At 47.3% G+C, this 238593-nt stretch overlaps 3 protein-coding genes, 1 long non-coding RNA gene, 1 other non-coding gene and 1 pseudogene across 11 annotated transcripts; 3 read left to right on the top strand and 3 right to left on the bottom strand.

Annotated features, from left to right (window-relative positions):
* Nucleotides 1-32788: 32788 nt before the first annotated feature.
* On the top strand, nt 32789-168296 carry LOC149325603 (general transcription factor 3C polypeptide 3-like). 7 transcript variants are annotated; one of them, XR_016286461.1, is made up of 22 exons: nt 32900-33005; nt 33105-33243; nt 36129-36206; nt 37161-37215; nt 37415-37495; nt 37815-37873; nt 38100-38411; nt 39703-39864; nt 41423-41510; nt 41574-41632; nt 41689-41789; nt 52505-52742; nt 56646-56858; nt 65201-65345; nt 97458-97538; nt 97596-97654; nt 114245-114349; nt 127427-127516; nt 128686-128860; nt 128918-129210; nt 164016-164298; nt 167800-168033. XR_016286461.1 is itself a non-coding variant. In XM_089564021.1 (21 exons), the coding sequence occupies exons 2-21, from the start codon at nt 33139-33141 to the stop codon at nt 167908-167910; spliced, it is 2610 nt and encodes an 869-aa protein (XP_089420147.1). In that variant the 5' UTR covers nt 32789-32850; nt 33105-33138; the 3' UTR covers nt 167911-168296. The 7 variants fall into 7 exon arrangements, 6 of the variants coding, with proteins under 6 accessions (XP_089420147.1, XP_089420149.1, XP_089420148.1 ...); XM_089564021.1 differs by lacking the exons at nt 32900-33005; nt 164016-164298 and adding an exon at nt 32789-32850 and having other exon boundaries at nt 167800-168296; XM_089564018.1 differs by lacking the exon at nt 164016-164298 and having other exon boundaries at nt 32902-33005; nt 167800-168296.
* On the bottom strand, nt 157955-158028 carry TRNAT-AGU (transfer RNA threonine (anticodon AGU)). Its single transcript has one exon. It is a non-coding gene; the product is annotated as a tRNA-Thr (tRNA).
* A 4111-nt stretch (nt 168297-172407) lies between the features above and the next one.
* LOC149325602 (uncharacterized) lies at nt 172408-175311 on the top strand. Its single transcript, XM_089564024.1, has one exon. The coding sequence runs from the start codon at nt 172423-172425 to the stop codon at nt 174322-174324; it is 1902 nt and encodes a 633-aa protein (XP_089420150.1). The 5' UTR covers nt 172408-172422; the 3' UTR covers nt 174325-175311.
* A 2697-nt stretch (nt 175312-178008) lies between these two features.
* LOC149325601 (uncharacterized) lies at nt 178009-179181 on the bottom strand (annotated as a pseudogene).
* Nucleotides 179182-207932: 28751 nt separating this feature from the next.
* Nucleotides 207933-210179, top strand: LOC149325600 (uncharacterized). Its single transcript, XM_089563897.1, has one exon. The coding sequence runs from the start codon at nt 208332-208334 to the stop codon at nt 209658-209660; it is 1329 nt and encodes a 442-aa protein (XP_089420023.1). The 5' UTR covers nt 207933-208331; the 3' UTR covers nt 209661-210179.
* Nucleotides 210180-224696: 14517 nt separating this feature from the next.
* Nucleotides 224697-225686, bottom strand: LOC149325599 (uncharacterized). Its single transcript, XR_016286095.1, has 2 exons — nt 225465-225686; nt 224697-224854 (listed from the first exon to the last, which is right to left on the bottom strand). It is a non-coding gene; the product is annotated as an uncharacterized LOC149325599 (long non-coding RNA).
* Between the last annotated feature and the right edge of the window lie 12907 nt (nt 225687-238593).

Raw genomic sequence — 238593 nt, 5'->3', positions numbered from 1 at the left:
CCAGAGAGGGTTAGTGATATATCTTATAATGACGGGTTCAGTGATCATCAGCTTCTTCAGTTATCGATTAATGGCCCTTATTACTCACGCCGCACCCAACCAAAACAGATTCTAAATTACAGGAAGGCTGACTTTGACGCTATTAATCGTTGTCTTGACGTTGTTTGACGCTATTAATCGGGTTCGAACCCGGGACCACCGCTACACCGGAGCAGTCGCTCTACCAATTGAGCTAACCGGGACGGCAAGCTGCGAAGTTTCTTGCCTTATTACAAATCTACTCCACCTTGGGGGATTCCCCTAAACATTTGACCAACACTGTTCCCACTTCGAGTTATTGATCAATTCGCTCTCGCCCTACCATAAGCATGCCGTCCCGGTTAGCTCAATTGGTAGAGCGACTGCTCCGGTGTAGCGGTGGTCCCGGGCTCGAACCCCGGACCAGGGCGAATTTTTCTTTAACTGCGAAGTTTCTGAGAAAGCTGTGTAGCTTTCCTTTGTAGCCGTATGGCTGCGCTTGGGTGGATGTCAATGAGTAATTACTGCCTTATTACAAATCTACTCCACCTTGGGGATTTATTTATTTATTTATTTATTTATTTATTTATTTATTTATTTATATATTTATTTATTTATACAGATACCTCACAGGTTCCACACTTGGAACATTGTGTGAGGGGAAGAGTTACAATATTTAGCAGACAAAAGATGGTACAAAGTGGAAAGAACAAAAGTAAACAATATTAAATACATTGGACTGCAAACAATTATTACACCGTGCTTGAAAAAAACCGTAATATATTGACACAGACGAAAAAACAGCAAACAAATAGCGGCACTGCATGGATTTGACTACACATACGAACACAATTTATGTACAATATCATGGATGCATGAAGGTGGTCAATTCGTTTTTGAAGATTAATGGGTCACGTATGGTAGCAATGCAATCCGGAAGGCCATTCCAACACTTGATAGCACGTGGCAAAGCAGAAGAATTAAACGCGAGTGTTCGGCCGAATAGACGTTGGAAGCTAAGATTATTATGTAGGCGACGTGAAGTGCGCATTGGGCGTGTAAGTGGCAGTGTGGACGCGTGACGACTGTATATTAGTTTCTGTAGTAAGCAAAGAAGTGCGATATCCCTACGTGTCTGTAAACTTGTTAGCGATAAAGATAACTTGATGCTTGTTACGCTGGAATGACGGCTGTAGTCGTGAGAAATAAAACGCGCTGGACGGTTCTGAATTGCTTCGAGGGAATGAATTAAATAAGCCTGATGTGGTGACCAGATGGCTGATGCATATTCTAGTTGGGGACGGACAAATGTTAAGTATGCTAGCTTGCGGGTAGAAACAGGTGCGCTATGAAGATTTCTTTTCAGGTAGCCAAGCGTGCGCGATGCTTTGGCAGTTATGCATTGAATATGTTCCGCCCAAGAAAGATTAGAAGTCAGATAAACGCCAAGGTATTTATAGGAAGACGTGCGGGATAGTGTGACACTGTTAAGGGAATAAGTGAATAGCGAGTTTGAATGCTTCCGGCTAACTGTCATGATTTTACATTTGTCAGTATTAAGTGTCATTTGCTATGATGTGCACCAGTTAGTTACACATTCAAGGTCCTGCTGAAGAATTGCATGGTCAGTGGTTGAGCGGATTTGGCGATAAATTATGCAGTCATCGGCGAACAGTCGGACTGATGATGTAAGATGCGATGGCAGGTCATTTATGAAAATTGAAAATAATAAGGGACCGAGAACACTTCCCTGAGCGACGCCAGAAGTGACTTCACTAAGGGGTGATGAAAAGTATTTTGTTACCGTGAACTGCTTACGAAAAGATATGAAGTTCCGGATCCAGGAGACAGTAGCGAGTCTAAATTAAGCGACGATATTTTAGCTATAAGGCGACAATGGGCAACACGGTCAAACTGGTAGTTTTCATCCATGTTCTTGAATAAATCACTGGTAAGTTCAATTAGTTGTGTATCACAGGAAAACCCTTTTCTGAATCCGTGCTGGCGTGGGAAAAAGAAATCATTGTTCTCGAGATGGCGCGCGATGTTAGATGCAACGATGTGTTCAAGTAACTTACATGGAATTCTCGTTAGTGATATGGGGCGGTAGTTACTAACTGTGTTTTTGTCGCCAGATTTGTAAATAGGGATTATTTTGCCAATCTTCCAGTCATAAGGAATTTCGCCGGTTGCTAAAGATTGCCTGAAAATATGACACAGAATGATACTAGAGGGATGTATGGTGTGATTGAGAATTTTTGTATTTATTCCGTCTACCCCTGAGGAAGTTGATACCTTAAGACTGTTAATTAGAGATGCTACGCCTTCTGCTGTTATATCTATTGTAGTCATGAATGTTTAATTGAGTTCTTGGGGTTGAGGTAGGTTGGAATAGTCTTCGGTAGTGAATACTGATGTGAAGTAGTCATTAAACGTGACTGGACAGTTCTCTTGGGGTATTGGACATTTGTTTTCATCAAGCAATGAAATGGTGTCCGACGTGCGTGACGGGGAAATTGTTTTCCAAAATTTTGCGGGGTTATTTTTTATGAGCGATTGAAGGTCCTGTGATAAAAATTTATGTTTGGCCTTCCGGATGGCATGGCAGCATGATGCTTCACACAGTCTGTGCTCAGCATGCGCAGAATCAGTGCGCAATCGTTTCGCGGCTCTGAAAAGACGTTTTTTCTTGTTTTTCAATGCTCGTAAGGAATTTTTATACCAAGGTTTAGATATGTTGACCCGTAATGTTATTCTCGGAATGTGTTTGCGCACCAGTTTCGCTATTTTTTCTTTGAACAAAGTCCAGTTTTCGTTAACAGACCGGGATGAAAAATCACGCACAAAAATTTCGGAGAAATGCTCGAGACAACGAATAATAGCGTCAAAGTCAGCCTTCCTGTAATTTAGAATCTGTTTTGGTTGGCTGCGGCGTGAGTAATAAGGGGCATTAATCGATAACTGAAGAAGCTGATGATCACTGAACCCGTCATTATAAGATATATCACTAACCCTCTCTGGAGCAGATGATAAAATAAGGTCTAAAATATTAGCATCGCGTGTTGGAGCATTGACTACCCAGTAAACCATAAAACGTACCATAGACATCAGCGAGATATTTACGCTGGACATTAGACACCTCCATTAGACATCCATTTTAGTACCGTTTACGAAGAATCTACGTACCTACAACATGAAAATTGGGGTCCAGTTCACGTTGTAAGTACGTACTGCAGACATCAGAATATGACCATACATAGATCAATACCCAGGAGAAAATTTCTAACTGGTTCCAGTCCAACTGTTTTAAGGGACACATTTCCAGTTGTTGCAACTGGAAATTTGTTCCTTAAACCAGTTGCGACTGGAACCAGCTGCAATACGAGATGCAGCTGACACCTGTTACAATTCCAGATGGAACGGAGACATACTGCATCCCAGCCACAGACTTCCCTATGGAGTCGTCGGGACGTCCAAGCACTCCAGCTAGCTCAAATACAGTTGAGTAAGCGAGTACATGACCATCACGGGAACCCAAAACACTGCAGATTACTTCCGAGTGCGTCAGTATTTTATTGCGCTCGGCGCTTTCACTGAATCTTCTCGTTGAGCATAATCGTTTACAGCTGCGGTGGCATCAATACTCTTCTGCCGAGCCCAATAAGCCAGGGTTGCTGCAAAAGAAAGCATAATTGTTCACTTTTACAGGTGACAAGAGAATGGCACAGCAACCACAACAAACAAACCCAGTAATTTACGCCACTTTTACCGACGCAAGTCTATGAAGCGTCAAAGGTTGCGCTTGCAGCACTAAAAGGCAGTCGTGCTGAGCGGAGTGTGCTTGCACACACACTTCGGCACACCATCCGAACGCATGCCCACATTTCGGTTGCATACATCACCAGCCTTTGTTTCAAAAATACACAGCGAGTTTGGCAAAACAGCCAAACGAGTGAGCGTAAAAATATAACGTGCCGATAAATGCGTTGGAATTTTTTCATTGCGAACGCAAAAATAGCATAAAATACACTTCAATGAGTAAACTGAGACTGAGTACGCACCAGGAAAGGTCACGATTCCAGCCGGTGAAAACGACTTGTAGTCCTAATTCGTACTGACGGGTCCACTTCGCCGAGTAGTAAAAGCAAGAAAACTGTCTTCCTTCAGCTCCATCAAGGAAAGAACGGTTGAATAATCTCGCCAGCAATAATAAGGGAATAATTAATTCTGTGTCGATGTTCTTCAAACACAACGTTCCCACGGAACACGATGAGAAATCGCACACGCCTTGCGCTCTACCACTGCCGCCATGGCTGAACCTAGCCTCGTGCGGATGTGCGAAACTGTCACATATTTTGTATCGTCTCTTTTTTGTACTTAGTAGCAGGCTTGCTGTGGCACGAAAAATAAGTTAATAATTTTTAAATTGTAGCATATTACTTTTTTCACAGCTGCAATCGCCATGCCCAGTTTGCGCTATTATTGATAAAATACGATACGAACTACAACGCGATGGCGGCGTAGACAATTCACCGCGCTTTCCCCGCCGCCGCCTGTCCGCGGCACAGATCAGGCATATGGGCAGCGCATGTAGCATGAAGGCAAGATAACCAATTATCGTTAGGGTAACGGGCTGGATTCAGAGAGAATGCAAGCACAGCAGAGAGGATCAGGGCAGGTGGGCAGATGAGGTTCGGAAGTTTGCTGGGATAAGGGGGCCGCCACTGGCCCAGGGTTAACTGGAGAAATTTTTGGCCTGCACTGGACATGATTACAGTGTTGACATGATGATAAAAAGCGGTACTCAAGAAGTTTATTCTCTAGAAATATGAGGTCACACATTCAGCTACACAAATGCCTAAGCTTTCCTCAGTTCATCATTCCAATAGTTAGTTATCATTGCTAGCGCGATTAGCAGATTTAAGACATTTTTGAGCAAAAATAACTCCCAAAAATTGAACTGAACCAATTTTTGTACTTTAAATAGTTGAATAAAACATGCTTAATCAGAAAAATGGTTATTATATAGTCCTGGCTGCTAAATAACAAAAATGTTTTTAGTGTGTCCTCACTTTTCAGTGTGGTTGAGATAGCTTGCAGGCTGTAGCACAAGGTATAAATTCATTGTAAGAATAGTAATGAAATAACAATGCGAATCCTGACCAAAGTGACCGGCATTTCAAACCAACTGCGTATATTCGAGTCAGAAACCTGATGCGTGTGCGTTCAGATTTCTCTTTACTATTTCCCGTATTTTTCTTCTTTCTAGGTAGGATAATGTTGCCGTGAAGCGAGCACGAAAAAACACAAAAACACAGGCAGCGCTGGTCATGCCTCCAATTTGTAGTCAACAGCGATTTCCAACTTTAAATGCAGTAAGGCAACACGAAATATCGAACGATTGAAAAATATGGAATTCTTAAATTATATATCTCACTTACATACCCAGGACGTGACAAATAATATCTACGAGGAGTCTAGGTTAAGGCAGATATAATGTCGTGGGTACGTCTCCAGCTTTTCCACGAAAAAAGGTTGGTAGATAAGACGTCTGAGAGATTTTGCTTTGGTACATAGACGTTCAGACTTAATCTGGACATCTATGGGAGGTTTGTGGTTTGCTGGGTAGATGAACAAAAGAAAAGTCGAGTGTTAGCTGCATGAACTCATTAGAGGCAGATGAATGTGAACATTTGAACATTTGACCAACACTGTTCCCACTTCGAGTTATTGATCAATTCGCTCTCGCCCTACCATAAGCTTGCCGTCCCGGTTAGCTCAATTGGTAGAGCGACTGCTCCGGTGTAGCGGTGGTCCCGGGTTCAAACCCCGGACCAGGACGAATTTTTCTTTAACTGCGAAGTTTCTGAGAAAGCTGTATAGCTTTCCTTTGTAGCCGTATGGCTGCGCTTGGGTGGATGTCAATGAGTAATTACTGCTTTCGACTGCTTCTTTCACATGCTGCTTGTAGTTAAACAGCAATGAGCTATTTCTCCTGAAGGAAAAGTCACGTAATTGTTTCATGGTCACTTTCCCAGATGAAAATGCAAGGCCTGGCCAGCGTTTTGACACGTGTAGCCATTCTCATCTTCTAGCTGAAATTTGTACCCCTGACGAAAACTTACAAATTGTACATCAATTCAGTTGAAGGTAACTGGAAGTATAAATTATGCAGCTGGACGTGCGTTTCAATAATAAAGCTCTAAATGGCATTTTGCAGCTGGAAGGGCATGATCCGGTTCAATAATTCAGCTAGAAATAGATCATAGTAGTAGTAGTAGTAGTAGTAGTAGTAGTAGTAGTAGTAGTAGTAGTAAACTTTATTGATCTTTCTGGGTTACTCAGGCGGTCTTCCCAGGTCCAGGATCTTTTTCTCTTTCTGGGATCTGTGGTCTGGGTTCTTTTTTTTGTGCTGAGCTATCAACCTTGTATGCATGCACTGGAAGGTCACTGCCCACCTGTCCTCCCAGTGAAACTCTCTTCGATCCCATTTTCATTGACTTGTCCCCATGCACTTTGCTGCATGTAAATTGGGGACGCTGTTTGGTCATTTTAAAAAAATCCTAGACAACCTGTTTACCCTCTACACCCTTGGTGTGGCTGGACCATATCAGTGTACGGGCTGCCATTTTTCCGCTCAGCAAAGGCGACTTCTGGCTACTTCAATTTGCAAACTAGGCATTACTAATGTGCATGTACACCACTGTCAAACGTTTATGAAAGACGGGTCTGTCCCGAAAAAAGTCTTATCTTTGTACACAAAACACATACAAGACAGAGAAATAAAAAGAAGAAAAAATCAAATAAGCTTAAATAATGATTTTGGCAAGATAATAGAATGGTGTTCGAAGTGGCAAATGGCTCCTAACTTAGACAAGACTGTTTCAATGACTATAACGAAAAAGAAGTTCAAACTTAGCTCATGTTTCTGAAACGAGTCCTGCAGTATTCTACGAAAGTAGCCAAGCTTTTGGCGTATATTACTATCATACGCCCAATACTAGAATACGCAAACGTCGCCTGGTTCCCGTACACGCTAGATAACATAACTACGATTGAGGCTGTCCAGCGAAAAAGTGTGAGCTTTATCTGCGACAGGCGCACCGATTCTACGACGCAGATGCAGACTGGGCTTGATACGTTAGCTAGTCGTGCGACACTCCACCGTCTGAAGTTTGTGTACATGATTTTACACAATAAATTTAAAGTTGATTCTGCTACATGCATTACCTTGAACACTTCCACAGAAACGCATCACAAAAATGAACTCACCACACAATAATACTAATAATACCTTTATGTTCTCTCTTTTTCCGCGAGCTGTGCGGGAGTGGAACTCCCTTGATGATTCAGTGATTGTACAGCCAACTACTGAGAAATATTTGGCGCTAGCTGGCAAAGGTGTATTGTCAGGGAACAAACTGTGATTTTTTTTACTTTTTCTAACATTTTGGGCGGTTTTCCATGTATTTGCATTTCCATGTATTTATTTGTATTTCTCGTGACCATTTATGAAGTTAAAAGGTGATAATTCATGCGTTATCTTTGTATTACCTTTTTGCAAAGCCTCTTCCCATTGTCCCCACAATTTTCACTGTCCTTTTTCCATACTTAATATACTGTTTATGCCTGGTCGACTGCTTGTCTGCGGCCAAAACTCACTCCTGTAAAAATTCCTGAAAAAGGGGTTGGCAGTATTGATAAATAAATAAATATTCCTCAATATATAATGTTGCACTGGGTAATGATTCGTAGTTAGGCTGCATAATGAATTTAAGATGCATGAAGTTCAGTGATGAAAATTAATTATTTTGCCAATAATGGCTTCCACAAACTTTTTCACTGTGCGTGTAAAAGGCACCTCACTCCTTTTAGGCAATTTGCAACACCTGAGAGGCATAGCAACTTGTCTCGCTCCCCAAGAATGTAGGGGGACATTTAAGCTCAGCATTCATGGGTATAACACGACAGTTTTTATGGCTCCCTGCAGCAGTTTCTCTTTTTTATTTATTTATTTATTTCAAATACTTTCAAGGCCCGAAGGCATTACAGAAAAGAGTGGTACAAAAAAATAAAAAATACAGTGCATAGTTATACAAAACTGAAGTTATATGATGGCAAAAAACTCAGTTTTCTTGACGTTCTCAACATCGGTAATGGCAGGGATGGAGGGAGGAAGGTCTTTCCAATCTACGCTGGTTTTAGGAATAAAGAAGCATGCCACAATTTTCATCATTTATTTTACCCTTAAAGGCCTCTGTTGAGGCATTACATAAGGGGGGGGGGGACAAAGCAAATTCAACTGAGAATAATACGTTAATACAACAAAACATAATGCAATACAATAAAATGAAAAACGATACATCACAATACAACGTTGGTCAATAATGAAGGGCGCAAGGCTGAATTAGGCGGTAACAACAACAACAACAAGAAAAAGAATAAGTGTAACTGGATGAAGTTTGTGAAGTGTCTTTTATTCAGTACAGTGATTAATTAATGCCTGTCGAAATTTAGTAGCGTCGCGCTCTTTAACAATGTAGTCGGGTAGCAGGTTCCAATTTTCTATTGCAGTTGGAAGAAAAGATTTATTAAATGCCAAGGTCGATCCATGTATACGTTGAATGCTGAGGAGGTTAAACAGGCGGCGCGATGTTCTGATGGGAGCTAGTAATAATGTGTCACGAAGATCACGAAAATTGTAATATAACTTATGAAAGAGGCAGAGTCGTGCGATTTTCCGTCGGAGCTCTAGTGGCGGGATGTTAAGTGAAGATTTAATACTGGTGATACTGCTGTGTCTATTGTAATTTGAGGATATAAAACGGGCTGCTCGGTTTTGAACGGCTTCCAAGGTGTTAATTAAGTATGCTTGGTGAGGATTCCATATAACCGCTGCATAATCAAGTATGGTACGGGTGAATGTTTCGTATGCTAATTTTCGAACAGAAGGAGGGGCTAGGTACAGGGATCTTCGGATGAGGCCAAGTGATTTTGATGCTCTAGATGCTAGATATAAGATGTGTTCCGACCAGGTTAATTTGCTGGAGATAGTGATTCCAAGGTACCGATATGATTGGACTTGGGTTACCGTGTTTGACAGGAGTAAATATGCAGATCTGATGTTGGAACGTTTTCGCGATACTTGCATGAATTGGCACTTTGAGACATTCAGCTGCATAAGCCAGTCGGAACACCACCGTTCTATTATGTGTAAGTCATTCTGAAGCGATAGTTGATCCCTGTTAGTGACAATGCGACGATAAAGGATGCAATCATCCGCAAAAAGCCGAATAGTGGATGAAACACCGGAAGGAAGGTCATTAATGAAGATTAGAAAAAGAAGTGGGCCAAGAACGGAACCTTGGGGAACGCCAGAGATAACGTTAGTAGTGCCTGAAGGATGATTGTCGATTACTGTGTATTGGGAGCGAACTGTTAAAAAGCAATGTATCCATGATAAAACGAGAGGATCAATGGACAGTCCGGAGAGTTTAGACATGAGGCGAAGATGGGGCACGCGATCGAAGGCTTTAGAAAAATCTAAAAAGATAATGTCAGTTTGGAATGAAGAGTTCATATTTAAGTGGAGGTCAGTGGTTCTCGAAAATGGAACACTAACTTTAAATATAAGATCGGAACGGGATGAAATGTATGAAGGGTTCGAAAAAAAGTGATCCTTTGATAGGGGGGTATGATGATACTGTTAATGGTTGTGTTAGTTCGGGGCGCGGGAGCCCCGCATGCGAGGAACCTCTCAAGGCAGTTGCTGGGTGTAGACTGGGGGTTTATTACCGTAGAGGGAGAGGGAGAGAGAGAGAGAGAGCGAGTGTACAAGAAGCACTTCCGCTGCTGTGGAATGCGTCAGTCGACGGGCTGTGGGGATCCGATGTCGTCGGGGGAGACAGACGCATGCTTGCTTTTGTGGGAGCGGCCGGCCCGCGCCCGTTTCCTGGAAGCGGGCGGCGAGCATGCGCGGAGGAGGCAAGGGTTGCGGAGCGGCCTGGCGTCGCTTGGTCGACGAACACAACATCCCTTCCTCCTTAGTTGTGGTCACCGTATCGGTCGGGCGGGCGCCGTTCACGCTGGGGTCTTAGCGCTTGCTGTTGCGTGGAACCGTTGGGCTGGTCTCCGCAACGTTCTGTCGCACTGTCGTCCAGACTGGCCGCCGGTTCTCCATGTTCGGAGGGGGGCGCTGTAGACAGGTCGAGCACAGGCGACGTTTCCGCTGGCAGCGTGATCACGAACGTAGCTGGCACAGTGTATTGTTTACTTGCTGCTGGTCCGTTCGTCCGATCGTGTGGCGGCGGATCTTCCGTCGGGTAGGCTGCTGCACCTAGTTTAATGTGACCAAGGTGCCTACGAACCGTTCCGTTTCTGTGTTGAGGTCTCGTGGACTTCTGCGGAGCTCGTCACTCCCTTGAGTCCTCGCTGCTGCCTTGACGCACTTTTTGATGGCAGGGCCAGGTCCAAAGCACGCTTCTGGTGGCGTCGATGTTGCAGATGTTGTCGTCAGCACTCCAGAGTTGCAGTCGGCTGTCAAACTTCTGAGGCTGCGAAGTAGCTGCTGATCGAGTGGCTTTCTGTCGGCGTCGTCGATGTTGCAGGCGTTGTCGTCAGCACTCCAGGGTTGCAGTCGGCTGTCAAACTTCTGAGGGCTGCGACTTAGCTGCCGATCGATTTGCTTTCTGTCGGCGTCGTCTATGTTGCAGGCGTTGTCGTCAGCACTCCTGGGTTGCAGTCGGCTGTCAAACTTCTGAGGGCTGCGACGTAGCTGCTGATCGACTTACGGCAGTTGGTCACATCGCTGGAAACGTTACGGCTGTACAGCTCGGGTGGTCTGCCATCGACGTGCTTCCATAGCTGACTTCTCCGGGAGTCTTCGGTGTGACCAGCACGCGAGCACTCTCGAAGGTGTCGGTCCGCATAGCGTCAGGAGGAGCGCGTGCTTCTTTTCTTCGTCGGGGACATCGTTTGCCACGAGGTAGAGTGTGAGGCGCTGAATCCACGATCCACGAAAAGGCTCGATGACACCGTGCAGTCCTCCAGTAGCCATCGGCGACACCTCGAACTGCGTACGCTCTACATCCTGCTTCTCGTCGCCAGTGTTAATGGTTGTGTTAGTTCGGGGCGCGGGAGCCCCGCATGCGAGGAACCTCTCAAGGCAGTTGCTGGGTGTAGACTGGGGGTTTATTACCGTAGAGGGAGAGGGAGAGAGAGAGAGAGCGAGTGTACAAGAAGCACTTCCGCTGCTGTGGAATGCGTCAGTCGACGGGCTGTGGGGATCCGATGTCGTCGGGGGAGACAGACGCATGCTTGCTTTTGTGGGAGCGGCCGGCCCGCGCCCGTTTCCTGGAAGCGGGCGGCGAGCATGCGCGGAGGAGGCAAGGGTTGCGGAGCGGCCTGGCGTCGCTTGGTCGACGAACACAACAGATACGGTCTGTGGAAAAGACACAGTCGAAAACACTTTCGGCGCGAAGAAAGGTCTGGTAAGGCAAGTGTGTTTTTGATAGAAGTAATGCTGGCGTAACGGGAGTAGTTGGATAAGATGAAACGTGCTGCACGATTTTGAATGGATTTTATAGTGTGTGTGATTATATTAGGATCCCAAACTGCAGATGCATATTCTAACTTTGGTCGTACTAATGTTTTATAAAGTGTTAGTTTTATCGGCAATGGCGCGGTAGAGAAATTTCGGCGCAAGTATCCAAGAGCACTTTTGGCGTTATTTGTGGCACGACGTGTTCGACGTGTCTATGTCGATGTGTCTATATGTGTTCGACGTGTCTATGCCATGATAAGTTACGAGAGATACGAACACCTAGGTATTTGTAGGAGTTAAAGGGGTGGAGACACCAAATTTTGAAGTTATAAAAAGCCTGCTATGGGATTCCTATGTATGCAAGGACACTCGCAGCCAGGTGTTGGACGCAACAAACGTTTAAAAAATATTTTAATTCGGGATATATGAATATCAAAAATGCATCGTTTCTGACGATCGTTGGCAAATACCGAGTTCCTGGTAGAAGTGATGACTGCGATGCAAGCAAATTTCATCCCATAGCCGGTTTTGTGCTGCTGCTACCTGGTGCGGTTCGCCTGCCGTCTGCTAGCTCTGTTGCTGAAGGCGTCGTGGAAATCGAACATATCTTTTATTATGGGACGAGTTCACAGTAAAGGGGTGCCGAGCGGAGCACGTTTCTGAGCGCTGGCCAGTCCCGAAGCGCCCTCAGCTGCGGAGTCGATGCGAAAGCAGTTAGGCCTAGCGACGACTAGGGCAGTCTGGGACCAGCGCGCAGGTCGTCGGCCGGCGTTGCCGCAGGCAGTGTCGCTGCCGAAAGATCCACTTTTAGCATAGTCATGCTGTCGTATCTCGAATCTAGAAAGCATCCTTTCTGGTAGCATGGCTGTTTTGTATTTTCTTGTGCGGACGTGAAGTACGCCGAGTCTGCCGGCCGGTAGGTCAGCCTTGATACCGTCTGCCGACGTCATAAAAGCGAGCTAAAGAGTGTTCTTGACGTAAATAATAAACCATGGGACAAGAAATGTGAAAAAAGTGTCATTTTTGAGGATCGCTGACCAATACTGAGCTGCTGGTAGAGGTAACAACTGTGATATGAGCAAATTTCTTGCCACAACCGCGCCTAGCAGCTCCCGCTGGCGCGACGTTGGGGTCCGGCTCGCCTGGCGCCCCCTAGCTCCGCTGCCGAAGGCGTCGAGGAGATTGACCATACTATTATTTTATTGTGAGATGATTCTGTTAACACTACAGCTATTTGTGAAAAGTAGGCCTTTTATTATAGCGCAGGCGACTTCCGAAGCGCAGGCCGCTTGCGGTGGCGCTGATGTCAGTAGCGACTTTCGCGTGGTAGGCAAAACAGGTTCCGCCTGTCCGTGCCTACCGCAGCTGCTGCATATCGTGGCTGCGCACTGCAGAAGTAGCCTGTACTGACCAGCTGCGGCGCTGTTGGGTTCGCGTAGTATCAAAAAACGGAAAATTACATTAGCCTTAATAGGCTTCTCGGAAATAAATGCCGCATTAGGAAATGAGCCGCGGTAGTAAAAGCGCGAAGTCTGGGTGTAGACCGGCGCTGCCAGTCAACGTACTTCATAGCACGGAAATTGCCGCGCTCATTCACCTGAACAACCGCATGGTATGCTTAAAATTGCGCAAGTAAAAGAAAAAGCATGTATGTAGCTGCGCACGTATTTATCACCCTGAGCTGGTGTGCACGGGCGCCGGCAGGGTCACTCTCCACCGAGGAGTGCGTTATTAAGGCGGAAGCCTTTAATGTCTCATCGTTGTAAGCAGCAGTTGTCGACAGAAAATGTCACGCTTTTCAATTGGTGGAAACAGTCGTGACGTCACAGTGCGCGAATTTCAAACGGGGCCAATTGTACTTTGGCTAGTAACCATGCAACCAACTGATGCTCCAAGTAAGAGGGACTGAGCTTAGTTAATTGCTTAATTATCCAATTAGCCTAATTAGCTTTACTAGCCAGGCCATATAAATAAATAAAACCGATTAAGAAATTGGCCGAGCTCAGGAATCGAACCCCGGTCTTCGGCGTGAGAGACGAGCATGCTATCCACTCCGCCATGCCAGCTCCATGGTTTGGAATGAACAAAGGCGCGTCTAGTGAATACGGTGTCTTCACTCGCTCTCATCCTCCTCCATTCCCTTCCGGCGAGGTATAGGTGTCCACCGCCAAATGAGAGACAGATACATTTCCTTTCCTCAATTAAAAACCAATTTACCGACGAGCAAGGACAGCGCCCGTCCTGTGTTTTTCGTGTTCCTTCTGTCCTCGTTCCGTAGCGCTGTTGTGAATCTGTTTATTAAGCAAGGCGTAGAACTGAATGGGCGATGGCGTTCTATGGACTCCTTGGCAGCGTTGCAAGACGCTGTCGCGTTCCACTCGGGCGAAGTTTAACATCTTAACCACACATCAGTGACCACACTTTAGGTCAAAAAAGTGCCCCCCTGAATTTTGTGAGACAGTTACTGCGTAATTTCCTTTCCTCAAAAAGCGTTGCGTTCAAAGGGCAAGGCATCGCGCCGAACGGGTGGTGGCGTTCCGTGGACTCCCTGGCAGCGCTACAACGCGCTGTCGCGTTCCACTCCTAAAGGCGAAGCTTAAGCGTCATTAATTAGCAGCTAATTAGTATTCAGGCATTAATCAGTAATTAACCATTAATTAGTGATTTGTCATCACTTAGTAATTAGTACTCAATTATATGTGACGCCACCAGTGCCACAGAAACAGCGAAGGTGGTGCGGAAAACGCTTCCGCCTCTACCCACTTTAGACAGTCAAAGTGCCCCCTGAATTTTTTTAAGGCGAAAGCCTTTAATGTCTCATCGTTGTAAGCAGCAGTTGTCGGCAGAAAATGTCACGCTTTTCAATTGGTCGAAACGGCCGTGACGTCACAGTGCGCGAATTTCAAAAGGGGCCAATTGTACTTTGCCTAGTAACCATGCAACCAATTGAAGGGATCGTATAGTGATGCTCCAAGTAAGTGGGACTGAGCTTAGTTAAATGCTTACTTAACCAATTAGCCTAATTAACCTTTCTAGTCAGACCAGATAAACAAATAAAAACGAGTAGGAAATTCGTCGAGCTCGGGAATCGAACCCCGGTCTTCGGCGTGCGAGACGAGCATGCTATCCACTCCGCCATGCCAGCTCGATGGTTTGGAATGAACTAAGGCACGTCTAGTGAATACGGTGTCTTCGCTCACTCTCATCCTCCTCCCTTCCCTTCCGGCGAGGTTTAGGTGTCACCAAGATATGAGAGAGATACATTTCCTTTCCTCAAAAACCAATTTACCGACGAGCGAGGCGTAGAACCGAATGCGCGATGGCGTTCTATGGACTCCCTGGCAGCGTTGCAAGACGCTGTCGCGTTCCACTCTTAGAGGCGAAGCTTAACATCTTAACCACACATCAGTGACCACACTTCAGGTAAAAAAAGTGCCCCCTTGAATTTTGACGGGTGTCCACCGAGATATGTGAGACAGTTCTTCCTCAAATAAAATTTTCATTTCCTTCATTACGGGCCCTCTTTGTCTTCTTTCACTCCCACTTCCTCCCTTCCTCTACGGTGCTGTTCAGGTGTCCACCGAGATGACACAATTTCTGCGCCATTTCCTTTCCTCAAAAAGCGTTGCGTTCAAAGGGCAAGGCATCGCGCCGAACAGGTGGTGGCGTTCCGTGGACTCCCTGCCAGCGCTACAACACGCTGCCGCGTTCCACACCTAAAGGCGAAGGTTAAGCGTCATTAATTAGCACTTAATTGGTATTCAGGCATTACATCAGTAATTTACCATTAATTACTGATTTGTCATCACTTAGTAATTAGTACTCAATTATATGTGACGCCACCAGTTCCACTGAAGCAGTCAAAGTAGTGCGGAAAACGCTTTCGCCTCTACGCACTTTAGACAGCCAAAGTGCCCCCTGATTTTTTTTGTTGATAGCGCAGCATGTTATAACGTGTGCAGAAGTTATACGAACGTGTAATGACGCATTTTAGGGCATTTAATATATATTTCAAAATATTTCTTAACATGAACGACATAATTATTTGATTGTAGCAGAAAAGTCTGGTAAGTTGTGACAATCTTGCGCGGTCGCGTTGGCATGCTTCGAACAGCGTACTTTCATTGCATCCCGCATGTGTCATAAGCTTCTTCATGAAGTAGTACATGATCGCGAAGGCTGTTTGGAAAGAAGCAACCGCAGGCAGGCTACCAACAGAGGCACGTAGCGAGATTGACAGCGGATGAGGCAATGAAAAGTGTTTTCTTTATTGATGCTTGAGATATGTAACCAAATTTGGTACAAATATGAAATTGCTCTGCTAATTTCAGCAATGCGTTTTATTTTCAGCTATACCTGGTAAAGTTCTTGGATAATTATAATTAACACCCTCGTCAAGTCACCACGGGTCTTGCATAATTAAGTAGAAAATGCGGAAATTTTTTATGCCAGCACGTTTGCCAACGCCCTATTTATTTATTTATTTATTTATTTACAGAATACCTGCGTCGCCTCGAAGGCATTATCGCAGGGGAGACAGTTTCAAAACAACATATTCATTTTCACACAAAAAGCAACAAGAACATTAAGCGAAGTTAACATCAAAGTAAAACAAAACAATAAGTGAACATTATTAAAAGCCGCCGCGGTGGCTCAGTGGCTATGGTGCTCGGCTGCTGACCCAAAAGACGTGGGTTCGATCCCGGCCGCGGCGGCTGGAATTTCTTTGGAGGAGGAATTCTAGAGGCCCGTGTACTGTGCGATGTCAGTGCACGTTAAAGAACCCCAGGTGGTCGAAATTTCCGGAGCCCTCCACTACGGCGTCTCTCATAGCCTTAGTCGCTTTGGGACGTTAAACCTCATAAACCAACCAACCAACATTATTAAAGGTAACAGAAATCTTGAACAATAGTAGGAAAGGATTAGATTGTCAGGAATACAGTCGACAGTAAAAATCGCGATTATCAAAGACTGAAACACACTCTTCCGGCAGCAAGTTCCAGTCTTTCACAGTTTGTGGAAAGAATGATTTAGAAAAACTGTTTGTGTTAGTATTGTATTCGCGCACCTTTTTGGAGTGGTCGTGCCGAGTCGAGACGTAAGTTGGCTCCAAAAGGTAGTTACGGCTATCAATTCCTGTTTGGTTATAGAAGATGCGGTGGAAGAATTTAAGTCTCAAATTTTTTCTTCTGATGTTTAACGGTTCCCAGCCCAGCAGTGATTTTATCTCAGTGATACTTTGGAAGGGGTTATAATTATTGGATACGAAGCGTGCAGCCTGATTTTGGAGTTTTTCTATTGCTTCAATCAAGTATGCCTGATATGGGTCCCAAATAATGGAGACATAATCGAGGATAGATCTGATGTGCAAGAAATAAAGTGTTTCTTTAACATCTTTTGATGCTGATTTGAAATTTCTACGAATAAAGTACATTTTACTTGCCTTAGATATTGACTGCTGTATGTGTGTGTTCCATTTAAGAGTCTGCATAAAATAAACACCAAGGTACTTGCACTCTGAGACGCTTTTTATGGTTATGTTTTCAACAATGTATTGTGTAGGGTGTTCGAACTTTTTATTTGAAAAATGGACGTGATTACATTTTCTAATATTCAGATTCATTTGCCAACGCTGACACCAATTTACTATTTTATCAAGGTCGCTCTGCAGGATAGATACATCTGATGGTGAATTTATTTCCCTGTAAACAACGCAGTCATCCGCAAATAGTTTTATGGAAGACTGTATGCCATCTACAATGTCATTTATATATATCAGGAATAAGAGTGGCCCCAGGACACTGCCCTGGGGCACTGTTGTTGTTGTTGTGACTGAGAGAAGGATGAAAAGGAAATTGCACGGGCCTGCTACTGGCTCGAGCCAAGCCACCACCGCTGCCTCGTGCAGATAGAGGAGAGTTAAGAGATCAGAGGAAGGAGAGAGAGGAAAGGAAAGACGCGCGTCGCAGCAACAACTGCGTCCGCCGGAGCGGACGCTGCTCAAAAAACAAGCGGCCGAAGCCGCGCTCGCCGAAGTGAGAACAGATACTCGCACTCGCCGAAGCGAGACTCCTGAAGATACGGTAATATATGATGAGCTACAGCCATTCTGAACAACACACTGTTTACGATTGTGTAATTACATATCCAGTTATGGGTTTTATTATGTATGTTCAAAGAGTTTAACTTGATACTTAACAAGGGGTGCGAAACTGTCAAACGCTTTCTGGAAATCTAGGAATAATGCGTCTACATGTTTATTCTTGTCGAGGGAGTTACCTACAAAGTGCTGAAATTCGACTAATTGTGTGTTGCATGAGTGCCCATTACGAAAACCATGCTGTGAAGGAGTAAAACAGTTAATGGATTCGAGGTGTTTAAAAATTCAGGGGGCACTTTGACTGTCTAAAGTGCGTAGAGGCGAAAGCGTTTTCCGCACCACTTTCAGTGCTTCTGTGGCACTGGTGGCGTCACATGCAATTGAGTACTAATTACTAAGTGATGACAAATCACTAATTAATGGTTAATCACTGATTAATGCCTGAATACTAATTAACGGCTAATTAAGCTTAAGCTTAAGCTTCGCCTTTAGGAGTGGAACGAGACAGCGTGTTGTAGCGCTGCCAGGGAGTCCACGGAACGCCACCACCCGTTCGGCGCGATGCCTTGCCGTTTCAACGCAACGGTTTTTGAGGAAAGGAAATGGCGCAGTAAATCTCTGTCATCTCGGTGGACACCTGAACCGCACCGTAGAGGAACGGAGGAAGTGGGAGTGAAAGAAGAAAGACGAAGATGGCCCGTAATGAAGAAAATGAAAATTACGCAGTAACTGTCTCACATATCTCGGTGGACACCCGTCAAAATTCAGGGGTGCACTTTTTTGACCTAAAGTGTGGTCACTGATGTGTGGTTAAGATGTTATGCTTCGCCTCTAAGAGTGGAACGCGAGAGCGTCTTGCAAGATGTAAAAAAATAGCGCACAGGGAACACACGGGACGGAAAGTAAACGACGCAGACAAGCGCTAACTCGCAACTGAGGTTTATTGCTGACGCGCGCAATATAAGGTAGTCACTTTAAAAACATAAAACAAAAACAACCACAAACAGTCCCTCCTGGAAAGAACAAGTCAGAGGAAAAAATTGAAATTTAAGCATCAGGCGCCACTCATCGCTGTGGAAGATCAGTTAAAAAAAACCGTTATCAAAAAGGAATTCAATGCAACGCTGAGGCTAAAAAATCGATTTCACAGTCTGCCAAGTTAACAGAGGGCTCACTGATACACGGATTCCGACATTTCCTAATATGGTATGCCTCCATTATCTCGCGTACACGCTGATCTCGATGTCTGAAAAGTATGACGGTACTAGAAAAAATCGGTTTACAAGTTTTCCCCTTCTGCTCTTCTTTTTTGCTACATTCCCGGCAATGCTCAGGAAGATTGCCATAATGATCTTTTAGGGAGTTACGGTGTTCACCAAGCCTAACGTTGAGGCATCGCCCCGTTTGTCCTACATAGACGGCTCCGCAGGACAACGGTAGTTTGTACACTACACCCAAGCTGCAGGGAACAAACGGGGCGCGGTGCCTAACGGTGCATCCGCGCTTTTTTCCTTTATCTCCAACACCTTCTTGCCTGTTCCGTATCTGAGAGCATAAACTGCTCAGCTTGCTTGGCCCGGAAAAAACCACCTGGACGCCGTAGCGGCTCCCTACCTTCTTTAACCCATGTGCCATTCTATGCACGTAGGGCACCACGCCGACTTTTTGCCGCTCCCTTCCAACGTCTTGGAATTTTTGTGTCCTTTTAATCCAGCGCACTAGTTTGCCGCACGTCATCGAGATGACATGCATGGGATACCCTGATTCCTTGAGCCTGTTCACCTGTGCAGAGACGCTCTTTTGGAAGGAGTGAATGCACGATTTGGTGATGGCTGCCTTAATGCAGGACGTCGCGATACCATTCTTCACGATTTTTGAGTGTCCCGAAGCAAAATTAAGAAGGGCCTTGGCAGAACGGGGGCTGTAAGTCCAGCAAATGTGATCCTTGCACATGGACAACGACAAGTCTAAGAACTGTAGCACCCCTTCTTTGGGTGACTCAGCGGTGAAATTCAAACCTGAGCTGCATTCTTTAAAAACGTTCAAAATGACAGGTATGCTATGAGTTAGATCACACTGATATGAAAACACTAGGTAGTCGTCAACATATCTGCAAATTTTTTTAATCAAACCTGGTGAATTACGTTCAATGTTTCGGTCCACCTGTGCGAGGAAAATGCTACTAAGAATGGGGGCTACGCACGAACCGATGCAAACCCCTGTACGTTGAATGAACAAGCCTCCTTCCCATCCGATGACGGTTGAGGAAAGATAGAAAGAAAGAATTTCCATGAAGGACTCAACTGAAACACCGCATCTGCCCATAAAGGCGACTTCATCATTGTCATCCGTGATACACACTTTAACACTTTCCATTAATCCTTCATGAGGCATCGAATAATACAAATCTTCCCTGCAGCTTGGGTGTAGTGTACAAACTACCGTTGTCCTGCGGAGCCGTCTATGTAGGACAAACGGGGCGATGCCTCAACGTTAGGCTTGGTGAACACCGTAACTCCCTAAAAGATCATTATGGCAATCTTCCTGAGCATTGCCGGGAATGTAGCAAAAAAGAAGAGCAGAAGGGGAAAACTTGTAAACCGATTTTTTCTAGTACCGTCATACTTTTCAGACATCGAGATCAGCGTGTACGCGAGATAATGGAGGCATACCATATTAGGAAATGTCGGAATCCGTGTATCAGTGAGCCCTCTGTTAACTTGGCAGACTGTGAAATCGATTTTTTAGCCTCAGCGTTGCATTGAATTCCTTTTTGATAACGGTTTTTTTTAACTGATCTTCCACAGCGATGAGTGGCGCCTGATGCTTAAATTTCAATTTTTTCCTCTGACTTGGTCTTTCCAGGAGGGACTGTTTGTGGTTGTTTTTGTTTTATGTTTTTAAAGTGACTACCTTATATTGCGCGCGTCAGCAATAAACCTCAGTTGCGAGTTAGCGCTTGTCTGCGTCGTTTACTTTCCGTCCCGTGTGTTCCCTGTGCGCTATTTTTTTACATCATGAACGTTATCCAACTTGCCCAACTTTCCGCTTTGCTGAGCGTCTTGCAACGCTGCCAGGCAGTCCATAGAACGCCATCGCCCATTCGGTTCTACGCCTCGCTCGTCGGTAAATTGGTTTTTGAGGAAAGGAAATGTATTTCTCTCTCATATCTCGGTGGACACCTAAACCTCGCCGGAAGGGAAGGGAGGAGGACGGCAGTGAGCGAAGACACCGTATTCACTAGACGTGCCTTTGTTCACTCCAAACCATCGAGCTGGCATGGCGGAGTGGATAGCAAGCTCGTCTCGCACTCCGCAGACCGGGGTTCGATTCCCGAGCTCGACCAATTTCTTACTAGGTTTTGTTTATTTATATGGCCTGACTAGAGAAGTTAATTAGGGTAATTTGGTAATTAAGCAATTAACTAAGCTCAGTCCCACTTACTTGGAGCATCACTATATGGTCCCTTCAATTGGTTGCATGGGTACTATTGATTGATTGTAAAACATTTTATTCGCCGGGAAGAGCTTGGCAAGAGGTCGCGTTAAGTGGTCGAGAGTACATAGCCCTCGATGACTTTGTCAGCCCACTCCACCGCCAAAACTTGCGTTCTGGGGTCAGAGCTAGCCAGCACGGTCTCCCACCGCTCGAGAGAAGAAGCTGTAACTAGATCACCCGGAGGTGGCTCTATTTTGCAGTCCCACAGGATGTGATCGTAGGTAGCACGTTGGCCACAGTGTTTGCAGTTTGGGTTGTAAAGATCTGGATAAATGTGCGCGAGGAGTGATGGGGTGCGTATCGATCTCGTCTGTAGACGACGCCACGTAACCTCTTGTTCTTTAGTAAGTCTTTTGTCTGGAGGGGGGAAAATTCTCCTCTCTAATTTAAAATGATTGGTGAGATCATGATATGTGATCATTGAGTCCTTCGTGAAATTCAGGGAGCCAGACTCATCCACTGCCCGGTCGACGAAACCTCGGGCTTTATTGTGGGCTGCCTCGTTCCCCGGATTCCCCGAATGGGCTGGGACCCATATCAATTCGGAATAATTTGGTGAGAATTTGGTTGCGTTAAGGATTCTAAGGGAGGTGTTTGTAATTCGCCCTTTAGCGAAATTATTGATACCCATTTTGGAATCGCTGAGGATGATGCTCCCTTGGGTATGTGCTAGGGCGAGGGCTATAGCCGCCTCTTCTGCCGTTTCAGAGGATTTCGTTTTGATTGTCACCGAGACGATGTGGTCACCATTCTCGTTCACAACCACAATTGCAAAGGCATTGGTATTTTTGTATTCTGCCGCATCTACATAAAGTGTTGCAGCGCACTGTCTGTATTTCTTATGTAAGGCTTTGGCTCGTACTTGTCTTCTACCCTCATGGTGTAAGGGGTGCATGTTTTTGGGGAGTGGTTTGATTAGTAGGGCCGTCCTATAGTCGCGGGGTAAGTCTACTTTGGCATCGTTATTCGTAGGTTGAAAGTTAATTCCGAGCCTGGTAAGAATACTCCTGCCAGTTCTGGAATTGGCTAATCGCGCTGTTTGAGCCATTAAATGGGCTTCTTTCAATTCATTGTAGGTGTTATGTATTCCTAACCTCATAAGCCTTTCGGTTGAGGCATTTAGTGGGAGTCCTAACGCAACCTTATAGGCCTGCCGTATCATGCTATCCAATTTGTCCTTTTCTGCTTTCGAAAATTTGAGATAAGGGGTGGCATAGAGTATCCTGCTTAGCGCAAAGGCCTGCACTAGGCGGCATAAATCTCTTTCCCTCACCCCTTGTCTGCGGTTAGCTATGCGGCGGATTAATCGCGCCGTCGCTCCTACCGTGCGTTTTAGCTTAGTGAGTGTGTCAGTATTCTTTCCATTTGTTTGTAAATACAACCCCAGTATTCTCATGGTCTGTACCTCTTTGACAGATCGTCCATTAACATAGACGTTTATTTGCGGGGGGGATGTCGTGGTACGCCTACCTCTTTGTTTACGACGGATCACGAAGAGTTCAGCCAAAGTACAATTGGCCCCGTTTGAAATTGCCGCACTGTGACGTCACGACCGTTTCGACCAACTGAAAAGCGTGACATTCTCTGTCGACAACTGCTGCTTACAACGATGAGACATTAAAGGCTTTCGCCTTAATAACTGACTGTACAATATATGCTCAAAAATTTTACAGGAAACTGAAGTCAAAGATATAGGCCTATAATTTTCCACCAGTTTCTTGTCTCCAGATTTGAAGATCGGATTGACAGCCGCGACTTTCCAGTCCTGTGGAACCAACCCGGTTTCGAGCGAGGCTCTAAATATGATACAGAGATACTGTGCAATTATGCCGTGACATTTCTTTAGAATGTAGGGTGGGATTCTATCAGGACCCATAGATTTAGAGGGGTCCAGTTCTTGTAAAATACAGTCAATACCATGTACATCGATGTTTATTTCAGGCATGCAGTGATCAGAGGCACAGTTAGGAGGAAGTGATGCGGCTGTGGCAGGCATCAGTCCCTCTCTATGATGGCGGTATTACTTCTTTTTTTTAGATTCGCAGTACCTTTCTTATCAAAAATGACTACCATACTACTGCTCCTGTAGCAAAAAAAAGTCGAGAGATTTATTGCACTCCTCAATGTCTCTGAAATCGTTCGCGACAAACAGAATCATTCTATTTCCATTCGTTACAAATTTACGAAGAGGTGAGTGATGCCAATCAGAAAATGTGGTAGATCACAAAACAAACCTTTAAGTTTTTTTCCCTCGTTTATGGCCTCTTCGCTTTCGTTTTGGTCGAAGAAATGCCGCACTGAAATCAACGAAACCTCTGATCCCTCTTCTGCGTAGTGATACTACCATTGTGGTGCTCCGTCGTCGGAAACCCGCCGGATTCGCGACGTGCCAGGACCATCAGGAACGCCATTAGCTCACAATTTTTGACGACCACAGATCTAAAAACCGTAATTTTATGAATTTCTACTGAATATTTTGCTATAATTTTTAGTAGCCAAACAGAAGACCCAGGGCTGGAAAAAATATAATTTCAGGAATCCAAACTTTTCACCAAATCGACCAGTTTAAGAAGGGGAGAAGTCAGCCTGGTGGTGCCTGATCTGACGGCTAAAAAGAGCGGCTACGCGAGACAGATGAGATCGGGACACGATCGACGCTGTCCCCACTTTTCGCACTGTGCGACACGTGTGTCAATAGACGGTGAGCGCACGTCGGCTCTGCCGAAAAAACGCCAGTGCTTCCCTCAGCACTGTCCCCAGGTAAAATCATTCTTGCTAGTTCAGTGTCAAAAACTTATCATTTTATTGAATGCCTGGGGTAGAAACCAACTGCAGCGCTTTCTAGCCATAATACAATACACACCGTGTCGAAATACGCCGTACATGGCCAACGCGAGCCCGTGTACTTCGAGGAATACTAAGTTGAAAGCATCAACCATTGTTATGATTCTCGGAAACTCAAAACGCGCCTACAAGCCTTGAAAACCGGCGCTGCACCACCTCAACTCGACGCCACTCCCTAGCCTCTTGCTTACCGCGAGCCCGTTCGCGACTGCAGCGCCACCTCGCTTGTTTGCAAACATGAAGGAGGGCCTAGCGACGACCACGGCAGCCAGGCAGCAGCAGAGTTCGTCGCCCGGAGCGCCCGCGAGCGGTGCCGTTGCCGAAAGCTCCCAACATAAGCAGACATGCTTTGTCGTTGCTCGAGTATAGCTGGCAGTTCTGATAACAAGGCGATCTTGTCTTTTCTTGTGATATTTGTACACCATCCCAAGCACCGCTCAGGTACTGCTGCACGGCAGCGAAGTGTAACACCGGTTGTGGGCGCAGCTTGGGTAGAGCGGCGCAGCGATGCTTACTGGCATTTTGCAAAGTGTTTCGCATCCTCACGCGAATCCGCGAAGGCGATATTAGCGTGCGAACAAAAAAAAGTCGATGTCCTCACTCATTGGAATCAGATCTGTCAGAATCCGAGCTGTTGGGACTAGACATGCAGTTGTTTGTTTTCATGCGCTGGTCAGCACGTGTGTGAGAAAGCAGACGATGCAGCAGTAGATGCGTCACAACTTTTGTGGGCCCACGTGACCAAGCGAAGCAGTTGATCTTCCCCCTCTGTGACGTCACTGTACCACTCGGCGTTCCGAAACCGAAACCGAAAATCGTTCACCTAAAAATGCTATAATAAATTATTCACTGTGAATATATGAATCTTTGAGTGTGTATCATGCTTCCTGGAGCCATAAGAAACGTTTGAAACTAAGAACGCGCGAACCACAAATTTGGTGTCTCCACCCCTTTAACGGATTCAAGGGGAATGTCATGAAGAACATCATGAAGAGATTGTTATCAGTGATGTTAGTGGGACGTGATACATGCATCGTTTTACATTTATTAATGTTATAGTCAGATACAACTTAAGTCTGCAGTGAAGCTCCACCCACATTCAGCCTCCGCGCACAGAATTCCTCCACGACAAAAAAGTAGGCCTAAGCGTTTCTTGCTACTAAAACAAGAAACTTACCACAAGAAAAAAAATGAGCTCTACTCTGTTGATACATGGATGGTTTGATATAGTTAAACATTAAAAAGCTCATTTCGTTTGCTGTTGCAATTTGCCAGCGGAGTAATACAGGACGGCGCGGACCACGGCTCAGTGTTAGCAACTGCTGTTTTAAGTTGTATCCTAGGTCACACCAGAATCATCCTGAAAATAAATAGAATCAGTATGGTTATATATTTTGTGATAGATGACGCAGTCGTCTGCGAAAAGCCTGATAGAAGAATGATAAATGCATTCAGGAATATCGTTAATGTCAATTAGGAAGAGAAGAGGTCCCAGTACCGACCCTTGTGGTACACCGGATGTCACAGAGGTGTGAGAGGAGGAACAGCCGTTAGCGGAGACATATTGGGTTCGATTCGATGCTTTTAATCCAGTTCAGTACGTTAGGGTCAATGTTAAGCATGATAAGATTAAGAATTAGGAGATGGGAACAGTACCGAAAGCTTTCGCGAAGTCCAAAAGCACACAGTCTACATCAATGTTCAAGTCAGTGTAAGCAAAAAGCTTATTAGTAAAACATACAAGCTGTGTTTCGCATGAAAATGTCTTCCTGAAACCGTGTTGTTCTGCTGAAAAGAAGGAATTAGACTCAAGGAAATCAATCAGATGAGAGTATATGATACGCTCCAAAATTTTACATGCTATACTTGTGAGTGATATAGGACGATAGTTATCGGGAGAATAAGTGTTACCTGATTTTGGTACTGGAACAACCTTGCCAACCCTCCAATCGCCTGGAAGTTCCTAGGAACATAGAGACTGGGAAAAAAGCATCGAAAGCATAATATATAAGAGTAGGGTTCCGTGAGTTTCAGCTAGCATTTTAGGGTTGATTGCGATCGTCACCGGGTCATTTTCAAGTTTCCAGCCAACTTTTGTACGCTGACCCAGTCAATACTGATAGGGTCAATTGGCAACACGTGATTGGCAAATAAGAAAAAGTAGAAATAAGAAAAGGTGGCCACGGCTGGCCACGGCGCCGGTGGTTCGCAGGTAGGTCGCAATGCGGCAGCGCTCCTCCCCCTCCAAACTTACGGAGAGTGCAGTGGTGGGCAGGTTGGCCCGATTAATTATAATTTCGGTGCCAACCAAACATCGAGTCGCCCACAATATCGTGAAAGCGACCCAGGGGTCGTGGGCTTCAAGGCAGACAAAAATTGATTAACATTTTTTGTACATAAAATCTATTACTTTATAAAATGAAGTAGTTTCAGACACGTGCTGACGTTTGATTAAGATTACAAATCCTCTTTTCAGTGACCTTCACTGTGGACATACACGCGTGAAGCATGTTTTTTGACACAATGCTGGCTGGATAAAACTGGAGAATGGCAGCCTCTCTTTGACAGTGGTGTGTGCAGGCATTTCCTTTTCTGGTTGCACATGGCACCAAATAACTTCTTAGCACTAATTACAATGCCATCACATACCATACAACACTAATGATATTACTTGGTAGTAATCAGAAAAAAAAATTATTCTTATAGTGTGAAAAAAGAATAACAGCCTGTTTCTACCTGACTTGGTTTCGTTTCATACTTCTGCTTGAACTCTAAGAGAAAATAGCGAGCAAAGCTGTACAAGATGGTAATTTTTCATGGGGCTTAATTTTTATGCACAGGCACTTGCAATGACTCCAATTTCATCAACATTTTGCAACCTGTTCTGTCATTATATTAGTGATGAATAGTTTTTGTTCATTAATTTAACACTCTCCTCGTGGAAACTCTAAGTCAGACATGCTTATCATTTTACAAGCTGCCTTAATCATGCTCAAAAAACAAATTTAGCCTCCATGTGCACACATCACTAGGCATTTCCATCATCATCATCATCAGCCTGACTGCGTCCACTGAAGGAATAGTAAGAAACTCTATGACTGAAGGCATAGAGTTTCTTACTATTACCTAGAGGGAAAGCTGGCAGCCCGTCTATGATGATGATGATAGCGGGCGGGCACAGAATTTGTGTCCTAGCCGAAGAAAAAAAGAAAGAAAAAAAAGAACGAAGAGAACAAAAGAACGAAGCACACGCAACCAGAAGTCACAACGTATGTGCACCGCGACTACGTCTGTGTCGGTTCAGTTCGCGGAATAGGACACCGCCGCGTCATCTGCCACCATCGTTGTAGCCGGGCCTTCGTGGTGGACACGGCTTTCGTTGGAGTGCGCCTATTAGCACCGCGCTCTCCCTCGTCTTCCCCTTCGCCTGCTTCAAATCCCAGCGCCCGTGGGAAGGTGGCGCCATCTGCCTGTGAAGGGGACAACCCGTCGCAGTGCAGCACCAAGTTACAGAGGCTAGAAGGTTTTCCTAGTGTCGCGACCGGGCCGGCGCAGCTGAAATAACTTGCTATGCTCAAGGCAGATGGCGCTGCCGCCCGCTGGCGTGCGGGCGGGCGCAAGAAGCCTCTATGGCATGCCCTATGGGGAGTGCTCGCTGGTTCAGTCGGTTGATCGTGTGTGGGTCGCTATCACTGCTTTGACAAGGCGTTAAAGTGTTAAAGACGGTGCAAACACTGGCATAGGTTCTCTTCTCATTTAGATTCGACACGGACTAGCTGTAACACCGACAGTGTGCCGCGGCAGGAGCAAATGCAAGCGTCACGTCGGGCCACCTACTGCGCCGTAAAGAAGCGTAAAAACGCATTTCGTACATGATAACGAAATGAGAAAAGGAAGCGGCACAAATTGCAGGGTGGAACGTCTTTATTACACAAGGTTCCATGACAACAATGTTCTAATGCCTGTTTTTGTGCGAAGTGCCCTGTGCGAGGCTACTGACAGCGCCTCATTTTCAGCAACTTTTTCTTTTCTCGCTGCGCGCCACGCTCTTTGTTTACCGACTTTACAAGGAAATGCATCCTAGTAAAGGCGTAAAACTTGACCACTTCTGTCGTAATTCGACGTCCATGCTCCGTGCAGCCCACACCTTGAAGCTGCACGTCCCTGAAGAAAATGCAGAAAGCTGACTATGCTATCTGCGTGTAGCTCATTGCCGCTGAAAAACACCGTAAATGCGTCCTCAAGCTTAGCTATGAGCTGTTCAATTGGCCTTGATGGATAAATTAAGCCTCCATGGTCAAAATTTCGAGTAAGTGAGGCATTGTTGTTTGACTCGGCTTGCAAAGGCGAAGTGCTGAAACAAGTTGCACATTCGGGGCAAGGAAATCTTTTAAGGACTTTTCTTACAACATACCCAGCTGCATAAAAAATTAGTCTGCTGTCACTTTTTTTGTCTACACAGCCCTGATGATCGCTCAGGCTGCTGTGCTCCTCGAGCAGCTCTGCAGCAGAAGCCAAGTTTCCGCCAGCCAGTAAATTATCGACAAGTTCAGTTATTCGTTCATTTTTTTCTTTGGGAACATCAGATGGTTGCAAGAGGGCAGTCACGACTTCTGCAGGTACGTTTGCTCCTTTTGGAGGCTTTGCGAGGCTGTAGAAAGAAAGGTTGTTGATAATTATCAAAAACTGCCCCACAGTTGGATTATCATTGCAACCGAAGCACTGGCGCACAATCCCAAATACATTCTCCATCCTGTCTTGGCTTAGGTTTGCAGTCAACAAGTACTTGTATTGCAGCGACGTGGTCAGGTATATTACAAGCGACAGTGTGCTTTGCAGCGTTACACGCAGCCCAAGGGCAGTTCCTGCACTTAAAAAGCCGCCACCATACTGTGCAGCATGTTCCTCCCATTCCTTGAGAAAAACAATGAACTCATTCAAAAACTGTGCACTTCTTGAATCAGCACGAAGGCCTTTTGATGGTATTCTAGATGACATTATAAAAATTAGTCTTTCCATTAGTTTTACAAACCGTTCTTTCGGTTCGATGTTTCTGACGTTGTCGCTTTGCAAATGGTCCCGGTAAAAGAAAATACCCTTTAGTACCTCCTGACTGAACAGCTGAAATGCAAGGTTTACTCGCATTCTTTCGAATGCGTTTGGATGCACATGTGATTGCGTGATGTGTGGCATCACCTTCAATGCCACAAATCGCCCGCGCGCACTTGCCAACTGGCTGGGCGAACGGCGCGGCTTGCATAGCGCGCCAAAAGCCGCACGCCTGGCAGCTGCAGCGCCACCTACGCTGTGCATCCAAACCGGCATGGAGAAAGAAAAACTAGGAGGGAGCATGACGTCACAATCTTGAAGCCTAGTCATAAAAAATATAATGAAAAGAATCATGGGAAATAGGCCCTCACGTGACAAGGCAGTGGTAGCTCTTAGCCGGATTTCGGTTTCGGTTTCGCTCTTTCGTTCTACGAGCAACTGCGCGACCATCTGCTTGTGTTAACTGACGGCTCCGTGGTAAGCGCAAACTGCTCGCTCGCCGCAGCGGCCACCGTCCCCGAGCGACGCGTGCGCTGACTGCGGCGCAGTGGAGATATTGGAGCACATGCTCCTTCGCTGTGCCGCTTCTGCAGTGCCGCGTCGCGAGATTCTCGCGGCCTGCAGGGCGTTGGGAATCATCCCGGACAGTCTCGAAGCGCTCCTGTGGCCGCGCGGCAGTGCGCGCACCCGTGACAGAACAATGGTGAGCCTCTGTGCGTTCATCTTCGCCAGGTAGTGCACCCGTGACACAAACGCTCCGTGGGTGCTACCTCGGACCCACCCCGGCCGCTAGTGCAGTGTGCCGCGCGCGCGATTAGTCCGAGACAGGACGCTACGAGCGCGCGGCTATGTATACATACAGTTTACTTCTTTTTGTAAGTGATTGTGGGCAGTGGCCGGGAGACCCCGCGCAGGGGCAGACGTAAAGCCGCCGGCACTCTCTCTCGACAGAGAGAGGGAGAGAAATACTTCACTGCTGCATTTCACGTCGGAACCGCGTATGTGCGCGAGCGTATTCGGAACGACTTGTGCCGGGCCCATGGGCGGGCCGAAGTCCGCCTGAGAAATAGAATCTTGCGCAGCGCGCCGAAGCGCTCGTCAAAACACGTCCGTCCGCCGTGAGTGCTCTGGAAGCCGCTGCGCCCTTTTTTATAGGCTCGTTTCTTCGTCTACTCTCGAGTTCTCCGCTTATAGCATGCGCTGAAATAAACGCTCCGTATATGAGTATAACGACGAAAGGAATTCCTCTCCATTCTCTTTATGAACCGCAGTTGAACAGTGACGAGGTCGCGGCCGCACCCTTTGATGAAATGTTTACCTGCAGTTTTCTACAGTGCACCCAAAAACTCAAGAGTGTAATCAACAGAAGTGTTGAGACGCGGAGCCTTCAGACAACCTCGAGCTCGGTACGCATTCCGCCAAAGCTGCAACACAGGCGCTGCGCTTCTGCGCTACATCGGAGCACGGACGTTCACTAAAAAGCACCGCTGGTTGGCAGTCTGGTAACTGTGGAGGAGGGCCTATTTCCCATGAGTCAGTGCGCAAAAGGGCCCTCGGCAGCGGCGTCAGAGGAGGATGGCTTGCAGAGGCTGAGTGCACTCTCTCCTAGTTTTTTTTACCTCCATGGCTAGAAACCGGTTCCGCCGCCGGAAACAATATGGCAGCGCTCAGGTTGGAAAGGTGAGCACTTGGTTACAGAGGCTAGAACATGGAGGTAGAAGGTTTTCCTAGTGTCCTGAACGGCCGCCGTTTCAAGGGGCCCCTGTGAAACCGGTTTGCATGGAGGTAAAAAAAACTAGGAGAGAGTGCACTCAGCCTCTGCAAGCCATCCTCCTCTGACGCCGCTGCCGAGGGCCCTTTTGCGCACTGACTCATGGGAAATAGGCCCTCCTCCACAGTTACCAGACTGCCAACCAGCGGTGCTTTTTAGTGAACGTCCGTGCTCCGATGTAGCGCAGAAGCGCAGCGCCTGTGTTGCAGCTTTGGCGGAATGCGTACCGAGCTCGAGGTTGTCTGAAGGCTCCGCGTCTCAACACTTCTGTTGATTACACTCTTGAGTTTTTGGGTGCACTGTAGAAAACTGCAGGTAAACATTTCATCAAAGGGTGCGGCCGCGACCTCGTCACTGTTCAACTGCGGTTCATAAAGAGAATGGAGAGGAATTCCTTTCGTCGTTATACTCATATACGGAGCGTTTATTTCAGCGCATGCTATAAGCGGAGAACTCGAGAGTAGACGAAGAAACGAGCCTATAAAAAAGGGCGCAGCGGCTTCCAGAGCACTCACGGCGGACGGACGTGTTTTGACGAGCGCTTCGGCGCGCTGCGCAAGATTCTATTTCTCAGGCGGACTTCGGCCCGCCCATGGGCCCGGCACAAGTCGTGCCGAATACGCTCGCGCACATACGCGGTTCCGACGTGAAATGCAGCAGTGAAGTATTTCTCTCCCTCTCTCTGTCGAGAGAGAGTGCCGGCGGCTTTACGTCTGCCCCTGCGCGGGGTCTCCCGGCCACTGCCCACAATCACTTACAAAAAGAAGTAAACTGTATGTATACATAGCCGCGCGCTCGTAGCGTCCTGTCTCGGACTAATCGCGCGCGCGGCACACTGCACTAGCGGCCGGGGTGGGTCCGAGGTAGCACCCACGGAGCGTTTGTGTCACGGGTGCACTACCTGGCGAAGATGAACGCACAGAGGCTCACCATTGTTCTGTCACGGGTGCGCGCACTGCCGCGCGGCCACAGGAGCGCTTCGAGACTGTCCGGGATGATTCCCAACGCCCTGCAGGCCGCGAGAATCTCGCGACGCGGCACTGCAGGAGCGGCACAGCGAAGGAGCATGTGCTCCAATATCTCCACTGCGCCGCAGTCAGCGCACGCGTCGCTCGGGGACGGTGGCCGCTGCGGCGAGCGAGCAGTTTGCGCTTACCACGGAGCCGTCAGTTAACACAAGCAGATGGTCGCGCAGTTGCTCGTAGAACGAAAGAGCGAAACCGAAACCGAAATCCGGCTAAGAGCTACCACTGCCTTGTCACGTGAGGGCCTATTTCCCATGATTCTTTTCATTATATTTTTTATGACTAGGCTTCAAGATTGTGACGTCATGCTCCCTCCTAGTTTTTCTTTCTCCATGTTTCTAGCCATAGAGTTTCTTACTATTACCTAGAGGGAAAGCTGGCGGCGCTGCACTTCAGCCACCATGGACGCTCGAAGCATCATGGGGCGGTGAGCTACTTGTTGCGGAACAGTCGTAGTTTTTCGGGAACATAGAGTGGCACTACTAAAGCGTTTCATTTCGAAAACGTTGTTCGTGTGTGCGCAAACGACTTTCGCGCGAACGTAGTGTGCAAAAACCATAGTAGTACAAACGCATAGACACACGACGCCAATAAAAAGTTTTTTTCCGAAATGCCATTAAAAAACTTCTTAAAGTATCTAAGCAACAACATTTTTTTTGTAAACATATTTACTTCTAAAAATGCGCCTGTTAATTACGAAATATTAGTTTTTATAGTGTTCATTACTTGGGCAATAGGAGAGCGAGTCGTCTCTTATTTTGGGCAGACTTTGCACTTAAATGCTTTCTGCTCGTTTGTTGCAATCATTAGACAAGATATTGAATATTAGGACGTTTGTATTCATCAAACAGCTTTATTTTTTTATTATTTTTTGGCCAAAAGTTGCAGTTCCGCAACAAGTAGCTCACCGCCCCATGATGCTTTGAGCGCCCATGGTGGCTGAAGTGGTCTCGAGGGGTCGCCATGCAAACTCCCATAGACGGGCTGCCAGCTTTCCCTCTAGGTAATAGTAAGAAACTCTATGTTTCTAGCAGTCCAGAGAGGAGGCGTTTCGCCGCTTCCACCGTGCAAGCGGGAGGGCCCACTGCAGTCCAGGGAACCCTTTTTGTCGGCCATGTTCTTTCCTTCCTCCATGCGAGAATCGGTCCCTCGCATAGAGTTAATACAACCCTCGGTCCAGAAAGTGCAACCAAATACCAAATCGAGGAGATCTTTCATCCGTTTTGATTCGTTTCGATTTCCTTGACCGGCTTGCAGATCAGCTGAAGCCGATCCAATCCGGCCAGCTGTGATGGCGGACAAGACAAGCCGCGAGCACGTCGTTGACCCGTTCAAATGCCTGCTCGGCGAAATCACCGAGGACCAGTGGGAGGCTTACAAGGCTCTCAGGAAACATGTGAGCCAAATGGAAAGACAACGTAATATCCTGACAGTGGTGCACTGCGTCTCTCAGAGCAGACCTGTTGCGTCTGGAGAATGGAGACGTATTGGCGCCGACTTTTTCTGCTTTTTCTAAATGGATGGGACACTCACCAACCTCCAGCTGATATAAATTACGGTCGAGTTGAATATGAACACGCCCACTGTATTCTCGGCAGCAGAAATGTCAGCTCTGTTGATTGAATGTTCACATTGAATTAAGTGACGCTGACCAATTGCAGTTGTTCAGAGTTTTCGAAAAATAAGTTTCTCCTTATTCTTTGCTACGATTGTGGGCTCCTTCCTCGTTGGCGATGCATAACCCTCCTCGCAGCGCTGCCTCTCCTCCTCCGCTCTAAGAGTGTGTTCGTCGTATTTTCCTGTTTTAGATTGTTTACTGGATGTTTCTATTGCACTGATCTGTGCACCTTGTTTGAATTATTTGTAGCGGCGACCACACTGATGCCGCGAAAACGTTACCACGTTCAGGAATTGCCGGATAAGTGTTGTATTTGGCATTCGAGGGAAAAGGCAAGAAATTAATTTATGCTTTGAGCAAATGCAGCGGGAATTAAACAAACTAGATGCAGCATCACTATTCTCTCTAGGCGTTTTGAGAGCTGGATGCATTGCTTCTAGGACTGTGGCAAGCAGTAGGTCAACTGGACACAAATTTATTTCCCTCTGCGAACTTTATAAAAACCCCAAGTCGCCGCTATGAATAATTCAAACAAGGTGCACAGATCAGTGCAATACAAACATCCACTGAACAATTGAAAATGTGAAAATACGACGAACACACTCTTAGAGCGGCGCTGCGAGGAGGGTTATGCAACGCCAACGAGGAAAGAGCCCGATTGTGTAGTGCCTGTCTGCATTTGCCACGCCTTGGCAAACGAATCTCTTTTCCGCATTTAAAACTGGAATAATCTGAACTAAGCTTCATTACTAACGGTATTGGCAAAAATAATGTTCATTAGAGGTTTTCAATCTGCCTTTTCTTCTCCCACATCTTCAGCGAACCCGGACCCAATATGTCTCTCGCGTTTCTATAACACCTACAAACGAGAACTCAAATTGCTTTGTGGTTTGTAGCCAAGCTCTCCCTCTAGCCCTGATTTCATTCCTTTTCAAGGCCTGTGCGACGACGAGCGAGTTGTCCTTAAAATGAGCATAGAAAACGGCAAGCGTTGGGCCTGCCCAGAAAGCTGCCCATTTCTAATTGAAGGCCTGTTTCATCTGCCTGTGTAAGCTGGAAACCACCATTTACTCTGACATAATTTGTCGCTTGCAGGCTAAAGACTTCTTTCTTAATACCAAGCATGGTTTAAGAGTAGGCAGAAGGGTTGAAATGCGGGCCAGTTGGTACATTGTAAACGAAAAAAAAACCAGTCACACAAGACGAGGGACAAAAAGAGTGTACACACCATAACGACTGGACTAGACTGGTGTGTACACTCTTCTTGTCCCTTGTCTTGTGTGACTGGTTTTTTTCCGTTTAAGAGTAGGCTTGCCTTGTGTCACTCAACTTTTAGAATTCTTTTATGACCTATTTTCTTCATTTGGCTCTGGTATGCAAATTCATTGTGGTTTATTATGTTTTAAAAAAATGCTTTTTATAGCTTACCTCACTTTGTCATGTTTTTCAAGTTTTTGTGCCTTGGTCTATCTTCCTCTGTTCATTCTGATTCATTGACCAATATTTAACTGATCTGGCTCTGAATCTAGCTTATCTCTTGTGTCTGGTATACATTTTGGGGCGTTTAGATTTGATGTTGGGTCCAGTATGGGTACCAATGTCACCACACACAGAAAATGAAGAGGAAAATGAAACCAAATTTTTCTTAAAGGTGGCACTGCCATGTTTTCCTCAGTGCCGGTTGATCCCAGCCGCGGTGGTTGAATTTCAATGGAGGCGAAATTCTAGAGGCCCCTATACTGTGCGATGTCAGCTGTGTACCTTAAAGAACCCCAGGTGGCCGAAATTTCCGGAGCCCTTCACTACGGCGTCCCTCATAGCCTGAGTCGCTTTGGGGCATTAAACCCCATAAACGAAACCAATCTGATTGAATGCATTCCTCATGCGTTCCAGGGACCAGTGCAAAAAAATTATTGTAATCGGAGCATGTAAATGAAAGTTATTTCACTTGGAAAATTAAAGATCAGACGCAAATGCTTTTCACTCACCCATTTAACTCACCCAGTGCTGAGATTGGGTGCTACCAATCAGAACCGCGCCTAGCACACATGCGGCAGGAGAAGCTTGCATGCGATTGTTGCTTCTTTGCCAGGGCAGCACACAGCCGCACGCTATGTGTGCTGCCACAGACAGGGCAGGGGGGAAGGATCCTCACCTCCTCCTCCCTTCACACGGTGTGCTCTGAAGCGAAGTGGAGAGTGTCGCCCCTAGCTTTATTCTTGTTGCTTTTTGTTCGCCTTCACTGTGCTTCTTTGCAGTTTTTATGCGAGAGACATATTATTTTGGATCCACTTTGCAAGCATATAAGGAAACTAGGTTCAAACTGGACGCCCATACGATTGGAAAGAGACAGCACCCAAACTAGATGTCACCTCATTTCCGCTGCGGGTAATGGCTGCTGCTTTGTGGCACCATCGGCTTGATCGGCATTTCTGGATAAGATAAAAGATATTACGATTTAATTGATCTCTTTGGGCGTCACAATGTCCCTCACTTTCCATGCAAGGAATGCAGACCCCATGCTTGATCTGTGTGACGCAGGGCACCTCTAAGCTAGTCTTAATTGATTAAACAGAATGTAGTCTAAACAGAGAGCGTAAATTTACTTTTCCCAACTGTGTGGCATGCACTCAGTGTGTGGGTGTCTGCTTACCCCACCGCAGCAAGGGGGCCTGGTTCAGGATGATGACTCGTCACTGGACTCAAGCAGTGGAGATGAAGCACCTCAAGATGCAGCAGTGGTGAGCACGCTTCAACAGGCTGGTAGTCCACACAAGGCTGGCCAACCTTGGGTTTCGCCGATGTTTGTTTTTCTCAAGGTGTACAGGTGGCAACCTACTTGTCGCTGTTGTGGGCAACCTGTCAGCAGGCTTTGTGGTCAGCTATCAGCTTTGCTGGCCACTGCATTAGACCAGTGGGTCGTTGTTGCAGCCATACACCCCGAGTGCTCAACTGCCATTCTCTCGCCCTGTGCTTGCTTTGGATGTCGTTGTCTTCATAAACTGCACACTGGATCCAGAACGCACCGCTTTTGCATTGCCCTCTTAAACCGAGCGTCGAACCAAAACTGAAGTGAAAACCAAAGTGCCATTTCCCGTTTGGCCTAAATGGCACTGCCTGCCATTCCTTCCTTTTAACCTTCATTTGGCCTTAGGACTAGATAAGCAGAGAGCGAGTGTGCTGCAGCAAAACGAATGTGCAATAAACTGAGTGGCCACAAGGAGGGCACCAAACATGACAAAACCCCTAATTGATACCATGCTTCTGAATACTGGCATGCACATTTGATGCCAGTCTACACAGTTTCCAAAAGCTGCAACATGGGTCTCTGAGTAGTCTAGCAGCATGGCTGTTAGTGAGCAAAGAAAGCAGTAAAGTTCCCTTACAAAAAAAGAATGTATGAGCTGGGCAGCATAGTAGTGAAGCTGTAGCAGAAGAAAGAACATCTGCCAGAGCAGCAGCTGTCTGTTTGAAGGAGGCTAGAATTTGGGTGATGCTGCTGCACATGTTTTCATGATTTTCATCTGAACTTTTTTAAGCCACGGGGGACAGGGAAAAAAAAAACACTTGGAGGGGTGTTGCAGTGGAGGCAGATATGTGGGGACAATGCAGTGTCCGTGCACAAATTGATGGACAGCTTAGATTTCTCCACACCTAGAGCACCTTTGGGCCAACAGTCTGTTCTTCCCCCACAGGAGGAGGAGGAGAGTGAGGACCTGTGCTCCATGCTTACCAACAAGTACATCAATGGTGAGTAGTCGAGGGGGCTGGGCAAAAGGTGATCTACTAGGCCTTCTCGACACAAGTGTCTGCCTCACAACCCTCCTGGAAAGTGGGTTCGTGAACGCACCCATTGAACCTGCTGGCCTTCTCTCTGGCTTGCGCAGTCCACGAGATCCAAGCCAGAATAGCAGAACCGTAGTGTGGTTCAGGTCAGTGCTCTGTGCAGGGGAGATCAGCTTTGCCGAGTTCACGGACCGGATGGACTCCTCTCTGGTGCCACAAGCGGAACGCAGCCACGAGGAGCAGGGTGGGTCCAGTTCCTCTCCAGAACTTCCTCCTCATTCCTGGGCCTCTGGTGGTGGTCCCCTCCATTTTTGTTATCTATAAAACTGTGCACAACTGCAATAGTGCTGGCTCGCCCAGCTGATGCCCGGGGCAGTCCTGACAGTGTGCGACCTCGGCAGCAGGCTCGATAAATGCGGCTGCAACAAGGCCAAGGGAGAAGAGGATCTTTCTTTTTTATCATTGTACTCATGGCCACACACAAGCCAAGCCAACGTGTGGTGCTCACAGTGGTCTCATTTTGAAATCACCTGCTCGTCCTGAAACAGCTGTCCCTAATGCAGGTGGGGTGGACGATGAACTGAACGATGCCTTCTTCCGGCCACGACATCGGAGAGGCAAGGTATGTGGAACAGGCGCTGCCAGCCTAAGAAACACTGCCAATGTGCTGCTGGTAGACTTCACCTGCTCACAGCTTGCCTGTGCTGTGCCCTACTGTGTTGAACCAGCTGTTGTGGGCAGTGCTTTACCAGGCTGTGGATGAGAGCAGCACTCCGTTAGTGGCTGGTGCTTTGCCTGGTGCCTCTTTTGCAAAATCCTGGGACACCCTGTGTGCATCACTGGTGCAGGGGGGGGGCAGCAGCCGTCTGCCGCGGGACCTGCAGGGCCTGGTGGGTCAGGCCAACCTGTGCTTTGCCCGGGGGGCCCACGACGACGCGGTCAAGATGTGCATGGAGGTGGTGCGGCTGGCGCCCCACTGCCCGGAGCCCTTCCAGACGCTGGGCATGATCTACGAGGCCCTGGGGGAGCCCCAGCGCTCGCTCCAGTTCGCCCTCATTGGGGCCTACCTGAGCCCCCAGGACGCGGACGAGTGGAGCCGCCTGGGCGAGCTCTCCCTCGAGCAGGGGGACCTCCGACAGGCCATCGCCTGCTACGTCCAGGTAGCGCACAGGGGGCCACAGTGACTGAGGAAGAAGGGGCACCACAGTTAACTCGGAACAGCAAGAGCAGGGACACAAATGAATACTGTACTCCATTTCGTACACAGCAGGCAACGCTGCATCACTCCGCCACGTATCATTCGTCCTTCTTGAAGCCTCGGCGAGTGTTTGGGCAGAAATAAGGTGTAATATAAAATCAAGTGGTAGCACTGATCATTACATTTGAAACTGTGAGGCTGTCAGTACTCGGAGCCTCTGGCTATCATTATCACTAAGCGAGAACTACATTTTACGCATGGGTGGAATAAGGTGTGAGACTGCCAAACTCATTCTTACTTCTCCAAGGGTCGATGAGTCGGAACACAAACATGTTGCACAAGGTAAAACGAAGCCTGAGAATGCCATTCACGGCACTTAGCCTACGTGAACAGGTGCGCTGGCTGTGGGTCTCTTTGATTTGGCTGCACTAGTTCCGTGTGTTGGTGGCAGGGATGCCACTGCCAATGAATTGTCGCAATAGCCAGAACATATTTTTTGTGCCGCCCCTTTGCGGTTTTGTGCAGTGTTCTACATGCATTTCATTAACCTCCTAATTCACCAACTAGCTGCTCTAAATGGGTGATGATTGTGAAGAAACAGTGCTTAGCTGAAAGATGATGCTTCCCAGTCTGCAGATGCATGTAAGCTAGACCTCAGATCGCACAACTGCGCTGCTGCTTATCCTGCAATACCATCTTGGCATCCTGCCCCTGGCTGCTTCCCAACTCAGTTGATTTTCAACTTTGCCTGAGTGTAACTTGGAGCTACATGTTTAGACCGGGAAGAGATAAGCCTTTTTGCACTTTCCATATTTGGAAAACATCTGCGTGCACTTCTGAAGGAAGCACATTTTCCTACTGTTGCTCACCACACCCCACACTGATGGACGCCAAAGAAATGCTTCTTTGGACATGCTCTGCATGCCACAAACTCGGCACACCTGCTCGATTCTGTAATCCGCATCATGCGTGGAACAAACCGGGTTATGTGCGTTGCAGCAAAACACGGCAAGAGCAAAAGCATTAATTATATTATCGGAGAAAGTATTTGCAGCTGTGATGCCTGCATGTGACAAATCACACTGCAGCAGCAGATGATGATGATGTGACTCCATCAGCACTTTCCCACCTTCAGTTAAACACCCGGCCTGGCCTGATGCCATGTTTCGTATAGTACAATCTCCTGAGGAGAGTGCGTTGGTGAATGGCGGTGCGTGGGCATTGAAAGGTGTGCACTCTCGGGCGTTGTGCAGGCTGTGCGTGCGGACCCATCCAATGTGGAGCTGCGCTTTGAGCTGTGCTCGCTGTACGAGCAGGTGGGCGACCAGCAGCGGGCCCTGGCCTGCTGCACGGCCCTCGTCCAGCAGATGGGCCAGGGCAGTGCCTGCCTCAAGCTGTCCCGGGAGCTCGCCAGGGTGCGCCTTCCCTTCTCGCACACGCTGCTGCTCTGCTCCGAGCACTGGACGAGAACCACCTCTGACGCAGGGAGATGGGCCTCGAAACATTCTAGTCGACAGTGGCGCATGGTATTAGCCGGCAGGGCTGTATCATTTGCTGGAACAAAAGTGAGGCAAGATGTTTCAGTGTGAAACCAGGCTTAGGAAAAGCTTATTTTCATCTTCAAGGCTGGCCACTCTCTGTCGGTATGTAGGAAGAAAATAGTAGCACTTGCCACTTGAAAACGTTCAAATGTATCCGTGCCATCTGTTCTCACTGCGCAAAACACGCCAGATCAGAAAGATCCTTTGCTCTTTGAAACTCCGACATTGTTTCATATACTTAAAAGAACTGAAAACAATAACGCACTGCGTGTAATGATCTGGACAACATTTTCATGTGACTCACAGTTCCGAGGGATGTCCGTTACTGCCTGAAATGCTTTCGCGTTGTCTTGTGGATGAAACCAGATGGCTTGTCATTTTGGTCTGTCAATTTCTTTGTGTAGTTGACGAGAAGAATTCAGAGAAACTTCTCAGAAATCAGATGTGCTATGCGTTTGGTGTGACTTCTGTCAACAACTTCCGGGCAGCATAGGAGGGGTGAATATTCTAGATATGGCTCAACGATTAGTTGCAAGGCTTTGACAATCTTTGATCGTGGGAGATCCTTGATCACCTTATCAAAAAATGCTGAAATCGTTTCCAGGAGCGCTAGAAACTCCGGCTTTGGATAGTTCTCTTGAGAAGTTTGTACAGTGTTGTTTGTCGTCGTCACAAGTGTCACACCCCAGATAACCTACCATCCCAAATCAGCAACCGAGGCGGCTGCTTCTTCCTCACCTTGTACGAACGATGGGAGTCCCAACAGTGTGGCCCAAAGCTGCTGTAGCAGTGCTTGCATCATCCAGCGCATGGTTACTCTGCACATAAAGAGCAGTTTTCCGAACAGTGCCTCGATAGGATCACTGTTGAATTTCCTAGTCAAAACGCAGTTTGCGCTTCCTCTTGGTAGGAATTGGGTTACCTCGACTGTGGAGTTTGTGCTAAAAAGTAGGGCAGTGGAACCGTCCTGAATCTTCGTAACATAGCTGCAAAACTCATTTTGCAGCCCCAGTAGTCGGACATCGTCTTCCCTGGAGATGGGCATTTTGCAGTCACTTCCCTTGTGCGTTGTGTCGTGAATGTCGGACCACTTCTTCATCACTTTCATGAATTCATAATGGTGGGTCAACAGTGCAAACACACACAGACCAAGAAGGAGACAGTGCACACACACACAGCGCTGAACTTACAACTGATTTTTTATTAGGGAGAAGCATGTCATAATATGCACACACGAAAGAACAGTGCACATGCGCAATGCCAACAATCTCCTAGTGCTGGTAAAAGGTAGAACAGCTTTAAAAGCACGTGTGCATCTTCTCAAGGCTGCCTTGCATAAGATGTGCACTGAGTAATGATTTAGGGGTGCACAAACCACGCGAGCAAATGTGGTCCTCTGTGGGCGGGCTGCAAGTGAGGCTGTGCTGCCCAGGTGCACCACCAGCGGGGCAACCTGGCTGCGGCCACGCACGTACTGCTCACCACGGTGCTCAAGTTCCCCACCGATGTCTCCTCCGAAGGTGAGCAGCAGCCCCAGCACGGTGTGTGTGTCTCCCTCTCACCTCTCCTCCTCCGGTGTGCAGACATCAACATGCTGCTGGAGCTGCAGCTGGCCCAGAAGCTGTTCACCGTCGCCCTGCTGGTGAGTCCTCTAGCCGCCCTGGCAGGGACTCGGCTGACAGGTGACCCTCTCCTCAGGTGCTGCACAGCCACTGTGGGGTCCAGCTTCTGCCACTGCCCCCGGGACACGAGGCCCTCAGTGCAGATCTGCTGGTGGACGCACTGGGGGCTTTTGCCAGGTGGGGCGGCTCTTCTTCTCTCTCTGTGGAACTGCACACTTTATTTTAAACCCTCAGAAAAGGTTTCAATGTTTCGGGTCTGACTCAAACAGGCAGGTCAGAGAGTACCGTATTTACATGATTGTAAGCTGGCTCAAATGTAAGTTGAGCCCCCCAATTCGCAATTCAGGAAAAGAAGAAAAAAAAGGCGTGCCCTTGGGCATATTCCAAAACCACTGATCCTCGCTAGTGCTGCCGTCATCATCGCTGCTGCTGGCCCAGAACATGTCATCCTAACATCATTGTCCAGCAGAGTCCTGCATTTCGCAAACGACTGACACTGTGTGCAACAACTGGAAATTTTTCCCCACTGCAGCCGCCACACCTGCGTCACCTATTCCGAAACGTAGAGCTTGCGGCCTATTTATTTACTTATTTCCGGGGAAAAAAAAACAATGCTGAGCCGAGGGACAAAGAAAGAACAAGACAACAGGACCGGCGCTGACTATCAACTGAAGGCTTTATTAGCAACAACACACAAAATATACTCCTTCGACAACCAAGAGCGCATGGCAACACCAAACGCCATAGGGATGCATCAATCACCTTAATCAAGATATACTTCAGTTCACAGTCATGAACTGTTACAGAGGGGGCGCTCACGCACGAGCCAATGTTTTTGTGCACATGAAAGGCTTCACCGATTTTATTTGTTTGTTTATCTTTGTGCTTGTACAGGATCCTAGTTTCATTAAAGATGGGGGTACATGATTTTTCAGAAGAATCAGGTTGTTTATTCCAAGGACAGTTCCTGTAATGCAAGGCCAGGTTTGATGACGGAGCCCCTTTGTCTCGTAGGCGGGTTTTCAAGCACCTTCCTGTTCGACCTGTATGGGTCATTCCGCACATGAACGGCACTTCATACACAACCCCTTCAGCGCAAGGGACAAACGTCAGGTCATGCCTAATCTGGCAACCTTTTTTTTGGTTTTCTTCGTTTCTTTTCCTCTTCCCTGGCCCTTCTGTCTACAATGGCACACAATTTGCCAAGCTTGTTTGGTGCAAAAGAAAGAACATCAATGCCATATCTGCTGCTTACTTGCTTCAAACGGTGTGACATTTGAAGGTTCCTGTAGTTCTTGCCTGTTGGCCTTTTTAAGTATCTTACTGCAAGCAGGCACTAAGACATCATCTGGAAAGCCCGCAGTTCTTAGCCTCTGAGCCTGCTGATTAAAACTTGTACTGATAGCATGCATGCATGATTTGGCAATGGCAGCACCTAGGCAAGAAACTGTTATGCCACATTTAAAGTTGCACTGAAGAGGAATCTGAACTCGTCTTTTTGCCGCGGGAACTCGATCTACACGTTCCTAGCATTCTTAGAAACTGCGACTTATTGCCCTGTGTGGCCGATTTCCCTAATTAAATCGAATTAACGCCCGGCTCCCGCCTTTTTTTTTTAATTCTGCCTCGTACGGTGGGCGGAGTCGACCAACGCGGGGAGTGCCTTTCAGCTAGCTACAACCTCATGTTGTACTTCGTCATCAGGACAACCAGCCTTAGCAATGTTCAGATTCTGCAACAGAGACTGTATACCGTTGATGCTGATCACAACATGATCCATAACTCTCGCCACTGGCTGGAAACTCGGGGTATTCATATCAGCATGTTCGATTTCAGAGCTGAAAACAGAGCTGAAATATTTATTAAAGATTTCAGAGCTGTGTGCTATTGAGCTGTTTGCTATACATTTGTTGGTTTTTTTTACGGATAGCCATGATAGTAGGTTACGTGGTTGGTATCGTGCTCCATTTTTTAGATATCTTTCAGAGATCTACTCTACTGCGTTTGTGTGATTGCACGGATGTTACGGCGTGTTGGCTTACATAAAGGCGAGTTTGGCGCGAAATAAAATTCAGTTGCAACTTGGCGCTGGTCCTGTCGTGTTTGTCTCTCTTTTGTCGCCGTTTTTTTTGTGCTGTTTTCCTCCTGAATCATGAACCAACTAGCCTAAACTAGAGTTCTTCTTGAGAATAACTGTAAGTTTGTGTGGGTTCGAAATGGCCGAATCTATCTTTGGCAGAAAGAGGGTGGTTCGTAAATTCGGTTGACGCACTCTACTGATTACAGTACACTAGCTTAAATGACTGATGACTTTTTCTGTATGCTTTAGTACTTCATTATGGCTTCGGATACTTTTCATTTCAGAGATTTTATAACAGTTTTGCAAGCACAAATGCAGATGGTTTCAATGTTATGCACGTTAATGTCAGGAGCATACGAAAACACTGCGATGAATTCGTTTCACGAGTTGTTCAAATTGGAGATGCAGTTGATGCTTTTGTGTTAATGGAAATTGACATAAGGAACGACATCACACAGAAGTTTTCACTTCTGGGATACTATGATCACTTTCATACCCGACAAGACAGTCGTGCTGGTGGGATTGCTGTTTTCATTACAACTTGTCACAACTTTTCGTTCACAGATGCCTTGTTTTCATCCACTGAATCAGTTCTTATGAACATATACAGCTCGTCCTTTCAAACGTCTTTGCTCGCTCTTCATCGTCCACCCAGCAAAAGCGCAAATCTACTTCTTGATGAACTACGGCACGTCTCTTTTCTGCAGGGTAACATCTGCATTATCGGTGACGTCAATATAGATTTACTAAAAACTAAGGAGCAAGTGGTTGTCGAATATCTAAGCATCTTGGCTGAATCCGGCAGCTATTTCTTCTCTCGTAATCAATGAAGGCTACATATAGGGGTAGGTTCTATTCTGCGCATTTCTCTATCACCTGATTGATAGTGTGAATGTGGTCTATTGTCGAGTATCCTTTACGAAAGCCTGCCTGATCATTTGGTTGACTAAAGTCCAAGGTTGTCCTGATTCTATTAGCGATTACCTTAGTAAATACCTTGTAGGCAACGGACAATAAGCTGATCGGTCTGTAATTCTTCAAGCCCTTGACGTCTCCTTTCTTATGAATTAAGATAATGTTAGCGTTCTTCCAAGCTTCTGGTACTCTCGAGGTCACAAGGCATTGCGTATACAGGGTGTCTAGTTTTTGTAGCACAATCTCTCCTCCGTCCTTCAGCAAATCTGCTGTTACCTGATCCCCACCAGCTGCTTTCCCTCTTTGCATTGCTCCTAAGGCTTTCTTTACTTCCTCCTTCGTTACTGGCGGGATGTCCCATTGCTGTGCTCGACTGCCTCCCTCAGTAACTTGATGATTACATTCGCTACTGTATAGATTTGTGTAGAACTCTTTGGCTAATTCAACTATCAGTGGAAACCTCAGTGGAAACTCAGTGACTCAGTGGAAACCTCAGCTGTCATGCAGGCATTGTGGAATCAGGGTGTGGAAGAGTGCTGTGTGAAAATATTGGAAGATATTTATAGCGATTGGACAGCTACTATAGTTCTCCATCCATAAAGTCATCAATAAAATTCCAATATGGAAAGGTGTCGGGCAGGGGGACACGATCTCGCCAATGCTCTTCACTGCCTGTTTACAGGAGGTATTCCGGGGACTGGAATGGGAACAGTTGGGGATAAGAGTTAATGAAGAATACCTGAGTAATTTGCGATTCGCTGATGACATTGCCTTGCTAAGCCACTCAGGACAAGAACTGCAAAACATGATCAATCAGTTAGACGGGCAGAGTAGAACGGGGGGGGGGGCTAAGAATTAACATGCAGAAAACCAAAGTAATGTTCAATAGCCTAGCAAGGGAACAGCAGTTCGCAATTGGTAGCGGGGTGCTGGAAGTAGTAAGAGATTATGTCTACTTAGGGCAGGTAGTGACCGCAGATCCGGATAATGAGAGGGAAATAACTAGAAGAATAAGAATGGGGTGGAGCGCATATGGCAGGTTCCGTCAGATCATGAATGGCGCTTTGCTAATATCCCTCAAGAGAAAAGTCTAAAACAGCTGTACCTTACCGGTACTCACCTATGGGGCAGAACCGTGAAGGCTAACAAAGAGGGTTCAGCTTAAGTTAAGGGCAACGCAGCGAGCCATGGAAAGAAAAATGATAGGTGCAATGTTAAGAGATCGGAACAGGGCAGGGTTGATCAGGGAACAAACGTGGGTCAATGACATCCTAGTTGAAATCAAGAGGAAGAAATGGGCTTGGGCAAGGCATGTATGCGAAGGCAAGATAACCAGTGGTTCTTAAGAGTAACGGAGTGGATTCCAAGAGAAAGCAAATGTAGCAGGGGACGGCAGAAAGTTACGTGGGCGGATGAGATTAAGAAGTTTGCGGGGATACAGTGGCGGCAACTGACAAAGGACAGGGTTAACTGGAGAGACATGGGAGTGTAGTCAGGCTGATGATGATGATGATTTCTTCTCTTACATGCGTAGAATTCTTGGGTACCTTGCTAGTTTCTTCCTGCCTTGATCATGTCAATGTATGCTCCGAATGGAACAATGTTTCTTTTTTTGTCATCGAACAAGAGATGTCTGATCATTTTTTTGCTCGCTGTTGCTTTGCAACGCATGACTCGTCTCTACATGAGGAATCAGATTCCTCTGCCACTGTAATGATTAATAAGCACAAGCTCGACTCACTGCTAAAGAATTATGATTGGGAACATTTAATGAGTGTTCAGCTAAAGTTAAAGCTCTACGATTCCTTTATCGAAATCCTTAATACTTTTATTGAATCGTCAAAAAAAAAAAACAGTTCTGCCCACGCAGCGAAAACCTGGCTGCCTATGGATTACTAGTGCCGTTCTCGCTGCTATAGAAGAAAGGGAGTTGGCTTGGGCTAGGTGCCGCCGATTGCCAAAAAAACAAATTTTTACGAGATGAATTTAAGGCTGCTTGTAACCGCGCAAATGCAATAAAAAAGCGATCAGAAAAACGGAAGTACTTTCAACGGAAATTCCAAGAATCGCGTCCTAGCCCATGTCGGACTTGGTCACTTATAAACAACCTCTGAGACACAGGGCGGTTGACCGCCCTGTGTCGTCTTCTTTCTCTGTCCCGTGTCCGCTGCGGTGTCTAGCTCCTTCATGTCTCACCAACTGGCCTACACATCTACCCTCCTAAGCAATTGTGATGTGTTCTTTTGAAGTGAGATGTATATGGCGAACGCTTTATGCTTGCAACTCTGCCTGCGAGTGGAGGTGTCATGTGTGCTTCTTTTCTGTACATTCCCTACTCCCCCCCACTGTAATGCCACGGCGCTGTGGGTTCCTTAATAAATAAATAAATAAACAGTCATGACCAAGCAACTCTTAAACACTGAAAACGATACACACGCATGAGTGATACGAGAAGATGGCCAACAAGAAACGTGGAAAAAGAGGTGAAGAATGAAGCATTAATACCAAAGTAGTGTCAAAGGTAAAAAAAGGGGTGAAATGGATGATGAGTGCAAAGCCTTAAAAATTAGAAACGAACAACCAGCAGCCATATGAATGATAACCGATGACCAACCAGAAACATGAAAAAGGATGAACGCGGAGCTCAGACCAAAGTCAGCGTCAAAGGCATAAAAACGAGAACATAAATCCGCTCAAACAACCGCACATCGTCAAAAAAAGAATTGCACCCAATGCCAGAGGGAAGAGCGTTCACAACAAAACGAACAACCTACAAAAAACTTTCTAGAAAAGTGTACTCCTCGTTGCTAAGCGTAATGGATGGCTTGCTGACGCGTCTGCTCCCTTCTTTCCTGATGTAAAAGGCTTCAACCATCTCTCTCTCAAATCTGTCATTTCCACTCCTCAAAAAAATAGTTTTCTCGAACTCTGGACGGCAATGCCTGCAGGCTTTGCAGTGATCCACTAGGAAGCTTCCTTCGTTATTCCGCAGATTCCGGCAGTGCTCGCTGGCGCGCTCATTAAAACATCGACCAGTTTGGCCAATGTAGCTGAGCCCGCTACTTAAAGGAATCTGGTAAACAACCCGCGTCCTGCACCGTGTGTTTTGATGTTTCACAGTACAAGCCGGTTGTTTTTTCCCGTTAGTCATGGCGCAACGCTTGGAAAGTTTGCAGGGGGCTGAGAATGCGACCTGAACATTATGTCTGCCTGCTACTTTTTTAAGGTTGTGTGAAACCTTGTGGGTGTACGGTATTGCCGCTACACAGTTGCGTGAAACTGGATCTCTGCTTTTAGGACCTTGCTTCAGCTTCTGCAGTATGGCTTCACATACGGAAAAAACCATACAAGAGAGATAACCTGCATCTTTTAACCGCTGAACTTGAGCGCTGAAGCTTGACGAGTTCATATAGGGACATAATTTGTTCAAAGACGCTTGCAAGGAGTTCGAAACAATTGCCCGCTTCACAAGCTTCGAATGAGCACTGTCAAAGGGGAGCATACCTTTCTTTGAAGGCGGATTATACATCTAACACAAGCCATCTTTGCAAAACCGTATCCTAAGGCCCAAGAACTGGAGTTCGCCATTTGTCGGGACCTCTTTAGTGACACTGAGACCTTGGCTGTGTTCTAAAAACACGGACATACAGTCGAGCCCGGATATATCGAATTCGAAGGGGATCGGAAAATAGTTCGATATAGCGAAAATTCGATATACAGATATAGGCTAAAACTGCACTCCCGATCATAACAAATTGAGGCTTACCGTTTGGAACAGCCGCGAATCACATAGTATGGGCGCGCAATGTGAAAGCGCTTTATTTCGCGGAAAAAAAGATCACTAATTTTGGGCTGCTTTTTCCCCTGAGAAACGAAGTTCAAAACACTGGCCTCGATCTTCTCGAGACTGTCCAGGTGCGAGAGCACAGTGCCTTCCATTTCGCCGCAACAGCGCCGAATCAGGCTAACGCTGACGCCAGTTCAGTGGCTGCGCACGGACGCGTTTCTTCGACAACACAGTTGCCCTCGTCGTCGCTGGAGTCGGTGTCTTGAACGCCAGCTACCGCTTGAACTTCGCTGTCAGCGTTAAAGTCCTCAACAGTCACTTCGGACGGAACGGCGCCGAGAAAATTGGACAAGTCGCGAAACGCGTCGTCCAAGCACTCATCGTCATCTAAATCTTCCGGACATTAATCTCCGGCCACTTCAAGGCCTGCCTTGCCAAAAAGTTGGCTACTGGGGCCTGCTTCACCTCGCGCGTTGAAACACAGGCACACACACAAAAAAAAACACGCGAGGCGCAGATGGAGCGATAAGAGCGAAGCCTATGCGAGCGGCAGTCAACGCGGCTGCGAAGGAACGACAGAGGGAAAAGAAAGAGCAGGGAGAAAAATCGGCGCTCTGGGCTTCGTTTTTTTTTTTTCTGAGCACTCTCTTTTCCCCAGACCCACGATGTGCCCACGAGCGACCGTTTTCTCTCTCTCTCCCTCTCTCTCCCCAAGAAGCGTGGTCGCCGCGCGTCTCCATGCGGCGCTCTCTCTTCGCTGATCTCCAATGACCTTGACGGAGCACACGCCGGCGGTACAGGAGGAGAGGAGGAGTGGGAAAGCTCGCGCCGGTGGGGCGCAAAAACGGGGAACAAAAAAAAAAAAAAGGGCCCTGCGCCTGCTGACTGCGGAAATGTTCTCCGCTGAGGCGGCTGAGGACCGGACAGGAATGTCTTTGGGGAAAGCGCACCTTCCAGGGGCGCGGCGCGGCGTTCGATATATCCAATGTCCGGCGAAAATGGAATTCGATATACAACGCAACTGTCCTATACTTTTACATAGTATTTTCAAGGGGGTAATCTGTGTGTTCGATATAGCCAATAATTCGAAATATGCGGGTTCGATATATCCGGGTTCGACTGTAGTCCTTGCGACCGCAGCGTCTAGCTCATGCCCAGAAGTGTCTTTAAGGATAACCAAGAAATCGTCAGCATACCTGTGTACAGAAACTACGTGCGGATCAACAAGGTGGCATCTGATGTCAGCTCCTACAATGGAGAGAAAAATATCACAAAGCGCGGGAGCTACAGAAGAGCCAGTGCATAGTCCCTTCTTCTGAACTTTCCATCATACACAGCAGCAGTCAAACTTAGGTAAAATTCTAATAATGAAATGAAACTGTCAACACTCACTCCTGCTGTATTTTGAAAACGGACTTCACTGGTGGACTGGATGGTTTCCCTGACAGCCTCTAAAAGTCCTTGATGGTGAACGGAATAAAACAGCTCTTCAGTGTCGATGGAAAACCCTGTGTAGTGCTTGGGGGACAAAGACTCTAGGCGGTTTTGCACCTTGCACGACCTGCGCACAAGAAAAGGGCCATTGTCTACCAGGCATCCAAGGTTGGTTTGAGCGTAGCTAATGACAAGACGTTGCCACATCCCCCTTTCCGAAATGATGGTATGCAGCGATAAACCAGGCTTGTGGGTCTTCACAGTGAAGAAAACTTCGAGAGACCTTTCTTTTTCTTCCTGGGCCAGCTTTTTTATGCCCTCTAGGTGCATGTCTTCTAGGATCTGGAGAGACTGAGTTTTTTGTTTCTGCAATTTGAATGGTACCTGCTTGAAGTTCTTATGTATTGCAGCTAAAGCCTTGTCACGAAATAAACCGGACGGCATAACTGCAAAGCCACCCTCCTTGTCAGCCTGCAGCACAATGAGGTCCTTGTCTTTGGGAATGCTTGAAATCTTCTGTAGATGCGGCTTTTTAGGAAGACTGCGATTGACGCTCATCTTCTAGAAGGCAACACCGTCGCTTATGATCCTGTCTTTTGCTTGGTCCGTGGCATGACTAGCCACCCTTCCGACCGGGCCTAAAAGTTCCTGACGCTGTGCAGAAGGTGCGAGGCTGAACTTTGGTCCTTTTTATGAGACCAGCCCCACCTCTTCTGACACCAGCTCTACTCCTCCTAGCACGGTCACCCGTCGAGGGCCTTCAACAGAGGGCTCTTTTGAACGATTAGGCAGGTTCGAAAGCGCATGTTGCCAAAGGAACTCGGTAGAATTCGCTGCCAGCCGCTTGAGCTCCTGAAGGTACCTATTTTCTTTCACAGGTTCTTTACCTAGTACAACAAGGAGACGAAGCCAGTTTTGAAACATTCGGGCTTGCCGCCAATACTCAGACTTGAGTATTCGGCAAACACGCCCGACATGTCCGCAGGCTGGCTCCGAAACACCAAAGAGAGAGTGGACTTCCAAGGGAACCAGTTTCCTTTTCAAGCAGTAGGAAACGACCCGGGACTGGCATGTAGACACGGCGATGAGGTTGACACACAATGGCTGGTTTGGTGCGAGAGCATCGAGACAGTAAAGGGCCCATTGTAGAAGAAATATGCTCAAGAAGAACTCTAGTTTGGGCTAGTTGGTTCATGATCCAGGAGGAAAATGGCGCAAAAAAACGAGGACAAAAGAGAGGCAAACACGACAGGACCAGCGCCAACTTGCATCGGAATTTTATTTCGTGCCAAACCCGCCTTTATGCAAGCTGCATTTTGCCTTGCATTTTTGTTGACCTGCCTCAGTTTCTGTTCTACAGTATTCACGAGCATGCAATAAAAAATAAAAACACGCAATAAAAATCCACTCGATATCGTACGACAACCTTGTTGTATCGGCGTGTGCCGCCGATGAATGAGAAGCGGCCGCGCCTGCCGAGCAACCAGTACATCAACTTCCTTTATTCAAGGATACGCATGTTTTTATACACAGGCGACACTAGTCCTCCTAGCAGCGGTGATCGTCAAATCAAAACCAAATATACAGCAAACCTTAAGCTTACGATTGCATCAGCCAGTAAGCAACCAGGGACCTTTATGCAGGGGCATAAAGGTAAGACCACAGCTGCATGCTTTACTGCATGCTACCTAGATTTATGAAGAGCTTTGTGTGACATTCTGAAAGTAAGTGCCCTTTGTTAGCATTACAATGTCATGATGCTGAAAGACTTCTTCATCCGTGGCTCCTTGGCTGTCCACCACGCAACACTGTGCCAAACCAGCCAGTGAGAGTTTGTAGTACAACATTGTTTAGGCAGTCAGGTAAGGATATCCTCCCAATGGTGGAGAAAGTCACATGACTTCCTTCACACTTTTGTGCCAGTGTATTGTAAGGTGTGCTGCCGTCTGGGTGCAACGTTTGTTGCGTATTTATCTTTTTCTTTTTGTATTTATCCCCCCCCCCCCCCGTGTAGGGTAGCAAACTGATTATTCTTCCGGTTAACCTCCCTGCCTGCTGCCGCGGTGGCTCAGCGGTTATGGTGCTCGGCTGCTGACCCAAAAGACGCGGGTTCGATCCCGGCCGCGGCGGCTAGAATTTCTTTGGAGGAGAAATTCTAGAGGCCCGTGTACTGTACTGTCAGTGCACGTTAAAGAACCCCAGGTGGTCGAAATTTCCGGAGCCCTCCACTACGGCATCTCTCATAGCCTCAGTCGCTTTGGGACGTTAAACACCACAAAACCAAACCAAACCTCCCTGCCTTTCCTCTTCTTCCTCCTCTTTTTGTGTGGTTGTGACTGACGCCCAGCTGTAGAAGCAACTTTTTGTTGCAGGTCCATCATAAGTCGCCAAACATTTCACTATCATGCGCAAACACTACCCCCATGCAGCATTTCCTTGGCAGCACCATGTGATGAGTACCGTGCTGCCTGTTGCAAGGCTGCACGAGACGAGATGGAGGCAGTGAGGCTCGTCCCATCTGCTCTGTGGTACTTGCGTAGGGGATGCACATTACATGACTGTGCTTCTTCAAGAAAGGGTGTTGTAGGTGTTTCCCTGTCTGGGTGCAGTGGGGCCATTTGGTCCACCAGCACACTGACGACCATGCTGCTCTATGGGGCTGGGTTGTGTGCGCAGCTGTGTGGTTCCGGCCGAGCTTCCTGTGGACCTGCGCACCAAGCTGGTGCTGTGCCTGGTGCGGCTGGGGGGCCGCCACCTGGTGCCTGGGCTGGTGGACCAGCTGCGGTCCACCGAGGACCCCGAGCAGGCGGGCGACCTGTTCCTGGATGTGGCCGAGGCCTTCCTGGATGAGGGCTGCCCCCAGGAGGCCCTGCCCCTGCTCCACGACCTGGTTGCCACCCGCAACTACGCACTGGTCAGTCAGGGCTCTTCTTCCAAAGGGTGTCCTCCACCCGAGCGCAACCTCAAAGGAGAACAGCATTGCTGATTTCCCTCAACTACAGGATTGGAACCACTGCGTGATTGCGGTTCAGATATTGTTGTCAGGGTTCTGTTGTAGAACAGAGCTCTTGGGTTGTAAAAGTTGCGTGGATGCTGGTGAGAGGCAAATGCCAGCATCACAGAGATGGGAAGCTTGCACGCTGGGCAGTGGAGTGCTGGCAGGACCATGACAGCACACTTGTTATTTGGCCTCTAATTGTGAAGAATCTATTTGTGTAAATCTGTGTAATAAATGCGCCTTCCCTGTGGCGAAGCAAGCATAGCAGAGGGCAGCAGCAAGTTGGGTGGCCTTATCAGATGAGCAAGTTTGTGGGGATAGGGTGGCTTCCACAGGACTAGGTTATTTGAAGAGACATGGGAGAGGCCTTTGTCCTACAGTGGGGCTCCTCAGGCTGATAGTGATGGTGTGTGGGGCACTGACCAGGGGACCCTGTCACCTTTGAGGTGTGACGTGAACAAGACAGTGAGGGAAGGGCAGAGTAAAATAAAGGTTTTTCCCCCGAGTGATCCGCAGTGCATTTTTGACCGATTCTTAATTTCGATGAAGTAAACTGCAGATTTTACGGACTTCATTAAAACAAGGCTTAACTGTGCATGCTTTCTGTCTACTCCTTAAGAGCAAGCAGAGTTGCTCTGAGAAAATAGTGCAGTGGGAAGGTGACATCATATTGTTCTCGCTTTTCGCCTGTACACACAATTGAGCATCTATATTTGTAGCTAAATTAGCACATGGTCACTAGAATTTCAAAGCACGAAAGGGGCAGCTTTAGCGGTTAACACTCATGCGACGTTGAGATTTCTACCTTGTTTTCTGCATAAGCTACAGGACGATTGCTGGGTCTAGCTTACTTCTGGCACTGAGTGCAAAAAACTGCACTTCTAGTTGCATCACTCAGCTGTTCTGCTGGTCTCCAACTTGGATGTTATTGGTTTTCTTAATTATTCCCAAAGCGCATTCACACCAGACTGCGATTTCTTCCTTGTCTTTGGAATACTTAACACTGTATTTACTCGTGTGATGGACCCATCTTTTTCCAGAAGAGTTGACATCAGTTTGGAAGGGGGGGTAATTATGCGGGCAAAACAAGTTTTGTCAGATTTTTTTCCAAGAGTCGAAATTTGACATCATACTTTTGCCTGCCTGCCTATGCGTCCATCCATCACCAACAAAACAGACATGGCAGTAATTAAATTACTGTGTGAAATTACTGATTTAATTTTTTTCTGGTAATTTTTAATCTAATGAATTACTTTTTGGAAGTAATTTCGTGGTAAAAGTAATTAATTACTTGCAAAATTAGTTTCAATAAAATGTGTTGCACATGATGTGTGAAACGGAGTACTTGAGGAAAAGCGGGACAATTTCGGTCTTGTTAAAATTTCCTGAAAGTCTGTAAAAATTCCCTTTTCGCCATATTTTACTCCCCAAATCCACTGAAAAAAGGGGAAGTTTCACGAACGGAATGTCACTTCTTGAACTGTCTTATTGATAGCACCTCTTAGAGCACATGAGGGATTTGCTTTGTGTGCAGTGTGTGATGTGTGTCAACAACAACAACAACAACATGAGATACAGAGCTCCTCGCCAGCTATGCCGATGCCTTTGTCGTGTGCCTAATGAACCTTTTCAATGCATGCTGCGGCTTCTTAGCCATGGCCAAGCATCAGTAGAGAGGCAAGCAAACAGCGATGGAGAACTCGGCGGAAATATCTGCGAATGCGCGGAGAAGGCTTCTGTGCATGTTTGAAGGTAGTGGCATGGCCTCTACATGAAAAGCCGCAAAAAGGAAGTAGCAAGGAGGGTGAGACAACAGGCTGCAGCTTGAGAAGTTGCGCGAGAAAAAGGCGTGTTCAGGTCTCCCATGGTACTAGCCTCTCCAAGGATGCTGCAGTTACATAGCTCTCTTGGTTGACTGCCAGGGAAGTAGAGATGGTGGCCTTGTGCTAAGCAAAAGTCCTAATCTGTGTGATCCAATATGACTTGCTGCCCTCCGTTTAATCGGTCACCACAGGTTCTGTACGAACCCTGGTGGCGTGTATGGTCAGCCCACGCATCCATGTTTCTACTGCATTGATCACGCAGCTCTTCAAACATTGTAGTTTTTGATTTCTTTGACTAAGCAATGTTCTCTTGCTCTGCCAACCTTGTGGGAGCAGAACAGTGTGTTAATTGAGGTATTTCTGTGACCTTTCGTCTCCTTGGTAACCACAGAAAGCATTTGTTCATGTAGCATTTTGAAAAGTAGCTCAAGCCCATGTGGGTTGAAAAACATAAGAAGGCGTCACAAGCATTGGACGCTTAATAAAGCTGACAGTGTCCCACTTGTACACTGATTGTCGACATTTCTGCTCTCAGCCGTGCTCTTGGTGTGGATGCTGGACAAATTGCCTCAGCTCCAGCTTGCACCAGCAGTTCAGTGGGGGTCCAGGTCCAGGCACTTCCTCTGCGGTCAGATGGCCCCAGCAGTATTTGTAGGACTGCTGTTGCTCGATGCCATGTTTGCACCGTGCAAAAAAAGAATCGGTGAGGGTCGCAGGATTGTTCTGTGCCACTTGGAGCAAGGTGCAGCCTTAGTCATCTGGTTGAGCTTGTCTGCTCAGACTCTTGTGCAGATGGGGCCGTGTTTTATATTTCTGTCATAACTGTCCAGTACCCTTATTATTTTATTTATACAATACTGCAGGCCATAAAGGACCAAGCAGGAGCGGGATGGAACATACAGCAGGGTTCAGTGCAAGCGATGAAGTAAATGCGGAGAATGAAACAAGTCACAACAATTAGGGTTAATGATGAAGCAGTTGTTCAGTCGCGGAAAGAACATTTTCGGATACAAACACATGAGGGGGTAGATTGTTCCATTCTGCTATAGTCCGAGGAAAGAAGGAGTATTTAAAGTTGCTGGTGCGGGCAAACGCAGGCGATAATGGTAAGGCCTCGTTACTCTGGTTGTTGAAGGTTGCATATACATTGAAGGTCAAAACGGAACTGAGAATGGTAGAGTTTAAAGAGGAATTTGATTCTTGCTAGCTTTCTCCAGTACTGTAAGAGTTTGATTTTGTTTATTCTCATTAATTCAGATGGGGAGTCATGTCGACAGTACCGGTTAGATATGAAGCTAACTGCTGATCTTTGATTCCGTTCCAGTTTGCTAATGTCTTTTTTAGTGAAAGGGTCCCAAACCTCGCATGCGTACTGTAATCTAGATTTGATCAGTGTGCTGTAGGCCATGATTTTGTTCACAGCGCGACAAGAACGGGAAAGACGAAAGAGTGACACTGACTATCAACTAGTTTTTATTGAAGAACAAAAGGCATACAAATATCAAAACACTTATCAGGAACACAGAAGTTATCTGGAAGGCACTTGCGAGTTTAGATGCCTCAATTCCCTCTCTCAGATAAGGCAATGGAAGGGCTGCTGATGCACAAAGTGCCTTTCTGGTGAATATGAAAGGCCTCCATTCCGCCTTGCTGCTGTAGGCCAGAAGCTTCACATTTGGGTCTCTGTCCTAATTGACGGAGTTTGCGGTGCGCAGATATTGTCAACCAGCTTAAATCGTTATTTAAAACAGTCAGTTTGAGTTGCTTGATAGTGTACTGGTGAGACTTTTTGTTTGTGATACGCATGAAAACAGTTTTATCTGGATTCAGCTTCATATCCCAGTTAGCAACAGCCTTCGGACTTTCATTAAGCGCAGCCTGACCATTACTATTTCTAACAGCCTTGAAGAGCGAGCAGTCGCTTTCATGTATGACGGAGGGGACACCAGAAGGGCTGCATCCTCTCAGTGCCCCCTGTCTTGGCCACTTGGTGCAGGCGGCCGTGTGGCTGCGCTATGGCGAGTGCCTCCAGCAGCTGGGGCGCCTCTCGGAGGCCACCCGGGCGTACGAGCGCACGTGTGAGCTGGCCCCCGGCCACGCCCAGGCACGCCTCGCCCTGTGCCAGCTGCTGCTCGCCCAGGGGCTGACGGACCGGGCCATCGCCTGCCTCGAACCGACCACCGCTGGCACAGAGGAGGACGCAGCAGCTGTGAGTAGCTGCAGTGGGGGGGATCGAATCTCGGGCGGCTGAGAAGAGACGAGGCAGTGCAGCAGGAAGTTGCGTGTAGCCCCGGTGTTAACCAGGTGGGAGGTAATAGAAGGAGGCTGATGGCCAGGGCCACCACTCGGTTTCTTGAAGTGACGCAAACATGTACTTACAAATCGCCACACTGGGCATTAGTGTGCGGGGAGTATGCAAAGTGAAAGGCAAAAGCACTGTGAACAGATGTAGATTCATTCAAAGGACCGAGCATCAGTGCAGCTGAAAACAGTAACAAACACTTGGGAAGTGCTGTACAAGTCATGAAAAGGTTAAAATATATATATAAAGCGAAATACTAATGCAAAAACTCTCTGTGATAAGGAGAGCAGTCAATAGCTTATGGTGCATGGCACAATGATGCATCAGTTAGTCCTCGTAAGTGTGTTTTAAGAGCGGCTGGAAAGCTGTTGTCATCTAATGAAACTATTGCATTTGGGAGGCTGTTCAATTCGCTTATTGTGCGTGGGAAAAAAAGCTGATTTAAAGACAGATGTCCAACCGGCAATTTCGCGTGTTTTACGGCTAGCATCTCTTCTACGGGAAATGTATGTGAAAGATGCAAGGTCACTGGTAAAGGCCGATTTTTTTGTTCATAATGTCGTTTAAGAAGATTAATCTGGAGAAGGTGCGACGGAGCTGTAGGGAATCCCATCCTTTTTTTAGCGCACTGACACTGCTGTGACAATCATAAGTGTTTAAAAATGGAACATGATGCATGATTCTGTATCCCTTCTAGTTTCTCAATGAGGATTTTAGTTGCTGGATCCCACACTACCGTCACGTATTCTGAAATTGAACGCACGTTTGGGATATACAGAACTTCTTTCTTGTCACTTGGTGCATTATGAAAATTTCTTTTAATGAAGATAAGTACGCAACCAGCCTTCATTGCTATGTAATTGGCATGCTTGTTCCAGCTTAAATTATGGGAAAAATAAACGCCTAGGTATTTAACATCCTGATATGTGGCTATTTGATGACTATTTAAAAAGTAACTATTCGAGATGTTTATCTTTTTTTCGGCTAAAATGAATATGCCAGCATTTTTTAGGATTTAGTCATATTCCATTTACAGCACCATGCTATGATCCGGTTAAGACCTGTTTGTAGAGTGTCTGTATCTTCTTCATTTTCTATCTTTCGATATAAGCACGCAGTCATGTGCATATATAATCTAATTTTAGAAGTTATACCCAAGCCGATATCATTTATAAAAATTAAGAAAAAAAGTGGTCCTAGCACAAACCCCTGCAGTACGCCAGATATGTAACCGGTACACAGTGTGACTCTACGCCATTGATGACGACTTTTTGACCGCGGTGGTCGTGGAGGTAGTCGTTTACCCAGTGTAAGATGTTGTAAGGCACACCTAGGCAGGAAAGCTTAAACAGCAGCAAAGATTGGGACACCGTGTCAAAAGCCTTCTGAAAGTGCAGCTGTGCGCAGTCAGCCTGTTTACCACAATCAAAAAAGAAAAAAAATGTCATGTGAAAATTGAACAATGTTGAAAATTGACAAAAAAATTGGTGATCCTGCAAATGACGCAATATAGAAGAGTAAAGATCTAAAGACGTGCAACACACACAATACTGGCCTGTAGTTCTCAACTTCATCGAGGACCATTTTTGTGTGCTGGGACAATGTTTCATTCGTCACTTGAAGGCAGTGGGACACTAAACAGGACAGCAAGAAATGTGGCTGTAACGGGGGCACACATTTTAAGCACATGACATGGAAGGTTGTCAGTACCAGTGGCTGAAATAGCTTGTAACTAGAGTTTTTAGGACACCTTCGTAAGAAATAATTATGTCTGACATACTATCAAGGCAATAGGGGGTCGACCCGGCTGTGCTTAATCGGTAGGTACAGAAAACATGGATCTAAAATAATTATTCAAGTTATTAGCTTTTTCTGTATAGTCAGAAATTAGACCTTCAGGAGACAAGGTCGGAGGAATGGGGCTGTCTTCTTTGCCAGTGGATTTTACATATTTCCATATTTCTTTTGGATTGCGTTTCAGCTGGTGACTTAGCAAGGCATTGAAGGCATCCTTGGCGTATTTTATCTTTGGTGTGATTGTTCTTGCTAACTCATCTAATTGGCTGTATGTTTCATCATCCTTTGTGCTAATGTACTGTCGGAAAAGGCAGCCTCTTTGATTCAGCTGGTGTTTTATTTCAGGAGTGAACCATGGTTTGTTATGCCTTTGTCTACACAATAAGAATTTTGATGGCACTTCTTTGTCGATCAGAGAAAGTAGTTTGTTCCTAAACAGCACCCATGGCTCATTAATATCACAAGTATTAGAGTTGTCTAGAAACTCTTTGTAGAAAACCACAAGGCAGTAGGTAATTAAACCATAATTACCTTTCTCAAAAAAGAACACTTTACGTGCCAAGGCTTTAATCGGTGACCAGTGCCAGCAGGAAATTTGTGCCAATACAGTGTCATGGTCACTAATACCAGGTAAGACGGATCCCACCAGCCTATCAGAGTTTGAGAATATCGGGTCTAGTGTGGAAACGCTGTCACTGCATCGTCTTGTAGGAAAGTTCACAAACTGGTAAAGGCCGTTGGCGGTGATCATGTCTCTAAATTCTTTTGAGAGGGCGCAGCGAGAGGACAAAACAGTGGACCTGTGCACCGAATGCACGGAAGGCATATTACAATCACCGCCAAGTATATAATCTGTCATGTGACTTTGGAGGGCACGAGAGGGAAATACCGCATTTACTCGCATATAGGTCGACCTCTATCCATTGGGCTCGCCGAGAAATAAAAAAAATTATTCGAATATAAGTCGACCCATGTCTTTTGAAAAACATGCACGTACGACGTAGGACAAGCACACACTTCATCTGACTTTAATCTCTGCAAAGCGAGCAAATACACAGAAACCTAGGCATGCGCAGAAAGAAACCTGAGGTGCAATCAAGAGAGCCGTTCAAGATATGAAATCTCAGCTTTAAAAAGGTTCACAGATGTATCGCTGACACAACTTTGTCCTCTTTTTATTATGTGGTATGCCCCCAAAACCTCCTGTGCTTTACTATCGCCGCTTCTGCCCAGAACGCCAAAATATACTGCTTCCTAAGCTGTCTACCGCGATAAGACCACAGAACTGAGCGAAAGAGCAATGCGGGTACACACAGCATATTGGAAGATATCTATAATGATTGCACAGCTACCATAGTTCTCCATAAAGTCAGCAAGGAAATTCCGATAAGGAAAGGTGTCAGGCAGGGAGACACGATCTCACCAATGCTATTCACCGCGTGTTTACAGGAGGTATTCCGGGGCCTGAAATGGGAACAGTTGGGGATAAGAGTTAATTGAGAATACCTGAGTAATCTGCGATTTGCTGATGACATTGCCTTGCTAAGCCACTCAGGACATGAACTGCAAAGCACGATCAATGAGTTAGACAGGCAGAGCAGAACGGTGGGGCTAAAAATTAACATGCAGCGAACCAGAGTAATATTCATCACTCTAGCAAGGGAACAGCAGTCCGCAGTTCGTAGTGAGGTGCTGGAAGTAGTAAGAGAATGCAGCAGGGCAGAATGGTGGGCCTGTTGGTAAGGCATGTCAAGGGAGAAAACCAGCCAAAAAAACGAAAACACAAGAACAGAACGACACAGGACAACGGCTGTAAAAGAATACGTCTACTTAGGGCAGGTAGTGACAGCTGATCCAGATCATGAGAGGGAAATAACTAGAAGAATAAGAATGGGGTGGAGCACTTATGGCAGGTTCTCTCAGATAATGAATGGCAGTTTACCAATACCCCTCACGAGAAAAGTATACAACAGCTGTATCTTACCGGTACTCACCTATGGGGCAGAAACATGGAGGCTAACAAAGAGGGTTCAGTTTAAGTTAAGGACAACGCAGCGAGCTATGGAAAGAAAAATGATAGGTGTAACGTTAAGAGATCGGAAGAGGGTGGAGTAGGTGAGGAAACAAACGCAAGTTAATGACATCCTAGTCGAAATCAAGAGGAAGAAATGGGCTTGGGCAAGGCATGTAATTGAAGGCAAGATAACCGCTGGTCCTTAAAGGGATACTGAACCAAACTTTTGGAGCTGCTCTTTTACATGTAAACAAGAGCTTGACTGCGAAAATTGATAAATCCGACGAGCATTTTAGCGAAAAAGGCGGATAATACGTTTTTTTTTCGCGATTTATTGCCGTATCGTTGCACCTGGCGGCCGCCTGTGGCAGCTGCGACTAGACATCATTACACCCATGCGCCCACCGTTCTCGCAAAAGCACGATTGCTATTGCTACTCACGGCTTTTCCAGTTTTTAGTTTTGCGTCGGCCGCTTGTCGTCCGTCTGTCATCTGCTCACGGCGTACACAGATATGTCAAGACGTTAATCGATGCTGTCTACGTGCCATAACCGTATGCGCGCTTACAATACACTAAATGCAGCTATTTTTTCCGGGCCTTACGCCATTTCTAACATTCTCACTTTTAAAACAGAGGCGCGATTATGTTTAGACTAGTGGCGCCATCCAGTAGTTAGGAGGGGAACCATTGTTGTCAACAAACCGACACCCCTCAAGCCTAAAGGGGGCAGAATCGTTGCTCTAAATAAAAAATAGAGCAAATTTATTACTCATACGTTTCCTTATTGGCAACAGGAGACGAAGCGAAAGCCCATTTAGGGCCACTGAAGAAGGCAGTTACAACAACGAATCCAGTCCGAAGCGAGGCTTCATGCATCGAAGTGCGCCGCGGGAAACCCAGGGGGGTGCCATGACGTCACACTGTTCGCCTTGCGCCGGCAGGGAGGGCTTGGTGTGCTCGAGAAACATCGAAAATAAAACCATCCGCTGAAAAATATGCGCAGTGATGATTAGATTTCGGTGTAATCACATTCTGAGAATCTATTTTCATTGTTTTTGCTCAATTTTAAGATTTTGCTTCAGTATCCCTTTAAGGGTAACAGAGTGGATTCCAAGAGAAGGCAAACGTAGCAGGGGGTGGCAGAAAGTTAGGTTGGTGGACGAGGTTCAGAAGTTTGTGGGAATACGGTGGCCACAACTGCCGAAGGACAGTGTTGATTGGAATGACATGGGAGACGCCTTTGCCCTGCAGTGGGCGTAGTCAGAATGTTGATGATGATTATTATTATTATTATTATTATTATTATTATTATTATTATTATTATTATTATTATTATTATTATTATTATTATTGGAACACTTGGGAGTCATTTATCAACTGAAAGGAAAATGCCACCACCACGCCTGTCTCAATCTCGCCTGTAAACCGTAAAAGCCAAGGGGGGGGGACTTCACTGTTTTTTACTGTTTCATCAAGCCACGACTCGGTGCCGATTAAAATGTGAGGCTTGAAAGAAAGGGTGAGACTGGTGAGTGCATCATTTTTGTTTGCAGTGCTGCGACATTTAATCAGTAGAATGTTTAGAAAATGCCACCCCCACGCCTGTCTCAATCTCGCCTGTAAACCGTAAAAGCCAAGGGGGGGGGGACTTCACTGTTTTTTACTGTTTCATCAAGCCACGACTCGGTGCTGATTAAAATGTGAGGCTTGAAAGAAAGGGTGAGACTGGTGAGTGCATCATTTTTGTTTGCAGTGCTGCGACATTTAATCAGTAGAATGTTTAGAAAATGCCACCCCCACGCCTGTCTCAATCTCGCCTGTAAACCGTAAAAGCCAAGGGGGGGGGGACTTCACTGTTTTTTACTGTTTCATCAAGCCACGACTCAGTGCCGATTAAAATGTGAGGCTTGAAAGAAAGGATGAGGCTGGCGAGTGCATCATTTTTATTTGCAATGCTGCGACAGTTAATCAGTAGAATGTTTAGGTAAGTGTGCCAAGGGGCGGAGTGATAAGCCGCACAACGTGTGGTTTCATCTTTTCGGACTATCTTGCCACCATATAGTTTATCTTTTAGCTTCAGTGACAATGTCTTTGTAAGAGTCGTAAACATAACATCGGCCATCCATTATGAGCTTGTTGAAGCGCACTTTGAATGACAAAAATTTTGTTGTCCAAGCATAACGTACGCGCGGCCGAAAGGTGTCCGCATACTCCTCTGCTTTCAGCTTAGATCGTGCGGCAAGAACAGCCTCCTTGCCCTTAACTGTGACGGGGCTCTTCTGATCAGCTTCGAAGCAACCAATTCCAGGCGCTCGTTGTATCTCAGCCCCATCTGTTTCCACGCCCATAGTTTCAGTACACAGGGAAACAACAGCCTCTTGTGACTGTGTCCAGGTTTCAGTCTGAGAATCAGGTAGTCCTAAGAACAAGAGGTTATTTCTTCGTAGTCTATTTTCCGTGTCGTCAGCGGCAGCACTGAGCATAGCGATGTCTTTTTGGGCCCATGATAAGTACGTACAGTAATTGTGATCTGATGTTAGGGTCTGGTTAATACCTATCTAAATCTGCAACTTTTTGTGATCCGGTGACTCATGGGTAAAGGCTAGACCCATCTCTTGTCGTTTAAAAACCATTAGCACCTCTTCTTTGGAAGCAGTGTGTGTGTCACGTGAGGTTGGTGTTTGAAAATAACCAAATAATAGTCCACACATCTACACACTTTGAGAGTTATTTTGTCGTCCAAAAAGGGGCTTGATCCAGCAGCAGTTCTGGCCAGAGAGAAAGAGGCTCTGTGTACAGCCTTGCCTGTGTCACCAAAGCAAAGAAATTTCAGTATGTTATAGGAACAAAATCAGTGCAGTCAAGATGAGAATGTGCGCCAACACACAACTAAGTAGTAACTGCTTGCCCAAGTTGGAATGCACAGCAGAAAGGTCTGAACCACACAGAAAACACATTCTGATTCAGTTTTCATTTTGTTTGACAGGGCAGGGGAAAGAGGGTATCGTGCATATGACAGAAGCCAGCAGTCACCGAAATCAAGGAGCATAGGGGATTTTTTTTAATCTGTGGGCAATTAATAAAGTAATTGTTTTCAGGATAACTGATTAGAAAGCAGAAGAAAAAACACCGACATGCCGTCAGTGGGATCCGCACCCACGACCTCCAAATTTTGTGTCTGGTTCTCTACCAACCGAGCTGTGGCAATGGTCTTGTGCTTTCAGGCGTAGTTGTACGTACTGCAATCTAACCTTGAGAGTAGTATTCACCCTCATCCATGGCAGCGGACATAGTACGTCCTACATTACTGCGGGTAGGAACGGTGAGGGCAGAAGCTGTGCGATAGCCCTCTTAAGGGCCTCAAGAGTGCCAGAATTGAGGCTGTTGAGCAGACAACGGAATGTTAGTTGGGCCTCGCCACGGTGCCAGGTCGTTTGCACTTGCAGCATGTGTTGAAGTGGTCAGATATAAGCTGAGAATTAGAGTTGCAGGCTTGTTTTTTTGAGTGGTTGGTTCGCACATTGACCATTGTAACCAATGCACATCATTGGGAGCATGATGGAAATTCGTCAGTGACGTGCAGCAAAAAGGCATATCAGTCAAACTGGATAACATGCCATTGAACGAGTGAGGACTAAGAAATGCCTTATCAAATGTTTAGCTTATGTCTAGGGGCTGGACATTTTGGTTTAAACCGAAACAAACCGATGAAAGTGTGCTGAATTGAGTTTTTGAAATTCAATTCTAACCAATAAAGGTCATTATTCTTGGCATAAATAAATTTGAATTAGGTAGCTGGCTGTTGAATGCGAATTACATTCAGTCAGAGCTGAAATTAAGTAGGCAGGAAGCCAGGGTCATGATGGTGTTAAGCAACGCAGTCGAGTAATTTGAGGTGACGCCTGTAACAACCTGGAAGCAGCACATCCTTGCCTCCTATCAGCACGTGCTGTGAGTCGGCTAAGCAGGTTAACCGAATGCATGCTGACACAAAACGTGCACGGGCGTCACGAAAGAACTACGTTCTGGCTGCCGCGACAATTGGGCGGCAGTTCCATCGCTGCCACCAACACGCAGACCACCTGATATCTCTCCTTTGTGCTCTACCTAGCGCAGCAACCCAACATTAAGATGTCAGCCAAGTTCTTGGAAGTAAACTTCCACTCGCGTTTTTGTCTGTCGCATTTAACTTGAGTTTCTCTTTTAATTATTACGGCTATTTCGTCTACAAGCACAGCTCCCTGCCACGTGCATGCTAATCACTGGTAAATAAATTGTTCAGGATGACAAGAACGCCGAGATAGACTTTTTGGCCACACATGAGGGCTGCGCTAAATCTCCTAAAAATTTAGTAATTTATTCTTGGAAAAACAAACTGAAGCGTAGATTCTGAAATAAAAAGTGAATTTTCAACCAACGAAGTGGTGTCTTCCCCAGCAGCAGCAGCCGGACGCGGCCTCTGTGCTGCTGCGTCGGGCGCAGCTGCTGCGCCAGTCGGGGCGGCGGGAGGCCTTCATCGAGTCGGCCCTGCTCCTGCACCAGGCCCACTGCCCACCCGTCCAGACGCCCGCCGAGTACGCCGGTGAGCACACCTGGCCCATTTTTGGTGTGATTTGAAATAATAAACTTGATTGGCCTTTAACATTTTATATTTTAGGAAAACTGGTCTTGTACGCAGTAATTCCGGCGGGCCATTATATTGCTCAAATATCCTTAACACTTTTTTTTCGAGGCTAATTAATCTTGTGTAGTTGTGACTTGTAGTGGCACCCCAGACTAAAGCACAGTAGGAAAGCTTGGAATAAAAGAGCGAGTAATGAAGAACAGTCCCTAACCACTGAGGGATGAGTGGGCAACCAATTGTTTTACTAGGGTCAGCTATGAGGCTGTTGACATGAGAATTCCATGATAAGCTTTCCTCAAACCTCACACCTAAAAATTTTTGGGTTTTGACTCGAGCTATTCCTTTGCCATCAAACAGAATATCTATGGCAGAATTCCTAGGCTTGTTTAGTGGTGCAAACAATATGTATTTGGTTTTCTCAATGTTCAAGCATAATTTATTTGTGTTTAACCAAGTTGACAGGTGGAGCAGATAGTTATTGACAGCATGTTCAATTTCCGGGAGTGAGTGGCTAGAGAAAAAGACATTGGTATCATCTGCATACATGATTAGTTTTGGGGTATCAGGAATAGAGCATAAATCATTTATGTATGTTATGAACAGCAAGGGCCCGAGAATAGATCCCTGTGGAACGCCTCTTTTAACTGGCAGAACTGGAGACGTATACTATTTATTAAAACTGACATATTGATAGCGGTTTGACAGATAGCTTTTTATTAATTCTAGTGGTATTCCGCGGATCCCATACCTATTCAGTTTAACTAGGAGGACATCGTGACACACAGAATCAAATGCTTTGAGTAGATTTAGGAATAGTCCAAGCGTATATATTGTTTGAGCAACACTTGTTGTTGGGCTAGTTGGTAATACATACTTCTGAAGGAACCAGCGCACAAAACACAACGGACAAGAAAAAGGTGGTACACGACGGACAGGAGCGCTGAACTTACAACTTTATTTCGGAAGTAAAGATGCAACGTATATATACAGCCATGTCAGGGAGGCGTGTCACACAGGGAAAGCAAGAACAAGTGAAATCTACAAGGTCATGATGAGACAAGCGGCACAAGCAAACCAAAAACCTTAACTAATATAACATGTGAAGGTGACCAGTTTCAATGGAGGCAAGAAAAACAACAGGGAAAAAAACAAGGGAAAAACGCCAGACCTCGTGAAGATGAAAATTGATACTGATAACAAAAACCGATAAAAACAAAAAGGCAAAAGCCAATAAAAGCGATAAAAGCAATAAAGTTAACAGGGCAATGGAAATGACAAAGATAAAATGCCAACAAGTAACACGGCAAAAAATACTAACAGCTAAAATTAAGAAAACATCGCGGAAAAAACTAACAGCTAAAAGGTAAAACCCACAGAAACAAAAGGTTAAGTCTTGTGTAAACAAATAGCGGAATAAAGTTGGCGGGAAAAAGACGGTTGCATAAGGTGGGAAGTTAAAATGCTAGTGCCTCGAATTTTGTGCCAGATAGGCGAGTTCTTTCTCAGATAGCGACACTGAAGGCTGGCTAATGCACTTTTCTTTTAACGACGCTATCGTGATTGCCTCAACTATTTCACGGGGCCTCGTGTTTCTGATTGTGGCTATTACCCGAGTTTTTTCGAAGTGTGGCAAACATCCTGTTTCTACATCTTTGCAATCCCGACAATGAATACCAATGTGACGGCACTTTTGAACATTTGCGTTGTAATCATGTTCTTTTAGTCTTTCATTTAAACAACGCCCTGTCTGTCCAATATACTGCTTCCCACAGGACAGGGGGATGGAATAGACAACTGAATCGGTACACTGCACAAAATTCTTCTGGTGCCTGATATTGCATGTACTCTCTTTTTTTACGAGTTTCATTGACCTTTCTGCAAAGCTGGGAAAGTCGCTTTGGGGCACTAAAGACGACTTCAACTCCAACACGTTTCCCAATTTTCTTAATGTTGTGCGAAATGCGATGCAAGTAGGGCATAACAGAGACTTTCTTTCTATTGGTGTTGTCAGTCGGGGCAGTCGAATCGGGTCGTTTTGATTTTTTAAGCATTGCTTCAGCGACTGAGGCTAAAAGCTTAGTGGGGTAGCCAGCATTTTCTAATCTAATTGTTTGCGCTAAAAAACTACTCTCAATTTGGTGTTCACACGATTTTACCAGCGCATTTCTAAAGATTCCTTGAACTACATTCCTTTTAACCAACTTAGAGTGGGCTGAGTCAAAAGGAAGTACCGGCTTCTGGCCCCTTGGCTCATAAGCCGGTACTTCCTTTTGACTCAGCCCACTCTAAGTTGGTTAAAAGGAATGTAGTTCAAGGAATCTTTAGAAATGCGCTGGTAAAATCGTGTGAACACCAAATTGAGAGTAGTTTTTTAGCGCAAACAATTAGATTAGAAAATGCTGGCTACCCCACTAAGCTTTTAGCCTCAGTCGCTGAAGCAATGCTTAAAAAATCAAAACGACCCGATTCGACTGCCCCGACTGACAACACCAATAGAAAGAAAGTCTCTGTTATGCCCTACTTGCATCGCATTTCGCACAACATTAAGAAAATTGGGAAACGTGTTGGAGTTGAAGTCGTCTTTAGTGCCCCAAAGCGACTTTCCCAGCTTTGCAGAAAGGTCAATGAAACTCGTAAAAAAAGAGAGTACATGCAATATCAGGCACCAGAAGAATTTTGTGCAGTGTACCGATTCAGTTGTCTATTCCATCCCCCTGTCCTGTGGGAAGCAGTATATTGGACAGACAGGGCGTTGTTTAAATGAAAGACTAAAAGAACATGATTACAACGCAAATGTTCAAAAGTGCCGTCACATTGGTATTCATTGTCGGGATTGCAAAGATGTAGAAACAGGATGTTTGCCACACTTCGAAAAAACTCGGGTAATAGCCACAATCAGAAACACGAGGCCCCGTGAAATAGTTGAGGCAATCACGATAGCGTCGTTAAAAGAAAAGTGCTTTAGCCAGCCTTCAGTGTCGCTATCTGAGAAAGAACTCGCCTATCTGGCACAAAATTCGAGGCACTAGCATTTTAACTTCCCACCTTATGCAACCGTCTTTTTCCCGCCAACTTTATTCCGCTATTTGTTTACACAAGACTTAACCTTATGTTTCTGTGGGTTTTACCTTTTAGCTGTTAGTTTTTTCCGCGATGTTTTCTTAATTTTAGCTGTTAGTATTTTTTGCCGTGTTACTTGTTGGCATTTTATCTTTCTCATTTCCATTGCCCTGTTAACTTTATTGCTTTTATCGCTTTTATTGGCTTTTGCCTTTTTGTTTTTATCGGTTTTTGTTATCAGTATCAATTTTCATCTTCACGAGGTCTGGCGTTTTTCCCTTGTTTTTTTCCCTGTTGTTTTTCTTGCCTCCATTGAAACTGGTCACCTTCACATGTTATATTAGTTAAGGTTTTTGGTTTGCTTGTGCCGCTTGTCTCATCATGACCTTGTAGATTTCACTTGTTCTTGCTTTCCCTGTGTGACACGCCTCCCTGACATGGCTGTATATATACGTTGCATCTTTACTTCCGAAATAAAGTTGTAAGTTCAGCGCTCCTGTCCGTCGTGTACCACCTTTTTCTTGTCCGTTGTTGTGTTTTGTGCGCTGGTTCCTTCAGAAGTATATATTGTCTTTGTTCAAAATTTGTTATTATCTCATTCTTTATGCTAAGCAGGGCTGATTCTGTAGATTTGTTTTTTTGAAACACATACTGCATGCATCGAGTGGAACAGACGACGACACGTCGCGTGTCACTTGCTGGGCAAAAGTGAGCCCTCGCGTTTATTCAGCTCTGGTTTTATACACGATGTGAACATGCGGTAACGCCCTTATCACATGGGGGCGTATCTTGCCATGAACACAGAGCGCGCTGCATGCTGAGCAGATTAGATACAGATTACGATACATCCCCCTTCGTAAAGAGAGAAAAAAAAAACAAAGGACAAGGAGCGCTTTTAGCTCGGGAGAACAAAAAGGAAGTTAAATAAAGAATCACTGCACATCAAAAACAGCAAAGATCAGAGCACTGAATACAGTCACGGCACTTGTTGAAAGTTCGCGTCATACATTAAGCGCCGAGGTGGCCTGCGTTGTCTTGTGGTCCTTCTTGGAGCAGCTGCTTGTTGCGGAACTGTCGGCACAATGCTCGCCGTGCTGTTTGGACTTTGCGCCGCCTCTGGGTCGTGTTGTGTGCTGGCAGGGGCAGCGTATTCTTCAAAATCACCTTCGTCGTCGTGAGGAGGATCCCTAAGGCGAAAAGATTCTCTAGTTGGTAGCAGATGCTCGCGGTTGCGTCGCAAGAGTTGCCCGTCTTCCGTCATGACTACGTATGACCTTGGTTGACCAGACGACCGAAGAACCCGAGCCTTTCTTCTCCATGATGAGCCGTCTTTTATTCTGACCGTTTCGCCGTTGTTGAGTGGTGCGAGTGGCCCTCTTGAGTAGTCTTTTTGCTGGCGTTTGTCAACCCGCCGGCTTTGTCCGACCTGAACGGCTGGTAGAGTTGTTCGCAGCGAGCGTCCCTGCAATATTTCGGCTGGTGACCAGCCGCATTCCAGTGGAGTTGACCTGTAAGCGAGAAGGCCAAGCCAAAAGTCTTGTTTAGCTTCAGTTGTTTTCTTCAAGATTCTCTTGACTACTTGTACCCCCTTCTCGGCGAGTCCGTTGGAGCGGGGAAAATACGGGCTTGAGGTCACGTGTTTGAAATCGTACACTTTTGAGAACATGGCAAATTCTCTACTGGAAAACTGAGGCCCGTTATCAGTGCATACCTCGACAGGTATGCCATATCTGGAAAATATGGCACTTGCTGCATCTACAGTACTTTTTGCTGAAGTGTCTACGAGCTGTTGGACTTCGGGAAAATTGGATAGGGCATCATAAATACACAAGTATGACCGACCTGCGTGGCAAAAAATGTCCATGCCGACGCGGTACCATGGTTGGTCTGGAACGGGACGCATAATCAAAGGCTCTTGCGGCAACTTGTAAGCGTACGTTTTACATACAGAACATGCCTGTACAAACGTCTCGATATCAGTGTTCATTCCTGGCCAGAACACCAGGCGCCGTGCCCTTTCTTTGCACTTGTTAATTCCCATGTGGCCTTGATGAATTCTTGCCAACATATCGCGCCTCATACTTGCCGGAATGATAATCTTACAGCCTTTCAATAGAACCCCTTTTACTTCCTATAGCTCAGCGGCAAAAGGCTTGAGCGGTCCTTCAATTGGTTGCCCGTTCTCCAGGTGCTCTAGCACAGCGGCGAGCTGCGTGTCCTTCAGTGTCTCGGAAGCCAGTTCTTTCCACGTGGTTTCGCTGACAAGAGAATCGACCACACTTACTGCGTGCACTTCGACGTCGTCGTCGTTGTCTGCGTTATCTGCTGCGCCCTTAACAGAAGCCCTGGACAGCATGTCCGCCAACAGAAGCTGTTTTCCTGGAACATAATGCATGGAAATGTCATAGCGTAGCAGACGCAAAAAAAATCGCTGCAGTCTTGGCGGCATGTCACCGATCGCCTTCTGCGAAATGGAGATCAACGGACGATGGTCAGTCTCAACGACAACCTTCCGCCCATACATGAAATGGTGAAATTTTTCGCAGCCGAAAACTATGGCCATTGCTTCCTTTTCAATTTGTGAATAGCGTTGCTGCGTATCTGTAAGCACTCTGGAGGCGTAAGCAACCGGTTTCCATGCACCTTTGTGATACTGCAGCAAGGCAGCACCGATTCCGTTTTGTGACGCATCGCATGATAACCTGGTTTCTTTTTCAGGGTCAAAAACTGATAACAAGGGCTGCTTGCTAAGGCTGTCGCACAGCGCTCTCCACTCTTTTTCGTGATTTGCCGACCATTCGAAAACAGTGTCTTTTTTTAGCAAGCTTCTGAGAAGCGTTGTCCTTTCTGCTAGTGCTGGCAAAAACTTTCCGAAATAATTCACGACACCCAGCATGCGTTGAACGGCTAGTTTATCATTAGGGGGTGGCATCTGCAACATGCACTCGACATGGGATGCATTTGGACGGATTCCTTCTTCGTTTATCACGTCGCCCAGGAATTCAATTCGTTGAACGCCAAACTCGCACTTTGCTGGATTGAACGTAAGGCCCACACGTTCTGCGCTTCTAGTGCTGATCTGAGACGTTGGTCATGCTCTTGTTGGGAATTGCCCCACACAAGTATGTCATCGACATACACTCTAACGCCAGGAAGCGCGTCAAAAATTTCACTTAGGGTTTGCTGAAATACTTCCGACGCTGATGATATTCCGAAAGGCAGTCGCAAAAATCGATAGCGGCCGAAGGGTGTCGCAAAAGTACATATCCTAGACGTCTCGTCATCTAAGGGAATTTGGTGAAACCCTGCGTTTGCATCTAGGCGAGAGAATACTCTTGCGCCGGCCAGCTCGGCCTCTATGTCTTCCCGCCTCGGCATCGCGTAATGCTCGCGCTTGAGGCACTCATTTATTTTCCTGGGGTCCATGCAGACTCGCAGCTTCCCGTCTTTCTTTCGTACGATAACAAGGGGACTCACCCAGTCTGTTGGCTCAGTGACTTTTGCAATTATTCCGGCTTGTTCCATACGTGACAACTCGTCCCGAAGTGGCTCCTCTAAAGCCAGTGGTACTCGACGAGGTCTCTGAACCACTGGCGTGGCGTCCTTGCGAAGCACCATGTGGTACACTCATTTGACGCAGCCGGTGCCAGTGAAAAGGTGACGAAAGCTGGCAACCACTTCTTCAGAGCTGTTTTGCGACACGCTGTTTACGCGTGAAATCAGTCCCAGGCGTTCACTCGCCTCAAGTCCTAGGATTGCTTGGCGCCCCTTTCGTGCCACGAAAAAGCTCAGCATGGCAATGCAACCATTTAAAGAGACTTCGGCCCGCATGAGGCCAATGTGTTTGATTACATCTCCGCCGTAGGAGCGTAAAATCGCACTGCTGGGGTACAGGGGCGGCTGTGGGTTCATTTTGGCGCATAATCCATAAGGCAACAAATTTGCCTGCGATCCAGTGTCAACCTTTAACTGAACTGCCATGTTCTTGATTTGGACTTCCACCGTCCAGTCATGCTTGCTGGACACGTTCCTTGTGGATACCTCGAGAATCTCGAAATCGTCTTGGCCGCTTTTTAACTCACCAACGACTGCCGTCGCTTTACAACATCTGGCAAAGTGGTTTTTCCGCTGACATCTACGGCACGTTTTCCCAAAAGCAGGGCACCTTCTTGGGGAGTGTTTTCCGCCGCAGTTTCGGCAGTCATAACGTGTCTGTTCTCGGCTTTCGCGGCTCGTGCTAGTCCTGCTGATAGGATGCACTTGGTGTTCCTGGTTCCACATTTCCTTGTGAGTTGCTGATGCTTCAGCTGCTTTACAGGCTTGTTCTGCTTTCTGCAGGGTCAAGTTGTTGTCCCTGAGGAGTTTTTCACGTACCGTGTCGTCATTTATCCCGAACACAATTTGGTCCCTCACCATCGATTCCGCCAAAGCGCCAAAGTTGCAAGCACGTGCTTGATTCTTCAGGTCTCGTAAGAAATGCTCCACTGGTTCGCCAGCAGCTTGGATTCTTCTCCTGAATATGTACCGCTCGTGAACCTCATTGGTCTGTGCAATGCAATACTCATCAAATTTTTTCACCACTGTGGCATAGTCGTCGTTCTTCTCGCCTTCTGCAAACGTGAAGGTGTTAAAGACTTCAATGGCCTCTGCGCCCGCGACGCTCAAAAGCAACGCTGTCTTCTTGGACTCAGTCCGAGGCTTTTCTGCGACCTCTGACGCCGTGAGGAAAATTTCAAACCTTTGTTTGAAGAGCTGCCAGTTCTTGCGAAGGTCGCCTGTTGTAAGGAGCGGCTCCGGTGCTTGGAGGAAATCCATTTTCCGCCACAGGGTCGCTGGTCTTCACGCGTCGTGCAGGAAGTGCATTGCCATACTAACCACTTCTGTCACCATGCATCGAGTGGAACAGACGACGACACGTCGCGTGTCACTTGCTGGGCAAAAGTGAGCCCTCGCGTTTATTCAGCACTGGTTTTATACACGATGTGAACATGCGGGTAACGCCCTTATCACATGGGGGCGTATCTTGCCATGAACACAGAGCGCGCTGCATGCTGAGCAGATTAGATACAGATTACGATACACTGCATATGACTGATTACATGATATTTATCGAAAAAGTTTTGTATCCTGGCGTTGATTGCATTTTCAAAAAGTTTTGACAGGATTGGCAAGACTGAAATTGGTCGATAGTTAGTCAAAGCATAGCTGTTCCCACCCTTAAAAATTGGATGTACGCGTGCTACCTTTAATCGATCTGGAAACACACCAATCTCGAACATACAATTAATGATATGAGCCAGAGGAATAGATATTAAATCAGCTACATATTTTATCGGTCCACATGAAATGCCGTCATAGCCAGCAGCTGTATTGTTTTTTAGAGTATTAATTATTCCTTTCATTTCAGGTGGCGTCACGGGAGTTAACATGATTGATTTGATTTGATTTGATTTATTTGTTTCCTTTCTGATACAGAAAGAGGAGCAAGAGCAAAAGGCGGAACGCCTGACGATGGCTCTTGCCCCGCACACAGTCTGCCACAAACAGTCATTTAACATAGTTTTACACGAAAAGTTCCACACCAAGGTCTTCGGGGGGAAATAAGAAAAAGTCATAGGGAAAAAAAGGGTAAATAAATTATGCGAAAAAAAAAAAAATCGCGTGTGTAGCAAACAATAGACCGCACATGCCAACACAGAATACTTAGTACAAAGAAGCACAAGCAAGTACACAATTCTGAAACATGGTTGTTGCAAGTTTAGCAACATGATAGCAAAATCATAATAGCAACACACAACAGCCAGCAAGGTTCAAAACGATAATGCACTCCCAGAAAATAAAACTATGGACAGAAACATCGCAGATTAATTGAATTCTAAGTTATTTTCGAGCAGCAGAGCTTTAAGCGTGTTCTTAGAGACATTAGCACTCAGATCTGTTAATTCTTGTACAGTTGAACCTCGATATAACGAAGTCCTACTTGCAGCCGAAAATTTCGTTACATCGCGAATTTCATTACGTCGAGGTTCCCATGTTTCAGCTGTCAAAATAAAGTATAACTGGTTCAGGAACACTGCTTGTTGATGGGAACGTGTAAATCACTTATTGAGGAAATACGCAAGAAAATCGAGTAATAGTATCGCTAACAAGGGCACCGGATGTTTTTTTCTACATCAGGAGCATAATGAGTGATAGCAAACACCGCGACGGCATCATTTTTCTCCGTGTGCGCATAGCAAAAGAACGAGTGCAGCGCCTAGTACTGAAAGCCGCCACAAGATGTCGCTACTGGTATCATCATCATCAGCATTGAACATTTGCAGCCGGGGACGCATCAGAGAAAAATAAAGAAAAATGTTCGCATCGCTCACGCCGGCGCGGTGGGATTGTGCTCGCGGCGCTCCGACGTAGCGCGAGCGCGCGTGCGCGCGCGGCACGGCGACGTCACGTCCGCGAAACAGCGGCGCCCGATCGCCAGCGTGTTCGGCGGCTACCGGCGCGCTCTGACGGCGCCCGGCGCGGAATGCAGCCGGCTGCATTTCGCGCGGGCCGCGCCGAGAGCGCGCCGAAGCCGCCCACCCAGAATGCACCGCGCGCGCCTCCCACGCCACGCCTCCCCTCTACCCCCTTCGCCACTCGCCTCCTCTGCCAGGGCACGTTTTTTTTTGTTAGGAGAAGGTAAGTGACGCCAACCAAGTAAAATACAGGAAAAACACGACGTTTCGGGACCGGCTCGGCCCCTTCTTCACGGTGTGACTACGGGCGAGCGCAGCTTGGCTTTTTAAGCCCCTGTGTGGAGGACCTGCGGGTCAATGGCCGCAGCCCATGGACGTAGGATGAGGGGAGAGTCCCCAGGGAACGATTAACATTCTCTCGTGTTTGCTGTATGTGCCACGACTCGAGTAGAAGCCTCCTGCGTGGGTTAGCTTCCGTTTCCAATACAATGGTGCTGTCGAAGTCAATTGGGTGGTCACACCCTTCACAGTGTTCGGCCACGGCGCTGCGTTGACGATTCATGTGACGGACGTCCGCTTTGTGTTGGTTCATCCTTTCCGCGAAGTTCTTCGTTTCCCCTATGTACGACGCCGGGCAGACGGAACACGGAATTTTGTACACGACGCCCTGGGCCTTTTCTCTGGGCTGCCGGTTTTTTGGGCGGGGGAGAAGGCGACCGATAGTGCTGGTCGGTTTGTGCGTTGTCAGCACCCCTTCTTTTCCGAGAATGCGACCGAGCGTCTCGCTCACGCCTCTCACGTAGGGGATGCAAACACGTTTCCGCTTCTGGCATGCGTCTGAGGAAATAATAGACCGGATTTTGTTTTGCCTTTCTTGCTTCCTGATAATGCGCCGGATGAATGAGCTTGGGTAGCCGTTCTTTTGGAGGTCAGAAATGACTCGGTTCTTCTCCTTCCTTTTATCTTCACTTGAGGAACATATGGAGTCGGCTCTCTTCAGTAATGACGTCACGACAGATGCTTTGTGCGGGATGGGATGGTTCGAATCGAACCATCCGTTCGATGGTTCCATCCGCCGCTCACCCGTTTTAAAGGTACGACCACACTAGCTCCACGAGTTTGTCAACACTGAAGACTTTTTTTTGTTGTTGTCTACGAGGACATCGCACGCAAAAAAAAAAAAAAAAAAACGAACGGACACTGCAAGAAAATTCCGGTTTGCGCTTTCACGTTCAGAGTCTACAGCTCGCCAGTGGCGTCATGGCGCGGCGCGTCTTGAAACTTCCATGCCGCGGGCTTTGTATGCGCACGCCAGATGGCGTGGCGGTACGTTCTCGCACACTGCCGGCAAAATTGGCGCGTAAAAGGGCAAATACAAACTGCGTTTCGTCTCGGCTAAACTTTTAGCTCTCATTCGATTGTCAAGGTAGCTCCTGGCACATGCATGCGATGCGCACGGACTTCGTTACATCGAAAGTGCGGAGCAAAATTACTTCGTTAAATCGCGAAAAAAAATACATGGTTTTCAATGGGGAAGTGATTGGGAAATGAAAAAAATGCGTTACATCGCGAATTTCGTTACATTGAGGTTCGTTACATCGAGGTTCGACTGTATTTTGTTCAGAAGGTTAGCTTTTTGATATTCAATAAGTTGTCGCCCATAATTCGTCCTTACTTTGGGTGGCCGTAATGTTTCCCTACGAAGTGAGTATGCAGGAGCTGCACTAGAGTTTCGTACACTGTAAAGCTTCGCTTTTTTTATGTACTGAAATAATTTGAAATAATAAACTTGATTGGCCTTTAACATTTTATATTTCAGAAAAAGCGGTCTCGTACGCAGTAATTCCGGTGGGCCGTGATATTGCTCAAACATTCTTAACACTTTTTTTGCAGGCTAATTAATCTTGTGTAGTTACGACTTGTAGTGGTACCCCAGACTAAAGCACAGTAGGAAAGCTTGGAATAAAAGAGTGAGTAATAAAGAACAGTCCGTAACCATTGAGGGATGAGTGGGAAAATCTTAAAGAAGCAGCCAATTGTTTTACTAAGGTCAGCTATGAGGCTGTTGACATGAGAATTCCATGATAAGCTTTCCTCAAACCACATACCTAAAAATTTCTGGGCTTTGACTTGAGCTATTCCTTTACCATCAAACAGAATATCTATGGCAGAATTCCTAGGCTTGTTTAGTGGTGCAAACAATATGTATTTGGTTTTCTCAATGTTCAAGCATAATTTATTTGTGCTTAACCAAGTAGACAAGTGGAGCAAATAGTTATTGACAGCATGTTCAATTTCCGGGAGTGAATGGCTAGAATTTTCAAGGTCAGCGCAACAAGTTGCAGGGTTATTTTTTTGTTTTGTGTTAGGATCGGTACTTTCCGAGCAAGAAACAAAGTAGTTATTCATGGCGATTGCAGCTGCACAGCCAGACAAAATGCCATTAGGCGTTGTAATATGAAAGTCTACACATGGTTTCTGTTGATTGGTTAGATTTCTAACTTCATTCCATATTTTTCGGGGATTGCTCCTTATTTCAGAAAATAGCTGCTCATAATACTGAGTTCTTGCTTGTTTTACCAGCGAGTTAACCATATTTCTATATTTCTTGTAGTCAGTAAACTCTGTCGGGTCACGACTTTTAACGAAGGCGTGGTACATCTTGTTCTTTCTATTTATCATTTTCAATATAGCTTTGCTGATCCATGGTTTTCTTATTTTTTTACTGTGCCGCTTCTGTGTCTTTACTGGAAAAGACTGATCGTAGCACCATGTAAGTTTAACGAAAAACACGTCATAAGCCTTGTTCGGGTCTTTTTCACTTAGAACAGGTTGCCAGTCGGTGGTACTGATAAGAGGATTCTGGTGTGGGCTAGTTGGTTCATGCTTAATAAACAGATTCACAAACAGCGCTACGGAACAAGGACAGAAGGAACACGAAAAACACAGGACGGGCGCTGACTACCAACTCTTTATTGCGTGAAAAACCAGCACAGATTTATACTATTTCCTGGACCACGTGATGCACTGTCAGCCACGGGACACAGCGAAGGAACGCTTCACACGTTTGGGGAGTCATCACACAGCTCGACAGAACTCATAAAACGTGCATGCACTATCAAAAAATATAGCAATACCAAGCTAATGATAAAGGGACTAACAGATACAAAGATGTGCATGGACCAGCTACAGCCAATGACAACTGCAGCTCAGATAGGCAAGAAAATGAGTACTTCAAAGCAAAGCGGAATCTTTGGGCTACGTTTTTGGGCTACGCTGTGTTTTTCGTGTTCCTTCTGTCCTTGTTCCGTAGCGCTGTTTGTGAATCTGTTTATTAAGGTACTGATAAGACAGCGAAAGATTTCCAGAGCGCGTTCATTTATAATACGTGACTTTAATTTCTCTTTTCTTTATTTTTAAAGTGCGCAAGTGGAATGGAATAAAACGTTGGTAGGTGGTCGCTTATATCTACTGATAATAACCCAGAAAGACTGCCGGGGGGATGCACATTACTGATACAGATATCTAGTAGCGTGGCCGAGTCTGCCGTGAGTCGGGTCGCTGTTGTAATAAGGTTCACACATGCAGAAGAATGTATCAATTCGTTCAGTTGCCTTGACGGTGGGTTGTCAGAAAGCATGTCAATATTCACATCACCCATGATTGCAAAGGGAAGCCCTGCACTACTGAGGTAATGAAGAACAGCTTCAATGGGCTCAAAAAAGTGTAATTCGTTCCCTGCTGGTGGCCTATAGACTACTACAATCACAGCTCCATCTAAGCGCACCGTGAGGCATTCAACATCATTTGTTACGATTGAAAACTGCGATATGACCGCATGTTTTTGTGGTTGCAGCACGTACACGGCCACACCACCTCCCTTATTTTTTGAACGAACTAAGCCGTTATACCTGTACTGTTCAAATCCCACCCAATGAAAGCCAGGTTTCAGAAAAAAGCAGAACATCTAGTGAAAATGAGAAGGATGGTAACAGATCATGCAGTTTATCTTGCTTATTGCGGACACTGCGAGCATTTATATGTAATACTGTCAGGCGATTTTGCGGGCTGTCTAGGAGTGTATTCGCAGTTTATATCTGTGTCCATCTTGGATGCGTGCCAGGCAGTCTTACTCTTCGTCTGCTGTCATCTTCTCGAGATCATTCATGCAACTGATTCTAACGATCTTTTCGCGTGAAAACCTTGCATCCTGCGGTCCAGACAAACTTCCATCGGACCTCCTTCTTCCTCTTAATCGCCGCACCAAGCAACTGTTTACCAAGCCTTGTCAGGTGCTCGTTTACGTAGACAGGAGAAGTGGTTTCAAAACCAAGTTCTTTTTTATTTATTTATTTACATATACTGCAGGCCAATGTTTTGGCCCAAGCAGGATGGGCATACAAATTTAGAACACAACAAGAAGAACATATACAATGCGAGAAAGAACACATGGGAAACAACACATTTCTTAAAAGAACAACTATATGGTAAAACTAATATTGGGTAATAAATGGCAACAACACATCTCATGTATGATAAGAATGCGAAATGCATGACAAATAACTCTTTTGGAAGGAAAACAGGATATGTTAAGTATGCAAAATATGGCTTTCTAGTCCTTTCACAAAATCTGCATCCATCTTGACTTTCTTGGCCTTACTAAGTATTGCGTTCCTCTTAGTTCTGCGGACTTAGTTCTGAAATGTCATGCCAGGCCGTCCTTCGGTAATGCCCCCTGCTCGGCTGACCAAACCTCGAGCATTATTTCCTGGATTTCTCGAGTGAGCGGGCATCCATATTCCTGGTTAGTTGGCTCGCTTGCCTCAATATGTACATCGCTGCCCGAGAGATCCTGCCCCTCGTAAAGTTGCGTATGGCTAATTTGGAGTTGCTGAATACAGTAAAAGCTCGCTAATTCGACACTGACGGGACCGCGAAAAATTGTCGAATTATCCGAATGTCGAATTATCGAATGGACAACAAAAAACAATGTTTGCCGCAACAGGATGTACCTTTACTTGGCAAAGAAATCTGTTATCGTCGTCTGCTTTTTACAGCGAATTTGAGCGACTAAGATAGCTCTAACCGCTGCCAGGTGCTCCGCGGCACACGCACCGTCAGGGATTTGTTCACAGAAGTCCTCCCGCACGGACAAGGCTTCTGCGACTTCTTTCACCATGCACTTCGGCATTTGGGACAACTGCTCACAATCGTCACCTTCCGACGAATGGTCGTTGTCAGCGCCTGTCACTTCAATTATTTCATCCTCGGTCAGCTGACAGGACACAAAGGCGAGGCGCGCAGGCCCTGCGCGCTACCCACTCGAAAGCAGCGTGGGGAGGAGGGGAAGCGAGCGCGGCGTCGGCCGCTTTTCAGCCAGCCTCCGCTTCGGGGTTGTTGCCGCGACGCGCGTCTCATCTTTTCTCTTTATCTTTCCTCTGATTTTTAACTCTCATCTATCTGCTCCTCTATCAGCACGCGGCAGCGGTGGTGACTCGGCTGAGCCAGTAGGCAGGCCCGTGCAATTTCTTTTCATCCGTCTCTCAGTCACAACAACAACAACAAGCAGCGCAGTAAACACGCCGCCTTAAGCCTGTTTCACATGACAGCGAAAATGCTAGCGAATCCTGTCGCCGCGGCGGAAAAACCTGTTTTTGAGTCGTCGCTGCGACGAGCGGCGAGGTTTCAACAAGTTGGAAATTTTCACTGCGACGCGTCGCTCAATCGTTCAGTCGCTTGCATGTGAACCAGCCTTTATGGTTAAATAACCGCGATCGTAGCAGCAAGAACACATGGAAACGATGACACACGCTAAAACGAAGACGCCAGCCGCTTCGGCCGCCGCTAACCTCGCTTCTCTCGCCCTCTCTCACGCTGCTGATGACGATGACTGTACGGATGGCCTATCAGCCGTACAGTAGCGCCGCTCGCGGCAGTGTTTTTTTCTTTTTGCTCTCGGCGCACCAGCTTGGCAAGCTGCGGAGTGGAGTCGAATTAACCGACGCACGGCAAAATTTGCTCGAATTAACGAGAGTTTCGCCCCATAGACTCCTATGTATAATTGTAGGGACCTCGCGTGCAGGTCGAATTATCCGATTTTCCGAATTAACGGGGGTCGAATTAACGAGCTTTCACTGTATTATGTCAGCTTCTGTGTTAGTTATGGCTAGAGCTATTGCCACTTCCGCCAGTCTCAGAGGATTTTGTTTTGGTTATGACGATCAGTCAACCTTGCGTGTTCACCACCGCTATTGCGAGCGCCTCCTTTTGCGAATTCCTTGTTGATCATATGTTCTGTGGAGAGTCCTAACTTTCCTTCTGCCCTCATGGTGCATGTTCTTAGGCAGAGGTTTATTAAACATCGCCTTTCCAATTCTGGTGTCTTGCACTCCAGTCTCGATTCTAATACAGTTGAATCCCGCTACAACGAAATCGGCGGGGCGTACGAAAAATATCGTTGTCGCGGAATTTCGTTGTCGAGAAATTACAGACAAGTCGAGCAAAAAAAAAATTTATTTCCAGAAGTCTGTAAGCTTTGTCTGCTTGCGTCTTGCTGCCAGCAGCGGCATCACGCGACTCTCACACTCTGTTATGAGAGCCATCGCAACGTTGTCGTCGTGAGAGCCCAGAAACTTCCTGATAAGATCGAAGGCATCCATCTCCTGCGACGAGGTTGCCAAGGCGGATGAATCCTGGGCGGAGTCGTCTTCAGCTTCGGACGGTGGCTCTTCAGGCTCGCGAACACTTTTAATGATGTCCTCATCGCTCAGCTCCTCGTAAACAAGCACATTCGCGTCAGCGTTGAGGAAATCGTCCAGCTCAATATCGCCAGGGATGTTTCCTGCATCCTGGAGGGATTTCCAGGCCGTACTGATCCCCGGAGTCGACGATGATGGAGCGTCATCCTCCGCTGCTGCAGCTGTGCTGGTCGCCTCCTGGTCAACAAACCCGGCGTGCTGGAAGCAGTTGTTGATCAAGGTGGACCGCGTCACATTCCACGCAGCAGCTATAATCTGAAGAGCCATGAAGAGGTCCACCTTCGTCTCCCTGCCAGTCCCGATATTCAAAAGAATACGCTGAATCAGCCTCTCCCGATAAGCACACTTCATGCTTCTGACAATGCCTTGATCCAGCGGCTGAATGATCGAAGTGCAGTTAGGTGGGAAGAATCTCACTTCAATGCTTGACAGCTTGACGTCGTTGATGCGGTGGGCAGAACAATTGTCCAAGAGCAAATTAACCTTTCGGTTCTGCCTGCTCATGTCGCGGTCAAGTGCCGTAAGCCAGTCCGCAAATATGGCACGAGTCATCCACGACCGCCCGTTAGCGACGTACTTGATGGGAAGGCTTCTGTTTCACTTGAAGCTGCGCGGTTTAGCACTTTTATGCGTAGCATATTGCAATCACTTAGTTCAGCCCTTGGGCGCGGCCGGACAGCCACCAAACCACGTGATGTGACGTCACCAAACCACGTGAAAAAAAAAAAAGAAAAAAGAAAAAAAAAGAAAGAAAAAAAGGCCGGCTGAGCATGGTGGCGGTTGCCACCGCCCCATTTCAAAGGGGGCGCTCCTATCCATCCATCCATCCATCCATACGTCACGGAGGAAAAGCTGCTGAGAAAATCGAGTGCCGCCAAGCAATACCTCGCGCAAAAAGACCGCGCAATATGCAACGCATTCTTGGCTTAACCAAGCTAAGCCTGGGCTTCTTTTTTTTCTAATAACTAACGGGGGACGCCTGTCCGACCCATCCATATTCGTGCACAGCAGCACTGTCACTCTTTTCTTGCTGTGCTTGCCACCCTGGCAACGCCGCCCTTTAAAATCTAGCGTCCTCGCTGGCAGCATCTCATAAAAGAGGCCCGTCTCGTCCGCGTTATAAATATCGGACGGCACGTAGCCGCTCATGATATCAGCCATGTTGTCCACCACCCATTCTGAGGCGCCGCCAGTGTCCGCGGAACTTGCTTCCCCGCACAAAACTTTTCCGACGATGTTGTGCCTCGCTTTGAAGCGATTGAGCCAACCTGTGCTGGCCTTAAAGTCATCCAGGCCTAACAAACAGGCATAATTGAGGGCCTTCTGCTGAACAATGCTGCCGCTAAGCGGGATGTTCTTGGCTCGCGTTTCGACAAACCAGGTGTAAACAGCCTTATCGAGCTCCTCTTATGTTGGCTGCATCACCTTCTTGTGTTGAGCTGAAGTGCCCGACGCAAGTGTCTTGCCGATGTTTTCTTTGCTCTTCAGTATCGTTGACAACGAACTCGGCGCGATGCCAAAGTCTGCGGCAATAATCGACTTCTTCCCGCTTTCTGCTTCGGCGATAATACGCGCTTTTTCTTCTAGCGAAAGGAACTTCCGCTTCTTTGCTGGCGGCGACATCCTAGAAATTCAGCAGAGCAGAGACGCGACGAGACCACGCTAAACGGTGCACACACAAAGGAAGAAATGGCGATGCGGAGTGGGCGTCTTCCTGCACTGACTTCCGGTGACTTCCAGCCTGCCTCGCGTTTTTCTTTTTTTTTTCTCCAACAGGGCACGAAGCTCTGCCCACCGGTCCGCAGACTGCCTGAAACGCGCTCGGTGCCTAGCAGACGACGTGGCCTAAGACATTGTCAGATGGCGTCATATTTACGCGCTGGCGCATTTTACACGCGCTTTCGAGGAGCCCTTCTTCGCTTGGAGGCCGCAAACACTTATGAGCCAACACCGCTCGTTCATGGAAACCGCGAGCACCATGACAGCGAGCTCGAAGAAGGCCAGCAAAGAGCGGGGCGTGACGTCACTTCAAAAATCACGTGGGCATCTGGAGGAAAAAAGAAAGCGAGGAGGATGTGCGATTGAGTGCGGAAAGTCGCTCTTCAGCACTCAACTTCTGAAGAAAGACAAGACGGAGAAGGGGCCACTCACCCGCGAAAATTCGCAAAAAAAAATTCGTAGAAGCGAACACATGCTCGCAAAGTACTTCGTTCTTGAGGAAATTTTAATACATTAAGTCCTATGGGGGTTTCACGGGGAATGCAAAATAATTTGTGGCGAAAATTTCGTTGAAGCGGCGTTTGTTGTACCGGGATTCAACTGTATGGCTCTTCCAGCGCATGTGCACGTTAGCCTGCCACACTGTGTTGTTAGGTGTGCTTCTTTTAGCTCTTCCAGTGGTTAGTACAAAAGTGTGTACTAATTTGCAAAGGTTCGATTCAACTCGTTTATTTTCCATAGCGGTACAAATACAAACTCTGAATGGTCCCCTGGACTAAAAGTTGCACTGAGCAACTTGAAGGAGGTCCGGGGGCCACCTTACAAGACAGCAGTCAACATAGATTAACAAAAGAAACTGCACTCATCAAAAATCACATTGAAAATATATGGTTAAAGAAGCAGGTTTCAAAATACATACACATGAAACAAACAGTGGGACAATAAATAAAAATCATTTGTTGACATGGAAGCACACGGCCAAAGGACAATTAGTTTAAAACTAAGGCAAGACACATCAAATCAGGATTAAACGCAGCAGTTCAGTTGAGGTTACAGAAATAATTTTTAAATTCTTTCTTAGATGGAAAAAACCCTTTTGGATAGAAGTGATGGAACATTGTGCTTTAATGACTGAAGCTTATTTTGGGTGCGAAAATAGGGAACTGGCCAGTGTGGGGGATTTCTAGTCAATACATCTGTTGTTGGCTGTTGTAATGTTGCAACAGTTTTAAGAAAATTTGCAGACTCAGTGGATTAATAATAAAGCCGATTTAAGAGTTGATATTCATAACTGTGCTGGAAACGAATGATCTCATACTTCGGAAATAGGTTATTTGTAGATGCGTGTAGTATTCCAGCATTAGCCACATAGCGTAAAACTTTCTTCTGGAGCACATTAATTTTATCTGTATTTCTTTTTGTTGTTGAGCTCCATACGAGACTGCAATAATTTATGTGGGGTGCAAATAACGCTTGGTACAACGGGAGTTTAACCCTTTCGGGAATCAGGTTCCTGCAGCAGGACAGAGTGCCTGCAACAGCAGACAGCTTCTTGCAGACGTGATTAATGTGGTGATCCCAGTTTAGGTGAGAGTTAAAAGTAACGCCAAGAACCTTATGCTCATCTACTATTGTTATATCTTTACTCTTATAACTGATCTTATTTTGAAGTGTGAAAACTTTATTTCTTGGTCTAAATAGTAAAACCTTAGTCTTATACCCCTGTCAAACGGGCACTTTCGATCCTCATTGAGTCAATGCTCATCGAACTCAATGCAGATCGACGGTTGTCACACGGCTACTTTCAAGCGCAATCGAGCTCGATCCTGCTTGACTCGATGCCGGCCCCTCAAGAGTGCTTGAGGTTCCAAGCTCAATCGAAAGCACTCTCGCTCTCACGAAGCTATAAAAATAAACACTAGTTAACAAAACAAAACTGCAACTGTTGTTGTTGTAATTGATTAAAATGCAAGACAGAACATTTTCGGGCACTACACCTGCTTATATGCAAACAATCTCGACACCACGCTTCGCCGTCAGTGTAAACAACAAAGATGGCGTCTCGTCGGCGCGCAAACTGTGGAGCGAGCTTGAGATAGCCGCTCTCATTGACTGCTGGCTAGACCGCCTAGATAATTTGCGGCGCCAGAAGAGAAACACCGTAGTCTACGCAGAAATCGCGGAGGCATTGCGGACCCTCGGGTTCCATCGCACAACAGCCGAGGTGCGTCGCACGTCTGGCTACGGATTTGGCTGCCGCTGCCCCCGACTGCACAGTGTTGCCGGACATCACCTTGTTATGGCTGTTGGAGGAACATTGGGCGCCACCTAACACACATGAGGGAAACTTCTCAAGGAGCATTGAAAATGCCCGTGTAGCACCGGGTGTTTCAAGCGTGCTCGAAACTCTCAATGCAGATCGAGTTCAGTGAGCATCGAAAGTGCCCGTGTGACAGGGGTATTAGTGGGATTGATAATTATGCAGTTAGACTGGGACCACCCCGATAGGAATTCGAGCGGTTCGGTTGCACTGCAGAACTAAAGCGTTTGGATCTGCACCTTTGTGAAGAATGGTACTGTCATCAGCATATATAAACCATTTAGCTGATTGATCAGTAAGAACTATATCATTAATATATAGATTAAATAATAGCGGGCCTAAAACACTACCTTGCGGTACTCCAGTTTGTAGGGGCAGCAGAGATGATTCAACAGTGTGTATACGGACGCAATGGACTGCGTCTTTCAGGTACGATTTAGTTAAATTGAGGGGTTCGCCCCGTATTCCATACTGTGATAGCTTACCTAACAAAACATTATGGTTGAGGGAGTCAAAGGCTTTACTGAAGTTAAGAGACCAAGTGTAGAAAGACCAGAATCTAAATTTTGAACTATCTGTTTTTTAAGTAGAAGCAATGCCATTTCTGTCGATTGTCCCTTCCTAAATTCATTTTTGGAGTCGGTTATTATCCTGTTTTTCTCGAGAAAGTTATTAAATCTATGAAATACAACCTTTTCAAGCCCTTTTGAAAAAATCGAGAGAATGGATATTGGCCTATAGTTATTCACGACATTTGTATCGCCTCCTTTGTGCACTACAGCAATTCTGGCCTTTTTCATCTCATCGGGGAAAGTGCTGGATTCCAGAGCTAAATTAAAAATGTGGGCTAAAACAGAAGCGATATATATTCTATTACATATTTTACTGGTCTCATCTGAATGTTATTGGGGTCCAACGCTTTACTGTTTTTCATGCTAATAAATGTGTGGTAGACTTAAGAAACAAACTGTGAGAGGGACTAGGGCTTCCTGTGCATATTACAAGTGGGCTTAAATTAGCTGCCTGGGCAGTATTAGCAAAATACCGGTTGAAATAATCTTCAAGTTGTACACCACACAACTCTACGCCATTATGAAGCACCGTTTTTGAGGGAGCAATCTTCCTTCTTCTACTGAGAATATCATTTACAATGTTCCATACGGCAGGTGGGTTCTTAGTCACAGTTTCAGTGAAAAGGTTTTTGTAGTATAAATGTTTTGCCTGTCTAAACGTAGCATTTATTTAGTCTGTTTTGTACAGCTGACATCGCGAGCACAAAAAGGCACGATAAAGGCTGTTCTTCCCTTTAATACATTTGATATGTTCTGAGGTCACCCAGGGTTTCTTACTTTTCCGGGATCGCTTTGCAGTTTTAAGTGGTAATGTTTATTATAGATTAAAGGGAAAGTTTCAAGAAAGGCTGAATAAGCTTTGTTAGCATCTGTGTGATCGAATACGAGTTTCCAGTTATACACAATAACGTCGTGCTTAAATGATTCCAAAGCACTTTCGGAAATAGGCTGATAGGTGAACTCATGGGCGAAATGTTTTTTGTTCGGACCAGGAAAGGTCATGAAAACTGGGCAATGATCGCTTATGTCGGATGAGATTGTGCCCGCACATCGAATATCTGTATTGAGATTAGTGATAAGAAGGTCAAGTGTTGATGAATGGGAAGGTGTAACACGTCGTCATGACGTTTTTGTAACCGGCTGAGAGGAGTCTAACATCGAAGTCGTAATTGTTTGTTCTGTCCATGGTATCAATGTTAAAATCACCGCCACAAGTGAAAGAATAGTTATTTTGGGAAACGTAATCCATCAGGCTGTCAAAAAACGTGATAAAATCTTCCACATTACCACACGCAGGTCGGTACACAGCGCAGATGATATCATTACAGGTTTTTATGGTCAGCACTTGAAAATTTGTGGTTACCGCAGAAGATTCTGACATTTGTTCACAATGCAATTCTGTGTAAACGTAAAGTACCAAGCCACCACCACGTCTGCTGCTGCGATTTTGAAAGAAATGTTGGTAACCTTCAATTGGAGGGATATCGGATGCATGATTACACCAAGTTTCAGATATCATCAGGATTCTAAATTTGAATGTAAATCCTCGCAACAGTTGATCAATCTCGTCACGCTTGTTGCATATGGAACGTGCATTAAGGTGCAAAAAAGATATGTCAGATTGACTGGTTAATTTAAGATCAGCTGGACAAATAAATTCAAGGTATTCCATTTTGGAAACTGTACAGCCACACGACAGAGTGTTTCTTTACAGAGTCTTGCACAAATCTGACTCATGCTCAGTTTTGATGACCATCCGATTTTCTTGCAAAATCTTGCCGTTGAGCGTCCAGACCGATTTCCACCCCTGTTTACGCTTCCTCTGCGCCGAGAAGTTTCCTTAGGGCAGGGCCAGACCTTGCCTTCTTTCTCTTCGTGAGAACAGCATCTCGCAGATGCTGTTCGCAGATGACTGCGAAATTTTCGCAGATGACTGCATTCTATTTAAGAAAATTAGCAGCACTACCGACCAAGAATGCCTGCAGTCAAATCTTAATAATGTCCTAGAGTGGTGCACCCTTTGGTCCATGAAATTAAATAGCGACAAATCGGTTCTTCTTCAGGTTACTAACAAGAAAGCGCCATACAGTTTTAATTATGCAATAAACAATCTTCCACTGCTACAGGTGAGCGAATACAAATATCTTGGAGTCACCATTACAAATCGCCTTTCATGGTCCAGCCACATTAATAGCATTTGCTCGTCTGCTTCAAGGAACCTCGGCCTTCTAAGACACAAATTAAAACACGCTCCCTCTGAACTTAAACAACTTGCCTTCAACACACTAATTCGTCCGAAACTTGAGTATGCTTCCGTCGTATGGGATCCGCACTTAAAAAAGGATATAAAGAAACTTGAAATGATCCATAGAAAAGCCGTCCGTTTCATTTTTAACGCTTACCATAGCTCTATCTCGCCATCCGTTCTGATGTCCACGAAGAACATACCCACTCTAGAAAGAAGGAGAGCACTCGCAAGGCTTAAATTTCTGTACTCATTTTACTCTAGTCAATTTAATATTAATGCTGCTCCCTATATATCCCCCCGTTCTACACGGCAGACACGCAATAGCCACAACCATAACCTTACACCGTACTTTGCACGCACAAATACGTTCAAAAACTCATTTTTTCCCCGAACAATCACAACATGGAACTCACTGCCAGCAAATGTCTTTTCGGCTCAGGATGCCGCTGCTTTTGAAAAGAGTGTCTTATTGTATGTGTAAACTTAACAATATCATTGCCCTCTGTTTGGTTTTCTTCTTTTATTGTTGCCGGAACGCTGGATTTGCGTAGTGTTTGATATTATTTTTGCTTTTTGAATGTTGCCCCCCTGCTTGGTCTCTATGACTGCAGTATGTGTAAATAAAAAAAAATAAATAAATAAAGTTTCCTTAGGGCAGGGCCAGACCTTGCCTTCTTTCTCTTCGTGAGAACAGCATCTCGCTTTGCTCTGGACTTGAATTGCTCAACAATGTGTTTTTCAGCATCATTTCGTGTCGGCACTCCTCTGAGATTAGTTCTTTCAAGGCACTGCCGATCTGCTTGACAGTGTCAACAACATTTTTCATTTCTTGCACCCCTCGAATTTCAATGTTTTTGTTCCTGGAATATTTTTGATTTGTCAAAGAAAACATACACTCGCCAAGGTTCAAAGAAAAATAAGAATGAACTGACGTTTCGGCGCCCGTACGGGTGCCTTGATCACAAAGAAGCGAAGGACGGGCAGGTGAGCTATAGTATATGGGCAATTTTTCGAAGGGTGCGCAGGTATATCTCTGGGAGATTGCCACGGGTCCGGTTAATCGTGTTTGGCGTGGACTGAATGCACAATGACTCTATGAGAAGGCGTTTTGGCAATGATTTTTCTTTTGCAATTACACATGCTGCGTTCCAGTCGATGGTATGGCCAGTTTACTGATGTTGCGCTAAAGCGTTTGAGTTAGATTTTCCTTGGCAACGTCATTTTTGTGCTGTTTGAGCCTTGTCTTTAATTTTCCTGTCATATGCCCTTCAAGGTACCTATTTTTGTTTTCCACGCTTACGCACCTCTCCTGCAGTGCCCCGTTTTCTTTTTCAAGTGTTTGATTCTTGGTGAGTTCAACATTTAGCTTTTCTTTCAGGTCTTTGATATCCTCGTGTGCATATTCTAAGCTTTCAGTTATGTTACGCTGTTCTAACTTCAACTCGCGAATTTCGTTTCGTAGGTCTCTTTCAATAGTTTCTTTAAAGGTTTTCAACTCCTGTTTTAGTTCCTCCTTTAGTTCCTCCTTCATTTTATGCACATCCTTTGTCATGACTGGCTAAGTACACGGGTGCTGTACTATTAGCACAAAACAGAAACAGCGATTCAGTAGTGACTGCACCTGTGATAGCACTTGGCAGCAGCGACAAATATGACAAAAAAAGCTTCAAAAAATTTACACGTACCTGCAGCAAAGAGCGCAGCAAAGTGCTGAGTCCGATGAAAGCTGTTTTCGCCGCTGCTGCCAAGTGAGGGTAGACGAGGAACGGGTGCTCCTTTTCTAGCCAGCAACAGGCCACGTGGTGCAGGTCACAGGGGTCAGGTGATATGCTGTGATGACGTGGTATCGCTCTCCGTTATAATCCGGGCAGTCAATCAGTTGTCCACTTATGGTCACGCAGAAGGCAGGTTCGTAGCTCTGACGGAAGTCAACCTGCGGCAAAGAGCGCAGCTAAGTGCTTAGTCTGATGAAAGCTGTTTTCGCCGCTGCTCTTGTGGTCAGCGATCCATCTGATTAGTCTTACTGACGTGTTAACTGTCGTCTTTAGTTTCCATAGTGTTTCCTTACTCTTCCTGTTTGTTTGGAGGAACAGCCCTATGATTCGTATTGTTTGTACCTCTTTGGTGGGAAGCCCTCGTACGCAGACTTTGAGTGGGGGCTGGGGTGCATAGTCTTTGGCACGAGGGCCTCTGGGTTTTTCTTTGATTACAAATACTAGCTTAGATTGGGAGTGCGAGCAGGTTAGTCGTGCTTCACCTCCTCGATGGTTTCCACTGCCTGTTGCATTGTGTCCTCTACTTGACTGTCGCTACCTGTATCTCCTGCGTAGAAGGTGCATTGCGACTTTGCCCAGGAGGCAACGAGTATGGAGCGTTCTCTACGGGGTGCATGCTACAGTCGTCAGGCTAGCGTAGCAGCCGCTCAACACTGCATGCCTACGCCTCGAAGCTTCGAGAGCTTGTGAGGAGCCTTGTGCGCGAAGAAGTAGAGGAACTTCGCCTCGAAGCTCCGCGGGCTGCCATGATGGTGCATGATGAGTTGTACAGCCAGCTCCACCGCCTGCACCCTACAGCAAAGCACTACGAAGTGGGCCAGTGCCTTTTCCCTCCTGTGCCTTCTCTGCGCTGCCCAACGGCAGCTGTACCAGCCGTGCCGCAGGAGTCCTGGCCCACCATGAGCAAACAATCGGCCGCTCTGCTCCCACTGCAGGGAACCTGGCCACATCCTCTGCCACTGCCGCTACTGCAGAAGGGGTATAGACACCTAAGGTGGTTGGCATATTTTCTTCTCTGTATTGATGCGGCAGACACTAGTATGCATGAATCACCACCTACAGCCGTTAAATAATTTATAATCGAATTTTTCTCATGCTGTTTCAGTTTCGGTTTCAGTAGCTGAACAGTGGCTGTGATACAAAGAAAGGTAGTGAGGCATGAAAAACTGCAATACAATCAGTGCTTCTACATAAGTTGTCATTCTGGCTCTTGAGGAAGGCTGGCTTCAGTACTGTAGTGAATTACAACAGTGAAGCAGCAATTATATTGCAGTTTTTTTCACGCCTTACGTGGTCTATAAGCTCTTTGGCGTCATAGCCACTGTTTGGCTATTCAAACTGAAGTAGGATGGCAGAAAAATTTTATTATAAATTATTTAGCTTTCTTAAACAAATGTCACTTGGCGATTCATGCATAGTAGTGTCTTCCGCATCATTATAGAGAAGAAAACATGCCATCAAAATTGGTTGTCTATACTCCTTTAAGGGGGTTTTCACCGGACGCACCTCGACTGCACTATAGTGAATGGCTGCAGGATATCGAGCAGTACCTGTCCGATAACATGCAGCCATCGGCCTCGCAGTGACACCAGTTCCGGTCGACACACCCAAGGCGGCTCTCTTCGCCCAGCCACTCGTCGTCCTCTGGTCAGTTCAGAGGCATGTACACATATCAGGAATACAGCATCCTGCGAGGGTAAGGCCGCCGCTACTGGACCGAGTCAAGAGCCTCCAGCCAACAATCAGCGGTGACCGTCCAACCAACGATGACGATCTGGCCCGACGACCTCAGCGACAATGATGTGCTGTAACCAGCTGGTTTCTGCTGAAATCAACAATTCGTTGTGACGATCCGACCGACGACAACCTGACCCGACGACCTCAGTGACGACGTGCTGTGACCAACTGGTTTCTGCCAAAATCCCGGTAGCCGCCGACAACCACGACGTGACCACACTCGTGGATACCGGCACTGATTTTTCAGTAATGAGCAGTCGGTTCTGACCCCTTGGTCTGGACCGCAGATCTGCACCACTGGGGGCCATGCTGATTGGTGTCTGCACTTCATGCCACTTTCCCTGGTTGCTTTGATGTGCTGCTCTGAAAACCTGATGCTTGGCTTGGATTTCCTCCGGGAGTATGGTGCCGTCATCAACCTTCAGGAACTTCCTGTTGACAACGACACCGAGCCACGCAGAACCGAATTACGCGTCACTGGCATGGTCGTATTGCGTGCTGCAAAGAGCAGCAGTATTTCCAGCTCGTCGTCGAAATCATCGATTTCATAGCGCATGTGACGTCTATTTAACGCGGGGACAGAAGTGCTCGCGTGCCTTGTCTAAAAGAAAGTCTCCGCTTCAACGCTGAAAAGTCAGCACGGTCTCAGGACTAATTTTCGCAGAACGAAAATTGGCGCTTGTCTAATGCGCGGGGAAAAGAACTTTAACTGTTTCGCTACCGCGGAAAAATGGACGATTAGGAGTGTACTGAAAGAAAAAATTTTTTCACTAGAACTAACACATCCAGCACATATTGCAATGCATGAAATTGTAGCTTAATAGTTGTACTTCTGAATGAAACAAACAGAAGAGTTGTGTGTGCAAAGTGAATGAACATTTAGTTGTGAAATTTGCCAAAAACAAGAAAAAAGTATATAGCAAAAACAAAAGTTACCGGCTGCACTAAGCCAGAACTTGATTAGAGGAAAGCTGGAATATACAAACTGTTGCACATGTTTATAGCTGTCATTATTCACAGTTTCAGCTATGAGAAAAAATTACTGCACTTTCCATGGCCGGTCAAGTCGGGGGTCATGGCTGTGGTGCCACAGTGAAGAGCAATCAGGGGTGAAGATGTGAAGCAGAGGTAGACTGACAGGTGCTTCACATAAGGTTTTATCTTTGTTCCTCTCTTGTTCTCTGATAGCCGAGCTTGCAGTTTCTTCTTTTTTTCATTTTTTTCGGTTGATGTTGAATGGATTCTATGGTAGGATTGGGGGCATGGACTTCTTTTTCCTCATCATACCCGAAGATTTCTTGAATGAGCTGCTCCCTGAGAGCCAGCTGATAAAATTTGTCATTTTAGGCAAGCTCTAAAACATCAAGATGGATGAAATAAGTTTTATCGATGTGGTTCAAAAGCCAGAACACTTTCGAAGTCTTGCCAATAGATGCTGCCGTCACTGAATCATCCGGGTTCGTTACGTGCAAAAAAACAAACAAAAAGAAGTGAAAACCAATTTTGGGGATTTATTTTTGATGGCAGAGGGCTAGAATAGATTATTCTGGTATTTCAACAGAGATGTAGTCACGGCAGGTCAACAATTCCAATGTATATGATGATTCCAATGAACTTCAGCATCTCCAACGGATTCACGTCTTCCCATGAGCCATCATGCCGAGCGTATGTTTGCTTGTCCAAAATCTTCATCCATGCATACTTAATAGTGTTTTTGCACACGGTCTTCATCACCTCCGCCGTAAAGAGCATCAAAAAATGCTGAGAGGTCAAGTGAATCTCCGAGCGCTGCTCCGCAGCGATGTGCCGATATGGACACCTAGCGGTCGTCTTGGTTGAAAAACGCGGCGCGACCTTGAGCATTTGGCAAACTGTCTTCGCCATACGTTGTGAAGACACTGAAGCACAAAAATAAACCACTGTCATCAATTACAAACCGTATGCACCGCAGAAAACACACAGCGAACGAAAACAGAATTTACATGCAAGTACACGCTGACGTTCCAGGCACCCGAGGCGAAGTCTCGCTGTCGAAACCGAAATCCGACGTTTGTACATTGTTGCCCGACTAATAACCGCTGCTTACATCCCAAAAAACGAAACCGAAACCAGCCGACGTGCTCTGTGTCAGTTTTCGGTTTCAAGGAACGCGCGGCGATGCGGACGCCATTTTCTGCGGCTGGCGCTGCTGCGGCTGCAGCCGGAGGGGGGGAGGCCGTTTCACGGCGCCCCCTCTTGTCAAAACACTGAAACCAAGGCTGCAATCGAAAGAGCAGTTGTCATGGAGGGAAGGTTCCTCCATGGCAGTTGTTGAGCTCGCTAACTAGGTGGTGGAGCACGTCCACGACGCTCCAAAATGAGCTTTTTTGCGTGGGCGATTTGAATCGTTCATATGCGAACGATGCCCTATGGCGCGGTAGCGAAAGAGTTAATTAATTTTTGAAAGCCAGAGTAGCAGACATGCTTATTACGCAAACGCTTTTTGATTATGGGCACTGTGCGGCCGATGGAGCTGCACAGTGCTGCGTTCAGCGCCACCAGCGGCCAGTTTACCATCCCGAGTGAGACTGTTTTCCGTGACTCCAAGGCAGCAGTCACCTGCGTGCCGCTGCTTATAGAAGCCAGTCTGCCCTTGGGCTGACAAGTTTGTTTTTGTTTGTTTGTTTTTTTCCAAGGAGGGCTAAAGGCATCAAGTTTTTTCAATCCTGCCATGTTCACGATGTGAATGAAATTTTGACGGCAGATGCCCCGATGCATCGCGTAGACATGCGCCCTCAAAATCAATCAAATTGAAGGTGTGGAATATTTTAGGCGAGTCTTAACTGTTCCTCTTCTCCTGCGCAGCTGTCACTGACCAGGCACCTGGTCCAGCTGCAAGGGAGACGTTGCAGAAAAATGCAAACAGACCGCTGCTGTGGCAAATTTTTGCACCGAAGCGACACACTGTCGAAAGCTAGCCACCCTCATGCGTGGAGAATACCGAACGGCAGGAGAATAGTATACCCAAAATTTTTAAATCTGCCAAATCAGACAAACTATAAGGTGTTAAAAACCGTTATGAAATTCTCTTCTCGCAAACAGTGATAAGCTTTTTCATTTCATCTGTATGAGTTTAATTTATCTCATGACATCCTAGATTGCGTGTTAAGATAGAATGCAAAAAGCAATGGTTCTAAGACAATTTTGTGGGTGATGTCCATTCTGTTTAGGAACTGCAAAGCCAATGAAGGGGGAGTATGTGTTCAACCATTTTGGATGCGTTAAATATGGCCTTAATGATTTCTAGTGAGCCAAGGCATTGGGAGAGTGTGAACTAACGAAAACAATCAAGAAGGCTCAATAGAACTGTCTGTATGGGACAAGCGATCGTGACCCGAATGCCCCAGCAATGAAATAGTGCCGAACGGCGCACTTTGATGATGAAAAAAATTGGATTTTCTCGCAAGGCTTGAACACTGATTTGAATGCTGATATACATGGCAATATATCTGTTGAATATGTCTCAGTCTCAGATGCAGAAGCATAAATATATCAAAAACAGGTCACAGTAGGTCTAGCAGAAAACGTGGCATAGGCAGGAGAGTTGAAATCTGGGTGGCATAGGCACCCAGAACAACAAACGAAAGAAGCAAGGAGTCCGCGCATAACTGGCACCAAAGTGGGCAGTCTGAGGTACAACGTGGCATAATGTCCAGTAGCATGTCGCGCACAACTACAAACATCCTGCACCCCCTGTCGCTTTTATCTGACAGCCTGAAATGTAAAGTGCATTCATGAAAGCATGCTTTGCTTAGAAAGAAAGGCATAATGAGAAGGTATTTATTTTTCAGCAGCCATATGGCAAGGGGCGCATATGGTGCTCGGTAGAAGGGCTTCAATATGATTCGTTTGAGAATGTCTTTTTTTTTTTTTTTTTCAGGCACTCTAAGCACTTTACTGCCGGCCCCAGATTAAGAAGGCAGGCGAAATATTTCACAGGGCCAGCTGTGTGATATGAAATCGCGATGGAATTAAAAGCTCAACTTGCTGTCTAGAATGAAAAGGACATTTCCATGTTCCGTTTCGGTTAGGATGCTGTAGGTAAATCTTGGTTCCAGGTGAATTCTGGTGAGGCCTGTTGCAGCCAAAAATACAACAATTTGTTCACACCGTAAAACAGCGCGCTTACACGGGACGAAGAAAGAAGACACGCACACACACAGCGCTGAACTTACAACTGCATGGTTTATTGCATTGCTCGCAATAAATACCGGAAAGGAAAACAAAAAACAACCAAAGGAAGGCGAGGAAAATATCCTCCTGTCGCATCATGTCGTCAATGGTTATTCAAGATATTTAATCTCTTTTCTTGTCAGTGCCATCGATGGAGTGCGATCGATGCCCCAAAACCAGCGCGGTGCAGTAAGAAACATGAAAAAATGTTCACCACCTGTGACACGGAGGTAATCTACGAGATACCGCTGTCATGCGGCGCATCTTATGTGGGCCAAAGTGGACGCTGCATAAACGACCGTCTACGAGAGCACGCCATTAACATCCGCACAGGGTACGGCAGCACGCTGGCAAAACACGTATCTGCCTGTCATTGCACACCTAACCTTGGACGAAGCCAGATTTTGAGGCGGTATAATCATCAACACAAACGTGAACTATATGAAGCATTCATCATAGACAGGAAAGGCGCGTCATGCGTTAGCACTCCATCGATGGCACTGACAAGAAAAGAGATTCAATATCTTGAATAACCATTGACGACATGATGCGAGAGGAGGATATCTTCCTCGCCTTCCTTTGGTTGTTTTTTGTTTTCCTTTCCGGTATTTATTGCGAGCAATGCAATAAACCATGCAGTTGTAAGTTCAGCGCTGTGTGTGTGCGTGTCTTCTTTCTTCGTCCCGTGTAAGCGCGCTGTTTTACGGTGTGATCATGTACCAACTGGCCCGGCAACTATCCTTAAAACAATTTGTTGTCCTCTCGAAACAGTTCATTGGTGCTTGATATAACCTCACCGCTGTCTGCTTCGCTCACTGCCACCCCAGTGAGTTCGTGCCGCCTTCTCTCTGCACATGTGGCACTCCAAAGTTAGGCGCGCAAAGTGCCTATACGACAGTTTCGCGCAATCCCCAGAAAGTCGAATAAGGAAGGTAGTCTTATGTTGCTTTGAAGGGGAAATGAAAGGGCCACAATATGTGGCCTGGCGTACATTCGCTGAGGTTTGTAGAGATGCAGGCAGGAAGTTCCGATGGACAGACTGGAGTCTGTGTTCTGTGTGGCCAGTGTACATCGAGTGAACTTGCAAGTTGACTGCAGTGCAGCTCATGTGGTGTATGCGGAAAGTGAAGGCGCATTTCGTAGAAAGCACTGCAGCGTAGTGGTGCTTCATCATCATGTCACCCCAGTGTGGTTCTGCTCCTGTCCCGTTGCAGCAATGTACTCCAACAGCACGTACCGAGGCCGCTCGGAGGTCCTGAGGGAACTGTACCAGCAACGCGGCTTCACGCCTTTCAGTGAGTTCCCCTGTTCTCAGAGAGGGCAGGCCAGTGCAGTTGTTTGCCTGCTTGCAGACTGGCTGACGGCCGACAGCGGCATCCCTGTGGACCAAGTCTACGACTGCTTCCGAGAGGTGCGTTTGTTTTGGCATGGAAGTAGCGCGGACAAAACGAACAAGAGTGACTAAACCTTTATCGGAAGGACACACAAGCACACCTTGTAAAAACATCAGGAAAAAGCCAAAATGTATTAAAAAAAAACGGGAAAAATAACAGGGTAAAAGGTTCAACTCTAGTAGCGTACAACTCAAAAATAACAGCAGTTGTCAACTATGGGCCATGGTTCAAGACATCCTGTACAATCAAGCCTCGTTAATTCGGAAAATTGGATAAATCAGCCTCCCGTCAAAAGTGTACATAAGTCAATGGCAGCATGCACTCATTAATTCATAGTGAAAGAGTGCCGGACTGATTAATTTGGACTGAAGAAAGGCCAGGAATAGCGCTGGAGTCAGTTTTCGAGACGCACATCGTTACTGTCATCATTTAAAACCAGTGCTGGACCAGAAACGACTCCATTCAGAAACTTACAAGGGGAAGCGGCTACAGTAAAACCTCGTTTAATCGGCCCCCGTTACGGAAATTCAGACCGCCACTGGAGTTCCACCTAACGCCCATGCAAAACTATGGCGTCGGAAGCTCGTTTATTCACAGGGCACACCTCGGTTAATTCAGTTGGGCCCCCGAAGGGGCGCCGTGTTGAGATATGACGTGCTCGACAGGCGATCGTCCAGATATTCATCCACAGGCCTGAACTGCATATTACACTTTCTCCCGCGCGCCTCTGATCGGCACGCAAAGGCAGCAGCCGTGTTGATGGTTGGCAGGTTCCCTTTGATAGGCCAAGAGAGAGCCCAGCCACGCAGTTTTGTTTTCAGAGCTTCGTCGCCAGCTCACAGTGATGGCGGCTATCGTCTGCACATATCAGCGAGCCAGCCAAGCTGCACACCGTTTGGTACAACGATTGCCTTGCTGCTGATCTATGGGGTTTTTCGAAGGCGCCAATGCGTGGTATTTCTGTTCTTCCAGCGCATAGAAACTCCACGCTCGTCACATGCTCTGTTTGTGTGGTGAAGCCACCCCACAGGCCAAGAAGCTTCAGCGCTGTCGTTTTGGAAAGAAGCCTTGTGGAGCAGTTGTGCTTCTTCTGCCACTCACGATAGCATTAAAACATTTGATGGAACTGCGAGAGATCACTGTTGTCATGCAGTTTTCGTCTTGAAAGGAAATAATAATTCCCCAGGTTCCCACTAAATAAATTTTGCTTTCACGTAAGCAGTTTTTGGCAGTTTGGGGAGCTGTTTGATAATTCAACATTCGGATAATTCGGACATTTTTTCCACTCCATTGAAGTCTGAAATACTAACCAGGTTTTAGCGTATTACTCCGCTAGCCAGTCACAACAGTAAACAAAATAAGCTTCTTAATGTTTTACTTTATTAAACAAGCCAGGCACCAGAATTGTAGAGCTTATAATTTTTTTCTCGCAATAGCTTCTTGTTTAGAAGGACGGCAGATTTGGCGAGTTGGTGTCCCATGGTGACAAGAAAATTCAAACAGCGGGAGGCAACTCCTCTTCCTGGTCCTGTTGTCTAGCGCTGTTTGAATTTTCTTCTTGTTTAGGTAAAAATAAAAGTTTTAACAACAGACTACTTTCTTGCCGTAGAGGAGTTTTGTGTGGCAGTCCTTCCTGAATGTGGGTGGAGCACGGACTTAAGTTGTGTCCCACTCTAGTAAGAAGTGCAGCATAAACAAGGCTCGACATACGAAGTCAAGGAACCAGCACACGCACAGTCAAGGGAGATAAACCAGAAGGATCTAGATTTGTCTAGGTTTGTCAAGTTTCTTCACTGGCACAACTAATGGTTTACCTACACAAGATTGATATGTAAAACCTGGATAATATCACGTGGGGGTTGATCCTTGTGTGGTGCTAAAATGTTTTTTTTTTGCTGAAACTGAAAATGGAGCCTTATAGTCACTACAGTGGTCAACTGGGTGCAATTATTTGGACCCTGATAGCGATTCCTTCTGGCACACATTGTGGGATCGTCATCACCCGAGTGACGGTGTGCTAATTAGGTGGCATTTCGCCCACATATCGTGGGTTCGGGGCAGAGCAAACTGAGGGCACTGTCAGCGTTTGGTACACGCCTGCGCTCTTGCTCTTAGCTCTTAAGGAAGGAAGGCGCAGTTATTCGAAAGCACAAGTGTTTATTACACAGAAAGCTGCATTACATAACACTGCACTAATCCCCAGACCTCGGTACAACCCATAGCCCCACCGCAGCACCCGAAAGCAGGCTCACGGAGCCGTGTGCTCAAAGCAAAGACTACATATGCGCATGGCAGCACAGCTAAGGGCGATCACACGCCGTGCGGCCAACCAAAGGGTTAAATCGCGTGCAGCTCAACACGAGGGAGGATGGGGTATACGCGGAGCACATCTTGACAACGCATGTTGCACATCGATGGCTCATTGCGCGTCATCACTGGCAATGGCCCGGCGATGACGGAGAACCAGCCAAATCAGGCCCCCCGAATCCGGAGTGCGTCAGCGCCGCACAGGGGCGCACAGGCGGGCTACACAACTCCGGAGGTTCGGGCCTGGACTCGAGCATACCTACTAGATGCGCACGTTAAAGCACCCGCGCTCTTGGGCCCCCGGCTGTCGCGAATCGGTGTGCCGCATCTCCAACTGCTGAAGGGGAACGCTTTCGCGTGCAGGTTCGAAGAGGAAACCAGAAGAATCAAACAAAACAAAACGAAGCCGTGTTTACACTTTAAAGGAAAGGAGTCAATAAAAGAAACGGAAACACCCAGGAAAACACACGTGCAACACTAGGGATAAAAAGGAGAGAGTTCACCGGATACAAAGCGTCCCAGGTGGAGCGGGAATGCCTTGCAGGCAGCACAGACGCAGCTTGTCACATCGCTGGCATTGCATCCAGGGTGGTAGAGCGCCAGGAGATGAGGAACGAAGATGGAACTCCTGTCAGCCGCCCCCAAGAACTGCAGCAGGAGAACTGTAGCCAGGTCCTGTCATCCCAGGAAGCCTTGGCAGCATTCATTATTACAGCGCAACGACAGTACAAAACAAGAGGGGGACACTACAGCGCTGACTGTCAACTAAATTTTATTCAAGACCAGTAGGGTTCTTATACCACCTGGCAATCAGAACAGGAAATAACATACAAGAATAGCTACAGGCATGCGCAAGGGTACAAGAACGGCGGTTAGCCGGCACGTGTCAGATTTCACATTCTAGATATTCGATCTCCTTCTGGGACAATGTCACTGATGGTGCGCTTATGCAGTCGTCCTGCAATCTTAAAATCATACAAGCTTCTATTATCTCTCTTGTTAATGCATCTCGGTGTCTCCCTATGACATTGCATTGCCTGTACATAGGTTCACATTTATCGTCGCTGTCATCTTCTGCGCTGCAGTACCTGCAATGTTTGACTACGTGGCCTGAGGTAGCAGCACATGCGACATTGTCACTGTGCTCTTTTAGCCTTTTGTTGAGATAGCGGTCAGTCTGCCCGATGTACTTTTTCCCACAGGACATGGCCAGTGAATACACCACACCTTCTTGACACGGGACAAAACGATCACCGTGTTTAACTTTAGACCTGCGCAGTTCGTTAGTCGTGCAGTTAACTTTTCTGCACGACCCGGAAAGTTTTTCCGGTGCTGAAAATACTACATCAACCCCTGCCCTACTTCCAATTTTCCGGAGGTTGTGCGACACCTGATGGAGGTAAGGCAAGACAACAACCTTTCTTCTTTCCCTTTGCTTAACCGGTTCGCCAGTGCAGCGAGGTCTCAGGTTCTTCAGCTGCTTTTCTGCCACTGACACTGTGACATCGGACAGATAACCAGCCATCGTAAGGCGATCAACTTGTTTTGTCCCATACTATGCTGGCAACACTTCTTTAAAACATTATTAAAAACAGAATGAATAATGGCCCTTTTTACAAGTTTTGAATGAGCTGATGCGTATGGCAGGATGGGTTTTTTTGCTCGAGGCTCGCACGACCAACACACATGGGACGGAGTGAAATGAAGGGCGAGATCTAAGAACCTGATAGAGTCATTAAAGGTGCACTGAAGAGGAATCTGAACTTGTCTTTTTGCCGCGGGAACTCGATCTACACGTTCTGAGCTTTCTTAGAAGCTTCGATTTATTGCCCTGTGTGGCCGATTTCCCTAATTAAATCGAATTAAGGTTCGGCTCCCGCCTTTGTTTTTTTAATTCTCCCTCGTACAGTGGGCGGAGCCGACCAACGTGTGGAGTGCCTTTCACCCAGTCCCGTCGCGGCTTGCCGCTCCGCCATCGGCGGAGTAATACGTAGTAGTCCGTAGTAGAGCACTGCACGGGCCTCAATCTCAGGCCCGAGCCCGGCCCAGGCCCGCTAAATTATCGCTTTAGCGAGCCCGGCTTGGCCCGTGAATCCCGGAGTGAAACCCAGCCCGGGTCCGGCCCGTCCCGTTTCACAGTAACGCTTGAGGTATTCTGCTCCCTCTGTGCAAGTGCGCTGCTACTACACCGATAAGGAACTGGCCGACAAAGGTTCTGAAACTGCAGTTTGGCTCCCAGAAAGTTGGTTCTTTTTAACCCAGAAGGAAGTGATAGTGCTTGCCAGGCCCCTCTTTTGAAGAGTGATCTCGTGTAGGTGGGCAAATTTAAACTCGGAAGTTCCGAGAGCCAAATAAAAAGGGCTGCATACGCGCGTAATAGACTACTTTGCATTCCCTCATGATTTTAATCAGTTATATTTTGCCGCCCGCGAAGTATAAACATTAAAGCTGCTTAGCAAGCAGTGGGATGACATTTTTTAGTGAACGCGATCTCACAGGTTAAACTCATAGCCGAACTGGTCGCCTTTCAGCAGAAACAAACAGAAAAAGGCTTGAGTATTTCATGGTGTGTGTTTGATGACTATAAGCACCCTAGAGTAATATGTTCTTCCCGAATGCATTTCTAATAGTGTACAGGTATGTTTTAAGATGACGAACAATCAATGGCCAATTAAGACCGGTTGAATTTTACTCGTACTGGTGGAGCAGAAGATAACGCGAAAACCACATGATAACTTACAGCGCAAAACACTTATCATGACAACCAGGCTGAAGAAGCGAGGAGAGATAGATGTGGTTATGAGACGAGATTTGTAAACTCTTGCGAGCTTTTGTGGCTATTTCATTTACGAGACATTCCGGTCAGCAGATCGAAAAGAAAACCAAGCGCACTTTAGTTCATGAATTTTCTCACATCAGGAAAATATAGCTATAAAATAGAAGCTATGTTTTGGGCGCTTAAGGGCCCAAGGGGAGTCAGGCTGTGAGAGACACCGAAGCAGAGGGCTCCGGATCCTGTCGACCACCTGGGTTTCTTCAACGAGCAATGATACTACAAAGTACATGTCTGTCATGCTTGCCGTCTGAACAGAAATGCGGCCGCCGAGGCTAGGAGCAAACCCTGGTTCCCCGGCTCAGTAATCATGCGCCTTGACCACTAAGCCACCGCGGCGTGGAAATAAGGAAATAAATAAGTCAACGAATAAAGCTTAGGTTTTTCTCAGCGCGTACTATAACTTGTAGCTCATCCGTGTCGCTGCTCCAATACCGCAGTTGTGTACTTCACTCTGCAACAGTGAATGAAAAGTCGGACGCCAGCCGTTCCTGTATGGACCCAAGCCCGGCTCGGTCCGCAGCTTCAGGCCCAGGCCCGGCCCAGGCCCGGCAAAACAAATCATGTCCCGGCCCGAGCCCGTGCAGTGCACTAGTCCGTAGTAGCAAATAGTCCGCGCGTATTTTTATTTCTGTGGGCTTATTTTGCGGCTATATTATCTGCGAATGAAATTATTATTCATTATTATTATTCATGGAATAATTATTATTATTATTCATTAATATTATACATTATTATTCATGGAAACCTAAAAACAAAATAAAGCGAAAGTAAAGCCTCCATGGAGCTGGCTGAAAGGCATTCACGCGTTGGTCGACTCCGCCCACCATACGGGGAGAATTCAAAAAATAAAGGCGGGAGCCAGGCGTTAATTTGATTTAATTAGGGAAATCGGCCACACAGGGCAATAAGTCGCAGTTTCTAAGAATGCTAGGAACGTGTAGATCAACCTGTAGATCAACCTGAGCTTGTATATGCCACAAATGGGCTATGCCTCTTGCGATGTTAAGCCTTTGGTCTAAGAGGAACTGTGTTTTTCTTTCCATGATGCCTTCGACGTAGCGGTGTGTGAAGAGTGGTTTTTTGGTTCGAAGTGAGTACAGTAAAAGCTTGTAAATTCGAACTTCAAGGAACCGGGAAAAAGTTTGAATTATTCGAATTATCGAACGGCCACGAAAAAACTGACAAGAACCACTCATTGGGTCACTCCGAGTGACAGTTGGGGGGCGTTGTTTCGGCGAGAGGCTCCGGGCGGAAAATGAATGAGATCGCCATCGACTTGGGCAGCAAAAAATGTGCGCAGAGTTTGGCTCCTGGGTGCCTCGGCCTTTGCCGGTGTGATGTGCACAAAACACTGCCGACGGATTTTTGGAACACGGTGTGTCGGCAGCGGTGCGTCGGACAGCGGAGCCCCGTGGTGCGTGCCAGCCCCGCGTTGTGCGTGCGCGAATGGTGTGCGCGAGGCAGGTACGAGGAGCGGAGGGCTGATGTGTCAGCAAACCGAGGTGCAGAGGAAGACACCGCACCACAAGTCTGGACATTCAAGCGTGGAAGTGGCAGCCGTCAGACTTCGGGTCTGTGCTGAGGTGGGCTTCCCTTGAATCAACGACGCAGGCCTACTGCGTCCCTTTCGAGGTCGGAAGAGGCAGCAGAAGGATTGAAGGTCCTTGCTGCTAAGGTACAACATTTTGGGCGAGTTGGTTACCTACATTCATTACTACAGCGCAACAATGGCACAAAACAAGAGGGGGACACTACAGCGCTGACTGTCAACTAAATTTTATTCGAGACCAGTAGGGTTCTTATACCACCTGGCAATCAGAACAGGAAAAAACATACAAGAATAGCTACAGGCATGCGCAAGGGTACAAGAACGGCGGTTAGCCGGCACGTGTCAGATTTCACATTCTAGATATTCGATCTCCTTCTGGGACAATGTCACTGATGGTGCGCTTATGCAGTCGTCCTGCAATCTTAAAATCATACAAGCTTCTATTATCTCTCTTGTTAAGGCATCTCGGTGTCTCCCTATGACACTGCATTGCCTGTACATAGGTTCACATTTATCGTCGCTGCCATCTCCTGCGCTGCAGTCCCTGCAATGTTTGGCTACGTGGCCTGAGGTAGCAGCACGTGCGACATTGTCACTGTGCTCTTATAGCCTTTTGTTGAGACAGCGGCCAGTCTGCCCGATGTACTTTTTCCCACAGGACATGGCCAGTGAATACACCACACCTTCTTGACACGGGACAAAACGATCACCGTGTTTAACTTTAGACCTGCGGAGTTCGTTAATCGCGCAGTTAACTTTTCTGCACGACCCGGAAAGTTTTTCCGGGGCTGAAAATACTACATCAACCCCTGCCCTACTCCCAATTTTCCGGAGGTTGTGCGACACCTGATGGAGGTAAGGCAAAACAACAACCTTTCTTCTTCCCCTCTGCCTAACCGGTTCGCCAGTGCAGCGAGGTCTCAGGTTTTTCAGCTGCTTTTCTGCCACTGACACTGTGACATCGGACGGATAACCAGCCATCGTAAGGCGATCAACTTGTTTTGTCCCATACTATGCTGGCAACACTTCTTTAAAACATTATTAAAAACAGAATGAATAATGGCCCTTTTTACAAGTTTTGAATGAGCTGATGCGTATGGCAGGATGGGTTTTTTTGCTCGAGGCTCGCACGACCAACACACATGGGACGGAGTGAAATGAAGGGCGAGATCTAAGAACCTGATAGAGTCATTCAGTGGGGTTTCATGTGTTAAAACCAGTGGTTCAAGACACTCTGTGAACACTGAATGGATCTTTAGGAACTGCTGCTCAAAACTGAGGTTGTCGTTCTGTACCAACACAAAGTAATCGTCAACAAATCTAAAAATGCAGCACACACTGAACCCTTCCAAACGATCTGGCAGTGTTTTGCCACGCAAGGCCAGAAATATATCGCTAATAATCGGGGCTAGGCACGAACCAATACATATCCCCTCTTTCTGAATGTACATATCCCCATTCCATTCTGCAAAAGTCCAACTAAGATAAAATGGTAACAATTCTAGGAAGGCATCGGCGGAAATTCCACACTCGTTTTGGAAGGCTATAACACCATGCTTTTCGATGTGGTTATTCACAGCTGACAAGATTTCCGCCTGGGGAATTGTGTAATACAAGTCTTTAACGTCGACTGAAAATCCCTGCAGTTTTTTATCGTGATCCCATTCTTTTACGAAGGTGATTACTTCGTCAGAATTTTTTATTTTTTTATTTTAAAAGGGTCATCGATAGTTAAAACGTTGAGTTTCTGTTGCAAGTGTCTTGCGACATGCTTCTGCCATGTCCCTGCTTCTGAAACTATTGCACGAAACGGCCAGTTGGGTTTATGGGTCTGTGCAGAGAAAAAAATTTCAAGGTTGCTCTTGTGGCAGTTCTCAATCATACTCGACAACTTGTTTAAATTCAACTTGTTAGTTAGCTTTTTTGCTTGACTCTTAATTTTCGACATTTTTACATCATCACACTTGTCAAACACTGCAAGGATGCTGTCTATAGCTTTCGACATGTACACATCTCTAGTTAAAACAGCAAAACCTCCATCCTTGTCTGCAGGAAGAAGAGACAGCGAGTTATCTTTCAGCCAATTAACTGTTTTAAGCAAGGGGAGCTTCCTGCCTGCCTGTCTGTACTTTGCTAAAACGTCGACACCTTCAGAGATGCAACGGTCTGCTTCGGTCTTCTCCGCGCGTCGGGACACTTGTTTCACCATAGCCCAGAGCTCCGGTCTCGATGCTTTTGGCTCGACCGCAAACTTGGGCCCCCGGCCAAGGACTTGCCTGGTGTTGCCGGGAAGGGAGATGCCCTCCGTGACGTGGATCTGTTGTCCGGTAACTGGAGTCCTCTTAGGAAGAAGTGCACGAAGCGCTGGGAGCCGCATTATTGTATTATTCATTATTATTGTATTATTCCATAATACATTGTGTGCTGCATTTTTAGATTTGTTGGCGATTACTTTGTGTTGGTACAGAACGACAACCTCAGTTTTGAGCAGCAGTTCCTAAAGATCCATTCAGTGTTCACAGAGTGTCTTGAACCACCGGTTTTAACACATGAAACCCCACTTAAAGGTGCACTAAAGAGGATTCTGAACTTGTCTTTTTGCCGCGCGAACTTGATCTACACGTTCCTAGCATTCTTAGAAACTGCGACTTATTGCCCTGTGTGGCCGATTTCCCTAATTAAATCAAATTAACGCCTGGCTCCCGCCTTTATTTTTTGAATTCTCCCCGTATGGTGGGCGGAGTCGACCAACGCGTGAATGCCTTTCAGCCAGCTCCATGGAGGCTTTACTTTCGCTTTATTTTGTTTTTAGGTTTCCATGAATAATAATGTATAATAATAATGAATAATAATAATAATTATTCCATGAATAATAATAATGAATAATAATTTCATTCGCAGATAATATAGCCGCAAAATAAGCCCACAGAAATAAAAATACGCGCGGACTATTTGCTACTACGGACTAGTGCACTGCACGGGCTCGGGCCGGGACATGATTTGTTTTGCCGGGCCTGGGCCGGGCCTGGGCCTGAAGCTGCGGACCGAGCCGGGCTTGGGTCCATACAGGAACGGCTGGCGTCCGACTTTTCATTCACTGTTGCAGAGTGAAGTACACAACTGCGGTATTGGAGCAGCGACACGGATGAGCTACAAGTTATAGTACGCGCTGAGAAAAACCTAAGCTTTATTCGTTGACTTATTTATTTCCTTATTTCCACGCCGCGGTGGCTTAGTGGTCAAGGCGCATGATTACTGAGCCGGGGAACCAGGGTTTGCTCCTAGCCTCGGCGGCCGCATTTCTGTTCAGACGGCAAGCATGACAGACATGTACTTTGTAGTATCATTGCTCGTTGAAGAAACCCAGGTGGTCGACAGGATCCGGAGCCCTCTGCTTCGGTGTCTCTCACAGCCTGACTCCCCTTGGGCCCTTAAGCGCCCAAAACATAGCTTCTATTTTATAGCTATATTTTCCTGATGTGAGAAAATTCATGAACTAAAGTGCGCTTGGTTTTCTTTTCGATCTGCTGACCGGAATGTCTCGTAAATGAAATAGCCACAAAAGCTCGCAAGAGTTTACAAATCTCGTCTCATAACCACATCTATCTCTCCTCGCTTCTTCAGCCTGGTTGTCATGATAAGTGTTTTGCGCTGTAAGTTATCATGTGGTTTTCGCGTTATCTTCTGCTCCACCAGTACGAGTAAAATTCAACCGGTCTTAATTGGCCATTGATTGTTCGTCATCTTAAAACATACCTGTACACTATTAGAAATGCATTCGGGAAGAACATATTACTCTAGGGTGCTTATAGTCATCAAACACACACCATGAAATACTCAAGCCTTTTTCTGTTTGTTTCTGCTGAAAGGCGACCAGTTCGGCTATGAGTTTAACCTGTGAGATCGCGTTCACTAAAAAATGTCATCCCACTGCTTGCTAAGCAGCTTTAATGTTTATACTTCGCGGGCGGCAAAATATAACTGATTAAAATCATGAGGGAATGCAAAGTAGTCTATTACGCGCGTATGCAGCCCTTTTTATTTGGCTCTCGGAACTTCCGAGTTTAAATTTGCCCACCTACACGAGATCACTCTTCAAAAGAGGGGCCTGGCAAGCACTATCACTTCCTTCTGGGTTAAAAAGAACCAACTTTCTGGGAGCCAAACTGCAGTTTCAGAACCTTTGTCGGCCAGTTCCTTATCGGTGTAGTAGCAGCGCACTTGCACAGAGGGAGCAGAATACCTCAAGCGTTACTGTGAAACGGGACGGGCCGGACCCGGGCTGGGTTTCACTCCGGGATTCACGGGCCAAGCCGGGCTCGCTAAAGCGATAATTTAGCGGGCCTGGGCCGGGCTCGGGCCTGAGATTGAGGCCCGTGCAGTGCTCTACTACGGACTACTACGTATTACTCCGCCGATGGCGGAGCGGCAAGCCGCGACGGGACTGGGTGAAAGGCACTCCACACGTTGGTCGGCTCCGCCCACTGTACGAGGGAGAATTAAAAAAACAAAGGCGGGAGCCGAACCTTAATTCGATTTAATTAGGGAAATCGGCCACACAGGGCAATAAATCGAAGCTTCTAAGAAAGCTCAGAACGTGTAGATCGAGTTCCCGCGGCAAAAAGACAAGTTCAGATTCCTCTTCAGTGCACCTTTAATGACTCTATCAGGTTCTTAGATCTCGCCCTTCATTTCACTCCGTCCCATGTGTGTTGGTCGTGCGAGCCTCGAGCAAAAAAACCCATCCTGCCATACGCATCAGCTCATTCAAAACTTGTAAAAAGGGCCATTATTCATTCTGTTTTTAATAATGTTTTAAAGAAGTGTTGCCAGCATAGTATGGGACAAAACAAGTTGATCGCCTTACGATGGCTGGTTATCTGTCCGATGTCACAGTGTCAGTGGCAGAAAAGCAGCTGAAGAACCTGAGACCTCGCTGCACTGGCGAACCGGTTAAGCAAAGGGAAAGAAGAAAGGTTGTTGTCTTGCCTTACCTCCATCAGGTGTCGCACAACCTCCGGAAAATTGGAAGTAGGGCAGGGGTTGATGTAGTATTTTCAGCACCGGAAAAACTTTCCGGGTCGTGCAGAAAAGTTAACTGCACGACTAACGAACTGCGCAGGTCTAAAGTTAAACACGGTGATCGTTTTGTCCCGTGTCAAGAAGGTGTGGTGTATTCACTGGCCATGTCCTGTGGGAAAAAGTACATCGGGCAGACTGACCGCTATCTCAACAAAAGGCTAAAAGAGCACAGTGACAATGTCGCATGTGCTGCTACCTCAGGCCACGTAGTCAAACATTGCAGGTACTGCAGCGCAGAAGATGACAGCGACGATAAATGTGAACCTATGTACAGGCAATGCAATGTCATAGGGAGACACCGAGATGCATTAACAAGAGAGATAATAGAAGCTTGTATGATTTTAAGATTGCAGGACGACTGCATAAGCGCACCATCAGTGACATTGTCCCAGAAGGAGATCGAATATCTAGAATGTGAAATCTGACACGTGCCGGCTAACCGCCGTTCTTGTACCCTTGCGCATGCCTGTAGCTATTCTTGTATGTTTTTTCCTGTTCTGATTGCCAGGTGGTATAAGAACCCTACTGGTCTCGAATAAAATTTAGTTGACAGTCAGCGCTGTAGTGTCCCCCTCTTGTTTTGTGCCATTGTTGCGCTGTAGTAATGAATGTAGGTAACCAACTCGCCCAAAATGTTGTACCTTAGCAGCAAGGACCTTCAATCCTTCTGCTGCCTCTTCCGACCTCGAAAGGGACGCAGTAGGCCTGCGTCGTTGATTCAAGGGAAGCCCACCTCAGCACAGACCCGAAGTCTGACGGCTGCCACTTCCACGCTTGAATGTCCAGACTTGTGGTGCGGTGTCTTCCTCTGCACCTCGGTTTGCTGACACATCAGCCCTCCGCTCCTCGTACCTGCCTCGCGCACACCATTCGCACACGCACAACGCGGGGCTGGCACGCACCACGGGGCTCCGCTGTCCGACGCACCGCTGCCGACACACCGTGTTCCAAAAATCCGTCGGCAGTGTTTTGTGCACATCACACCGGCAAAGGCCGAGGCACCCAGGAGCCAAACTCTGCGCACATTTTTTGCTGCCCAAGTCGATGGCGATCTCATTCATTTTCCGCCCGGAGCCTCTCTCCGAAACAACGCCCCCCAACTGTCACTCGGAGTGACCCAATGAGTGGTTCTTGTCAGTTTTTTCGTGGCCGTTCGATAATTCGAATAATTCAAACTTTTTCCCGGTTCCTTGAAGTTCGAATTTACAAGCTTTTACTGTACTCACTTTGAACCAAAAAACCACTCTTCACACACCGCTACGTCGAAGGCATCATGGAAAGAAAAACGCAGTTCCTCTTAGACCAAAGGCTTAACATCGCAAGAGGCATAGCCCATTTGTGGCATATACAAGCTCAGGTTCTGGTAATGAACTTCAGCAAAGAATACCGATGCCTGAACAAAGGCACGACGTTGCTTTCCTGGACGAACCGGGAGACATTCGAGATTTCTTCACCCTCTCCAACTGATCGACAGAGGGCTCGGCTAACCAAGATAGCACGTCCACCTTCGACATGAACCCAGCACTGCCTCGGACCAGACAACACCACATCCAAGGGTCTTCTTCAAAGTTGCAGCATGTGCTTTTCGTCGTCATCAGAGGTCTGAGAAGCACCAATTACCAAACACCACATTGTAACCGATGAATATGCCCGAACTATCCAGAGACTAAAGCCTATACTGTGTATCGCCGTGAGAACACCAAGCCATTCGGCACCAAATGGAAGAAATGCTTTGCGACAACGTCATCTAGCTACCGAAGAGCTTCTCAGTGGCACCGGTTGTCCTGGTAAGAATGAAAGATGGCACACTTTAATTCTCGGTAGATTACCATCGCTTGAATAACAGAGTGAAGAAGGATGTCGACCTCCTCGCCCGCATTGGCGACACACTTGACTGGGTCTGCAATGCCAAGTACTTCTCTTCGATGGACCTCGAGAGTGGCTACTGGCAAAATTAAGTCAATGAAAGAGATAGAGGACCGCATTCATCACGCCAGATGACCTTTTCGAGTTCAAGGTGGTGCCACTGGGTTCCACTGGGTAATGGATGCAGTACTGGCAGGTCTGGAATGGCAGATATGTGTCGTATACTGAGATGATGTCGTCTTCACCTCAAACTTTGGTAAGCATGTGAAACAGCTTCGAACAGTGTTGGAAGCAATCAAGTCGTGCGCGCTAACCTTGAAAACAGAGAAGTGCCACTTTTCCTATGAGGAGCTGCTCTTTCTGGAGCGCATTGTAAGTAGGGATGGAGTACACCCAGGCTGCAGAAAACAGCTGCTATCACACAGTTTGTGCAGCCAGTTGGCAAGAAAGCTTTGTGCAGATTCCTCAGACTGTGCATGCGTTACTAACAATTCGCCAAGAATTTTCTGTGCACTTGTGTGTGTCCCTGTGTCTTTCTTCGTGGTTCGTCCTTTGATTGCGCATCCTTTACCTTCACAACATCATGTACCAACTAGGCCCTACCCAAGTTTTGTTGAAGTTTCTGTGCACTGCCAAACCTCTGACAAAGGCAGATGTGCCATTTAAGTAGAAGGCGCAGCAAACCAGAAGCCCTCAAGGAAGTTCAGCATTGTTTACAGTCCCACCAATCCTTGTGCACTTTGATGAAAATGCTGAGACTGAAGTTCATACCGACAAAAGCAGCATGGGCCTAGACGCTGTCCTCATTCAGAACACCTACGGACTGGAGAAAGTTATCGCATACGCTAGTCGTTCCCTGTCCAAGGCCAAGACTAACTATTCGACAGCTGAGAAGGAGTGCCTTGCCATCATCTGGGCTCCATCGAAATTCCTCCCCTACCGGTACAGACGACCATTGAACGTGGTCAGTGATACCACGCACTGTGCCGGCTTGCCAGTTGCAGTACCCTTCTGGCTGCCTCACTTGGTGGAGTCTGCACCACCAGGAGTTCGACATCACCGTCATGTACAAACATACCGATGCTTTCTTTCAGGCCGGTAAGCACAAGTGACTTCGCACTGCAGCAACACTCAGACCCCAACCTACAGCATGTCATCCAGCACCTGAAAGGCAAGGCTTCTTCGCCCCCTGTGGTGTGTCCTCTTTCTGTCTACAATATGACATTGTTGTGAAGAACTTTGACCCCAACAAGACCACATACTTTTTCATCATTCCCAACAGCTTACGAGAAGAAATTCTGCGCGCTTCCCATGATGAACCAGCTACTGAGCACCTCTGGTTTACCCGCACCCTCTGCCACATTCAAGGTAAACACTACTAGCCACTGCTGTCCGCAGACATTGCTCAGTTCATAAAAACCTTGCCAGAGATGAAAGGCTCTGCCGACCGAGCCAGCAGCACATTTAAAGTCAATTTCACCAACGACAAGGTCATTCCAGCAGATCAGTTTGGACCTCCTCAGTCGACATGCGGAAGCAAATGGGTGCTGCCGAATATTTGACCCGCTGCACCAAAGGAAAAGCCCTACCCAGCAGTCACCAAATTTTTCTTGGAATGCGTCCTGCTGTGACGTGGTGCCCCTGAAGTGCTCGTCACAGGAACATTCTGCGGTACAGGCAGACAAGCCACCAGAGTACAACTGCGTACCGTCTCTCCCAGCCATCACCAAGGAGGACAGCCTCAGTGCTGCCACCTATCTCCAGTGGGCAGAACCCCGATGGCTTGGGTGCAGAGTACAGGCCAGGTGATAGAGTCTGGCTGCGGACAGCAGTCCATCATCAAGGACTTGTTGAAAAACTGGTGTGGCACTGTTATTTGAGAAAATTACAAGTATTTCCACAAATAGGTGAACAAGGCTATGAAGTCACTAGCGATGAAGCGACGGCATCACAGTGGCGCCAAGTGTGCCCCGAGGTTGTCATGTTGTGTGCCTTTGATTTTTTTTCTTCCTTTCTTGTCATTGTAAAGCATCGGGACGGTTTGACTGTTTGTTTGTTCATGCGGAAAGTGGCTTTATCACTTTGTTTTGTGACACAAGTTGCGACCAAGTTAATTTCATATGATTGCAGCCACATGCAGCTGTTTCTGCCTTGTTCAAGACTGTTGTGGTTTTTTGTCATGCTTTATCTCAAAAGTTCTTTGCCAGCTTTGAATTGAACATGGCCCAGAGCAGGGGTGATTCTGTCCCTCGAAGACCATTGAGCATGCTCGTTGCTATGACAGTCGCCAATTTGTTCAGGTGTTTGTAGGCGCAAGTGACCCCAAGAAAGAGTCCATTTAGGAACGACTTCAGTTGGCTTGCCCATTGATCACGGCGTGGACCCTGCCACTAGACAATATCTAGACAGCTCGTGGAACTAGTGCTTTATCTTGCTTAACTGTGAATGCGGTGCTTCCTTGACTTTGTATCTTGTGTCTGGTTACTGTGCACTTCTTACTCATTGAACCGTTTGTTCTGCATTATTTTTTCCTTTCGTTTGCTTACTGGCTTTTTTTTTGGGGGGTATTTTTAATGAGGTGGGTTTTATATTCAGGGTTTTTCCAGTAAAGGTTTAGTCGCAAAATAACACTTGTGTCAGGTCATACTTGTTCCTGTAGCCCTGGTCGTTCGCGCTACTTTCATTATGACCTGGCCCTGTGCCTGTTCATTCTGGGCCAAGAAAAATGCTGGACCCTGCGTCGCCATTAACCAGGTGGCAAAACAGTGCAGTGCCAGGCCCAGCTAGTGGTGGTAGTGATGCAGCACAACTTGATGCTCACCGCTGCTGCCGGGCCACTGCAGCCACGTGCCATTGGTAGCATGCTCGTCCAGAGGCTCCTACAGGGCAACAGACAGGGCCATGCTGATCTCAGGCATACCCTGCCGGCCTGCAAGGGTAATGAGTGAGTGAAGGGACCGTTTGCAGATGTGCCTGGCTCTGCTGGAGAGCAACCGCATGGTGGAGCTGCAGCAGGCGGCCACGGAGGCTCTGGTGTCGCCCCTGCTCAACCGGGACCCATCAGTGTCCAAGGTGAGGAGCTGTGTGCACATTTCTTACTTTGCATGTTGTGCACGTCCCTCTGCCTTCTTCCTTTCGCTCCCTCCAAAGTGACCATTTTATTATCTGTTCATCTGGACACGAGGACTGGCAAGGGGCTCAGACGGTGGGCCGCAGAGCACCATGCACGAGGTGTGTGTGCGGATACAGGTGAACCCCTGGAGAGAGAGGTAAACAGGGTTTTCTTTGCTTGCTGTTGTCACCCAGTGATTTGGAGTTTCACAAAAGTCTGTAGCTTGGTGCACAGGCTTATTAGCTGCAAAAGGCAGCTTTTCTTGTCTCCTTGACTTTATTTATTTATTTATTATACCCTCATGGTCATTACAGCATTACAGAGGGGAGTGGTTACAAAGCAAAAAGAAATGTATTCAACAAACAGGAGTTAATGAAACAGACAAGGTACAAACATGACTTCTACACATACATTATTAGCTGAGGCGTTCAGGAGATAGAAAAAAGGGGAAAAAATGGTAACACAGTATAAAATGAATCCTAGTTAGACAATGTTAGCCATGACATTCTTGAATAATTGATCGGTGATGGTGGCCATCGAAGAAGGAAGGTGATTCCACTCATTCGATGTGCGTGGTACGAATGACTGGAAAAAAGTTTTTCATCTGCAGAAAGGGATGCCAACCTTATGAATGTGATCTAGTCTTGGTGATACGTACTGAGGTGAAGAGATGAGTTCGGCACGAAACTGCGGGTGATAGAATAACTTGTGAAAAAGGCACAGGTGAAACATTTTGCGACGTGATGACAAGGATGGTAAGTTAAGGCTAGATTTCATGGCACTGATGCTTGCTGTTCTGGTATAAGTTAGAAAGAATGAAACGAGTCAAATTATTCTGAACCATTTTTCAAGCCGCAAATGTACGGCTTTTCCCTCCGCCTCCTTCCACTTCTTTGTGGAGAACAAAACTTGTATGTATGTATGTATGTATGTATGTATGTATGCCTGTGTTAGGTTTATTTGACGTGGATCCCAAATTGACGCGGTGTACTCGAGCTTGGGCCGTATTAGAGTTTTGTAAAGGAGTAATTTTAGAGAGCACGGTGCTTTGGAAAAGTTACGTCTTAATTTACTTAAAGGAATTGGTGAGCGCTAAAAACCACGGAAAAAGGACTAATACACAGGACGAAGCGAAGTGTATTAGTCCTTTTTCCGTGGTTTTTAGCACTCACCAATTCCTTTAAGTATGTATTTCCAACTAGCCCCAGTAGTAGCTCTTTTGACTTTAATTTCTATTACGTCTTAAGTATCCAAGCATTCGGTTAGCATATGCGCGATGTTCCAAGTCAGATCAGAGCTGATGTGAAGGCCAAGATATTTGTAAGTAGTTACTGGATCCAGCGGTGCGTTATTAAGAGAACAAGTTCGTTAGTATTTCTTGACACATTTAGTTCCATTAACCATGACTTACACAAGAAGAGCTCTAGTTTGGGCTAGTTGGTTCATGATCCAGGAGGAAAACGGCGCAAAAAAACGTGAACAAAAGAGACAAACACGACAGGACCAGCGCCAACTTGCAACTGCATTTTATTTCGCACCAAACCCGCCTTTATGTAAGATCTTTTCTACTGCCTGTACGTGATTGCACGGATGTTACGGCGTGTTGGCTTACATAAAGGCGGGTTTGGTGCGAAATAAAATGCAGTTGCAAGTTGGCGCTGGTCCTGTCGTGTTTGTCTCTTTTGTCGACGTTTTTTTGCGCCGTTTTCCTCCTGAAGCATAACTTACACCATGCAGAAACAGCGTTAAGGTCTGAATGGAGCCTGGTTACGTCTTCATCACAAGTTATTTCAGTGAAAATTACAGAGTCATCAGCAAATAAGTGAATGTGGGAGGATATGCAGGAAGGTAAGTCATTGATATAAATGAGAAATAAAAGGGGCCCCAAGCACAGAGCCTTGTGGTACACTCGAGTCAACTGGACATTGCTTCGAGGTTACACCATTAACTGAGACAAACTGTGAGCGGTTAGTCAGGAAAACCTCAAGCCAGTACAGAATTTCGGTATCAAGGTTTAGTTGATGCAATTTGTAGATTAATAAACTATGACACACCTTATCAAATGGTTTTGAAAAATCTAAAAATATTAAGTCAACTACTGAAGAGTGATGAAGTATTAGGTGCAGTTTGTGCGTGAACGATACTAGTTGGGTTTCACATGAGTATGTTTTGCGAAATCTGTGCTGAAATTGTGAGAAAATTGAGTTCGCTTCTAAAAAGTTGGCAATCTGAGAAAAGAGGATATGTTCGAAAATTTTGCATAGTATACTGGTTAAGGAAATGGGCCAATAGTTAAGTGGGCAATGTTTCTTTCCTGATTTGTGGAGTGGAATCACCTTCCAAACTTTTCATTCAGCAGGCAGTGAACCTCTGTCAAGTGATTGCTGAAACATCTTTGAAAGTATGATGGAACAATATGAGTTAGTGTTTTTCAGAAACTTTGGATTAATTAGGTCACAGCCAGGAGCAGATGAAAGTTTCAGTGATGTGATTACTTTTTCTACACCGACTGGTTCAATATATAAAGGGTCCATTACAGCAAAGTCGTAAGAATGTGTAGTTGGGTAAGTGGCATGGGTGTGTTTCGAAAAGTTTCACGTAAAAACCTCATTAAAAAGGGATGCAGAATCGATAGATGGGATGACATTTTCAGCATCATCAACAAGGGTTGTTATGTCGTCATGCTTCGGGTTAATGCTGCACCAAAACTTTTTCGCGTCAGTAGATAGTATGCTTCGGGTTAATGGTGCGTCAAAACTTTTTCGTGTCAGTAGATAGGATAGATGGCAATGTGTTATTTAAAAAGTTATCTTTTGCATCCTTAAGGGCTGTGATGTAATTGTTCGATGCACGTTTGTAAGCTGCCCATTTTGCACTGTCAGCAGATGTTTTAGCTGATTTATATAAACGTTTTTTCTTGTTAGATAAGCGCTTGATGTGAGTGTTATACCAGGGAGCGTGACAGTTAGAGGAAACTGTGTATGTAGGGATAAACATTTCTGTTAATTCAGTGGTTTTAGCAGTAAACATGTCCCAGTTCGCTTGCACACTGTGGTCGTCGAAATCTTTGAGAAAGGTATGAAGAAATATACATAGCTCTTTGTTAATGGAATCAAAATCGGCTTTCTTGTAGTCGCGAATGATCTTGGTTTTCTTTAACTTTTGGCCGTGAGATATTGATGTTGAAATTAATAAGAGAGTGGTCGCTCAGGGGAGGTAAATAACTAATGTTCGAAATAAAATCGGGCCGAGTAGTTAGCAGTAGGTCAAGAGTACTGGCAACATGTGCTGCGGTTCTGGTAGGCTGTGTTATGAGTTGACTGAAAGTGAATAATGCACACAAGTCAAGAAAATCTTGTGCTGACGTCGAAAAGGGATGTATGATAGTGGGTTCGTTATTCCATGCAATGTTTGGAATATTGAAATTGCCAAGCAAAAACAGGGGTAAGAAAGGATGGCGTGTTATGACGATGTTGATCGCATCTTGTAATTCGTCAACAAAGAAGGCAGAGTAAGTAGGGGAACGATAGCATGCGCCAATTATAATTTTTTGGAAATTTATTTCAATAATTGTCTATACTATCTCTAAGTTAGTAGTACGAATACTAATATGGTGAGAGCTTAAGTGTTTGTTAATAGCCAGAAGAACTCCGCCACCTTCTTTTATTGTACGGTCGTAGCGATAAACAGAGAAGTTATGAGTGGTTAGGAAAATTTGGTGGTCACGAACATGCGCATGCAGTCAAGTCAAGATGCTTTCTACTGCACTGCAGCTGGGCAAGAATTTTCTGAGTGTGTACACACTAGACCTACTCGACAAATAACAGTCATCAAGAAGTGACTAGCTTCCAACAATATTCCTAGCTAGTTACCCGAATCCATCTCGGTCAGATATTGCGAAAAGTTGCTTGAGAGTTGCCCTGCATCACTCCCTCGACCTCCTTCGCAACCAGTGCTACTCCTACGCCATTTTTCACCACACAGGTTGTGGCAAACACGTCAGATTTCTTTTTGCCTATGTCAGTCATCATCACAACAGTGGAAGTACCTGTGGCACCATAATCCACTGGTGTTCCGGCCATTTCTCGATGGAACGACGTCACTGCTGCTTGAAAAGCTTTTTCTATCAGTGCACAATTTTAGAACGCGGAAAAATGAAAGTGGAAGCTCCAAACTGCCGATTTGTGCACCGCGAATTTGATTGCGCATACCAGCATGGCGGTCATTTCCAGACCAGACACTAGAGGGCGCCACCTTCCCCAGATGGCGGCACCCACGATGTGCAGATCATGTTTGTAAACAAAGCTGCTGTCGGCAGCGCCACATTTCGTCTGTGTTTTTGCCGTCTTGCTGACGTGCTGCCTGTTTTACATCACCTGCTGAAATAGACCGCATTCCTTTTGTGTCGATGGTGTCCAAAGATGTGAACTAGGCTAAGGCCCTGGTGACATTCCTGCCGCTATTGTAAGGAATTGCGCAGGTATGTTTTGCTTTTATTTCACCCGGTTATTCCAGAAATCCCCCAATGAAACCGAATTGCCTGCTGATTGAAAGTTTGATTGATTGGAAGCGCAGTAGGCCGATAAGAGTCGTATGTGAAATTCCATTCAGAACTGCGGGGACCAGTGTCCTTGACTAGCATAACGTGCAAAATTCTGGAGCATGTAATAAATAGGTGCGTTATGACGTATTTAACTAAAAATAGTCTGCTCAACCCCAGCCAAAATGGTTTCAGGCGTGGCTTATCTGTGTGTAGTCGCATACAGTTTCCTCCCCACCAGATTAAATAACATGGATTATAAAATAACTGAATGAATTGCCGAATATTTGTCATTACAGAAACAGGCTGTCGTTCTGAATGGTTTTTCTTCACCAGTTCACCAAGGCTCAGTGTTGGGACCTCTTTTGTTTTGTTGTAAATCAGTGATATTTCATCTGGTCTTCATTCAGGATGTTTGCAAATGATTGCGTTGTTTATAGAGTAGTAGGCGGCATTTCCAATTCACAAATCATGCAAGCCGATTTAGGCACTATATAGCAGACTTGTGTGTGTGGTGGAGCATGTCGTTAAGTATAAATGAAAGTGTTCATGTCACCCTAATCATCCGTAAGGTACAGAATTAATGATGTTGCTTGAAGTATATCGAACATCAGTTCAGTTTAAATATCTAGGCGTCTTTTTTTACTTCTGATTTACGATGGAATAAAAATGTTAACTGCATTATAAGTAAAGCAACAACAGTTTTGGGGTTCTTAAGGCGGAATTTCAGTCATTTACCGAGTAACTTAAAAACACTGTTGTATTTCAGTTATATGCGATCAATACTTGAATATGGATGTGTTTTTTTTTTATAAGTAAATTTTTTTAAAAATTGAAAGCAGGGCAGTTAGATTTGCTCTTGGAAACTGTAGCTGGCAACTTAGCTTGACAAAAAGCAAACTTAGGCTTAAATGGCAAGAACTAAAGGACTGCAGCGGACATCTGAGTTTAAAATTTTTCTTCAATATTATTCCAAAACTGGTACAAACCGCGAAAAATACATCCCGGCATCACACTATGTATTGAAGCGACTCGACCACTGCTTGAAGGTCGGGGAATTTTCTTATAAGGATGATGTCTTGCGCCCCGCCGCGGTGCCTCAGTGGTTACGGCGCTCGGCTGCTGGCCCGAAAGACGCGGGTTCGATCCCGACCGCGGCGGCTGAATTTCGATGAAGGCGAAATTCTAGAGGCCCGTGTGCTGTGCGATGTCAGTGCACGTTAAAGAACCCCAGGTGGTCGAAATTTCTGGAGCCCTTCACTACGGCGTCTCTCATAGCCTCAGTCGCTTTGGGACGTTAAACCCCAATAAACCAAACCAAACCTGATGTCTTGCATTACTCTTTTTTCTTGGAACTATTTGAGACTGGAACAGTCTGCCAGCATTGTGTTTATTGTATCAAATGATGCTTTCTTTTATTAATTGTAACAATCTGGCCATGTGTATTGAAATCTGTAATGCCCTGCGGGGTGATGCAGGTAACAAATAAATAAATGAAATAAATAAAGAGAGACGGGCCCGCGTTTTGCGTACTGCTGACACCAGCACTGCTGCATCTCTGTGACATGATGTACTGTATGCAGTAATGCCTAAGGGTCCTTTGCCCACTTGGAACTGGCAAGTGCACGTACCTCCAGCAACATTGAAGGCTATTCTTCACTCACAGTTATTGTGCCCTCGTTGATGCTTTGCATCTAGCCAGCCCATTCTGTGTCAGTTTCAGTCGTAATAAATGCAATCACTGGAGAGATCACTCCTTGCCTTCGCCACTGGTGCACGATAGCACCACATCTGCGGAATGGTTAAGAAACCCCCACAAGTTGAGCTAAACTGTCTCTTATAAGCGAGGCTCCTGGTCAGAACTCAGTTACTTGTCCATCGTTACCAACTCTCTTCTTTACCCTATGTCTTTTTGCAAAAGAGGTCTGCTGAATTGGACAGATGGGGCGGCCAATCATGTGGCCGAAAAATCTCTCTTATTCCCAATTGTCTGTTATGTCCATGTCTCTTACGAAGGGGTTCAGCTGTAGTACATTTTTGAAACCAAATTGGATACAGATAGTGTAATTAACGATAAAACTGAATGTCACTTGTGGGGTTTTAATTAGGGGGAGATAAATACGTTTCCCCGCTGTTGACGTATTTCAAGACCGCACGGACCCCACCCCGGGGTCGCGTACGCTACCGAGCGCGCGCCGACCAGAGCGGGCCTTGCTCTGGGGGAACAAAGGAATGACACTCTGGCCGGCACAAACAAGGCATTTACTGCTACAACAAGCATAATGCCAGCTAGCAACAAAATACGCTAAGGAATCGAAAACGTCCGACTCACCAGCACGGTTACGAGCGAATGTTCGCCCATGCTAGGGCAAGGGGGAAACTCTGAGGCCCGTGTGCTGTGCAATGTCAGTGCACGCTAAAGAACCCCAGGTGGTCGAAATTTCCGGAGGCCTTCACTATGCCGTCTCTCATAGCCTCAGTCGCTTTGGGACGTTAAACCCCAACAAGCCAACCAAACTCTGAGGCAGGATGGGACGAGCTGTGGGAGAATGTTCCCCCCCCCCCCCCCCACGAGGCTTCGCCATTCGCCCCGCCGACTAAGAGCGGAGCGTCGCGCGTGAACGTCAGCACGCTTCCCCGGTCCCGAGCAGAAGAGGGCCATCTCTCTTCCGCGCGCGTGCACAGCAAACACACCATCCGTGGCGCTGCGACGCCGGTGCCCTTCCTTGTTAGTTAAAGCGGGGGGGACGAGTTGAGTGTGCATTGCGGGGAAGTGAATCACAGGGGACAAGTAAAGCACCTCCCCACACACTAGAATACTGAGAACTAAAAAAACTAGCCACCCTATATACGCAATACCTTATCACCTCAGGCATACACGCTAACATCATCGTGTTTTATTAGAAAGGATATGTCAAGGACTTGAAAAATTACAGGCCGATCAGCTTACTGTCCATTGCAATGAGGCATTTACTAAGGTTATCTCTAATGGAGTTAGGACAACCTCAGGCTTCAATCAACCAAATGATCACGCAGGTAGGCTTTTGTAAAGGATACTTGACAATAGGCTATATTCACACTATCAGTCAGGTGATAAAGAAATGCGCAGAATATGACCAAGTCAATGACCGATTTTTTTTAACCCTCTAGGGACCACGAAAAAGACCGAAAAATCGGGCAGTCCGTAAAATCAATTTCACTGAAAAATCGCAAACTTATTGCCGATATGGCGGAGGAACGAAAGGAAGGAGTTTTGTATGGATTCGGAGCTCCTCATGACTAAATTTCGTCGCGCGTCATGTGCACAGACAGTGGGCAGCGACCGTTTTTATGAGCTCGGGCCTGGCTGTACTGCCCTTGGCACGTCGGTGAAGAACACACAGTTTGGAACAAAGTCTAGACGCCAACACGAACATGGGAACTGCCCTGTGCCCGCAGTACGAAGGGCCCAGAACGAGAACGGCCGAAGCAAGCGCCCCTCCGGCGTTGGCCTTCGTAATTAAGCCTAGAGACTAGAGCCAAAATCGTATCCGGTGATATGCGCTCTGCGGTGGCTTGCATATAATGACAGCTGTCTTGCACATCATCGGAAAAGGCCCCATGTCACAAAGAAGCCAGTGTCTGCATGACGGAAAAAGGAAAAAATGGCGCTTGCTCCCACAGATGGCACCAGCCACACCACTGGCACATCATGGGAACATGGGAACTGCCCTGTGCCCGCAGTACGAAGGGCCCAGAACGAGAACGGCCGAAGCAAGCACCCCTCCGGCGTTGGCCTTCGTAATTAAGCCTAGAGCCAAAATCGTATCCGGTGATATGCACTCTGCGGTGGCTTGCATATAATGACAGCTGTCTTGCACATCATCGGAAAAGGCCCCATGTCACAAAGAAGCCAGTGTCTGCATGACGGAAAAAGGAAAAGGTGGCGCTTGCTCCCACAGATGGCACCAGCCACACCACTTGCACATCATGGGAACATGGGAACTGCCCTGTGCCCGCAGTACGAAGGGCCCAGAACGAGAACGGCCGAAGCAAGCGCCCCTCCGGCGTTGGCCTTCGTAATTAAGCCTAGAGACTAGAGCCAAAATCGTATCCAGTGATATGCACTCTGCGGTGGCTTGCATATAATGACAGCTGTCTTGCACATCATCGGAAAAGGCCCCATGTCACAAAGAAGCCAGTGTCTGCATGACGGAAAAAGGAAAAGGTGGCGCTTGCTCCCACAGATGGCACCAGCCACACCACTTGCACATCATGGGAACATGGGAACTGCCCTGTGCCCGCAGTACGAAGGGCCCAGAACGAGAACGGCCGAAGCAAGCGCCCCTCCGGCGTTGGCCTTCGTAATTAAGCCTAGAGACTAGAGCCAAAATCGTATCCGGTGATATGCACTCTGCGGTGGCTTGCATATAATGACAGCTGTCTTGCACATCATCGGAAAAGGCCCCATGTCACAAAGAAGCCAGTGTCTGCATGACGGAAAAAGGAAAAAATGGCGCTTGCTCCCACAGATGGCACCAGCCACACCACTGGCACATCATGGGAACATGGGAAGTGCCCTGTGCCCGCAGTACGAAGGGCCCAGAACGAGAACGGCTGAAGCAAGCACCCCTCCGGCGTTGGCCTTCGTAATTAAGCCTAGAGCCAAAATCGTATCCGGTGATATGCACTCTGCGGTGGCTTGCATATAATGACAGCTGTCTTGCACATCATCGGAAAAGGCCCCATGTCACAAAGAAGCCAGTGTCTGCATGACGGAAAAAGGAAAAAATGGCGCTTGCTCCCACAGATGGCACCAGCCACACCACTGGCACATCATGGGAACATGGGAACTGCCCTGTGCCCGCAGTACGAAGGGCCCAGAACGAGAACAGCCGAAGCAAGCACCCCTCCGGCGTTGGCCTTCGTAATTAAGCCTAGAGCCAAAATCGTATCCGGTGATATGCACTCTGCGGTGGCTTGCATATAATGACAGCTGTCTTGCACATCATCGGAAAAGGCCCCATGTCACAAAGAAGCCAGTGTCTGCATGACGGAAAAAGGAAAAGGTGGCGCTTGCTCCCACAGATGGCACCAGCCACACCACTGGCACATCGCAAACCTCTGGCCCTCAGGATGCGACTTAGACACGTTACCTCTGCATCACTCAGGCGTGTTCGTGTGGCTTGGTTAAAGCGGGGCTTTATACAGGGCGTTTCACCTCAGACTTTACACAATTTTTAAAAATAGGCTTTCTGAGTTAGAAGAGCGCTCTTTTCGGCATAGCATTGTCAGTGGTGTAGTACATCAGAATACATCTAAGATGTGCTAACTAGCTGACTGGTTAACTAATATTGAATAGTTAACTTTTTAAGTATTACTGTTAGACTCTTTAATTATTGAGAGGCATGTAGCCCACTGCAAGCAGTATCCATATCAGTTTCTAGAATTTCAAAAATGCGATTAACCTCAACACTGTGGCCCAAGAAATTTTAGCTATTTCGACGAGTTACCTGCACTAGAGGGATTGTTTTGCTTGCAAGCTTCTCGAAAGCACATGTATTTTGGCTGAGGGTAACCACGTTTTCGAAATTCTAAAAACTGACAAGGATACTACTTACAGTGGGCTACATACAGGCTTGTCAATAATTAAGAAGCCTAACACTAATAGTTAAAAGGTTAACTATTCAATATTGGTTAACCAGCCTGCTAGTTAGCACATCTTAGTTGCATTTTGATGTACTACACCACTGACAGAGCTATGCCGAAAAAAGTGCTCTTCTAACTCAAAAAGCCTATGTTTTAAAAATGTGTGGAGTCTTAGGTGAATCTGTCGTGTGGTGATTGTGCAAGAGGAAACAGTGTCCATGGCTGCATGGGCAAGAGGAGTCTGTCGCATTGCACCCTTGATTGTTTCCCCAGTTTTGGAACAGCCATCAAAAAAAAAAAACTATGGCGTGCCCATTTCAAGCTTCGTGCCTCTTATTCAAAAACTTTATTAAAACCTGTGATCGCATTGAATTTGGTGTGAATAATTTTGAGCACGCATTATTTGCTTTGTGCAGCGAAGGATATTCAACCTGCCTTTTGAATATTTGCGCATCTCTATCAAGGGCCCACCGCCGCCGCAGCTCAGTGGTTATGGTGCTTGGCTGCTGACCCGAATGACATGGGTATGATCCCAGCCGCGGCGGTCGAATTTCGATGGAGGCGAAAATTTATAGGCCCGTGTACTGTGCGATGTCAGTGCACGTTAAAGAACCCCAGGTGGTCAAAATTCCCGGAGCCCTTCACTACAGTATCCCTCATAGTCGAAGTCGCTTTGGAACATTAAACTCTCATAAACCAAACCAGTCTATCAAGGGCCCATTTTGCCAAGCATTTTTTCAGCCCGAAAAAACTGAACATCAAGGCAGGGTTAAGCTGATGTCTGCTGATATAGCACATACAACATTTTAAGCCACTTTCGTGAGTTACATGTTTGGGAACCCCTTGTTGCAGCCAACTGACTTGCACAGGATGACACAGAGCCAAGATTACAGTTTCCGACTGATTTTTCGAACTCGGTGGCACCTGCGAAATGGTGCAGATAATCAGACAATCCTGTTAGCACTGTGTGTATATGTTTTTTTTTCAGTCCTTGTCTTTTTTGCGCAAAGTTTTTTTCTCCCTGAATCATGAACAAATGAGCCCAAACATCTACCCTTCAGCTAGAAAAATTGTGCATTTAACCAGGTCTCATGTTCTGCTAATAAGCGATAATGTTTGCACTAAAAACTATTTACAAGATCAGTCCGTGTAGGCCTTCACACACGAGTGGCAGCATACTGACCACCCAAAATGGGCACAGAGAACCAGAACCAGGCACAGAGAATGAGCCCAAACATCTACCCTTCAGCTAGAAAAATGGTGCATTTTACCAGGTCTCATGTTCTGCTAATAAGCGATAATGTTTGCACTAAAAACTATTTACAAGATCAGTCCGTGTAGGCCTTCACACACGAGTGGCAGCATACTGACCACCAAAAATGGGCACAGAGAATGAGCCCAAACATCTACCCCTCAGCTAGAAAAATTGTGCATTTTACCAGGTCTCATGTTCTGCTAATAAGCAATAATGTTTGCACTAAAAGCTATTTACAAGATCAGTCCGTGTAGGCCTTCACACACGAGTGGCAGCATACTGACCACCCAAAATGGGCACAGAGAACCAGAACCAGGCACAGAAAATGAGCCTAAACATCTACCCTTCAGCTAGAAAAATGGTGCATTTTACCAGGTCTCATGTTCTGCTAATAAGCGATAATGTTTGCACTAAAAACTATTTACAAGATCAGTCCGTGTAGGCCTTCACACACGAGTGGCAGCATACTGACCACCCAAAATGGGCACAGAGAACCAGAACCAGGCACAGAGAATGAGCCCAAACATCTACCCTTCAGCTAGAAAAATGGTGCATTTTACCAGGTCTCATGTTCTGCTAATAAGCGATAATGTTTGCACTAAAAACTGTTTACAAGATCAGTCCGTGTAGGCCTTCACACACGAGTGGCCGCATACTGACCACCCAAAATGGGCACAGAGAACCAGAACTAGGCACAGAGAATGAGCCCAAACATCTACCCTTCAGCTAGAAAAATGGTGCATTTTACCAGGTCTCATGTTCTGCTAATAAGCGATAATGTTTGCACTAAAAACTATGTACAAGATCAGTCCGTGTAGGCCTTCACACACGAGTGGCAGCATACTGACCACCCAAAATGGGCACAGAGAACCAGAACTAGGCACAGAGAATGAGCCCAAACATCTACCCTTCAGCTAGAAAAATGGTGCATTTTACCAGGTCTCATGTTCTGCTAATAAGCGATAATGTTAGCTTGTATTTTGGCTGTGGTCATGCTTTCATTTGCACTTGTCCGTATCACATCTCGTGTAATGATATCAGAAACCTTGAGGACAACCATTAGCTTTCGAGTCTTATGATGTTTAATGTTCAAAAGCAACTAAAGCGATAAGGGACGCTTTGGTTAATTTTTGACCGCCTGAGGTTCCTTAACGTGCACTGTGCATGGGCCTCTAGCATTGCGCCTCCATTGGAATGCGACCGCCGCAGCCAGTATTGAACCCCCGTCTTTGGGTCAGCAGCCAAGCAGGACGCTACTAGTATTAGCTATGGCAATGCAATAGCATAAGAACCGCATTGAGGTAGCGCATTCAGAACGTCCACCTTCCATGGCACTGTTGGCAGGTGCTCTCCCCACCTACCAGCTGGCCTTGGCAGCAAAGTGCGGTCAACATACATGAAGCTGCTCACCACATGAAGAAGAGGGCGTCTGAGCCACAGCACTCTTTGCCTCAGTCAGCCACCTCTGTGGCAGCTCTGCTTACTCACTCAGTTTTCGCACTCCCTGGCTGCATTGTTGTCTGTAAATTCATGGACTGTGCCCTTTGGGTTGCCTCAATTGGAGTGGGCAAGATCGGTTGGCGTTAGCAGAAAAGTAAGTGTGTGTGTTCCCAGGAGCTGGACTTCCTGAGCTTCCATGCACACTACAGGGACCCAGGGCAGGAGGAGCACACCTTCTCGCTGGCACGCCTGCTCGTACTCAAGGTGAGCACACTCTCTCTCTGGGGCTCACCCAACGCGCACAGACTGCGCTGGCCAGCCTGAAGGCCAGGCTCTGTGTTGCATCACCAGGAAGCCTGGTTCTCTGTGCCCATTTTGGGTGGTCAGTATGCTGCCACTCGTGTGTGAAGGCCTACACGGATTGATCTTGTAAATAGTTTTTAGCGCAAACCGAGACAAACCACAAGAAGGGCACACACACACAGAGGGGCTAATTGTTAGCTGGTTTTATTGGCGGAACCTCACACTGTGTGTAAGCCCACGTGAAGAAGGTAGGAACGATGTAGAAGAGCATGGATTTATTACACAACCAAATCAGTTTTCTTTAGTGTTTCCTTTCATTGGGTCAGCAGTTATCTGTTTCTGTAAAGTCAATCAGCCGCAAGCGGAGATGAAGACAGGATGCTAAAGCACTCACTGCCAAATTTCTTTATGTGGTAGGTTTTAAGTACCCCATTTACTCAGGTAATGAACCCACTTTATTTTTTTTTAGCAAAATTCACATCAATTTGGAGGGGAGGGTTCATTTTGCAGGAAAAGAAGTGTATACAGGTTTTGTTTTTCTTTAGAGTCGAAATTTTGTGTACGGCCGTCCTCCACCCACTCGCCTGTCTAGTCGCTTGCTCGCCCACCTGACCGCCTGCCCTTTTGCGTGCCTGCTTGTGCATCCATCCATCAGCAGAAGATGCATCCCCAAGTCACCCGCATTTTTGTGTTGCTGGTGTCTGACATATCATTTGCTCAGACGGTGCCTGCTGGTTTTCCAAGAGTCAGCAGCGGTGGCCAGTCACAGCGAGATGATGCAAACATGCCGCTGAGCGCCTGTCCTAATGGTCATGTGCGCGTTTCTTTCTTTACTTTTTTTCTGCAAGATTAAAAATGAAAGTAAATTCCCAGTGGCAAAAGTGGGTTCATTGCGCAAGTAAATATCATAGTCCGCACCGTGCTATGTGCACTCTTGCCAAGAATCTTGGCCTCTTCAAACTGGGCTGCGCATGCCTTGCACTTACTGATGCACACAACCAAATGCTTGCGTGTCATCTAGGTTTTCTAAATTTGGAGCATGCTCCCCCAACAGGCCATTGACGCCACATCTAGTTTGGCTACGTGAGCATTGGAATGGTATTGTGACTTTTCTGGGGCCTGTGCTGCAGTACCCGAACCACATGCGTGCCTGGAACCTTTTTGGGCTGGCCATGAACCTGAGCCCCGTGATGCGGCAGAACCGGTTCTGCCTGCGACTGCTCTACAAGTACCCGGACAGTGTGCCACTGGGGCTCCTCAACGGCCACAACGCCCTGGTCTCGGGCACCTACAAGCATGCCCTGGGTAGGTACTACTGGCAGCCCGGCAGCAGCCGACCACTGACGGTCGGGGTGGTGGCAGCGGAGTATGTGCAGCTGCTGGGCCAGGTGGGTGAGGAGGAGGAGCCCCTGCTGCTGCTGTGCGCGGGCCTCTCCCTGGTGCACATTGGCTGCCAGAAGTTCTCGGCGCATCGCCACTGGCTGGCAGCCCAGGCCATGGGCTTCCTGGGCCGCTACGCCCACACCCGGGGAGGCAGCTGCCAGGAGGCCCTGTTCAACACGGGCCGGGCACTCCACCAGCTGGGCTTCCCACACCTGGCCCTCAGCACGTACCAGCGGGCCCTCCGGCAGCCCCCAGCTGTGCCAGGCATGCCGGTCAGTCGTCAGCTGCTTGGCTGGTGGTGGTGGTTTCAGCAGCCACATGGCACGCACGAGAGGGCCATGGTTGACGTTCAGAGATTTCATCACGCAGTTTACAGTGAGGCATAAGGGACCCTACATTCAGACTGGCAACAACAAACTGTAGCTGCATGTCCGGCTTCTTTTTTTTTTGTCTCTCCATCAGCATTCGTGTACTACATCAAAGTGTATTGCTGGGCAATTTGGTGACTGAAGAAAAAAAGCACAAAAAGATAAGAAAAAGAAGGAGCAGACACACACGAGCACTGACTATCAACTGGTTGTATTTAATGCGCGAGCGCATAAATGCACTGGACAACAGATGCACAGAAGCAAAGAACAAGCAACAACAGCAAAAGCACTACATGAGTTAAGATACCATATTTACTCGCATAATAAATGCACTTTCTTTTCCAAAAAACCGAAGCAGAGCTGGAGAGTGCATTTATTATGCGGGGTAAATTTTATGACAAGTTTTTCAGGATGAGTGAAAATTACGGTAATGCAAAAAAAAAATGCGTTAGATAGCTTACCTTTCTACGTAAATGTATGTGTACACTATTTGAAAACAGGTTTATTACTGCACTTGATCCATCTTTGTCTGTAGGCCCACTGGCCACTTCCTCGTCGTGCTCCCGAAACTGATCATCCTCACTGCCCTCCAGCACATTGGTGATTGCAGCCTTCTTGAAACTCTTTGAGAACAAGTCAGCTGGCAGCGACCGCGCTGCGTCCAGGAGCACGGACAGCCTCTTAATCTTGCCGGTCAGGGTGTGCTCCATCCAGTCTGCATACAGGCACTGTCTTTGAACAGTTTGTTCACACAAAGACGGGGCTGCTGCACTGAAGTGAGTCCACCCACAGTGATGGCGATCTTGGTGCACAGCTCCTTTAGTCCCCAGTGTACATCCTCTCCAAGGTGGCCGCGAAAACTTTCGAGCACGGGGAGAGACAGAAGAAGCAGAGCGCCAGATCGCTGTCCCCAGACATTCCAGACTCAATCAGCCATTAGGTTGGCCAACACCCATCCATTCTCTTGGGTTCGTACACGTATGCCGGCTGTGTAGTCGGCCTTTGGCACAGTTTTGCTTTTAACGACAACATACGGTGGCAACTTCCTGCTGTGATAGCCAGCATTACCGCGAAATGCTGCTTCTCGGCGCCTGTCATTTTGACGAGCATGCTGCGTGCTCGTCAGAGAGCTGACCTTCCTGCTCATCGGCATGATGGGCGTCTGGTCGACATTCCCACTTTGCGAGATGAGATCATAGATTCTCGGTCCCGCCGCAGGCGTATGGCAAACTTGTGGAAGTCTCTTCCTAAGAAGGAGGCAGTCGCTGACAAAGTTATATGTACCTCCTCAAGCGCAGTCCGTCGCGCTGCATGAAGCATGTCGTCCACCCATTACTCGCTTTGAAAGCGGTGGTTGCGATGCCATGCTTCCCAATCATTTCATGCGAAACGACACAGCCTTCCTTTTGCAGGTCCCACACATATTCTGGGACCTCCTCTTCCACACTCCTGTCTTGGGTCCCCTCCCTGTGCACAGCCTGTGCTGCTTCCGCATGTGGGCTTCATCTATTCTGAAATGCCTGCACGATTCCCGTGCTCAGCTGCATACGCCACGACCTGTAAGTGACATTGCTCTCACCAAGTGGGAATGGCTGCCAGAAAGAAAAAAAAAAGTAGGGCTAGAACTTGCACCATCGTTTTGATTGGCTATCTACACACTCCCACTGCCGTGGGGATTTAGTGCAGGCTGATGTAATAACACATTCTATTACTGGTCATTTTCTCATCTTCATCTATACAGTAGCCAATGTAATCAGGACATAAATGAGATGGGCAGTATCGCACAGCAATGCAACATCCCGCCAGTAAAGAAAACCTTAGGAGCAATGCAGAGGGGAAAATCATACAGTTTTGGAAAGTGCTAACTGGCATACATAGGAACGGACACACACACGCTCACACAAGGAAGCAAAAAGGAGAAAGCAGCTGGTGAGGATCAGGTAAGTTCTCGAAGGCCAGGGGGAAGATTGTGCTAGAAAAATTAGCCACCCGGTATACATAGGGTTCTTCATTTTTGGGTTCTATATATCTTCAAACGAGGGGGGGGGGGGGGGGTTAAAAATTGGGTGCCAGTTTTCTACTTGATAATAGGAGAGAAATTGGGTTTTTTGCAGAAACATTCAAAAATACGGATTTTTTTCTCTGGCTAAACTTACAAACTGTAATAATTTATTCAATTTTTTTAATCGCAAGTAATATTTAACAAGTAACACAAACACTACGATCACTGTGTAATCACTGCTTCAACAGCCCTGTCCAGTTAGAAACATCAATTTTTAAAAGATAAAAAAAAAAGTCATGCTCAGCTGGTCATGTTTTCTGTTGCCAGGCGAAGGGTTTTTTTTTTGATATGCCATTCATGTGTTTTTTAGGTGTGTATCTTTCTTTATTAAGATCGTTTGCCACAGTAGTCATGCCATGGCACACCTTCAATAAACCGTCAGTTGTAAGTTCAGCGCTTTGTCTGTGTGCTCGTCTTGTGATCGTGTTTGGCGCTGCCTCGTTAATACAGCTAATCACCTGTTTCCTTGCGAGACCTGTCTGGCCTTTGGAAGTATCTCGGCTGATAGGACATTCTCTCAACATCACAGTTTCCATTTTCATTAGCTATGCATGAAATTATCAACACAACATTCGCTAGCGCACATTTGCGTCGTGCATGCCAACAGTCCACGACTTCAACACCTGTATTGGTTAAGTAAAGCAAGTATTGGTTAAACTACTTTGTCGGTCGCAGAAACCAAGAGAGGTTGGTAGTCATCCAACGACTGACTCAGCAGTCGCTTCTGGAATGGATCCAGTACGGCTCTCAGTTTCCATAACGCCAAATGGTTTTTGTCCTTGTCTGTCGGCCGCCTCTTGCCCGCACGCCTTCTGGGGCCAGAGTAGTTCCACGGGCACAGTTGTTCCAGAAATCGGGAAAAATCAGGTTTTGCCCGAAAACGATGAACCCTATGTATACGCAATGCTTATGACCTCGTCCGCAACAGAAGCTTGGAAGAACGTTATCATAATTTTAATCCATAAGAAAGGGGATGTCAAGGACTTCAAAAAAATCGTAGGATATTAATGTAGTTAAACCAAGTAAACATGCGAAAGCATGTGTTTAGCCTGATTGGCTCATGGTTTTCATCTGCATGTCTGGCGACGATGTTGGACTCAGGTTAAGCTCCTATTGAGGTTAAAGGGACAGTGAAGAGAGCTCTATTAATATTTTTTAAAAAGCAAAATCCGATAGTTCGGCATTTCATGGCTTTGTTGCCACTTGGCCGGCAGTGGAAGAAGCATTTATTTCTAAGAAATTTGGATTCAAAGTTGAAAAAGTTTTCCCGCTGCTCTGATTCAAACTTGGGATTCTCTTATGACGACACAGGACTAAGTGGCGTGAAACATGGCGTGCACATGACGTAACGCAGACTCCGTGATTTCTGGCGGCCAGCAGTGCGACCTAGCAGCAGCCGAAAAGAAAGCTACCACCGGCCGCACATTGAAGGCATCTATCGGCTATTGCGGCCGTCGCTACCGTCACTTCGTTTACGTTTGCACCGGCGCTTTGCCAGCGTTACAATGGATCCCATTCTCGAAGTCGTCAGCGAAGTTCTCGCAAATAGACACCTTTAGCATACCGTGTACATTGTTACCGTTAGCGGAATACCGGGAGCCCGCCTACTGCCGGTGAGCAGGCGGCGATTGGTCCCGATGCTGCAGGCATGCGCGTAGCTGCCGAGTACGTGGCGCCATCTGGCGACGTCAAGGAGATTTGCGCATGCATTGGCTGCGCCTGAGTGATTCGTGGCTTCTCGTGTCTTAGCGTTGCTAGAATCATTGGTTCTAGCAACACTGTTTTGTCCTATGACATCATCACGCTTGTACTTGCGAGTTTGGCCTGTGGCGGCGATACCTGTATTTTGATTCTTCCTCTTTTCTACATTACAAGAGCTTTGTTGTCAGTATGAGTGGCGTTTTTGTAATCAGGAGCGGGTATTCTGTCGATACAAGCCAACTTCAATTTCTCCTCAATGTCCCTTTAAGCTGACCTGATCTGTTCGTGCCAGTAAAGTTCAGCTTCTCCTTCCTTGCACCAGAGGTGCCCCGCCAGAGACGGTTTGTTTAACTGGAAGACTGAAGCTTTTCTTCGCACCAGGGGTGCCCCGTCAGAGACGGTCTTACGATGAATTAAGATGCAGGGATAAAGGGAGTACTTGCAGTTTTATATACAGAAACTTGCATTACATACAATTTTAGGCACTGGAGACAAATTAAGCAGCAAAAAGACAAACAACAAAAAGGTGGAACTGACTAACACTAGGGTAGGGGAGGCCCCTACTTGGCGTAGCCGAAGATGCATAGCACCTGACCTTAGCTCAGAACCCATTTTCCGGCTCTGGGGCCCGGTTTTAAAGACCTAAAGGCCCGGCCCACATTTGGTAGCTTCCAATCATGCTACACTCTTCATATGATTGGCTCATCGAAAGCATGGCCAGCCCTCCAGCTTCCGTAGGGTAAATCACCCTCTCCATCGCAAAATAAAAGCAAAAAGAGACACAAATGCACAGTTGCCAGCACTCCCTCGCAAAATAAAAGAAAAAACAAACACAAAAATACACTCGTGCGAGCACATGCCATCGGTTTCCCCAATGACCCTAGACCTTGGCGTCGTCTCGGAATTGGGGATTATGGGGCTTAAATGGGCAGTTACCGTTGTAACTGCCACTGCAAGCTTGGACCCGTGTTCGCTGGCGACTTAGCCTTCCCCAGGCTTACTAGCTGGCGCCTCACTGACACCCGGTTAGTCGCGTCATTCAACTCAGGCCTTCGCTGCCCATGGCTAGCCGCGCTGTCGCCAGCTATTCGTCATTTTTTTTATTGCCCCCCTCGTCAACAGCGCCCTGACACCCAGTCCGTCTGACAGTGCTTAAACTGCAGAAGGTCCACAGACTTTTCGAATCAGACGTTCGTCGCTGGTTTGTGCCTCTTCTGGTGTCCGTTAAGACGAGCGGTTTAAGATGAAGATGGGGGGGGGGGGGGGGGGGGGGGGGGGGGCTGTCGTGTGGCGGCTCTTGAGCCTCATAGCTGTCACCGCTCTTTTGCCTAGCCGGCGCGAATCGGCCCCCGCGGGGCGATGGACACCCGCCCGGCTGGCCTGGCGCGCGAAGGCGCGTGCATCGTTCCAAGAAATGTGATTCTTCGCTTCGAGCGCACCCCTTCCGGGGAGATCTGTTGAAGACGGCCATGGCGGGGAGCTGAGAAAGGATTAGCGGTCCTAACGACCCCGTGCATACCACCAATACCTTACAGTGCCGTAGATGGAAGTTGAAGACAACGATGCGCAGTGCAGAGCATGATAGTTTGATACAGTTTACCATGAGGCATGATCATTTGCGCCGATAGCATAGTGCTCTCGTGCACAGGCCAGCGAAGCTGATCTGTTCGCGCTGCTGCACATTCGAATCCCAGTCGTGGCCGTTTTTAGTATTTTATTTATTTATTCAAGGTCAAGGCATTGGCCAGCGCTACCAGCAACAGATATGCCGGCCACCTGAGCGTGCAGCACGGCGGAGCAGTTAGCGCAAGAGCTGCGTGTATGTTTGTCTGCGCGTTGTATGGAGAACCTTATCCGGTGAGGTTAGCTTAGCAGTGCTGTTCAAGGAACTAGCGGGTATTAAATGGGATGTCGCAGGGCTCAGTGAGGTTAGAAGGACTTATGAGGCGTGTACAGTACTAAAGGGTGGGCATGCACTGTGCTGTTGTTGGTTACCGGACAGATGAGAACTAGATGTCGCATTCCTCACCAATCAGGATATGGCTGGCCACATAGAGGAGTTTTATAGTAGTAATGAGAGGGTGGCAGCTGTCGTAATTAGGCTTAATAAGAGGTAGAAGCTGAAGGTGGTGCAGGCCTACGGGCCTACAGCAAGCCATGATGACCAGGTTCTTGAAAGCTGCTATGAAGACATGGAATCGGCTATGACCAAAGTAAAATCACAGTACACTGCACTGATTGGCGACCTCAGTAGGAAGGTAGGCAAGAAGCAGGCTGGAGACCAGCGGGTAGGTGACTATGGTACAGGTTCCAGGAATAGCAGGGGAGAGTTATTAGTAGGGTTCGTAGGTAGACTTAATTTAGAGATCATGTATACCTTATTCTGCAAATGAGAAAACAGGAAATGGACGTGGAAGAACCCCAGTGGTGAGACTAAAAATGAAATAGACTTCGTACTGTGCGCTCACCCTGGCATCGTAGAGGATGTGGAGGTCCTCAGAAAGGTCTGTTGTAGCGACCACAGAATGGTAAGATCTCGTATTAGCTTAGATTTGAAGAGGGAACGGAGGAAACTAGTGAAGTGGAAGCCCATTAACGAGTTCACGGTAAAAGCGAAAGGAGAGGAATTCAGGATTTCGCTGTAGAACAGATATGTCGCTTTAACTGAGCAGTACAACCGTAACGTTGAACCAGTGAATGATAATCTCACAGCAATTGTTCCGGAGTGCGCCGTAGATCTTAATATTACACCTTAATATTGAGTTCTGCGAGGAACAGGTTTGTTGGACGTATGCTCTGTGCGCAAAAAAGGGGCTTCTCCCATATGATTCTGCTCATTCCAAGCTAATAAAAAGGGGGATTGCTTCACTTTGCCTCGAATCCATGATTTTCCAAGTTTTCAGAACCAGTTGGCTAGGCTGTCTTTAGCTGGGTTCCCTGGTTCGCTTGTAACGGCTGTCGCTGAAAGCCTGCTACAGAAGATGAAGAGAAAGGCTGTGAGAGCTGGGGAAGATGTCCCTCTAGAAGAGGTGGTGCGACCTGTGGTGGTGCCCTACGTGCACAAGTTAGCCCACAATTTGAAAAAGGTCGCGAGCAGGCATGTTGTGCCGCTTGTGTTTCCAGCCCCGGAAAAGCTTGGAAGCCTTTGCTCTCGCATTGAAAGAGGACGAAAAGAAGAGAGAGGGTGTGGCAACAAACATGGGCGATCGTTCATGAAGTGCGCCAAAGGAGTTGTGTATGAGATTTCCCTCTCATGCGGCCGCTCCTATATTGGTCAAACTAGGCGCTGTGTTAACGAGCGAATCAGGGAACACGAAAGAAACATTGAGCAAAATAAAGAAGGCCCAAATATGCCTAAGCGTATAAGCTCCTGCCCACCACACTCTTGTGAGCCATGTTTTTCCGGTGTGCGAATTCTCTCAAAAAGCAGATACAAAAGCTAGGGAATTAATCGAAGTGTAACAGGATTTCCGGGGAAAATAACTTAATGACAGCTAGCCAAAATGGCGGTCCGAGCTTCGGTCATCCAGCCAGCGATCTCGTGCCACGCTCTAGCGGAGCGGCGGCCGCCGCTGCTCATCTTCCTCTTTACAATCACCCCTGGGCTGAAGGCGAAGCCATCCTGGCGAGTCAGGAAGACGACAAGACACACGGATCATAGTACGGCTTCAGGCGTGACACCTGAACAGTCTCGCGGCTGCGTCGGCGTTGATATGTGGAGGGTGTCACCGGGTCGACAATGTAGTTGACCGGGGAAGTGCGCTCTACGATGCGGTAAGGTCCGTGGTACTTGGGGAGAAGTTTGGAGGAAAGGCCGGGTGAGGTAGACAGCACGTGAAGCCAGACGAGAGAGCCGGGTAGAAAACTGTCAGCAGTGTGGCTTGTGTCGAAACCGAATTTTTGACGCCCCTGCTCGCCGGATGTTAACGACCGAGCGAGCTGACGGCACTCCTCGGTATGCTTGGAAGCCTCCGAAATAGTGGTGCACTCAGACACGTCGGGCCGGTAAGGAAGTACTGTGTCGAGTGGTGCGGAAGGTTCTCGCCCGTAGAGGAGAAAAAACGGCGAGAAGCCGGTGGTGGTCTGCGTGGCGGTGTTGTAGGCGTAGGTGATGAACGGCAGGATCCGGTCCCAGTCGGAGTGGTCGGAAGACACGTACATTGACAGCATATCGCCCAAGGTGCGGTTAAACCGTTCCGTCAAACCGTTAGTCTGAGGATGGTAGGCCGTGGTGGTATGGTGAGTGATCTTACACTGTTTGAGAACAGATTCCACGACCTCGGACAGAAAGACGCGCCCACGGTCGCTCAGCAGTTCCCGGGGCGCTCCATGGCGAAGAATGAAGTGATGCAAGATGAAAGAGGCAACGTGTGGTGCTGTAGCAGCAGGAAGAGCCGCGGTTTCGGCATAACGCGTGAGGTGGTCGACGGCTACAATAACCCAGCAGTTGCCAGCAGCAGTGTAAGGAAGGGGGCCGTAGAGGTCAATCCCAACTCTGTCAAAACAGAGGCTGCATCTGGCCGACTGACTGGTGAGGAGCCGGCTTGCGAGGTTGACAGTCAGGGCACGAGCGGACGTATTTGCGGACGTAGGTGAACATACCGCGCCAATAATAGCGGAGACGGAGTCGTGTGTATGTTTTAAAGGCGCCGGCATGAGCAGACTGCGGGTCGTTGTGAAACAGGGCGCAGAATGTAGGCCGCAGAATGTCGGCCGCAGATGGGCAGGGACGACAAGCAACCACTTCCTGCCGCTAGGGACGTAGTTGCGGCGGTACAGGAGACCATCACGAATGGCGAAGTGAGCAGCCTGGCGGCGTAGGGCACGAGGCACGGGTGCCGCCGAGGAATTTGAGAGAAAACGTACAAGTGAAAATATCCAGGGGTCCTTTTGTTGCTCGCTGCCCATGGTATCTGTTGAAAACGACAGCGAAGCGCAACCGGCTGGCGAGTGGCAGACAACTCTGGCGGCAGTGGAAAGCGGGACAATGCGTCGGCGTCGTTATGTTTTCGGCCGGAGCGATAGATGACACAGATATCATACTCTTGTAGGCGTAGGGCCCAGCGAGCGAGGCGGCCTGTAGGGTTTTTCGAGGAGGCCAGCCAGCACAGGGAATGATGCTCCGTGACGATATCAAAAGGGCGGCCATAAACGTAAGGGCGAAACTTTCCGATCGCCCAAACAATCGCCAAGCATTCCTTCTCGGTTACTGAGTAGTTGGATTCTGCTTTTGTCAGTGCACGGCTCGCGTAGCCGGGTTTACGTTGCGCAAGGACAGCGCCGAGGCCAACGCCACTGGCATCGGTGTGAATTTCAGGGGGAGCAGTGGGGTCAAAGTGGCGTAAAATGGGAGGCGCTGTGAGCAGCCGGCGTAAGGTGATGAAGGCGTCGTCACAGTCAGGTGACCAATGGGACAGGTTGTTGGCGCCCCGAAGAAGGTTCGTAAGAGGTGCGATGATAGTGGCAAAATTTCGGACAAAACGTCGGAAATAAGAACACAGGCCGAGAAAGCTGCGAAGTTCCTTCTGAGTCGACGGCTTGGGGAACTCAGCGACGGCACGAAGTTTGGCTGGGTCAGGAAGCACGCCGTCCTTAGAGACGACGTGACCTAAAATTGTCAGTTGGCGGGCGCCAAAGCGACACATTTTGAGATTAAGTTGGAGCCCCGCGGCAGTTAAACATGTCAACATGTGCTCCAAGCGGTGAAGGTGCGTCTCAGAATCAGGTGCGGAGACAGGCACGTGGTCCACTTCAGGCCGCGTAAAATGGAGTCCATCACTCGCTCGAAAGTTGCTGGGGCATTACAAAGGCCGAAAGGCATGACAGTAAATTCGTACAGGCCATCTGGTGTAACAAAAGCCGTCTTGGCACGGTCAGCCTCCGCCACAGGGACCTGCCAATATCCTGAACGCAGGTCTAAAAAAAGAAAAGAACTCCGCGCCTTGGAGGCAGTCAAGGGCGTCATCGATTCGTGGCAGCGGGTAAACGTCTTTGCGGGTTATCTTGTTAAGTCGCCGATAATCGACGCAAAACCGTATTGTGCCTTCTTTTTTCTTCACTAGAACCACAGGAGAGGCCCATGGACTACTGGATGGTTGAATGATGCCTCGCTGAAGCATGTCGTCCACCTGAGTGTTGATAATCTGGCGTTCGGCTGCTGAAACTCGGTACGGGCGTTGACGAAGCGGCAAGTGGGCTCCGGTGTCGATCTCATGGGTCACGGTAGACGTGCGGCCGAGTCGGTTTTGAGCCACGTCGAAAGAAGAGCGAAACTGGTTCAGTAGGTGAAGTAGTCGGGCGCGTTGCGGTGTGGCAAGACTGCCGTCGACGGAATTGGCAAAGGTATCGTCTGTGACCAAAGCGGGAGATGCGGGCGAAGTAAGAGAATTAGTAGCAAGAGAACATGATTCGGCGTATCGTTCGGGATCGAGCAAAGAGTCGACGGGCTGAATGTGGCCAAGGCATTCGCCACGGAGAAATATTGTCACGTAGTGGTGACTGAAGTTCGGCGAACAGGAACACAGCGAGAATGTCTTCGAAACGAAACTCTTTATTCGGGCTGACTTGCGCCCGCAAAGAACTGAATCACTCGGCGGCGGCATAGCAACGAGCGTGCTCGGCGGTCGTCGAACAGAATGCCCGCCACTGTCGGCCGTGCTCTTTTTAAAGCCGACAGCGAATCTTCGAGATAAAGCTTTAGAAGTTACTAGAACATTCTGGCACAAACTAGAGTCGGCTCCGTCCGGATGCGATCCATCAAGATAATTCTAGGCGCGTCTTGCGTCACAAACGAAGCGATAAAGCGGCGTGCCGGCAGCCTTGAAGCATGAACAAATAAACACAACAAACAAACGCTACAAAGACTCGGGGCATTACTCCCCTCTCAAAGAAGCATCGCCTCGATGCTTTAGAAAATAATGCAGCTATCAACAATGAAAAACGGATTGTGCAAAAATAAACACCGAATGTGGAAACACGGCGTCCTTTAGCGTGCATGATAGGGCTTTAGGCATACGACATGGACTAGTTCGGGTCGTACGCGGCGGCGCTGGGATGCAGTCATTTGGTCAGGGACGACTTCATAGTCCAATTCACCTAGCCGACGAAGAACCTTGTACGGGCCGAAATAGCGTCGCAAAAGCTTTTCGCTCAATCCTCGGCAGCGAATGGGCGTCCATACCCAGACTCGGTCTCCTGGCTTGTATTCCGCGTCGCGTCTTCGTAGGTTGTAGTGTGTGGCGTCGGTCCGCTGCTGGTCTTTGATCCTTAATCGGGCAAGTCTTCGGGCTTCTTCTACGTGTTGTAGGTAGGTGGCGACGTCGACGTTATCTTCCTCGGTAACGTTCAGCAGCATGGCGTCCAGCGTGGTCGTGGCCTCTCTGCCATGGACGAGCCTAAAAGGCGTCATCTGTGTGGTCTCCTGCACTGCAGTGTTGTAGGCGAAGACTGCGTAAGGCAAGATGACGTCCCAGGTCTTGTGTTCGGCATCGACATACATGATGAGCATATCGGCGATGGTTTTGTTGAGGCGCTCGGTCAGTCCGTTGGTCTGCGGGTGGTATGCAGTTGTTCTCCGGTGGCTGGTTTGGCTGTAATGGAGGACGGCTTGCGTCAGTTCCGCCGTGAATGCTGTTCCTCTGTCAGTGATGAGCACATCGGGGGTGCTGTGTCGCAGAAGAATGTGCTCCACAAAAAATTTGGCGACTTCTGCTACTGTTCCGTTTGGTAGGGCTTTTGGCTCGGCGTAGCGGGTCAGGTAGTCGGTCGCTATAGTGATCCACTTATTTCCAGATGTTGATGTTGGGAACGGCCCAAGCAAGTCCATGCCGATCTGCTGAAAGGGCCTTGAGGGGGGTTCAATGGGGTTCAGAAATCCTGCTGGTCGGGTTGGAGGGGTCTTTCGTCACTGACAATCTCGGCAGGTTTTCACATAATGTGCGACATCGGCAGACAGTCGGGGCCAGTAATACTTTTCTTGAATGCGGCGGAGGGTGAGTGTAAACCCGAGATGTCCAGCTGTTGGCTCGTTGTGTGAGGCCTGAAGAACTTCTCCGCGCAGACTTACAGGTACAACAAGGAGATAGGCTGTCTTGTTCGCTGCAAAATTCTTCTTCATGAGGACATCGTTCTGTAAACAGAACGAAGACAATGCTTGAACGAGGCGGGGGGTGAAGAAACCTTGCCTTCCAAGTTTGACGCATTTTATGTCGGGGTCCGCGTGTTGCTGTTGTACAAAAGAGCTGGAGCTGATGGGTCCCAGGAAGGCGTCCTCGTCGTCGTCCGGCGGCGGTGCATCTACAGGGGCTCGTGACAGGCAGTCGGCGTCAGAGTGCTTGCGTCCGGACTTGTAAACGATGGTTACATCAAACTCCTGGAGCCGCAGGCTCCATCGAGCGACGCGGCCGGAGGGGTCTTTCAAACTGGCGAGCCAGCACAGTGCGTGGTGATTGCTGACCATCTTGAACGGTCGTCCGTACAGGTAGGGGCGGAATTTCGACGTAGCCCAGATGATGGCAAGGCACTCCTTCTCAGTTGTCGAATAATTAGCTTCGGCTTTGGACAGGGAACGGCTAGCGCACGCGATGACCTTCTCCACTCCGTCAATTTTCTGAATGAGGACAGCGCCTAGGCCCACACTACTTGCGTCGGTATGAATTTCAGTCTCGGCGTTTTCATCAAAGTGCCCAAGGATCGGTGGGGTCTGTAAACGGCACTGAAGTTCCTTGAAGGCTTCCATTTGCGGGGCGCTTCCTATTTAAATGGCACATCTGCCTTTGTCAGGTCGATCAGTGGCTCGGCGATGCGCGAAAAGTTTTTGACGAAACGACGGTAATACGCGCACAGTCCGAGGAATCTGCGCACAGCTTTCTTATTGGCCGGTGGCGGAAACATTGCGATAGCAGCTGTTTTCTGTGGGTCTGGGCATACTCCCTCCTTGCTAACAATATGACCTAGAAACAGCAGCTCTTCATAGGCAAAGTGGCACTTCTCTGCTTTCAAGGTTAGCCCGGACGATTTGATTGCGTCTAGTACTGTTCGAAGCCTTTTCAGGTGCTCTTCAAAGTTCGAGGCAAAGACAACGACGTCATCTAAATATACCAGACAAATCTGCCACTTCAGGCCTGCCAGCACTGTATTCATTACTCGTTGAAATGTCGCTGGTGCGGAACAGAGACCAAATGGCATCACCTTGAACTCGAAGAGGCCATCTGGAGTGATGAATGCGGTCTTCTCGCGATCTCTTTCATCGACCTCAATTTGTCAGTAGCCGCTCTTGAGGTCCATCGATGAGAAATACCTGGCGTTGCAGAGCCGGTCCAGTGTGTCGTCGATGCGAGGGAGGGGGTAGACGTCCTTCTTTGTGATGTTGTTCAAGCGCCGGTAATCAACGCAGAATCGAAGTCCACCGTCTATTTCTTTCTCACTAGAACAACAGGTGCTGCCCAGGGGCTCTTTGAAGGCTGGATAACGTCGTCGCACAGCATTTCTTCCACTTGGTCCCGGATGTCTTGTCGTTCTCGCGGCGACACTCGGCAGGGGCTCTGGCGGAGAGGTCAGGCATGCTGGTCGGTTATAATGCGATGTTTGGCAATTGGCGTTTGTCGGACTTTTGGCGACGACGAGAAGCACTGGCTGTAGCTCCGAAGGAGATTGCGGATCTGGTCTTGTCTGGTCCGGGGCAGGGCTGGGTTTATGTCGAAAGTGGGCGAGTTCTCTTGGTCAGGTGAATCTTCTACGGATGGATCGGAGAGGGCGAATGAGTCTCGTACGTCGGATATCTGAAAATTGAACAAAAAGGCTGAATATAGATTCTCGGGATGTGATTACACCGAAATGTAGTCGTGTCTGCGCATATTTTTCAGCGGATGGTTTTATTTTCGATGTTTCATGAGCGCGCGCCAAGCCCTCCCGGTCGGCGCGAAGTGGAAAGCGTGACGTCATGATACCCTCCCGCGGCGACAAATATGGCGGCGCCCTTCGATGCATGAAACCTCGCTTTGGACTGGTTGGGTCGTTGTTACTGGCTTCTTCAGCGCGTTCACTGGCCATAAATGGGCCACCAGTCTTTCGCTTCATCTCCTGTTGCACATAAGAAAACTCACGAGTAAGAAATTTGCTTTATTTTTTATTTAGAGTGACGATTCTGCCCTCTTTAGGCTAAGAGGGGTGTCGGTTTGATGACAACAATGCTTCCCCTCCTAACCACCAGATAGCGCCACTAGTCTGAACATCGTCGCGCTTCTGTTTTAAAAGCGAGAATGCTGGAAATGGCATAAGGTCCGGAAAAAGTAGCTGCATTTAGCGGACGTAAGCGTGCATACGGTTATGGTATGTAGACAGCATCGATTAACATTTTGACATATCTTTGTACGCCGTGAGCAGACGACAGACATGGAAAAGCCGCGAGTAGCGATGGCAATCGTGCTTCTGCGGGAACGCTGGGCGCGCGGGTGTTATGACGTCTAGTCGCAGCTTCTAGGTGGCCACCAGGTGCAACGATACGACAATAAATCGCGAAAAAAAGCGTGTTATCCGCCTTCTCCGCTAAAATGCTTGTCATATTTATCAATTTTAGCAGTCAAGCTCTTGTTTACATGCAAAAGAGCAGCTCCAAAAGTTTGGTTCAGTATCCCTTTAACGTTGTGGGAATCCTGGCTTTCCGCCGTCGCCTTTGCGCGGCTGTGCCGGCCTCCCGCGTTGTTTCTCCTCTTTCCCTTGCTCTTGCCTCAGGCGGTGGAGAGGCGGCTGGGTGACTAATCACTGTCATTTAGCCACAGCTCCGCCCCGGCTCCCCAAGGGCCTTTGCCATTGGCGCCTTTTGGCGGGAATACGGGACCTACTTTGGGCGGCCGCGCACCGCGCGACCGTCCGAGCGGGGCCCAGAGAGAGAGATCCCTCCGAGACAGCGTAAGGTGCGTACGTTACTGTTTGTCCGTGCCGGCCTTTCCCGTTCGGACCAGTGCTTACTCGAGCTCGCCCGCACGTGTCCTTTGACCTGCAGCGGCTCGAGCCTGTCCAGCGGGGTCCAGCGACCTCCGACAGGCGTACCTTGCGTTGTTTGCCCACTCTCTCTCGCAACCGGCCCAACGGTTGACACGAGAGAGAGATCACAGCACTGCCGCGGGGACATTCTCCTGCAGCGGCGTGCTAGCAGCGCGCATTACTCGAGTCGCTTCGTGCGCGCAGCGGAGCCTTGCTCCTCGCGCGCCCCCGGGATGGGGTGACGATTGAGTGTGTGTGTACTGCTGAAGGACGACGTGAATAAACGTCTCCTTTGTGAACGTGGAGGCCTATTTCTTTGCGGCGAATCGCTCTCCTCCCAGCGGAGGTTGAGTGCACTGCATCGGTGTCCCAGTGTGTGTGTGGTGACGGCTGATCGGGGCCCTTGGCTCGCGCGAAGCTCGAACCCGCGGTGGGTGGTGGCCTGTGTCCACTTAGAAACCCACAACGTGCCGGTATTCTTCGCTGAAGTTTGTCAGGAGTACTTCGGCTTGTCCTTTCCGGAAATGTGCGATGCCTCTGGCAATGCCGATTTCTCGGTCGAGAAGCAACTGCATGTTCCCCTCGATAATGGCTTCAGTGTTATCCACTTCCGTGGCGCCTACGGTGATGATGACGCTTGAGCGGGGTGGGACACTCACTTGTTCCTCCAGGACACTGTGCGCAACGTGATGTTCCGGAGTTCTCATCGACGGGATGGCCTCGTCCGTGGAAAGTGTGATCATCTTGGATCGCAGGTCGATGATCGCCTGATGCTCATTGAGGAAATCCATGCCCAAGATCACTTGGCGGGAACATTGCCGTAGCACTACGAAGGTCGCGGGATAGGTATGTCCCTTGAGAGTCACTCGCGCTGTGCATCGTCCTGATGGCGTAATGAGGTGGCCCTCTGCGGTGCGAATTTGTGGGCCGTCCCAAGCGGTCGTTACTTTCCTCAGCTGCGCAGCGAACGGTCTGTTCATCACCGAATAATCGGCTCCTGTGTCAACTAGAGCGGTAACTTTTCGGCCGTTGATAACGACTTCTAAGTCGGATGTCCTGGCTCTAGTGTTGCATGTCGTCTTCGGCGTCGGGTCACGGCTTCGTCGGATATGTGAATTGTAGGTGGGGCGTGTGGTAGAAGCTTTTCCTCATGACGGCGTCGTTTTGAAGGCGGATCGCGTCGTGGTCGAGGCTGTTGTTGCATGCGTCGTTGCCGTAGTAGGTGCGGCGTCTTCAAACGGCGTGGTCGCTGGAGGATCTTCATCGTTTCCTCGGCAAGCAACCTGACCTCCACAGGTTGCTTTGTTTAGTTTCCCCCACGCGGGCTAGGGGACCTTCCTCGGACAGCCGCGGCGTAGCTGCGACCCGGTGATGCAAAACGTGCGGTGGACGGCGAAAAGGAGCGGGAAAGACGGCTTGACAACACGTACTCCCCTCTGTGCAGGTAGTCGTCGATTTCCCGTGGTCGCTGGCCGGGGAATGGTCGTGGGGCGTCGATGGCGAAACCACGGCTGATGCGTCTGTATGGGCAGTGGTGAAGTACATGACCGGCTTCGCCGCAGTGCTTCAAGCACAGAGGGCGGTTATTGGAAGTCCTCCAGTCGTCGCACTTCCTGGGGCTTGGGCGCCGGTCGTAGGCTGGGCGGGCGGGGGCAGGGGGACGGCGTTCGGGAACAGCTGGTTCACGTCGAAGAGGCGGACTTCGGCTCTCGCGCTGGGGCTGAGGACTGCGTAGTGCAGCGGCGTAGGTTAAAGGGGCTGCGAAACACTGCCTGGGGGAATACCGGCTATACTTCAGGTGGGTTCTTTATGTCACACAGATGCTGACTTAAGAAGAATTACAGGAATCGATGCACAGGAACGGAAGTTATTCAGTGAAGAAATTTCAAAATACAAGCAAACAAAACGCTGCCCTCAACTCGATTTTGGCGGGGCTTCCCACTCTTATTTCGCTCTCCCAATGACGGCACCTGGCGCAACCAATCAAAACAGCCAGCCAGAGCACGTCGCGGAAATTTCTATTCCATGGTTGCCTGCTCTCTGTAACTCGTTCTTGCTGAGACTGGCGGCGTTGTTTCCATGCCAGAGCGCCCCTGGTGGTGTATTTTTATTTTACTTGCTTTGCAGGGCTTTTATCTAAGACAAGCAAGTTGTTTTTGTTGATCTAATATAAAACGCAGACAGGTGACAAAATGTGTCTCTATTTATTCACACAATTTGCAGTATAGTTACTGTTTGTCCGGTCATCAAGCTCGCGCCAGGTGATGTCATATTCGCTGCTAAAAACCCGCCACTGTGTGGCGACACCATCAGAGCCATGAAGTTGTTTTTGGGAGGGCATTAAAATATTAAAAAACGGAATGTACCCGGTATTACCGACGCTAATAGCACCATTATGACTCACTGTATGCAATCAACAGGCAAAACAGTTAACTAAGATTGTGTTTCTGGGCCCCTTTAAGGCTGGAGCTTCAGCAGGAGGCGGCAATGCCCAGCGCATGCTGCACTTCTTCACGGACAATTTCCTCAAGGGTCGCGACTTGAGGCTGGTTGGAAGATGGTATCAGGCGACGCAGCTCTTCTTGTCCCGCAGGTTGCCTCCGAATGCTGTGCCAGTCGAGAGGGCAGTCGAGGTCACTTGGGGCTGTCGAGGAAAATGACGAGCTCATGCTTCCAAGGTTCTCTCAATGGCGGCCGCTTCAGTGGTGAATTCCGCAACCGTGGTCGGTGGATTGCGGGTGAGACCGCCAAAAAGTGCCTCTTTAGCACCACGCATCAGAAGCTCCACTTTCTTATCTTCTGTCATGTCAGGGTCGACTCTTCGAAAAAGGTGTTTCATATCTTCTACGTATGCGGTCACGGACTCGTTCGGGTGTTGGATGCGTGACTGGAGAAGCAGCTGAGCTCTTTCCTTCCTGATGATGTTCGTGAAGGCCCTCAGGAACTCCCGTTTGAATAATTCCCACGTCGCTAGAGAATCTTCGTTGTTCTCGAACCATATTCTCGCTGGTCCTTCCAAGGCGAAGAAGACATGGCTCATTTTAGTCTGGTCGTCCCAACTGTTGAACACGGCGACACGCTCAAATTGTTCTAGCCATTCCTCGGAATCCTCACCCGGTGAAGCGTGGAACATGGGCGGCAGTCGGGGCTGGTGTAAAATAATGGGGGCTGGTGTCGTAGCCATAGCTGAAGTCAAAATTGATGGGTCCTTTTTCGCTCGCGTGCGGTCAGGTAGCAGTCCGAATTCTGGTGGACACCTCTGAAGACGATGGCTGCTTCGCCCTTCGCCTTCGGGGGGGGACGGCGCCGGCGGCTTTCGCGGGATCTTCTTCGAGACGGCTCGGGCTGCTCTGATGGCTCCCAGGGGGTGAGGGCGACAGGGACATCCGTTAGCACCTCCACCAGATGTCGCGTAGTGGTGACTGAAGTCCGGCGAACAGGAACACAGCGAGAATGTCTTCGAAGCGAAACTCTTTATTCGGGCTGACTTGCGCCCGCAAAGAACCGAATCACTCGGCAGCGGCATAGCAACGAGCGTGCTCGGCGGTCGTCGAACAGAATGCCCTCCGCTGTCGGCTGTGCTCCTTTTGAAGCCGACAGCGAATCTTCAAGATAAAGCTTTAGAAGTTACTAGAACATTCTGGCACAAACTAGAGTCGGCTCCGTCCGGATGCGATCCATCGAGATAATTCTAGGCACGTCTTGCATCACAAACGAAGCGATAAAGCGGCGTGCCGGCAGCCTTGAAGCATGAACAAATAAACACAACAAACAAACGCTACAAAGACTCGCGGCAATATGCAGGGGCTCAAAAAAGGGTTCGAGATCGGGATGAGGCTGCAGCCGTCTTGAACAGTGAGCACAGTGAATGGCAGAGGCAGACCGTGTCGAGAGATGAAGACGTCGGATGGTGTAAAGACGACGGCGCCGTCAGATGCGGTGAGGCAGGAGACAGGAACAGGAACAGATGAGCACGGAGGAATCTCGATGTCGTCACCCACAGACAGTTTGCCCCACGAAGATGATGTATCAGGTGAGGTAGCACTGCACGGAAGAAGTTCGAGCTCGGCACGAGCGCAGTCGATGAGGGCCTCATGTTGGGAAAGAAAGTCCCAACCTAAAATAATGTCATGCGAGCACAATGAGAGAACGACGAATTCAACAGTATATAAAGAACCGTGAATGATGACCCTGGCTGCGCAGGCGGCTAAAGGCGAGATTCGCTGCGCATTAGCTGTATGAAGCGAAAATCCGGATAACGGCGTCGTCACTTTGCGAAGTTTGCGGCACAGTTTCTCATTCATCACAGAAACAGCAGCGCCAGTGTCGACAAGCGCCAAGGCGGTGTGGCCCTCCGCAGAAACGTCGAGCACATTCGCTGGGGACAAACGGGGTCTTGAACTTGTAGCCGAATACGCAGTTCTTGCCTCGGGAACTGCGGCAACTAGTTTTCCTGGCGCATAGGGGAATGAGGGCGCAGTGGCGAAACAGAACGGCGCCGCGGGGATGGCGAACGGCGGCGAGAATACGGGCGGCGATCGGAGGTATGAAGCTGTTCGGCAGCCGACGGACGTGGCGGGGGCTGTGGTGCCGCGTAGACGTAGGTTCTGGGGTCATCCACGGGTGGTGGCACACAGCGTCGGCGCAGGCGCACAACGTGACCAGGGACGCCACATGCATAGCAAATGGGAAGGTTGTCACGGGTGCGCCAAGGGTTGACACGAGCAGGAGGTGGTCGGGTTGGAAAGGCAGGTGGCGGCGTCGGAGGATAAAATGGGACAAACGGCTCGGCTCTTGGTTTTCGGACTGCGTAGGCGGTTTTCGGACTTACGGGCGTAGGCGGAAGGAAAGATGACTGGCTTGCGTCGGTGGACATAGCTGAAGCGAGTGTTCTGCTGCGAAGCTCCAGGACGTTGGCCAAAGGCTGTACCCAGCACAGCTCCACCAAATTGTAACAGGATTTCCGGGGAAAATAACTTAACAGCTAGCCAAAATGCCGGTCCGAGCTTCGGTCATCCAGCCAGCGATCTCGTGCCGCGCGCTAGCGGAGCGGCGCTTCAACCACGCATAGTTATACCCCGTCCCTAAATTTGATAGTTGGCAGCAAGGGTCTTCACGAGGATTAAATGACCGCCCTAGATAGCCTGGAAAGAGCCACTGCAGGCTCTGCTTTGCACAAGCAGGTGCGCATAATGCAGTTTTATAAAAAAGGAAATGGCACATTTGGTGGCCTTAGTATTTTTGGCTGTTATGTGAAGAGTCAACTTACAACGAACATCGGATATAATGAACAGAATTCGCATGACCGTCAGGTTCGTTATAAATGGGCTCGACTGTACTTTCAAACGGCCGGAAAAACCTTTTTCATGCTTCAAACATCGACCTTACGCGTTAGGCTATACCTTCGCGCCAAGGAGGCATTTGTGCCATGGTCACTGAACTGCTGCCTGTATGAGCAACGAGAAATATTGAGCAACAAAATTATTTTTTTTGTCGTGATGTTGTGTTTTTTGTGGGGGGGGGGGGGGGAATACTTCAGCAGTCTCTTAAAAAAGACATTAAGATCATGCGAACTCTTCGTGTTTATAGGACCACTTAGCGTGTGGAAAACCTGCATGATGGAACTTCAGTAAAACTTGGGTTGGGCCTAGTTGGTACAGTATGTTGTGAAGGTGTAGGCTGCGCAACCACAGGACGAACCACGAAGAAAAGACACAGAGACACACACAAGCACACTAATGCGCTTGTGCACTTGTGTGCGCTTGCGCACTTGTGTGCGATAGTGTGCTTGTGTGTGTCTCTGTGTCTTTTCTTCGTGGTTCGTCACGTGATTGCGCAACCTACACCCTCACAACTGCATGATGGATGAACACGCAGAACTGCCGCATTCAACGAGGTCAATGTTCAGAGAACAGTGCTCTTTACCGCAGAAGAAATATGCTCCGCAAGTTCAAATTCCTGTCTGGTTCCGGAATTTTGATGTGCGGGCAGAGTAAGGGAGTCATGGTGGCATAGGACTTCAACCGAGATATCTGAATTCGACGAGATCAAGCAAGCTACGAGAAGGGTCTAAAAGGTTCCTAATATTCCATGCAACAAAGATAACAAGAAGCCTCGGAGATGGCCGAGTAGCCTAAGGCATCTCTAAATGGAGTGTTTCCATTGCACCGCCACTGGTACGAATCCAACTCGGAGTATGGACACCCTTTTAGTTGTTTTTTTTTTTGCTGCGTCAGCAGTATAATAATAGAGATTTATTCATCACAACGATGAAAAGGGCCAAGGAAAAAAGCCAGCAAGGCTTAACGAGCCCTCGGCCCCTACATATACAAAGGCATCAGGGGAACAAAGAATACATATTGTGCAACAGTATCACAATAACAAAAATATTACTACAAACTTTTGATGCAAACATTGAATAAAAAGGAAAAATGAAAAGATTATAAAACCAGACTAATTTTTGAAACACAGGAAATGTTTCCAAAGGTCACGGATCGGCGTACTAATTAGTCAATATTTTTATGATGTAACGTGTTTAGGTGTTTAGGCAGCTGGAAGGCAGTCATTTGTATTCTGTAGTTTGTTCTTGGAGTTTTAGTCTGCCACGGGGAGTGTTGTCTAGTGTTATACAACTTCTCGCTCGGCGTAAGGCAGGCCAGTGTCCCCAAATAATCAATATGACAAAGTACCGTATTTACTCGCATAATAGGCGCACTTTTTTTCCAGAAAATCCGGCTCAAAGTTCGGGGTGCGCCTATTACGCGGGGTAAAATTTCCGGAAATTTTTCGACTCGCAAAATTGAACATACCGCATAAACGCACTCGTGTAGGCCGCACCCCGTTTTCCCGAAGAAAATATTTAAAAAAAAAAAAAACGTTTAAGGGCCCCACCGAAACTTTCCACGACCCACGCGGGAATAGCCTTTGAAATGCACGCATCGAGGCCTCCGCGATCAGCTCCGGCTGCGCGCAACGGCCGCTTGATCGCGGAGGCCACACACGCGCAAAGGAGCTTCCAGACGCCGCCCACGAAGGGCGCCCAAGGCCAAGCTTATCATCATCATCAATGTTTTCTTCCGCCGCGAGCGTTCACTATCTATATCGCCATCAGCATCACCAGCTCCAGGTTTTAAGCATGAAATGCTTTTAGCTCCCGTTGTCGGCAGTGTGGTGACGTCACGCCGAGACCGAGCGCCAACATCCGGGCACTGAAATCCACTCATCCGGGCACTGAAATCCACTCATCCGGGCACTGATATCCACTCATCCGGGCACTGAATTCCAGTCATCCGGGCACTGAAATCCAGTCATCCGGGCACTGAATTCCAGTCATCCGGGCACTGAAATCCACTCATCCGGGCACTGAATTCCAGTCATCCGGGCTCTGAAACGAGAACATCCGGGCACCGTACGAGACTTAGCGAGATTTAACGAGACTCTCTAAGCCCTCCTACGCGACCGGCATGCAAGCGCCGGTTGGTCTCCAAACGAGACAAAAAATAACTGCTGCCAGTGCCTTCTCAATGTTTATCAAGATATCAGTGGAGCTGTGGGTTTGATAATGCACGGAATTATAATTTGCGATTTCTAACAACGCGTGCAAAAAGCACATAAATGCCACGTTACACTTCGTTGTCATACGTGATCCGGGGGAGAAGCGCTGCGTTCAAAGGGCAAGGCCAAGGCATCGCACCGAACGGGTGGTGGCGTTCCTCCCTTCCTTTACGGGGCGGTTCTGGTGTCCACAGAGATGGCAGAGAATTACTGCGCCATTTCCTTTCCTCAAAAAACCTTGCGTTCAAATGGCAAGGCATCAACGGGTGGTGGCGTTCCTCCCTTCCTGTACAGTGCGGTTCGGGTGTTTACCGAGATGAGATTAGGCCCGTAAACATTTCATGCTTACTCTACTCTCGTTTACGGGAGAGGCAGAGATTTTTTTTTTTTTTTTTTTTGCTGTCAAGTGCCGGGATCTGCGGTAGCGCGTAGTTCATCGTGGTTTGTGGCTTTGCCGCCGAACGTTGCTGTTTCAGCTCAACGGGCAAGCACCTTAATAGCTACACGGCTGGGAGTTTGCTCTCGAACATGGCAAGCGTGCGGCAGGTCGGAAACTCGACGTGGCCGAGAAGTGCGGCAGTTGCGTCTGTGGCGTGCCTAAATTTTCGTACGTGACTCCAGGCGCCGAGGTCTTCGCGGGCCTAAGTCGGGAACGTTTCCGGCTGGAGATGAAACTTTCCAAACAGACGTTTAAAGTGAGCATCCTTGAAAACTGAGTGCGGCTGTTTGACGCGATGTCGTTGTACGTGCTGTGGGTCCGCAGCAGCTGCGACGGCAGCAGCACTAGGGTGAACCAATAGTCAGTTCAGCAAAAACTTTGTTAAAATAAAGATTGGGGGTGGGGGCGGCGAGGCGTCGGCTTGCAATCGTGTAAATACAGTATTGATCACAGTGCCAAGTTCGGGGTGCACCTATTATGCGCAGAAATAAAAAAACTCTGATTTTTCACGACCAAACTAGGGGTGCGCCTATTATGCGAGTGCACCTATTATGCGAGTAAATACGGTAGCTCCTTCTTATACCTTGAAAGCAATTGAAAACTATAGATGTCAAAAATTTTCATAATACATGCATCTTCAAAGTACTGGTTTGTATGCTGGTTGAAACTAAGCTGGAACATGCACCTTATCGCTTTCTTTTGAAGTAGATAAATTTTTTCAAGATTATTCAGAGTGGTCATGCCCCAGACAAGGTGACAATAATTCAAATGGGACAAAAACAAAGATTTGTATATGAGCTCCTTAATCCTCGCAGGAAGCATTGTTTTCAGGCGATATAGGTGTCCTACGACTCGAGCGAGTTTAGGCAAGATAGTATCTACATGATGGTCCCATGACATTGTTTCGTGAAAGACGACTCCAAGTGTTTTAAATTTGTCTACTATCTCAATCTCCTCTGAATTAAGTAGTAGCTTTTTATTTGTATGCAGAAGTTTATTCCTTGGTCGGAAGATAACAGCCTTGCTTTCATTCACATTTATTTTTAACCCATTTAGTTCTGTCCAGGTGTTTAGTTGGCATAAAATATTGTTTCCTTTGTCTATCAGGGAATCGCAGTCATTCGTTGAGAGGAAAATACTTGTGTCGTCTGCATAAATAAAAAACGATGCTTGGTCGGTGATGTTTACTATGTCGTTAATAAATAAGTTGAAGAGCAAAGGCCCCAATATGCTACCCTGTGGCACTCCACATTTTATGTTCTTTAAAGAAGACTCAATACCATTAATGTTTGTATATTGTGCACGATTAGAAAGATAAGAGTTTAAAAGTTGCAGAGGAAGACCTCTAATTCCATACATTTCAAGCTTTCTAATCAGCAGTTCGTGATTTAGAGAATCAAATGCTTTTTTGAAATCTACGAAGATAGCTAGCACGATATGTTTCTTTTCAAAACTGTTTAGGATATATTCTTTCTCGTGAAGAAACGCAAGCTCAGTGGATTTATTCTTCCGAAATCCAAACTGCCATCCTGTTATAATATCATTTTTTTCTATGAATTTTTGCAGTCGAGAGAAAATAAGCTTTTCTAAGCCTTTAGAATAGACAGGGAGCAAAGAAATAGGTCTATAATTTCCAAGGGAGTTCTTGTCACCTTTCTTGTAAATAACTACTACTTTAGCCACCTGCATTTTATTTGGAAATATGCCATTTAAAAAACATAAGTTGAATAAATAACTTAGTGGCGATGATAATATGTCTATAACAAACTTAATTGGCTTGACCTGGAAATCGTCCGCATCACAGGCCGAACTATTAGAAAGTTCCAAAAATGCCGACACAACCTCAGCCTCACAAACAGAATGAAGGAACAAGCGATCATTAATGTAGGGGTAGTCAATATTGTCACAAGGCATGCTTGTGACGTCTGTGAAAAAGCTGTTAAAAGCGTTCGACACAGCGGCACCCGTGAGGACATTATCGCCACATGTTATGGTTTCAATGGCGCCTTCCTTTCTGGAGGGCTTCAACAGCGAATTAAGTTTCTTCCATAGCAGGTCTGAATTATTACCACATCCTTCAAGATATTCACAGAAATATCGATCTCTAGCAAGCCTAATATCTTTGTTTAGCTTATTTCAATAGGCTTTAAATGTTGAAAACACTGCAGGATCCCTGCATTTGATAAAGTTATTGTATATCTTGTTTTTTTCCTTTATTCGCTTTAATAAATCACGTGTAATCCATGGTTTTCTTATATGTGTCGATTGCCTTTTGGTTACATATGGAAAATGCTTTGCGTACACTTTTTTCACTGTATCAATAAACAATTCATAGGCAACGTTGCAGTCTTCCATAGAATACAGCTCAGAGAAATCTGCCTTGCTAATATCATCGCGGAACATTTCTAAGCTTTTTCAGAGACGAACTGGGTAGCGCGACATGACTTTGGTTTTTTATGGCGTTTAGTCTTTTCAACACCCATAAATGTACCAAGGTGGTCACTAATGTCACATAGCAGTACTTCTGATTCAACACATGAGGTGTCATAATTTGTAATAAAAAGATCAAGTAAAGTTTCTGTAGAACAAGTAACACGAGTTGGTTTAGAGATGACATTTTCACAGTTATTGCTCTTAATCACAACATTGAAACATCGCATATGAATACCGTATTTACTCGCATAATAGGCGCACTTTTTTTCCAGAAAATCCGGCTCAAAGTTCGGGGTGCGCCTATTACGCGGGGTAAAATTTCCGGAAATTTTTCGACTCGCAAAACTGAACATACCGCATAAATGCACTCGTGTACGGGCCGCACCCCGTTTTCCCGAAGAAAATATCTAAAAAAAAAAAACGTGTAAGGGCCGCACCGAAACTTTCCACGACCCACGCGGGAATAGCCTTTGAAATGCACGCGTCGAGGCCTCCGCGATCAGCTCCGGCTGCGCGCAACGGGCGCTTGATCGCGGAGGCCACACACGCGCAAAGGAGCTTCCAGACGCCGCCCACGAAAGGCGCCCAAGGCCAAGCTTATCATCGTCATCAATGTTTTCTTCCGCCGCGAGCGTTCACTATCCATATCGCCATCAGCATCACCAGCTCCAATTTTTTTTTTTGCCATCAAGTGCCGGGATCAGCGGTAGCTCGTAGTTCATCGTGGTTTGTGGCTTTGCCGCCGAGCGTTGCTGTTTTAGCTCGATGGGCAAGCACCTTAATAGCTACACGGCTGGGAGTTTGCTCTCGAACACGGCAAGCGTGCGGCAGGTCGGAAACTCGACGTGGCCGTGAAGTGCGGCAGTTGCGTCTGTGGCGTGCCTAAATTTTCGTGCGCGACTCCAGGCGCCGAGGTTTTCGTGGGCCTAAGTCGGGAATGTTTCCGGCTGGAGATGAAACTTTCCAAACAGACGTTTAAAGTGAGCATCCCTGAAAACTGTGTGTGGCTGTTCTACACGATGTCGTTGTACGTGCTGTGGGTCCGCAGCAGCACTAGTGTGGACCAGTAGTCAGTTCAGCAAAAACTTTGTTAAAATAAAGATTGTTGGTGGGGAGCGGCGAGGCGTCGGCTTGCAATCGTGTAAATACAGTATTGATCACAGTGCCAAGTTCGGGGTGCGCCTATTATGCACGGAAATAAAAAAATCTGATTTTTCGCGACGAAACTAGGGGTGCGCCTATTATGCGAGTGCGCCTATTATGCGAGTAAATACGGTATTGTCACACATCATGTCTAAATTCAGGTCACCACCAAGTATTATCTTTAACTTTTTTTCATTTATAAAGGCAAGAAAGTGGTCAATGAAATTAATGAAGTTCGAAATGTTTCCGTCTGGTGGTCGGTAGATTACAGAGAGAACCATGTCGCCAGTAATTACAGTCAATATCTCATAATCATCACTGCAAACACCTGCAAAGCCTCCTTTCCCAAAAATAACCGCACTGTGTGCGGCCTCCACCCTTGATGCATGCCACACACTGGTGGGCGCACATCCGGGCACTCACTGGTAAAAATGCACTTTCAACAACCTTCACCATCCCCCCATCCCCCATTGCCCACCTGTGAAGCGGATTGTAGTGACTAACCTTCTGCTTCCCCCTGCTGCGCTTGCCGTCTCTTGGAATCCACTCTGTTATTCTTAAGGACCACCGGTTATCTTGCCTTCGCATTACATGCCCTGCTAAAGCACGTTTCTTCCCACGTTTGTTTCCTCACCCACTCCACCCGCATCTGATCTCGTAACGTTACACCTATCATTTTTCTTTCCATAGCTCACTGCATTGTCCTTAAGCTGAAACCCTCTTTGTTAGCCTCCATGTTCCTGCCCCATAGACGAGTACCGGTAAGATAGAGCTGTTGTATACTTTTTTCCTGAGGGATATTGGTAAACCGCAATTCATGACCTAATAAGGGAGTAATTACTCATTGGCATCCACCCGAGCGCAGCCATACGGCTACAAAGGAAAGCTATACAGCTTTCTCAGAAACTTCGCAGTTAAAGAAAAATTTGTCCTGGTCCAGGGTTTGAACCCAGGACCACTGCTTCACCGGAGCAGTCGCTCTACCAATTGAGCTAACCAGGACGGCAAGCTCATGGTAGGGCGAGAGCGAATTGATCAATAACTCGAAGTGGGAACTGTGTTGGCCAAATGTTTAGGGGAATCCCCCAAGGTGGAGTAGATTTGTAATAAGGGAGTAATTACTCATTGGCATCCACCCGAGCGCAGCCATACGGCTACAAAGGAAAGCTATACAGCTTTCTCAGAAACTTCGCAGTTAAAGAAAAATTCGTCCTGGTCCAGGGTTTGAACCCAGGACCACTGCTTCACCGGAGCAGTCGCTCTACCAATTGAGCTAACCAGGACGGCAAGCTCATGGTAGGGCGAGAGCGAATTGATCAATAACTCGAAGTGGGAACTGTGTTGGCCAAATGTTTAGGGGAATCCCCCAAGGTGGAGTAGATTTGTAATAAGGGAGTAATTACTCATTGGCATCCACCCGAGCGCAGCCATACGGCTACAAAGGAAAGCTATACAGCTTTCTCAGAAACTTCGCAGTTAAAGAAAAATTCGTCCTGGTCCAGGGTTTGAACCCAGGACCACTGCTTCACCGGAGCAGTCGCTCTACCAATTGAGCTAACCAGGACGGCAAGCTTATGGTAGGGCGAGAGCGAATTGATCAATAACTCGAAGTGGGAACTGTGTTGGCCAAATGTTTAGGGGAATCCCCCAAGGTGGAGTAGATTTGTAATAAGGGAGTAATTACTCATTGGCATCCACCCGAGCGCAGCCATACGGCTACAAAGGAAAGCTATACAGCTTTCTCAGAAACTTCGCAGTTAAAGAAAAATTCGTCCTGGTCCAGGGTTTGAACCCAGGACCACTGCTTCACCGGAGCAGTCGCTCTACCAATTGAGCTAACCAGGACGGCAAGCTTATGGTAGGGCGAGAGCGAATTGATCAATAACTCGAAGTGGGAACTGTGTTGGCCAAATGTTTAGGGGAATCCCCCAAGGTGGAGTAGATTTGTAATAAGGGAGTAATTACTCATTGGCATCCACCCGAGCGCAGCCATACGGCTACAAAGGAAAGCTATACAGCTTTCTCAGAAACTTCGCAGTTAAAGAAAAATTCGTCCTGGTCCAGGGTTCGAACCCAGGACCACTGCTTCACCGGAGCAGTCGCTCTACCAATTGAGCTAACCAGGACAGCAAGCTTATGGTAGGGCGAGAGCGAATTGATCAATAACTCGAAGTGGGAACTGTGTTGGTCAAATGTTTAGGGGAATCCCCCAAGGTGGAGTAGATTTGTAATAAGGGAGTAATTACTCATTGGCATCCACCCGAGCGCAGCCATACGGCTACAAAAGAAAGCTATACAGCTTTCTCAGAAACTTAGCAGTTAAAGAAAAATTCGTCCTGGTCCGGGGTTTGAACCCAGGACCACTGCTTCACTGGAGCAGTCGCTCTACCAATTGAGCTAACCAGGACGGCAAGCTTATGGTAGGGCGAGAGCGAATTGATCAATAACTCGAAATGGGAACTGTGTTGGTCAAATGTTTAGGGGAATCCCCCAAGGTAGAGTAGATTTGTAATAAGGGAGTAATTACTCATTGGCATCCACCCGAGCGCAGCCATACGGCTACTATAGCTTTCCTGTATAGCTGTATAGCTTTCCTTTGTAGCCGTATGGCTGCGCTGGGGTGGATGCCAATAAGTAATTACTCCCTTATTACAAATCTACTCCACCTTGGGGGATTCCCCTAAACATTTGACCAATTCATGACCTGAGAGAACCTGCCATATAAGCTCCACCCCATTCGTATTCTTCTAGTTATTTCCCTCTCATGATCCGGATCATCGGTCGCTACCTACCCTAAGTAGACATATTCCCTTACTACTTTCAGCCCCTACCAAGTGCGAACTTCTGTTCCCTTGCTAGACTGTTGAATATTACTTTGGTTTTCTGCGTGTTAATTTTTAGCCCCACCGTTCTGCTCTGCCTGTCTACCTCATTGATCATGCTTTGCAGTTCATGTCCTGAGTGACTTAGCAAGGCAATGTGATCAGCGAATCGCAGATTACTTAGGTATTTTCCATTAACTCTTATCCCCAACTGTTTGCAGTTCAGGCCTTGAAAGCCCTCGGAAGGCTGTGAATAGCATTGGCGAGATCGCGTCTCCCTGCCTGACGCCCTTCCTTATTGAAATTATTACTGACTTTATGGAGAGGTATGGTAGCTGTGCAATCGTTATAAATATCTTCCAATATTTTCACATAACACTCTTCTACACCCTGATTCCGCAATGCCTGCATGACAGCTGAAGTTTCCACTGAGTCAAATGCTTTCTAAAATCAATGAAGGCTATATATAGGGGCCGGTTATATTCTGCGCATTTCTCTATCAAATCATTGATAGTATGAATACGGCCTATTGTCAAGTATCCTTTATGAAAGCCTTTGGTTGATCGAAGTCTAAGGTTGGCCTGACCCTTAGATTACCTTAGTAGATACCTTGTATTATTTCATTTCATTTATTTCATAATACTGCAGGCCACTGCTTGGCCCAAGCAGGAGTGAACATACAATGTTACATAACCAAAAGAATAAAGTTATTCAATATTAGCAGCACACGGAAACCAAAAGAATAAAACCAAACGAATAAACTTATACAATATCAGCAGCACACGGATACAAAACATGCATATAATCAATATTAGCAGGTAAGTAGACGATTTAATGCGTCAGAAAAATTTTGCGAGGAAAAAACAGATTCTGGTAACGAATTCCAATCTTGCACTGTTCTAGGGAAAAAACTGTATTTAAAACTCTTAGTTTTGGCAAAAAGGGGAGTAAGTGAATGTTCACGAACGTTCCGAGTCCTTCTCACTAGAGGACGCTTAACCCTTTCACTGTCACGGACGTACCGGTACGTTTTCGCGCTTCCCCCCCACAGTGTCACTGACGTACCGGTACGTTCTCTATCGTGCGTTCAAAATTTCCCGCTTGAGCGCAAAGCTGACGCTCTTGGACTGGCTGCGCCATCTGTTGAATCTTTCTACAAGTTCGTATTTTCGCCCCTTACTGTTTTGGTACGTGTATCGAAGAGTACGGAGCAACTGCCATCCCACCCCTCCCTCTTTGCTGAGTGGCGCGGTCGCTCCGCTTTCGCCGGATCATGACGCGCGCATGTGGTTACGGGTCCAAGGGTTGTTCTGCCATCTGCCGCTGTTTTGCAGGTTTTTATTTTTTTTTTCTGTCGGCATGTGAGCTACGGCGCTTCAAGTTCAAGGGTGCGCGCCGTTGCCACTCCAAGAGTCACATGACTCGATCGCTGCTTTCGCTCTCTCCTCGCTTGCGGCTGGCAGCAGCAAAAGCAAAGCTCCTCTAACTTTGTTTTAGCCTTTTTCCATCTCCCTCTCTCATCTTTATTACACAGCGTCCCATCTCTCTCCGTTTTGCTGGCCACTGAAAGCACACTCCCGCTGCGCGCGGTTACTTTGGGATATGGCTGACTGCGCGGGACCTGCCTCTGCGCATTGGAGCGGTGGCTCTTCAGATTCTAAATACGAGCCGAGCTCGGATTCGGACTCTGACAGCGTCTCATCCGAGGAAGAGGCGAGTTCCGCATCGGCAGATTCTGACGTTGAAACGGCGGGACCATCATCCCGGAAGTGTGCGACACTGGGGGTGCGTCACGGGCAGAAACACCCGACAGCGAAAGGGTTAATGCACTCCGGAAGCTTCAGTTTATTTTTACCTGTTAAACTATTAAACAAGAATACCAATCTATTAATCTTTCGGCGGACTTCTAGTGTAGGAATGTTATTTGACATCATTAACTGCGATGGAGAGTCTTCCCTTTTGTATTTTCCGTATATAAACCTAACCGCTTTCCTATTTACTTTTTCAAGGACCATTATGTCCTTTTTCGTGTACGGGTCCCAAACGACTGAAGCATATTCAAGTAACAGACAATAACAGGCAACAGACAATAAGCTGATCAGTCTGTAATTCTGCAAGTTCTTGAGGTCTCCTTTCTTATGAATTAAGATAATGTTAGCGTTTTTCCAAGCTTCCGGTACGCTCGAGGTCACAAGTCATTGCCTATACAGAGTGGGTAGTTTTTGTAGCACAATCTGTCCTCTGTCCTTCAACAAATCCGCTGTTACCTGATCCTCACCAGCTGCTTTCCCTCTTTTCATTACTCCTAAGGCTTTCCTAAGGCTAACACCACGTGACTCGCTGCAGCTGCAGCCGCCACGCTAGGGTTGCCACGCTGCTACTCCGACCACTGTGTGCCGACCGCCACTTCACCATACGTGGCCATGTGATTATGTATGTGACTCGGAGTTCGCTTAAGGAGGTAACGCCGCTTTCTCATGCAGTTTCGCCATGGATGAGAGTGTGGCTGACAGTGTGCCTGAAATGCCTGCGAGGCGTTTCAGGTGTCCAACCAAGCGTAGCTACGTGCAGTGGAGCTTTCATTCTATCTAACTAGGTTTAGAAGAGTGAAACCACTGCCAATTTTTGAAGTGAAACCTTCACTGCGCTAGCTGCTGAGCATTTCACCGGGTCGGGCACAAGGCCACAGCTGTGCATGCGCCATTTCCATGGCAGCCGTTTGGGTCCCGCCACAGGTGTTCGCCGCGCGCCGGTGCACCATCGCCACCAATGCCCCAGACTCCTCTGCGTCACTGCACGTAACGTCTTCACTCATCTATGCGCCTCACCGCGCATGCGCCATGCTCTTATTGCAGCGGCGCGCGCAGCTGCACTCGCTTGTCAGGGTGATCGTGAGCTTGCGCTCGTTTGTCAGATGCTTAATAGATGAAGAGGTGGATGGCAGATGTACGCACTCAATACGGCATCAGCAAAGGTTGTGAGTAGCTACGTCAATGGACCCCGAAGTCGTAGCATGGTACAAGGCCAGCCAACAATGCGAGAAGGAAGCGAGGAGGGCCTAGCGTGCGGCTGAGACACCCGAAGAACGGCTCGCTAAAAGACGACAAGAAACGGAGAAGCGACGACAATGAGTAGCAAAAGAAGCCGCTGCCTCGACGTCTGCTCAACAACAGCAGATAGAAACAAAGTCAGAGAGATGGACTAACCATGTGATTCGTCTCAGTGAATTTGGGACTGCAACGAGGCAGTTTCACCGGAAAATCACGGACAACCCATTCGGTGGCATGTGAGAAGCTTTCGCGTGCACACTAAGTTTAACCAAGCTAAACCAACAGCAATTTTTTTTCAACGTGCGACAGCGCACGCGCGTTTTTGCATTTCGCCTCCATCGAAATGCAGTCCTCAAGGCCAGGATCGAACCCGCAATCTTGGATCAGCAGCCGAGCTCCACAGCCACTTTTTTTTTCTTTATTATGCCACTGACCCATCGCATGAGAGGCTTTCTTTAGCACCTGCTGTCGGAAACAATGAACGCTTAAAAAGTAAATGTTGCGCTACCCACTGTAGTGGCTCAGTGTTTAGGGCACTCTGCTACTTATTCGGTGTACTCGGCTTCGAACCCGGTGGCGTTTCGATAGAGGTGAAGCGCAGAAGGCTGTCAGTGCACGTTAAAGATCTCTAGTTATTCAGGGAGCCCTCCCATACGCATTCGCTCTTTCTTCTTTGACTTCCTCCCTTCCCTTGTGGCGCGGTTGTGGAGTCCATCGAGAAGTGAGACTGTTACCACGCCATTTCCTTTCCTCAAAAAACCACCACAACAACGTCGTTGCACTAATGTTTCATATATTTGTGGCAAATGATGCAAAGAAAAAGAAGGTATTCTCAATCGGTGTTTAAAGTGCTATGCACAACTAATTTCATTGCGCTTTTTCTTCTTTCAAATGATGCCCTAGATAATAGCATACCTGGATCACCATGTGGTATTCACCTACGGCCGCTTAATAATTTAGAAAAGAATTATTCTCTCATGCTGATTCTGTTCCATGAACCAAACGATGCTATAATGTGTAGTTGAACTTTAGGTCCCGTGAGGAGCGGAAAAGCTGTGATATAAACGCTGATACATTGTTTTCAATAACTACTGCACATAAGCCAGCCTGCTTCATAGGCTAGAATTGCAACTAATTACATATTAGCAGTCATATTGCCATTTTTTTAGTGCCACATGTAACCTGATTTCAACTACACGTCGCAGCCATCGCTCTGTTGATGAAATCAAAAGAGTGCCAAGAAGAAATTCAAATATAATTTATTTCTTGGTCGTAGGCGAATACCACGGGGTGCTCCATGTAGACCAATGTCAAAAGCATCGTTTGAAAAAAAAAAAAAACACTCAAGCAAAAATTTGGTATCTATAGTCCTAATGCTAACAATTTGATTAAAGCCATACGCAAACATGTACAGGGGGAGGAGTAATAACTCAATCACATAAACCTGACGTACAATGCTTTAGAATTGGTGCTAGTACATTACAGAAGCGTCAGTTAGGCTTCTTCCCAGACACCTGACTTCATTCAGTTTTGTTGTCGCATATACTGGGTGCCATTTTCGCACTTTCTAGTGCAGACAGCTTTGGACGGGCAAACCTACGCGCTAGACTATCTCATTTTGTGTGAAAAAAAAAGTGTGCTGGGTGTGCAAAAAAAGTGGGGCTGAACCGAGTCCTGAACCAGTTCGGAACGGTTCCTTTGAATCGTTCCGGTTCAAGTTCAGCTCCAAGATGGTGAAAAAAAATATGGGTTCGGTTCGGTTCCGGTTCTGGGCAAAAATTCAGGTCCGGTTTTGGGTTCAGGTTCGGTTCCATCTTCATCCCATCTTTCTGCCTTGTGTCTTTTTTTGCGCCTGTAACCAAAGATGAACAGTTGCCAACTTACCCAGCAAGGCGTTCTTTTAATCCATGAAATCATATTTTATATAGTACGTTTGTGGCTTCGCTTTTTAGCAGCGTCAATGAGCCGTGACAAGAGTTCCCAGTGGGAAAGAATAAAATCATTTGAAGCTGAGGAGAAGTAAATTAGTGCAGTGTTTGTGCTTATAGTACAGCTCTGTGTGTCATGTTATAGGGTCTCATAAAACTGTAGAGTGCCTTTTTTCCACAACATCATTTTGTCCTTGTCAATGCATAGTTTGGAATGTGGCGACATAGTTGTTTTTGCCGCATAAATGTATATCGCTGCAGTGTTTAGATCTTTTTGCATATCGTTTATACCATAACATTGCTGTCTCATCTAGCTTGCATATTTAATTAAGCACATATTTTAAAAATAATATCAGGCCAAAACAAAATGGGAGCACCGCCCATATACAACATAGTTTTTCACCTTGTTACATTCAGCTTCAGTGAATAATTATAGTCTGATTAGTTGTACATATAATCAGCACTTGCGAAGTATATTCATTATATATTGTCATGGCTTGACGTACAGGCCGGTGGTGAGAACAGGTGACAGCAGGAGACACAAAATCGGGCAGGTCCGCCAGCAGACGATTGCTCCTCGTCTTTCTCATGCAGTCACTACACTGCCTCCCCCAAGCATCATCCCAATGCTAGCCTGAGAGCAAGAACACCCAGCACGTCCTGCTGGCCGATGAGGGCAGGGGATCATCGTGGCTTATGCTGGACTACGTTTCAGGGACGACGTGAGGACGGTTCTTCGGGCAGCACCGTTAAGTTCACCGTATACAGGCCAAAGTAGCGCTTCATGAGTTTGTTGGAGAGACCTCAACACCATACCAGCATCCACACCTTGTCCTAAGGGACGCCACGTCAACAGAGATTGTACCAACAAGCATCGGTATGCTGTTGGTGTTGGAGTCTAGTATCTGCCAGGCTTTCTCCGCGCGCTCGCAGTCTAGTCTGGCACCATCAGCTAGTCTGGACTAGTCTGCTATCATTGACTCCTGCGGCATCATAGCGTCAAGCATCGTGGTGACCTGTCTGCCATGTACGAGCTGAAACTGGGACATACCTGTGTTGTCTCCTGGACATATACTGGTGTGGACAAAGAAAAAGAAAGAATAAAACAGAATATAGATGAGTCTAATTAGAGTAGACTCCCTGCACCACGGAAGGACATATATTACATTGGGGCAACCTAACAAATTGAAAAATATTAAGACCCTGCTTGGACCACATATGTGCAACAGGCTTAACCCAATTGGAAGATAAAAGAAAAGGCCCAAGGGCAATGATAATTTTACCCAGTGGTATTATAAGCGAATGTAACATAGGCAATGGCCACGCACATGGCGCCAGCCATCTCAGCCTCTCTGTCAGCCCATGGTACGCAGTTGTCCGGTTGTAGCTGGTGCAGATTAGACGGAGGATGTCCTGTGTGAGTTGCGCCAGAAACTCAGCACCCCGGTCAGTGATCAAAACGGCAGGGCCACCGTGACGGAGCACAATACACTCAATAAAAAAAGTTCAACAGCCATCACCGACGGAAGTGACTGGGACTCCGCGTATCACGTTAGGTATTCCATCCCTGCAATAAAGTACCTGTTACCCAACTGCAACATTGGAAATGGGCTGAGAAAACCCGTTCCGATTGTGTGGAACAGAGCAGGCAGTGGTTCAAGTGACTGGAGAAGACCAGTTGGTCGTGTGGGTGGCGTTTTCCTCCTTTGGCACTCTCGACAAGTTCTTATGTAATGACTGACGTACTTAGCAAGTTTCGTCCAGTAGTATGTTTCTTGAATACGTGAAAGTTTCAGCTGTAGCCAAGGTGATCAGCTGTACGATCGTCGTGACAAGCTTCAGCAACCTCGGTGCATAGACAAATAGCCACAACCTCTGGCTGCTGTTGGAAGTTCTGCTTGTACCATGCATTACAGTGAAAGCTCGTTAATTCGAACCTCGATAATTCGAATTTTTGGATAATTCGAACTGCACTACTTGGTCTGGCCAAGCTCCATAGAGAGCTGTGTATAAAAAAGCCCATTAATTCGAAAGCGAGTTGGTTCCGCTACAGATAATTCGAACTAGGTACGCGCCGGCGCGTATGGATGGCTTGGCACACAGCACGTGGCCAAAAAAAAAGCACCTCCGCATAATTAGAGGCTGCGCATGTCCTAAACGGGGACAGTAGATGGAACCAGATAAAACCGTGAAAGGGTGGTTAATGCCTAAATGGCGCTATCAGCGGCGCAGCAGCCGGGGGCGCCGGAGGGTAGGGGTTGGCGGCCGCGGTGGCGGCTGCCTACCTTCTTTTCCGCGCAACCGCCGAAACTCGGAACTAAATACTCGTTAATTTGAGCCCTGTTAATTCGGAAATACGGAAAAGTACTGTCGGCGTAGTCCCAGCCAACGCCCATGAAAGGCTATGACTTCAAACGGGCGCTACAATGTATGTGCAAAAAAACTTTTTTTTTCTTTGCGAGTGTCGTCCATCCTTCTACTTATCAGTCGCCAACAGAAGCACGCGGTCAGCCGCGATCATGACGCCGGCTTTTAGCATCGTTCGCTGCAAAAGGCGTTTGCTGCTGTCACGCGTTCCAATGATTGAGTGGCAGTAGACGGCGTCCGCCCCAATTGTCCATGGCACGATAAGGTGAACGTACTGAAAACGAGGCTTGCACAACCGGACAAGCGCTGGCACTCTGCCAAGTTAGCTTCCCCCCCTTGCTAGAGCTAACGTCGAAAGGTAAACACACTGTGATGTTATTGCTGCGCAGCATCTTGGCGCAGTGCCAAGAAATGCGTTGTGCACCGTGACGGTGCAAAACGAAGGGAAGCGTTCACGACTGACACTTTTTTTCCAAATTCTTAGGCAAAAATCGGGGTTGGGTGGGTTCACTATGCAAGTGCGTTCGTTACAGGAGTAAATACAGTACATATACCGTAATGCAAATGGTTCTCGTCAGTTTTTTCGAGGCCATTTGATAATTTGAACATCGAATAATTCAAACTTTTTTCCTAGTCGTGTTAGATTCGAATTAACGACCTTTTCCTGTATCCTTAACGTAGGCGGAAGAAAATGTAGGGCACCACCTCTCGGTGGCCTTCCAGGTCATCAGCTGACCAATCTGAGGATCATTGTATTGCCGAGCACACGCATCTGCCGTGTCCAATGCCCCAAGGAAGCCATCCTCGTCGTCATTTTCGCCTCCTGGCGCTGCCTGCACAGGGGCTCGAGACAGGCAGTCAGCATCATGATGTTTGCAGCCAGATTTGTGTATGATGGTGACACCATACTCTTGGAGCAGGGCAGCCTGCGGGATCCTTGAGATTGGTGAGCCAACACAGCAAATGTTGTTCGGTGACCACACGGAAATAGCGGCCGTACAGATAGGGCCAAAATTTGGCGATGGCCCAGATGACAGTGAGGCACTTTTGCAAATGCCATCGTAAATGTAAGTACGCCTTATAGTTCTTCGATCTTACTACTGCCTACAAGTAACACTTGGCATGCCATACAGTAGTCCCAATCTATCATAACATTCAATGGACACGGATGTCGAACATTATCATTTATTAGTGCTAAAGTGTGGAATGGCATTTGATCCAGCATTAAACATCCTATCCAGCATTGCAACCACTCTAAAACGTACACCTCGCCCTGCTAGTCAAATGTTTTAAAGTTGCAGCCGTAATCAACTGCCTGGAACTATTGAATGGTTCCATGACTAAGGATCATATCAGTGTGAACTTGGTGCATCTTTTTCTGTGGAATAATGAATAAAAGGACAAGAAATGCATATATTTGCCGAAAAACAAAATTTCATTGTGAAATGAACGCCCAAAACAATTTGCCGAATTTTCTGAAAATATAAACTTAATGTCTTACCCCTAGATGTAGCAGCCCTGACAAGCATGTGAGAAATTAGTACTGTTGGTATGAATATGTTGTTTACTTGCTAGGGGGTGCAGGCAAGGGATTCATCTGCAGTTTTGGCTAATGGCTCTTGATTCTCAGAAGGCAGCTCATGTTTCTGTGAGCAACTGCACGCTCCTGGGTAGTGGCTGACCTCTACAGTGGTGGGGTGCACTCCTTGCGGTGCATACAGAACCAGCCAAGATGGTGTATTTGGGGAATCGTCATGGCCATCATACTGGAGCCTCCTCGGCATGCTCACAGTTGGCAACATGCTTGTGTTCTGTGGGGTAGCAGTGCAAGAGAGACCCTGTCCCCAAAAGAGTGATGGACCAATTGCTGATTACAGCTGTGCTCTGCTTTGAACTGGGCTGGCTAGAGTAGCAGCTTGAGACATGGCGCTCAGGTGTGGCCTCCACCTGTGACGCATCCGTCACGAAACAGTGCAAACCCCGCCTGAGTTCTGCGCTCGTTGCTGTGCAGGAGGTGTTTGACCTGCGGTGCGAGATAGCCTTCAACATGAGCCTGCTGTACCTGAGCAGTGGCAACACCGAGCTGGCCAGCAGTGTCATTGCACAGAACTGCATCATCTGAGTGCGCCCTCCGAGCAGCTGATGAGGAGAAGACTGTGCGAGGGCAGTTCTCGTGCAAACCTTCCATGATGGACTGCCATGCGTGGTGTCACATGCTGTGCAGTCATAAAGTGTTTGCCACTGTCGTATGCCACCCAAGTCATTGGTCCAACATGCCGTGATTAAGTGTGTCAGGTTCCCTGACTAGCTAGTCCCAGTTTCCAGTGTCACTTTCTGTTTGTGTCATATGATGTACTGGACAAGTTTTCGTGCAACAACCTCATTGCGTTCAAAATAATTTAAAATTTCAAAATAAATAATGCTGGCATAATCACTGGCCGCAGAGATGTATTATTTTAGGAGCATTAAAAGGAGTGCAGTTGAGGAAACTGTGTGTGGTGAAGCCGCCCTGCAGCATTTTCCTCATTTCTTCAGCGTCAAACACCATCAATTTATTTGTTTATTTATTTATTTATTTTCAATACTGCAGGCCCCTTTTATGGGGACCTAGCAGGTGGGCATACACAACATTTACACTGAGGCAAGAGCTACATCACACAACACAAGGAAATTGCACAATGAGGCAAAAACACATGCCTAGATAAATCCTGTAGAACAGTGGTTCATTTGCCTAACTGAGGACAAGCGATGTACGATGGGCTTTTGACGAGGTTATCATAAGAAGTAATCAAACATGGTTAATAGTGAACAACATACACGTAGAAAGGAAAATAAAAGAATTAGAGAAAAAAACCTTGGCGCGTATGTGATGCAAACAATATGAACACAGACAGTCGAACCCAGGAAGACAAACTATGACTACGCAAGGGGTGGTGCACTGATTAACAAGACAAGAAGGAAGAGAAGTGAAACGGGTAATGAATACCCAGAGGCCCATGTGTATCACTGAGAGCGCTACTCTGCAGCAGCAGTGGCCTCGAGCCTTGTAGCGAATGGTTTAAGGTCGGGGCGTGGGTAATCGAGGCATCCAGTTTGTTCCACTCGCGGATGGCGACAGGAAAAAATGAATGTTTAAATGCATGTGTGTGATAGGAATAATCAGTTAGAGTGAGTGCATGTTTGTGTCGTGTCGGTCGAGTCTGGGACGGGCAAATATATTTTGACACGTTGGTGTTATAATCGTTATGCAACAGTTGGTATAAAAATTTTAAACTCGTGTTTTTTGCTCTTATGGCGAGCTCTGGGAGACCTGAAATAGCTGCAAGGTTCGATGGGGAGTCAGTACACTTGTATATGTTATGGATGAGCCGTAGTGCCTTCCTTTGTATTTTTTCTAGTTTTGCTATGTTAGTGGTTGTTTTCGGAAACCAAACTGTGTGGGCATACTCTAAAATAGGTCTTAGGAAGGTTTTGTATGCTAGGAATTTAGTAGATGCTGGTGCGAGTCGGATACATCTTCTCGGAAAAAACAGCTTTCGTAATGCTGCCGATGTTACATTAGCGATGTGTACGTCCCATCTAAAATCGGCGGTTAGTTTGACACCAAGATACTCATGCTGGAGGACTTTCATAAGTGGCCTACCGTGAATGCTGTAAGGGAAGGATGAGGATACTTTTTTTCTGGTTACTGACATGCACACTGATTTTTTAGAATTAACGGTCATCTGCCATCTATCACACCAATCCACCACAGCGTCAAGTGATTGGGGAAGCGCAGTGTGGTCTTCTGGACTTTCTATTTTTCTGTAGGTGATGCAGTTGTCTGCAAATAGCTTAATGTTACAGTTAATCTGAGCGGTGGTATCATTTACCGTATTTTCCTATGTATAAGACACGCCTTTTTTTCAAAAATCTTGCTGGTGCGTCCTATACAAGGGTGCGTCTTATACGCGAATTTTTCGGTTTTTTTTTGCGAGTTCAGAAATTACTCAGGTTCATGTTCAAGCGTTTTTCACCAAAAAAATATCACTACCAATAACGCGGTTGTAACACGGTTAATACTTGAATACCGGGACCGCCGTGCGCAACATTTTTAGGTGAACTGTATCATCAAACGGGGATGACGACTTTCGAGATCACAAACGTGGCTGTTTTGGAGGCCCCAATGAAAAGTAATGTGAAATGCCAAAAGATGGCGACAATCGCGCTTCTCGCCATTGTCAAGACAAGGCGGCATTCTTTTTAGTCACCCTTTGCAACTTTGCTCCGTGTACGCAATATGTACGCAGTGCGAAGAGAATGTTTCAGCTGCGTTGCCTCCAGAAATGGGCTAACTTTCTGATAGCGCATCCGAAGATGAAGACTTCGAAGGTTTTAAGTAAAAAAATAATGTTGTTATGGACACAAGGAGAGTTCTTTCATTTTTTGTTCTTTTTTGCGAAAACTTGCGCTGGTGCAGCGCGAGTGTTGCCTTTTACGATCACTCTCACAGGTACGGTGCATTTCGCGATGGTCGTGCAAGTGTGTTTAATTAAGCCTCACTAGCATAACTGGGTAAACGGGGTGCGTCTTATACACCGGAAGATATGGTATATAGATAAAAAATAGAAGCGGGCCAAGAACAGAGCCTTGCAGAACTCCCGAAGTGACCGCGGTTATTCTAGAAGGCATATTTTGAAAGATTAAAAATTTAGAACGTTAGATAGAAACTCTTTGATCCAACCCAGAACTTCCCCCTGCCCGATCATGCATTGCAGCTTTGCGATTAATTTGTTATGGCACACGCAATCAAATGCTTTAGAAAAATCTTGTAGTATTATGTCAGTTTGACTGCAGGTATCGACGCTGAGGGCCAAGTCATGAACGACTTCGATTAACTGAGTGATAGTCGACAGCCCTCGGAGAAACCATGCTGGTCAGGTGATATCAATTAATCATGCTCTAGAAAATCAGTTAGATGTTTTGAGATGATGTGTTCGAAAACTTTACATGCTTTGCTAGTCAGTGAAATGGGCCTGAAATTTGATGCACTATTGACATCTCCTCCTTTATGGATTGGAATGATTTTTGCCAGCTAAGTGATTTGCGGAATATTATGCCGAGGTATTTGCTGCACCATTCCGCATATCTTTTTGAAAACGCATTAGGTATGTTATCTGTCCCGCTGGCTTTCTTCCGATCGATGTTCAAGAGAAGATAGAAAATTTCGTCATCAGTTATGTTTATTTCTCTGGTATCTGAAGTTCGGGTTGTTGCCATCTGGGGAATAACTCCGTTATCGGTGGTAAATACGGACTGAAAAAAGTCATTAAAGTAATTAGCCTTCGCACTGTTTTCCTCTGGTGTCTGTTCGTGTCCTGCTGTGTTTCTATTGCGGAAGTGATTCCAGAACCTGTGTGGGCTACAAGTAAGAAAGTCAGGCAGCGTAACACTAAAGTAGTATTCCTTTGATTTCATCATTTTTTTCTTGAAGATTTCAATTGCACCGGCTAATTTTTGTTGTCTATCGGGGTTAGTACCTTTGGACTTATGGAGCAACGTAGCTTTTTCATCACTTTGTGTTTTGCATGAATGACCTCTCGCATGATCCATGGGTTCTTTGTTTTAACTCGCTTGTTTTTTGAGGGGACATATCTGCGTGTACAGTAGAAAATTATTTCCTTGAACTGAAGCCAGAAGGAGTTTACGTTCGAGCCTGCTTCAGATGCTGCTTCGGCAAACATCTGAAACTCATGTGCAAGATATACTAGCGTCGTCGGCTCTATTAAAATTACTTACAGTCGATTGGGAAGAGCAGGTTGTTATTACAATATCGAGCGGTAGCACGCAGACTGGTACACTGTGATCAGAAATTCCGTCAATTATGTCAAGCTTAGTCTGGTGTATTGGGAAGTTCTTGCTTACAAGTATTAGTTCGAGAATGCTTTTTGCTGTGCCTAGTATGCGAGTTGGATGGGAGACTGTTTGATGTAGACTGAAATTCAGCATTAAATGAATGAGTGCATCTGAGGCCGGAGCAGTGTGGTGCAAGGTATCCCAGACAATGTCCAGAAGGTTAAAATCGCCCATGATGATTAGTCTAGAGTTCTGTACGTGCACTTGCATATAGTCGTGTACAGCACTCAAGCTGTCATGTCCAGAAGAGGGGCTCCAATAAACACAATATCCCACGACAATGCTGACGCCATCACATAGAATCTGGCAAAACACTGCCTCTCTTCCCAGGATGTCCGGCAGAGGGATAAAGGAAAAGTGGTTCTTTATCAACAATGCAACGCCACCACCCCGGGAAAGCCGATCTTTATGCATCACTGAGTAGTTCGGAGGGAAGATTTCATGACTACCAATATTAGTCGAGAGCCACGTTTCTGTGACAGCCACAATATCTGGATTTTTCTCAATGAGAACAATTTCGAGTGGCTCGACTTTATTCAGTACACTTCTAGCATTTATGTTCAACAATTTTATTTTTTTGATTGAGCTCTTCGACGTGCCATTCGCGGGCTGGATACGTTGTTGTTTTGGTTTAAACTCATAGTTTTTCAGCGCAACGGCACAGGGCCAAAGAAGAGAAGAAGGACGAACACAGCGCTGTTTACTGACCGTGCAAGGTGGGCATGGGAGCAGCGACACGATGTGGTTCACCAATGTCTTTCGTTTTTTCATCCTTCAGTTTCCTGTCCTCTGCACTGGCAGCGTCGCTTCAGATCCAGTTCTGTGCCACGGTGGAATCCCATCAGCGCTTTTTGACTGGAGTGCGCCGGCGTCAAGCGACAAATGCTCTAGCGGCCCATGGAATGCTTTCATGACGCAGCTGATCACCGCTTCGCAAGATTTTTACCCCGGATCGACATCGACGTCAACCATCGCAGAAGATATAAATGGGATGCACCGTCGCCACCCCTTCAGTGGGCATGGGAGCAGCGACACGATGTGGTTCACCAATGTCTTTCGTTTTTTCATCCTTCAGTTTCCTGTCCTCTGCACTGGCAGCGTCGCTTCAGATCCAGTTCTGTGCCACGGTGGAATCCCATCAGCGCTTTTTGACTGGAGTGCGCCGGCGTCAAGCGACAAATGCTCTAGCGGCCCATGGAATGCTTTCATGACGCAGCTGATCACCGCTTCGCAAGATTTTTACCCCGGATCGACATCGACGTCAACCATCGCAGAAGATATAAATGGGATGCACCGTCGCCACCCCTTCAGTGGGCATGGGAGCAGCGACACGATGTGGTTCACCAATGTCTTTCGTTTTTTCATCCTTCAGTTTCCTGTCCTCTGCACTGGCAGCGTCGCTTCAGATCCAGTTCTGTGCCACGGTGGAATCCCATCAGCGCTTTTTGACTGGAGTGCGCCGGCGTCAAGCGACAAATGCTCTAGCGGCCCATGGAATGCTTTCATGACGCAGCTGATCACCGCTTCGCAAGATTTTTACCCCGGATCGACATCGACGTCAACCATCGCAGAAGATATAAATGGGATGCACCGTCGCCACCCCTTCAGTGGGCATGGGAGCAGCGACACGATGTGGTTCACCAATGTCTTTCGTTTTTTCATCCTTCAGGTTAGTCCAGTTTCTTCCAAGCGTTCAAATGATGTCTGCCTCGTTATGCTCCCTTGCCCACAAGTGCTGTTGGAAAATGTATGCCAGTGTTATTGTGTGCTCAAATTGCTCTTGTCCGGAGACGTTGAATTAAACCCTGGCCCTGGCCATAGCACTCGTAGCAACACTCAGAACCCGACGCCCGACTCTGACAGCGGTGCCATACTCACCCTTCTGGAAGATCTAAGAATGCGCTCAACAAACATTGAACAGGGGCAGGTCGAAATATTGAACTCAATTAAAACTATTACATGCAATCAAGAGGAACTAGACGTGAAGGTTACTGATATTTCAAACAGGCTTACCAATGTTGAGACCAAACTTGCGGGTTTTGAATCCTTCCGTCAGGACCTGAATGCTCTCAAAGCAACTGCTGAATGCCTCGCCAAAGAAAATTACTCATTAAGGGCCCGAATGAATGACCTCGAAGATAGATCGCGTAGAGATAACCTCTTATTTTTTGGTATATCTGAAGACGCTGGAGCCACCGAAACATGGTTGCAATCAGAAGAAAAAATTGTGAATGCAATACAGCAAGAAATGTCAATTACCATTTCTAATACTGATATCGCCCGGGCCCACCGAATCGGCATTGCAGACCCTACCAAAACGCGACCAATAATGGTAAAATTTTCCAACTACAAAACAAAGCAAATGCTTTTGAACGCTCAGTCTAAACTGAAAGATTCAGATGTTTCTATGTCTGAAGATTTTAGTCCATCTACAAGGCATGCTAGAAAAAAACTGGCAGAATTTGCGAAGGAAACTGCGCCTAACACGCGCTTTAAACTGAGGCACGCACGGTTATTCTTAAACAAGAAATGCTACACCTATTGTGCTGAAAGTGATAGAGTTTGTGAACAAACTAGCCTGTATGCTACTACTTCACGTGTTGATTCTAGTGCCGCGGGCGGTTCTGATGATTCGAGATAGCTGGCTGGGCGCTTTCGTCCGCGTGCGCAGCCGATCTCTGGAATTTCAGTGCTTTTCACCAATATACGCAGTGTTGTGCGAAATCGTGATGACCTTTCCTGTGCCGCCGATACCACATCGGCCGAAATTATTGTCTTAACAGAAACATGGCTGAATGATTGTGTTAAAAACACGGAAATCCTCGCTACCGAAAAGCGGTACTCCATATTTCGCCGTGATCGCGCAGTCGCACGGGGTGGCGGTGTTCTGCTCGCCGTCTCGGATCATCTTGATAGCCTTCACATTGATATTCCTACGACACTGGAGTTTTTATGTGTTCTGATAACGACTGAATATCAAAAACTTGTATTTTGTGCATGCTACCGTTCGCCTTCCACTGGGATTGGTTTTTCCAGTGAACTTCATGACACGCTAAGCGCTGTGTGTGCCAAATTTCCGAATTTTCCTGTTTTTTTATTTGGTGATTTTAATTTCCCTAATATTGCCTGGTCTAGTTTTCCGTATTCCACCACCAACTCTACGTCAGAATTGTCTAATTTTTTAAACGTTTGTTCAGACTTTTGCTTAACTCAGGTAATAACGCAGCCTACTAGGGTCACATCTTCAACATCCAATGTATTAGACTTGTTGCTAACAACAGCCCCTGATGCTGTATCTACCATTACCTACTTATCAGGTATAAGCGATCATTCTTTATTACATGTCATGTTGAACTTCCCTGCTCGAACGTCGTATAACAATATAAAACTAATATATGATTATGCTAAGGGAAATTACACTGCGATCAATAAAGCACTTGAAGACTTCCTTGACGAATTTCTGGCAAACTTCAACGATAGATCTGTAAATACAAATTGGCACCTTTTCAGAAACAAGCTTTGCGAGCTGGTCGACCTGTATATTCCTCGAAAAAAGCTTTTAACCAACCGGCAGTGTCCATGGTACAACCGCTCATTAAAACGTCTGGCAAACAAAAAAAGGAGGCTTTTCCGCAAAGCGAAGTCGTCTGGAAAGCGTGAGCACTGGTCAGCACTCCAAAAAACTGTTAACATTTATAAGAAGTCTTTGAAGGAATCGAAGCTTCGATTCCTTCAACTACTACTTTAATGTGACGTTGCCGACGCTTCTAACGAGCAACCCCAAAAAATTTTGGAGTAGTGTCAATCAACGAGACCAGTCACTTGTATCTCTCGTTGACTCTCTATCACACCCTATTCCAAGCACTGACGTCGCTGGCATCTTTAATGAGACCTTTAGTGCAGCGTTTTCAAGTACCGCAACTGACATTACTGATATTAGAGACTATGCATGTAACATAAGCTTTCCAATGGACCCTGTCAGGTTTAGTTATGACGGAATTATTAACATAATTAACAATCTGAAAATTTCCTCTTCTTGCGGCCCTGATAACATTAACACCAAAGTACTGAAGAATACTAAAGTGTACTCCGCAATTTTTTTACTGAAGATATGTGAACAATCGCTTCAAACAGGAGATATACCACACGAATGGAAACTGGCTAAAGTGATTCCACTCCATAAATCTGGCGACAGGCATTCACCCCTTAATTATCGTCCAATATCATTAACTTCCATTTCCTGTAAAATCATGGAGCATATAATTTTTTCTCAGTTAGCTAGTTTTCTTGAATCATTTTCGTTTTTCACACCTACACAACATGGTTTCAGAAAGCAGTTTTCCTGTGAAACACAGTTATTATCCTTCAGCAGCGAAATTCATTCGATTCTTGATGAAGGTTCAGAGGTCGACGTCATTTTTTTAGATTTTTGCAGGGCTTTCGATAAAGTGTCCCATAGTCTTCTGTTGTATAAGCTTGCTCATCTTCATATCGACCCAAATGTTCTAGCATGGATTCGTTGTTTTTTAACTAATCGCTCGCAGTTTGTCTACGTTAACGGTCTTCAATCCTCTTCTATGCCGGTTACGTCTGGGGTACCACAAGGATCGGTACTCGGACCCTTGTTATTCCTTGTGTACATTAATGATCTGCCTAACAATATAAAATCCTCGATCAAACTTTTTGCAGATGATTGCATACTGTACCGTGAAATTAAAAACACTAATGATGTCAACTTATTGCAAGCTGATCTTAACTGTATTACAGACTGGTGCATTAAATGGAAAATGGTTTTAAACACATCAAAATGCAAAACCATGCGCTTTTCACGTCAAGGCGTCTCGACACCTGCCTCTTACAGTATCAACAGTGCTTCGTTAGCCCCGGTTACCTCGTATAAATACCTCGGTGTACATCTGACATCAAACTTATCCTGGAACCAGCATATCACCTACATTACTGGAAACGCTAACCGCATGCTTGGTTACATAAAAAGAAACTTTTCTAATGCACCCACTTCAGTCAAACTCCTTCTGTATAAAACACTGGTTCGTTCGAAGCTTGAATACGCCGCGTCGATATGGGATCCTCATACTAAGTCACTTATATCTGTTTTGGAAGCTGTTCAGAACCGTGCCGCTCGTTTTATTCTTCACGACTATGGCCGTACATCAAGTGTCACACAAATGAAAAGCACATTGTCACTACCATTACTTTCACTGCGCCGAAAAATTTCACGACTCTGTCTTTTTTTTAAGATCTACAATTTCAATCATGTTTTGAAAAACGCTTTGCTCATTCCACCCACGTATGTTTCATCGCGCATTGACCATCCACGCAAAGTGGGCGTTCCACCTTGTCACACTACTGCTCGCCAAAATTCTTTCATTCCAACTACATCATCCGAGTGGAATCACTTGCCAGCAGATGTGGCACTCACCGACGATCTCGAGCATTTTAAGAAAAAGTTGAGTGCCTGCTTTTCTTGCTCATGACATGTGTGCCCTTAGGTTAGTAGTGCGACATGAACTCTGTGTTCTTGATTTGTAGTTTTGTTTTTGTTGGGTTTTGTTCTCTTTTCTCGTTTTTTTTTTTCCTTCTTCGTTTAGGCTTCCATGAATTGTTGAAATTTGTAATAACTCAGTGCAGTGAACAATATGTAGTCCTGTAACCCGTGATCGTATTCATTTTTGTTATCTGTGCTTGTTCCACTCCCCTCAATAATGCCCTCAGGGCCATGAGGGTATTTGAAATAAATAAATAAATAAATAAACTGCCTATTCAGGGACGCACACACAGCTTAAATACACTCAGACCAGCGCAGGCGCACACCGTGCAAGGTAAACAGGAAAAAAAACTCGTTTCACATCTTTATCGCAAAAACTTTGATAGGAACATCTTTTCTGCAGTATACAGAAGAACTGAAGTATCGCTGACACATTCTGACCCTGCTCTCTGAATGTAATATGCCTCTATCGTTTCACGGGTTGTTTTTGATTTGCTTGTGCTCAGAATCCTCACTCCCAAAAACACTGGTGTACAATCCTTGCGAGTAGTGCAGTGCTCGACAAGGCTGGCACCATTCCTTATGCGTGCTCCCTGAGCCGGTCGTCGACGCAGCACCCAGTTTGCCCGATGTACGACCTGCCACGCGTCAAGGGGATTTCGTACACAACACCTGTGGCGCATTCCGCAAAGCAGTTCACGTGGCTCTTTTTACACCCAGGTTTTTTGTCTTCACCTGTGCCAACTGGCCAAGCTTCCGAGGGGCTTTTTGAGGCCATGGGATACTTTGTGCAAGTATGGCATCACTTCAGGCCTTGCTTTATCCTGCGGAGGGGTCATTGCCTCCTTGCCAGTTCCGGGCTTCCACTTCTTCAAGGGCGCTTCTGCAACAGCGACAAAGCTCTCGTTTCAGTATTGATTCATTCTCTCTGTAGTCTAATGGCTTCATAATAACCGGTCTAATTTTGTTTTCAGCTGGCTTCCCCAAACGGTCGATACGCTCGATGGCCACTGCGTCGAGCTACAGTTTATCCTGAACAATATCTTTATTTACCCTTTCTTTAAGTGTTTCCTTGGCCTCTTCTTTTCTCTCCGCCGTATACAAATAAATTAGATCTCCTGCTTCGGTTGACCAAGTCGTCTATTCTTTCCTCTAACCTTTCTCTGACTTCGCTCATCTGAGCGACCTGCTCCTGGCAGGAAGTGACCTGTTTTTCTAGTCTCGCCAGCGCATCAAGTTTATTGCCAGCCGCTTCTCCTTTATTTCTTTTATGTCTGAGGCAATATCTTGAAGCTGGGTAAGTATCTGAGCTGTGTCCGGTCCACGATTGGCTTCGATATCACTCCCCAACAATAGCAGTTTGTGCAAGCTTACAGTAACTTCAAACAACAGCCACGGGCACGGCAGCACCAACAAGAATGGGTTGCTAGAGCGAATACAAACGCCATAGCGTGTTCTCACCTGCACAAGAAACAAGAACGGATTGTCGGTGAACCGCATCCTGGTAGCGCTGCCGTGCCCAGTGGCCGCCACGCATGTGGAATGGCAATGTATAGCCCAGTCTGGTGGTGTTGCCACTTGTCCGAGATGCGTGTAGTGGTCTGCCCGTGTGGGCACGTGTAGCTGGTCTGGTGGGTGTAGGTCGGCAGTGTCGGATCCGTGGGTCATTCTTGAAGTCCGCTGCACGCTTCTATTGGCGGCATGATCTAGCAGGGCCAAGAAAAGCTGCACAAGAAACAAGAACGGATTGTCGGTGAACCGCATCCTGGTAGCGCTGCCGTGCCCCATGTGTGTTGAGTTAGGTTTAGTGGCTGCTGTTTTCAGTACAGTGTAATCCACTTATAACGATATTGAGAAAAAAAAACAGGAAAATACTATCGTTATATCTGTACCAGCAAAAAAATCACACCCACACCTCCATGCATTTAGCCACCGCCACGGGTGTTCGTGTGCACCGGACCCGCAGTGTCTTGGCGCCGACTGAGCCTCGCCCGCCAGAGTTTCCATCAAAAGATATAAATGCTGCATCTTGGTGCGCTTCCAAGGTCTGCACTGCAGAATGGAGGGGGGGGCGCGGTAAGGAAAGCAAACGCTTTTAAAAAAAAAAGTAAATTCGAAGCGACAGAAGTGGGAGTTGGGTTCGGCCTTGCACTTAGTCGCCATTTTTACTCAGTTCACAAATGCACAAATGGGTGGAAACTACCCAGCCCTCCTCCCTTGATATCGTGGTAATGGCCATGCACCTTTTCCAGCTGATGGTGTTAACCAGTTTTTATGACTAAGCCAATTTTTAAGAAAGGTGATCGTTTGAACGTTAACAATTACCGTCCCATATCGCTAACTTCAGGTACCTGCAAGCTTATGGAGCATTTTATATCTAAATATCCTATGTCATTTCTGGAAAAAAATAACATCCTGTCTCCCTTTCAACATGGTTACTCAGCTCTACGGTTACTCAGCTCGTCACTACAGTTCATGAATTGGCTTCATCGATTGACGATGCTGGACAGGTTTACGTCATTTTTTTTACATTTCAGCAAGGCGTTTGATCGCGTCATGCACAATAAGCTCATCTTTAAACTTCAGCATCTTGGTCTTCCAACAGCATTTGTCGAATGGATTAAAACCTATCTTTCCAACAGAAAACAGTTCGTCGATGTTAAAAAATCTCATTCAGGTATTTTACCCGTTACCTCTGGTGTACCTCAAGGCAGTGTACTTGGGCCTCTTTTATTCCTTATTTATATCAATGATTTGGTTAACTCCGTAAATACGTCCGAAGTCAGTATTAGACTATTCGCAGATGACTGCATTCTGTTTAAGAAAATTAGCAGCACTACCGACCAAGAATGCCTGCAGTCAAATCTTAATAATGTCCTAGAGTGGTGCACCCTTTGGTCCATGAAAATATATAGCGACAAATCGGTTCTTCTTCAGGTTACTAACAAGAAAGCGCCATACAGTTTTAATTACGCAATAAACAATCTTCCACTGCTACAGGTGAGCGAATACAAATATCTTGGAGTCACCATTACAAATCGCCTTTCATGGTCCAGCCACATTAATAACATTTGCTCGTCTGCTTCACGAAACCTTGGCCTTCTAAGACACAAATTAAAACACGCTCCCTCTGAACTTAAACAACTTGCCTTCAACACACTAATTTGTCCGAAACTTGAGTATGCTTCTGTCGTTCCCCGCAGGGAGGCGTCTGCAGCATGCAGACGTTGGTGAGTGGCGACACCACGGGGTTAACCCGAGCATCCGCAGGGACATCCCCGCAGGGGGATGATGGTGAACAATGCGTCACCACGGACCCGAGCATCCGCGCTTAGCCGTGCGTGGCATCGCCGTGTCCGGGGAAAAGGGGATCCTGGTGGTTGAGCCGATGCCGAGCGTTTGGACCCTTAAGGCCCCTCGGCGGAGGCAACACACCACTTTGGCCCCAGCTTCCTGCAGACGGCACCTCCGGCCTGACCCAACCGGAGGAAATCGGCAGTCGCCTTTTCCTGTCCTCCCCTCTATCTTTCACTTTCCTATTCCCTTTCTTACAACTTTCCTGTATCCTCCTCTCTTCGTTTTTTCCTCTTTTTCCTGGCGGCGAGGGTTAACCGTGTGTGACCAACTACCCTGAGTTGAGTCATATTAGGTTATAGTTAAGGTGTACAGCTGGCGTAGGCAGGACTTTCAAGTTCCTGTCGCGTCCCCTTGTTGGACTCCATGGTGGGTGGCTGGCACCATGACCGAAAAACATCAATTTTTTATGGCTCCCCCCCTTTCAAAACCTGATCGCCCTCTCAAAAGAGGGCGGACCGATGCAACAGCTCAGTTCCTCACCAGAAAAGAAACGTTCCCAAAGTATCATGTTATTCATAGCGAAATAACAGAGCAAAAAGAACAGTAGCGCAATCAAGACGAACACAAGAGAGAACCACACAGGACTAGCGCTAAACTTCATCTAACTTTATTCACTAACAGCGCAGCAAATATAAGGAAAAACCAGGATACGTGCCGACAGATACCAGTTTCCACACCACACTATCTACTGAACCGTTCAAGATACGCCATCTCCGATTTGTAGAGGTTCACTGACGTATCGCTAACACACGATACACCTCTCTTCCTGATATGATATGCTTCCAATAGTTCCCTCGCCCTTGTGTCTTTGCTTTTACCTAAAATCTTTATCTCATGAAACCGTGGTTGGCACTTTCTGCAGTACTTGCATCTTGCCTGTGGCAAATGTTCTGCCGCTCGAGGGCATTCAGAACACTCAGCGCAGTGCTGAGAAAGGTGTGCACCACTTACGTCTTTCACTGACCGGGCGTGCTCACCTGCCCTTTCATTAATGCACTGCCCTGTTTGGCCCACACGCCCGGTCAGTGAAAGACGTAAGTGGTGCACACCTTTCTCAGCACTGCGCTGAGTGTTCTGAATGCCCTCGAGCGGCAGAACATTTGCCACAGGCAAGATGCAAGTACTGCAGAAAGTGCCAACCACGGTTTCATGAGATAAAGATTTTAGGTAAAAGCAAAGACACAAGGGCGAGGGAACTATTGGAAGCATATCATATCAGGAAGAGAGGTGTATCGTGTGTTAGCGATACGTCAGTGAACCTCTACAAATCGGAGATGGCGTATCTTGAACGGTTCAGTAGATAGTGTGGTGTGGAAACTGGTATCTGTCGGCACGTATCCTGGTTTTTCCTTATATTTGCTGCGCTGTTAGTGAATAAAGTTAGATGAAGTTTAGCGCTAGTCCTGTGTGGTTCTCTCTTGTGTTCGTCTTGATTGCGCTACTGTTCTTTTTCTTACAACATGCACCATCTAGCCCAACAAAAAGTTCTTCTAATAACAGAGCAACCAGCCAGAAAGATATCCCCATTCATAGTTACTAAGAGTCTGCAGATGCCTTGGGCCCCGGCTACAGGGTAACAAAACTAGCAAGTGGTGACCTATTGCTCGAAATCAAAGATAACACGCAACATGAAAAACTGCCAAACATTGTGTCTTTTGGGGAGGTTGCAGTCTCTGTCACTGCACACCGATCCCTGAACACTGTCAGAGGTGTAATTTCTGAAAATGATCTTCTTTTGCTCACCGAAAAGGAAATGTTGGAAGGTCTTAGTGACCAAGATGTTGTAAATGTGCACCGAATAAAAATCAGAAAAGATGACAAGGAAATAGCAACCAAACACTTAGTACTCACTTTTGCCTGTAGCACACTCCCTGAATCTATTCAAGTTGGCTATGAAAAAATCCGAGTTCGCGCCTACATTCCAAACCCCCGTCGGTGTTTTAATTGCCAGAGGTTTGGTCATGGCTCCCAGAGTTGCCGTGGCCATCAAACATGTGCAAAATGTGCATCAAGAGAACATAAATCCGAGAACTGTCAAGCATCACCACACTGCACAAACTGCGAAGGCGAACACCCAGCGTATTCTAGGTCTTGCCCATCATGGAAGATGGAAAAGGAAATTATAACATTGAAAACAAAAGAAAACATTTCATTCAAAGAAGCACGTAAACGATTCTCACAGTCTAATCCATTCGCCTTCACAGCTAGGACAAACTTCGCGGATGTGGTGCGCAGGGGCGGTGCATCACACCGCAATCAGGCGCCTGCCCAAGTCTCGTTTACCGGGACACAGGCAGCGCCATCAATGCCCCAGGCAGGGACAGCGAAAGCTGCCCTGTCGTCTCCCAAAAAGGTCCAGCCGTCCCTTGAGTCGGCGGACAACCAGGCTACTCCCCGCCGTGGGAGGCCTGAAACCCGCACACGCACGGTTTCCTCGCGGGCTTCCAGCACCTCCTCCGAGGTGATGGATGTCACCCCTGGCACGTCCGTCCCGCTCGGGCGGCACAGCTCACTCGAGCGTCGCAAAGGACGGGCCAGAATAACGGGACCCGAAAAGCCAGAAACTTAGGTTTCAGCTCAATCTTTCCAAAAAAAAAACAACAAAAACAACAAAAATGGCTTTTTTAATCCAATGGAACTGTAGAGGACTTATAAAAAACTACAGTGATGTAACAGATCTTTTAATTTCACTTTCCCCAGTCATTTTTTGTTTACAAGAGACCAATTTAGGCCCGCAACACAAAAACATTCTGAAAAAATATCAAGTGTTTCGTTGCGACCGACAGCAAGCATGTCGGCTCTCTGGAGGCGCTGCTATCGTTGTTCAGAGTGGTGTTGCAGCTCGCGAAGTCAAACTTCAGACTAAATATGAAGCTGTTGCAGTCACCGTTCTTCATTTTAAAACGATCACAATATGTTCCATCTATCTTGAACCACATATAACAGTAACACTTGAGGACATGGAAGAACTTTTAAAACAACTACCAGAGCCATATCTTTTAGTCTGAGATTTTAATGCCCACTCCTCCTTCTGGGGAAGTGATCAAACTGATACTAGAGGTCGCATTTTAGAAGATTTTATACTGTGCAACAATGTGTGCCTACTCAATACAGGAAAGCACACCTATTGCTCTCCAAGTACTGGAAAAACTAGCCCCTTAGATTTATCTTTTAGTTCACCATCAGTTTTTACAGTTTTTAAATGGGAAGTCCTGGACAACCCTTATGGAAGTGACCATTTGCCAGTAATTATCAGCATACCATCGTCACCTTTAATCGTCCAAAGTAAACCTCGCCGTTGGAAACTACACTTAGCCGACTGGTCACTCTTTCGAGAAAAGGCCAGCCTGGATAATATATACTCCGATAGCCTTAGCGTTGACGAACTGAATGAAATCTTCACAACCTGTATCATAGCTGCTGCGCGCCTAGCGATTCCTCAGTCCTCGGGAGTGGTAAGACAAAACCACAAGTTCTGGTATACACAAGAATGTAAAGAAGCTAAAAAGAAACAAAATAAAGCCTGGGGAATTTTTCGACGATACCCAACACAAGAAAACCTTATCAAATTTAAAAAGGCGAGAGCAAAATCACGTCACGTACGTCGCGCTGCTGAGAAAACTTCCTGGCAGAATTATATATCATCCATAAATAGTACAATCACTTCCAAAAAAATGTGGGAGCAAGTTCGTAAACTAAATGGCAGCTTCTCCCCATTCACAATTCCTTTTCTGACACCCCCTGGTACCCAAACAAGCATCGGTGAACAAGCAGACATACTAGGAGAACATTTCTCTACAATTTCCAGTTCCTCGCATTATACACAGTCATTCTTAAAGTATAAGAACACAGCCGAAAAACAAAGACTCCCAACTAACAGCAGTACCAAGGAGCCTTACAATAACCCAATTACTCTTCAGGAAATCCATAAAGTACTGTCCGCCGGTAAAATGACTGCACCCGGCCCAGACGAAATACATTATGAAATGCTAGCTCATCTCTCGGAACCTGCCATAGAGGCACTTTTAAGATTTTTTAATAAAATATGGGTATCAGGAAAAATACCGGACACCTGGAAAAAAGCAATAATTGTCCCTCTCCTGAAACATGGAAAACCATCAACCTCCCCTGATAGTTACAGGCCTATAGCACTCACAAGTTGTCTTGCAAAATGTTTCGAAAGCGTATTGAATACTAGATTAATGTTCATCCTCGAATCCCATGAACTTCTGGACGTCCACCAATGTGGATTTAAAAAAGCACACTCAACAACTGACCATCTTGTCCGCCTTGAAAACACAGTACGAGAAGCTTTCATTCATAAACAACACTGTTTGGCAGTCTTCTTTGATATGGAAAAAGCTTACGACACTACCTGGAGGTTTGGCATTCTCCGCGACCTAGCAGATTTAGGTATCCGTGGAAGGATGCTGAACTGCCTGAAAGATTTTCTGTCCGACCGTTCATTTCAGGTACGCCTGGGTTCAACACTTTCGAGGAACTTCATTCAAGAAAATGGAGTACCGCAAGGATGCATTCTAAGCACTACACTCTTCGTCATAAAAATGAATTCGCTAGCAAACTTCATTCCAAAGTCCATTATGTATTCAGTATATGTCGATGACCTTCAGATTGCATGTACATCCTCCAGCTTATCAACCTGTGAGAGGCAAATACAACTAACATTAAACAGACTAGTGATATGGGCAGATAGAAATGGTTTTAAGTTTTCCCCACAGAAAACAGTAGCGATTCTTTTCTCACTAAAAAGAGGCTTGCAGAATGACCCTACCCTAAATTTGAACAGAACTATACTGCCAGTAAAAGGAGAACATAAATTTTTAGGCATAACATTCGACAAAAGACTTACATTCCTACCGCACATAAACACACTAAAAAAGAAAGCCTCGCAATCTTTAAACATACTCAAAGTACTCTCAAGGAAACATTGGGGGTCTGATAGAACATGTCTTCTGCACATATATCGCTCGTTGGTACGTTCATCCTTGGATTATGGGTGCATTGTGTACGGCTCAGCAAGACCATCTTACCTAAAAAAATTAGATTCAGTACATAACTCAGGCTTGCGCCTCTCATGCGGTGCATACAGGACATCCCCCATAGTAAGCCTCTATGTAGAAACAAATGAACCCTCACTAGAAATTAGAAGAACCACTCTAACGTGTGCATATGTCCTTAAAGTACGGTCACTACCAAAACACATCTCCTATCCGGTTGTAACAAAATGTCCTTCTAGAATAATATTTGCAAACAAACCTCAAGCTACCAGGCCACTGCTCTTGTGTTTTGAAGAGATGTGCCAAAATCTCGATATGCAGGACACACTCCCTGACGTTGCCCGAAGACGAGACCCACTACCTCCATGGTACAATTTTCCTGTAATCTGCGACTTCACACTTACACAGTTCCGTAAAAAGAAAACTCCACAACAGCATATCATACAAGAATTTCTTGCACTGAAAGAAAAATACAGTAGCTTTTCAGAATTTTATACTGATGGTTCAAAAACAGATAATTATGTAGGAAGCGCGGTAGTACGAGGGAATTGGGAGGAAACAGTAAGACTTCCGCAGTGTGCATCTGTTTTCACTGCCGAATGTTACGCCGTATATGTTGCCATAGAAAAAATAGTAAACGAGAACGTCAAGAACGGTATCATTTATACAGACTCCTTAAGTGTGCTTACAGCTCTCCACTCTCGAAATGCTATCACTCCTCTACTCGGTGACATCATACACAACATAGTAACATCCACAGCTAAAGGACACAACATAAAACTATGTTGGGTCCCGAGTCATGTAGGAATAGAAGGCAATGAGAGAGCAGATTTATGCGCTGCCCAAGCACGTGACAAGCAAATAAAAAATGTAAATGTGCCGCATCGAGACTGCATAAACTTAGTAAATCTTAAAGGAAGGCAAAAATGGCAATCTGCTTGGAATAGTGAAATAAACTACATTTGGTAAAACCTGTTTTAGGAGAATGGAAGTCATGTGTACACCAAGAACGTTTCAAAGAAGTGATTATCTGCTGTCTCCGTATAGGTCACACGCACCTTACACACAACTTTCTGCTCACGAAACAAGATAAACCAGTTTGTGCATGTGGAGGTGAACTTACAGTTAACCACATTTTATTTTCATGTTCTAAACTCGAAAAACTAAGGAAAAAGTGCTTTTCTCTGTTTTACACGCAAACCATTCCTTTCCACCCAGCGCTACTCATGGGCGATAATGCAATTGTGGACATATCTTGTGTTTTTAAGTTTTTAACTGAAGCAGGTTTTCTCAACAAAATATAAATCATGACCCACAGCTTCACATGATGTCCCTCAGCCATTTCCTCACTCGTGAAGAAAGGGCTGAGGCTTTTATTTGATTGGTCGGGTTCCTCGACATCCTCGCCCAGCCAAGGATGGCTGCTGAGGCTACCTGACCTTTTTAAAGCTTTTACCTTTAGCAATTCTTAAATCTCTTTTTCTCTGTTATTAGTAGATAGGTAAATTTTTAGGCCCTTTACACCACTGATCACCTTTTCACATTTTTATTAAATCGCACAGAAATTATTATACCTTGTGTTTGGCGCATGATGGCCTTAGCTGCCTATGTGCCATTAAACCTAACATAACATAACAGCTTCTGTCGTATGGGATCCGCACTTAAAAAAGGATATAAAGAAACTTGAAATGATCCAAAGAAAAGCCATCCATTTCATTTTTAGCGCTTACCATAGCTCTATCTCGCCATCCGTTCTGATGTCTACGAAGAACATATCCACTCTAGAAAGAAGGAGAGCACTTGCAAGACTTAAATTTCTGTACTCATTTTACTCTAGCCAATTTAATATTAATGCGGCTCCCTATATATCCCCCTGTTCTACACGCAATAGCCACAACCATAACCTTACCCCGTACTTTGCACGCACAAATATGTTCAGAAACTCATTTTTTCCCCGAACAATCACAACATGGAACTCACTGCCAGCAAATGTCTTTTCGGCTCAGGATGCCGCTGCTTTTGAAAAGAGTATCTTATTGTATGTGTAAACTTAACAATATCATTGCCCTCTGTTTGGTTTTATTTTTGTTTGTTGCCGGAACGCTGGATTTGCGTAGTGTTTGATATTATTTTTGCTTTTTGAATGTTGCCCCCCTGCTTGGTCTCTATGACTGCAGTATGTGTAAATAAAATAAGTAAAAGCCATGGTTAATGCCATTGGCCGCCCTTGAGGAACAGGAGTTGTACCAGGGCAGTGATGCCATTGTTTCGAGGCCCCCACAGTGGTGGAAGTGCTGCCTCAGTTGTGTCCAACTATGCCATGAGCAGATTTCTGCTCGATCTAAACAGGCATTTTGGTGACAGACTGCCCTGTACCTGCACAAAGTGAACAGAAAAATAGCGATGCACTGCTGAAAACAAAACCAGGAATGAAAGCATGCCACTGCACACCTGGTGTCAATTAAGTGTTTGCGCATGGCTGGCCGCTTGAGCGAGATATCCCTTTCCAAGCTTAAAGGCAAGTTCTCAAACTATTTTTTGCTGTTTCCATTCACACTTGCTTGTATTTCTGTAGCATATGATTCACTGCAAGGTGAAAAAACGTAGCGCAAAGAGACGAGGACACAGAAAGATGGACAACACACGGCGCTGTGTCCTCGTCTCTTTGCGCTACGTTTTTTCACCTTGCACTTATGAACCAACAAGCCCAAGCATATACCCTTCTGAAATATGATTCACGATTTCATGCCTATAGTTTGGCGTAGACACATGCCTAGGTAGCGCCAATAATGTCACAATTGTAGTCTAGCAGCCGCGCTCGCTCACTGTGGCGAACTGTGAAGGTGAAAGACGACGACGATCTTTAGGTGTGAAGCTCGCTCACAGCCCGAACGTTTGGCTGAACCTTTGCTGAACGTTGCAGAGCGACTTAGGTTCTGCTGAGTCACAACCCCCTCCTACACAATAATGTTATGGCCTAGAACGTTCAGGAGGGCTAGATGGTTCATTTCAGCAAAAAGGTAGGATTGCACAAAAATGGCAGGACAGGAAACACAGAAACGGACATGTGGTCATCGTGCACCAATGGTGTCATGTTCATTTCTGTGTCTCCTGTCCTGTCTCTTTCACGCAGTCCTACCTTTTTAATGTTATGTAAGCTGCAGTAACGTGTGTTTCATTAAAACGATACATTAACATATTGTCATGTAGTGGTGACGGCAGTCCAGCGAGCAAAAGGGTGTTCAAACGAAACTTTTCATATGGGCTGGCTTGCGCCCTCAAAGGACTGAATGACTCGGCAACAGCATAGCAACAAGCGTGCTCGGTCGCCGTCAAACAGAATGCCTGCCGCTCTCAGCTGCACTCTGTTTAAAGCTGACAATGAACATTCGAGATCGGCGAGCACAGTAATCACAACAGTCTGGAACAGCGTAGAATCAGCTCCTCCTGAGTGTGCTCAATCAAGATAAATCTGGTCACGTCTTGCATCACAAACAGAGTGATAAAGCTGCGTGCTGATGGCTTTGAGTAATGAACAAACATCAAAAAGCTTTTTGTCATTAGCCGCTTCTTAAAGAAGCATCGACCAATACTTTACAGTTAAAACAAAAGTGGGCGAAAATAAACACTGAGAGTGCAGAATCAATCATAGAAAATGCAAACAGTGTCCACTAACACGCATAATAAGGCTTTAGGTGCACAGCATGTACAACTTGTGGCCGTGCATGGCACCACTGAGACCCAGTGACACTTGTGACGACACCTTCTGGGGCTACTTCGTAGCAAGCTCTCCAAGTCAACAAACGATTTTGTATGGACCGAAGTACTGGCGCAAAAGCTTTTCACTCAGTCCGCGGCGGCAAATGGGGGTCCACACTCATTTACAGTCACCTGTATTGTATTCCCTATGTCTTCGATGCATACTGTAGCGTCGGTGCTCTCTTGACCTTCAATGTGCAGGCAGGCCAGACATTGTGCTTCTTCCGTGCGTTGAAAGTAGGTGGCAACGTCGAGGTTATATTCTTCTGTAACATTGGGCAGCATGGCGTCGAGCGTGGTCGTGGGCGAAGACGACTTAAGGCAGGATGATTTCCCAAATCTTGTGTTCAGCATCAACATACATGGCAGCCCTGTCTTCTATGGCCTTGTTCAGGCCATAGAAGACAGGCCTATGGCCTTGCGTATGGCTTGTTTAACTGTGGTGCAGGATGGCTTGCATTTCTTCCGCTGTGAGCGCTGTTCCTCTGTCCATGATGAACACTTCGGGGGCGCCGTTTCACAGAAGTATGCTTTCCACGAAAAATTTGGTGACTTTTGCTGCTGTTCCGTTCGGTAGGGCTTATGCCTCGGTGTAGCAGGTAAGGTAGTAGGTGGCTATGATGATCCACTTGTTTCGGGAAACGGCCTTGACAGGAATCCTGCTGGTCAGGTGGGCAATCTCGGCATATCTTCACATAACGCGTGACGTCAGCAGATAGTCGTGGCCAGTATTACTTGAATGTGGCGAAGGGTGTGGAAAACCCAAGATAGCCAGCTGTTGGTTCACCGTGCAAAGCCTGCAAAATTTCTTCCCGTAAGCTGTTAGGAACAACGAGGAGGTATGCGTTCTTGTTGGGGGTAAAGTTCTTTCTCGCACGATGCTGTAGGTAGGGGACTGAGCGTTGGTGTTGTGCGAAGCCGCTGATACTTATGGGCCTCAAAAAGGCGTCCTCAGCATCATCTTCGAGCACCTTGTCCACAGAGGCCCGAGATAGTTAGTCCGCACCGGTGTGCTTGCGTCCAGATTTGTAGACGACAGCGATGTCAAGTTCCTGGAGGCGCAGTCTCCATCCAGCGAGGCGGCCAGAGGTGTCCTTCAAATTGGGAAGCCAGCACAGTGAATGGTGATTGCTGACCACCTTTTATGGTCATCCTTACAGACAGGGGCGGCACTTCGACGTTGCCCAGATGATGGCAAGGCACTCCTTCTCGGTTGTTGAATAGATAGCCTCGGCTTTATACAGGGAATGGCTAGCGTACATGATTACTTTCTCCAGACCGTTGCTTTGTTGAGCGAGGACAGCGCCAAAGCCCACGCTGCTTGCGTCAGAATGAATTTTAGTGTCAGCGTTTTCATCAGTGCCGCAGGACAGGAAAGGACTGTAAATGGCACTGAAATTTCTTGAGGGCTTCCCACTTAAATGGCATGTCTGCCTTTGTCAATTCAGTCAGTGGTTCGGCAATGCGAGAAAAATTCTTAACATATCATCGGCAATACGCACACAGTCCGAGGAATCTGTACACAGCTGTCTTATTGGCCGACGGCGGAAACTGCAATAGCAGCTGTTTTCTGCAGGTCTGGGCGTACTTTTTCCTTGCTTACGATGGCCTAGAAACAGCAGATCTTCATAGGTCAAGTAGCATATCTCTGCTATCAAGGTTAGACAGGACGACTTGATTGCCTCTAGTACTGTTTGAAGTTTTATAGGTGGTCATCAAAGTTTAAGGCAAAGACAGCAACATCATCTAAATATACGATACAAACTTTCCACTTCAGGCCTGCAAGCACCGCATCCATTACTCACTAAAACATCACTGGCGCAGAACAAAGACCAAATGGCATCACCTTGAACTCAAAGAGGTCATCTGGAGTAATGAATGCGGTCTTCTCGCAATCTCTTTCATAGACCTTAATTTTACAGAAGCTGCTCTTGAGGTCTATAGGTCAGAAATACTTGGCATTGGAGAGCCGGTCGTGTGTGTCGTTGATGCGGGGCAGGGGTAGACATCCTTCTTTGTTATGCTGTTCAAGCAACGGTAATCGACGCAGAACCGAAGTGTGCCATCTTTCTTCCTCACCAGAACAACCGGTGCCACCCAGGTGCTCTTTGAAGTCTGGATGACATTGTCACGAAGCATTTCTTTCACTTGGTCCCAGATGGCTTGTCATTCTCGCGGCGACATATGGTAGTTGCTTTGGCAGAGAGGTCGGGCGTGCTGGTCGGTTACAATGCGGTGTTTGGCAATTGGCGTTTGTCGGACCTTTGGCATGACAAGAAGCATTCACTGTAGCTTTGAAGCAGATTGCAAATGCTGTCTTGTCTGTTGAGGGAAGAGGCTGGGATTATGTCGAAGACGTGCTTTTGATCTTGCTTGGGTATATCTTCTTGGACTCGATCAGTGAGGGCTAAGGCATCGCGCATGTCGGATAGTTCACCGAAGAAAGCAATCGTCATTCCTCTGTTAACATGCCGGCATTCTTCGCTGAAGTTCTTCAGCAGCACTTCAGCTCAGCCAGTGCATAAATCTGCGATGACAATTCCTTGTTCTAGAAGCAACCTTGTGTTCCCCTCGATAAGAGCTTCTGTTATTGGTATCCGCGGCACCTACAGCGACTTATGACGCCTGTTCGGAGTGGGACACTCACTTGTTCATCCAGGATACTCACGGCAACATGATTCTCTATGGTTGTCTTCGAAGGGATGGCCTTGTTCGTCGAAAGTGTGATGAGCTTGGATCGAATGCTGATGATCGCTTGATGCTGTTTAAGGAAATTCATGCCCAAGGTCACTTCACGGAACATTTCTGTAGCACTACGAAAGTCACAGGATAGGTATGTCCCTTGAAAGTCCTGCAGTGCGAATTTGTGGGTCATCCCAGGCGGTCGTGACTTTCCTCAATTGTGCAGCGAATGTTCTATGCATCACCGAATAATCAGCTCCTGTGTTGACTAGAATGGTAACCTTCCGGCTGTCGAAAGCCACTTCTAAGTCAGATGTCGTGGCTCTTGTATTGTACATCGTCCTCAGCGTCGGGTCACGGCTTCGTCAGGTATGTGAATCGTGGTTAGGGAGTGTCCTCGGGGCTTTTCTATGTGGCGGCGTCATTCGTCATTTTGAAGTCCGGTCGCGTCGTGGTCAAACTCATGTTTGTGTGCAGCGTCGGCGTAGTGAGAGTGCCGTCTTCGTGTGGCATGGCCTGTGGAGGATCTTCGTCATTTCGCTGGTGAGCAACCTCACCTCCAAAGGTTGCTTTCTTTAGTTTCCCCTCCTGAGGGGCTGGGAAACCTTCTGCGAAGAGCTGCTGCGTAGCTGCGTCCCAGCGCCGCAAAACGTAATGTGGACAGCGATAGTGAGCAGAACAGACGGCACGACGACACTCAGCAGAGGTACTCGTCGATTTCCTGTGGTCGTTGGCCGAAGTGGGGTCGTGGGACATCAGTGGAAACGCTGCATAGGCTCATTCCTCTGTAGGGGCAGTGCCGAAGAATGTGATCGAGTTTGCCACAATGGAAGCAGAGAGGGCGGTGCTGATTGGGTGGGTGGGCAAGTGGGATTCTTGGGGCAATGCATAGGGCTCCTGGTGCAGAGTAGCAGGACACCTTTGGCTGCACACCGTGGCAGCATAAGTCATGGCCTGGGGTCGTGTGGCCTGTGCCTGTTGCACTTCTTCACGTACCACATCCATGAGAGTCAGTGCAGAGTCAGTCCATGAGAGTCATCTTCCCCACAGCCTTGGGGCTGTGGGGAAGATGGCAGCAGTCATCGTAGCTCCTTGCGGACAAATTCATGGATAACTTCCCACAAGTTGTCACTGGTGGTTGTCATCATGTACGCACGAATTTCACAGACTTGAGCTGGTCAGTTGTACTACCGAGTATGGACATCGGGGTTCTTTTCGATTGTTGAGGTTTCTTGCGTGAATTCCTCAACAGTTTTTGGCAGCTGATGGACGAGGCCAGCAAAGAATTGTTTCTTGATGTCGCAGATTAGAAACTGTCTTCTCCTCTGTCATCTCGGGGTGGACACGACGAAAGAGGCACTTCATTCATTGGACTCACTCGGGAGCTGGGTCCTGCATTCGAGGAGTCGTTCTGCTCTTTCTTTCCTCGCAACGCTCATGATTGCCTTCGGTAATTCCTCCTTGAATAGGACCTATGTCGTTAAGGAACATTTGTGGTTTTCATACCATATACCTGATGAGCCCTCTATTGAGATAAATACGTATCTGATTTTTGTCGCATTATTCCAACTGCTGAACGATGCCTCGTGCTCAAATTGGTTCAACCATTCTCCGGGGTCTTCACCTGGTGAGCCATTGAAAGTTGGCAGCACCCGTGGCTACTGCAAGACGATCGGAATCGACATCCGTGGCAAGGTCATGGTGGACGTAACAGCATATTTTCGCTGTAGGGTGGGGTGCGGTTCGTCAGGGTCCCAAACTCAGATTGCAACCTTTGGAGCTGGGCCGGTGAACTATAGTGACGCATCCTCCGATGTGAGGCGCAGAGGGCTGGCGTCATGGCTTGCGGGGGAGGTGTCCAGTACATGGACGGCCGCCCAGCACCTCCAACAGGCGTCATGATGTGGTGACGGCAGCGAAAAGGGCTTTCAAACGAAACTTTTTATCTGTGCTGACTTGCACCCACAAAGAGCTGAATGACTTGGCGGCGGCGTAGCAACAAATGTGCTCGGCGGTCGTCGAACAGACAACAAACTCTCGATATGGCGAGTAAAGTAACCACCTTGACAGTGAAAACGCTCAAAAGGACAAGGACGACAGAAAAGGAAAGACATACAAAGCGCTCTGTATGTCTTTCCTTTTCTGTCGTCCTTGTCCTTTTGAGCGCTTTCACTGTCAAGATGGAAAACCAACTCGCCCACTCAATTCCATTATTCTATTAAAGTAACCACAACAGTCTGGAACAACACAGAATCGGCTCGACCTGGGTACGATCATTCGAGATAATTCTGCTTTCAAATCATATGTTAATATCTAACACATGAATAATTCAGTTGATCACCCCGTGAAGTTCATCTACGACCATTAAATGCTGTTTCGGTTTCGTCAACCGAACGACGTGCAATTGGATTTTAGGTCAAGTGAGGCATGAAAAAGTGAAATATAAACGCTAATATGTTTGTTGTAATTCACTACCACACTTAAACCAGCCTGTTTCAAGAGCTGGAATTACAACAAGCAATGTATCAGCAGTTATATTGCAGTTTTTTTTTCCTTCTTCACGTGACTACACATTACAGCCATCGTTCGGTCGATGAAGCCGAAACAGCATGGGGAAAAAAAATGTTATAAATTATTTAGCAGTCTAAGGCCGGTTCACATGCAAGCGACTGAGCGATTGAGCGGCGCGTCGCAGCTAAAATTTCCAACTTGTTGAAACCTCGCCGCTCGTCGCAGCGACGACTCAAAACAGGTTTTTCCGCCGCGGCGACAGGATTCGCTAGCATTTTCGCTGGCATGTGAAACAGGCTTTAGGCGAATCCCATATTGTGATACATATATTCTAATGTCTAATGCATCATTTAAGAGTAGAAAATACCCAACTAAAATTACGTGTCTTGGGTATTTCAAGGGTAATGGACTGGATACTCCGAGAGGCAAGTTTAGCAGGGGGCAGCAGAAAGTTAGATGGGCAAATATGAGATTAAGAAGTTGCCAGAGATAAGGTGGCCACGACTGGCACAGGACAGGGCCACTTGGAAAGATATGGGAGAGGCGTTTGTCCTGCATATAGTGAACTAGAATACTCATCTAGTGGCGCGAACGGAGGCGCGCGGCAGCGTAGCGGCTGAAGCAAAACGCCGCTCCTCGCCGCAAGGGGCGCCACTGCGCCTTTTACTAGCCCTGCGCCAGCCTGCGCTGCCGCTGCCGTGCTGCTTCTCACGTTCAGAACGGCTCTCCGGGCGCTAAACCGAAGTGTTTTGTGTGCGTTTTACGTTTCGGTGTAACTCCTTGAGATGTGAGTGATCTGGAGGAAATCGTATTGCATGTGCGAAGTTGGTGCTATATACTACAGAGAGGCATGATGCCGAAAAGGAAGATGGACTCCCATTGCTTTGCTCCGGGCTGTCGGAGCGGTTATCCGGGAGCTCCTAAGGCATCTTTGTTCCCCGCACAGTATTTTTACCAGGAAGAGAACATCTGTGTAGTATATTTTCTACATTTCAGGTGTAACTGGAAAGTGTCCGTAGAGCCATTGCTCTACATGGCAAAAATGTTGCATTACAAGACCTGTACGGGATCACATCTAGCCACACCAACCCAAACAGTTTTGAGGTTCAGAGGGTGTCACCTGCACTGTGGCATCAAGTGACAGCCGGCTAATATTTTATGCAGAACCGAAAACTGGGCGAGTTGGTGAACGTTCAACATTTCAGTTGATAGTCAGCGCTTGTTTGTTTGCGTGTTTCTTCCCCTGTCTTAGTTTTTCGCGCTGTACATAATGTTAATATTTTATATAGCTGGTTATGTCGCCAGAAAATGTGTCCTGAAGACGGGCTGTGAAAGCTTCCTGAATTTGCTTTTGCTGACCAAAGAGGCGGCTGGGAACTAAAACCTAGCCCCGTTCACTCGCATGAAAGACAACGGTGGTCTTCTGTATCCCGCTGCTCCCCTCTACAAATTTGTAGCTGACCTAAAAAATGCCTTCACGACATGTTTTAGCCTCCTAGAACTACATGCAGACAGTATCGTTGATATTGTACAGGTGGTTAAGGCAAAAACAGAGCTTCGGCTTGGCTGTCCTGACCACTGTGAGAATGAGGCAGCAGAGCTCACTGCTTTTTATATAACAACCCGCCTTCAATTTCCGGAGCCCTGCACTACGGCGTCTTTCGGACGTTAAACCCCATAAACCAAAGCAAACCATTTTCAGGAGGACACAGGGGCACAATAAAAGACACGGACAGAGAAGTAGACAGGGCGCTTACTATCAACAGGCTTTATTCAACGTAGACCGTATATTAATGGTCTACGTCGAATAAAGCCTGTTGATAGTATGCGCTCGTCCCTGTCTACGTCTCTGTCCGTGTCTTTTATTGCGCCCCTGTGTCCTCCTGAAAAGTTAAGAACCAACACGCCCAAATACAAGTACTTCAAAGCAAACCAACCAACTTTTTTATGAAAAGCTTCAATAGCAGCAACAACCGGAAGCGCCAAGCTTCTAAGTACCTGAAAATGAGTCGTTGCACTTAGATCTCCGAAGCACCTTGTTAGAAAAGCTACAAGCCCAGCCTTGATTCCGCGGATGACATTGCTATGTAACCTAATTTCGCCTGATTACGCCAATAATGTGCCTCCCATCAAACAAATATTCACTTCAATTTTTCTTTCACATGTCTGCACTTGCCAATAAAGGTATAATGCTCGCCTCCCGTGTCTTCTCAACTTGGCATATGTCATGCATACATTGCAAGACTTGCCGCAAATTGGGGTGGAAATATTTTCAATCGTAAGTAACATTCAGTGAACAAAATATGTTTCTGAGGCCGCTTAACCGCCTCAGAAAAAAACTGATTTCCGTAAACTAGATGACACGGCGCGCGGACAGATGAATGAGCAATGTAGTTTTCTATGACTGTAAGCCGCCGTGGTGGCTCAGTGGTTATGGTGCTCGGCTGCTGACCCGAAAGAGGCCGGTTCGATCCCGGCTGCGCCGATTGAATTTCGTCGGAGGCGATATGCTAGAGGCCCGTGTGCTGTGCGATGTCAGTGCACTTTAAAGAACCTCAGGTGGTCGAAATTATCCGGAGCCCTCGACTACGACATCTCTAATAGCCTGAGTTGCTTTGGGACATTAAACCCCATAGTACCAAACTATAATCACAGGTAAACAAAATGAGCCTGGTAAGCGATGCATCTAGACAACTAACGCCCACCGGCAAAACCGTGAGCCTCTCTCATTGCCCGTTCTCAGTAGCATACGGCATGCAACGACGCGGTTTTTCATCATCGCCGAACTGCTTGATCAAAGGGGCACGGCGGGGGAAAAAAAAAAGTGCCTATCAGGTTACTTTGAAGCAAATGGCATGCATGTTTATTAACTACAGGCGTATTAGAGCACCACACCGACAAAACGAACATACACAAGCTCCAAACGGAGCCGCGACGACGCCGCTGGAAAAAGTTGCAGTGGCGCCACCTGGTGGCTTCTACGCCAAAGAGCACGCCCGCGCCCTTCCGTTCGCGCCACTAGGATAGTATTCTAGTTCACTATAGTCCTGCAGTGTGTGATGATGATGAATGAAAGTCTACCATGGGGTTTAACATCCCAAAGCGACTCAGGCTGTGAGGGACGCCGTAGTGAAGGGCTCCGGAAATTTCGACCACCTGGGGTTCTTTAACGTGCACTGTCATCGCACAGTACATGGGCCTCTAGAATTTCGCCTCCATCGAAATTCAGCCGCCGCGGCCGGGATCGAACCCGCGCGTCTTTCGAGCCAGCAGCCGATCGAGCGCTGAGCCACCGCGGCGGGTCGAATGAAAGTCTGTCGCGATGTTTAAGCGAACCTGCAGTAACGTTGTACAGCAAATTTCCATTAGGTTTTGACTGCCGCATTTGAGCGCGGAGCGATCGGACGCGTGGCACGATCGGTCACCGTCGATTTTCGAGCTGGAACCGCGGCAATCTGATGTAACACCCATCAAACCTGTGCGTCTGCATCTGTGAAGTCAGCAGGATCCTGGAGACACCGATCTGACCCAGGTACGCCCAATTTTCGGCCACTTCGAGCAACCCTCCGCATCACCACGTAGCGGTCGCTCCGGCTCCCCCGCCGCTGGCTGCGGAGACGCCCGCCGGTCAACCTCTCAACATGGCTCTGCCTGAACAACGCGGATACGACCCCACGACTCTGTCGTGGTCGTCTGTCCCTGCAAGCCAGCCAGAGGATGGCCCATCCACCATTTCGGCGCAGCAAGCTGCCCTTTTTCAAGTCGTTGAGAGCCGGCGCCGCCGCCGGCAGAACGCACGAGGAGCTGCAATGCCCAAGACTCCTCTTGACAACTCAGCAACAAGAGACGCTCGCGCTCCGTGTTCTAAATGTCCACAAAAGACATTTTCACCAGTCTCCAAGTGGACGCCTAAGCCAACGGTCAGGATGAACCCTGACGATTACGTGATCGTGCTGAGGTCACGCAGGACGGTCGCCCTCAAGACAGCATTTCAGCACGGTGAGCTCGGCGCTGCCATTTCGCAACTCATCGGCAGATAGCATATGCATATGTATCAGCAGCGCGAACACCACACAGGAAGAAGAAGGAGAAGAAGGTAAAGAGAGCGCTGAACTTCCAACTTTTATTTGAGCAAAAATTGAACCCGCACTTTTATACACATACCAGGTAAAATCCCACCAGGGGGTAATCAAGGCGTTCTATCGAATTGGGACCAACACGATGTCCAGGGCATCAAAATGATAACTACTATCACACTATTCAAAGACTTCCATGAAAAGCACGAATGACATGCGGAAAAAACAAGACAATGTAAAAACAGGGCTGAGTGTGCGCGAATGGAAAAATGGAAAAACAGGGTTGAGGGCGCGAATTTTTCTAAAACCATGAGAAGGCAAGAACACGGTAAAAAGGTAAAAAACAGGGTTGAGTGTGCGCAAATGGAAAAACAGGGTTGAGGGCGCGAATTTTGCTAAAAGAAACAAAGAAAAAAAAACATGAGAAGGCGCGCGACACGGTAACAACGTAAGCGATGCGAAGGGATGAGCGCCAACAATTAACACGGCTAGAACTAAAATGCAGGGTGCCCCTAAAAACCAGGTAAAATCAGGTAAAACCAGAGAGAAAGGTGATTTCTTTTTCAGATAATGAGATGGAAGGGGTGCTTACGCAACCTTCTTTGAGCCCTGAGATGTAGGTAGCTTCAATGATTTCGCGTGTTAATTGGTTTTTATGTTTCTTTAAGACGGTTGCTTTCTTAAAATGAGGAATGCACTTCTTTTGGCTGTCACATACGCTGCAATGGGCGGGCAGGTTCCTCAACGGCGCCCCAGTTAGATCGTTCCTATGTTCCATTAACCTTTCGTTTAAGCATCTTCCTGTTTGGCCTATGTACGCCTTACCGCAAGCTAAAGGTATAGAGTATACAACACCCTCCGCACAAGGTACAAAAGGATCTCGGTGCCTGGTTGTACAGCCACTATTCTTTTTCTTTTTATTAACTTTGTTGCACAGGCTTGACAGGCGCAGAGGGGCTGAAAAGACTACGTCTACGCCTGCTTTTCTGCCAATTTTCTTCAGATTATGCGAGATTTGGTGCAGGTATGGCAGAACGGCGACCCTTTTGTTCCGCTGTCGCGTATCATCCGGGGCTTCACATTCATGCTTCATACTTATCAGGACTTTTTTTGCAACAGACGAAAGGAGAGATTGCGGGTATCCTGATTGCTTCAGCCTCAGCACTTGGCTCGAAAAACTGTCCTGTAACCTGTGGTGACACGATTTTGTGAGTGCGTTCTTAAAAGTTGACTTCACTATGTTCCTTTTTACAAGTTTTGAATGGGCTGAATCGTAGGGTGCTTATTGGCTCTTGGTTCAAATAACCAGCACACATGGTTCTCTCCGAAAAACAACTTTAACTCTAGAAACCGCATCGCGTTTTGTTCTGGGAATTCATGAGTTACTTCAAGAGGTGATATAGTATTAGAAAAAATGTGGAGGACTTGAGTTGCTTCTGTTTTAAAGGCTTCAGTGTCGCAATCTAAGAGGACCAGGAAGTCATCGACGTACCGGAAAAATTTTTTTTTTGAAGGACAAGCTTGAGTCTTCAAGCGTTCTAAAAATTTTCCAGTACGTCGATGACTTCCTGGTCCTCTTAGATTGCGACACTGAAGCCTTTAAAACAGAAGCAACTCAAGTCCTCCACATTTTTTCTAATACTATATCACCTCTTGAAGTAACTCATGAATTCCCAGAACAAAACGCGATGCGGTTTCTAGAGTTAAAGTTGTTTTTCGGAGAGAACCATGTGTGCTGGTTATTTGAACCAAGAGCCAATAAGCCCATCCTACCCTACGATTCAGCCCATTCAAAACTTGTAAAAAGGAACATAGTGAAGTCAACTTTTAAGAACGCACTCACAAAATCGTGTCACCACAGGTTACAGGACAGTTTTTCGAGCCAAGTGCTGAGGCTGAAGCAATCAGGATACCCGCAATCTCTCCTTTCGTCTGTTGCAAAAAAAGTCCTGATAAGTATGAAGCATGAATGTGAAGCCCCGGATGATACGCGACAGCGGAACAAAAGGGTCGCCGTTCTGCCATACCTGCACCAAATCTCGCATAATCTGAAGAAAATTGGCAGAAAAGCAGGCGTAGACGTAGTCTTTTCAGCCCCTCTGCGCCTGTCAAGCCTGTGCAACAAAGTTAATAAAAAGAAAAAGAATAGTGGCTGTACAACCAGGCACCGAGATCCTTTTGTACCTTGTGCGGAGGGTGTTGTATACTCTATACCTTTAGCTTGCGGTAAGGCGTACATAGGCCAAACAGGAAGATGCTTAAACGAAACGTTAATGGAACATAGGAACGATCTAACTGGGGCGCCGTTGAGGAACCTGCCCGCCCATTGCAGCGTATGTGACAGCCAAAAGAAGTGCATTCCTCATTTTAAGAAAGCAACCGTCTTAAAGAAACATAAAAACCAATTAACACGCGAAATCATTGAAGCTACCTACATCTCAGGGCTCAAAGAAGGTTGCGTAAGCACCCCTTCCATCTCATTATCTGAAAAAGAAATCACCTTTCTCTCTGGTTTTACCTGATTTTACCTGGTTTTTAGGGGCACCCTGCATTTTAGTTCTAGCCGTATTAATTGTTGGCGCTCATCCCTTCGCATCGCTTACGTTGTTACCGTGTCTCGCCTTCTCATGTTTTTTTCTTTGTTTCTTTTAGCAAAATTCGCGCCCTCCACCCTGTTTTTCCATTTTTTCCATTTGCACACACTCAACCCTGTTTTTTACCTTTTTACCGTGTTCTTGCCTTCTCATGGTTTTAGAAAAATTCGCGCCCTCAACCCTGTTTTTCCATTTTTCCATTCGCGCACACTCAGCCCTGTTTTTACATTGTCTTGTTTTTTCCGCATGTCATTCGTGCTTTTCATGGAAGTCTTTGAATAGTGTGATAGTAGTTATCATTTTGATGCCCTGGACATCGTGTTGGTCCCAATTCGATAGAACGCCTTGATTACCCCCTGGTGGGATTTTACCTGGTATGTGTATAAAAGTGCGGGTTCAATTTTTGCTCAAATAAAAGTTGGAAGTTCAGCGCTCTTTACCTTCTTCTCCTTCTTCTTCCTGTGTGGTGTTCGCGCTGCTGATACATATGGATCGCAACCAACTAGCCCGACAGATGGTGTTATTCAAGATAGCATATGAATGCGATTACAATTTCTCCCAATTGGGAACAAAACATTATCGTCTGTGGCACGCAGAACCCCGAGGTGGCTCAAAAGATTCTGACGGACATCCATGTTACCACCAGCATGTAAGCGATCGTACGACGCAATTTCTCATCGGCGCCTACTCCCGTCGAGACGGCGGCAGTCGTCCCCTCGACTCAAGGGGCTCACGTGAATCTGGCTCGGTGCGCCGGTCGGTCCAGAGTGCATACCGCATCGCCTGCCTCGAGTGGCGCTCACGTGAATGTGCCGGAATGCATACGGCATCGCTTGCCTACCCTCTTCTATTCTTCCCGGCGCCGTCAGGACGCCGTTTGTGATGTTTTGTGTTTTCGCGAGTGCGGCGCGTCGACTCATCAGCGTCGGCGGCAAGAAGCTCAGCGAGAGTGTGTGGTGCGCGAGCGATCTGAGCGGACGTCCTTTTGAAGTGCACGAACTTGAATTGTGACCACAATCTATCCGTTTTTATTCCCCAAAAATTGTGTGTGCGTGGAGTGTTCTTACTCGCTCCCCTTCCGTTTTTCGGTCATCGCTAACAAATCAGAAGTGGGATCAAAGCCAACAAAAACCGCAGAAGACTGCGAGTGCGAATTCAGTGACTTGGGCGTGTGCGCAGAGCGAATCATGAGCGATACACCTGGAGAAGGAGTGGACACCATCGACACCCAGGATGGCGCTAGGGCGAGCGAGAGCGTTACTGTGACGGAGCTGCTGAGCGCAATGCGTGAAAAGGACCGGCTTCTGACAAGCCTATTGGAGCGACTCGTCCATCCATCAGGAACTCCGAGCGCGGCAACACCTGCAGCTATCATGTGATGCCTGACCTGAGTAAGAACATCGCGGACTTCGATGGAGGTGGAGACGCTGCATCGGCTAAGGAGTCCCAGTCAAAAAAAACCATTGAAACCAATTGGACATTCCAATTGGAACTAAATGGACATTCCCATTGCTTCCAATTGGATCCAATTGGACCCATTAGGCCAGGCAGTTATTTGACCCAGAAAATATTCACAAAATATGCTACGTTCATTGAGAAAGGTAGCTAAATGTTTGAATAATATGCTCTAGGATCTTGGATGAATATTTCTACAACTTAACATATTAAAATGTGCAAACGGAAAACTGATATATGAGGACTGCAAGGAGACACTCCCAAGCAACCACAGATATCCGTCGAACGTCCTTTGCCGAGATCGGACGTCCATCGGACGTACGAACGCAATCCGATTTCGGATATCCGTATTCGTACATCAGCCGGACGTACGGACAGCGTCCACTTTTGTATATACGCATGAGAGACGAGGTGTACGTCCGAAGGATGTAAGGCTGAGTATTTTCCCAGGCCATGAGTATGGACGTTTTTAATTTCACAGAAAATTCGCGTCTTTCGTGTATGTATACTGTTTTATTTACATCAGTTGGAGGGTTTGACGCGAAGATGTTTGTAAATTGGTGCGATTCCACTCCTACCTGCAGTGCAAGAGCCGCCAACGAGCTAAATTTATCTAAGAGGAGAAGCAGGTGTTGCAGAATTTTGCAAGAACTCAATGACTAGTTTTATATTTATAAAACTTCTCCAAATTAGAGGAGTTGCGCGACATGTCCACTGTTATTGAAACCATTCGTAAGCATCAAAACCATGATCAAAACTCCCGTGCATTCTGCTATAGTGCCTAGAATAGCCAGTATAATCTAGGCACTATAATTCTGCTATCACCATCATCATAGATGTCAGTTCGCGGTCAGACCAATCCAATCCATCAGTACGGCTCCGTAGCGCTACAGTAGCGCTGTTGTTGATATGTCGCCTAGTGTTGTCGCGCAGATCTTTATAGCTCTGTTATTATAAAATGTGACTATGTTCGGTCTGTGGACGAAAGTTGGATGTAACTTAAGCCATTCGAAAGATACGGGAAGCGCCTGAAGCTCTTGTGGAACACCGGAATCCCGTACTGCGTCGACCTTGGTTTAAAGAAGGCTTAGTGCACATGGGATTGCCTACGAAGGTATGTATCCAGTACACTTCTTGGAACTTGCTTCTAGGACAATGCATGCTCATATAACATTCGTTCACAGGACAGTGGGAGCAGTAAGCGCGAGGAGATGGCTTCCACAAGTGTGTGCAGTGTGCTGTTCTTACACTTTTGGGAGCCTACATCACACAGCTGCGGGAGCCCTCAACTCGCGCGGCTAATTCCCACTCCTCTTCAAAGTTGCGGGACGGAGTATTTTAGCATCTTGTTAATTTTTAGGGCATCGCTAGGTTCACTGTGCCTATATAAAGAGTGACAACGCGCGAAAGGCAGACCATAGGAAGCACGTGTAGTTCGCAGTGGTTCGCAACGGAAGCTTAGCGGCTTTCTGTGCACAGTCGCGTACAGTGCTGCGCAGGTTAGTGCCCTAAGGCCCATGAGAATAAATAAAGAACAGATACATTGTCAAATATGGTGTGGAAAAGTGAGAGCTGTTATTGCCTTATACTTATTGAGGTGTTTGTTAAAGTGCATTGTCTTGTATACTTGCAGCATTAAACACTTCTATTAATTGGTTCCAATATGTTTTTACTTGGGCTGCTGCATTGTGCCATTTATTTCACATGACTGATGTTTGCCGCGTTCTTTTTATTTCAGAAATCCTGTGGGTGGGAAGATTACGGATGTGTGTCCCAAGCTTGCCACATTTGAAGAGTCACATTTAAGAAATTTTCCGAATATAACCCATTGCTCTGCTGATGTATCATCAACCACAATAAAATATGTGTGCTATGCATCAAATTGTTTTTGGTTTTATTGCATCGCGCGGAGTGAAAAAAGCACGCATTCACCATATATGCGAATATTCGAGGAAGATCCGCCAACGGACGTACTCAACTGGACGTCCGTCGGCGGGCGAACCGTATACCTTTGGCCACCTTTCGGACGGCCGACGGACGTCTACCGGCTGTTTGCGGATATTCAGCGGACGTACAGAACATCCGAAACAGACCTCTGTCGGCCGTCCGAGGGATATCGGTGGTTGCTTGGGCTGTGCCTAGTACCAACATTTTTCTACAGAATTGAAATTAACATGCTTTTATGGAAATCAAAGCCAACAGACACACATGCATCACACAAGCAACACTGCACATTCAGGCACTAGTAGCATACATTAGCTCAATATAGCAAACAAGGGAAGGAGAATGAGGGGCTCGTTATAAATATGACAGAAGCCAACAGCCACAGAAACCAAGGGGCACAGGGGATTTTTTTTTAGAGCGCAGCTCTTTGGCGTCCGTTCCTGGGTTTCGCGTCGTCGTCGGCGTCGGCCTCGTAACCAGCTCCGCCCCCAATGTCACGCTTTTCAATTGGTCGAAATGCTCGTGACGTCACAGTGCGCGAATTCCAATTGTACTTTGGCTAGTAACCATGCAACCAATCAAAGGGATCGTATAGTGATGCTGCAACTAAGTTGGACTGAGTTTAGTTAATTGCTTAATTAATCAATTAGCCTAATTAATATAGAGGAGAATGAAGAGGTCAGAAAAAAAGAAAAGAAAGACGCGCGCCGCAGCGACAACAGCGTCCGCGGAAGCAGACGCTGCTGAAAAAAAAACATAAGTACGAAGCCGCGTTCCCTCCACCACCACGCACTTCCCCACTCAGTAAGACGTTGCTCGTTTCATATACGTTGTGTCGAACATCCTAGACAGTTCCAACAATTGACAGGTTAATGACAGAACACGATGGATAGAAATACAATAATATAAATATGAAATAGCCTAATTAACCTTTCTAGTTAGACCGCATAAATCAATAAAACCGAGAACGAAATTGGTCGAGTTGGGGAATCGAACCAGGGTCTCCGGAGTGCGATACGAGCACGCTAGCCACTCCGTAATGCCAGCTGAATGGTTTGGAGTGAACAAAGGCGCGTCTAGCTGCTAATACGGCGTCTTCGTTCACTCCCATCTTCCCCCTTTCCCTTACGGCGAGGTGCAGGTGTCCACCCAGATATGCGAGAGAGATACATTGCCTTTCCTCAAAAAATAAATTTACCGTCCAGCAAGGCGTACAGCCGAATTGGCGATGGCGTTCTGTGGACTCCCTGGCAGCGTTGCAAGACGCTGTCGCGTTCCACTCTTACAGGCGAAGCTTAACATGTTAACCACACATCAGTAACACACGCAGACAGCCAATGGACGCGTCATTCCCTGGCAGCACTTGATTCATCATTCACAACCACATTCTTAACGTACGCTCCCTTGCCGCACATGCCAAGGACGTACTTACACCATGCACGATCACATTCTGCGCCATTCCTCTGTACTTTGCTTTGCTGAAACCTGGATGGATCCCGAAGAGCCTCTCGAAATCATAGATTTCCTATACTGCTGTGGTGCTCGCAGAGACCACAACAGAGCGGCGGGAGTCGCTATCTACTTGCGCACAGGTCTCTCTGCAATACCAGTCGAAATGTTTGGCACGTCACATGAAGTTGGCGAACTGTGCGCCGCAAAGTTGCCCAACGGCTTGCTGGTAGTAGCTGCCTACTTCGCCCCTACCGCACTCACGAAAGACGTCGTGCACTTCCTGCAACTCGCATTAACCGTCCATCGATCCACACCGATGTTAGTAGTGGGGGACTTTAATGTTGACATAAAGACAAACACCAATTTCCTAACACTTATGCGGGAGAACATCCCGTTCCTCTCGCTCGTAACGCGTCCCACGGCTGTGACAACCTCGCGAGGCACTTGTATAGATCTCGTCTTTGAGAATCAAGCATTGCTGTACCAAGTCGAACATATATCAGTCTATTTCTCCGACCGCAAAGCTTCCTTCATGACTGTCAAGAACTGTTAGTGGAATCTTTGTTAAAGGAATACGTGTGAAAAATAAAAAAAGCTCTGTGATAGCGCATACATGTGTTGCTCGATTTCTTTGCCTCAATCTATCGAAAAGGTGAAACAGCTTATTTGCTGCGCTCAAATTTCGCATTAGGAAGTAACGTAATCGTCGGTAATTTATTTTTTTAACTAATTTATTTATTTTGTGGTGTTGATCAATTTAGAATATTACTGAATATGTTATCGCTTAAAGCTAATTGATTAGAAAAGCAGAAGAAAAAAATCTCTGCCTCTCCCGTAAACGAGAGTAGAGTAAGCATGAAATGTTTACGGGCCTAATGTCATCTCGGTGGACACCCGAACCGCACCGTACAGGAAAGGAGGAACGCCACCACCCGTTCAGCGCGATGCCTTGCCATTTGAACGCAAGGTTTTTTGAGGAAAGGAAATGGCGCAGTAATTCTCTGCCATCTCGGTGGACACCCGAACCGCCCCGTAAAGGAAGGGAGGAACGCCACCACCCGTTCGGTGCGATGCCTTGCCCTTTGAACGCAGCGCTTCTCCCCCGGATCACGTATGACAACGAAGTGTAACGTGGCATTTATGTGCTTTTTGCACGCGTTATTAGAAATCGGAAATTATAATTCCGTGCATTATCAAACCCACAGCTCCACTGATATCTTGATAAACATTGAGAAGGCACTGGCAGCAGTTATTTTTTGTCTCGTTTGGAGACCAACCGGCGCTTGCATGCCGGTCGCGTAGGAGGGCTTAGAGAGTCTCGTTAAGTCTCGTACGGTGCCCGGATGTTCTCGTTTCAGAGCCCGGATGACTGGAATTCAGTGCCCGGATGAGTGGATTTCAGTGCCCGGATGAGTGGATTTCAGTGCCCGGATAACTCTCGGTCTCGGCGTGACGTCACCACACTGCCGACAACGGGAGCTAAAAGCATTTCATGCTTAGAACAACCATGTGCCGCCGGTGGGATCCGAACCCACGACCTCCGAATTTCGCGTCCGCTGCTCTACCTCTGAGCTACGGCGACGGCTGTCAAACCTTCTGCTTTCGGGGGTATTTATGTTTACAAGTAACCTAACCTTGAGAGTGTTCATCAGCGCCACCCACGTTCATAAGCGGCGGACGTAGAACGTCCTGAGTAACCGCAGGTGTGACGTAGAACGTCATCGAACGGAGAGGGTGGAAGCTGCGTGAGAACCCTCTTATGCTTCCTATGGCGTCAAGGCTGCCAGCGAGGGCCTCGGTTCTGGCAGCCTTGACGCCATAGGAAGCATAAGAGGGTTCTCACGCAGCTTCCACCCTGCTTCCACTTCTGCTCCAACTTATATGCCCAATTTATTAGGCTCTCATGCTGGGGCCGGTGGCTCTTGCCCACTGAGCGCAGATATTTAATTTAATTTCAGCTCCAGTGGTGGTATAGGTGATGAGTACAATTTATTAGGCTAAGCTGCTGATAGCTCTTATTGTAAGTACCATATTAGTTCTACCTTTTTCGTCAAACATGCAAACATTCATTGGATAAATTGGGTGCAGTTCGGCGGACCAATTGCATGCAATGGGTAAGACCAATTGGGCTCACCAATTGGAAACCCAAAAGGTCCAATTGGATAGTCCATTTGGACCATCCAATTGGAACACCATTCCAATTGGAAACTGAACTCGTCCAATTGGAACCCATTGGAAATCTAATTGGTTCCAATGTTATTTTTTGACTGGGCACGTGGCTCGAAAACACCCAAATGACGGCGACCTTACACCGCTGGCCAGAAGAGTTTCGGTTAGAAACGGCCAAATGCCACCTCGTTGGACCTGCCAAGGACTGGCTGCGTTCGCGCGTCGAGGTGTCGACTTGGGAAAGTTTCTCATACCACTTCCGCCGCACCTTCTGTGGCCAGACCCGAGCGGCAGAAAGGTGGAGAAAGATGCAGGAGCGCGTGCAGCAGCGCAACGAGAGCACGACGGCATACTTCCACTCGAAGGTTCGCCTCTGTCGGGAGGCAAATCTCGACTTCTGCGACACTCGTGAGCAAGTGTTGACTGGCTTACGTTCAAGACAGCTGTGCACGATGCTACTAGGACGCACCCACGAAGACGACGACGATCTCCTCCACGACATCATGGAATTTGAGCGCATTGATCGTGAGCGGGAGCAGAGATTCGGCAGTACGCACGAGAAGAGGCCTTTCGGCGCGACCACCACGAGTAGCAACACGACTTCCTGCGCGGAAGAGCACCTACGAGCGGCCGAGCAAGGACCACCCCTGACGAACGAAAAAGGCGAGATGAAGTGCTACAACTGCGGCCGATTCTCCCGCGACTGTCCAGACGAAAGGCGTGAGATGCGATGTTTGCGTTGCGGAAAAGGCGGGCACACTCAGCGGCACTGTTCTGAAAAAACTAAAAGCAATGAGACCAATACAGTTACTGACTCCGAAGAGGAGAAAATCGTTCCGGGAGCGCTACTCAAGCAAGTGACATGGAATGGGACCACCACCCTCGTCGGCATGATTGATAACGGGAGCTCCGGGTGCCTCTTGCGCGCGTCGGCGGCGGAACGCTGCGGCGCAGTGCTGACAAAAGATTCCACAGCGCTGTACGGTTTCGGCAGCCAAGGCACCCCGTCCGCAAGAGCGATTGGAAAGTGTTACGCCGACCTGCAAATTGACGGGGTCACAGGCAAGAACATTCCAATTTTTGTTGTCCCGGACGATGCTTTGTCACTCGATTCAATCGTGGGCGGAACTTACACAGAACTGCCATACATGGATTACGGAAGACTTGGTGGTTGCCTCCGCTTTTGGCGTCAGCAAGAATGCCCATTCTCCCATTTAGAGCCGTTGAATGAGTCGAAGTTGCGTGTGCAGACTACTGGCAAGAGTGTCCTGCACCCTAACACGATCAACTGGATCTCACTGTCGACGGCATCTGACCTTTACGGGCCGGTTTTGCTTGGTACCTTTGGGAACGAAATCCTTCTTGAAATGAAAGATGGGGAAATCAACGTGCCTGTTTTTACGAGCGGAGTCCAAGAAGTGGTTATCAGAAAAGGGCAGCGATTCGGCGCGTAACAGAGGTCGATGTTGTTGGTGTACCTGAAGAGCTTGATCGCCGAGTGGACGATCCAGAGATTCTGAGCCGTCCAATCCATTCCAAATTTTAATGGTTAGAGGGAAAAAAGAAAATTTAAAACAATCTATATGTGGTTTGAAGGGAACAATGTTTAATGGGTGGTTCCGTCGGGTTGCACGTGCGCTTGATGACACAAATGTGAAGGTTGCCTGAATGCCAGATAATGTGTGAACGATCTTGTGCAGCATAATGATGCGTTCACGTGTGCGCCTATGTTCTAAAGTTTGTAAAGATAAACTGTGCATATGGGAAGAAGGTGAAAACTTGCGATCATACCGGCTGAAGATGAATCTTATTGCTTTTTTTTAACTGATTCTAAACGGTCAATTGGTCAAACGGTGAAGATTGGTCTCAGTTGAAACTAACTGGGAATTGTCCAGAAATCAGTTGTACTGGAAAAGATTTTTGTCAGGTTCATCAATATATGGGTATCGTAATAAAATTTTTCTTCATATGCAGATTGTTTCTTCATATATGGTGCAGTGCTTCAGTGCAGAGCACCTTCAACAACCTGCATGCACACTTTTGCATGAAGCCCATTTTGGCGGCGCCTTAAGGCAAACTAAAGTAAGGTTGGCCTCCGCGTTCGGCCCAGCCTCGGCCCCCAAGCGTGGCCCAGCGATGGCAAACGGTGATCGGCCCGTGCAAGGCCAATAGACACCTTTAGCATACCGTGTACCGTGTTACCGTTGCCGTTACCGGAATACCGAGAGCCCGCGCGCAGCCAATGCGCATGCGCAAATCTCCTTGACGTCGCCAGATGGCGCCACGTACCCGGCAGCTACGCGCGCGTTGTCACCATCGGGACCAATCAGCGCGTGCTCACAGGTGGTAGGCGGGCTCACGGTACTCCGGTAACGGTAACACGGTACACGGTATGCTAAAGGTGTCTAATGTCAATCCCCAAGCATGGCCCGACCGGTTTGGCCAAGCTTGGGCCATGGTCGGCCTGGTTGGCTGCCGTGCATGGGCCAGTGATGGCCCGAGGAAGTTTTTTCCCTTGGGCACTCGAAGAGCAACAGCTGGAGGTGGGGCCCTCAGTGACCACAGAAGGGTGAGCTTCTTTGCCTCCTAAACGAGTATCGGGAGTGTTTCGCCAACAATTTCAGCGAGCTTGGGTGCACGCCCGTCCTGAAAATGGACTCCGTGCTTGATGACCGGTTTGAATTGTGTATCACGTGTGACCTGGCAGATCAAGTAAATGTTCTTCAGAGAGGAGATGAAGAATTGCGAGAACTTATAACCGCTTTGGAGAAGCCTGAGAGCGCACGTACCAAAGAAGAGAAGGCGAAAGTAATATGCTCAAGAAGAACTCTAGTTTGGGCTAGTTTGGGCTAGTTGGAAAGTAAAAGGCTACAGCCTTAGAGAAGGCAGGCTAGTGAGAGAACTGGAACAAGACGGAAGAACAGTGTTGAAGTTCGTAATACCCAAGTGCGCGAGAAAGACATTTGTGGTACAGTCTCACAATTTGATGGGACATTTCGCAGTCGACAAGACAGTCTCCAAACTTCAAGAGAGCTTTTGGTTCCCGCGAATTAGGAATTACGTCCGGAAGCATATTTCTCAGTGTTTCCAGTGTATTTAGAACAAAGCGCTTGTAGGCAGACGAACCGGTCTTCTACATCCGATCCCACCAGGTAAACGACTGTTAGAGGTAATACACACACATGGGGCCATTCGTCCCAAGCAAGAAGCGCAACCAGTATCTACTTGTATTCATTGACAACCTCACAAGATTCGTGAGACTCATCGCTGCCCGCGACACTTCAACGAAGCACGTGCTCCGTGCACTGGAAGAGTTCGTCCTTGAAAGGGGCCTTCCAAGAACTATTATTACCGATAGAGGCAGTTTCACGTCGCGCGCCTTCGAAGAATTTTGCACTGCGCGGTCCATACACCATGTGCTCAACTCGACACGCCACCCGCAGGCAAACGGCCTCGTGGAGAGAGTGAATAGAACCATTCTGCCGGTCATTACGACTTCAATGAACGACCCAAGCCAGCGCGACTGGGACGCAAACCGTGGCAAGGCAGAGCGCGACATCAATAATGCCGTCAACAAGACATCTGGGAAAACACCGTTCGAGATGCTGTACGGATACCAGCCGGACTTTTACGGCGCCGCGCTGAAAAGAATTGTGAGCAGCGACGACGCCCAGTGCGGGAATCTCAAGGAAATGCGAACGCGTGCTCGGCAGCGCATTCTCGCCGAACAGAAGAAGGGTAAGACAGCCTACGACCGCAGACACTTCCCAGCGCGTCTCTTCAGTGCCGGCGACATCGTATTCATGACCAGAGCGCCTGATCAGACAGGGAAGTCGACGAAGGCTCAGCCGAAGTACAGAGGGCCTTTGGTGGTCACTCAGGTCTTACCATCAGACACGTACCGGGTGACAGCTTGATCAGGGCAAGAACACCCGTTTTGGGACCACAGCTCACGTTTCGCAGCTAAAAGGGTGGACGTCGACAACATCTCAAGATTGTCTCGAAGACGATGAGTTGTCGGCTGAGGAAGAAGAGAGTGGGACTGAGGCGGACAGTATACCGCTTCCGAGGCGTTCAACACGCAAGCGAGCGGTGCAGAGATAAACGGCATTTTACGAAACGATCGAGCATGCAGGCAACTTCTGCTGACTGATGTTCCCGTCAATTAAATGTTTCTTTTACGTGTGCGCACTGTTCCTGTTCGTTCTAAGCTTTTGTTCGTTGGTTTTAACGAGGACGTTAAATTCTGTCAGGATGCCCGAATGTAAGCGATCGTACCACGCAATTTCTCATCGGCGCCTACTCCCGTCGAGACGGCGGCAGTCGTCCCCTCGACTCAAGGGGCTCACGTGAATCTGGCTCGGTGCGCCGGTCGGTCCAGAGTGCATACCGCATCGCCTGCCTCGAGTGGCGCTCACGTGAATGTGCCGGAATGCATACGGCATCGCTTGCCTACCCTCTTCTATTCTTCCCGGCGCCGTCAGGACGCCGTTTGTGATGTTTTGTGTTTTCGCGAGTGCGGCGCGTCGACTCATCAGCGTCGGCGGCAAGAAGCGCAGCGAGAGTGCGTGGTGCGCGAGCGATCTGAGCGGACGTCCTTTTGAAGTGCGCGAACTTGAATTGTGACCACAATCTATCTGTTTTTATTCCCCAAAAATTGTGTGTGCGTGGAGTGTTCTTACTCGCTCCCCTTCCGTTTTTCGGTCATCGCTAACAAGCAAAGGATCGCTGCCGCTTCACGGACACCTCAAGCTCACCGGTGATGTGTGTCGTGGTGTGATTTCTGTCCATAACCTTGAAACCAGCGAATCCTTGAAACATATATATGTGCAGTGGCGCGGTGGTGAATTAGTCCATGCGCGCAAGCTGGGAACATCGAATGTAGCTGTGCTAACTTTCGAGGGACGCAGCGTTCCGCGTTACGTCCACTACAATGCAGAACTGACTGCCAGCGTGCTACCGTTGCGGCACGCTGGGGAACCGGGTGGACAACTGTCCCACACCGGTCAAAGAAAGATGCGGCCTTTGTGGCCAGAACGTGGGGGTTGGTACTGAGGGGACTGCCACCACCCGGAGCAGCGGAGTTCCCAGCTCTCAGCGCTTCATCTGGCGGCGCCGCCTGCAACCGACCCAAGGTAGGCAGCTGGGCGAGGGTCGCCTCCTCTCCTTCCCCTCCTCCCCCACCAGCACCGCCGAGACGCAGGAACTCAAGCACGAGCTCGCCCTCTTGCGAGCTCAAAACGAAAAACTAGCCAGCGAGCTTAACTCGCTCAAAGCCCAATTCCCTACTCCGCCCGCGTCGAGCGGCGAGGAAGAAAACATCACAGACAGGGAGATTCGCCGCGGCCCTGGAGACCCGGGTGACCGCGATTGAAACACAATTGGCTGACCTCCCCAAAATTATCCACGATACCATTGCGCGTCAGGTGGAGAGTGTCATCGCACAGGTGACACAAGCCGTAACTCACATTATCCAAAAATGGATAAAAGACAATCCGCGCGTCCTTAAACGCGTAGGGCCCATCAGGGACGCTAACCGCCCCTCCAAATTCAACAGAGTTATTCCCGATGAGTTTGACTTCTCGGAAGACTCCTGCACGTCTGCGCCGGGCACTAGCGAACTGGGGAGTCTTAACAACGTAACCCCACCCTCCGCCTCCGACCATGGCCCCCAACCTTAGGGCAAGAACAACTCAGCCGCTTACACTAACGCAGTGGAACTGCCGTGGTCTCAAGAACCGCACGAAGCGGACTCATTTCCGCCTCTATCTTGAGACCTTTGAGTTCCTCGTTGCCGTGGTTGCCCTTCAGGAACCCGGCGCCGGGGCCAAACTAACAAACTACACTACATTTCAACACAACCCGCAGACATGTATACTTGTTCACAAGCAGTATACTGCGCAGGAGGTCACGCTCCCCACAACACCGCCTTTCCCATACACGATGGTGTCAGTGCTGCCCCTAAAGCGGTCTGACCCACCTGTACACATTCTAAACATTTACTGCCCACCTAAACTTAAGAACGTCACGTTCAATGAAATTTTCACCCAAGCTATGCAGGTGGCTGGAAGGGATCCCCTTCTGATCGTCGGGGATTTCAACGCCCCGAGCAGGCTATGGGGGTACCCCCGGGAGGACAGACGTGGGAGGAAGCTTGCGGAACTTCTTTCAACACTTGGACTCACTATACACACTGACCCCGCCAACCCAACACGTGTCGGCAATTCGATTCAACGAGATATTTGCACGGACCTCACATTTACACACAACATACGCCATGCCGACTGGCTGAATACAGAGGACACTCTGGGTAGTGATCACTGTATAATCAACACAACCATTTACATGCGTCCCCTGAAACGCCCACTAACACAAGCTCGTGTCCCGGACTGGACGACTTTCCGCACCTCTCTACCCATCGTAGACCCCCTCCAGTCGGGATACGACGCATAGTCCAAATCGCTCACGTCTACACTAATACAACACGAAAAGCAGATACAGCTCACAGAAACACAAACGGACGTGGACAACCACTTGCTCTACCTTTGGGAGGCCCGCCGCAGCCTCACCAACCGATGGAAGAAACATAACAGACGCCTAAAGAAACGCATCCTCGAACTCACACAACAGGCAGCGGAATATGCTACTCAGCTAGCCGACACTAACCGGGTGGACCGGTGCAACGCGGCTGCGCGCCAGATGTCTGGGCGCAACACGTGGCGCCTATTCCGCGCTCTCATCGATCCAATACAAACACGCACGGAAACCCAACGCCACTTACATAGGGCATTGCACAACTTTACAGGATCGACAACACAGCTAGCGCACACGCTTAGGGATCGATACCTGTGCACCACTAAGGACCCCCGGCCGGCGGCGTACTCCTATGCAGGCGAAGAGAACACGGAGCTGGACACTCCGTTCCAGCTCCACGACCTCCGGGCGGCCTTAAGCAAGATGAAGCGGGGCACTGCACCCGGGCGCGACAAGGTTACGGTCAAGCTCCTGGCCAACCTTCCGGACGCAGCCTACGCCGCGCTCCTCAAATACATCAATAGCATTTGGGACGGAGAGACTCCTCTCCATCTCGATTGGAAATCGGCTCTCGTGACCTTCATTCCGAAGGCCGGCAAACCTATTGATGTGGAACCTTCGCCCCATCTCCCTCACGTCTTGTGTCGGCAAGCTGATGGAGACGATGGTGCGTGACAGACTCTCCGATTATCTCGAAACACAGCACATTTTCGCGGACACTATGTTCGGTTGTCGTCCTCACAAGTCGGCACAGGATATACTTCTGCAGCTCCACCACGACATTTTAGATCCTGTAGAATGTCCCCACAACGACAAGGTGGTCCTGGCCTTGGATCTTAAGGGCGCATTCGACAACGTCAAACATGAAGTAATCCTGGACCACCTCAGTAACACCAACTGTGGCCACAAAACATTCCATTACATAAGACAATTTCTTACAGACCGTCAAGCCTATATACGCATACAAGATGCCGAACACGGGCCATACACCCCAACAAACACAAAACCTCCTCAAAATCTCCCAAAAATGACCCATCGCGACATCTGGAATCTCACCAGGAGGTGCTCATTTTTCCCGAACACATCTAAAAACGTCCCCACAACTAGCAATGTCCAAAAAGTTGTACATCCCATAGAAAGCCCCAAAAGGTTAATGCTCGATTTTTCGGCTCTGGTTCAATAAAATTATTCCTCCTTTTTCGTACAGCCTGCAGGCATCTAAGCGCACATATGTGCGAAATTTCAGGCGAATACTTACGTTACAGGTGGTGTAATACACCTTTCCACTCGTGTGAATGCGTGCTGGCTCGGCCGTTCTGCACTTATCCGTTTACGTGAAATGAAATATGAAAGGAAATATGAATTCAAAAAGTCACCCGATTTGGCCCATATAAGAGCAAATAGCAGCGCCATACAGAAGTCTGTATCGACGTCATGGTACACCGAATGCCAGGGGGAAAAGAGCGCAGCTTTATTTGAGCAACGCGTATTTATACAAATGGCTTGGACAGCAGCGTATCGGCTGTTGCGTATCAGTTGTACATTTCGAGGCCGCACTGCGCATGCTGTCCCTCACGCATACGATACATCTTCCTTCTTTTGGAAAGAAAACTAAAAACAACAACAAAGCAAAGTTGCAAGCACAACATAGGCTCAGTGCACAAAAGAATAACTTAAGACATTTGCTGAAAGTCTCTCCCGTATTCCAAGCGTCGCGGGGGTGCACGTTGTCTCTGCGATCGTCTTAACCCAGGAGCGCTTGACACTGCATCACCATCAGATGTCACTGGTCGCGGCTGCTGCTGCGGCGTTCTGTCCTCAATGGTGTCATCGCCGTCGTCGTCAAGTTCACTCAGAAATGTTTCTTTCGTAGACATGAGATGTTTTCGATTGCGATCGCAGAAGTCTGCCGTCTTCTGTTAGAACATTGTAGGACCTTGGTTCAGCGCAGCGCTGCACGACCTTTGCTTTACAGCAGACCGCAAAGTGGTTTTTCCGCTGGCATTTATAACAAGTACGACCAAAAAGCAGGGCAGCTTCGCGGTGCGTGCGTTCGTGCGCAGCTTTGGCAGATATAGGCGTGCTGCCTTTTACGATGGGTAGAGCTCGTTTTCTGGACTGGGTCGACCTGATGATGGTCTCGTTCCCATACTTCCTGATGCGCCGCGGCTGCTTCGGCAGCCTTGCAGATCTGTTCTGCTTTCTGGAGGGTGAGCTTGTTATCTCTCAATAACTTCTCGCGTATCTTGTCGTCAGTTATACCAAAAACAATTTGGTCTCTGATCACTGAATCGAGTGACCCGGCAAAGTTACAAAGTCGTGCTTGAGTCTTCAAATCCCTCAAAAAGTGCTCGAATGGCTCGCCGGGTTCCTGCACTCGCCTCCTGAATAAGTAGCGCTCATATACTTCATTGCTCTGGGCTGCGCAATACTCGTCAAACTTTTTGATTACCGTCGCGTAGTCACTGCTGCTTTCATCTTCCAAAAAAGTGAAGGTGTTAAATACCTCAATTGCTTCTTCACCTGCGGTAGTCAGCAGTAGCGCTGTTTTCGTTGGCTCTGGTCGAGGCTTTGCTGTTTCTGTCGCCGTCAGGAAAAGCTGGAACTTCTGCTTGAACAGCTGCCAATTCTTTGCGATGTCCCCTTTCAGGTGAAGTGCGTCCGGTGGCCTTAAGAAATCCATTTCGTGGCTTATTCCTTCGGTCTGCTCGTCGGCGTTAGCCACTTCTGACACCATGTATCGACGTCATGGTACACCGAATGCCAGGGGGAAAAGAGCGCAGCTTTATTTGAGCAACGCGTATTTATACAAATGGCTTGGACAGCAGCGTATCGGCTGTTGCGTATCAGTTGTACATTTCGAGGCCGCACTGCGCATGCTGTCCCTCACGCATACGATACAAAGTCATATCAGTTTACTAGCTATGCTCTTAGCACGAATTGCATCCTGTCGTCCATATCGGCTACCGCACCATACGCCACCACAATCAAATTGCAGTCATGTTTCAGTCAAAGAAAAGCAATACAGACCGAATTGAAAGTCCGTGTCGAACAAAACTTGCGCGTAACGGCGCAAATCTCAATGAATACAAGCAGCAGACGCAGCACTACGGCACCATGCATATAATGATGGCCACTTTTTTCTCTAGCACTGAGAAATCTGCGAAATGAAGCAAGTAAAACAGAATACAGGCTGAAAGTTGATGCACCTTAAACGAGCAATCTAAGGGCTACAAAAGCAGATATGCACACGCAAAAGCAAACGTATGTAAAGAGCAACTTGCGTGACAAAAGAAAAGATGAGATGGGCGTACGCTGCAGACACGCAGTTTCAGGTCACAGATTTACTTCAAGTTGAAACCCCCTCACGCCTAGAGACTCGGAGGAAGCTTCAGCGCCGTATTATCAAAACAGAAAAAAATATTAGCTCTACTAGGCGAAAATAAAAAAAAGTGAGAAAGGGCCTAATAAATACAATAAATAAATAAAATAAACCAACATACCTTGACGACGTTGCCTACGGAAACACAGGGATGAAACAGAAGGCTGCAACAGCTTTAACCATGAATTAAACGCATGCAGCCTTCTGTCCTGCGCCTTCTCACAGCAGAGCAAACGCTCTAACATACGCGTTACACCCCCTTAACGATCCTGGGAGCTTTATTTTCTTGTGACCAAGTGTGGGGATAAGACTGCTTGGAGCCAGGCGGGAAGGTGAACGTGCTCAGGTAGTACGTGCGCGGTGGCGCGATGCATCCATGGTGCGGCAGGCCGCGCATGCGGCACAGTCCAGCGTGGGAGTCGCGATCAAGGCACGTTTAATCCGGCGGGGGAGAGTCAATACAACCACTCGAACACTGCACAAACTATACCGTTGCGGCAGGATGGCTGCGCGGTGGCGAAGTAGGTAGAGCAGGCTAATCCATGGACACTCGCAGAAAGGGAGTGGTGGGTCTCCGAAGGTCCTTCCCGCCTCAGACCGTAGTAGACGGCTACGCTGCCACCACCAACGCGCTGCAGTCGTCGGAGGCGCTGAGGAATGCAGGGTGCGAGCGAGGAGTCGCCTATTGCCACGAACTCCGCTGCCGCGAACGTCGCCTCGAACAGCGGCATCATTATGGGCCGTGAAGCTGCGAAAAGGACTTGCGATGCGCCGCCGCGGCATCAGTTCCAAAAGGAATGGTATCGGCACGCCGAGGTGCGCGGGAAAACTGCCGTGAATCCGTAGCTACGAAGTCCACGACAGCCCATTTGGCGCAGTGACGAGAGCAAGAACTGCCGCGCTCTGGGGCTTGTGCTCGAACGTCTGGGGCAGCGCGATTAAGCGCGCGCAAAATGGCTTCCGTCCAGGAAGCCGGGCGAGCGACGGTAGGCCATTACTGCACTTCTGGTAGACAGCGGCGCAGCGAGGAGTGCCGATAGTCGGGGACGCCTGGAGGGACCACCACACAATGTTGAAGTTGGGCGGAAGCTGGGAAAACGCTAGAAGACGGGAAAGCTGGTGATCGCCGCTGCCGTCGCCTGCCTGCAGCAAGGAGCCGACGGCCACGTGCGAGAAATGCATGCTGTAGTGGAACCGAACGAGAAAACCAGGCGCAGCTACGGTAGCATGTCCGTGTTTGCAGCCAAACTGCAGCCTTCCGAGAAGGCGCGGAGCCGAAGTGGGGCCTCGACGACAAAAACAAAGTATCCCGTTACACGGAGAAAACGCGGTCCTGGAAGAATGCCCCTCAACGCCACTCGACGGTGTCAGGCGCGTCCATAAATTGTAAGGCCGCTGCTCCACCCCAGGGGGGCCCGGAGCTGAAGAGGCTTGCGCGCCGACCCCAACCGGGAAAGAAGACTGCTTCCAAGCGTCGAGTCGCCGACCATAAGAGGGAAAGGGGGAAGCCAGCGACCAAGCGTCGAGTGCTCGGCCCAACCGCCCAAAGAGAAGCTCACTGTATTCCGTCCACTTCGGACGTACTATGTATTTCAGTTCAGAATATAATCCTGTTTTGTTCTCCTAAAAGAATGTAGTTGTTTCTTCACTGTTGTCAAATAATAGCGAACCCGTATAGTTTAAAAGTTATCCCACATAATGGTGCCGAAACCCGGGAAATCATCGTTTCTTGTGACTTCATCATCGTGAGTCCGTTGGCGACATCGTAACGGCTGCCCTTTCGGACGTAAAGGTCTCAAGGAAGACAACGGTGAGGTGAACAACAATGGAAAAGCTGAAAGTAAAGAGGAGAGCACGACGTGGACAGAATACGGTCCTGATCAAGGAGGTTGCAGCAGCAGTACAGAGTCGGGATGCCAACGTCGAGACCCTGACGACTTTGCTGTATCGGCTGGAGTGCAACAACAACGAGCTGCGTCGAATCAACGACGAGCTAGAGGCTTCTCTGCCAGAAGACACGTTCGAGTCGGAGTGCGTCGAGGCCATCCAGTACGACGACAGAGCGATCCACGCCATCGGACAGCTGAAAGCGAGAATAGTTGCAGTGGAGGCGGCAACAGTTCCGTCGCGCGACGTGGTCCCCGCACAAGCGACTCTACCAGCGCCACCAAAAACTGGGATCAAGCTCACTAAGCTGAAATTGGAGACTTTTAACGGTGAGCTGTCAAATTGGCAACCATTTTGGGAGTGTTATAAGAACGCTGTGCATGAAAATGAGGGCCTCTCCAAAGCAGAAAAAATGCACTATTTGAGAACGCTACTATCCGGACCCGCCTCGGCAGCTATCAAGGGACTCCAGGCTACCGAAGCAAGCTATAACGATGCAGTAGAAATACTCGCAAGAAGGTTCGGAAACAAGAGCAGAATTGAGCAGGAGCATCTTTCAAGATTAAGGACATTGCCAGCTGTTTCATCGTCAAGCGACGTACGGGGGCTCCGCCGTCTGCATGACCACGTACAGGCTCACGTTAGCGGGCTTAAAGGATTAGGAATTAACCCGTCAACATACGCTGCGATGTTGACGGAGATAATTTTGTCCGCTTTACCGAGAGACTTGGTTGTCGAATTTCATCGTCAGGATAACCGAGCGACGAGAAAAAAGGCCGAGCTTGAGTCGACTCCTGGAGCTGCAGTGGCTGATTCAGACAAAAGCGAGGAAAGGCTTAAAGAAGTACTGGAATTCCTCCTATTGGAAACAGAAAGTAGAGAGAGATGCCAGGAAGGTGCCAGTATTGTATATGAGAGACAGAAGCCCAAGCGCAGTGTCCAAGACGGCTTCAAAACCAGCGCACGGCAACCCCCGACGAAGGCAAGTGCTGCGGTGCTGCATACTAATTCCGCCAGTGCAGAAAAATGTTTCTTTATTGAATCCGAAGAGCATAAAACGGAAGACTGCCAGTCAGCCCTCCCCATCGAAGAAAAAAGAAATAGATTAGCAAAGGCAAGGCGTTGTTTTCGCTGCACAAAGTGGGGTCACCAGGCGAAAGACTGTAGACGACAGATCAGTTGCATACACTGTAAAAAACGGCATGCGTCATCAGTCTGCAATCGCAACTGGAAAGCGGGGAGCAACAATGCGACAAAAGAAGAGCTATCCAGGGCCTCTGCTGCCACTACAGCCAGCAATTGGCAATGAAGAGAACAAAGAAGTAGCTCTGCAGACGTTGGGGCTGTTGGGGACAGTGCTGGATGGAGGAAGTCAGCGAACTTTTATCAGAGAAGACGTCTCACGAACGCTGAGATTGAGAGTCTTGGGAGAGAAGGACTTCCAACTGAACACATTCGGCTGCGCTAGTACAGGTGTGCGAAAATGCAGAGTTGTCGAGCTTGTTCTACGGGGGCAGTACGATCAAAAAGAAACAAAGGTAGACGCTGTCGAAGTGCCATTTATATGCAGCGATGTTCTGCAAGTCCCTGTGGAGCACAGTTTCGTGCAAGAAATGGAAAAGAGTGGAGCATTAATCGCAGACAAATTTCTGTGGACCGGCATGCCAGCAGTACCTGGCATCGGAATTCTGATTGGCTCAGACCACCTGTGGAAGTTCGTGACAGGAGACGTTTGCCGTCACAAAGAAGACTACGGGTTAACCAGAGTCAATACCACATTAGGGTGGACATTCCAAGGTCCTTACAATGTCACCAGCGCACTCGCTTTGGCAACCAACGTGTATGTGCTGAGAATTGGGATCGAAGCCGCGGACAAAACGACTCTTAGAAAATTCTGGGAATTGGATGCCGTTGAAACTAACGACAAGCCAGATAAACAAACGTGTCAACCTTCCGTCCTAAACATTGAGCGGAAAAGTGACCGCTACGAGGTTGCGCTGCCATGGAAAGACGAAAGCGCCGAGCTGGCGAATAACACAAGCATGGCAGTGCACCGACTAAGCAGCTTGACAAAATGGCTTAGTCGCAACAAGGAAATTATGGAAGAGTACGACTCAGCAATTAGAGGCTACATGGAAGGAGGACATGCGGAAAGAGTTCCTAAGGGAGCGAAGACCACCCACGTCTACGTTACTCGTCGCTTCAAATACCGGCAATCTATCAACTTCTTTGGGAAGCGATGGCGAAGAGAGTACTTGCTGCATCTACAGTCAGCTCACACATCGGCAGCAAGTCCGGCCAACACTCTGCAAGTGGACGACATCGTCATTGTCCATGACGATAATGCACCGAAACATATGTGGCGCACAGCTCGCGTCGTGGAACTATTCAAAGGGCGAGATGGCCACGTGCGTTCTTGCGAAATAAAGATGCCATCCGGATTGAAGTTACGGCGACCAGTGCAACTTCTCTACCCTCTAGAGACTAAAGTAAAATGAGTATACTCATTTGGGGGGAGGATGTAGTGGAACCGAACGAGAAAACCAGGCGCAGATTGCGCAGATTGAGGAGATTGCCATTGCTCTGGCTCTCACGAATCCCAAGTCAAAACACATCATCACCGACTCGCGAGGGGCCTGTCGGAACTACGAGTTGGGCTGGGCTCCCCCGCTTGCCTGGCGCATACTGGAATATAGCTGTCGATGCGAAGATCCAACTCCACGCAACCTGATTTGGGCCCCCGGTCACCAGGGACTCCAGGGAAACGAACACGCCGATCAGGCCGCCCGCGCACTCTCTACCCGGGCTATCTCCCTGTCCTTGGAAGGGTACTCCCAATCAGACAATCTGGCCCTTACATTCAAACAAATCACCGACTACTACAAGGAGGAGCACCGGCGCTACCCGGCCCCTTGTAAGGGTCTGGATCGCGCTGACGAGCGCCTCCTCATCGAAATTCTTACTAGCACTGTACTGTGCCCGGCGGTGCTTAAACATTTCAATACATCCTTTGATGGCGCGTGCCAGTTCTGCGGGGAGGTGGCTGACACCTTCCACATGGTTTGAGCGTGTCAATCAAACCCATCTATCCCCCCCAACCCCAACCCCACCAGAGAGGACTGGGAGGCGGCCCTGCTCGGCTGTCAAGACCTAAAGAGCCAAAAGGCTTTGGTTCAACGGACGCGGGCGGCGTTGCTTGCCAATGGGGCACCGGAATAAGGGCTCCACCCAGTATTGTAAGGGGAAAGGGCCAATAGGGTCCTACCCCAATCACCTTTCTGTAAAAAAAATTAATTTCCCATAAATGTTTTTCGCCACCACCACCACCATTAGGTTCAAAACTTCAGTACAGCAGTCATCTTGCTGCTGTTGTAGTCCTGCAGTTTCAAGGTATCCAGTGACTTTGTGCGAGATGGTTTGTTGGTGTTATGGGAACGCGACTAGGACATGAGGGACACCGTTATGGAATGCTTTGGACAATTTCGACCATGTGGGGTTCTTTAATGTGCGTGACATCGTATAACTCAAGGGCCTTTAGCATTTTGCTGCCATTGAAACGGTACCCCCACCGGCAGTCTTTCGAGCCAGCAGCCGAGCACCATTACTACTGAGCAACACTTGTTGTTGGGCTAGTTGGTAGGACATGCTTCTGAACGAACCAGCGCAAAAAACCCCCTGTCCGTCGTGTTCCGCCTTTTTCTTGTCCGTTGTGTTTTATGCACTGGTTCGTTTAGAAGCATAACTACTGAGCCACCGCAGCAGCTGTTGTGCCAGATCAGTTTAACTAGGGACTACTCTGCGCACTGCCACCTTCATCGTCTATGCTTTCTTCTCCTGTGTGGGGACCGCCACTCTCAGCGGTGGCGGCTTAGAGAACTAAAAAATACAGCACAAGCAAAAGCAAAACTTCGGCGCTGGGGCGGCGGCGCACGCGCAGGTCGCCCATTATACAGTAGGTCGTGCACCGAGGAATGAACGTGCGCGGGAGTCGAGAAGGGAGACTGCCAATCTACTCCAACTGTGCTGCTATCGCCCGCCAACTAAAAACAGTGAAAACGCGGTTAAAGAGCAGAAAAGGCGAGTGCCGTCGCCACTGGTCGTAGCAATCGCGTCCGTCGAAAGAACGACGGCGGCATGACCTCCCGCCGCCGCCGCCGCCGCCCCCCAGCCCCGGAGCTCTTTCCCGCAACATTGCCACTCTCATTTCACTGGCCCGCGGCTTTACCTTGCCGCAACCATCTCTCATGCCAAATAATGGCTCCGCGCCGCCGTCGCCGGTCGCTTGCAGGCACAGCCGAAGCGCGTGAAACGCTGCTGAGGGGGTGAGTTTTAGCGGCACCTACCGGCTGGCTTGGTCCCTACTCAGAGGTCACGTGGTATTTCTTCGGCCGCGCGCTCCCGTAGAGGGTGGCGCGATGCGCAGGTCGCCCATTATACCCCAAGCAACCACCGACATCCTTCGGACGGCCGACAGACGTCTGTTTCGGATATTCTGTACGTCCGCTGAACATCCGCAAACAGCCGATAGACGTCCGTCGGCCGTCCGAAAGGTGGCCAAAGGTATACGGTTCGCCCGCCGACGGACGTCCAGTTGAGTACGTCCATTGGCGGATCTTTCTCGAATATTCGCATATATGGTGCATGCGTGCTTTTTTCACTCCGCGCGATGCAATAAAACCAAAAACAATTTGATGCATAGCACGCATATTTTATTGTGGTTGATGATACATCAACATAATACATAAAGCAGAGCAATGGGTTATATTCGGAAAATTTCTTAAATGTGACTCTTCAAATGTGGCAAGCTTGGGACACACAACCATAATCTTCCCACCCACAGGATTTCTGAAATAAAAAGAACGCGGCAAACATCAGTCATGTGAAACAAATGGCACAATGCAGCACCCAAGTAAAAACATTGGAACCATTTAATAGAAGTGTTTAATGCTGCAAGTATAACAGACAATGCACTTTACCACCTCCATAAGTATAAGGCAATAACAGCTCTCACTTTTCCACACCATATTTGACAATGTATCTGTTCATTTATTCTAATGGGCCTTAGGGCACTAACCTGTGCAGCACTGTACGCGACTGTGCACAGAAAGGCGCAAAGCTTCCGTTGCGAACCACTGCGAACTAGACGTGCTTCCTACGGTTTGCCTTTCGCGCGTTGTCACTCTCTATATAGGCACAGTGAACCTATCGATGCCTTAAAAATTAACAAGATGCGAAAATACTCCGTCCCGCAACTTTGAAGAGGAGTGGGAATTAGTCGCGCGAGTTGAGGGCTCCCGCAGCTGTATGATGTAGGCTCCCGAAAGTGTGAGAACAGCACACACTTGTGGAAGCCATCTCCTCGCGCTTACTGCTCCCACTGTCCTGTGAACGAATGTTATATGAGCATGCTGCATTGTCCTAGAAGCAAGTTCCAAGAAGTGTACTGGATACATACCTTCGTAGGCAATCACATGTGCACTAAGCCTTCTTTAAACCAAGGTCGACGCAGTACGTGATTCCGGTGTTCCAGAAGAGCTTCAGGCGCTTCCCGTATCTTTCGAATTGCTTAAGTTACATACTACTTTCGTCCACAGACCGAACAAAGCCACACATTATAATAACAGAGCTATAAAGCTCTGCGCGACAACACTACGCGACAAATCAACAACAGCGCTACGGACAAGCGTTTGCGGGACGGCAGGCTGGAAACGCTGATTGGTCAAAAAAATATGACGTCATACGCGTGACGTCATAGGTCACGTGATATTTAATGACGTCATGTCCGGTTGGGGACAGGCATGTTTTCCCTAGATTTTCCCCCGCCACCGCTCGTCAGCGGACGGGGCTGCTCGCGAGGAGCCGAGAGGCGAGGAGGCAGCGTGCACTGCAGCGTTGCCTCCTCGGCGTGTCCCCGTCATGTCTTTCGACCCGCCGCGGTGGCTCAGTGGCTATGGCGCTCGGCCGCTGATCCGAAAGACGCGGGTTCGATCCCGGTCGGGGTGGTCGAATTTCGATGGAGGCTAAATTCTAGAGGCCCGTGTACTGTGCGATGTCAGTGCACGTTAAAGAACCCCAGGTGGTCGAAATTTCCGAACCCCTTTCACTACGGCGTCCCTCATAGCCTGACTCGTTTTGCGACGTTAAAACCCCAATAAACCATAAACCCATGTTCTTCAGTGCGCGCGCGAGATTAAAAAGCGCACCTGTCGCGCTGCGCTGTCACACTGCATGCCTGCTTCCGTGCATTTCTTGCGGACTCCTTTCAGTCATACTTAGCTATACTTTGACCAAAAGGCTTCTTAAACAGTTATTTCAAGTTTTATTGCTATGTATAAAGAATATGTTTGTAGCAGGTGCGTGAGCCCGAACAAAAGAAAACTGTTTTTATTCCCCTTCAGTATTCCTGCTTATCGAGACTTGAGTATTTATATGTTGCAGTACATCTTTTTTCAGGCATCACAACTGATGTTTCGATGTGTTTGGTAATTGACTTCATTGTAGCTTCATACTTGCACCATTTAAACTCTGCACATAGCTCTTTTTTCACAAAAGGAAATGTGATTAGGTTTCTGAATAGAGCTGTGCACGGGCCGCAATTTCGAACCCGCGCCCGGCCCGGGACTTAACCTACCGACAGGAAGCCCGGCCCGACACTGAAGGACCCTGAGCACGCTCGTGCTCGGCCCGACCTGCAAAGCGGCGACGACACAAAAAGAGAATTTCAGGAAAATGAGTTTATTTCAATGACATTCAAATTTTGACCTCGCATTCCAGATCACAGTTTGGGATTATACACAAGACACAACGCATAAAGGTATAGATTTATCACTCTAAATATGCAAGTTGTTCATTGATGATGGCTTGATCGAAACAAGAGCGGCGCTCTTTCATTACGAATCCTGCGGCGCTGAAATTTTTCTCGCTGCTTGAATTGGTGGCCGCAACGGCTAATACTTCCATAGCAAGAGAAACGCTTGAAGTATGAAGGGGAATGACAGACGTGGTGTCGTAAGCCATGGATGGCGTGCCACAACAGGAAGACTTTTTGACTTGTTAGAGGATAAGCGAGCAAATAAGCGACAGGGCGGCGCTATACTGCGAATGCCGATGTGGCCGCGACGTCCCTGCTTGTACTATTCACGGGAAGGCACGGTGCTGTGTTCACTTTGCTGACAAGCGATTACGGCGAAACGCAGCACTGCGCCAGAATAGTACAAGCTGAGCCGTAGTGGAGGCGCCAGTGACATTCTTCTAATGCTTTTCATGTGGTGCCCCCCCCCCTCCTTCGCTCTCGCCCGCGACTATTGTCCGTCTCCCCTGCCGGAACCTGCCGGGTAGGCGGACAAGAGAGAAGGCTGCCGGCTCTGCGGTGCGCTGCGAGTGGCGAGTGGAAGAATTTAACCTTTTCCCGATGTGCTGCTGCAGCGCTACTCCGTGACCCCGCGACCTCGCGTGCGCCGTACGCAGCCCTGCCTCCGCTTCCCAGAACCATCCTTTCTTCTTACAAGGCGCCCAAAACTGGTTGCTTTGCCCCAACGTTGGTACTTGCTAGAACGAAAAATGCGTTTCTAGCCCCAGCTAGCTTTTTTTTTTTTTTAGCGTTTGTACTATCTTCCCGTCCTTGTACATGCCCTCCTGGATGGTCTAGACACAAATCACTTCCTGCTGTGCATGCAAGACGCCCAGCGCACCACAGCCATATTCGCACTTCCACATATATGATACATGCTTTGCCCAACTTAGAGCCTTGGGCGTTTGGTTGTGAGTAACACCGTATGGCGCGTAATGCATTCCCATCAGGCAGAATTAAAATATGAGAAAATTCATCGCAAGATATATTTCCTTGTATTCTCCAAGTAAATTACTTCTATACTAACTCCTCCCTTCTGAAGTGACCAAAAGATAAAACAACTCAGCGTGTAAAAAAGGTGAATGCAAAAATACACTACTTTTGTGCAAAATTCACAGGAAGTGCCCTTAAATTGCCACAAGTGCATGGCCAATTAAGGAAAAAAAAAAAAAACAAGGGCAAAGGACGGAGACGCACAACAGGAACACAGGACGACGCTGTGTTCTGTGTTCCTGTATTCTGTGTTCCGAGTTCTGTGTCCCCGTCTTTCGCGCTGGTTTTCTTTCTACAATCGTGAACCAATTAACTCGCCCAGCTCTCCACTCTACTGGACCAATAAGGCATCAAGCTTCACAGTGCATTAGTGTTATATCTTACGCTACATATTTTCGAACTGTTTTTGCTCGGCATACACGTCTTTCATTTGCTTAGGAAGAAAGCAGCGCAGTCAAGAAAGTTACTCCCTCCTGCCAGCGAAAATTAAAAAAATGCGGTTTTTTCAGCGCCAGTATAAAATCTTTGCATGCTGACGGCATGTTGAAATTTTCGTTAATGCACCGTAATAATTATCTCATGAAGCCCCAGCTCTTGTGGCCCAGGACGAAGAGTACGATGATTTATGGCAATATTTGAGGTGCATTTATGAGCCAAGTTCTTAATGCTCTAACGTTCTCCTAAGCAAATAAAACTGAAAATTGTGATAATTTTGATAATGCTTTATGGAGCTAACACTACCAGGACGTGGTAAATAAACAAAAAATAAATTCTTTGATAAAGGCCTGTACGCTGCACTTGTGCTGCTCATTTATTTCATGCTGTCCATTTTCTCAGTGCAGTGTCTTCTTTGATATGCATATTTCTGGCTCATTACATACTTTGCTTCGGTTCACAATTCTTCTTTTAGCTATATTTCATCCACTTTACTGCCATAATCTCTATTCAAACGTAATTTGTGTAATTTTGCTTTGTCCGGGCTCCTGCAATGTTCTTTTTATTTTTATTTTATTTAGAACATACTGCAGGCCTACAGTAGGCCCAAGCAGGAGGGGCGAATACATAATATATGCAAAAAAGAACAGGTTTAGCAAAATTGAAAAATGTTAAATACAAGTTGTAACACAAAATACAGCAATAAATACAAGGCTCAGATGCAAAAGTATATATGAATGATGTGAAGACCTGTTTCAATCTGTTGCACTATAATTCAGTCTAACCTCCTCGATCACGATCACCTAAGCCTTTCCTTATCTGTTGCCATACTTTTTTATGGAAACACTTAAAAACAAAGCACCATGATCTATTTCAGTATTGTTTTATTTGCCGATCTAATTTTTTCGAAGATAACATGGGATACCAACTCCCCTTTAATGTCCCCGTTCTCGTCTCGAAGTCGCGAATTTTTAGATGTGCGCTCAGTATTCTCGTTAGTGCATTTGTGCTCACAAGGGACTATAACAGCCAACGCGGCTAATACGCTAGATTTAATCCTGACAAATCGATCTGACATAGTCTCACCTATTACATACCTGCCAGGCATCAGCGACCACTTGCTAATGCACTATGACATTAATCTAGCCACTCCGAACACTAACAAAAAGAAAAAAATAATAATACGAGACTACAATGGAGCAAATTTTCAGGCGATAAATAATGAACTATTTTTTTTTTTATCGATGCTTTCCCATAGCTTTGGTGTCCGCAGCATTCAAACCAACTGGAGCATGTTCACAGCTATACTCACCCAACTCACAGAACAATACACTCCTGAACGCACTGCTACCACCCACTCAATAGCTCCCTAGTGTAATAATCACATTAAACGTTTATCTAACAAAAAGAAAGCCTCTACCGCATCGCAAAGTTCTCGCCAACTAGTGAGCGATCGGACTTCGTATTCAGCGGCTTCCAACATGTATGTTCAGGCGCTCAAAAGCGCTAAAAGCACTTCCACTCACATGTAATCACCAATGTCAAAAATTCTGGCGGGTCATTAATCCTTCCACCGACGATAGTTTTGCGTTATCTGACCCGTTAGGCGACCTCATCCCTTCCGACGTTCGCGTCACGATTCTTAACCGCGTAATCACTGACAACTTTACACCCATATCTGATGTATACATATGCCTACAACTCACCACTTCAACTATGTTTTCATGCCACCTATAACTGTTGCTCCTACTGGTGTGAATAAGCTTATTGATGGACTCAGTGTTCATTCCGCTCCGGGTTATGACTGCGTTACTTAAAAAGCACTGTTATACTAACCAAACTTTTCCAGCATTGACCAGTCAACGCTGCTACTGAGTGGAAGATCGGAAAGGTGGTTACAGTCTACAAATCCGGCAGCAAAGCATCCCCTATTAATTATCGTCCCATATCCCTTACCAATACTTGACCCAAAATGTTCAAACATATAATATTCACCAACCTTGTTAACTTCCTTTCATTGAACAACTTTTTATGTCAGCGCAACATTGTTTTCGAAAACTTTACTCTTGCGAAACACAGTTAATATAGTTTACACATGCATTGCACTGTATTCTAGACCTATCATCACTAACTGGCTGTATATTTCTGAATTTTTCAAAGGCTTTCGACGATGTATGTCACAACCTTTTGGCTCACAAACTAAAACATCTTAATATTGACTGTAACTTATTGAAATGGATTGAATGTCTACTTAATCGCTCACAATTAGTTATTGCTTACGGTTATAACACCTGTTTTACAGAGGTGTCTTCCGGAGTTCCACAAGGTTCAGTTCTTGGACCCTAGCTACTGTTCCTGATCTAACATTAATGATCCCCGCTCTCTTATGGATTCTCATATTCACCTATTCGCTGATGTTTGCGTCATTTTTAGAGAAATAACCAACACTAACAACCTTACATTACTTCAGTCAGTGGCGGTCACAGAGAGTGGTTTTAGGGGGAGCGGACAGACTGCTGTATATAAAAAAAGAAAAAATAGAAACAACGATTTTTCATTTTATTTGCACAAAAATTTTTTTGCGCTTTGTTATTGAAAAATAAATGGCGAAAGGTATAGACGTTATACCATTACTCAATCTTTGAATGTTAACGCTTACGCGAGCAATATTCATTTCGATACCAGGCGAAACGAGTCGACGTCTGAGATAATTGCCACGACATGTCCACTAAGGTCAAAGCACCTGCCCGGACATTTCACCAGTGGGGTTAGCGGCCTTCATTTATCAGTTCTGGGAAGTGGCTTAATTTGTTCTGCCCTCAGTCCCCAAGGCGGCTGGTCGGCGCTCCTTGTCAAGCCAGAAAGGGATGGTCCCCTCGCTTGCGTCGCTGTGTCCCTGGTGGGATAAAGACATGAATGAGTGGCTCCCCCCCCCCCCCCCCCTCCCGCCGACGAGGTTGTTGGCCACCGCAACCGCAGGTAAATGGCACCGCCGTCGCCGCCGCGCCGGCGGCATGGCAAGACAACGGTGGCGGGAACTTGATTACTTTTGTATTTTGTAAATAGTGTACAAAGATCTCCCCTGTCCTTTCTTGCTGTCGCCCCCCTCTATACTTCTCCTTACTATCCTCTCCCTTTCCCTGTCGTTTCCGCCGGCTGCAGCTCGGGTGCTTAAGATATTAGATAGCAATTGCCGCAGCCGGCAACACTCTTTTGCTTCCTTTTTTAAAAAAAAATAAACCACTACCACCAAGGCAGGAACACGATACCTATCAACGTGTAGAACGTGGAATTGTGTGAAATAAGACAGCCGCTAACAAGGTGAACGTACAAAGCAGGGGACTACTTGACGAGACCGCCACTGACTTCAGTGCGAAGAATGGTGAATGCAGCTATATATGAACAAATGCAAAGTCATGCGTGTATCTAGAAAAACTTCCGTCCCACCTCACTACTACATCGATAACATTTCGTTGGAATCAGCCTCATCATATAAGTGCATCGGCGTCCACATTACTTATTATCTTAACTGGTCTCTTCATACCGAGAACATAATTGAAAATGCTAATCGCATGCTTTGCTACTTACGTCGCAACTTCTTTAACGTTCCTTCCAATTTGAAACTACTGCTTTATCAAACACTAATACGATAAAAACTCGAGCATGCAACACGTGTATGGCACCCTGTTCATGACTTCATTAATGATCTTGAGCTGGTGCAAAATAACTCTGTGCGTTTAATCCTTGTTAACTACAACCGCACAGCTATGAAGTCTAATATCTGCCTCCCATAACTGACATCGCGTAGAAAAGTGTTTCGTAGCACCCTGTTCCACAAGCTGTACCATCATCCCGCTCTTCGTGATCACCTCATCCCCCGTACAATTTCTGTATCCCGCCGCATTGATCATGATCACAAAGTTGGAAGTATGTCATGCAACAGAAAATGCTGCTCGCAGTCATTCCTGCCGCGAACCTCATGCGACTGGAACCACCTTACCGCAGAAGTTGCCGGCACTGAAAATTACGAGCAGTTCCGCGTAGCACTAGCTAACATTGTATATTCAGGCGCTGCTTAATGTTCATGTAATCAACTGTATTTTTCTCTCAGTTTTAGTATATTTACCATTCCCCCTGTGTAATGCCACTAGCCCGTTGTGCTCTAAGCGGTGCGGGCCGGGCTCTATTATTTTACTTTCCTTTTAGACAAGCCCACCCTAACATCTGTGTAATGCCACTGGCCTTGAGGGGTAAATAAATAAATAAACAGAGTAATATGCAAGCCTCTCACACAACATTCACTAATATTTCTTTCTTTCTGTAATAACAATTTGTAGACAGCCTAAAGGCTCATATTTCACTGACGTGAAGGTTCATTTTTCAGTCACAGTTCCATACTGTAGAGCGCAGGATAGCGCTTGTGCTGCATAGTTATTCTTCTGTGTGTGTCATTGTAGGCGCTATTGTTTGTTTTCTCAAGTACTATGCACCGCGTATCCCAAACTGAAGTTCTTCTAAATCTTCTTTGATATTAGCAGTTGCAAATTCAAGCCTTCTGCAGGATTTGAAGGAGGCCCAAGGAGACGAGGACTAATTTTATGCATATGCAAATGTAAACAGCTAATCTATCTGTACTATTGTAACTTGCATTCTTTTTTGCTTTATGTGCTGTTCTTATATTTCGTGCCATAATGCTGAATGTCGTGATTTTTGTATGTATTATAGTGTAAATTGATACTGTATGTCTGCTGTCAAAGTGTTTTCTTTTTCTTTACTGTAATGCGCGATTGTAATGTTTCTCTTATATTGTTTGGTGTACTTTCCATGTTCTTTTAAAGTACCAACTTGTTTTTCCTACGTTCAAAACTGTCATCTAATGGTCCCCTGGGCCTTGTCAAGCTGTGTGCACAGCTTTTAGCCCAGGGTGACCAGCGAGATTTTTCTGGTAAATAAAGTGCATTGACTAATTTATTAATTCATTGATATGCAACTTACAAATGATTGGAAATGAGGGGAACATGTGCACAGGGCGGAAAGCGCGTGGTCTGCCAGGAAACACTGAGGTGGCCCCGAGAAGGGCCTTTAGTAAGGACGACATCCGTTTTGTGCCTCTTCACTAAGCAGCGACGACACGGCGTGCGCAGTCCTCGTTTTGCACGAGCTGTCGAAGCAATCCTTGGTAAAAAAAAACACGAGGGAACAAAGTCGTGCTGTGTATGCAGATGCGATCGCCTCGTGGTTCCATTCACGGCGAACAACCATCCGGCAAGCCTGGCTCTTTCGACGGATTCAGGAAACGACTGAAAAGAACAAAAGTAAGGAGCGAAGAAAGGTGCACTGCTTACAGGTTAGAACACAAAAACAAAGCTAGGCGCTGCACTCGGTTAACCCATTCAACGAGGCGTGGCGTGAGCTTTAAATCCGATTTCGACAAGGCGTGAGAAGTCGCTAAAGAAGCAAAGGCACACTGCACTGAATGAATGATATAGATAGACTAAGCGCAAGTCATAACTTCTCTAAAGCCACACTGCACTCGTTTAACCCTGCAACGAGGCCTAGCGCGGGTTCTGATGTCTGGCGCCGATTTCGACAAAGAGAGGGAACACGGCCGCGAGATTGATGCCCGCAATCTTCCAGGAAGCAATGAAGCGGCCCTGAAAAGGGCCGTTTGGAGCAGCTCTTCAACGTCAACCTACAGCGGCGTGGCGGCGAGCAGTAGGCCCAGCGTCCGCGGCGAACAATGACATCGGCTTCCGAGAAGCATATCCAGGGAACGACGCTGCAAAAAAAAAAAAAAAAAGTTTCGTTACAAGCACCGCAATTTGGTGAGTCCTCAATGCACGAGAAAACTTGCGACAATGTAGTTCAGTCCTTACCTCAGGGTTGAGAATGCGCACCCCCGACAAGCGCGTCAGCGTAGCTGTCAAACGGCGGTCCTCAAAGCGCGCCTGATGCGGATCCTTGTAGTGCCGCGGCAAAAACTTTAAATACGAGCACGACACTAGCCACGTGCTCCTGGGGAAACGGCGAAAGTCGCAAGCAAAAACTGCACAGAAATTTCAGCTGGCTGTCGCCGCCGAGCGCACCACGCACGAACGCCATAGCTGCACACGCCTCGAAACGAGCGCGCCGAGGATCACGAAACGAATGCGGCATGCCCGCTCACCACGCACGCGCGGCGCGGCGGGTGCACCTAGCGATTCCCCAGGCGCTCTAGGGAGAGGTCGAGAAAGGCGCGCTGACGCCACGTCCGGTTGAGAACGAGGGCGAAGTCAAAAAACGTCACGGAGAAGCGCATCCCATCGACCAATCAGCGTTTCCAGCCTGCCGTCCCGCAAACGCTTCTGCTACGGAGCCGTACTGATGGATTGGATTGGACTGACCGCGAAGTGACATCTATGATGATGGTGATAGCAGAACGCACGGGAGTTTTGATACTTACGAATGGTTTCAATGGCAAGTTTAGCTAGCAAAACGGTGGACATGTCGCAGAACTCCACTAATTTGGAGAAGTTATATAATTATAAAACTAGGCATTGAGTTCTTGCAAAATTCTGCAACACCTGCTTCTCCTCTTAGATAAATTTAGCTCGTTGGCGGCTGTTGCACTGCAGGTAGGAGTGGAATTGCACCAATTTACAAACTTCTTCGCGTTAAACCCTCCAACTGATGGAAATAAAAGAGTATACATACACGAAAGACGCGAATATTCTGTGAAATAAAAAACGTCCATACTCATGGCCTGGGAAAATACTCGGCCTTACGTCCTTCGGACGTACACCTCGTCTCTCATGCGGATATACAAAAGTGGACACTGTCCGTACGTCCGGCGGATGTACGAGTACGGATATCCGAAATCGGATTGTGTTCGTACGTCCGATGGACGTCCGATCTCGGCAAAGGATGTTCGGATCTAGCTCGTACGTCCGACGGATATCTGTGGTTGCTTGGGACAATAGGTCGTGGTGGGGACGCACTCGTCCCGTTGTTCGCTTTCCCCCTCAACTCGTTCCTTGTGGTTAGCTCCTCCGCAACGCCCCGTCAGCTCGCCTTTAGCCGCGCCCTTCTGTTCAATTGGCTTAAGGCCGCTACCCCTCCTTTGTGCGCTACCCTCTCCCGCAGCCTCTTCGAAGGTCTGCAGAAGGCGAGCTAGCTCGTCAGCCTTAAACCATTTTTCGCTTCTCGAAGCTTTACGTACTTATTGGCTTCTTCATTTAAGCCCGCCTTCAGTTGATCAGCAACGAGAAGCTCCAAAAGGTCTTCAAACGTACGACTTCACGCCGCGTGCGTCTACGTAAAAGTTCGCGTAGCTGCGCAGACGCGTCGCGAACACTTTCCAAGTCTCGCTTGCACGTTTGGTAGCTTACTGGAACCGTCTTTGATATTCGGCTGCAGACAGCTTTAGCTCTTCCAGCACAATTTTCTTCAGCACCTCGTAATCACGGTGCTGAGCCAGCGTGAGTCGCGTTGATAGGTAATACATGACAGCATGATGTCTCACCAGCCGCCCCGTGGACCCACTCCACGGCTACTCGAGAGCACAGTCTGCGTGCCTGGCTCCGGTCGAGACCAAAATCTCTGTGTCGCGATGGCGGCAGAGCATCGCGCGCCCCCGCGCTCTCTCCCCACGGGAAAAAAAAAAGCAAGAAGTTGAATTATTCTTAAGCCGCGAGCAGGAGGAGCCTCGTCACTACATGTGTTTTTGCTCTCTCCCTAAAAGCCCCGGCCTCGGCGCCATACACAGCCTGCAAACGCGGCGACGAACGCTCTCCCGCAACAGGGACCCCTCGGGGCAGGTAAGATGCCGCTAAACGTTCCCAGATGAGGCTAGCAAGTGGGCGCGCAGCCTCCGGACATTGTCCGTACCGCGCCACGCCGTGTGGCACCGGCCCTGTCAGAGAAGGGATGCCTTCGCTAACCGCAAGCGCGCCCTCCGCGAGCCTTTGAAGTAAGCCGCGAGGCGCGAATGCTGCCCTTCCCTCTCCCCACAACAGACATGTGGGCGATCCGCACTCGGCCAAGGAGGATGCTTTCTTCCCGCAAGCCGCGACCGGGCGGTGGTGGTGGTGAAAACTTTTAATTTCTGAAATAGAGTTTGGGAGCCACAGAGTGGCCCCGCTACATGGTCGGCGTCCCTAGTCCGGGACACCGCATGACAATGCCCCGTCTCTCGCACGTTTCACCAGAGCCCTTTGGGACTCAAGCGAGGAGCAGTTGAGGAGGGCAGTCTCCCAGGCCTCTCCGGAAGGGGTAGGGGAAGAGGGGAGGTGGGGATTTTGAGTACATGCCCACACCATGTGGAAGATATCACAGGTCTCCCCACAGTGCGGGCATCGCCCATCCGTGTTAGGATCGTAATGCTTTAAGATTGCAGGACAGAGTAGAAGAGTACCTTCTGCAGGCGCCTTAAAGTTCGCTCAAGCGCGACCTTCAACTGGTAGGGAGGCCTCTCGTTCACTTTGGTAAAAAAAAAAACACAGAAACGAGCTCTTAGCGAAACAGCGAACGCCGTCCAGGCTAACAACCGCGATGCTGTCGCCGCGCCGCTCGTAGAGCGGCTTTTTCAGTCGTTATTACGGCGCCGGTTAAAATGGAAAGAGGCGATTGAATGGCGCCTTACACCTCCCTCCCAAGATTCAATAATCACTAAATAGATTCATTGAATTACACAGATAACAAGGAGGGACGCCAACGCCGCTTTCCGTAACACATTCCTACACGAGGTAATACAAAATTCCTATTACAAGGTAATACAAAAGAAATGACAAACATGTGCACATCAACAAGGCGACATGCAAGGAGTGTCCAAACCCGTCCTAGGGTTATAGTTCCCACACCGCATTTCGCACACCATTCGCACGCGCCCATGCAGCTGGCAGGTTGATTGATTGTAAAACATTTTATTCGCCGGAAAGAGCTTGGCAAGAGATCGCGTTAAGTGGTCGAGAGTACATAGCCCTCGACGACTTTGTCAGCCCATTCCACCGCCAAAACTTGCGTTCTGGGGTCAGAGCTAGCCAGCACGGTCTCCCACCGCTCGAGAGAAGGAGCTGTAACTAGATCACCCGGAGGTGGCTCTATTTTGCAGTCCCACAGGATGTGATCTTAGGTAGCACGTTGGCCACAGTGCTTGCAGTTTGGGTTGTAAAGATCTGGATAAATGTGCGCGAGGAGTGATGGGGTGCGTATCGATCTCGTCTGTAGACGACGCCACGTAACCTCTTGTTCTTTAGTAAGTCTTCTGTCTGGAGGGGGGAAAATTCTCCTCTCTAGTTTAAAATGATTGGTGAGATCATGATATATGATCATGGAGTCCTTCGTGAAATTCAGGGAGCCAGACTTATCCACTGCCCGGTCGACGAAACCTCGGGCTTTATTGTGGGCTGCCTCGTTCCCCGGATTCCCCGAATGGGCTGGGACCCATGTCAATTCGGAATAATTTGATGAGAATTTGGTTGCGTTAAGGATTCTAAGGGAGAGGTTTGTAATTCGCCCTTTAGCGAAATTATTGATACCCATTTTGGAATCGCTGAGGATGATGCTCTCTTGGGTATGCGCTAGGGCGATGGCTATAGCCGCCTCTTCTGCCGTTTCAGAGGGTTTCGTTTTGATTGATGCCGAGACGATGTGGTCACCATTCTCGTTCACAACCACAATTGCAAAGGCATTGGTATGTTTGTATTCTGCCGCATCTACATAAAGTGTTCCAGCGCACTGTCTGTATTTGTTATGTAAGGTTTTGGCTCGTGCTTGTCTTCTACCCTCATGGTGTAAGGGGTGCATGTTTTTGGGGAGTGGTTTGATTAGTAAGGGTAACCTATAGTCGCAGGGTAAGTCTACTTTAGCATCGTTATTCGTAGGTTGAAAGTTAATTCCGAGCCTGGTAAGAATACTCCTGGCAGTTCTGGAATTGGCTAATAGCGCTGTTTGAGCCATTAAATGGGCTTCTTTCAGTTCATTGTAGGTGTTATGTATTCCTAACCTCATAAGCCTTTCGGTTGAGGCATTTAATGGGTGTCCTAACGCAGCCTTATAAGCCTGCCGTATCATGCTATCCAATTTGTCCTTTTCTGCTTTCGAAAATTTGAGATAAGGGGTGGCATAGAGTATCCTGCTTAGCGCAAAGACCTGCATTAGTCGGCATAAATCTCTTTCCCTCACCCCTTGTCTGCGGTTAGCTATGCGGCGGATTAATCGCGCCGTCGCTTCTACCGTGCGTTTTAGCTTAGTGAGTGTGTCAGTATTCTTTCCATTTGTTTGTAAATAGTATTCTCATGGTTTGTACCTCTTTGACAGATCGTCCATT

The sequence above is a fragment of the Amblyomma mixtum genome, chromosome 10 (assembly GCF_055824585.1).
Source record: "Amblyomma mixtum isolate Tamu chromosome 10, ASM5582458v1, whole genome shotgun sequence".
Classification (NCBI taxonomy): Eukaryota; Metazoa; Arthropoda; class Arachnida; order Ixodida; family Ixodidae; genus Amblyomma; species Amblyomma mixtum.
This window is presented reverse-complemented; position numbering and strand designations above follow the sequence as displayed.

Excerpts from the sequence above, each read along its gene's own strand:
- LOC149325603 (XM_089564018.1), top strand. The coding sequence starts at position 32,962 with ATGTTCTTTCCTTCCTCCATGCGAGAATCGGTCCCTCGCATAGA. Across the intron at positions 36,207-37,160 it reads CACCTCAAGATGCAGCAGTG|GAGGAGGAGGAGAGTGAGGA; the intron begins GTGAGCACGCTT and ends CTTCCCCCACAG. Across the intron at positions 128,861-128,917 it reads CACCTACAAGCATGCCCTGG|CGGAGTATGTGCAGCTGCTG; the intron begins GTAGGTACTACT and ends GGGTGGTGGCAG.
- LOC149325602 (XM_089564024.1), top strand. The coding sequence starts at position 172,423 with ATGTGGTTCACCAATGTCTTTCGTTTTTTCATCCTTCAGTTTCCTGTC.
- LOC149325600 (XM_089563897.1), top strand. The coding sequence starts at position 208,332 with ATGACGGCGACCTTACACCGCTGGCCAGAAGAGTTTCGGTTAGAAACG.